Consider the following 288,358-nt stretch of genomic DNA (forward strand, 5'->3'; position numbering starts at 1 on the left):
GGTGGGGAAGTAGGGAGGTTCTGGCCTACAGTGTTGAAGGAATACCTTCTGTGACTGATGATTTTAACATCTTAGCCTTTTTGTTTTCCTTCTTTGTTGCTAGTTTTCTTCAGAAAAGGTAAATATCATTATTTCCCTTTTCCCTTTGATGTCTTGAATCTTTCAACATTTGCTGACTTGAAAGTACTATTTCAAATTCCTGTCCTACAGAGTTTTTGTCTTATTGTGTTCCAGGCTTTTGAGGCCAATTACAAACCTAATGCAAGGGTTTCTGGGTTCATACTTGAAATATGATAATTTTATGTGATTTATATAATGAAAAAGGAAAAAGATCCTGAGGTTCTGTTGTGCTTTTTATGTCTATTATAGTACTTGTTCATTCTGATTTGCATTACAGTTATTTATGCATGCATAGTAAGCTCTTTCTATAGCCCCACCCACCTCCCTTTGGCTTCCTACTCATCCTTCAGATTCCATGTCCTCATCACTTCTTCAAGGAAGCATTCCCTGATCTCCCTAACTAGGATGTTTCCTATCTTACATACTTTTGTGGTGCTGTGACCTCTTACAATAACTCCTCTGCTAATGAATCAGTGTCTGTCTGTTGGATGAGGAGGTCCCTGGCGGCTTGGACCTTGCCCTTGACTCTGCTCACCATTAGGTCCACTGCATCAGCACAATGCCTACCACAGAGGAGGCACTCACTCACTGTTTGCTAATGAATGAATAACTACACTTTTTGAGGTCAGGGAATTTTTGTTTCATGGTTGGCCTGCCCGTTTCTCCAACATTTGACAAATTGATGCAGGCTTCCAGTAGGCTCCTAGGAAACCAGGCCCCCATTTCCTCCTGGTCCATGCTGGCTCCAGCAACTGCTGGTAGCTACTGTGGCCCCAGGTTGCTCCCATGGCCCCAGGTGGTGTCTTTGGCATCAGGCTCCAGCTTACCCCAGTACTTGCAGATTCCTGTGAACCCAAGCTCCTGATGGGCTTTTGCAAACTCAGGCTGCCAGGCAGCCCCTGTGACACCAGGCTTCCACTGGATTCCTATACATCCTGGCTCCCAGCTTACCCTAGTGCCAGCCAGTTGCTGTGACTCAGGGTGGCTTCAGTGCCACCAGGCTCCTGGTATATTTCAGCACCAGCTAACTTCTGCAGTCTGGGCAGTTTCTGTGGCCCCAGGTTCCCAGTTGTCCCCTTTAAACACAGGATCCAGGTGGGTACCTGTGAACCCAGGCTCCCTGGCAGGCCTAGCACCAGGTCCACCCCATGGACACAATCAGGCTGGTCCCAGTGTATCCATGCACCAAGTCTGCCCACTTGCTGACCCAGGCCCAAGACCTGCCTGCCCAAGGACTTTAGCAGCAAGCCAGCCCACTGACACCACCAAGTGGCCCACCCAGGTTCTCTGGACCAGCTGACTGGTGAAGGGCTTTGCTTGCCAAGCTGGTCTGTAAAGACTGAATGAGTTTTTACCTCCTCAAATGTACAGATACAAGTGCAAAGCCACAAAGATTATGAATAATCAAGGAAACATGACACCACCAAAGGAAACTAATAAAACTCCAATGGCTGACTTTAATGAAATGGAGATCTGTGAATTTTCTGACAAATAATTCAGAAAAATTGTCCTAAAGAAGTTCCATGAACTACAAGAAAACAGACAACAAAATGAAATTAACAAAGCAATGCATGAATAAAATGAGAAGTTAAACAAATAGAAACCATTAAAAATATTTTAAGCAAACAGAAATCCTAGAGTTGAAAATTGTGACTGAACTGAAGAATTCAATAGAGAGATTCACTAGGAGATTCAATCAAGCAGAAGAAAGAATTAGTAAACTTGAAGACAGATCAGTTGAAATCATTTAGCAGATGAGCAAAAGGGAAAAAAGAATGAAAACGAGTGGAGAAAGCCTTTGTGGATTAAAGGACACTATTAAAAGAAACAGTCTATGTGCTAATTGGAATCCCAGAAAGTGAAGAGAGGGAGAAAGTGGCACAAAGCTTATTTAAAGAAATAATGGATGAGAACTTCTCAAATCTGGGGAGAGATTTGGACATCTAAGTTAATGAATCTAACAGGTTACCCCAAAATTTCAACCCCAAATGATCTTCTCCAAGACACATTATAATAGAACTGTCTAAATTCAGGCAAATAGAAAATGTTTAAAGTAGCAAGAGAAAAAAAAATTCTCACATATAAAAGAACCCATTTAAGGCTATCAGTGGATTTCTCTGCAGAAACCTTGCAGACCAGGAGAGAATGGGATAATATATTCAAAGTGCTGGGAGAAAAAAATAAAACTACCAGCCAAAAATAATTCACCTTGCAAACATGTCTTTCAGGAATGAGGGAGAGATAAAGACTTTCCCAAACAAACTAAAGCTGATGGAGGTTATTACTAGACCTGCCTTAACAAGAAGTGCCGGTTTGGCAAACTAAAATGAAAAGACACTATTTAGTAACATAAAAATATATGAAAATATAAAACATACTGATAAAGGTAAGTATAGAGTCAAATTTGGAATACTCTAATAATGTGATATGGTAGTATGTTAATCACCTAACTCTAGCATAAAAGTTTAAAGGACAAAAGTAGTAAAAAATAATTATAGCTACAATAATCTGTCAATGGTATACAGTATAAAAAGAGGTAAATTATGACATAAAAAACATAAAATATGGGGTGGGTTGTAAAAAGGCAGAGTTTTTGTATGTGATCAAAGTTAAGTTTTCATCAGCTTAAAATACACTGTTATATATGTAAGATTTTTTGTAAGCCTCATGATAACCACAAAACAAAAATGTACAGTAGATATACAAAAGATAAAGAGAAGGGAGTCAAAGCATACCAATATGGAAAAACATCAATTCACAAAGAAGGCAGAAAAAGAGGATGAAAGGAACAGAGGAATTAAGAAAGAGGCAGAAAATCATTAATAAGATGGCATTAGTAAGTCTTTACCTATTAATAAAAACAAACCCCATGCTGCCTTCCTGAGACTTCCAGAGACTGCTGACTTCCAGAGACTCACTTCAGCTTTACTGATACCCATAAGTTCCAAGTGAATGGATGGAGAAACAAAAGAGAGCAGGAGTCACTGTATATTAATAGAATGAAAGATAAAAATCATATGATCATCTCAATAGACACTGAAAAAGCATTTGACAAAAGTCAACATCTTTCATGATATAATCTCTGAACAAATTGGGTGTAGAAGGAACATACCTCAACATAAGAAGGGCCATATATGACAAACCCACAGCTAACATAATACTCAGTGGTGAAAGGTTGGAAGCTTTTCCCCCAAGATCAGGAACAAGGCAGGGTTATTACTCTTATCACTCCTATTCAACATAGTACTGGAAGTCCTAACCAGAGCAGTCAGGCAAGTGAAAAAAAATGCATCCAAATCAGAAAGGAAGGAGTAAAATTGTCTCTGATTATAACGATATGATCTTATATATAGAAAACCTGAAGTACTCCACCAAAAAACTGTTAGAATTAATAATTCAGTAAAGTCACAGGAAACAAAGTCAACATTAAAAAATCAGTTGCATTCTGCACACTAACAATGGACTATCTGAAAAAGAAATAAAGAAAAAAAATCCCAATCACATGCTTGATTAAATTTATTCCCAAGTATTTTATTATTTTTGGTAAAATAGCATCAAGTTTAACCAAGGATGTGATTGAAAGATCTGTACACTGAAAATTACAAGACACTGATGAAAGAAATTGAAGAAGACATATATAAACAGAAAGACACTCTGTGTTCATGGATCAGCAGAATTAATATTGTGAATATGTCCATACTACTGAAAGCCATCTATAGATTCAAAGAAATCCCTATCAGAATTCCAACGGCATTTTTCACAGAAATAGAAAAAAATCCTGAAGTTTTTATGGAAACAGAAAAGACCTTGGGTAGCCAAAGAAATCCAGAAAAGAACAAAGCTGGAAGCATCACACTTCCTAATTTCAAACATTACAAAGCTATAGTAATTGAAAGTGTATGGTACTGGCATAAAAACCAAATAATCTGATCTAAAAATAGGCAAAGGATTTGAACAGACATTCTTCCAAAGAAGACATACAGATGGCCAACAGATACATGAAAAGATGATCAACATCACAAATCATCAGGGAAATGCCAATCACAACCACAGTGAAATGTCACCTCGCACCTGTTGAACGGCCATTATCAAAAAGACAAGAGACAACAAGTGTTGGCAAGGATATGGAGAAAAGGGAACCCTTGTGCTCTGTTGGTGGAAATGTAAATTGGAGTAGCCACTTCAGAAAACAGCGTGGAGGTTCTTCAGAAAATTAAAAATAGAACTACCCTATGATCCAGCAATTCCACTCCTGAGTATATGTCCAAAGGAAGAGAAATTACTATCCTGAATATTTATCTGCACCCCCATATTCATCGCAGCATTATTCACAATAGTCAAGACATGGAAACAACCTAAGTGTCCATCATTGGATAAATGGATAAAATTTAGTATATATTTGGTACATATTTACATATTTACAATGGTATATAGCCAGAAAAATGAAGGAAATCCTGCCCTTTGGGACAATATGGACATACCTTGAGGGCATTATGCTAAGTGAAATAAGTCAGACAGAGAAAGACAAATACTGTATGTTCTAACTTATATGAGGAATCTAAAAATGCTGAATTCATAAAAACAGAGAGTAGCGTGCTGGTGGTTACTGAGGCCTTAGGGTTTGAGGAAATGGGGAGATATTGGTCAAAGGTTACAGACTTCCAGCTATAAGATGAGTAAGTTCCAAGTATCTAATGTACTGTATATAGTGATTATAATTAACAATATTGTGTGTGCGTGTGTGTGTGTGTGTATACCTGAAAGTTGTTAAGAGTAGATCTTAAATGTTATCACTATAATAAAATGGGGATTATGTGAGGGGATGGAGGTGCTAACTAACCTTGTAAATATTTTTTAATATATATGTGTATCAAATCATTATGCTGTACACCTTAACCTACATATGTCATATATCAATGATACCTCAATAAAGCTGGAAAAAAAAAGAATTGAGGTGAAACCTGTATCATTTTTTGAAAAAAATGTGACTATGGTTATTTATTTATTTCTTTCTAAACTTTAAGTTCTAGTTAGTTAACATATAGTGCAATTTGGTTTTGGAGTAAAATTCAGTTGTTTAGCACCTATAAACAATACTCAGGGCTCATCACAAAAAGTGCCCTCCTTAATACCCATTCCCCATCTAGCCCATCCCCCACCCTCCTTCCTCCATCAACCTTCAGTTTGTTCTCTGTTGTTAAGAGTCTCTTGTGTTTTGTTTCCCTCTCTCTTCTTCCCCCCCCCCGCCTTCTCATATGTTCATCTGTTTTGTTTCTTAAATACCATATAGGAGTAAAAATCATATGGTATTTGTCTTTCTCTGACTGACTTATTTCACTTAGCATAATACACTCTAGCTCCATCCACGTAATTGCAAATGGCATGATTTCATTCTTTTTGATGGCTGCATAATATTCCATTGTGTGTGTGTGTGTGTGTGTGTGTGTGTGTGTGTGTGTGTGTGTGTATATATATATATATTCACACACACATGTATATATATCACATCTTCTTTATCCATTCATCAGTCGATGGACATTTGTTTGGCTCCATAGTTTGGCTATTTCGATAATGCTGCTATAAACATCGGGGTGCATGTACCCCTTTGCATCTGTACTTTGTATCCTTTGGGTGAACACCTAGTAGTACCAATTGCTGGAACATAGGGTAGCTCTATTTTAACTTTTTGAGGACCCTCCATACTGTTCTCCAGAGTGGCTGCACCAGCTTGCTCTCCCACCAACAGTGTAGGAGGGTTCCCCTTTCTCCACAACCTCGCCAACACCTGTTGTTTCCTGACTTGTTCATTTTAGCCATTCTGACTGGTGTGAGGTGGAAACCTGTATTATTGACTTCAGTCATTTCATGTGTAATTTTCAGTAGAGATGCCAATGTTCAAATGGACATAGCTTGCCACTTGCTATAAATGCATTAAATATAGTCCATTTAAAGTGGGAAGAACATACTAAACAACATAACATATACAGAAATATGGTGAATTGGATGAGAGCATTGATTCTAAAGCCAAACTATTAGAATTCAAATCATGATTCTCGGGCTTACTAGCTGCATGGCCATATGCAAGTTATTTCACCGCTCTGTGCCTCAGTTTCCTCATTTGTAACATGGAGACCTACCTCAAATAATGTTATGATATGTAAATGAGTAAATTGATATAAATCATTTACAGCAATTCCTTGCCTAAGTGTTGCACTGTTACTGTTTTGTGACTGTTCCTAGGAAGAAGGACAGGCTGTATCAGGTTCACTAGGGCCCCAATAGCAAAAACGCTCAAGTTCCTCCATGGCTCCTTTTTGGAAAGTTGAAGTAGAGGACCTTTACAATATTCTCAGTTGATATGTTTGCTCGGTAAATTGATTCGATTTTTTCAGTTCCCATGTTTTCATATCATACAGCTGGTAATGGAATTACAGTTTTCCCACCAAATTTTGCTGCAAATGCTGGAAGACCAGCAAGTGCTAAGGACATTGTGATGACACTGATTATGTCAAATTATTGGAGAAGCTTCAGAAAAGGGAGTGGGAGGGCCCCAAGTTTGCCAAATTTGGCTCCCCAGGGGAAGTAAGTGGGTGTGTACATACATGTGGAGGGCATGGAGGGCATGGAGGCTATGGGGCTGGAGGCAATAGGTTTATGTGTGAATATTTTAAACTTGATACTTGGGGGTGATATATACACAGAAATGCACATGCATATCATAAGTGTCTAGACTGAATTTTCACAAGTAAACACATTCAAGTAACCAGCACCCAGATCAAGAATCAGAATGTAATCAGCAGCCTGGAAGGCCTTTCCAGTCACTAATCCCCCAGCTCTAATCAGTATCCTGCCTTCTAACACCACAGATTAGTTTTGCCTGTTTTTGTTGTCTATTTAAATAAAATCATACAGTATATACTACTTTGCATCTTGCCTTTATCCTCAATATTATGTATATGAGATTCCTCCATACCATTGTGTGAAGTTGTATATCATTCATTCAGATGTTGTATATTATTCCGTCGTGTGAAAATGTATTTCCTATTCTATTGTTGATGGGCATTTGGGTGGCTTCCAGTTTGGGGCCACTGAGTGCTGCTCTGAGCATCCTAAGGCATCTTTTAGTGTGCATAGGAGTGTATTTCTGTAGGGCATAGGCCTCAGTGTGGAATTGCTGGGTCACAAGGTATGTGGATATTAAGCTTTAGGTTTTATGCGATTTTTTTTTTTCAGCGCTAGAGGTGATTCTGATTCCTGGCCAAGGCTGAGAACCACTGATCTATAATATCTACCCAAAAGGAAGATTTAAAGCCATGCTATCAAAGCATGGATGAGCTCATTAAAGATGTAATATTAAGAAGATGAACTACAGGGATCATCCAACTGTCGCACAGATAATGCCAATGTCTGTTGCTTCGATAGTTAGCTTGCCTTTTCCGTAGGGGGTCAGGGTGGGTGGGTTAATGCTAGATCCTGGCTCTCTCATTTTCTTTTCTCCCTTGGATCGACCCTCATTTCTCTCAGGTTCAGCAAAGTGTAATGCTGACCGAGAACTGGGACTGAAGGAAAGCCTTGCCAAGTACTGTTAATTATTAATGAAATGAATTTGCATCAAACCAGAGGGGATTAAAGTGGCTTGAAATGAATAGCAAGTTCTTGATAAGGCTTTTCCTATTCTCAGGTGACTGGAATGATGCACTCGTGTTGGAGCATATTAATTTAATAGAAGCACTACTCCCCCCACAGTGCATCTTGGAGCTGGATGGAAGCCCAGCCCGGGGACAGCGGGTTCCAAAGCAATTTCTGCTTATGTGGCTAATGGTGAAACAAAGTGACGTGAGCACAACAGGGTGGGCTGAAGAAATGCTTCAAACATACCTCAAAGCAAAATATCCTTTCACTCCCCCACTGCAAGGGCTGGGGAGAGACAAGGGCCTTGCTACAGTGGCAAACAGATCTCAGTTCAGACCCCAGCTCAGCTTTACCAGCTGTATGACCTTGGGCAAGTTACCTAACCTCTCAGAGCCTTTGATTTCTTCATCTGTGAAATGGGATAACTATACGTACCTCAAGGAAATTGTGTGTAAAGTGCCTGGCTCACAATAGGTGCCTAGCAAATAGCAAGCAATTGCTTGTGGTGCTGTGAGAGACTGCTGGGAACATCCCTGTGTGGTAGGGAAGGACCATGGGGGAAAGGTAGCGCTCTAGAAGCTAGCTTTGGACAGATGCAGGCCCATACTGAAAATGGAAATGTTTCCTGCTGCTGCAGATTCAAAGAAGGTCTTTGAATTTGTGTAAAACATGAAGGGATTAGCTACCAGAATTTTCTGTTAGTTTATTACATGCTCAGGCACACAAATATGTCCAGGAAGTATAGAAAGCTAACTCAGCTTGAAGATCAGTAGGAATGTCAGGGTAGCTCAGCAGGGCATTCCGCACAGCCCCATTTTATAACCAAGTGTCCCTACTCAAAGAAAACTCATTTAGGTGTCCACGTTCTGCTCCATGTGTCTTCAGCCCTCCTTGACTGCAGCTGACTAGACCCTGGATGAGTGTGAAAGCTAGGGCTCTTTGATCTATCTCGCTCATCTTTTAAGATCTAGTTCAAGTGTTACTATTGACACAAACTGTTTCCTAACAGTTCTGGCCATTAGGATAGGACTGACCTAGATGGTGTTGTGATACTCTGGGTGGGAGCTAACAGGCAGAGGGATAGACTGGTCATCCTATCCAAGCCCTAGACACTAATTGGCATGGAAGAAGGACATGAACAACAGTACAACGTTTATTGAACACTTATGTTGTGTCAGGCATTAAGTGCAACACTTCTCTCACGTGATCTCTTCTGATAACCCATTAAGGAGTATAGAACTATTTTCTCCACTTTAGAGATAAAGAGAACGAAGGTTCATTTAGTTCAGTGGCTCTCCGAGCTGGAAGCAAGCGCCGATCTTGTTTTTTCTAATCCAATGCCCTTAAATCACCCCGACACAGCCTCCCTATTGGTGGAGAGCCATGCCCGTGTGGCATGGGAACTGGGAAGTGCTCTGTTATTCAGTAGAAGCCATATTCAGAGAGAGTGTGCTGCCATTTTTGTACGCATTTCTTGTATTGGATTTTTTAGACTGGATTATTTCAAGTTGTGAAAAAAATCACTTTTGTTCAATTGGTAGCAATTCTTTTTTTTTTCATGATTTAAAGGTCATTCTTTTACATTTAAACAACATATAATTCAATGACGGAAATTCCTGTAGCAGCATTATTAGAACCAGGACCATATAATAAACATTTGAAAAGCACTTGGTCTTTTTGTAAATGGCCAGGTCATTAATTGATTCGTTCAAATACCCCTTATGTGGTGGATGACTAATAGAATAATCCATGTCTTAGGGACAAGTTAAGGAGACCCTAGGAGGTTAATATGTACCCAGGTTCCCCACTGAAAGAGATAATGCAGGCTCAGAATCCAGCATCACTAACTAGTCATTCGGTCAGTTCCTTGGTACTGAAAGTAGGTAACGGCTAGAGTGGCTGCACACATTGCAAAACTGTTGCAATATTTGAGAACTATATGCTTTTTGGAGTTAGAGACAATTGAATACTGTCCTCAACACTCCCATTCTATAATTTTAATGCTGGTAGATTTCCATCACTTCTTTCATTCCTCAAATATTTATTTGGTAATTATTACGTGTAGACATTGGGTTCCATTTTGGAGACACAACTCTGGGCAAGACTGAGCTTACACTGAGAGGTGCAGACAAGTAAACTACAGTTTTGTGGGGCAGATGAAAGCGGCAATGAACACACACAACCAAGAGGTGGGATATAGCTGTGATGTGTGAAGCTTACGCCAGCCAAAGGAGCTGCTTTGCTGTCCCAGACTCTTCTACCAGTTACCAGAACCCAGAAGCCTGTAGACAGTGGTTTCTTGAACTTTGGCATATGTAAGAGTCATCTGGGAACCTACTAGAATACCAAGGTCTGGGCCCTGCCTCACTTGAACAAAACTGGGCCTCTGTATTCTTGATCAGCTCTCCAGGTGATTCTGACACAAGCCTAAGTTTGAGAACCACTGCTGTGGACCAACACCTCACCATTCCACTGGATATAATATGACGCATGTGGCAGTTATTTTCTGTGTTTTCTTTCTGGAATGTGGAATAGGACCTGCTACACGATACCTGATTTCAAGAGACTTTGGCTTGTTTGAAGCTGAATTACTCAAAGTGGGAAAATATAATTTTATACCTCTTTTCATGTTGGTTACCTTGCCCCTGACCTGTATCTTTGGTTTATTGCACTCATTTTCTTTGAAGTTGTTTTCTGAGCAGAAAACATTTTATTGAAAAGTGCCCTTATGAATTCAAGATGTGGGATTAAGTAGGAAATACCAGCACTAGAACAGAGACAAATACTTGATTGAAGACAACATCCTTTTGGGGGAAAATCCCCATTTCTTATTTCTTTGTCACTTTCCCATTGGCACTGAATTGAGACAGGGCTTAAATCAAAGCTTTCCATGCACGATTGTGTGACTTAGGGGACATTGCATAATCTTTCTGTGCCTCAGTTCCCTGACATGTACAGGGGTGATAGTGATAATAGTGTCTCCCTCACAGGGTCGTTGTGATGATTAACTAAGGTAACACTTGAATGCACTTAGAACCGGACACGTAGTAAGTGCTAAATAAATGTTCTTGCTATTAGTTTTTCCATCCTACCTTTTAAATGTCTCACTCCTCCTTGTGTGCCTGTTGTTTCATTTCTGGATTATGTTGAGGCTAAAGACCAGTGGGTTCTGTCAAGATTCATTCTAAAAGAATCGGGGCCTCATAAAGGACTAAAATGAAATGAAAGTAGCCTCATGGTTACTGCCAATGCTTCTTATAAACATACAGTGTTTAGAAACCGGGGTTCAAAGTTTAGGAGCAGAACCTGTTGTCAACCAATGTTAATGTGAAACTGTGCTTTGGAACTGTGGGCCAAAGAGCCACCTGTAATCAATTCCCCCGAAGTTCCCCAGAGGAGCCCAGCAATCTCTTAGATGTGCCTGTCTACCATGGCCCACATCCCCTGCTCTTCCCCTTCCCAGGACATGGCAGAAGGGCCAAGCTGAGGACCATGTGCAGACTGTGTGTAGGGTTGGGTTAGGGGACTGCTTCTTTCGCGGAACTTGAATTTCAATAAGATGTCTGTATTTCCATTTTATTTACTGCAGGCTAATAGGAAAATTCTCCATCCAAATGCTTGCCGCCTGACTCTTTCAGGGTCCCATTGTGGACCTGCAGACACAGCCCTGAGCACCTGTTCTGTGGCATGCCTCTATGCACCCCCCTGCTCCCTCCTTTCTCGATGCTACTGGGGGGGCAAGGTCTCTGTCCCCTCAGCTTCCCTTATCTGTCCCAGCTTCACTGTGAAGCCCTCCACTCCTGCTCTACCATCCACTGTAATTACAAGCTTAAGTTGTAAAGAGAGATGTACTCTTTAAAAAATGTATATTCATTGCTATCCACCCTCTCCAAGTAGGACTGATACATACACACACACACACACACACACTTTGCTTTTGTATACAGAAATAAAACCACAACTATAAAGATTTTATGTGTGGATAATTTGGGAAGTAGGAAGGATTGGTATGCTATATAATTTTTTAAAAATATATAACTAGTTTTATTTGTGTTTGGTCATTTCTATAGTGAGTGAATTTTGTATCAGGCTCGTGTATTTTCATCTTTGTTCTCACATACCAGTTCTTAAAAGAGCATTTCTTATGCTCTAATACTAAATTTATCTGGTGGTCACCCTTATACTGTATTACTTTAATATTAAATATTTTACGAGAAATTTCCTATTGCAAAAGAAAGACAATTGTGCATAGAATTTATGTACCAATTTAAACATTTTAAATTTTTTGTATCTTGAAATAATTGTAGACTCAGAAAATTGCAAAAATAGTAGCTAGCATCCTGTGTATGGTTCCTCCAGCTTTCCCCAATGGTGGCGTATTATGCAGCTGGAGTAGACTATCAAACCAAGAAACTGACATGGGCAGAACACTGTTAACTAGACTACAGTTCTTCATTTTTCATCATTTTTACATGCACTCATTTGTGTGTGTGTATGTGTATGTAGTTCTACTCAATTTTATTCAGCATAACCACCAGTATAATCAAGATGTAAAACTGTCCCATCACCACAGAGTAGCTCCCTATAGTTTTATCATGCTGAGAATTTTATGTAAATGAAAGCATACAGTGTGTAACCTTTTGAGAGTAATATTTTTTCATTTAACACAATGCCTTTAGATCTATCTGGGGTATTGTGTGTGTTGATAGTTTGTACTTTTTTGTTGCTGAGTAATATTCCATCATGTGAATGGACCAGAGTTTATTTAACGATTATTATTTTATTGTCTCCCATTTTTGAACTCACTTTTGGTGGTCTTTGAGCTGCTGACTTTCTGCTAGAGCTCTTATATCTAAGGAAGCTAATATATAATTCAGTGCTTCTAGCATGTCAGAGCTTATGTATGAGAATTTACATTCTAGTATATTCTCAGCTGTGGATAGTAATCTTGTGGTAGCATTTGGTCAGATTTTACATATCTTTGAGCTGTAGAATGGCCGGTATGTTCAGTTATGACCAGTTATTCTCAAATCTTTGCTTCCTATCATAGATTTGTCCCTTTGCATCTGCTCTTTTCTTATGTACTCATATACATCATATATATGTGGAATGATACCGATTTCTGAGCATTGAGTTTTTTGTTTAACATGGTAATAATAATGAAATATATTTTAAGAATTTTAATTTTAATTTTTACTAATGGAAATCATATTCATTATAGAAGTTTCTGATGATCAAAGTGAAGATTTTAAAATTACCTAAAATCCTGCCACACAGGAAAACCTGCTACTTAATATTTTATTGTAAATCCCTCCTGGGCCTTTAGAACATTTAAGCTTTCTATTCCTCAAACTGTCTATCCTCTAGACCTCACTTGGTGTTAGTTGCCTCTCTGGGAGCAGAGTCGGAGTGTGAGTACCTTTGTGCTTAGGGTCCAAGACATAATCAGAAGAAACCTGAGCCATGTGCTCTCTCTGTTTTTTTTAAAGATTTATTTATTTATTTGAGAGAGCGTGAGAGAGAGAGAGAGAGAGAGCGAGTATGTGAGAACAGGGGGAGGGGCAGAGGGAGAGGGAGAGAGAGAATCTCAAGCACGCTCTGCACTCAGCACAGAGTGTGACATGGGGCTCGATCTGGCAACTCTGAGATCATGACCCGAGCTGACACCAAGAGTCAGACGCTCAACTGACTGAGCCACCCAGGCGCCCCTCTCTTTGTTTTCATAGCCCAGACCTCGGTATCGAGCAGAATCCCATCTCCTTTCCTAATTGGTCGAGAAATTGCAGGAACCTTGACAAATCAGTTTATATCCTCCCCTCACCCCTACTCTTCCCTGAGAGTTGGGGCACCGCCAGCTCCAAGCTGACATCCTTTCCTGAGAACCAGTCCCTGGCCCCGCTTGGCCTTTCAAGGTAAGGATACCCGTCTCCCAAGCTGAAGTCACCCATAGTTTCCATCTCTCGATAGAAATCCCAAGGGGAAGGGATCCAGCAGCAGGAAGAAGAAAAAGGTTACCTATGTCATTCCTCTCTTAGAAGCCTCTAATGCCAGAGCACTGTTTTGGGGGGGGTCCTAAAGGTGACCTTCCTCAATGTCTGCCAGAGTTCTCCCCCTTGAGGTTAGAAGGAAAAGAAGAGGGCTGGGGCCCGACGGCCTCTCCTTTGTCTCAGTGGTGTGCTGGAACACGGGTCAGATGGCCTGAGGTGAGGGGAACTCGCCTCCCCGGCTCCGAGGCGTATAGCCTTTGGCCCCTTGCCGGCTTCTGGCAAGCTCCAAGAAGGAGGGCGTGCCTTCCTGTCCCAGTCACAGCCGTGTGCTCACATCCCTTGCTCAGGGAAGATGTTCAGCAGTTATTGTGGGGCTCACCAAGTCCTTCTTCCACTCCAGGAAGCAGATTGAAACGTTAAATGGACATTGTGACAGGGATAGCCTTAAATCGTCTCTAGTTTCTGAAAATAATGAAATTGCTTGCCAACTTGTCGCTACTATTGGTTACACATTGCTAGGGTGCACCCCCCAGGTGATCCCGGCGCACCAGTGTGTCTCAGTCCTGTCATGTCCTAGGCCTTGCCACCGCTTAGAGCGGCATCATTTCTGCATTCTCGAGCTCTGATGTCCTGGCCCGTCACGGGCACTGCGGCCACCTTTTCCTTACCGCTCCTGCCGGCCGTCCTTGCGGCCCTTTCTTCCATCCGTTCACCACAGGACTAAGACGGAGCGGTCGTTGTGAAGGGCACACCTATGTGTTCCTGGACCTCGTGGCCTGCCAGTATTAGCGGGTGGCACCCAGGGTCCCCAGGAGCTGCCTGCTAAGTTCTCGAGCCTCATGCCGTCTCCCCACAGCCGTTCTAAGCTGCCGGTATCTCCTTCCCAGAAGGTATTTCCGGCCTCCACATCTCTCCACGGGTCATTCCCTCTGCTAAGATGTTCTTTCAGCCTGCAGTTCTCCAGAGTCAAACTGAGCGTTAACCCTCTTTCAAGGAGAGGTCTTTGGTGCTTTCTGGAGGAACTGTGTGCTCCCACAGCTCCTTGGGTGAACCTCTAGTGCAGCTGTGTCAACTGTTAATTTCTTGTCTTCTCTACCCCCTTATCACTATCCTGCAAATATTTGGAAAGAGATTACGTTCTATTTGGTCTTGTATCCTTAGTGTTCGACAAGAGTAGATGTTCAACACATATTCGCTGAATCAATCAGTATAATTAAAAACCTCCACATGTTTTTTAATTTTGTCCTACCCTGGTATTCATGTTTAAAACAATTCTTTCTCAATATTCTTGTCAAATAGGTCACATTGGACCACTGGCGTTGGTTTTTCTCCCTCTGAGAAGATAGCTTCATAAGCATTGTGCCACATAGGACTTCTTTTAGGTGAGTCTCTTGAAATACCGTGTGAGAAAGTTTTTGAAAACATATTATGAGTTGACCCCTCTTGACGCTCATGATTTCTCTCCTTTATCAGAATAAAAATATGAGTATCACACACATGGTTGGATGATTCTTCAATACTGGCAAAATTCTACCTTTGAATATTGTCACCCAACTTTGTTGATCCCTGAGCATGTTTTATTATTATTTTTTTCACATTCTCTCTGCTGGACTTCCTTCCCCCTATCAACTGGCCCCAGTCTTGACTAGCTCTTTAAAAGCACCCTTGTTAAGGTTACTTATAGAGACTTTGCTTTGCCACACCTGGCCTTTTCTTTCCACTCTCACTTCCAGTGACCTCTACTGCCCCGTGCTTCCTGAACTTGCATGTGTATCAGAATCACCTCAGAGCTTGGTAAAACACCGTCTGCTGGGGTCCACCGAGTTTCTGGTTCAGCAGGTTTGGAGTGGGGCTGAGAATTTACATGGTGATGCTGATACTGCTGATAGGGGACTGCACTTTTCAAGTCTGCTTTACCAGCATGCCTAGCACTCTGCCAGTTTTCACAACTGCAGCCACTTAACTCACACTTACTGATTCTGTGCCACACAGCTAGGAAGGAACAGGAGGCCTTTAGTTGGTCCAGTACCGTGTAACTTTACAAGTGGTTCAGCATAGTTCGTGGATCTGGGCCTCTGCTCAGTGTTCCAGCTCTCACATTTTATCCTTTGCTGGGTTCCTTGCTGGACATTTTCTTTCCTGGGGGGACGAGGGTAGTTTGATTTCCCTTGCGGAGCTCATTCTGGAAGCTGAAGATCAGAAGGTTAAGTTTACTTCCCAGACCTGGGAATCTACCTGTTGGCCTAGTTCTATGTTTGTGTCTGTGATTACTCTGGAGTCGCTGGTTTGTCTGTACTGATTTCTTCCTGTTTGGTGTTAAGACTTCAGGGTTTAGCCTGTTTTGTGCCAGTGTGTCTGGCATCTCGGGATTGCTTAGTTTTAATGGGGCCTTTGTCTGTGTTAGGCGGGCTGGACTTCAGTAGGTATTCCAGGCTCCTTATTTTTGCATTTTAAAAGTTGAATATTTTATTCAATTGAACAATTTTTTTGCTATTTATATGACTGTTGCTTTATTTCCCCTTTTCTTGGTTTCTCTGTTGTTTTCAGACTCCTCAACCCCAGCCTCCATCTCCCTCATATCCTGAGACTCAATTCTGGCTGCTTTTTCTTAGACGAATGCTTACTTTTCTGATAAGATTATGCAACATGGCTGTAAGGTTCTAGTGCCATTTACATACATAACTTTGCTCAAAGTTAAGTACAGTTGACCCTTGAAAAACACAGGTTTGAACTGTATGTGTCCACTTGAGTATTTGTTCTGATACAGTACTGTAGATGTATTTTCTCTTCTTTATGATTTTAACATTTTCTTTTCCCTAGCTTGATTATAAGAATACAGTATATAAACATATGACATGCAAAATATGGGTTAATCGACTATTAGAGGTAGGGCTTTCAGACAACAGTATGCTAATAGTAATTTTTTGGAGAGTCAGAAGTTACATATAGGTTTTCAACTGTCTGTGGGGGGTGGGGTTGGTGCCCCTAACTCCTGTGTTGTTCAGAGATGAACTGTATAATTTCTCCTTTTACTTTTGGCACTTAAATATTTTTTTCTAGTACTGGTATTGTCTTATTTGAGAATAGTTAAGATAAAGTGTTACATTTCAGGTGCACAGCCTAGTGACTTGACAATTTATGCATTATGCAGTGTTCACCATGGAAAGCGAAGCTACCATCTGTCACCATACAAAGTTATAATATTATTGACTACATTCCCTATGTTGCATTCTTCATCATTTTCTCTATCTTGTAAGCCCGTTTCAATGACGCTTAGAAGCTTGCTACTCAAAGTGTAGTCTGACATCAGCACCATCAGCTGAGTTAGGGGAACTCATTAGAAACGCATAGCTTCAGACCCTACCTCAGATCTAGTGAATTAGCATTCACATTTTAACAGGAGCCCCAGGTGATATGTGTGCACATTGGAAAGAACTGGTCTGTGGTATAGCTCCTGTAGGATCAATTGCTATCACCTGAGCAAACATGACTCAATCTTAGCATTAACTTTTTCCAACTTAATCGCCGCTGATATAATTACCACGAAGTGTTTGTGGGTGGGTTTCCAACTGACAGTATGGACTATGACAAACAAACCATAATTGTGCAGGAACCCGGAAGTGCTTTGTGTATCTCTGAGATTTCTTACTTGGGATGTTTCTTTGGCCAGGCCCAGCCAATGTTACCAACATACCAAAGGAATATTTCTGTGTTTGTTTGCCATGGTCGTACATGGGCTTGGTTGAGAGGCAGTCTGAGGTTCCAGGGTGGATGAGCATCACCCCACACTCAACACTGTATTCTAAGTGTTTAGTCTAATAGCCCATAGCAGGTGACCATTCAAACATCTCTCACCAGCATTTAACTTGGGGAAAGTGTTGAAAGTGGATCAGACTGGGTGAACTAACTCGACCCCAGGGCTTTTTTGGTGAATGGGGCCAGCAGTAGTGGTCTGAACAGTGACAAGTAACCGGCCTTGTTGGCAGATGTCCATCTCTCTAGGAACAGGAGTCCAGACAGTGACTAAGTGTAGATGTCAGACCCAGTCATTGTGGGGAGAGGGTGATGAAGACCTGTGTGGAGTGTGAGAACCTCCGTCAAGACTGCCCAGGTTCAGAATAGAGCTATAGCCCCAAAGGCAGGAAACCTGGAACATCAAGCTGGAGACCCAGGTGGACAGGCCCTTAGCAGTGTGGTAGAAACAGCATGGGTTCTCGAGTCCAACTTGGGTCCGCATCACAGACCTCCTTCCTCCTAGCTGTGTGACCTTGAGTAACTCAACCTCAGATGGTCTTCCTAGTCAAATAAGACTGCATGTAAAGGGTCTAATACAGGGCTTCAAATAGTAGGCACTTAAGTAAATGGTGGTTGCTGATAGGCTTATTATAAGTAGAGGCAGTCATAGTCTTAGGTGACCACATGGACTTCAGAAATGTTCAGGTTCTCTGAATTCCCAAGGTTAGAGTCACCCAAGGACTAGGTGAGGGCCTTTCTAGTCTCCTGGAGTCCTGTGTGTTTCCCTGTGTGGATGCTGTAGAGATGTGTTTGGTTCGTACTTCTCATTCCGGAGGTTGTGCAAACGTATCACTTGGAGGGCTTGCTCAGCTCAACTCCTGGGCCCCATCCTCAGATTGCATGGATCTGGGGTAGGGCCTGAGAATTTGCATTTCCAGCAAGCTCCCAGGTGATACTGATGGTGACCTGGCCCCAGGTTGAGTAGCACAGTGGTGTGCTGTTTTCATTATTGTTTTCTATAGTCTGATTATCTTCCAGCTTCTAGTGACCTCTTCTGTTTGCCAGTCAAAATCGGTCATCTTCCTTTTTCCTCACCTGCTCTCCTCTTAAGGTAAGGGAAGAAGTGACCAAGGTGACCCTCGTGTTAGCCTAGGGGGGATTTACCCTTACTCTGAAAGCCTGTGGCTTGGATGCCGTTGTGGATAGGCAATCATGATCATGGAAAATAAAAAGGTTTATTTCATGGCAAAACTTGAGAGTTTCTCCTTTGGACCTCCTGGAGGCTGGACGAAAGCATCACTAGATGACTCAATAACCAGAGGTTTGCTGGGTTTGTTGCTCTTCTTTAAACCCTCTGTTGGAACCCGAAGTAGAAAATAAAAACAGAGGTGACGAATGTTGAAACTTGAGTCTTACAGACTCTTTTCTTTGGGGAGTCTTCTTCATCTTGCTGTACAGCCTGTTTGGCCCCAGTGAAGCCTCACTGATGGGGTGCAGGCAAATGATTTCCCTGGGTGTAACCTATGAACCCTCAGGTCAGCCACCCTAGAGAGGCCTAATACTTGATTTGGGGAAGACTCCTCACTGTCTCTTGGTCCTCTGGCAAATAGATTCCCAGAGTGCTAAAAACAACAAAAACAAAACAATAAAACAAAAAAGCACCCCTGGGTCCTGTACCCTGCACAGCTTTGAATATCTGTGTGACCTTGGGCTGGTTTCTTCACCATCTGGCCTTTTCTTTTACCTGGACACCTTCTGGGTCTAGTCCTGAGCCTGGAAATTAAACTTGGACCAACCAGACAGATGGGAGATGGGTTGCATGGTGACGTACTTACTGGCTGTATTGTAAGGTCTGGTTTAGCCTCATTGCCATTGTCCTGGTGGGGGGCTGTTGAGGGCTAAGGGTCTCCTTGTATTGGAAAGCCAAAAAGCCTGAGGCCCTGTCTGCCTAGGATAGGGGGTGGCTAATTCAAAAATGTACAGCGGTAAGCAAGTTATATAAATGGGGGAAGTGAGCTGGGAGTGGTGGTAGGGAAAAGAGGATTGTAGTGAATGGAGACATGTGCTGTGTCTTAAGAGGACAGCAGCTAAGGAGACACAGCTGATTGTTGCCATATAAGAATGTTGCCTAAAGTTGCCAGATCCTCCCAACTTGGCAGGAAAAGCCAGAGCTTTAGGGGATTCCTCCCACCTCCCCAGTGTGAGAGAAAAAGTACTTCGGAAAATTGTCAAAGGTCTTAAATAGCTCTTGAGGTTGAACTTGGCCTGCAAAGACCCTATTTTGACGGCAGCTATGGCATATTGAGCAGGGAAGTAAAAATTGAGTTTATCGGCTATTGATAATCATTTGTAAATGTACATCTGTCTTACATCAGAGGTTTTTGATCTGATTCCCCAGCTTGGGTTTACTTAGGTCTTAAGCAACAGACAAGGATTTAACATATTTTAATACTCGTTAAAATAGAACTCAGGATTCTGTTCCAAGCTTGTACAGAAATGGATCTAGAGAACTATATTCTATATTGGAATCTGTCTCCTGGCTTCCTCCAACAATTAGATTAAAATGAAAGAATTTAGCCCAAGGATACTAATGGCATATGGTATTAATACAAATCTACAACACTTCTAATTTGAGCATAGGAAAATGAAGAGTGAGCACCACTGGTTGAGCGACAGTGAGTATATCTAGGGAACTGCTGTGATTCTAAATTTCCAGTGCTATTTTTGTCCAGAGATAATGTTGAATCATTTTTGCAAAACACTTAACAGCCAAAGAAAAAGGTAAGGACAAGGTGAAAGACCGACTTGAACTTGATGAAAGACCTACCAAAGAGCAGATGTTGCCCTGCCTATTCCTATTCTATTGCTTGTGCTGTTCTGGGTCGCTATATCCTGAAGAGGGAAGATGAATAAGCGGGTGCACACCAATGGGAAAATACTTAATACGGAATTGTCGAGCATGTAGCAGAGTCCTGTTAGAGCCAAATAACTCTTCATAAATAATTAAGTCAAGATTTTAAGACTTACTTGCTTATCCAAAAGGACTCTAACTACAAATGTCAGCATAAATGGGTGATAGTATAATTTCTCTTTTTTAAATCAAGGGCCAACTAATGTTTTGACAACTCTTAATGTCTGGAGTTTTTAAACTATCAGAAGCCATTCTTAAGGTCTGGATTGTAGTTTGTGTTTTGTGGGTGTGATACATCCAACCTAAAAAAGTTGAGAAAATTTTCTAAGAAATAAAATCCCCATTAAACACACATGCATGCATGTGCGCGTGCACACACACACACACACACACACACACACACGAAATAATCCAGACTAGGAGAGGCCAGGCAGTCTAAGTTACGAAGTGCTTCAAGCTTTTCTCAGCCAGGCAGAACTAGCACCTGGCTGGGGTTACCTGGGTCTAAAGACTTTAACAGTCTTGATGCCACGTAACCTTGGTGTTAGGCAATCCTGTAGATACCCTGATCTTGAAAGACTTTGGGTGGCCTGGAGTCTGCCTTGTTACAGAATGCTGTGTAACTACATGTGATAGCTACTTCCCTCCCAAAGGCATCCTGAATCAACCAGAAGGCTTTTTCTCAGCATTGACCATTGTCCTTAGACTTCTGGGCTACTGTGTCCCTGCCTTTTCATATTGGGGTTCCCCTTATTCCCAAAGTACAGATAGCCTCGAAGTAGCTTAGCCTTTTTTTCTAAGAAGGTTTGCTTTTGCCTGGGCCTGGGCCTGGGCCTCCTAGAATTGTCAGGTCCCATGATTCTAGTGTTAAAATCCTTCTGGTTCTATAGACTCCTTAAGTCTTTTCTAACTAAAATCACATGTTTTTTTGTTTATTTGTTTGTTTGTTATTAAAGAAGGTTGTGTATCCTATCGTTCAAACAAATCTACAGCTCTCTCCTTATAGCTGGCTGGTCAGATAGATTGAATTAGTTGGAGACTAAAATATGCCTGCTGTTTGGCTGCTCAAAAAATTAAAAAAACTTTTTTTTTGTTTTTTTAATGGCCACACTGCACATTTTGACTACTAGGATTCATTAATGCCTGTCTCTGTCAACGCTCTTAGGCTTTTATTCCTCTGAACTACATGTTGCTCCTGTTGACCTATAACTCATCCTCCAGTGGACAGATGCCAATATGCGTGGGCCATTGGGTGATAGGTTCTTGGAACTCCGATACCGGAGCATATAGCATGACTGCTTAGCACTGCTCTTGATTTGATCTCTGACTGTCTTGCTGGCTATACTCCCATTCTTTTGATCAGATGTCTACTTGGAAATCCAAAGAGTGAGCCCACTAAGTGTTACATAAAAGTTATATTTGACTTCCACAGAAGTCAGTAGGCCGCTAGAAGATAGAGTGCAGACGTTGGCTTCATATTTGTGAACTCCATGGTCCCTCCTCTTAGCTATTGTGAAGACCAAGACCATTCTGGGGAGGGATAAAGATTAAGTCAGAGGTCTCCGGTGCTCCTAAAAGGATAGCAAATTTTTTCACCTTAAAATTGCAAGAAGGCTTTGGCAGGGAGTTGTGGAGCTTATAAAAGCAGGCCTTTTAAATATTCTCTGTACAAAAGGGAGTATAAGTTATTATAACCTTATCTTGAAAGAAATCTGGCAATTGTCTTATCTATTAATTGGCTTTCTAGGTATTTGTCATAAGGGAAATGAGGTTAAGGTGAATAAAGGTATGTGTACAAGACTAGATTTTATTAGTGCAGTGGATAGTAGGAAATGGGCAACAAATAAAATGGTTACTATATAGTGTTACCCTCTGGAGTATTACATACTCATTAAGATTCAAATATTTTGAAAATATTTGGGGGGAAATAAAGTATCATCTGAGACATATAAAACTGCATGTAGCATTCCTTTTTCTTCTCACAGGTTGTCATTAGGTAATAGAATTGCATGTTTCCTGTGGATTCTTTTTTAAAATTTTTCTATACTTCTTACTATTGCTTTTAGAATCAAAGTGGTGAAGGAGTTACTTGAATGATCTGATTTCTTAACTGATCCTGTTGCTGTCAGGGCAGATGAATGAGTATAGCTTTGCATTGTTGCTATTCCAGGCCCTGGGAAAGTCGGTTCAGTAACTGTGCCTAAAATCTAGCATAGGAGAAAGGGGAACACTCTTACAGTATTGGTGGGAATGCAAGCTGGTGCAGCCACTCTGGAAAACCATATAGAGGTTCCTCAAAAAGTTGAAAATAGAGCTACTCTATGACCCAGCAATTGCACTACTAGGTATTTACCCCAAAGATAAAACCGAAGGGGCACCTGCACCCCAATGTTTATAGCAGCCATGTCCACAATAGCCAAACTATGGAAATAGCCCAGATGTCCATCGACAGATGAATGGATAAAGATGTTGTGGGGTGTGTGTGTGTATACAGTGGGATATTACCCAGCCATCAAAAAAAGGAAATCTTCACATTCGCAATGATGTGGATGGAACTAGAGGGTATTACGCTAAGTGAAATAGGTCAATCAGAGAAAGACAATTGTCATATGATGTCACTCATATGTGGAATTTAAGAAACAAAACAGAGGATCATAGGGGAAGGGAGGGAAAAATGAAACCAGACAAAATCAGAGAGGGAGACAAACCATAAGAGACTGAATCATATGAAACAAACTGAGGGCTGCTGAAGGGGAGGTAGGTGGGGGGATAGGGTAACATAATGGGGGGGATGGACGTTGAGGGCATGTGATATAATGAGCCCTGGGTATTATATATAAGGCTGATGAATCACTGACCTCTAACTCTGAAACTAATAATACACTATATGTTAATTAATTGAACTTAAATAAAAAAATAAAATATAAAAATAAGTATATAATCTGAAAAAAAAAAAAACTAGCATACGTGGGCTTGACTTAAACTGGTGTCCCCAAAAAAGGAAGTCCTCACAAAACATTGAGGGTACAAATAGGTGGTGGCATCTAAGAGTCCACGGTGAGATGGGGGAGATAGCTAGCCCCAGAACTGTACTCAGTATCTGACGACTGCTTCCCTCATTTCTCTCTGCTGTCATCCTGTGCTTACCCATGTTCTTGATTTCCGATCTGTTCAAAGCACTTTTTTTTTCTATACCAGACTGGATTCTGTCTTGACAGGAATTATATCCTGTGCCACAGGGGCGCCTGGGTGGCTCAGTCGGTTAAGTGGCTGCCTTTGGCTCAGGTCATGATCCCGAGGTCCTGGGATCGAGCCCTGCATCGGGCTCCCTGCTCAGCAGAGAGCTTGCTTCTCCCTCCCCCTCTGCCTGCTGCTCTGCCTACTTGTGCTCTCTATCTCTCTGTCAAATAAATAAATAAAATCTTAAAAAAAATCAGTTTATATCCTGTGCCACAGCCAGAACTGACACCTTCGTGAATGGCCGGTGTATGCTAGGTTTGTTGTCGGGCGCCAAGACTTCATCCATTAGGAGATGAAGTTAGCAAGGCCTGAGTGATTTAACATCCCACCATGGCCAGCTGTGGTTCAGGATGGGGCTCCACGCTCAGAGGATAATGGAATATCTAAACAGGCAGTTAAGGCAGAAGCACCATTAAATGATAAGCCAATTCTTAGAGATAACTTGCTAATGTATCTAAATAGGCTATGTAATCTCACTATTTTATAATGTGGTTTAAATATTCTCCTATTAACAAGGAGATACTAGATTTTGTAAGGTTGCTAGATAAAATACAAAACAACTGGTTGTATTGACCTTTCAGATAGACGAACAAATAGCTTGTCACTAAGAATGTACCAAGTATGCTTTAGTTTCAGGATGCCTTGGATGTTGCATGGGATATATCTATATCCTGGCCGGTTGTTCATTGCCCAGCAGAAAAAGAAATTTAACATGGAATCTTAGATTTCCATTTGTTAAATCTAGCCTAAGTTTTGGGTAACTTAATTTGCTTTGAAAGTGGCAAATGTCCAAGTCGAAGGTCGTTCTGATAGTTCAAAACTTGTTCTGATAACCTAGTATGCTGTTCCTTTTTTATGTCATTGGCATGGATTTGCCACTGTGGGAGAGGCTAAGGCTTGGCATGTGAGTAAGTATACAAAGCTCAGAGCAGATAGTGGGCTTCTACCAGCAAGATTCCCCTGCATCTAATAAATGCCTAACTGACTCATTCTGTGGGCTTTGGTAGGGGTGTCGGCTGCTCTGGTTGACAGCTTGAACATCCTCATTTAGGTTCTTATACCCTTGTTCTATCATCTATCTTCCCTAACTTTTTTTTTAAACTATTGAGAAATGACTTATATACCATAAAATGCACCCATTTTATGTGCGTCTTTCCATGACTTTTAGGAGAATCACTGAGTTGTATGATGATGACCGTATCTTCGGATGCTGGAAAAATGCCTTATAAATGACCCCATTCATAGTTCGTTATTAAAAACTGAGGTGAATGAAGTCCTGTAATGGTCTTATGGTCCTTTAAAAGCCACTTTTGTTAAAACCCATTGGATTGGTGGCTGAGGGGGTCAGAGGTGGCAGAGGGAGCTGAAGCATCAGATACGATGTTCTGTAGCTATATATAGCACTTAGCAAGTTGGAGTTCTAGAGACGAACACCCAAAACATGGGCCAGAAGTTATCACACTGCAGTAAAAATGCATTGGAGAAACAGAGGAAGCAACTGGGAATGATGCCAACTGATGAATGGATAAAATGTGATATATTCAGCAATAAAAAGGAACAAATTACTGATACATGGATGAGCCTCAGGAACATCCTAAGTGAATGAAGCCAGGCACAAGGGACCACATAGGATTCTAAATCTAAAGGGGCAGAAAAGAGATGAGTGGTTGCCTAGGGTTGGGGGCACAGGGAAGTGAAGGGAATATATGTAAATGGCAAGAGGGATTTTATTGAGGGGATGAAGATGTTCTAAAACTGGATTGTGGCGATTGTTGCTGATATCCCAAGGAAGTTTTCCCATTAGGGTGGAATCTCTCTTAAATCATGGACCACAAAGTTGGCTGTTTAAATGCAAATTAGATGTGATTATAATAACCTGCATCTAGCAGTTTTGTGGCACTGAACTCTTGTGGCAAACTTTAAGGGGTCATTAAGTGAATCTTTCAAGTCTTGTTTGCTCTTGTGATTTTTTTTTCCCCATCAAAATAATTAAAAAAGCTGGACTGGGAGAGGCAGCAAACGCCCAGGTCTGAGTGTCCTCAATAGGAGTCTTGGTTCAGTGTGGGCTGTTGATGTGGCTGCACAGGTCTCTACCTCGCTTAGTCTCAGTAGAACAATAAAGGCTTTTCATGAAGAATAAATTTCATGTATATAAAAGCACACTCTAAAACTTATTCAAAAGCGTTATCTTAATCCTACTGCAGTTAGGACCTTCTGACTTACTAAATTTGAATAAAAATAGGAACTGTTTTAATGACTAGAACTCTAATGTTTTAAAGAAAGATAATCCCTTTCAAACTTTTTTGTTATGCTCAGGACAACTTGGTTTAAAGGCTTTGGCTATATTCAAGTGATTGTGACTGTGTTGAGTATTGCTGCTCTCAAAGGAAGTAGGAGACCAGCATGTCACACATGCAGTAAAGCACTTGAAATGATTGGGTTTTCGAGGTGAGTGTTCACAGGACATGATTTCATTGACGTTTGCAAAGTCTTAATCCTCATGTTGAAGGCAGTTGCCTTAAAGATGAGAGTATATGTGGCAGTTTGGAGGGATACTGGCCTCAGAGCAAGGGATGAAGACTGAGAAAAGATTTTCTAGACGTAACTTCAGTTCATATAATGACTGACTTCTATATAGAAGTGTTAATAGATAATCGTGTATAGTTGATAGAGTTAGAAAGATCTAAATTTTTGATAAAACGATATTAGTTGTAACCTAGTGTTCACGGCCCACACCAAGGGCTGTTTTTTTGTTTGTGCTAGTTGATAAAATGATGCATTCTCACCATGAAAATGCTCAAAGTGATTTTTAAACATGACTTTTTTCAACTCTAAAACTAACTTCCTATATGGGCCACAGCCTGGAATTGGGCCAAATCTAAGCCTGAAACGGAATCTCCCAGAAGAGGCTGTTGTGGGAACTGCATCTTGTAAGACTCCCATAACTGGTATGGACATAATCATGGAGGACACACAGTGTAGCTAGGGAAGTGGGGGGCGGGGGAAGAAATTCTAACATCTATCTCACAGGTTTTTTTCCACAGGCAGAAAGTGGTATGTGGAGCAAACTGAAGGAAGGGTATGATTCTTGAACATTGCAGGTTTCAAGCAGGACTTCAAACAAACAAACAAACATCTAGACCGCATTGGAATAAAACTTGAGACCATCTCAGGTTGAAAAAAAGATAGAAGCTACCAGAGGTGGGGAAAAAGAAATAATCTACAAAGGAATAATAACATAAACCAGTAAATGTTAAAATTCCAGTGATATTTAGAGAAAGTATGGTTAAGTTTTTTTTGTCTTGTGGTCAAGGAAGAAATAGGTAAGTGCTTAACTCAGTATTTAAAAGAAAAACTCAAATATGCTAAAGCTTTAAGGGTAATCCCTAGAAGTAAATAAATGGACTATGGCTCTTAATCGGTAAGGGGGAGCAAAACATGAAGGAAAAAGATCACTTGAACTGAAGTCAGGAAACTAGAAATGAAAGGAAAAGTATGGTAAATAGAAAATAGAGAGTGGCAGAATGAAGGTGAAATTCAGTCATCATAAAAACACAAGTGGACTAAGATGCTCAGTTAAGAGTTTGCCTGGAGTATAAAATCTAATTATATGCAACTTGTGAGAGAAGATGTAAAAACCAGTAAGCTTGAAAAATAAAGGGGTTAAGATAAGCCAGGAGAAGGCAAAGAAAGCTGCCTTGTCAGCTGGGTGGCTCAGGCAATTAAGCGTCTGCCTTCAGCTCGGGTCATGATCCCGGAGTCGCGGGATCGAGTCCCGCATCAGGCTCCTTGCTCAGTGGGAAGTCTGCTTCTCCCTCTGCCCTTCACCCTACTTATGCTCTTAAAAAAACTGCCTAGTGACATGTCAGACAAAGTAGAATTTCAGGAACATGAACATGAAAGGCACAAAAGGGGGGGGCATCTCAAAATGATAGGACTGATTGATGACATGCAGCAGTTATAAACTTAAGTAAACCTTACAACATAGCCTAAAGATAAATAAAAACTGACAAATTACAAGAAGAAATAAGCAAAGTATAATTCTCGTGGGAGAGTTGAACACAGTGTAGCTATCTAAGAAAATGAATCTGGTGGAGAGGTGTGTTTTTTAAAAAACAAAAGTCTCAATAACAGAATCATAAACATAATATATATTCTTTAAAGTGTACATAGGATATTCTCAAACAAGAGGTTTGTACAAGGCCAAAATGTTAGCCTTAAATTCTGAAAACCAGTCACAGGCCATTTCCAGGTCAAAATTAAAAACAGTGAAGAAATAGCTTATCCTCGTATGAACACTGTTCTCATTTCTAAAAACTCAAATGTTCTCTAAAGTGAAATGCTATTTCAAATGAAATGGTTAAAAAGCTCTATATTGCATAACTTGTGGAATGCCACAGAAGGTCTAAGAGGGAAGTTGCTGGTCTGCCTTAAAAATAAAATGAAACGTGTTTAAGATAGAACTCAAGAAACTGGTAAAACAAAAACAGTAAAGAAGAGTAAAGCTGGGCGCCTGGGTGTCTCAGTTAGTTAAGCGACTGCCTTCGGCTCAAGTCATGATCCTGGGGTCCTGGGATCGAGTCCCACATCGAGCTTCCCTTGCTCTGTGGGGAGCATGCTTCTCCCTCTCCCTCTGCCTGACACTCTCCCTGCTCTCTCTCTGTCAAATAAATAAATAAAAATCTTAAAAAAAAAAAGAGTAAAGCCGAAGAGGAAGTAAAGATAATAAAAGAAAAATCGGTTTAGTTGATCTGCACAACCAACAGCTACATCTTTAAAAAAGAGTGATAGAGGCAAATCTTGGGCGAGGCACTCAGAAAATAAGGGGGGAAACCAGTATTTGGAATGAAAAAAGGTGGCATATGCACATGAATACAGAGAGTGAAAGCGGTCATTGAATTTAATCTTACATAATAGGGATTTCCTATAAGCATGTGCATAAAGACGTCCTAATGTGTAAATATATATACACGTAGATGCACACATGCACAACAATCTTGACCCAAGAAGTAGCAAATATGAATAAAAAGTTCAATAATACATAAAAACTGTGATTTAAAATAGACCTCTCTCTCAAAATAACTTGAAGATTAACCGGTTTTAGGAGTAAACTTTGATGGAAATTTAAAGGACTCAGCAACCTTTGTTTTTTTTAAGACTTGCCATTGCGCATATTTAAAGGAAAACGCATAGAACATATTCTTTGGCTAGAACTACAACCAAATAAAGTCAAATAAAAACTGTGGGCCAGTCTCACCTTGTGAACATTGATAGGAAAACCCAAATAAAAATCGGATAAACAGCAAAGCTGTAAAATTAAGTGGGAATTTATACCAGGAATTCAAGAATGTTCAGACACTAGAAAAGCCATCAGTGGAATTTGCCACTTCAGCAAAGTAAAATAAAACCGGTGTATCCATCTACCCCAATCAATGGCTGAAAAAAGAGGAAAGATTTAAAAACCCATTGGTGATAAAATCTCATGGTAAATAGGAACTAAGAATGCATGAACATCCTACTTCATGTTGACGATTAAGTATGCCCATTCAGCTTGGGTCTGGGACATGATGAGGATGTTGGTTTCTCCTACCTAATATTTCAGTGGAGATCTTCAAAATTGAATATAATAGCGAAAACTCCTAAGTGCTTAAAGTCTGAATTTGATTATTTGTGGACTTTCTATAGAAAATCCAAGAAGATAAACCTATATTACGAGTTCAGCCAGGTTTTTTTGAGATAAGGTCAGTATTAAAAAAAAAAAAAAATGACCGTATACCAGCAGCAATCAAAGAGATAAGAGAAAATATCCTTTTCACTATAGGAATAAAAATAGAAACCTGGTAAAACTACAAACCTACTAAGATATATATGGAAGATCTTTAAGGAAAAATTAAATCTTAAGATACAAAAATAAAATGTATTACCAGCTATACTACTCAGTTGGAGCACTCAGTATTAAAGATGTTGATTATCCTCAAATTCATTTAGGAATGTATTATAATACAGAAATCCTTCAGATTTTTAATGGAACTCACCAAACAGATTCTGAAATACTTCCAGAATAGTAAATGGACAGAAAATATGTGTAAAAGGAACTTGGCAAAGCTTAGGATGCATCATGCAGCTGTAATACTTAGCATAGCGTGCTGTTGGTGAAGGAGGAGACCAATCGATCAGGATCCAAATAGACAACGTAGAAAGAAACAGAAGACAGTTCTGTGAAGGAGGTGGCACGAAAAATTAATGAGGAATTGATGGATTGTTCAATAAATGCTGCTGGGAAAGGACTTTGATATTGAAAAAGATTGCCTCCTTAGACTTTGTGAGTTCACGACCTTCTTGGGAGCTTTGTCTTTGTGACCTGAAACCAGCTCCCTTCCAGGCAGGGAGAGAGCAACAAAAGGGAAAGACCCCTCCGTGGTGGTAGGTGGCAGTTTTGATCATAGCATGAGGAAGGTCCACACGAGGCTTGTCTTGGGGTGGCAGCAAGATGTGTGGATCCCCACACACGCCTTCCAAATCTTAAAAGTTCATAAAGATGCCCTTAACTGAACTCAGTCACAGAGACCATGTCAGTGTTTTCACCGTAACCTCACCGTCTCAAGGCTCTGTTCTTGGAGCAGCCTCTGGGAGTGGGAAAGGCAAGCAGAAGCCATGTTTCAAGGACAGGGGAGGGCTGAGGAGTCTGAGTTTCCGGGTCCAGTGCCAGGGTCAAAAAGTGGTTAAGGTCTTTTTTTGATCATGTTTCCCAATAGACTGTACACAAAAAAATAATTCCAGAGAAATTGGATGTTTAAGTTGAAAGAGATACCTTGAAAATATTCACAAGAAATTGTGGAGTAACATCTCTTTGACCACGCAAGTAGAAGATATTTTAAAATAAAAATGACTAGGCATAGAAGGAAAAGACAACGTTTGAGTAGGTCTGGGTGGAGACTTTTCTAAGTCAAAGGACACTATTAAACACACAACTGAGAGGAAGGCAACATATGGGGAGGGTATTTTTAGCATATATAACAAAAGATTTGTATCTGAAATGCAGAAAGAACACCTGTACCTCAATAAAAGGAGAAACCTGTAAGAGAAACACAGGCAAGACTGTACACAGTGAATTCAGAGTAGAAATTGAAATATTTAATACAACCTGTGAAAAGTTCATTTTCTTTTTTTTAAGATTTATTTAGTTATTTTTATTTATTTTAAATTTTTTTATTTTTTATTATGTTAGTCACCATACAGTACATCATTAGTTTTTGATGTATTGTTGGTATTAAAGAGGGCACGTATTGCATGGAGAACTGGGTGTTACATGAAACAATGAATCATGGAAAAGTTCATTTTCACTTTCAACCACCAAAGTGTCATTTCTTTTTTTTTTTTTTTATTAGAGAGAGAGAACACAAGCAGGGGGAGGGGCAGAGGAAGAGGGAGCAGATCCCCACTGAGCAGGGAACCTGATGTGGGGCTCGATCCCAGGACCCTGAGATCATGACCTGAGCTGAAGGCAGACGCCTAACTGACTGAGCCACCCAGACACCCCCACCAAAGTGTCATTTCTTCATCTGGATGACCAAACTTCAGTCTGGAAAGACAAGACGGAGAATATGAGAATATGTCCACTGCTAGTGCGTGCGAATTGGTAGAGCCCCTTTGAAAAGGCTTTCACCACCGTTGAGTTGCAAGTACCAAATACCTACTTTGGCACATGCCCCGCACACTCAATCTGGTGTCCAGGGAGAGTACGAGGATGTTCATCTCAGTCTTATTTATGTGGAGAAAGTATAAGAAACCCTGTAAATATCTGTTAAGAGTAAATCCATAAAATGTGATCTCTTCACAAAATGGAATAACACACTGCGGTTGTAGAATACAGAAGTGGATCTCTCCAGACAATCAGTGTGGTCAGGTGCTCGAAACACATGCTGGCTAATGAACAACTGGTAATGGTTGCTCCGTGAAAGGGGAGATGAATACTGTGATTAAGGCCAGAAGTCCAAGGGGATTTGGGTTTTATTTATATGTGTGTGGGTGTTTTAAAAGATATATATGTATATAAATTGGACATAGTGGAAGTACACGTGCATAGGGAAAAATACAAAACTCAAACTAAATTGAATTTATGAACTGCTTTTCCTTGAATTGTGCCATTTGAACTCTACACTGTCTTGAGAGATAGGCACTGATTATTTCTATGTTCCACATGAGAAGAAGGAAGCTCAGGGTGCCTTATGACATGCATAGGAGGCAGTGTGGTTCAGAGAAGACTCCAGGCTTTTTTCCTTCCATCATAGATGCTATCCCCTGAGGTTGGGTCATTCATTTGTGCTAGCTGTGGATTTGGGTTTCATCTCCACTCTCAAGCAGCTTCCATCACAGTGGGGTACCTGGGTAGGCCTGTGCTTACAGAATGGAACCAAGTTGAGTTCCCAATAGATGAAACTTCTGGTACCCTTTTTATCCTCCAACCAGTTTCTGCAAACAAAATCGTTGATTGATTAAAACAAAACAAAAGATGCTTGGTTACTCTGTACACCTTATTTTGCCATACTTCAAAATGTCATGAGAAATGTGGTAATAACTAACATTGGGGAGAGTTGGCACAACATAATAGTGCTAGTATTTTTAAGAAGCAATTACAGTTGCTTCAAGAAGAAAGCAGGGAAAGGAGCGAAGCTGGAGCTTATATTTCTAGAAGGCAAAATCACCTTAGGAAAAGAGAAGGTGGCAGGTTGGTTACTATGATCAACTCTTATCTTAGGTATTTCTTACATTTGAGTCTGATCACCCTCAGTAGAGAGTGTAAGTTTTTCTCAGAAAAAGAAAGACTTCTAGAAAGACTCTGCACTTATTTAAGTCCTTGTCATTGCAGGCAAATGCATATGCGAAAGAACTTTTTAAAATGTTACAATGCATTTAAAATAAGAATAATTTTGATCTGTAGGAAGTTTTCTGTAATAGTATTTTGTTTGAACAAAGACATTTGAACTGAAAGAAGAAGGACAGAGTTAAGTGAATTTTGGGTTTCTAATATTTCAGTGGAATATATCTACATATAATCTCACTTCTTTGTGAATAAGGGATATGTTTTCACTCTGGGGTTTCCACAGTATGAGCATATCAAAATTTTTAGACTCAAGAAAATATTTTAGAATAAAACAAATATTGGTATATTAACTTCTTACTACAGGTATTTTAATGAAAGATGTTTCATCTATAACATTTGGTGGAGACAAGTGGCCAGAAAATAAGTTTGAAATGAGAGAATAATGCACCAGTTATGAGTTCAGTTAAATATAATTTTGATTTCAATCTAAATGGCCACTTATGATACATGGAAAAATGATATGTAATCTGTGGTATGAGCCAAGACTTGTCAATGAATAATACATGGCACCTTATAAATTTAAAAGAAGTATATTTAATAAGAATATAAAATTTATTTTAGAGTAGAGATAAGTACTGTATTAGTATCCTACACAAAATGATTAAAAAAAGCCATCTCCTGAATAAAGTAATGAAAAGTGAGAGAAAAATTGTAAGCTATAACTTGGAATGATCATTTTTCCCCCAAAATACCGGAAACATTCCAGTTTTTCATTTATTTGTCTTAATTATTCACAAATGAGATATTTTGAGGTAAATCAGACATAGAGATTATCTGAGAGGAGAAGTTAATTTTTGCTGAGTAATTCATTTGTTAGTATCATTTTTTTCTTTTTTGAGTAGCAACTAGACTGGGATTGGAGGGCAAAAGTGAGCAAGATGGAGTCCTTTAGTCCCATAGGAGCTCAACCCTAGCAGGGGGGATTTTCTGTAGGTACAAATGGTTATAATTCAATGTGATAAACATAAATAGCATGGCTCCCCCACTTAAAAAGTAAAACTGGTGAGAGCCAACTCTGAAGCATCCATTTTACTTAAAGCCCCAAAACCTTAGTTTTGCATTCCAGATCCTTCTCTTTTATATCTACATCTTTAGAGTTTCTCTCCCAATACCCCACTCTTTCTCCCGTGGTCTCTCCCTCTCTTTTGCCTCCCCCTCAACACACAAACTATTCTTTAGCCACAGTAATTCCCTCATCATTCTCTGAACTTAAATTTCTCTTTCATATATGTATGACTTTGCACATGCCTGTTCTCTCCACCCAACTCCCATCTTCGTTCCCAACGAATGCCTACAGTTCTCTTAAGACTCAACTCAAACACCACCTCCTCTGAAGCCTTTCCTGACTTCTCATCTTGGTTACAGCAGTCATCTCCATGAATTACCATTTTGTTTGTTTGTCTGCTGTCTCCACCAGGTAGTGAATCCAGGAGGGCAAAAATCCTATTTTCTATAGCACAGTGTTTCGCATGTAGTAAGAGTTTAATAAATGCTTGCCAAGTGAATAAATGAGTGCAATAATGGAGTATACAGAGTGGTTAGAATGATTTCTGTCAGGCCTTTTACCCGACAGCATGCAGCAGGTGCCTGCACTACCTAAAAGTTCGCTCTCAGTTGGGTATCAAGATAATGGATTTGGCATCACTCTGTGCTAATAGTTGTCAAAAACTGAAGGGCCTGAGATTTTTCCCTATTTGCAAGTAACAACTGAGCCAGCCACAGTTTCATAGATGCTGAAAGAACTAGCCAGTTCCTCAGCCAGAGACCAGGGACTTCATTACTCATGATACAATTGTCAGCATCAGCTTCATGTTTGTACCAGTTCCTTGAAGTCCTGTGGAGGTGACACATAGGTGGGCCTGGATGAATGTTGCACACATGGTGCATTTATATAGCCCAGGGTAGGAGCTCTGAACACAGGAAACACAGTCTTTTAAAGGGGACTGTTGGCAAACTTGCCCATCCTTTGCCCCAGAGGGATCTAGTACCTTTATAATCCTGGAGAGCAAACACACCTACCTTCTGCTTTGGGGGGAAACACTTTCTCTATCTGCCAAGACTGTTGGCTGTCTAGGTCCAGGGCTAGGGTAAGTAAGGCAAGTGAGGAACCTAAATGTGTTACATTTAAGGAGGTGCTCTCTCTGGTGCTGGCCCTGCACTTGCACAGCCTTTGGGGTGGGTATCTCTCTCAATTTGGAACCCTAGGTGCCATGTTTGCCTCCTTCTAGTCCTGGCTCTGTGATACACAAACAGCCTTGGGGAGATACTCTGGAACAAAAGCTGTCAGTGCTTTTGCTCAGAAGACCTGCCAGAATGTGAGACATATATGGAGAATTGTTTCCAAGCTATAAGTAATTCCCTAGTTATAAATATATGATATTAAGTGTCTCTCACCTCTGTAACCTGTTAACAGGGCCTCTGATACCAATACCTTGGAAGTGCTAGTAAAAATCCAAATATCCATCAATAGGTGAATGGATAAGAAAAATATGCTATGTCCATATACTACTACTCAGCAATTTAAAGGGATGGTCTATTGATATATTTTAAAAAACATGATGAATGGATATCAAAATGATTGTGCTGATGGAAAGAATCCAAGAGAAGATCTACCCTTATCCATCTATACTGTGTGATTCCCTTTATGTCAAATAAGAAATGCAGTCTAACATATTGTGACAGCAGGTCAGTGGATACAAAAAGACAAGGAAACTTTTAAAGGTGTTGGAAATGTTGATTGTCTTGATGATTTCATGAGTATATACACAGAATTTATCAAGTCATACACTTGAAACATGGGTGGGTTATTGTGTGTCAAGCATACCTAAATAAATCCATTTTTTAAAAAGGATCTTTTAGGTTCATAAATATTGATGCTTGACTTACCACTGGGTTCAGAGGAGAAGTATGATGCCTTACAAGTAGTCTGAACTTTCTCAACTTGCATCTAGAGTGAAATTCATCTGAACTGAAAGGTAATACATAAAAGAGACAGGAGCACACGGGACCCATAAAGGGGCTGTCAGTGATGCATAGCTGGTGTGAGTCAGCACAGTCAGATTGCTTTTCTCCTAATACGTACCCGAGATCACTGTCTGAAAACAAAGGCCCTGTGGGGGATGGGTGTAGATCACTTAAACAATATGGAGCAATTAGGAGAGAGGAAGTCTGAGTTGCAGTTTAGGATCATAGAAAAATGTGTGTGTTCTAGGAAGTAGTAGAGGAGGAGATAGAGGTGGAGATGTATTAAGATCATGAAAGTAAGTTGTTCTATGACATAGGTACCTGATAATTATTTGGTGGATGAATGGACAAATGGATGAATATTGCCTTTGGCTAAGGAGTTGCCTTTCTCTTGGCATGTTTACATAAGTAGATTGGTTGGATTTTCTATGCAAAGTACATTGTAACTTTCAGAGGACTAATTAAAAATTACTTACATACCAGCCAGCCTGTTGGTATAATCATAATCAACATGTATTGTGCTGTGTTCTAAGACCTATACCATTTGGGACCATGGAGATTCATCCATAAGAAATGGTCACTCTTTGGTTGTCACTGTTGTTACATAAATTAACAGATTTATTATAGGCTAGCAATGTTTCAAATGGTGTAGCTTCTACCGGTCTTTCAATTCCTTCGGTCTTTTGATGGCCAACTTTACTGCGATGGAAGAAATGGTGTTGTAGATCCAGGCAGGAACCACAATGCCAGATCCCCACAGCTCATCTTTTCATCTTGGTTTTGGCCCAGAAGGAACAACTGTACTTAGTGTGCTGGCTTATTTCAATCTTTTTCACCTTTTTCCTGAGGGAGGCACCGTAACAGGTCCCATATTTGCCAATGATTCCAACTTTCTTGGTGTGTTTAGCCATGTCCCTGCAGCCCAGAGAGCATGGTCACTCTTTAAATGTTAAGAAGCGGTCATCTAAGTAAGCAACATTGAGAACACAAAAACTAAGCTGGGTTTTTGGAAGATCAACTCTCAACTGGGTTTCAGAAAATGGAAGAGTTCACTTTGGGTTGAACTTCATGGAGGAAGTTGGATATGAGTTCTGCGTTGGAGGATAGATTGTAATTGGATTGGCAAATGAGCAGGAGAGGGCAATTCAAGAACAAAGACATGTGAGGAGAGCAGTCTGACATGAGTTGAGGGAACATTTTTGTAAATGATGGATGGGCACAAAGATATGGAAAACCAGGCAGAAGAGTTTAGATGTTACAAATAGATGATTGGGAGCCTGTATAAGTTGCATTTATTTGCAAGTAACACAGAAGTGACTTTAACAAAAAAGATTTTCTTTACTTACAGGAGATGCCTAATGATGCAGTCAGGGAACCAGTCCTGAACATCCTGGACTTCTGTTCTAACGGTTGCTGTGTCATAGTCCTAAGATGGCTGCTACAGCTGTAGACATCACTTCTGCATTCATGTTGGGGCAAAAGGGGAAAATGATTTACCTGCCAGCTCTCCTTTCCTACTTCTCTTTTTCTAAAGGGATCAAAATCTTTTCTAAAAGCCTTTGTCAGGCTTGTGGTCTTGTTTCATTAAACAGAACTGGGCCACATTTCATATGCCTACCCCTAGAGGCAAAGGAAGCTGAGAAATGACGTATTGGGCTTTCAGCCTCTACAATAGAGATGTCAGGGTAGAAGGAGATTATTAATGGCTAATGGGTTAGTAAATAAATATGTGCTACAGAGCCATTGTGGTTCTTGCGCAAGGAAATGGCATGTTGAAAGCTGATATCCCACCCAAGATTGTTCTCAGAAAATTCTTAGAGAAAAAGAGAGCTGGGATGATCTAGATTATTATTCAGAAAGTATTTACCCTTTTCACTTTGCCACTGTGGGCATAAATTTCTCTGTCTCACTGATACTGGGTTTGGCCATGTGATTGTCTTTGACCAATGGAATGTGGAAATGATAGTGTACTAGTTCTGAGCCTATGCCTTAGGAAGCCTCTCTTGTTTCTGCTTATATTTATCTTATGTTTATTTTGCCACTGCTGTAAAAACAACATGCCTTCCTAGGCACCCACTGGTCAGTGTACAGTGAGGGGTACATAGAGTCATCCTGGTCAACCCACAGACCTGTAGTGTGAAGTAGGGCTGCTCTAGCTCACCTGTAGACCTATGAGAATAAAGATAGATGGTCGTGTTCTTTTCTACTGAGATTTTGTGGTTTTTTGTTACACAGGAATAGTGATGGATATAATTAATAGTCCTTACATTGAGGTGATCTGCTGAAGGCAATCTGTTACTTAAAATTCAAAATAATATTGACATAAAGCATTTGTACTGTGTTCACACATACTGACAGTTGATATAGTTTTCTCTGGAAGAAAAGTAGATTAAGTATCACCATTTACCCTTTTATGGAATATTAGTGAGCCATCAGAAAGAAATCTTAACATTTGCAAAGACGTGGATGGAGCTAGAATGTATTATGCTAAGTGAAATAAGTCAGAGAAAGATAAATACCATATCATTTCACTCATATGTGGAACTTAAGAAAACAGATGGACATAGAGTAAGGGGAAAAAAACGGAAACAAGTCATAACAGACAGACTCTTATCTATAGAGAACAAACTGAGGGTTGATGGAGGGAGTTGGTTGGGGAATGGGCTAGATGAGTGATAGGAATTAAGGAGGGCACTGGTTGTGATGAGTGCTGGTTGTGATGAGCGCTGGTTGTGATATGTAAGTGATGAATCACAGAATTCTCCTGAAACCAATATTACACTATATGTTAACTAGAATTTAAATAAAAACTTGAAACAAAAAAAGTATAATTATGTCCATTTTACAGACTAGAAAACAGAATTGGAGAGATAAAATGATCTCCTTAAGCTCAGTTGGCTAGTGTTTGTGAGACCACTGTTTTTTGGCTCAAAGCACATCATTTTTTTTTTTTTTTAAACAAATCAATTACTTTAGTCCCATGGCTGCGAAGGTGTCTGTTGTAGTTCATAATAATATTTCAGGTCCTAGCTTGGGACCACTGTGCCTGGAACATCACAGACATTTTGTAGGTTGAATGATTAACTTTGGGAATGAATGAATGGAATAAGCACTCAAGAAATATATCTGTATTAGAGGGTAAAATCTTTTCTAATCTTACCAAGTGTGTAAAATGAGTGGACCCTTTTATTGTTCTACCATTCCCGCTTATACTCTGTCAGTCAAAATCCATTCCATTTTGTGAGGGTGAAACTCAGCAAGCTGGTTTTCATCCATGCCTTTATCACATCTTTGGGGGAAGCAAAGAGATTATATTTGTCAGGATATTAGTGGGGAGACACAGGGTGTCTTACTTGCATAGAGAGAATGCCATACGTGCTTGGTGTACTATCATTTGTGGTTTATATTGTTAGCATCACTACAGCATCCAGGTAGACCAGAACAGTGAGATGCTTGGGCTCTGGAGATTACCTCAATCATGTACATCAGTCTGTTAAGATAATAGGTGATAGCGAGATGAGAAAGGGAAGGAAGACAGGCAAAGTTGGTGCAGACAAAAGGAGGGGGAGAACCAAAGTAAAAATCCCTGTCTCTGGGGCAAGATCTCAATAGAACTAGGGCTGACACCATTTAAAACATCATTTTTAGTGAATTCTACCACTTTAAGTCAGTTAAAATCATGACAGTAAATTCAAATTAAAATAAATATTAATAAACAATAAATTCTTTTATCGTCAGTGTTACTATTTAAATTCCAATTAAACTAGACCAGCAACATTTGTTGTGTCAGTACCTTCCCAGTGTGCTGAAAGCCCCACCAGGTAAGGATAAGGAGGTCAAAACAAATTTGGTTGGGATGGATCCCTGGGGGGAACATTGTAATGAGGTATAGGGGAAAGTGGTTTGGGGAGTCTCTGAATACAAAGTCAAAGGGGCTTCTGTAGCATCCCATTGTTCCTGGATAAGGCTGCGTTCTTTGGCATGGTTCTCAAGATATTTTTTTCTAATATCACTTTTGGGTAGTTCTCTCACACTACACAATGGCACTGTAAGAACAAACTGGGAAATATTTTTTTTGGAAACAGATTTATTTAGTGACTACAGTTAAAATGCAACTTTGACATAATAAAATTTCCTGTATTGTAGATGGAATGAATTTTCCCAACTCTTTACTTCCTTCTTCTGAGAGATTCATAAATTTGTGTACTTGCTTTGTGGTACCCCCAACTAGAGGATACAGTTTATTCCCCCTCCATTGATGGATGGTTTGGCCATGTGTCTTGGTTTGGACAATGGAATATCACTTAATGGATGAGTAAAAGATTTAAGTGTGCTCAGATGGTTTGGCTTGGTCTCTTGAAATTCTGCCATCGACCATGAGAAGAACATATCCCAAGTAGCTCCTGGCCCCAGAATGTTGAAGACATCTGTTACACACGTGAACTTGATATAAAGCCTGGAGTTTAGCCTGGCTTTGCCAAGCCTACTCAAGAAATGCAACCTACCCACAAACCCATGGGCAAGAAGAATTTTGTGCTTGAGGGCTGCTGAAATTGAGAATTGTTCATCGTGTATTAGGTAATTCTAAACCTTAGGAATTGTGCCTAATAATACAGATGGCAGGTCCAAACTTGCCTAAATGTAATAATAAAATTCTTTTTTTAAAGATTTTATTTATTTATTTGACAGAGAGAGAGACAGCGAGAGAGGGAACACAAGCAGGGGGATTGGCAGAGGGAGAAGCAGGCTTCCTGCAGAACAGGGAGCCTGATGTGGGGCTCCGTCCCAGGACCCTGGGATCATGACCTGAGCTGAAGGCAGATGCTTAACGACTGAGCCACCCAGGTGCCCCATAATAATAAAATTCTTATGTAGGCCTTTTTATACTAAGAATTCTCAGTGGACATGTGAATATCTCCTATATCTCTAGTACTTTATTAAATCTAACTTCAAGCAGTGTGGAAGCAGAATGTGTTTAGGAAAAAGTATTAAACGTATTCTGAGATACTATATTTTCCTACTTGATTATTAACCCCCAAATATTTCATTTTTATTAGTTACTGAGGCAGTGACTCATCAGTGATTCATCAGTTGCGTAAAACACTCAGTGCTCATTCCATCAAGTGCCCATCACCCAATTAGCCCTTCCCCCACCCGCCTCCCCTCCAGAAACTGTTTCTTATAGTTAAGAGTCTCTTAAGGTTTGTCTCCCTGTTTTCATCTTACTTTTTCTTCTTCCCTTCCCCTGTGATCCTCTGTCTTGTTTCTCAAATTCTTCATATCAGTGAGATCATATGATACTTTCTCTGACTGACTTATTTTGCTTAGCATAATACCCTCTAGTTGCATCCATGTCAGTGCCAATGGCAAGCTTTCATTCTTTTTGATGGCTGAGTAATATTCCATTGTTTAGATATACCACATCTTCTTTATCCATTCATCTGTCAGTGGACATCTGGGCTCTTTCTATAGGTGGGCTGTTGTGGACATTGCTGCTATAAACATTGGGGTGCAGGTGCCCCTTCAAATCACTATGTTTGTATCCTTTGGATAAATACTGAGTAGTGCAATTGCTAGGTGGTAGGGTAGCTCTGTTTTCAGCTTTTTGAGGAACCTCCATACTGTTTCCCAGAGTGGCTGCACCAGTTTGCATTCCCACCAGCAGTGTAAGAAGGTTCCCTTTTATCTGCATCCTCTTCAACATCTATTATTTCCTGAGTTGTAATTTTAGCCATTCTGACAGGTGTGAGGTCATATCTCATTATGGTATTGATTTGTATTTCCCTGATGCCAAGTGATGTCAACAAAATGAAAAGGAAACAGTCACCAAATACTTGAGACTGATTTTTTTTATATGTGGACTCTAACCAAAGATTAACCTTTTAAAAATCAGCTTGAATACTAATTCGATGCCAAATGCGTTTGGGCATGAGCTGACTTCAGCTTAGGAGTTACTCGATTTTAGGGTTTTTTTTTCCCCCCAGCTATTTTTGAAATTGTTTGTCTTGGGCTCAAACAAGAGGGAGAAGCAGTGTGTTTTCCCAAGGAAAAACTTGAGATCAGAAGGCTTGGCATTGAGTGCTGTCTTGATCATGGTTTATGTGCTTCAACAAGTTGTTTATCTGCTTTGAACTTGGTGTCCCCATCTATCAAATAAGGGCATTAATAAATTCCACTTGGTAGAATACTTGTGAGGATCAAATGCAATAATGTGTGTGAAGGCATGCCGTAAAGTGCTTGAAAATTATAAAAGTATGGCTCACTTTCTAAGAGAGAAAAATACTTAACTGGTGCCTTGTCTGAAAGGGCTATATGTTTCTGGAGTTGTTTCTTTGACTTAGACAAAAACTGTTCTTTTTGTTTTGTCTTTCATTTTGGGTTTGGTACTTGATCCTTCCCTGCCCTGATACTTGATTGCCAGGAGATGAGTTTGCTCCGGTCTTTTTTCTGTCCACAGTGGGAATTGTTATCTCCTGCTTCAGTAAAGAGGAGTGAGATTACTTATTCAGTCTGTCTTTGGTTAGCATTATAATTTCCAGATTCAGTTGGCTTATAGCTAGTTCAACAGCATCAACAGAATATAGTATTTTAATAAACAAAAAATGGTTTAACCACAGGTAATGTGTTACAAAAATGATTTTCAAAGTTGATTAGCCCTACAGTTCAGTCTTGGCTCCTTTACATCCAACCTTCTCCTAAACCTTTCTTAGCTTGTTGCCTCAAGTGTAAAATAGTGATAATTACAGCTTCTTGGGGTTATTTGCAGGATTAAATGAGATCTATGAGTCGACTACTCTTCATTTTGAACTTTGAGCAGAGAAATCCCATAAATGCTATAAATTATGGTCTGTAAATTATTGCCTTTTAATTTTTCCATGACTTAAATTTGCTTATGGTCCGCAGTATGTTTTGGGTATATTTTTGAAAATGTCACAATTGGCTTCTTTACAGTAATCAGCTTTGAATTTATTCTCTATGAAGTGCAGCAGAAAAGTCACAAGGTAATGACAAACTACATTTATGTGGTCCTCTAAATGCAATCAACCCATAAATGCAAGGAACTAATTTAACAAAATGCACCATATTTGAGTCTAAATCCCCTCTCTTAGGCAGTGGAAAGTTTCCTTGACCTTTCTTCTCAAGGACAAAGAATAAAAATTATTCACTTGGGAAAAACAATATTTTGGGTTAAAAGTTTACATGATTAGATCTCTCAGTTGAACATAACATCCCTGAAGTCATACTTGAAATGGAAAGAACATACATCATTTTTTTTTATGAATACAAACTTTTCCCCCCTAATTAAGGTTTTTTTAGAAAGGAAAACCTAAATCTGAAGTATATTTCATTGTTCATGGAGTTATGAAAATGTTGATAAACCTATTATAGATCTCAGATTTCATATGAATCGCAGGAAATAAAACACCCACCCTTCTTTTAAACAAATAAGACACTATGGCTAGTACAGTTTCTGGAATCTAACAGGTACCCAACTGATACTCAGGCCCATGTAGTGGCAGCAGTTATTCATGCTAAGGCTTGTATTGATTCGTATACATCCATAGTTCTCAGAAAGATTGAGATTATAGAGTTTATTGATGGAAGTCCAAGGACAATATGGGTGAATTGGATGGACTACTGAGACCAGATCCACTTACTATATCATTTTGAAGTCAACTTTCCATTGTCAGCCTAATTTTGTTGGGTACTCTTTAATAAGGACCCTGACTTCTCTGCCTTGAAGGCTCCCCAACTCCAGTTGTCAGATGGGTTTGGTTGCTCCTTTCTCACTGCCCCCACCCCCCGGAGTACTTCTATACTCTGTCACAACCCAGTTCTCTACGTACATACTAATTACACCTCCCCATCTCATTAGTCTAGGATCTCCTCTAGGAAGGCCACTACCTTTGTTCATCAGTATTTCCACAGCACTTAACATATAGCAGGCACAGAGTAGTCATTCAGTATTTGAAATAAGTTTGTTGAGTGGATAAATGGAAGAAGGAACAGGTCTCTAGAGGTTGTAAGCTTAATTGCTTTTCACTGCATTCCTCTGATTGCCTTAACATCCTTTGAACTAACTTGCTGGCACCGGGAAACCATTAAAAACTGGGAAAGAAGGAAAAGGTTCAAGAAACCAGGGTCAGCAGTCTTCCCCACCCCTCACAACATGAAAAAAGGCCTTCTCAACCCATCTGTTATCTTCTTCTTCTACCACCCACCCAAGGAAGGTGTAAGAGTAGAATTCTAGCTGCTGAGGAGAGAGATTGGTAATTACTGCTATAGAATGGGGTCCACAGAGGAGTTGGACAAGGATCGGAATAGAAAACTGGAAATTCTTCAGATTTTCTCAGTGTTTTTTTTTTCTCTTTGGGAGTTACTGTCAATCAAAGAATGCATTCCAAGGTCATAATAAAATAATTCAGGGATTGTTCACGCCACTGTTCCCTGATTACTGCAGTCAATCAAAAATCCATTTTAAGTTATCTTAACATGTTACTTGGTTTACTCAGCTGCATACCTATCAGGGTCTTTGATTAAACAGATAGTGTGGGATTCAGAGTATTGTCTCATTCACTTTGGAAACAGATTGCCCCTTTGCAAATGACCCACTATGCCCCCCGCCACCCTGCCCAGAAGCACTTCTTACTTGAAAGAAAATGTAACCCAGCTTTCCATTAGAATGGAAAGAAACCTTTCCATTCTAATTGCTTGTATTGTCCATTTTCTAGTTATGTTTTTCTTGGTACAGTACAGTTGCCAGAAGGTGAATGCAGTGCTCATCCACATACATTTTCAAGGTTTTTGTTGTTGTTGTTGTTTCAATGAAAATTCATTTAATATTTTTATGGTAAGCTAGGGAGTGTGGTGTTGATTGCAGCTGTTACCCTCTGTTCTTGCAGTTGGCAGCACAGATTCACTAGGGATCACCTACCCTCTTTACCCTCAAGCCCACAGTTGGAGAGAACTGCTTTTACTCTTACGGCTTTTCAGCTGCAGTTAAGATGGCACCTGAGAATTTGCAAACTCTTCAGTCCATTAGTTGGTGCAGCGTTTGTGACTACAAATAAAGGTTGCTTGTCTCCTTTTAATTACTTAACTTCAATTTATCTTACACCAGGATTGTCTGGATTCTTGCCAACTTTTGTGTAGTTCTAGAATGCCGGTGACCTTACCTTGTGCAATGTCCTGGGTTTTATTTGAGTGGCTAACAACCATCACGTTCAAAAGTTTGCATTTACTGTATTTATTTTTCATCATTCTACATTCCATTTTTTGCTAGGGGCTCTTGACACGTATTTATGAAATAATGTGTAAGAATGATGATAAAATGAAAGTCCTTGATTAACCGGGTGTGTACCTGTGTCACTTAATTGTCACCACAGTAATGCTGTACAACAAACACCCTCGGTGACATCCAACAGTATACATTTATTTATCTGATCCAGGCAGGGCTCACTCTCGTGGCTTATGTTCTTATGCCCAGTTGACCGGGCAGCTTTCTTGATACTGGTTGGTCTTGCCCAGATCTCTCTCAAGATGTTAGCTGTCAGCTGAGCTAGGATGGCCTTGGCCGGGAAGACAGGAGCACATCAGCTCTGCTCCATTTGTCTTTCACTCTCTAGCAGACTAGCCCACGAATGTGCTCCCAGCAGTGGCAAAGGACAGAAGCAAGCCAGCCTACTCGCACAAGCACTTGTCAAAGCCTCTGCTTGCATCATATTTGCTAATATCCTGTAGGTCAGAGCAAGTCACAGTGCGGAGGAGTCAGTGGGCACTGCAAATAACACGGCACAGGGCATGGAAATAGGAGTCAATTTCTGCATGCTGCTACAGAATATTCCATTCTCAGCCTGTGTGTAGCCTCCTTCTACCCTGTGTGGGTCATGCATGCTTTCCTCACCTTGTCTCCCCCTCACAGAATCAATAGCTTGCCCCTCTTTTGATCATGGGCTCATTTTCCATGTTTCCCTCACCCAGTTTCCTTCTCTGCGCTCTCCTTTCCCTAGCTTCCTTTAAGTCTTGGCCCCCTTTTCTTGTTTTTCTTCTCCCTACCCCATCTCCTTCTTTCCTAAAGAGAAAGTAAAAACCTAAAATTTTCATGCACATGGGTAATTGTTGGAAAGGAATACTTTTCTTTTGGTCCCTGGAGCTCTCATTACTGATTAACTCCTTAAAAAAGGAAATGCTGAAACCTCTGTTTCTCCAGAAACTTAACAGTGTGGGTGGTTCTGGTGTGGGCAGGAAGAGAGAGTCAGACTTAAGTTGTCCTGAAAAGAAAAAAATAAAGTCTCCATGAACCAAACACAGAAGCAAAACCTAAATAGATTCCCCAACATTTTTTTTTTGAAGTTTTCTCCCAAATTTACCAACTGGAAATTTGAACTGGGCTTTTCTTTTTAATTAAGGGTTTAGAATAGATGTAGATGCAGGTGGTATTTTGGTTGGTAGTATGTGGTGATAATCATTGTTGCTATAGCTACCCGAAAATTGTTCAACAGAATATCACTTGATGTTGCAACTTCAAATAAAGGCTGTAAAAGTTCTATGCTTCCCATATAGCTTTAATTTAAAGGCAGAAAGAGTCTGCTATATTCAGGATGGAATCTGTTTCTTAATCTGTCCCTGAAAATACGGCTCAGTGTTGCAAAATCGGTCAATTCAGGGAGTAAGTACATTTTCTTGATAGGTTTAAATGGAGGTCAGCTAGCTGCTTCCACAGACTAGGCCTTCATTATACTAATTGGATAACAACTTAGCAAAGTGAGATATTAAGGTGACTTATTATGGTAAACACTTACTGATGTTTCCCACTTCTAACTGGTTTCAGGGAAAACAGCCCCACCTTAATATAAAGCTCATACAACGTGCCAATCCTTGATTCAGAAAAAAATAACCAAAAAAATGATGTAAAAGTTTCACATACAACACCCTGTGCTTCAAGAAAGCTCAAGGGCATTTTCTCGAATCCTGCTTCCATTAATCTGCCTTGGGACAGCCTAGACTGGCTTCCATGTGGTTAATTCAATGTGAAATGGTAACTCCACTGTTCAAAACATACTCCATTTAAGAGAGTGGGGACGTGGATATGATTGCCTAGTTCTCTGACCCAAAAAGCCTACTTTTCTGCAAATGAGACTTAGATTTCTTTTCTATCTACCTGCCTGTTGCAACGGACCATTTCCTTATCACTTAGACTCTTGGAGCCTAAATTTCCTCATCTTTAACACCCACCTCCCAGTGTTGTGAGGGTTGATGGTCAGTGTAGATGAAAGCAATAAGTTCTCAAGTGTCATGCAAGTATACGATTTCAGAAAGAGAAATGTTCTGTAAGCATTGGGAAAATTCAGATTTCCTCCAAAGAACTTTGGTCAATGGTAGGAATCCTGGGTGAGGGCAGCATTATTGAACAATAGTTAGATAGTGAGATTTGATTTGTTTTCCATTTTCACAGCCTGGATTTCAAGGCCTTCACTGGTTTTCCAGTAAGATCTAATTTTCACACATTCTAAGCCAGCTCCAAACTCTAGGGTCAGGAAAAATGGAAGAAGTTGCTTGACAAAGATTCTGAGGCTGTACCACCTGAAGGGCTGTATCTTCATTAAGTGTTTTTTGGGGGATATAATTGATATACAATGTTGCATTAATTTCAGGTATACAACATAATGACGTGATATTTGTATATATTGCAAAATTGCCAACACAAAGTCCAGTTAATCTCCATTATCATACACAATTACAATTTTTCTTGTGAGGAGAACTTTCAAGATGTATTCTTAGCAATTTTCAAATATACCTGTAGAATATTATTAACTATAATCACCATGCTATGCATTAATCCCCAGGACTTAATTATTTTATAACTGGAATTTTGTACATTTTGACCTCCTTCACCTGTTTCACCCACCCCCACATCTGGCAATCACCCATCTGTTCTCTGTATCTGAGTTTGTGTTGTTGTTGTTGTTGTTGTTTGATTCCACCTATAAGTGAGGTTGTATGGTATTTCTTTGTCTTTGACTTATTTCACTAAGCATAATGACGCCAAGCTTCATCTATGTTGTTGCAAGTGGCAGGATGTCATTCGTTTTTATGGCTGAATAATATTCCATTGTGTGTGTGTATCTATATGTATCTCTATATCACATTGTGTGTGTGTGTGTGTGTGTGTGTGTGTGTAAAATCACATCTTCTTTATCCATTTATCCAGAACCCTTAGGTTGTTTCCCTGTATGTCTTGGCTATTGTGAATATTGCTGCAATAAACATGGTACATAAATCTTTTCAAGTTAGTGTTTTCCTTTGCTTTGGATAAAAATCCAAAAGCGAAATTGCTGGTAGTTCTACTTTTAATATTTGAAGACCTCCTTACTGTTGGCCATACTGGCTGTACCAACATACATTCCCACCAATTGTGCACAAGGGCTCCTTTTTCTCCACATCCTAGCCAACATTTGTTATTCCTTGTCTTTTTGAGGGTAGCTATTCTAACCGATGTGAGGTGATACCTCATTGTGGTTTTGATTTGCATTTCTCTGATGAGTGATGTTGAGCACCTTCTCATGAATCTGCTGGCTGTGTGTTGTGTTTTGAAAAATTTCTTGTCTGTTTCTGCCCATATTTTTAATCAGATTAATTTTTGCTATTCAATTGTACAAGTTGTTTATACATTTTGGATATTAAACTCTTATCAGATATAGGACTTGAAAGTATTTTCTCCCATTCAGCAGGTTACCTTTTCATTTTGATAATGTACACAGCATTTTAGTTTGATAATAGTCCTATTTGGTATTTTGCTTTTGTCGCTTATACTTTTGGTGTCAAATAAAAAAAGTAATCACCAAGACCTGTGTGAAGGAGATCATCACCTATGTTTTTTTCAAGGAATTTTATGGTTTCAGACCTTATATTCAGGTTTTAATTCCTTTTGAGTTCATTTTTGTGAATGATGTAAGATAGTTGTCCAGTTAAATTTGTTTGCATGTGGCTTTCCAGTTTTCTCAACAGCTTTTATTGAAGAAACTGTCCTTTCCCCATTGTCTATTCTTGGCTCCTTTGTCGTAAGTAAATTAAATCCACTGTGTATGTGTGGGTTTATTTCTGGGCTCTCTATTCTGTTCTCTTGATCTATATGCCTGTCTTTATGTTAATACCGTACTGTTTTGATTACTACAGTTTTGTAAAACAGTTGGAGAGTAGAGCGTGTGATGCCTCCAACTTTGTTTTTCTTTTTCAAGATTGCTTTGGCTATTAAATGTCTTTTGTGGTTTTGTACAAATTTTGGGATTATTTGTTATAATTGTGTGCAAAATGCCATTGGAATTTTTGTAGAGATAGCCTTGAATTTATAGATGACTTCGGGTAGTATGAACGTCTTAACAGTACTCTTGCAGTTAAGGAGCATGGAATATCTTCATTTGTGTCCTCTTAAATTTCTTTCATCAATGTAGAGATCTTTCACATGTTTGGTTAAATTTATTCCTGGAAACCACGTTCTTTTTGATGTAGTTATAAATGGGATTGTTAATATCTTTCCAGTAGTTCATTGTTAGTGTGTAGAAATGGAACAGATTTTTGCATATTGATTTTGCATCCTGTAACTCTCCTAATTTTTTTTCTTTTTTTTTGGTGGAGTCTTGATGTTTTTTTCCATGTAACATCATGTTAGCTGCAAATAATGATAGTTACATCTTTTCTGAATGGATTTTTTTAGGGGTTTTTAAATGAGGGACTAGACAGTGCTTCCACTACCTTGGTAGTTTCTCACACTAACTTCCAAAAGAGGCTACATGGCATATATTTACTTACCTTGAAATTAGAGTGAAATTAAAGTAATTTTTATTTGAGGGGTTCTTAGAATTTTTGACATCACTTGAGATCCCATGGCATCACAAAAACAGGAATTGAGGTCATTTGCCTGGAGACTTAAACAAGACTCACTGGTTAGCAGCCAGCAGGGTTCAGAATGATTGGCTTTGTCTGCTAATGGATCACTGGGATGTTCGTGCTGCCACTTCCTAGTCCCTCTTTAAGTGAAACAAACAGAGCTGGTCCAACTGATGCACACAGATGGTTATAATACTCCCTGGAGAAAAGGATTTCAGTGCCTAGGTGTCTGGTAGAAGAATCTCTTCATTTAACATGGCTTTATTTACAATTACATTATTATTAGTAGTAGTACTGTGTTAAATCAAAAAATAACTTCTTGTGCAATTATGAATCAGATTCATGGAAAGATTACAAAAATGGATGCATCTCTATTTTTTTTTATGTCACAGTGATCTAGCATAGCTTGAGAGATTCAAAAATGCATCTGTAACATATATATATTATGTGTATATGTGTGTATGTATACACACACATACTTTTTATAATATTCGAGGTAGATAATATAGAGCTGCAGTGTTGAATATGGTAGCCACTAGCAACATGTAGCTACTTAAAATCATTTAAAAATTAAAAGAAAATTTTTACTTTCTCTGGGGCGCCTGTGTAGCTCAGTTGGTTGGGCGTTAGACTCTTGATTTCAGTTCAGGTCATGATCTCAGGGTCATGGGATTGAGCCCCGCATCGGGCTCCTTGCTCAATCTGCTTGTCCCTACCCCTCTGCCTCTTCCCCTGCAGTGTGTGTGCATGTGCTCTCTCTCTCTCTCCCTCCCTCTCTCTAAAATCTTTACTTTTTTTTTTTTTTTTTTTTTTTTGCTCAGTCACACTAACAATATTTCAAGTATTCAGGAGCCATACATGGCCAATAGCTACTGGGTTGAATAGTGCAGAATCACAACATTTCTGCCATTGTGGAAAGTTCTATTAGATAATGCTTATAAAGAGAAAGATGGGAATATTTTCCCCCATTAAACAAGATATGAGTTATCCTAGGAAAAATGTCAAGAGCCATTAGTATTTTCTGTCCTTAGAGAAATATAAAATACTCCTTCAAAATTAATGAGTCATAAAACTTTATTGAATATCTACAACAAATTGTAAAATCTGAAAATAGTTTCCTATTATGATAGTGTGAAGAGGGAGAGAATTTGGGGACTGTATGAGGGCTGGAAGCAAATTGTCATCTAGAAACCCACGCACATGCACACGCTGGGACAGAAGGGGAAGGAAAAGGATCCATAAACATGGAGGCTCTGAAACAGAAAGGGGTAAGGAAAAGTCAAGGGCAGGGGGAGGGGAAAGAGAAATAGGAGTCAGAAGAAAAGACCACTATTTCAACCACTCTACGGTGGGTGATCCCTGGAGGGCACAGGTCACAGGGCAGAGCTCCATGTTGCTGAGAGTTTTCACCTTTTTATCTCTTTCCCTACTACTTGTTCATGATCCCTCTTCCCAGCATTTAAAATACTCTCAAGTGGGCTCCTTGGGGCAGATGTTTCAGCCTGGACTAGAGAGTCCTACTTGAGCGGTGGTTCTCATCTTGTGGTGCCCAGGGCACAGGCAACACTGAGAACTTATTAGAGATGAAAATTTCCCTGCCCCATCCACCTACTCATTGAATCACAAACTCTGAGTGTGGGCCCCAACCCTGTTTATTTTGTTAATTCAAGTATGATTAACATTCAGTATCATATTAGTTTCAGGTGTACACTGTGATTTAATTCTATACCTTTCTCAGTGTTCATCAAAATACATGTACTCTTAATTCCCTTTATTTTACCCATCACTCCACCCACCTCCTGTCTGCCAACTACTAGTTTGTTATGTGTAGTTAAGAGTCTTTTTTTATTTGTCTTTTTTTGTTGTTTGTTCATTTGTTTCTTAAGTTCCACATGTGAGTGAACTCATATGGTATTTGTCTCTGACTGACTTCACTCCACATTATATCCTTTAGATCCATACATGTTGTTGTAAATGGCAGGATCTCATTCTTTGTTAGGGCTGAGTAATATTCTATTTTATATATATATATATATGTATATATATATATCACATCTTTATCCATTCATCTTTGGATGGATATTTGGGTTACTTGCAAACTTTGGCTATTGTAACTAATGCAGCAGTAAACATAGGAGTGAATATATCTATTTGAATTACTGTTTTCATTTTCTTTGGGTAAATACCATGTAGTAGAATTATTGAATCATGGTAATTCTGTTTTAATTTTTTGAGGAACTCCATACTGCTCTTCATAGTAGCTGTGCCAGTTAGCATTCCCACTGACAGTGCATGAGGGTTCTTTTTTCTTCACATCCTCACTAACACTTGTTTCTTGTGTTTTTGATTTTAGCCATTCTGACAGGTGAGGGGTGATAGTTCATTGTGGTTTTATTTGCATTTCCCTGATGATGAGTGATCTGTTTTCTTGGAGGAGTTTTATGGTTTCATGTCTCACAGTGAGGTCTTTAACCCATTTTGAGTTTATTTTTGTGGATTGTGTAAGAAAGTAGTCCAGTTTCCTTGTTTTGCATGTAGCTGTCCAGTTTTCCCAGCACTGTTTGTTGAAGAGACTGACTTTTCCTTGTTGTGTATTCTTGCCCCCTTTGACATAGATTAATTGAACATACAAGCGTGGGTTATTTCTCAGCTCTGATTTCTATTCTGTTAATCTATGTGTCTGTTCTTGTGCCAGTACTATACCGTTTTGATGACTAGAGCTTTTGTAGTATATCTTGAAATCTGAGATTGTGGTACCTACAGCTTTGTTCTTTTTTTTTTTTTTTAAAGATTTTATTTATTTGACATAGAGAGAGACAAAGTGAGCACAAGCAGGGGGGGTGGCAGGCAGAGGCAGAGGGGGAAGCAGGTTCCCCACAGAGAAGGGGGAGCCCGATGTGGGACTCGATCCCAGGACTCTGGGATCATGACCTGAGCCGAAGGCAGTCGCTTAACCAACTGAGCCACCCAGGCGCCCCACCTACAGCTTTGTTCTTAAGATTGCTTTGGCTATTTGGGTTGTTGTGGTTGCATACAAATTTTAGGATTATTCTTGTTCTGTGAAAAATGCTGCTGGAATTTTGATAGGGATGGCATTAAATGTGTAGATTGCTTTGGGTAGTATGGACATTTTAACAATATTGTTGGATTCCATGAGCATGGAATATCTTTCCATTTATTTGTGTCAGCCTCACTTTCATCAGTGTTATATAGTTTTCAGAGTACAGATCTTTTACCTCCTTGCTTAAGTTTATCCCTAGGTATTTTATTCTCTTTGGTGCAATTGTGAGTGGAATTGTTTTCTTGATTTCTTTTTCTGCTGCTTCATTATAGTGTATAGAGATGCAATGGATTTCTGTATGTTGATTTTGTATCCTGCAACCTTACTGAATTTGTTTATCAGTTCTAGTAGTCATTTAGTGGAGTCTTCAGAGTTTTCTATATAGAATATCATGTAATCTGCAAATAGTGACAGTTATATTTTTTACTAATTTGGTTGCATTTTATTTCTTGTCAGATTGCTATAGCTAGGATTACCAGTACTATGTTGAATAAAAGTGGTGAAAGTGGACATCTTTGTCTTGTTCTGACCTTAAAGGAAAAGCTTTTAGTTTTTCACCATTGAGGATGATGTTAGCTATAGGTTTTTCATAGATGGCCTTTCTTATGTTGAAGTATGTTTCCTTTAAACCTCCTTTGTTGAGTTTCTATCATGAATGGGTGTTGTACATGGTCAAATACTTTTTCTGCATCTATTGAGATGATCATGTGGTTTTTATCCTTTCTCTTATTGATGTGATGTATCATGTTGACTCATTTGTGAATATTGAACCACCCTTGTAACCCAAGAATAAATCCAACCTGATCATCGTGAATAATTTTTTTTAAAGATTTTATTTATTTATTTGAGAGAGAGAGACTGAGACTGTGAGAGCACAAGTAGGCAGAGCAGTAGGCAGAGGTAGAGGGAGAAGAAGGGCTCGATCCCAGCATCCCAGGATCATGACCTGAGTCAAAGGCAGATGCTGAACCAACTGAACCACCCAGGCTCCCCTATTGTGAATGATTTTTTAAATGTATTATTGGATTCTGTTTGCTCATATTTTGTGGAGCATTTTTGTGTCTAATTTCATCAGATATTGGCCTGTAGTTCTTTTTATGTAGTGTATTTATCTGGTTTTGGTATCAAGGTAATGATGCTCTCATGAATGAATTTGGAAGCTTTTCTTCCTCTTGGATCTTTTATAATAGCTTCAGAAGAACAGGTATTAACTCTACTTTAAATGTTTGGTAGAATTTGCCTATGAAGCCATCTGGTCCTGGACTTTGGTTTGTTGGGAGTTTTTGATTACTGATTGAATTTCGTTTCTTGCAATTTGTCTGTTCAGATTTTTTTTTCTTCCTGATGCAGTCTTGAGGTTATAGGTTTCTAGGAATGTATCCATTTCTTCTAGATTTTCCAGTTTGTTGGCATATAATTTTTCATAATCTCTTATCCTTTGTATTTCTGTGATGTTGGTTGTTACATCTTCATTTCTGATTTGAGTTCTCTCTCTTTTTTTTTTTGATCAGTCTGGCTAAAGGTTTATCAATTCTCTTGATCTTTTAAAAGAATTAGCTCCTGGTTTCATTTGCTCTACTTTTTTTTTTTTTTTTTGGTCTCTATTTCCTTCCTTCTACTGGCTTTGAGCTTTGCTTGTTCTTTTTCTAGCTCCTCTTAGCTGTAAGGTTAGGTTGTTTGAGATTTTCCTTCTTAAGACAGGCCTGTATTACTATAATCTTGCCTCTGACAACAGCTTTTGCTTCATCCCAGAGATTTTGGACTATTTTGTTTCCATTTTCATTTGTCTCTATGCATTTTATTTTTGTTCTTTGACTTCTTGGTTGACCTCTTCATTGTTAAGTAGTATGTTATTTAGCCTCCATGTTTTTGTGCTCTTTCCTGATTTTTTTGTGTGATTGATTTCTGGTTTCATAGTGTTGTGGTTGGAAAAGATGCATGATATGATTTCAGCCTTCTCAAATTTATTGAGCCTTATTTTATGACCTAATGTGTGATTTCTTCTGGGGAATGTTCCATGTGCACTTAAAGAATGTGTACTCCTCTGTTTCTATATTGGAATGTTCTCAATATATTTGTTAGGTCCATCTGGTCCAATGTGTCGTTCCAAGCCTCTGTTTCCTTGTTGATTTTCTGTCTGGATGATCTATCCATTGATATAACTGGGGTGTTAAATTCTCCTACTATTACTATATTATATCAATTTATTCCTTTTATCTGTTAATAGTTTATATACTTAGGGGCTCCCATCTTCGGTGCACAGATATTCTAGCCCTCAGTTTTAAGAAGCCCTCCAGGGGATTCTCATTCACGTTCATGATCTAGTGTGTGAACCAGTGTTGCAGAGTTATGATTGAGAATGCAAGGGGCTATGAACATCTTCCATTTTTCCTAGAGAGAGGATTCCTAGCTTTCATCAAGATCTCAAATCTGTGATCCTGCCACCCACTAGAAGCTAAAAACATTCTCTTATATTCTATACTGTGATGAGCAGAACCCTGTGCCAAAGTAAAATATATTGTTTTGTACTCTGCTTTAGCTGCATTGAATAGCCCATTACCTGAGAGGTCAGATTAAATCAAGCTGAGAACCAGCTCAAGTTGGGGTCTGACCTATTTTCCTCCTCTTTTGGGAATTTGACCTGATTGTCATTCTCCAAAAAGTGATTTGAGAACCCGGTGATTAAGAGATTTTAGAGTCAAGATATGTAGGCCCCTGACTTAGAGACTAGGGCAGCCTTCAAAGAAGGAGAGATCTTCTTTTGCCTCCAGACCCTACCTCAAAGACACACAGAGGCATTTGAAGGATGTAAGTGAGAAACCCAGCCTTTTCCACCTGGCATACTGTTTTGTTTGCCTTGGGTTGAACATGGGGATTTTCTAGGTGTAATTAGTTAACATCTATTAAGCAAGGCCATTTATTAAGTACTGCACCCGGTGGGACCTTAATACACTGTAATTGATGATGACAGCAGAGGCAGCATCTTTTCCAGTTGGTGTAGTCTCAGGATAGCCTGGTGTTCTATTGTCTCCATGGTGGTCTGAAGCTCATGGGAGTTTTTGTGCTTGAGGATATAATGCCTAATAGTGATTTCCCCGAGTTTTCAATTTGGAGAGCGATTGGGTACACTCCGGTGGTTCAAGCGTCTGTTGTAATTGTGACTTATCCAGTTCAACATTAATCTCAGGCCTGTGGGACTCCAAATCTTCAAAGGAGTATTTAATCAGTATATATGGCATTAGAACTGGCTAAATATAAGGACTGTGTTCTGCATGTGACCAAATATAGGGAGATTTTACCAAGCAGAAGAAATTATATGATAATCTTTTTTTTTTGCAATTCATCTAAACTGTAATAGGTAACATGCATCTACAATCATTCTCATAGGTAATATTTACTCGTTATTCAGTGTGACAAGTATTGTGCTCAGTACTGTACATTCTCATATTAAATTGTCATACCAACCCCCTCAATTAGGTACATTGTTACTCTCAGTTTATTGATGATGACATGGAGTTTAGAGAAATTGGGTAACTCAACCACTGTCTCACAGTGTATTTGTTAGTATCTGCCAAAAGCTGTAACAAACAACCCAGTATGTCTGTTGCTTGTTCATATCCAGTCCCATGCAAGTTAGTGGGGATAGAAGGAATGAAGCAAATGGAGTTCTTTTTCATGAGCTATCCTGGGTTCCTTTGCTCTTGGGTCTCCATCCTCCTGTGGGTCAGAGAAGATTTTGATGGACCAGGCTTGGAATGGCACACATCACTTCTATTCCAGAACTCAGTCATAGGCCACACTGAATTACGCTGTAGGCTGAGGAATATAGTCCACATGTGGGACTCAGGAAGAACAGGAAAGCAAGGATGCTGTTGAGTCCTAGCAGCTTGTAAGCAGCAGAGCTGAGGCCCAAACTCAGTTGTCCAACTTGAAAGCCCTCTTCATCATGGAGGCAAAACTGACATTTTGCTTTGCCTCCTTTATAAATAAGCATATGCATCATATTTTGCAGATGGGGGAAAACAACTTTGTACCCTGCAATAAACCAAAAATAAAAAAGATTACCTGTCCAGTTTTGATCCCCTAAATGAGTGATGTCTTAGAACATTTCTTATAAGAGTGGACTCATCTAATTGAAAAAAAGAAAAAGTTATCTCTGACTTTAGCAAAGTTGATGTCTGAAGAAATGGCATAAGCTATGTTGATTTGATAATCACATGGAAAAAATGCTCTTTTTCTACATGAACAGACTAATGACAATCTTTTTGTTCTATTAAACAGATATACACACTCACACCCACCCCCCAATCACTCACACACATCCTCATACCATACCTTCTGAAACGAGACTACCTTGTATTTTTTTTTAAAGATTTTATTTATTTATTTGACAGAGAGAGACACAGCGAGAGAGGGAACACAAGCAGGGGGAGTGGGAGAGGGAGAAGCAGGCTTCCCACTGAGCAGGGAGCCCGATGCGGGGCTCCGTCCCAGGACCCCAGGATCATGACCCGAGCTGAAGAGAGACACTTAACGACAGAGCCACCCAGGTGCCCCACTCCCTTGTATTTTATTGCAAGTGCACTTCTATTTTCTAAATGCTTTTATTTTTCAGGCTGTTTTTCACATCACGTCAGTTCTCACTTGTTAATTTATTTCTTGATAAATTGGCATGTATCTTATTTCATGCAATAATTCTATTTCTAAAAAGTTGAACATAAAACAAATTATTTCCAAGTTGAAATAGTTTGTCATACAGTGGAGGAGCTTGCTCTTTAAAGAAAACCTTTCCTTCATATTTTCCTATGATATTCTGAGTAAACAGCACCGATATTTTAATCAAGTGAAGAATCATATATAATTTGGGCATCATTATTAATAGCAGGGATATCAAATTCAAATGCTTTCATGGATCATGCATTTAACAGCTACATGAAGTGACTACATAGAAGAAAATAGGGAGTGGTAGGAACTAAGGGTAATTGGAAAATTGAAGCCCCACCTAAAGGTGTGCAAAGTCAGCATTATTAAATCGCTGCTCCCATGAGGAGAAAATGTGCATATGGGCTGAACTGATCTGGTACACTTAAATTGAATGTAGCATGATGTAATTTTCATCCATTTTGTAAGACCAAAATACATATTTCATAAGATGTAATAACCTAAATTATCAACACAATGATCAAATTAATGTTGAAAATACTTATAGTGGTGGATTTGCTACCCTTTTATAATCAGTACCTAGTTTATGGTGATGATCTGTATTTCCTTCTTGAAGAAGTATTCCCTTTTCCCAACACTTAACTTTGAGAGAAATATTTAAAGCATTTGAAGCATAGGGCCCAGGACAAGGCATCATTTTAATCCTTGCTTTTTCTTGGGAATAAATCCATTCTTTTAATACTTACCTGCATGTTGGGTGGAGTAGTCAGTCTCCTATGATGAGAGTTAAATGATAAGTAATTGTCAATATCAAAGACTTTTTTTTTGACTTAAAAAAACCAGCAGTTTCAGGAGGTTCATAAAATGAAGATTCCAATATTGACACAAAACTTTGAAAATATATGTTCTTTTCTCTGCCTAGGAGTTATTGGCTTAAGATTCATTTGCCTAAATTTAAGAAAGATAAACTAGCTTTTCAGCAAACAGATACACAAGATGGGAAGAAAAGATGTAATGTTATTTTCATTTTTACTCTGCAGTTTTGTCATTTACAGAGCCGACATGATCATAGTTGAGAACCAGGTCTCTGAGGCCTGGGTACACAGGATGAAGTAATTGATTTGACAACTGTGGTTGACTCTGTATCAATGATAAAGTCTGATCTCACTTTGCCTTTAAACAGGAAAGTTTACAATACACCTTTATCATTTTGCCACAAAGTTATGAAAACTTGCCTCCTAGTGGCAGAACATTCTTTGAGACTTAGGGGGCAGAAACTACTCTCCATTACATATGTCCACCACCACATTAACGCATTTCTCATTAATCAAGGGAGAGGTGAAGATACTGGTGTCACACAGCCAGTCATAGCGGTGGACCGTATACAGTGTAGAGAATGGAAAAGTAAACAAAAGAAAAGTTGAAGGGCTGATACACTCTGGTATGTGCTTAGAAATTCAGTGGATAGGAAAAATACTAGCTATTACTAATTGGAATAAGGAGCTTTAACAGTGCCCATCTTAATACATGTGTGATTTTGAGTTTTGGAGAACTCATAAACACCACTTGGAAAACTCCTGGCTGGCATCACTGAGCTTTGTAGAAAAGACTTAAATTTGAGTGGGTAGTAGAACAACAGCTCACATCTCTAGAAAAAATTAGCGCATAATGAACATATAGCATGATTTGAGAGGTCTAAGTAGCTATCAGTAAGGCCTACTTGACCTTTTGGTAAAATGAATAGGGAAATAAAACCCGTGAACTCTAGAGTTCTGAATTTAATGACTCCTGGAAGCTCAGGTTGTGAACAAGGGCTTTGAGTATGGTGCTGTTCATAGGTCTTTATGGGAAGAATTACTGAAGATATACCACTTTCTGCTGGATATTTTCATTCTTGGTTAAGCAACGCAGAACTGTCCTCACACAAAATTGACCAGGTCCAAATGGCTTCCAGGACCAAAAAGAAGTGGTATACACAGGGAATTTCTAAGTCCATCACCTCAGAGGTTTGTGCCTTCTAGAAAAGTGCCAGAAAATACGTAAATGGGAGAGCATTGGAGTCTTCTGTGTATTACTCCCTCCATCCCTTCACCCTTCAACCCCAAATGACATTGGCTCAGGAATAGCAGGAGCAAGTGTAGGTTACTGATGAGGGAGCCAGTTATCTTCAGAGCACATGTTGTTGGTAGGCAGTGGCCACTTAGTACTTTGATGCCCTCAGACAGATGGAAAGAAAAGGAAACCAGCTCACTGGACAGAGATGAGTGTCACAATCCTCTCCCACAAAGAGGCCAGTGAAGAGGAAATTATACCATTGCCTGCAGATACCTGGGCTGTCAGAATGAGTTTGGTAGGAGGACCGGAACCTTGAAAACCCAGAAACAAATTACTGGGAGAAACTCCTTTTGGGGCAGGAACTATGCAAAAACAATGAATAGCTAACCACCATGCTGAACTTAGAGTACAGCAAACAACTACACTCCAAGCTAAGGCCCTCACTTTGACGTACATAAAGGCTCGTGTATTCTTCCTTACCTGCCAGGTCATGAACAATTAGGATAGAGAGGATGTGTTGTGGTAGGGCACTGAATTCAGAGCCACATAGTCCTAATACTGAAAAATGAACAGGTGTGTGCCTAGAATGCTAGTAGTCATGCTAGTAGTCATGACCCAATCTAAAACATCAGTATGACGATATGTTGAATTGAGAGGAACGCGATTGACAGGTAAATCATACAGAGCCTATGTGGTTAGCTAGAGTCTAACCACAGTATATCTCTTGTCCAGATGAGAAGCTCTAGCTCATACACAACTATGGAAGCTGTGAATCCCAATGTCAACTATGCTCCTATTCTCTCGGCATTTCTTTTATCCAACAATAATCTCTGTACTTTTCTCTGCACTGCTCTTTGACCCAGGGAGGCTGACCTCTGGTCTTCCTTGTTTTCTGCCATCTGCCAACAGAGACTCCTATAGGACTTTGAAGGCTGGGAGAAGAAAGTGGTCTGACGAAGCTCGCTTGCTTATGTGAAATCTGTGAAGAGTGCACTTGCGTGTCTAGGCCTTATGTATAGGAAAACAGCTCATTTGTTAAGAGAGGTGCAGGCAGTATTGCTCCAAATGCTTTTTTCCTAATGGCATCCGTGGCATACTGTGATATTACCACAGTAACACTCTTAAGCAGAATGCATTTGGAAACCCTGTGGCTTTTCATATCTACAATGGCATACATATACTATACCTTAGGGTTTTAATATTTGCTTGGGTATAGTTAACAAGTATCAAGGCTGGTGGTGCATGGCTTACAGCTGAGATAATTCTAACATTCATTCATTAATTCAGCAAGAATTTATGGAGGTCCTTCTACAGGCAGGACACTGCACTAAGTGCTGTCAGGGGAAAGACATGGATAAGATGAATCCGGCCTCCACAAAAATGACAGTTCATTAAGATAGAGATGGGGTACTGGCATGAGCAGAGGACACAGTCCACAAACCCTACAATATATACAGCACTAGTGTATGTCATAGGATTGGAATAGAAGTATAAAATGCAGAAAGAAAGTTTAAAGGATGGTGGGAGTGAAAAGGAGGGGCACATAACCAAATAGGAGCGAGCAGGAAGAAAAGATGATTAATAAGTTATAGTTGACGTGGGTCTTGAAAGGGAGGTAGGAGTCTAAAAAGTATAGACTGGTGTAGAGGAGAGAATGTTCAACACATTTGAAGATGTGGAAAGGGGCAGTTAGGAAGGGCAAAGGGAAGCACTGTGTCTGCTGTGATGGAAAGTTAAGATATTTAATGAGGTCTTGAAATTTAACCTCAAGTACAAAAATGGTACAAACATCCAATTATCTCCACCATGTAAACCTATCTTGACAGACTAGGAAAGAGCCCAAATGTTAACAGTAGTTATTTTTTTATGTAGAGGGATTTTGAATGTGTATTTTATATTTTTCTTACTTTCTAATCTGATTAGAACTTCAGTTTGATATGACTATTAAGCAGAATAATGAGAAGAGACAGGCATTTAGGGAAGAGTTTAAATTCAATCTTGACAAATTGTGTCTGACTTGTACATTTTTTTTCCTGTTAAAATGGGAGATGTATCATTGTTGACATTGTTTTGTAAAGAGGAGTTATCTAAGATGGCATTGCACTAAGCCTACACTGAGTCACCTATTAAAGTACTCATAGGAGCTTCTAAACTATAGGCTCCTAATGAGTTTGCCATGGTATTTTGTGCCCCTTTTGTGAAACTCCCTCATCTTCTTAGCCCACCTTTACTTCAGCCATTGCTTGGTAACCAGCTTTCAGCACATGTGACGCTACCCCAACTGTTCTTGGCTGCCTGGGTCTTGCTGCTTGGCATTTGACTGCATTGCACTTAAATTTGTACCATACAGAAGTAAAATGGAGTTAATCCCTGGGCTAGCCCTTGAGAAATAAGGGATGGGAACAAGTGAATGAATGCCCCTCTCTTCCCTTTCCCCGGGCAGACAATTCTGAAAAATGTTCTGCTCTGCTTCTTACTGGATCCCAGTGGGTTTAAGCTCAGTCACCCATCTCAGAGATCAGCTGGATAACTAATCCTTGTATTGGCTCTTTTTCCTTCCCTATTTTATTCTTTTTTTTTTTAAGATTTTATTTATTCATTTGAGAGAGAATGAGAGAGAGCACGAGAGGGAAGAGGGTCAGAGGGAGAAGCAGACTCCCTGCCGAGCAGGGAGCCCGATGTGGGACTCGATCCCGGGACTCCAGGATCATGACCTGAGCCGAAGGCAGTCGCTCAACCAACTGAGCCACCCAGGCGCCCACCTATTTTATTCTTCTTAGTCTCTTTCCTGCTGCTTGGGATCATGTCCCCATGTCCCTATGCAAACTAACTTGTCTCTAAGTCTCCTTTCTGGAGGCACTGGGGAGGGACACCCAGTCAAAGACAAATAGCGTGCGACTGAATTTACTTTGTAACTATGACATTTTGTTTGTGAAATGTACCCTTCCACTAATACAAGATCTTTTGTTAGGGGTATTAGAAATGACACCAGAAGCCAAGGCTAGTGCAGGTGGTCTATATGATTAGTAGCTGAAGGGATATTTTGTTTTAGAGATTGGTGAGTCCCGAACTTGTCTGCACCCTGGGATCATCTGAGGAGCTTCCACAAGTTACTGATACTATCCCCCAGAGATTGTGAATTAAGAGTCTTGGGGTGTGACCCAAATGGTGCAATTTTGAAACTTTACTAGGGGCTTCTAGGAGAGGACAAATTTAGGAACCAATGGTCTAGATTAGATTTAGCAGACTATAGCTTATGGGCCAAATCTGGCCCATTGCCTGCCTGGTTGTGTACGGCCCATTAGTTAAGAATGGGTTTTACAATTCTAAATGGTTAGAGAAGAGTTGAAAGAAGAATATTATTTCACAACAGCTCTCTGTAATCAATGGCCCTACAAGACTGTAGCTCCTATGCCAAGGGACAGTGTGTTGACTGAATTGTATGGTAACTGTATTTGATAGTGTATGAGCATGTCATGGTCAGGCATTGACTGTTGAAAAGATTAGTAAAACAACAACAACAACAACAACAACAAACCCATACATATTTGCTTCACATCTACACTTTGTTTTGGCAAAAACATAATTGAATGTAAGAACAATAGCTTTTTCAAAGTTAAAGGAGAGCAAGGAATTTTCCAGTGTTTCTTTCTAGGTAGTCCTGTGTGTATACATGTAGTTTCTAGGTAGTCCTGTGTGTATACATGTAGTTTAGTTTTAGCAGGATTGGAAAGCATAGTTCTCTAAGACAAGTGCTTTAACATGTTTTTTTTCTAGCATCTCCCAGTGGTGGTAGAGGTGGGAGGGGAGTAGATGGGTAGCCTTTAGGAAGTTAAGTAAGGGTGGTTTATATTGATTGTTTTTTCTGATTTGTGAAAACGAATAAATTACAGGAACAAGTACACAACGTGTTTGGCCTTGAACTACATAGGGAATGAAGTCACCAGAGCTGGATGACTGAGGATAACAACAGTGTTGTGAGTAATGAAATAAACTGAAGTCTACTCAGTTAGTAGTGAATCACATAATTATTTAAAAGCCGCTGGCTACCAGTGCCCACTAGTAGATTGGTTCAGACCTTCTTTATTCCATGGCACCCTTCTATCTATTTATATCCCAGCTTACAAGAAATCTGATGAACTAAAGATACAATCTCATTACAACCAATGATAATTACGTGTTTTGAATCCATACCTTTAGGGCCAGTTGGATATAATAAGTGCTTGTGCTCATGTTGAGATGGAAACACTGAAGTGCAAATAGATTTAAGGATTTTGTCACAGAAGCATTGTCACAGGAAGGAGTGAAAATAGAAGTCTTCCCTTTGTACAATTAAGTACACAGCTCTCCTCTCAGATGTTTCAATATTTTAATTGCAAAGTTCTTGGAGGCCTTAGAGATAAAGCATATTGAATCCAAATTGAGTGATCAATTTTTGTGCAATAAAACAAGCACATGACATTTGTCGATAAATAAGTGACTGGCAATCATTGATACACTAAAACTGTAGATTCAAATATAGTGTTTAAAAGCTTTATTAAATGTGATCTCTGAGTTTCATGTACAAATTATTCCCTCAGGGAAGCCATGCTATCTGACTTTGATAACATAGCCTGCTTGAGAAAGCTGCCTTAACTTCAGAGGTTTTAGCTAAATACAATCTTGTGTTAAATGTTACATTTCCTTTTCTTTTCTGAAAAGAATATTTCAAAGTGGTGTGTAAAAAAACAAAGCAAAACAACAAAAAACAAAACAATACTCCATTCCGCTCAAGAATGTGAAACGGTCACCCCAGTTGACCCATAACATTCTGAATGACGAGGAGTGGGTCCTATGAAGAAATAGCCTCTCTTTGTTAAACAGAATCCAGAAATCGAGATCGCAAAGGCTTAACTCTGGAAAGCGGATCTCCTCGGTATGGGTGTAGTGCGGATGAAGGGATGACTAACTCAGTGGCATAATTTGGTCATCTGAATTTTACCTTCCTCTGCGGTTGTTTGGTTTGGCTTCCTGTTCACCCTATCCTACTGCTGCTACATGTGCGTGGTGGTTTTCTCTTCAGTGCCTTGGCCCAAATAATGATTGGCTGGAATGTGCAAATACATTTTATACTAGAGAACAACAGGGACATACCACAGATAAAAGGAATATGAAGAGTTTGATTTACAGAGGCTCTGATCCTGTCAAAGACCACCTTCTCTCATAGGCTTTCTGACCCTATTCAATCCTACATAGGGCCCAAGGACCTAGCCCCCTGTCCTTTAATCTCTTGGCTGTTTGTCTTTCCACTACTGCACCATATTCCTTCCATTATTGAGGATGGTTGCCAGTTATTGATGATGGATGCTGTGGTGTTTAACACAGATCCTTCCTTCACGATTGAGGCCCTCGTGCCCAGCTGATAGGAGCGTTGGTTGTAGATGATTGTCATCTTCCTCCTAAAGCATTATTCTTGGCTAAAGGGGGCTGCCTCATCCAAAGTTAGGTCCTTTCTGTAAGGGTAGCCTTCATTCAATGACTTAAAGGTTGATGTAGAGGTAGAATGATGTGGCCCCCTCACCTTGATTTTACCTAATTCTGAAGGTCCATTTCTGCTCCAGTATGCCCACATGGGATTGGCTGAGGCCTCTATTGCAACTGCATCACAGCTCAACTTCACCCTCTGCCCAGTCTGGCTTCCTTGACACTCTTACTGGTAGTATTTCCGAGAGCACTTCCCAGCGAAAGCATCACACAAATCTTGGTCTCAAAGTCTGTTTCCACAGGACCCTAACCCGGGACATATAAAAATGTCCTTTTTTCCCAAATACTACAGTACTCACCCTTCTGGTGGGAACCAGTTCATAATTTCCTTATATTATAGATTGGGAAACTGGAATGGTGAGAGACTGCCAAGGTCACAGAATGAGTAAACAGCACAACCAGATGTATCTCAAACCAAGTCCCATGTTCTTATTCAACATGACATATTGCCTCTGTACTTTTATCAGAGATTTGTTTTATTTTTCAGACATGTAGAAAATAATAGACACACACATACCCAGCAGCCAGATTTGATTCCATCTTTGCCATCTTTGTTTCAAATCTTTTTTAAGGAAATCAAACACTACAGATACAGCTGAATCCTTTTCTCTCATCTCTTTACCCTCCATCTTTTCCTGATTTTTTAAAAAAGGAATCTGAGTCAAATAACAAAAAAAGTTGTATAAATTTAAATGATATACTCACTGATGAAGATATTGCTGAGCTGGCTAGAAGCAAAAATATATAAGTATATTTTAAATTTGAATAAATGCATTTCCCTTAATAGATTTTGTATATTCAGCATAACACAATGTTTTGCCAAATGCTTCTGTACCCTAAAGTTTCATAAATACATTTATTTTGAGGGAAATTAATCCCCACCTGTTTCTAATTAATATATACTTTGCTGTCCATCAGAATGTTGTGTTGCATAGGCAATTGGTATCTGAAAAAGGTTTTTCAGGTTTTTTCCTTAAGTTGAAGAGGTAGAATTTGTTAGCAAGAAATAAAATTGAACACTAAACACTTGATTTGAATTGTGAACGTAAATATTAGAGTGCCAACTCATTCTCAGGTTGAGAAGACATGTTCTTTTACTCCTTACTCATTCATGTCTCTGTCTCGTCTTTTCATTTTTTTTCTTCCTCACCATTATACTACTAAGGGTTTGAATATGGGGTACAGCTCACAGCTATTAGTGGCTTTAGGCTGACATAGCTTGATGTTGCCTTTGACTGCAATAATACGATGGCCAGAGATACCAAAAATTTCACTATGAAAGCTCATTTATACTAAGAAAGGCAGGTGGAGTTTGGTAACAAGCACAAATTGAATTCACCTTTGTGCTTTATGTCCCACATGACCAGGTCAGGAATTGAGAAAGGGTCAAGGGACTGTCTGCTGGAGTGACATCTACAGGAATGATGTCCTGGAATAATGCCTCCTTGTCAACCACCCCTAAAGTAATGATACTGTCCACCGTATCCAGGAGTTGGACAGTGGAGCCAAAGATGGCAATAGGATATTGATAATGGAGAGTGACAGGGAAGGGACTTGTAAAAGAATTGGAAGAAATGCTTTAAGAAGTATAGTTTTAAGTCATTGCTTCCTGATGTATATCCCCAGCAAGAGTAACACTACTCAGACCAGTAAAAGATCAAATGTTAGGATGTGTGATTTCACGGTAGCTGGAACATGTGACTCAGGGGACAATGTTTGATAGAGATGTTGGTGGGATTAGGGTTTGGTGGTGATGATGGTGCTGAAAATGAATAGCCCCATATTCAGTTACTCAGTGAACAAATACTTTAGCTACCTACTGTGGGCTAGGCTTTTAGGAACCCTTGAGCCCATAGAGCTTAAAGGGATACAACAAGTTTAATAGTGTGAGGTGACTGCAGGCTGCTGTGGGAATGCATGGGAGGGACGCTTAATCTAGCTTTTGGTTTTGGAAATTTTCCCAGGGGAGGTACCTTATAGGCAGAATCTCAAAGGATGAGCAGAAGTGCTCTAAGGGAAGAAGATGGAATAGGAGTGGGGAGGGGTTTTTCAAGCGGATAATGAAGCATGGGTAAAGGCCTGCAGGTGAGAGAGAACATGGCCATTGGGAAGAATTTTCAAGTACCGTGGTCTACTATTGTACTCAGATGAAACTTATTTTTAAAAGGAGACTATAAATACAGAGAAGGAAGAAGCCAAATGCCAGGAGTCTGGAACAAAAAATTAATTTAGAATTATCAGTAATTTATAAAAAGCACAAACAAAATCCTTTGTTACAGTTAGGTGCACATAATTAAAACTCCACATATCAGTTAGAGACATACCCTCACCAAGTGTCTCCTGTTGACTATTCCTGGTAGAAGATTTCCTGCTTTGTATTACCTAACATCACAGAACCTGTGTGTCTCTCAAACCAGTAGATTTTTTTTTCTTTTACTGGTGTTGCCTCTGGTAAAATTTTTATCTTCCAAACTCAATACATTATTAACAAAAGGATGTGCAGGAAAAAGTCTTGAGTTGCATTCCAGATTCATCAGGCATGGTGGTGTGCTCAATCCTGCCTGGACATTAGAATCATTTCTAATCAATCTATGGGTGACCCCACATAGATTCAGAGTCCATTGGTCGGGGGTGCATTCTGGACATTGGGATTCTTAAGAGCTCTCCAGGTGATTCTAATGTGCAGCCAAAGTTGGGTACCGAAAAATTGGTGGAATGTCTGAATCATGTGTAAAAGTTTGGAAAAATATACCAAAATGTCAAGAAATGAGATCTGCTTTGTGTTGCCTGTGCCAAGAGGGGTATCAGTGCAAAGAAGCTCTATGTTAACAACACTATGAATGGGTGATCGTGAAACAGAAATCTGAACATTGTGCATCTTCACTGTGTGTGTGTGTGTGTGTGTGTGTGTGTGTGTGTGTGTGTGTATGCATTTTACTGTTTTACGTATGCTTTAAGAAATTGGTTTGGGGGGTTTAGATTGAAATGTGACATGACAATTTTTTTTTCCATTTAAAATAACGAGAACCCCCTAGAATGGATAATGGGAAACTCAGGAATGAATTGCTCATGTTAAAAGGTAGATGCCTGTATTTTTAACGTCAGAAATGTTGCATTTAATTTCTCAGCCTGTTCTATACTCTCCATGAGATAGTTGAGGTATGTAGGCTACTCTTCAACTCCAGGGTAGTCAAGGGACTTGAGAAGCATGCACCTGCCCAATGGAGAGAGAGGTCGCATGCTACTCTTGACCTGTACATGGCAAGTGCTGGGAGCAGCAGGCCTGATCCACTTGTACAATGAAGAATGTGACCTAGAGCAGCTCTGATTTTCCAAGTGTGGAGGATATCTACAGGCCATCTGGGGCAGGGTAGTGGAATGAGGATCACTCTGTCTGTCTCCCATTTGTCTGTGACATGATCCTGTGAGAGGTGAGATAGGGCAAGGAGGAAACCAATAAAAGCTACATCATTGAGCAAGGTGCTACTATGGGTAACTTGAATTCACTTTCTCTGGGATGTCTCGGAACTGTGTGGACCATCCTTGAAAATTGTCCTGAGGGGTAAGGAGGCTGGTGTATTTGTCTACCATCTCCCATCCCTCACTGGTGGAGGCTGGCTCCTGAGGCATTAATCATCCAGCGTCTCAGGCTTCCCCATGCATGGACCAGTGGTGCTGCTGAGGGTGGCTGCTGCTGTCCAGCAGAGAGATGGAGGAAGCCACAGCTTGTATGGGAACCTCTGAGGGGCCTGCAGGTAGGCTGAGGAGAAGCGAGTGCATGCTGCCAGCATCTGGTCTACTTCACTCCCTATCACTTCAGTGACAAACTTTTGCTTCACTGCGTGTATTTTTATTGAGGCAAGTGTTGCAGGGCTTTTCACCAAATTGGAAAAATCACTATTCCCCCAGGAATTTCGAATTTGGCAAATTCTGGCGGGAAGTTGGTAAACTATGTCAGAGACTCCGTTTGTTTTCTCAGGCCACGATTAGTTGGAAAAACTACTTATTTTTGAAAGAAACGAATCAGCTTGATTTTAGTTGGTTGGAAAAGAGTTAACAATAATCATGATTAATTTGCAGCTGTTCAACATGTAATGTAAGGCCCAGACTTTTTTTCTAGTCCAGATTTTAAGTCAATAAATATAATTACAGAGACTAATAGTTCAGATTTTGATTTCTCTATTATACTAAATGATAATGACGTGACAGATTATGGTAAAATTGTCAAATCAATGAATTATAAAACTGTACATGGAAATGATTAACTGAGATGCCCTTCTAGGTTCTGTTTGATGATCACGAAGCATGAGGATCAACAGAAATTTGGTTCAGAGAGTTGGCAAGGGGCTTCTGCATAGAGAAAAAATTGGGAAGAAATTTCCTAAGTGTTTTTCCCTTTCCTTCCGTCTTACACCCACTTTTTTTCCTTGCCTCATTAATAATGTTAACAAATGTTTTGCAATTGACAGTAAATAATGAACTTCAGTCAGGTCCCACCATGGCTGAAGAGAGGAGAAAGGCTAAGGAAAAATATGGGATGAACTCATAATAACTGGATTTCTCAGCTTTTCTATCTATTGCCTTCTAACTTACTTCATAGCATTTTGTTGGGAGTTGCCATTTGGAATATGGAAAAGAATAGCAAGGATGGACAAGGCCTAAAATGAACGGCTCCGCTAAGCAGAACAACAACAACAAAACCCTAGCACAAGTGTCCTATTGCTTTTACATGAATGGTCACCCCCACCTGGTTCAAAATGAGAACATACATGTTAAAGGAACCTATAAATGCACAGTATATGCATTACATGTTCAAAATGCCAAATAGCCTCCTCTAACCTGCAATTTTTATCCAACCAAAAAGGCCAAAAATAATAAGATAAAAGAGACAAATTACAAGACTGATTTTTGCTGTTGTTTTTGTTGTTATAAGGAGAAGATTTTATTACTATTGGCCAGTTCTTTTCATAAATGTTTAAAGAATCTGATTCAGAAAGAGATTGAATCAAGTACTTAAGACAGAGATGCCCTAGTCTCTCATGGTTCGACTGTGGACTCTGAGAAACAACCTGAGGGTTCTAGAGGGGAGGGGGGTGGGGGGATGGGTTAGCCTGGTGATGGGTATTGAAGAGGGCACGTATTGCATGGAGCCCTGGGTGTTATACGCAAACAATGAATCATGGAACACTACATCAAAAACTAATGATGTAATGCATGGTGATTAATATAACATAATAAAAAAAGAGATTCCCTAAATACAACAAATTATGGTTGTTTGGAAAATTTTTTTTTTTTTTTTTGCCAGTAGTTTGTATGAAGAGTTAACCAGATGGTTGCCTAGTTTTCAATTTTGGTAAAGAAAATCGAGATAATTAGATCAACAAAGTCATTACTCCATGATCAAGGCTATCTTTAAGGAGACTCCTGCTACAATATAGTATTGTAGCTACAGCTATATGGTCAGTGTATTTATTAATATTTAAGAAATGAAGCAAGTTTTAAAGCATCGTTACCACAATTTACTTTGAAATTTGGATCTTCTCTTTATTAGTAAGTGAAGGCAATTATTAATGTGATCCTATTGGCCTTTCCTTGTGGCTAGTCTTAGTGTCCATGTATTTATCTAGAGATGGAATCATCATGGTCCCAGGGCACCAATACAAAAATAATTGGAGGGGAAATAATTCTTTAGCTTCCCTTGGTTAAGATCCCTCTCACGGATCCTTTATGTAAGTACTTTCTGTTGGGCCAATTTAAGTAAAGTCGGTCTTTTTAAAGCAATGCTGAACGATCATAGGGGTAAAAGAGTAATGTGATAGAAACCAAATACTAAAAACATCTGTGTGTCTGTTACTTGTGTAGTAGTGAACATGTTTTGTTTTGAGTTGTTATTGTTTTATTTTTAATTTTAAATTTTTTTTTGAGAAAGAGAAAGCATGGGTGGGGAGAGGGGGCAGAGGGAGGGGGAGAGAGACAGAGAATCTCAAGCAGGCTCCATTCTTAGCACAGAGCCTGATGCAGGGCTTGATCTCAGGACCCTGAGATCATGACCTGAGCCCGAAATCAAGAGTCAGATGCATAACTGAGCCACCCAGGAACCCTAAGTTGTTATTGTTTTAAATGGCCAGCTGGGGTGTTAAGAGCTTTTGCAGAGCTGGGTTTCCAGGTGAGGTTATGTGGGGGCTGGGGGTGAGGAGACAGTGTGAATGTTTGGAGACTGAGAGCCACCAGCAGAGTCTGTAGAGGACTGGGCTTGAATGGGGTTCAGGCAGGTCCACCCGAGTTCTCTGCCATGTGGCCACTGCAAGCTCCCAGACTGAGCCCCTTGACACTAGACTTCAACAGATTTTCTCTCCATTGCCATTGTGTGTGTTTTCATTTCTCAGTGGGCTGGTCAGGATTGATAAAGCCTCTGATCTTCCCATGACTGTGTTAGTGGGGAGCAGATCACTGGATACAACCATGACCTTTTCAGAGTCACAGGACCCTTCCTTTGCCTGTTCCCTAGATGGAAAATGGCTATGGGATGAATGAGGAAGAGGCTGGAAACTAAGCCCTCTGGCTTTGATGGTTGCTAACAGAGAGGTTTGCTTGGTAGAGTAAAGGAGACCCAGTTAAGTTTGAATTACACGTAAACACCATTATGGTTTCAAATATTGCATGGGACATACCTATGCTATAAAGGACATTTATCTGAAATTTGGGTTTATCCAGGTGCCCTGTATTTTTTTTTAAAGATTTTATTTACTTAGAGAGAGAGAGAGTACAAGCAGGGGGAGCGGCAGGCAGAGGGAGAGGGAGAAGCAGGCTCCCCGCTGAGGGTGGGGCTCAATTCCAGGACCCTGGGATCATGACCTGAGCCGAAGGCAGATGCTTAACAGTCTGAGCCACCCAGGTGCCCCAAGGTGTCCTGTATTTTTTAACTTGGCAGTCCTACCCTGAGGAGATCTCTGTAGTAGTCTGTGGTCAACAAAGATTTGCTGTGGTCTTGCAGTAGCCAACAGCTGGCTGAGGACCAGAGAGATGGCCCTGCTAAAGCAGAAGGAGCAGTGACAACCATAGATACCACCACAGTGGATGAAGACTGAGAAAAGGAAAGGAATGTGGAATTCTTGCACATAGGTGTCATGGAGCAGATTCTCACTGACTCAGTTTCTCACTAGATTAAATAGGAACAATTAACATTATGTACTTGATAGGCCTGTCTCAAGAACTAAATGAGATAATGTAGTTGAAACCATGAACACATGCCTAGTTCTTAATACTTATTAAGGGCTCAAATATGTCTGTCATCATCATGATCTTGATGATGATGATCATCATCAGAATGAAGGAAGGCTAAAGATCAATTTCAGAATATCCTCTGAGTTATCCCTAGAACGGTTACTTTAAAATACAGTTGCTGGATTGAGCAGTTTCTTTCCATAGCTTAGGTTTGCTCTGAATCTTGATTCTTGGCCTTTCTAATCTTTGCCCGTTGCCTTGATAGATCAGAAATTTGCATACTTGGCTGCAAGGAGTAATGCAGCTTTGGCTCCAGTGTTAGACAAATGGAAGCCCCTCTAGCGTTTCCTTTCAAAATATGGTGATATCTGCCAAGAATCCAAAAGGAAAAAACATTTCTGTGCAAGTTTTTTTCTAAATACTATTATCCTTAAATAAAAGCATGCCTACTGCCTGTGGGAGAGCTCTGGTGAATACGGTTGAGGATTGAATTATTGTTAAAATTAACAACCACAGGGAATTTGCTTTATGATGGTGTCTCAAAGATGAATTTGTAATACAGTTTATTTTTTTTAAAGATTTTATTTATTTATTTGACAGAGCAAGAGAGCACAAGCAAGGAGAGCAGCAGAGGGAGAGGGAGAAGCAGGCTCTCCACTGAGCAGGGAGCCCGGTGCGGGGCTCAATCCCAGGACCCTGGGATCATGACCTGAGCTGAAGGCAGATGCTCAACCATCTGAGCCACCAGGCGTCCCTGTAATACAGTTTAAAATAAAATATTGAGAGTTAAAATCACAGAATTTTTTGTAAGATAATGAAAATGAACCATCTGAATATAGTTTTGGGAAAAACTTAATTTCTTTGCTTTTTTTTTTTTTCTCTGTAAAGAGGGAGAAGGAGGGTGCTGTGGGAGGGGCAGAGAGAATCTTAAGCAGGCTCCATGCCCAGTTGGGAGCCTGATGCAGGGCTCGATCTCACGACCCAGAGATCATGACCTGAGCCAAAATCAAGACTCAGATGCCTAACCGAGCCCCCAGGTGCCCCAAAACTTGTTACTTTCTAACCAAACTTCCTCAGTCTCTGCATTACTGAAAATCTTACCTTTGCTAACAAACAGGAAGTAAGTGAAGTTCTAAAAACTGTTTCTTTTTGAAGTAGTTTTAGATTTACAGAAGAATTGTAAACTTAGAATGGTACAGTGAGTTCCCATGTACCATTCACCCGGCTTGGGAGGTTGTTTTACCCTTTAGTTATTCCTCTTCCTACAATTTCCCTGGGTGCTGATCACAATAACTTAGGTACACTCATGTCCAAGAGACTTTCTTTAGAAGGAAACTCTCGAGAATGCCAAAAAGCATGTTTCCTACAAAGCACTAGGAACATTTTCCTCTTTTCTTTCCTGTAAAGAACTGGAAGAAAAAATAACAGTGTTTACTGTTAGACCTGACCAAAATCCAAGTGGTGCCCTTTGCCGATAAAGAACAAGGTAAAACCTTTAGTGCAATGACAATTGAGACATTGAAAATAGGAATTTTCTTTTTAAGATGCTGAAATATATTTAATGAGGAGTGACTTTTAAAAAACACAAAGCGGATTGGTAATTATCAGCTAACAGTTTTGCCAAACCAGTGATAAAATTGATCGAGCTGCCTTTTAATGTTACCGCATGGTGCAGGTAAGTGCAACAGTCTGGGTCATAATCACCAAGCAGCATTTCCCTAGATCCATCCCCTCCTCACGCAAATGGCATCTAGCTCTCAGATTCAGCTCAAATAATTCTGAGAGGTTCAGGACACTTTAGGTGTGTACTGAATGCAAACCCATGGACTTTTCTGTCCCACCTGCCATTTTCTTCTTCCTCTTTTATATATGGTGACCACTGGAAATGTCAAAAGCTATTGCTGACAAGCCTCACCAAAGACTCTCCAGCTCTGCTGTCCACAAAGAGGTCACACCCTCCTGGTTCCTGTTGGTGTCTGCCTCAAGGGTGGCCATAAGAGTTGTCAAGGTGCTGTCATTTGCATCCAGGGCATTAGTCCCTGTTGCTGCTGTGATTAATGGCATCAAAACAGCTGACATCCTGCCCTGCCGATCTTTTAGTATTTCCCTCTTTCTGTAAAACAATCTTCACTCTAACATGGAATGTGAGGATAGGGGTGCAGGGCCAGGGAGGATAATTTGGATTGACAAACAATACTCAAGTCTCTCTTCTTAGTGTTTCTGGAACTCCTTAGCTCCTCTTAAGACATGCTCCTGCTTGTATTTCCCCCAAAGTGCTCCCTGTGTGTCCAGACTCGAATAAAACTAGGTCAGAGTTTCAAAGAAGCAATTCTATTGTCTAATTATCTCGTATAGTTTGTCTAAATATATATTTTTCTCTATAGAGTGTCTCAAACTCAAACGACTATAGGGTTCACTTACCTAACTTAAGTTAATGAAATGGATCAGGTAGAGACTGTGGCAAATTGAAGAGAATATGTCACATCTAAAGGGGCCAGTAGTTGCTCTTCAGCTCCAGTTAATGGCTGTCAAGCATGGTTGCTGGGGAAATGTTGCCAGTTTTCCTGATTTTTCACATGAAGCTAGTCATCTGGACATTTATATTAAATCTTCTGATATTTGCCACAAACTAATCTACCATTTTTTTTTAAAGATTTTATTTATTTATTTGAGAGAGAGAGAATGAGAGACAGAGAGCATGAGAGGGAAGAGGGTCAGAGGGAGAAGCAGACCCCCCGCTGAGCAGGGAGCCCGATGCGGGACTCGATCCCGGGACTCCAGGATCATGACCTGAGCCGAAGGCAGTCGCTTAACCAACTGAGCCACCCAGGCGCCCCTAATCTACCATTTTTAATGAACACTGTGCAAGTCAAAGCTTATTTGCTGTGCTGGGCCCACAAGCCTCTTATTTGCCTGCGTTAGTGCCTAAATATTTTGTGTCAGCAAGAATGGAGAAACAAGAGGAAGATAACATCTTCAGACAAATGCTAAGGGCATCAGCATCATTCATTCCCTAAGCTCACCGATGCAAAGGGCATTACAGTGACAAAACAAACTTAACATCTTTATTAGGAAATAGAAATAACAATTTTAAGGAAACTTAAGTGTCAGACACTTGAAATACAGAACTGTTCTTAGAGCAATCCAGTTATACTTAAATTTTACTCCCAGTTGATGGAGAAGGAAATTAAAGCTCAGAAAATTTAAATAATTTGCCCAAGTGCAAACCACACACATCTAGGAAGTCACAGAGCTGGAATTTGAGCCAGAGACAATCCACTTCATACCGTGTCACACTGCCCATGACACTAGGTGCATAATAAGTGCAAGTAAGGAAAGAACCTCTCTTTTCAGTAATGGTAAATTACCAGAATTTAGTACTAACTCGCATGGAGATGTATGTATGTCAGAAGAGAACTGTCCAACCACGAACACCATGAGGATGTTCTACCTTGGAGAGTTTTTCTTTCCTGTAGAGGACTTTTCCTTCTTGGGATCTGCCACCTCCCTTCTTCTCCTTCTTTTCCTCTTCCATCTGGCTTTTAGTTTTTTATACTAAGGATCCAATTCTTGTAATCATTTGATTACTTTGTAAGGAATCCTTGTTCCACTTATACCAACATGTCACTCTTATGTTCTTCCTGGAAGTATGTATGTGTGTATGTATGTATGTATGTATGTATGTATTTATTTATAAAGGTTTTATTTAACAGAGAGAGACACAGCGAGAGAGGGAACACAAGCAGGGGGAATGGGAGAGAGAGAAGCAGGCTTCCCGCTGAGCAGGGAGCCCGATGCGGGGCTCGATCCCAGGACCCTGGGATCATGACCTGAGCTGAAGGCAGACGCTTAATGACTGAGCCACCCAGCTGCCCCTTTCCTGGAAGAATTTAAACGTGACTTTGATATTTGGTCACCCTAGAATCTAATGGGCTCAACGGGCTGTTGAGACACTTGAATTTACTGCTCATTTCATTTTACCATTCAGAATGTACAAAGACTGCAGAGAACAAAGAATGGATTTTTATTTCTTTTCAAATTAGGAAGAATCAATATAGACACTTTTCATTCAAAAGTTACAGTTTCAACTCTTGAAAAAAGTTAAAATTGCTCTCAAGTTACTGACAGCAAAATCTAGGTATTGGGGATTTTGAAGGCACGTTTCTTAGTGCTGCTTTCAAGTGCAAGTGACCTTTTACTTCTCCTGATGAAGGGGAAAGTATGAATTACGGACTCACCAAAAGGACAAGGAAATGGGCAGGTTGATTTCCCAGCTGCGGTTCGGCTCTGACACACATTTCCTCTTTCCAAATCTTGCCTGCATGCCTTTCTCTTGTGAATTTACAAATGTTGGATTTTGCAAATCGTGTTTTCTTAGGTAGTTCCTAAATTATTTCTTGTACAATTTTATGTGGGCTTATTGTTGAACAAGTCATAAAATTCTTAGAACATTCTGTAAAGGTGATCTGGGACAGTATACAGATAAAAATGTTAAAAACTCTAAGGAAGGGATAAAGATGATGGAAAGTACAGGAGGCCAGCATTTCACAGAATTGTAGATTGAGTTCATGCTTGGGCATACTAGAACACCCTGAAATTGCCACAGTACATATTCACATTGCAATTGTCCATGTTACTCAAAGTGGGGTCCTGTGGACCAGCAGCATTGGCATGTCACCCAGGAGCTTGTTAGAAATGCATTCTTAAGCCCCACCCTAGAGGTACTGAATCAGAACCCACATTTGACAAGATCCCCACATGACTCATGTACACATTAAAATTTGAAAAGCTCTGTTGTTTCTGACTCACCCAGATATCCTTTTCATTCTTGGATTTTCAGTACTGACCACAGAACCTAGTGGATAGTCAGAACTTCATGAATATTTATTGACTGATGAATTCGTTTTCAGTGCTTGGAGATCTCCTTTAAAGCCCTCCTTTAGAAATGTGAGGAAGCCCAGGAGATGCAGCTAACTGAATGTAGAGCTTTCATCTACACAAGGAGTCCTCAACTTCCACTATGCACTGAAAACATCTGGGAAGATTTAAAAAAAAATACTGACATCTGGCTACTACCAACCCATAGAAATTTTTTTGTACTTAGTGTAGGGTGCAATCTGGGCATTCAAAATTTAAAATTTCCCCAGGGGATTCTAATGTGCACCCAAGGAGGAGAACTCTTATGCTAGAAATAGTCTTCCAATTTTTTGAATAATTGAATTTTTAGGTCTCAGGATAAGGAAAATATTAAAACCAAGCTTGAGTCTCTGTCATTAGTACCTAATAAGCCAGGACATGGTGGTACTGGGACTGAGCTTGTGTGTGCAGACAATTTTGCAATATTGGTATTTTTAGTAAGCAGATAGGTTCTGTATTTTTTCCTAATGTACTCATAGAGGGTAACAGTAGAAAGACAGGTTTGATCGAGAGAATGAAAGTGGACTCTGATGAGTCTTGGGAGAAACTACATCTTTAAAACCTTTTTAGTTGATAACTATTAAAAGTATGGTGTTTCATCCTCCTGTTTTTGTTATTTTGTTCTGTTGGGAGAGAGATCGTTAAACAACTTATTTTAAAGCTCTTACTCCTAAAAAGAACAGTTGTAAACTGTATCCTTTCTTTACAGAAGGGGACTTAACTGTATCTGCTGGGTGTATTTCATGTATTATTCCTTGCTACCTTTTGGCGTTCCTTTGGGCAACCAAAAGTCCTCTAGTGTAGGTTAGGAAACAATTCTGTTGATGAATTTCTTTCCTCTTCCTTCCGTGGCCCATCCATCTTGATGAGTACAACCTTTCACTCAGATGCAGGCTTTCAGTGGGGAGGATTACATCATTTCAGATGAGGTCAGTTTTCGCAGGTCGCTACTTTGGTTTAACTCACATGAGCACATTAGAGATCTGCTTGATCAAATTGAAGTACATTTCCATATTGTCCTCTTATTCTTAATTCCTTGGGGGATTGTAAGCAAGCTTGGGATCTGTACTTAGTGGCTACAGATCCTACAAGGGGCTTCATGATTCCCTCAGTATGTCAAACTTCATGAGAGTTGGAGACAACATTGAGGAGACTACTGACAAGTGAAAATGTGATGACAGTGAGAGATTGGGGTCTGCAAGCTGATGGCGTCATTGTATACATGTGGCATTTGCCTAGAGGCTGATCCTATAGTGATGTCCTATCCTGACATGCTACCATGTGGATGAAGATTTCTTCTGCTCTTAATTGAATACTGTGGTAGGATAAGAGAAAATGGCTATAACAGAGAGAATAAAATACAGTGCCAGGACATTCCTGTTCCACCTCATCATACAGGGACCTTTCATGATGTTGCTCCTCAGTTTCCCAAAACATGGTCCTCACAGGGTGCCTGGATGGCTCAGTTGGTTAACCGCCCAACTCTTGGTTTCTGTTGAGGTCAAGATCTCATGGGTTGTGAGATTGAACCCCAGGTCAGAGCCCATGCTCAACACAGAGTCTGCTTGAGATTCTGTCTCTATTCCTTGCCACACTTGAATGTTCTCTCTCTCTCTCAAATAGTTTTAAAAAATAGTTTTTAAGTATGGTCCTCACATACATGGTTGAAGCTCAGTTCTGGAATATCTATGTTGCTGCCTGTAGGAAGGAGGAAAGAAAAAAAATGTTGAGAATTTGTGACATAACCATACTTACTACAGGGGAGACTGGGAAATGTGGACTTCTTTGTGGCAGTCGTGTGTGTGTGTGTGTGTGTGTGTGTGTGTGTGAGAGAGAGAGAGATTAGCAATATAGAACATGACCCCACGTTAGGCCCCTTGAAAGGCAAGAGAGCCACGGGTATTCATACACCCAGTCCCGACAAATCGCTGTTTGAGGACTATTCCTGGTGGGGTGGTAATGCTTTGGTACTTAGGACTTACCTCTTGTATGTGCAGAGTGGACTTGGAGGCCAGAAAAAGCCTTCAGGCAAAGAAATGTAGATGTCTGCAGGTAGAAGTCTGCTTTTGGGAACTAATATGGATGGGATCCTGACAACTTCTGATGTAAAATTATTCATAAATTGTTGGCATACCATTGATTTTATAACTTTATCAACTTCCAGCCATTCATGCACCAAACCTTAAACACCAAAGAAACATAAATATTCTGCTCTTAAACAACTTAGAGCCATGAAAATTTGTGGTTTTAAAATAAAGGTGACCAATTTTATAACCGTAATTATAATTTATAAAATCTGGATCTGGTTTCACATGCTTTATGTAACTTAGGAAGAGTGCAAAATAATTGGGGGTGAGTGGTTGAGTGCTGACAGATGTAATTGTGTTATTTAGAAGGAATTTTCAAAGGATTGAGCAGTAAAAACTAGTATTTATTTTAAACATTTGTTATTTTGTAAACTTTATTAAAGAAACTAATTGCTGACTCATTTAGCTTCAACTCAATGTAGTTTGGTAAAGCCAAAATGTTATTTTTTAATATTTATTTATTTTAGAAAGTGTGTGAGTGTGCACCCATGTGGTGAGGGGTTGGAGAGGGTCAGAGGGAGAGGGAGAGAGAATCTCCAATAGACTCCCCACTGAGCAAGAAGCCCCAAGGCAGAGTTTGATCCCACAACCCTAAGATCATGACTTGAGCTGATCAAGAGTCAGATGCTTAACTGACTGAGCCACCCAGGCTACCTGTAAAACGGTTTTAAGCTTAGAGATCTATTTTAAAATTTTTTGGTATGACCAGTTAATCCTTAAATTCTAAGAATCGTAGATAGTAGCAGTATTTGCTCAATACCATGAATTGTGTGGCCTAGTTTAAAAACTAGAATTTGCCTTGATAAATTCACCCAAGCAATGCTGTTACTAATTGCTGCTGTGTGAATGTAGTCATAAACAGTCATTGCATGGAGTCCGGAAAAAAAGATCAAAATGTAAGGTGTTTCTGTTGGAGCTCATATTCTGAAAAAAGAGAAACATAAATCCATTATTAAATTCTGAGGTAGGATTGGAGGAAATGAACACCCTACCATGATTCCTTATCCATAAATAGCTAAAAGAAGTTAGAAAGTTTATGCACTTGCCCCACTTCAGTTCAAATGAAGAGTTCCGCCAACAGTCTAGTTGGGGGAAAAAAGCTGTTTGAAAGTGAATTTAATTCTAGTTTCAAATAGATTGACATGCAAACCTAGCTTATTCATAGATTCCTGAAATGTGCTCAACAGAACCTTTAAATAGAGCTCTTATAATGTGAAGGAATTTCACCAGAGTGACACAAAGCATCTTTTAGACTGAGGCGACCTTAATACCCCACAAGTTATGGTGTGATTCTATTGAATTTTGGAAGACCTTTAGAGAAGGAGGTGCTGGAATCTGACTTGGGACTGTCACCTAGTCTCCAAGCAGAGATGCTGCTGCTAATACTTTCCAGCTCAAAAGTTCCACTTCACTGTTTTCCCCTTTTCCAGTCAGCCATTCAGAGAAGAAACAGTCATGGTAGAAGATTTGGACATGGGTCATTTCCAGTTTATAAAGAGTCGATATCCTAGACCTTAGGCATCTGTGAAGTTGAAATGCCAGGATTCTGAGTTTTCTCTTAGTCAATCTAATTTCTGGGCAAAGACTCTGGTCCCTTAAGAACTTTGGTGGGTCCCAAATAACTATTTATGAACAGAGACAACCAAGATTAGCCTATTGCTTTTTAAAAACTGTGGTAAAATACACATAACTTAAAAATTAACATCTTAATTATTTTAAAGTATACAATTCAGTGGCATTTAGTATTTTAACAAGGTTGTACAACCATCCTCTCTATGTGGTACTCATGCATTTTTATTATCCCAAAAGGTGACCCTGTATCTATTAACCAGTCACTCCCCAACCCCCTCCCCCTAGCCCTTAGCAAACACTATAGTGCTTTCTCTCTCTAAGGATTTGCATATTCTAGACACTTCATACAAATGGAACTATGCAATATGTGACCTTTTGTGTCTGCCTGTGCCACTTGAACATAATGTTTTTGAGGTTCATCCATTTTATAGCATGCATCAATACTTCATCCCTTTTTATGGCTGAATAATACCCCACTGTATGTATATATCACATTTTGTTGATCCATTCATCCACTGATGGATGTTCAGGTTGTTGGCACCTTTTATTTATTGTGAATAGTGCTGCTATGAACATTCATGTACAAGTATTTATCTAAGTACCTGTTTACAAGTTTTTGGGTATATAGCTAGGAGTGCAATTGTTGGGTTGTATGGTACTCTGTGTTTCCATTTTTTAGGAATCACGTCTATTGCTTTTAACTCAGAGCAATGATGCAACATCTTTATTAAGGATGCCTTGTCTGGCAGTACGTTACAGTGTCTATAATTACTGTTTGTTCGTGGTGGTGGAAATATCAAGTAAAGGAAGCCTGAGTCCCACCATGCAAATATTTTGTTTAATATTCACTCTAGTTTTTACATGTGACAACATCACAGTAAGAAAGATGAAAAGGCCTTTATTTTTGAGAATTGTTCCATTGTGTACCAGGGACTAGATTTGACTGTTAACGACATAGGCTTGAAAGAACAGGTTTTTATCCTTAGATGCAAACCTTCCCAACCCCAGAATTAATGGTACTTTGAGCGTGATGATTCTCTTGTGGGAGCTGTACTGGGCGCTAAAGAATGTTTAGCCTTGTCCTTGACCGTTACTCGCTAGATGCTAGTAATACCACCCCCCTCAAGTGTGGCTTGTCAAAACATTCCTAAATGTTAACATACAGTTAAATGTCCCCTGGAGGGGGGGCAGTGTAAGTGAAGTTCAAGGCTGCTTTGGAGGCTCTATAATGTCACTGATGCCCAGTTACCTTCTGTTTTCTTACTTTGTCATCCTTAATGTACCGCTCTCATTAAAGTCACCTCATAGAGGAAACATGGCTGCTACAGCTCTGGCTCTATGTTCCAGGCAAGAAAAGGGAACTGAGTCAGGCCCCTGTAAAGAAATTTTACAGTAGTCCTGCTAAAAGATTTCTGTCTACATCTTAGTGGCCACCTTTATCTGCGGTGAAAGCTTAGGCAAACATTTTCTTGCTAGGCCTATTTCCTCACCCCACAAAATAGTTGTTCTCTTACCAAGGAAAAGGGGAAGAATGTATATTGCATTGTCAACTCACAATGTCGATCACAAAATGGCAGATTGATTTCTGATTGTTGACACCTTGGGAGAAGATTGTGTCCTGGTGAGGAGTGGTGGCCTCTCCTGATTTTCACAGTGTCACTCTGGAAAGAGGTTTATCCTAGCATAGGAAAGGAGGTACGTTATTGTTCTGGTATATAAAGGGCTTTAAATTGGCTTAGAGTCTGTGACATGAAGAGGGAAGGTGCAATTTCAGTGCTGTAAATCCAGTTCTGTTGGACATAGAGAGTGAGACCCAGGTTGGCCAATTTTCTGCCTCCATTTGTCAGTGAGGGCAAAGTTCCCATCATTAATATCCCCAAACCTGAGGCTAGAGGGGGAATTGGTAGCAATCGGCAACATTTGTAGCTGTATGAAGCAGAGTGGTATTGTCAAAAAGATCATTAGAACCCAGTATAGCCTAATGGCCACAGGGTAGGAAGGCCAGAAGTAAAGGGAAGGCTCTTTCTGGGTACAGTGTTCCACAGTACACAGACTGCAGCGACACTTGAGGCAAAGTCACAGAAGTAGGTCTGTGGCAAGTAGGTATTATCCTACTTGGAATATAAAAAGAGAAATAAAACATTGTCACTGGTCGGTCAGGCTGGTGTTATGGATTGAATTGTGTCTGCCCAAAAGAATTTTGAAGTTGCAAACTGTAGTATCTGTGAATGTGAGGTTATTAAAAAATAAGGTCTTTGTGGATTTAATCAAGCAAAGATGAGGTCATACTTGGTTAGAGTGAGCCCTAATCCATCCAATAGGATTTGGCTCCTAAAAAGAGCAAACAAAGACCCTGAGACACAGGAGAGAATGCCATGTGAATGAAGCAAGTGGCAGAGATTGGAATGGTTAATCTCTAAAGCAAGGAATGCTGAGGATTATGGGCAACCATCGGAAGTTAAGACAGAGGCATGAAATAGACTAACCCTCAGAGCCTCCAAAGGGAACCCACAGTGCCACGGCCTTGTTTTCAGACTTCCAGATGCCCAAACTGTGAGAATAAATTTATTGTTTTAAGCCACCCCGTTTGTGGTGCTTTGTTACGGCAGCCCTAGGAAAGTAATATAACTGGGACGTATGTCTGACACACAGAAAATAACTTGCATTTACTTGCAATCTGTCTATTCACATTTGTCTTTGATACACTGTGTAATGTGAATCATTGTGATGGCTAGTACAGATATCAGCTCATTGGTTTGTCCCTAAAATACCCTAAACTACTTCAGTTGTGGGGGCTCCTAGCTAATGCTTTTTAAATAACAGTTGTTTAGTAAGCTCCTACCTCTGGGATTTTCCATGAGATGGTGTACACGAGAGCACTTTATCAATGATAAAATACCATACAATTAGTCACAATTGTGTTGTCAGTATTGTTCTATAATTGTGCACCTGAAAAATAAGTGGTCAGAGGAATGTCAACAAATGTAATTAGATTTTTAGCCTGTGTGATTCCAGGGACAAAGCAAATAATGGTGAGAAATGAACATCTAAACATACCTCTCAAGAAACAGCCCTTAAAATTGCATCTTGTTATAAAATTCACCTGTTAAATAAAACGCTCACAAAAGCATCTGGAACATGAAAATACCAAATAGAGCACGCTGCAGCTTTGCTTTTCTGTGATGTTGAAAGAGTCAAAGCCTGGCATTCTGTGTGCTTGACAGAACATTTCAGAGCCACCTTAGGCTACCAGCAATGCATGACCTGCCCTTTTCTATAATGGAGATGCCCCAAGAAGATGGTGCTTCTACCTCTCTCAGAAATAGTCTCATAAGCAAAAGCATGTTAAAGGCAAAACCCTCATAATCTAAGCCTTGGGAGAATGTTCCTATTAACTGTGTTACAAAAAAAAAAAAAAAAGAAATGAAGGATAAGCTCTAAGTTCCCAAACTTAGGCTCAGACATATTTATGCCCTGAGCTATAAAGGCTCTAGTGGCAACAGCTCTAATGATATGGTCTAATGAGTTGGAAAAATGATGGCTTGGTGGTTGTATTGCTGAACCCTATGGCTGACAGCCCAGGCAGAGCCCTAGCCAGTGGAGTATTCCAGAAAGATCTATAAAACGGGCAGAACAGAGTCATGATGGAAGAGCTTCTTTAATGACAAAAAAAAAAAAAAATTGATGTTTTATTTTCCATGGTTCAGCTACTTCCTAGGGGTTGCCTAAATTTATCTTAACCTTTCTGGAGTCCTGTTAAAAAGGGGGGAGCCCTGCAAATTAATTAGAAAATTCTCCTAAGAGGGTAGAGCACACATGTCAGAGACTATGCAAAGGGCTTTACATACATGATTTCAATTAACACTTAAATACATCTATCACCTCACATAGTTACCGTTTTATTATTATTTTTTTGTGTGTGGTGAGAACACTTAAGCTCTAGTTTCTTAGCAAAATCGGAATACATGATACAGTATAATAAACTAAGGTTACCATGCTATGCATTAGATCCCCAGAACTTACTCATCTTCTAGCTAGAAGTTTGTACCGTTTAACTAATATCTCCCCATTTCCCCCACCCTCTGTTTCTCTTCTACTGATGAGAAAATAAAGGCATAAATATTGTGAGTAAAATATCCTCTCCTTGATTACTTTTAGAGAGTTCACCACCTCACTTAGCAACATGTATAGTCAGGTGTGATAAAATTTCGGGAGTTTTCCTTACGTTGTTTAGATGTAAGATACCCTACAACCAATGGTTTTCTATTCTCCCTTTCATATAATCAGTCTTCAAGTGTTGAGAGATTTTACTCATGTCTATCCTAAATATTCTCTTTTCCATATTAAATGTCATTTGATGCTTCAACTATTCCTCATATAAAAAGACTTTACCATCTCACCATCCTCAGCCTACTGAGCTCTGAATGACTGCTAACTGATCAGATCCCCCCTTAAAATGTAATTCTTCTAATAGTGTGTAAGTTTCCATATTGGAACGATTCTCTCCCTTGTTCTGAATGCTAGGTGTTTGTCAAAGTAGGGTAATTTTGAATGTTAGCTCTTATGGAAGTTAAGTCACTCTTTTGAGTGATACGGAGTTTAAATAACAGTCAACTGAGATCTTTGTGTGTTTTGTATATGGGTTTCTATGTTAGGTCTACTGAAATTGCGATTTATTTTCCCTTAAGTTTTATTCTACAGTGTTGGTTTCAGCCCTGGTATGCTGCTTAATTGACACCTTTATATTTCTGTTGTCAAAAATAGAGTATTCTCAGCTATATGTAATCTTCAGTGTTGTCTTTAACTTAATAATAGATACTGATGAGAATTAGATAGAATGGGACTAAGAGAGTGATGTGGTCCAGATCTAGGAATGTCCCTGCAGTGTGACAAGTCATTAATCTAGAATCTTCCTACAAAACAGAGGTTCAGTTCCATCTAATAGATTATTATATAGTATACAATTTTCCATTTACTCAAAAGAATTTAATTCCAATCCAGAAAATATTTATAGAATAGAACAGGGGTTGGCAAACAACTGCCAATTTGAGTTAGCTTCCTGTTTTTGAAAATAAAGTGGGGTTGGAATACAGCCATGCTCATTTGTTTGCATACTGTCTGTGGCTGCTTCTCTGGGTTATAAGGACAGAGCTGAGGAGTATGGCCCATAAAGCCTAATATACTTATTATTCGGCCCATTACAGAAAAAGTTTGACTTCAGAAATAGAAGGACTTCATGCCTGCAGTTCCCTTTCTTTCTGCATAATCAGTTTTCCCAGTATTATCAATCACATGGTCTAGTGTCTTCCATCTTCAAAAAAACCAAAAACCAAGCCATCTCGATTGCTCCCCATATTTTTTACTTCTCCTTTACCAAAAAAACCCCCAAAACCTAGAAAACAAAACAAAACTTGAGTTGTCTCTACTTTGTTTTTCCTTTCCCATGTTGTTCTCGCTTGAACACATTCCAATGTGGCGTTCAGCCCTAACTACTCTTCTGCAGTGACTTAGTTCAAGTTCCCCGAGGGATGTTCGCATGGCCAGTGCTGGAATTAAACATTCCCATTTCTCATCTTACTTGACCTGTCATTTATGTTCAGATGCAGTGGAGTTTCTCTTTCTTAAATCACTTTCTCTCCTTGGCCTGCAGGACATGGCTCGCTCTCACTTGCCTTTGTGTTCTTTTCATCTAGTTTTAAACATTGGAGTGCCGTAGGGCTCCATCGTTAGATCTCTTCTTTTCTCCATCTTCACGCACTCCCTGGGTGCTCTGACTGCATTTCACAGTTGTAAAGACTGACTCTTTATGTGATGACTCCCACATTATATCTTTAGACTGCATCTAGACTGAACTCCATTATCAACCTGACATCCGCACCTGGATAAGTAATAAGCATCTCAGACTTAACAGGTAATAAAACAAATTCCTGATATCCCTTACCCATTCCAGCTCCTCTTATAATCCTCCTTGTTGTAAATGTCATCCACACGTGTTCATTGTTCATATCAAGCTTATAAGATTGATTGCTCTGGCTCTCAAACTCTCTATCAATCCATCAGCAAGTCTAGCCAGTTCTAACTTTCCAAATAAACCCCCAGATTAGGCTATTTCTCATCTTCTCTACTGCTGTTGCCCTGATTGAAACTCCATGATCTGACATTTGAATTATTTTGGAAGTCTCCCAACTAGATTATTTGCTTCTACGCTTGGCCTATCCTGTACCCCATAATCTTTCCTAAACATGGCAGTCAAATTGATAATATCAGAATGGAAGTCAGGTCTTAATTGTTCTTTGCTCAGAACCCTCTAATAGCTTTCTCTTTGATTCAGAATAAGTTCTCAAATCCTGTTGTGGCCTGCAAGTCCATACTTGATGTAACCCCCTTTCCCTTCTGTTGCCATCTCTCAGTGCTCTGCTTTTTGCTCTATATCCATGCTTCCCTCCTTGCCAGTTTACACAGACACCAAGCATGTTCCAGCAGTTGCCTGGCTGTTCTCTCTGCCTGAAACTTTTTATTCCCAGATAGTCATGTGGATTCTGTCCTCATCTTACTCAGATTTCTGCGGCAGGAAGGCTTCCCATAGCACCTCTCTGTAACTCTCTATTCTCAGAGCCTGTTTTATTTCCATAGCAGGTATTTCTACCTGACATATCTTTGGCTATAAATAAGCCAAAATATTCTAAGGAATATAAATATCAAATAGTTTGAAATAAAAAGCCTTAAGTGAAGAATGTCCTCACATAAAGATAAAATGTGCAGTTTACCAGGAATATGTAACAAGTCTAAATATGTGCAATTAACAACATGGCTTCGATATAGCAAAAGTGGGTAGAAATGCAATGAAAATTTCACAAATGGACAATACAAGTCTGAGTTATTGGTAAATCAGACAAAAATTGTTTACAATGAAGAATTTTTAACATCACTCTAGTGGGTCTTGCTCTAATGGCCACATATATATAAAATCCTGCACTGAACGGTTGTAGAATATAACCCTGCAGAATACAACTAAAATATGATCACCCAGTAAGACATAAAGCAAGCTGGACCACAATGCCGTTAAGTTGAGGATTATTAGAAAGATGGTAATTTTGAAAAACCTTCCTTATATTTAAAAAACTTAAATACTCTTCTAGGTTATGATTGCATTAAAAAAGAATTAGATATAAAATTTATAAATACCTCAAAATGATAAATAATAAAGGTTGAATACATCCGAATATATGGAATGTAGCTGAACAGATACTAAGAAGGAAATTTATAACCTTAAATCCTTATATTAGAAAAAGAAGACAGGCTGAGAATCAATGAGCTAAGCATCTAAAGATAATAGAAGATTTTGAAAAGAATAACCTTACAGGAAGTAGAATGAAGGACTTAACACATGGATAATTGCATAATATAATGAAAGAGAAAACATGTTAGGAATGAACGAAAACACAAAGTTCTTTGAACAGACTAATAGATATAAAACTTCAACAAAAATTGACAAAAGAGAAAAATCTGTCAGTCAGTCATATTGGAAATGAAAAAAAAAACATAATTCTAATACTGATAGTTTAAGTCTCCTTGAACTACTTTATGCCAGTAAACATGTTCATTTTATGTATTTTGCCAAATACAAAAAAAAATTTACCAAAACTGAGGGAGAAGTAAAAACCGGAATAGACTTGTCAGTATTAAAAGAACTTCAACAGTAGATAGAAGTAGATATGCATAGGGTGGTTTTGCAAGTGTAAATACTTCCTTAAAAGACAGGTCTCATGGCTCTTCCTGAATTCCATTCACATAGAGGTGAGAACAACTAAAAGTGGGATTTCTTGGAATGTAGAAAATGTCCAGTTTTGAATTGAAGATGGAGTTGGGAATCTAGGCTTTTTTTCTTTTCATAGTGGCCTCGATTATTCCATGCAGTTTTTGTAACATTTCCTTACATTGTATGATCCTCAAATTTTTTAGAAAGTGAAATGAAAATATATAAAGTTTAATTTTTGTATTGTTTATTAATATGCCTTCCAAAAGAACTCTCCATGGTGGTGTGTGTGTGTGTGTGTGTGTGTGTGTGTGTGTGTGTGTGTACGTCCGTGTGCTTCTGTGTGAAGCAAACACTTTTAAAATGCTAATTGAGTTGGTATCCATTACCTAGTTTTATTTTATTTTATTAAAGAATTTATTTGAGAGAGAGTGCATGCGAGAGCATGAGTTGGGGGGGGTGGTGCAGAGGGAGATGGAGAGGGACATGCAGATTCCCTGCTGAGCAGAGAGACTGACACTGAGCTGGATCCCAGGACCCTGATATCATGACAAAAGCTGAAGGCAGATGCTTAACCGACTGAGCCACTCAGGTGCCCTCCATTACCTAATTTTATTTTTTTTAAGTTATGTTATGATAATCACCATACATTACATCATTAGTTTTTGATGTAGTGTTCCATGATTCATTGTTTGCATATAACACCCAGTGCTCCATGCAGAACGTGCCCTCTTTAATACCCATCACGAGGCTAACCCATCCCCCCACACCCTCCCCTCTAAAACCCTCAGTTTCTTTCTCAGAGTCCATAGTCTCTCATGGTTTGTCTCCCCCTCCGATTTCCCCCCCTTCTTTTTTCCCTTCCTGATATCTTCTCTTCTTCTTCTTCTTCTTTTTTAAAACATATGTATCATTTGTTTCAGAGGTACAGGTCTGTGATTCAACAGTCTTACACAGTTCACAGCACTCACCATAGCACATACCCTCCCCAATGTCTATCACCCAACCACCCCATCCGTCCCACCCCCATCACTCCAGCAACCCTCAGATTGTTTCCTGAGATTAAGAATTCCTCATATCAGTGAGATCATACGATACATGTCTTTCTCTGATTGACTTATTTCGCTCAGCATAATACCCTCCAGTTCCATGCACGTCGTTGCAAATGGCAAGATTTCATTCCTTTGGATGGCTGCATAATATTCCATTGTATATATATATACCACATCTTTATCCATTCATCTGTCAATGGACATCTTGGCTCTTTCCATAGTTTGGCTGTTGTGGACATTACTGTTATAAACATCGAGGTGCACGAACCCCTTCAGATACATTTGTATCTTTGGGGTGAATACCCAGTAGTGCACTTGCTGGATCGTATGGTAGCTCTATGTTCAACTTTTTGAGGAACCTCCATACTGTTTTCCAGAGTGACTGCACCAGCTTGTATTCCCACCAACAGTGTAGGAGGGTTCCCCTTTCTCTGCATCCTCGCCATCATCTGTCGTTTCTTGACTTGTTAATTTTAGCCATTCTGACTGGTGTGAGGTGGTACCTCATTGAGGTTTTGATTGGGATTTCCCTGATGCCGAGCGATGTTGAGCACTTTTTCATGTGTCTGTTGGCCATTTGGATGTCTTCTTTGGAAAAATGTCTGTTCATGTCTTCTGCCCATTTCTTGATTGGATCATTTTTTCTTTGGGTGTTGAGTTTGATAAGTTCTTTATATAGATTTTGGATACTAGCCTTTTATCTGATATGTCATTTGCAAATATCTTCTCCCATTCTGTCGGTTGTTTTTTGGTTTTGTTGACTGTTTCCTTTGCTGTGCAAAAGCTTTTTATCTTGATGAAGTCCCAATAGTTCATTTTTGCCCTTGCTTCCCTTGCCTTTCGCAGTGTTTCTAGGAAGAAGTTGCTGCAGCTGAGGTCGAAGAGGTGCTGCCTGTGTTCTCCTTTAGGATTTTGATGGACTCCTCTCACATTTAGGTCTTTCGACCATTTTGAGTCTATTTTTGTATGTGGTGTAAGGAAATGGTCCAGTTTCATTCTTCTGCATGTCTGTCCAATTCTCCTAACACCATTTGTTGAAGAGACTGTCTTTTTTCCATTGCATACTCTTTCCTGCTTTGTCGAAGATGAGTTGACCATAGAGTTGAGGGTCCATTTCTGGGCTCTCTATTCTGTTCCATTGATCTATGTGTCTGTTTTTATGCCAGTACCATACTGCCTTGATAATTATGGCTTTGTAATAAAGCTTAAAGTCCAGAATTGTGATGCCGCCAGCTTTGCTTTTCTTTTTCAACGTTCCTCTGGCTATTCGGGGTCTTTTCTGGTTCCATACAAATTTTAGGATTATTTGTTCCATTTCTTTGAAAAAAGTGGATGGTATTTTGATAGGGATTGCATTACATGTGTAGATTGCTCTAGGTAGCATTGACATCTTCACAATATTTGTTCTTCCAATCCATGAGCATGGAACATTTTTCCATTTCTTTGTGTCTTCCTCAATTTCTTTCATGAGTATTTTATAGTTTTCTGAGTACAGATCCTTTGCCTCTTTGGTTAGGTTTATTCCTAGGTATTTTATGGTTTTGGGTGCAATTGTAAATGGGATCGACTCCTTGATTTGTCTCTCTTCTGTCTTGTTGTTGGTGTATAGAAATGCCACTGATTTCTCTGCATTGATTTTATAGCCTGCCACTTTACTGAATTCCTGTATGAGTTCTAGCAGTTTTGGGGTGGAGTCTTTTGGGTTTTCCACATAAAGTATCGTATCATCTGCAAAGAGTGAGAGTTTGACTTCTTCTTTGACGATTTGGATGCCTTTGATTTCTTTTTGTTGTCTGATTGCTGAGACTATGACTTCTAATACTATGTTGAATAGCAGTGGTGAGAGTGGACATCCCTGCCATGTTCCTGACCTTAGGGTGAAAGCTCTCAGTTTTTCCCCATTGAGAATGATATTTGCTATAGGTTTTTCATAGATAGCTTTTATGATATTGAGGTATGTACCCTCTATCCCTATACTCTAAAGAGTTTTGATCAAGAAAGGATGCCGTACTTTCTCAGATGCTTTTTCTGCATCTATTGAGAGGATCATAGGGTTCTTGTTCTTTCTCTTATTAACGTATCGTGTCACACTGATTGATTTGCAGATGTTGAACCAACCTTGCAGCCCAGGGATAAATCCCATTTGGTCGTGGTGAATAATCCTTTTAATGTACTGTTGGATCCTCTTGGCTAGTATTTTGGTTTGAATTTTTGCATCCATGTTCATCAAGGTTATTGGTCTGTAATTCTCCTTTTTGATGGGGTCTTTGTCTGGTTTTGGGATCGAGGTAATGGTGGCCTCATAAAATGAGTTTGGAAGTTTTCCTTCCATTTCTATTTTTGGAACAGTTTCAGAAGAGTAGATATTAATTCTTCTTTAAATGTTTGGTAGAATTCCCCTGGGAAGCCATCTGGCCATGGGCTCTAGCTTGTTGGGAGATTTTTGATGACTGCTTCAATTTCCTTAGTGGTTATGGGTCTGTTCAGGTTTTCTATTTCTTCCTGGTTCAGTTTTGGTAGTTTGTACATCTCTAGGAATATATCCATTTCTTCCCGATAATCTAATTTGCTGGCATATAGTTGCTCATAACATGTTCTTATAACTGTTTGTATCTTTGGTGTTGGTTGTGATCTCTCCTCTTTCATTCATGATTTTATTTATTTGGTCCTTTCTCTTTTCTTTTTGATAAGTCTGGCCAGGGGCTTATCAATCTTATTAATTCTTTCAAAGAACCAGCTCCTCATTTCATTGATCTGTTCTACTGTTCTTTTGGTTTCTAGTTCATTGATTTCTGCTCTGATCTTTATTATTTCTCTTCTTCCGCTGGGTTTTGGCTTTATTTGCTGTTCTTTCTCCAGCTCCTTAGGTGTAGGGTTAGGTTGTGTATTTGAGACCTTTCTTGTTTCTTGAGAAAGGCTTGTATTGCTAAATAATTTCCTCTTAGGACCGCCTTTGCTGCATCCCAAAGATTTTGAGCAGTTGTGTTTTCATTTTCATTGGTTTCCATGAATTTTTTAAATTCTTCTTTAATTTCCTGGTTGACCCATTCATTGTTTAGTAGGATGCTCTTTAGCCTCCATGTATTTGAGTTCTTTCTGGCTTTCCTTTTGGGATTGAGTTCTAGTTTCAAAGCATTGTCGTCCAAAAACATGCAGGGAATGATTCCAGTCTTTTGGTACCAGTTGAGACCTGATTTGTGACCTAGGATGTGATCAATTCTGGAGAATGTTCCATGGGCACTCGAGAAGAATGTGTATTCTGTTGCTTTGGGATGGAATGTTCTGAATATGTCTGTGAAGTCCATTTGGTCCAGTGTGTCATTTAAAGCCTTTATTTCCTTGTTGATCTTTTGCTTAGATGATCTGTCCATTTCAGTGAGGGGGGTGTTAAAGTCCCCCACTATTATTGTATTGTTGTCGATGTATTTCTTTGCTTTTGTTATTAATTGGCTTATATAATTGGCTGCTCCCATGTTAGGGGCATAGATATTTACAATTGTTAGATCTTCTTGTTGGATAGACCCTTTAAGTAGGATATAGTGTCCTTCCTCATCTCTTATTATAGTCTTTGGTTTAAAATCTAATTTGTCTGATATAAGGATTGCCACCCCAGCTTTCCTTTTGTGTCCATTAGCATGGTAAATGGTTTTTCACCCCCTCACTTTCATTCTGGGGGTGTCTTTGGGTCTAAAATGCGTCTCTTGCAGACAGCATATCAATGGGTCTTGTTGTTTTATCCAATCTGATAGCCTGTGTCTTTTGATTGGGGCATTCAGCCCATTTACATTCAGGGTAACTATTGAAAGATATGAATTTAGTGCCATTCTATTGCCTGTAAGGTGAGTGTTACTGTATATTGTCTATGTTCCTTTCTGGTCTATGTTACTTTTAGGCTCTCTCTTTGCTTAGAGGACCCCTTTCAGTATTTTTTGTAGGGTTAGTTTTGTGTTTGCAAATTCCTTTAGTTTTTGTTTGTCCTGGAAGCTTTTTATTTCTCCTATATTCAGTGACAGCCCAGCTGGATATAGTATCCTTGGCTGCATATTTTTCTCATTTAGTGCTCTGAATATATCATAGCAGTCCTTTCTGGCCTACCGGGTCTCTGTAGATAGGTCTGTTGCCACTCTAATGTTTCTACCATTGTAGGTTACAGATCTATTCTCCCGAGCTGCTTTCAGGATTTTCTCTTTGTCTCTGAGACTTGTAAGTTTTACTATTAGATGTTGGGCTGTTGACCTATTTTTATTGATTTTGAGGGGGTTCTCTTTGCCTCCTGGATTTTGATGCCTGTTTCCTTCCCCAAATTAGGGAAGTTCTCTGCTATAATTTGCTCCAATATACCTTCTGTGCCTCTCTCTTTCTTCTTTTTCTGGGATCCCAATTATTCTAATATTGTTTCATTTTATGGTATCACTTATCTCTCGAATTCTGCCCTCGTGATCCAGTAGTTGTTTATCTCTCTTTTTCTCAGCTTCTTTATTTTCCTTCATTTGGTCTTCTATATCACTAATTCTCTCTTCTGACTCATTTATCCTAGCAGTTAGAGCCTCCATTTTTGATTGCACCTCATTAATAGCCTTTTTTGATTTCGACCTGGTTAGATTTTAGTTCTTTTATTTCTCCAGAAACGGATTCTCTAGTATCTTCCTTGCTTTTTTCAAGCCCAGCTAGTATCTTTAAAATCATCATTCTGAGCTCTATTTCTGACATCTTACTAATGTCCATATTGATTAGGTCCCTGGCAGTCGGTATTGCCTCTTGTTCTTTTTTTTGAGGTGATTTTTTCCATCTTGTCATTTTGTCCGGAGGAGAATAGATGAATGAGAAAACAAAATGTTAAGGGAGTAACAATGACCCCACAAAAATATACACTAAACAAATCAGAAGAGACCCAAAACCGGGAGAAAAGAAAGGGAAAGAAAGAAAGAAGAAAAAAAAAGAATAAGAAAAAGATAAAAAACAAACAAAAAACAGAATATGATCAAATATGATCAGGCTGGTGAATAGATCAGTGCCACACACTAGATTTTGGGTGTATTTCGGTCTGTTAGAAGAAAGTGCCTCCCAAAATTTTAAAGAAAGAAAAACATATATATGCAAAAATAAGGGTAAATACGATGATGGGATGGAATATGACGGTAAAGATGAAACTTATAAAAGATTTTATAAAAGGAATTGATAAGATAAGTGGGTTGAAAAAAGAAAGAAGAGGATTTAAAAAAATAAAAGGAGAGAATGTGATCATGCAGGAGACTAGAACAAAGCCATACACTAGAGATTTAGGGTATATTTTGGTCTTTTAGAAGAAACTGTATTCCAAAATTTTAAAGAGAGAACAACTTATATATACCAAAAGTAAGGTTAACTACCATGAAGGGATAGAATATGACTCTAAAAATGAAAAATAATAAAGATTTTTTAAAAAATGGATTGATAAGATGTTTGAAAAAGAGAAAAAAAATTCAGAAAAAAAAGTTAAAAAAAATTAACTTTGAAAGACTAGAGAATCATGGGGGAAAAAAGCCATGAATTCTATCTGCAGTATTCCCCTAGAGCTGGAGTTCTGCCGTTCTCATTGATTGGTAAACTTGGTCTTGGCTGGCAGTTCTTGCTGATCTTCTGGGGGAGGAGCCTGTTGCCGTGGTTCCCAAATGTCTTTGCCTGAGCCGAAATTGCACCACCCTTGCCAGTCCGCGCTAAGTAATCTACTCGGGTTTGCTCTCCGGAGCTTTTGTTCCTTGCAAGCTTTCCGTACAGCTTTGGAGGATGAGAGTGAAAATGGTGGCCTCCCAATCTCCACCCGGAGGAGCCGAGAACTCGGGGGCCCCACTCCTCAGTGCGCCCCCAGAGAAAAGCAGTTAATCACTCCCGTGTCCCCGGTCTCCGGCCGCACTCCGTGCTCACCCGGCCTGTGACCGAGCGTCTCTATCTCTGGCACCCGACCCCGTGTGGAGTCTCCAAACCCAGCAGATCCCTGCAGTGCGCTCCCGCGCTGCTCCTCCCGGGGGAGGAAGGGGAGTCTCCCCGGATCTGCCACTTGTTGGGTCCCTGCTGGAGGAGCAGTGGCCCGACTGGGCCGCGCATCACAGTTTAAGGCAACCCTGAGCTGAGAGCCCGTGCCTCGGCTCCGTCTCCGCAGCCGGCTTCCCCGCTCTGATACCTGGGAGCTCTGCCGCACTCAGGCACCCCCGGTCTTTCTGTGACCCCGAGGGTCCTGAGACCGCACTGTCCCGCGAGGGTTCCACCCCCCGCTTAGCCACTGGAGTGACGTCCCTCAGCGGAGCCGACTTCTAAAAGTTCTGACTTTGTGCTCCACGGCTCTATCACTTGCCAGTAGCGGCTGATGGAGGCCCCCTCCCCCGCCGTCTGTCTTCCCATATATTGTCTCGGATTCACTTCTTCGCATGTCCTACCTTCCAGAAAGTTGTTGTTTTTCTATTCAGAGTTGTTGCTATTCTTTTCTTCGATCTCCTGTTGAGTTTGTAGGTGTTCAGAATGGTTTGATCCCTATCCAGCTGAATTCCCGGGACCAGATGAAATTTAGGTCTCCTACTCCTCTGCCGTCTTGATCCTCCCCCCATTACCTAATTTTATATCCTGTTTTCTCTCTTGGAAAAAATAATCGAGATATACTACCAAATTGCAGAATTTTAACAAAAGAGCAGAATACCTGACTATTAGAATTTCTTTTGTTTGATCAAAGTAATTTCTCAACATAAAAGGACCAAAATAGTTTGACTGGAAGGTGATGTGTGGTTTTTATGTGGACAGTTTATAGAAAAATTGAACATAAAAGAATTAGTGTTACATTCTAGTAGTCCATGAAACCTGGAAAAAAAATAGTGGAATTGTAATATAGAAAATCTAGGAGAAAAATTCCATTTCTTTGTACATTCAAAATTTTCACGTCAATATTCACAGTTACTGGATGTTGTTGAGGAGAAAGTACTAAGACCCTTGCCTTCTCCTCCTGAGTTTCTATTGGTGAGAACAGACATATGGGCATCTACTAATGTGTGTTGCCAAATGCAGTTTGAACCTGAAGTTTCCTGGTCACTCCTACTTGCCTGTGAAGAGATCTGGATCTGTAGAGCAGTTTCACAGACCATTGGGAAGGATCTGTAGGCCTGTTTCACACACCATAACCAGCAGGACAGTGAATGACAGTGGTGGCCCCCTCTCTTACCCACGAATACTGAAGTGTTTTTCATAAAGAATTAGAGAACAGGGGGTACCTGGGTGGCTCAGTCGGTTAAGTATCTGACTAATGATTTCAGCTCAGGTCATGATCTCAGGGTCCTGAGCTGGAGCCCCAAGTAGAGCTCTGTGCTCAGTGGGGAGTCTGTTTGAGATACTCTCCCTCCCTCTCCCTTTGCCCCTCCCCCCCTCATAGTTACCTGGACACACACTCTCTCTAAAATAAATAAATCCTAAAAAAAAAAGTTAAGGAGCAGAAGAGTCAAGACCGCTTGTTTCACTTGAGAGGAAGTAGCTGAGAGCAAGAGCACAGACCAGCCACCTTTAATCTTCTTACTCCTATTGCCAGAAATGTGCAACAAATATGAGCCTTTTGCCAATGAAGCTAGCTATGCCTGTTCTCTTGGGAAGAAATGAATAAAGGCTAAAAAGAGGGGTGGAAGTTGGCTCTGTTGAGGCTTACAAATATGAGAAATTCTTGCCAGAAGCTCTTTTCTGAACAGGAATATGGGATTTCTCCCATGCCACTCTTTCTCTTGTGCATTAATTAGCTTTTGCTGTGATACCACCACAAAACTTAGGAGCGTAAAAAAATTACCATTTTTTAGAGAAGGGGGAGAGAGGGAGGGAAGGGAGAGAGGGAGGGGAAAGAAGAGAGTGAGAGAGAGAGAGAGAGAGAGAGAGAGAGAGCGAGCCAGAGACAGAAGGGGGGAAGGGAGAAAGAGAATCTTAAGCCCCATTATGGGGCTCCATCTCACAACCCTGAGACCATGACCTGAGGAGAAATCATGAGTCGAACACTGAGCCACCCAGGAACACCAGTAACCATCTTTTTAGTTCATGATTTTGTGGGTCAGCCATTTGGGCTGATTTCAACTGAGTTTGCTCTTGTATTGGGGGTTAGCCTGTGGGTCAGCTGGGAGCTCCCGGCTGGTCTGGGATGACCTCAGCTGGTACAGCCTGTCTCTGCTCCATGAGTTCTCTCATCCATCATCAGGATAGCCTGGCCTTGCTCAGATGGTGGCTGCTTTCGAGAGAGCAAAGCCCAGCCTCAGAACTGACAGTGTCACTTCTGCCACATTCTGTTAGCTAAACCCAGTCAGAGCGGCATTCTGTATTCAAAGGATAGGGAAATAGACAACACATTTGGATTGTAGGAGCTTCCAAACCACATTGCAAAGGGTGTGCACAAGGGGCAGAGAGTTGGTGCCCTTTCTATAGGCGTTCTACCACACCCAAACAGCTCCACTCATACTCAATGGAGTATGCTACTATCCTAAACTATGTCTATATTATTTTTAATTAAGGCAAGTAAATATTTATTGAGTGGTCATTATATATTTAGGACTATATTAGGAGCTACAAATAATCCTAAAAGGCACGTATAAAATGGATTTTGCCCTTGTAGATGACGTTTTTAACCTCAGTGTAAAATGGAAGCATTTTATTTCTCATAGTTGACAGTAAACAAATATTACAATAGGAGTCAGTCTTCTGGAGGTCGCAAAAGTGTTATCAGTTCAGGCAGCTTTTCTGTCCCTCACCCTGGACCACATCCTGTCAGATAAAGCACAATGGATTTTAAATAAACCTTATCCTATGGTATGAGGAAAACATACCACTTAAAAAACCTGTAGAAGATTGAGTAGCCTTTGGAGATTGCCAGATGTGCCACAGAGAGAGCGAGTAAGAGCATGGCCTGGGGCAAGTAAGGAATGCTGTAATGGCAAAAAGAAAAAAACGTGCCTTGGTGGTGAAATACCATTTTCCCAGTATATGTGGCATTTGTTGGCTATAAACAATAGAAGAAACAAAATTCATTCGTTCTCATTGTGTTGGAATACCTTGGGATGGAAGAAAAAACAGTAGCTCAGTGATTTCAAGCATTTTGAATTCAGTCTGTCTTTGAAATAGGGCAACGCTTTTATTGTGTAATTGAGACTGCTTTATCTTACCACTTGTTTTTAATGACAGCAGTAAAATATTGTGTGAGATCATAAATCTTTCTTGAGAACATTATAGACGATATATCAAGCTTTCATAAAGGGCATAACCTTGTTCCTTCAGGGTCAAGTAAGCACAATTTAATAGAAAAATTAGAAAAGGAACCCACTACCATGGTGTTTATGAAACATAAGAAAATGTAACATTTTAAAAAGCGAATATGAAGCCGAATACATCAATATGGCAGAAGGTCTGATGTTCTGTAAACAACACTGGATGTAGACTTGGGAAACCTCAGTTCTGTAAACAACACGGGCTGTAGATTGGGAAACCTCATGACTAACTTAGAGTGTGGGCTTTGGGTAAACCATAGCACCTCTCTAGGTACCATTTGAATCCATCTGTGTTAGTGGAGGCTGTAGCTCCAGCCTTATCACCTCACTGGAGAGTGTGAATTTATCCCCTTACTGGAGAGTGTGAAGCTCAAACAAGCGATCGTGGAAGGACTTGTACCATGCACCATGCATTTGTATGGCCTGATGATGGGTGGATTTTTCCAGGCAAATTTTTCTTCCAAATATAAACTTAAAATGGAGCTAAAGCTTCAGTTTGATTAAAAGGAAGTCAGGCTAAACTTTTAAGGAATATGAACTTTAAAAATTATAGAATAATTTATTTTTAACTTTTGTAGTGAAGTTGATAAAGAATGACCAGTGCATTGCAAAACTGTGCTTCTTTAAAGCATCATTTTTTGAGGGGGAGAAATATATAACTTCTTATTTTATTCTGCCCCGTGGATTGTTAAGCCATCCCCTTCTTGGAACTCAAATTTGGGATGATTTCTAAGTGGGTCATGATTTTTTTTCTCTTCCAGCAATATGCCTTCTTGAAGAGGAAAGGAAAAAAGAGCTTCCTTTATTCTTCATATTCAGTATCCTACCCCAAACTTCTTAGAAGACATTTCCACATAGCCACTAGCTCAAAAAAACATGAATCCATTACCTTCTCCCCGAAAATGAACTCTTATCCAAATTATCTTTTTTAAGATTTTATTTGGCGGGGGGGCAGGGTAGGTCACACAAGCAAGGGAGGGGCAGAGAAAGAAAGAAGCAAGCTACCGGTTGAGCAAGGAGCCTGATGAGGGACTCGATCCCAGGACCCTGGGATCATGACCTGAGCGAAGGCAGACACTTAACTGACTGAGCCACCCAGGCGTCCCCCAAATTAACTATTTTTTAAAATGCTGCCAATATTCTAGGACTCCAGGCACAAAACCTTTTGCTCGCTTTGGATTCCTCCTTTCCCTCAAGTCTCCCCAAGTCTTGCTGTGCCATCTCTCTTCCTTGTCTCACTCACATTAGGTCCTGTTGATTTTTTGGAAATACCATCAGATCTATTTCTCCACATCTCAAAAGCCAGCTTGCAGGGTTTGCACTACCCAGCACACAAGAGTGCCTTCGGTGTTAGCCCATGTCACACCCTGCTAATTGATCGTGAAGGTTATTTATAAATGATACTGAGTTATAACTTGAGAATCTTTCTCAACCTCTGGAGAGGTAGCCCTCTCTAGCAATTAGCGTTTACATGAGAAATAATACCTATTTGTCATACTGGTTCTGCATGACAAAGTTCAAAACCCTTGGGCTCACATGGAGGATTCTCTGTAATTAAGTTCTATCTTACATTTCAGAATTAACTCGACTGCTTCTTAATAAAATATTCTCCAAGGAGACTCTATTTAATGTTTACTTTCCTGATCCTATACTTTACTCACACACTTCCTCCACATGTCATCAAACTTAACCAGCCCCATCCCATCCTTTTTATAAAACACTTGTGGGGATTTCTTCCTAATCTGATTCCTATGGTCCTTAATCTCAAGAGTGTTGTACTGCTTTGATCTCTTAACTTTTCTTATGCAAATCTTATTTTCCTAGGTAGTATGTAAGTAGTCATTGTAGGCCAACTGTCTTAACAACTCCAAAACTTCTGAAGCTAAACTCAGTTAAAGGTGGATTTCTTGTTCAAGTCATAGTCTAGCAAAGAAAGAGGAGGTACTTATCAAATAAATAAATGTTTTGTGCATTTAGTGATTTGAAAAGTATATTTTGTTTATACAGTTGGTTAGTGCTAAAGAATTGTTTGGGTTTACAGGATTTGCATTAAAATGCAAAAGACATATGCTTACTATAAATTTTAAAAATTAAGTATAAAGAGGTGGAAAAAGAAGATTGTACTCCATCCCAAATCCTGATCCTTAGATGTAGTTATGAACAGTTTGATCTGTATGTCTTTAGAATTTTTTCAATATTTATACAGATGTGTATATAATGTTATATCTAGAGACTTATTTTTAATAGGGTCATACCATACATCAATTTTCTCTTACTGTAACTGTTCAATCTATACATTGTTGGCATTATTACAGATGGAGCAAATTTGTTTAAAAAGCTACACAGTCTATCATAAAAGTGTGTTTTAATTGATTCACAATATATTTTATTGATAGAATTTGGAACAAATTTTAAATTAATGGCATTTGGAAAATATACTACCCATTTGGAAATGGGCTCATGCCACAGCCACTGTACACTCCAGATCAACTGAAGATTTAAACATTACTTAAAAAGTAAAGTTACTAGAAAATAACTCAAGGGAATATTTCCAGTAATTTTGGGGAGGGAAAGGATTTTATAAGAGTTACCTAAAATACCACAGTTAAAAGAAAAAGAATGAACAGATCAACAGATTTAATTTCCTAAAAGTTAAAAATGTTATGACTTGGAGAATCACTATAAGTTAAATGAAAGGCTACATAATCGTGAAGAGTGGATTTAGAGTTTTGGATGGTATTCGGTTTATGGAACATCTAGAGGAAACACATGTAAGTGCTCTCTGGTATTCTCCATATATACAGTGCTTTTGAATGCTTGCAACAACCCATGTGGGTAGCTTATATACACTGGGCTGGCCTATTATCTCATGACCAACTGCAGACATAAGCTGGTTGCTCATGTATTATGAGTTTTGGGGTTCCCATAGACCATTATACCACATCCCAAACTCTGCTCATTTTCAAGCTTAATGGTTGAAAACGCAGTTATATTAGTGCAGAAGATAGTTTTCATTAAATTGTTCCCCGTTGTTAATACCTGGGTATGGCTTGGTTGCTGAGAGTAGCTGGTGAAGGTCAAGATTCTGACTGAATGGTACACAAGAGGAGTAAGTTCTGAAGGGAGACTAAGGCAAGTGAACAAGCAGAGGTTGATTTCAGGGAAAGTAGGCCTGAATAGGGCCTGAGGTTGAAAGACTTTGGGAAGCTTTACAGGACATGTTGAGTGGAAGTAAGCTAAAATGCTGAGGTAAGCACTAGGAAAGATCCCAAAACAAAACTGACTGGCTTCACAGTTATTCTGGAGGTGGATATTGCATTCCTTCATAAAAGGACAGTTGTATTTTTTAAAGAGATAGTGGAATAAAAATCAGATTCTCTTGAATATAAAATGTTTTAACAGAGCAAAACCTGAGAAATTGAAAAGGTGATTGTGGAAGGGTACTTCATTTCCTCAGCTGTGTGGTGGAATATCAATTCTAGGTATTGGAAAGCACCGTTCATCTGAAATGCCTGCATGCTTACAAGCCCAGTAGCAAATTAGTGCCTTTCAGGCATTTGGTCATATATGTGATAGAGAATAGTTTCAATGTTTGTTTCAAAGATTTATCCCAAGCATGATTAATGTCTTGGAATTATCTGTAACTAATTATGCTACTTAGCAGTTTGAATGTCCCATTGGTGTGAAATCACCGCACTACTGTAATAGCATGGCACATATCAGAATGCCCTGATTTATTATCTGTCAGTGCTAAGTTTGGATTCACACCATCTGGGATGATTAGTGATTATTTACTGTCCCAGGAGGAAGCTGGTGAGAATGTCCTTTGTGTGGAAATAGATTACATTGGAGATTCATAGGACTGGCTCCATGGCTACCCCTATGGATACGAGTATATTTTCCTCCCAGCTTGACAGAACTTTATTTATAAAGGTGTAAGCAAACATTCTTTCTTTTGCCTTGGGGAGGAATCTTTTTTAGCCTCAGAGCGGTTTACATGTTTGCCTTTCCACTTGGACTTGACAGAGCAGTGATTTATAACTCTTCCCTTGCTTCTTTCTCCATAGTCTAATTTCAGCTAAGACTTGAGGCAGGTGGAAAGGACTTCCACTTTACAGTTTGTGGAAAATGGGCATATGGTATGAAATCCAATGTTCTGACAGGTTTGGGTACCACTGGATTGCTTTAAAAAATAAAGTTAGGAATTTGGGAATTCATCTATATTGTAAAGGTGGCAGGTGTCGAGCATTTGTCTTTAAAACATGTTCCCCCCCCCCCGTAGTTGTATTTTAAATGGAAATAAGGTTTGTTTCTACAATTCCTGGCATTTTTCACAAGATAATTCCTTCTAAACCTTATTTGCCAGAGAATATAATTTGATTTGTCTCACAGCTCTGAAAATATTTTCTTTAGTGTTTCTGCGTTAATGCTAATCAGTTATGTCAAGTTAGGGATTTTACTAGAAAGGCAAATGTTCTTTGTATACCAAATTATCTAGGTCTTTTTGACATCTCCCCAATCACTTCTTAAAGGGTAGGTGCCATCAGCTTTGCAAATTCCCATGATCTTATCTTAGGGTGTTTACAGTGTTCAGTTAAATACAACTAGCATTCTCTAGAACATGGTGGTTGTTCATTTGCTTGATGGGACGAGCAGTGTCTCAGGAGCCTTCTTGAGCCCTCTTTCTTTACTATTTCTTACATTAGTGGTTGACCCACATCTTACAGAATGGATGATTTCATATCTTTATAAAGCTCTCCCTTTGAAAGAGCTCTCATGTTTAAAATCTTATCAATTCAGCAGATCCTCTTCGGCACCTAAGTCCCAACCTCTCTTGTTTTAAATTAATTCATTTACCTTAGTACAAAATTCTCGTTAGTCATTTTGATGGTGGTAGTTACGAAAGAGAGGAACGACCAGCATTGCAACAGTTAATGTTCTTTGTCTCTGGAGGATAAACCTTTATATGGTAAAAAGTTAAATTTTAAATAACAGAGATTTTCTTCTTTGAATGTTAGGCTTAAACACTGAAATCATCTGTAATGGGGCCGCTGTCTGTGGACACTTACTTGGGGCTTTCAGCTGTGGAAATCAAATAAATTAAATCCCAAGGTTTGTGTTGTAATTTTATCAGTCACCCTTCCTTCCCTAGCTCACTCACATGGTTGAGTCAGTGCATCTCTGATCACGTCTGCAACATGATGCACTTTGTGAGTGAAAGCTGAATGCAAGCATGAGAAGGGTTACTGACTCTTTGTCCCTTTTACTGTTAAACGTTGCTTAAGACTAATATGGCCTTGTTGGTGCCCTAAAGATGGCATTGGTTCCTCGCCATGCGCATCTTCTACTTGTTGTTGAGTCCCTGCATTGTAAAGATAGGACTGTTTGGGGATGTCCTTATGAGTTTACACTTTTCTGTTAACCTCTGGGAGCACCAGTATCTGTCTCTTAATGTGACGGAAGAGAATGTCCCTACCTGCAACAGGCAACCAGACAAATACAGCCTGCCATGACAGGTTTAGAGAAGTCGTTATTGGGGGCCAGGTTGGCAGATGGGGTCACCAGAACCTTGACATAGACTCACATGGGCAACATTAGTTGAAGAGCTGACTCTAGGGGTAGAAACTGTAATAGCACAGGGAATTTCCTCTAAAGGCTCTAAATGAAGAGGCTTCAAATGTAGGCTCCCAACTATAGGTGCTGGGAGTGAATTGTAAAATTTTATTAGCAAGCATTTATATAAAGTTAAAATTTATTTATGAATTACAGATCTATAAAGAGACATTGCTTGTCTTTTCCCAAATGGTTAATTCTGACTGGAGAGTGTCATCTACTCAGAAATCCTGCCTTGTGATCAGTTTAAATACTTAATTAATTAAAGTCCATTAGATGTGGGCCAAGATAGAACCCTGTATATTTATTATACTATATAGTTTGGCTTCAAAATATTTAATCCAACCATTATAAATGTGCTTTTACTATAAAAATAAAGCTACACATGTATAAAAGTGAAAAGGCATAGGGCAGAGAGTGCAAAATGCAGTTGTGTGAAGGTTGCCCCATTCACTGTTTCTTTAGGAAGGAGTTAATGTAAAGCTGTGTGGACAAAAACAACTTAAAATAATTCTATTTTTTTCTGATAGGACATTAGCAATATTAGGTAAGTAAAAATATTAGGTATCAGGAACACGGTATTTAATTCTACATTCCTATTTGGAACAACTTTCAAGTTCATTTTGTTAAGACCTTGAAGGCCTAAGAGCCGAATTGGGCAAGTAGGCTGTCAGATTTGATTGGAGAGACACCTTTATAAGAATCATGCTAGAAAGCATTAATTATGATCTAGCCAATTCACATTATGGGTTCTAAGAATGAAAGCACTTGATACACTCAATAATTTCCTAAAATGGATTGTTTTTCTGAGATGGATGAATAATTATGTATTGAAATTATTGCAAAATGAAGGTGACATTTTTGTAGAACAGTTACCCAGTTTATAGATGATCTTAATGGTGAAAAAAGTGTATTCCAGAGGAAGGAAAGTGTCAGGAGAGGAGAGAAAAGAATATTTCAACCTAGATTTTGTCAGTTACACGGCAATGCCTTGGACACTCACATGTCTTTTCTTTGTCTAGCTTTTACTTATAACAAGTGACAGATGGTGTAGATGGCTGTGATTTTTTTAAAGATGCCTGCTCAGAGCACGGCGGCTGTGGGACCCACACAACACAACATTTTATCTTTGGCTCCCTCTCATTTGGGCTATGTGAGCAACAAGCCACAAAAATTTTAACTCCAGGTGTATACAGTGAAAAAATGTAGTTTCTCACACATGGAGAAAAGCACTGGTGCGGTGGGCTTTAGGGATGCTTCATCTAGTGGCTGTGGCTTTGTTTCCCTGTGATGCCCTTCCCTCAGCTTCCTTCTGAGTATTGGCTTCTTGTGACTGAACATCACGTTCATGTATGACAGTGTGCAAAGGTAAAGAGGGAAGAGTTCCTCTGAGAGCTCTCCCAGAAAAATGAAGAATGATTTGCCTGGAACCCCCCTGCCCCCACCCCTTCAAAAGGCCTCTCACTGGAAATCCTATTGGCCCGCAATGAGTCGTGTGCCCATTTTTGAACCAGTAACTTGCAAGGAGGAAGACTAGATTACTTGTAGTCCAGTTAGGACTATCTCAGGACTTGGGCTGGGGACAGCTCCCCTGGAGGCACATGGGCTATATATAGGGGGAAGAAGACAAATTAGGGTACCGTTTGGAAGGTAGAAGAGGGAATAGATGCTGAGTAGGAAAGCAACACTCTATATTATAAGCTTTAATGGCACCTTTTTGTTGTCCTCTTACTATGAAACACCCATATGTACCAACTCTTTTACTTTTACTTTTTTACCAACTCTCCCTACATTCTGGACCTAATTCACTCATCTCCCAAATTTCAAAGGTACTTCTTTGTCCCATCTTCATAGGACATCGCTTTTAGTTACCTGAAAAAATCTTGTAACTTGAAGACAAGATAGGATAAAAAATGAGAATATCTTCAAGAATTATTGGTATTTTTACGTAGGTGGTAGTTAGACACTTAAATCTTTGTTTGTCCCTAGGCTACAAGTCTTAGGCTGATCAGGAAAAGAAAGAAATTACATTCTGGCCTCCTGAATCTCCTCAAAGCTACACTGTATAGACAGATGAATACGTAGGGTCAAAGTTGCAGAATATTAACATTGTAAGACAGATTTCTAGATGTGTGCCCTAAGGACTGTTAAGACATGATAATTCCATCCTGTTTCCCCTAGTGATTAATAAGCTTGAGGGGTTTATGCTTCAGAAGTTGCATGTGTGTATAATCCATAGACCTATCTACATGTATCTATCTAAAACAATAGCAGCATATGCTATTCTAAATATGCGAGGTCCCTTCTTTGAATTAAGGAAACACACACAAAAAACAATAACCATGTTTTGAATGCTTTGAAGTCATGCTAACTCCCAAGTTTCCTAGATAATTTGCAAAGTTATAAAAATGGATTCGATAACATGTTGATTACATTAGATGAGTTACTTTCTTTGTCATGCTAACAGTAAATTGTAAAATTTCTGAGGCTGCTTCTAGAATAACAACCTTGCTGGAGGAAGTAACTTGATTGTAGAGGATAAAAGGAACTCACTGAAAATATTAAGAATAATGATCACCCCTTTCCTGAAATTAAGTTTTATCTTATTTTATCTTCACTTCAACACTGTAAATAAAACTTCCATTCTTCAGATGAGGAAATGGAAGTTTAGAGTCATTTGATTTTGTTTATCCTTGCCCGCACATCTTGTATGTGGTAGAGCTGAACCTTATTTTCCCCTTTGTACTTCACCACAGCTGGTATCCCAAATTGATGAGAATGCTGTACAGGATCAGCTTCATAAGTAGAATAAACGGTCCTGCAGTTGTATGATTGGAAGGCCCCCAAAATATTTCCTTTCCTTTGTTTTTAGCAGGTCTAGAAATTCCACCATTCATTCATGTCATTGTTTTTAAGAAGGCTCTCTCCTAGCGTTACCAGTGTACAGGCAAACTTATGGGACACAGTATCTTGCTACCACATTAGTGTGAATGAGTTTTATTCCCCTAGAGAAGGAGAAGTCTCACTGAGAGTATAGGAATTCTGGATAGGAAGGGAGCAGAGAAGAAAGTGAAAGCCAGGTCTTAAATACCAATTTTGCTAGATGCTAGCTTTCTTTGCTATTCACTTTAATGATGCTCGTGAGAGGCAAGCAAGAGTTATGGGTGGCCGGCAGTCCAATTCCTTGAATTTAAGTTTGGACTCTGCCACTTTGTAGGTGGGTGGCAGCTGGTAGGCTCAGTTCTTCCTCTCATGTGATATGTTCTCAAAGAGTTTATGAAATGGTCACATGGGATAAAATGAGTGAATGTGTTTCGAATGCTATAAAGTTTATGAAATTTAGTTATCAGTATAATTATAAAATAGAAGTTTTTGGGGTGCTAGTCTAGGATTTTAAATGCTTTCCAAAATTAAATATTAAGTGTGGAGAAGAACACAGTTCTACTGATTTACCACAACTACAGCTGTATGCATTCTATTATATTAAGTATACGTAGACTATAAAAAGTGGAATTTTGTGTTCATCTTCCGATCATTTTTTTTTTCCTTCTTTCCACAAGAACCTAGAATCCTCATTTTCAGTGCTGTCAGTCTTGCATTCATCAATTGAAAGTGTTTCCTACTAGTGAGCTTTTTGTTTTCCCTAGCCACTCTTGATAGTTAAAGCTAATAAAATCTAGATCTCTGATTATAAACTGTCACCAACACCTCAGCCATTTTGGTAATGGAGGTAGAAATCCTCCACTGCATCTATCCACATTTGCTCCTCTGAGACATGTTACATGTTACATATAAGCACCAAGATGACAGTTCACTCTATAATGTTATTAGTTTCTGAATTAGGCCAATTCATCGTTGTCCTCTAGTCTTAGCATTTTCCACAAACGCTGAGCTGACATTTATTTGGTCTTGGACTGTTGAGGATCACTCTCCTTTTTTAATTAACATAAAGTTTAGAAGGAAATAGAATGGCAAAATTGCTTCCCTGGGCAATAATAAAATACTGTCTATGATACATAAAGACACTGTCTCTGATGTCCCATCAGTTTGGCATGCTTTACTTATTTTTATACAGATAACGTTAACAGTATTATAAAACTTCAGAAAATAGAGGATAATCACCCATATTTTCCCCCTCCCTAACACTATAACTTAGATTTTCATATTTGTACATGCCTTTTCAGTATTTATCTGAATATATAAATAATTGAAAAAATATCATAATGTATGTTCGGTTTTTGTGGCTGTGACTTCACATGGTACAATAAGGCTTTTTCTGTCTTGGGTCTATACTTGACATTTTTATTGCTGACATAAGATGACCACCTTAAGTATAGATAGACCAGTTTTTAATTTATTTCTCCTTCTCTTATGTTAATAGTACTGTATTGAGGAGTGTGTACCTTGGAGCATTTTCCCAGTTCAGCAAGAATGACTTGGATTTAGATCATTTGAACAGTCCTGTCCAGGTTCATATGATCCAAGATAGGTAATTTCAAGATGGCTAACTCAATGCAGATTGCAATTTTGAAACAGAATGAAATTTATCCTCATTTCAATGGATTAATTCCATGGCATTGGACACAATAGCATCTGTTATAACTAATTAATCAGCCTTAAATTTTTTTTAAAGGTTTTATTCATTCCAGAGAGAAAGCATGCATGAGAGTGTGCGGAGGCAGGGAGGGAGGGGCAGAGGGAGAGAGAGAATCTCAAGCAGACTCCCCACTGAATGTGGAGCCCAGTATAGGGCTTGATGTCACAACCCTGAAATCACGATCTGAGCTGAAATCAAGAGGCAGACACTTAACTGACTGAGCCACCCAGGCTCCATTCTACATCTCACTTAGAAAGGGCCACATTTTGACCTTCAAAATTGTCACTCTCCCCTTCTACAAATTACCTATGTTTCCAATTTACTGTTACTGCCATTTCTTAGGTTGCTTACATAACTAAATTGGGAGGAAGAGCTCCTGTCTATAAGCAAGTTTCGTATGTTCAGCTCTGTAGTAGTTTCATTTCCAAACACCTTCAAAGAGACAATGTCAAAATCATTGAAAGATAAATGTTACTAAAATTTCTAAAAGCCAATGTGATGACATACAGAGTTTGGGTCCTTATTGTGCTTGAATAATACTGTCTTTGTTACATTTCAAATACCTCTTTATTTGACAGTTTAGGCTTGTTCAGGCAACCAAGAGATAAATAACCTTTCCTAATCTTTTAAATATCTTTCCTAATCTTTCAAAACAGATTTACATTCGCTTTTGTCCACGGTTGATATGCTGAAGTAGAATCCTCTAAAGTGGTGCAGATTCCAATAGTTGATGCCAGGAAGTAGAGCACATAGTGTGTCCATGGCCAATATAGTGAGTGACGAGTGTAGAGATAGGAGGTCCAAGGTGTGTTGTATTAGTCAACACTGATAAGGCTGGTGTAACTAAGAGACAGAGAAAGTGGTGGCCCATATGAGATTATAGCTGACAGGTCATCAAATGGTTACACAGGAAATCTTGGGCTATTGGTGTTAAATGGAAGTGTATGTAGTCTATGTCCATTGAGGGAATAACTCAGAATACTTAGAAGAGGGACAGATGTGTGTATGCTCGTGTGTGTGCACACACACACACACATACACATACTGAAAGAGATTGAGAAAGAGATGGATCAGTGCGTTCTTGCAAACAGGAAAAAAAAGGCCAGCTGCAGATAAGTAATGGCAGGCATTTTAGGTATTCTGTTGGAATCAACAAACCTGCTTAGCAATCAAAGTGGACTTTGAGCAATTAAAAAAAAAAAAGATTAAATGACCTGGTAAAATACTATGCTATACCTGGTCAGAACAGCATGAGCCAAAAACTTATGGAGAAAAAATAAGGCAAGGAGAAGAGATCTGGAATATACATGCCAACAAATGTAAATTTCTGAGCATGTTTATAGAGTGATTTTTACCATCTCACAATGGGGAAAAACTGAGTCTATAGCACATCCCTTTTGTGTGTCCTATTCTGATACGCTGCATACAGCATAGTATGGTTGGAAAATACCTTTCTTTTGTATGACTTTATATGCCACAGAACTTGTAGAACATTAGACTCAGAATGGTTTTTGAATGAGTGAATAAATGAAAACAGGATCTTCAGGAAAGACTGGGAGTTGTGCAGGCAGAACAAGAGGATTAAAGATACTTCAGGAAGAAGTACCAGTGTGAATAAGGTACAGAGGCATGAGCCAGCAAGGACTATTAAATGGACTGCCTGGAGGTTGATGTGGTTGTAGGAAAAAAGCATGTGACATGGAATGGATTCTGGAGATTTTGAGAGAGCATAGAAGGAAATGAAGCCAGGTGATGAGATCTTGAACCCCACATATAGAAGCTTGGTTTTAATCCTGTGGATCAGAGGGAAAGGTAACATCATAAACCTATGTTTCAGAAAGATTACCATGGTAATGCATGGAGGAAGTATTGTTGCCTGTTGTAATTTTTTTTTTTTAAGAACAACTTTGGTAATTGAATTGGACTGGTATGTGGTGGAAGGAATTCTGAGAGTTATCTCTTCTTTGCCCACACTGCCTTCATCAAGTAGACATTGATGGCAGCAGCGGTTACATCTGGGACTCCTTTGAGCAAAATGGCACCTAGGAGAAAATCTTTTTCCAGCCCAGATCATTCTTCTAAGCTTTAGATCCTTTTATCCGACTGTTTACTATGTATCTGCACTAGGTTGTTTAACAAGCATCTCAAGTGTAAGACTTTTGAAACTAAATTCACACCTCCTTTTCCCAAACTGCCTCCTCCCTTTAGATTCTCTCAGCAAATACCACCCACACCACACACCATGTTGCCTAATCTCCAAACCTGGGTGTCTTTGATGAATTCTTCCTATCACCTCCTCCCACTGCTCCAGGGCTAATAAATTTCAAATATTCCTAAATATCTCCTGATGATACATCATCTTTTACTATAGCCTTGTGGACAGCTTACTTAGTTGAATATTAGTGATTATTTAATATGTCTTCCCGAGTATCTGTTAGGCCCCATAAAGAAAAGAACCACTTTTGTTTTGTCAGCTCTACGATCTCCAGCATCTAATATTATGAATGGCATATGGAAAATGTTGTGAAAACATTTATCAACTAGTGATTGACCTGCCTTTTCCTAGATTCACGTGTATCTCTTGAGTCTAACAATTCAGGCAAAATAGCTAAGAAGCTCCAAAGCTATCCTGGGTCTTAGAGGCTCCAATTTAGGGATGCCTCAAGTTACTAACTTGTAGTGGTAGCAGGTCTTGGGATGCCCTTTGATTTCTTTATTCCTGGACAGACCCTGAACTGTCCCTGTCGGGATGGGATGTTCTGTACCTAGTTCCTCCAGCACGGCTGATAAGTAGGAGCTCCATAGGAGCATCATACATATTTAGTGGCTGACTGATGAACAGTTTGGCTGCTTACAGCACTGCATACAGGCCTTGTCTGTTCTTTGAACCTATCCAGGCTTCTGTGTTTTCCCAATCCATCAGTCTTGTTCTTTTTTAAGATTTTTATTTATTTATTTATTTAAAGAGAGTGTATGCAAGTGGGCAGAAGGGGCGGTAGAGGGAAAGAGAGCAGGGATGGGGAAGCGGAAGAGAGAGAATTCCAAGCCGACTCCCTGCTCAGCACAGAACCCACTCCGGGCTTGACCTCATGACCCTGAGATCATGACCTGAGCGGAAATCAAGAGTTGAATGCTCAACCAACTGAGCCACCCATGCACCCCCATCAGTCTTTTTTTCTCATCCAACTTGGATTCCATGGCACATCATTTCTATAACTCTGTTTCATTACTATATGGAACTCACTCACCCCCCTGTTGTCTGTTGCTCCTATATGGTTAAAAAAGTCCATCCTTGGATAAACTTGTTTTTTGTACTTGTTTCTCTATAAATTAATGGTAACTTTTCTTAAAAGGATCCTCCACATTGCTTGGAATGTTTCTCCAATCAGCTCACTCCCTTACTCTCCATAACAACCACCCGAGAAGATTGCTGCTTTTGACACACTTTTGCCTGCCACATGTCCCTTCTGCCCAACCCACACCTGGCCTTCTACTTGAGAGAAAACTTATGTTACCGGAGTGGAACCGAATTATCTTTTCAGTTCAAAATAGAGCCACTAGTATTTGCTCTTAGCCCCTTTTCCCTGTTGGATTCATGGAGAAGATGTTGTTCTTATTTAAGGCTAAGGCCTCCACTTGTTCTTAGGATCTTAGGAAGATCCCCGATTTTCATGAGCTTCATTTATTTTTCAGGAGCTCTCTTGTATTTACCCCTATGTTGCATTTTTGACTTTGTTCTTTCTATAAGTTGAACACATTTCATTGACTTAAATGAACTCAGCTCCATCTTATGTAATATCAGTAAACTCTTATATTTATGATATTTCTTAGTTATCATCTGAGCATCCTCTAAGTGGTTATTTGGTAAAACCAAGTATTTTCTCCCCATTGAAACAACCATACTTTGATCTTCAGGTTTTTATGTTAACTCCTCCTTTTAGTTACATTCCTATCTCTCTGGTTATTTTGTGTCTCATTTGCCAGCTCATCTTGACTTTCCAGTAAATGTTGAAGTTTTTCAAGATTCAGTCTTAGCCCTTCTGTTTTCATTCTGTATACTTAATGTATACTAGTTCTCAGCACTGGATGATTATTAAAATTATATAGAGGGCTTTTTTTAGTGTTACTGAGATATAACTGACATACAGCATTGTGTGAGTTTAAGGTCTACAATGTGATGATTTGATGCATGCACACATTGTGAAATGACCACAATAAACTTACTAACATCCATCATCTCACATTGTTACAAACTATTTTTTCCCTTATGATCTAATGCCTAAGATTTATTGGGAGCAACTTTAAAAATAAAAAGTATTGTTAGCTATAGTCTTCATATTGTACATTACACCCCCAAAACTTACTTATCTAGTAACTGGAAGTTTGTACCTCTTGACTCCCTTTACACACTCCGCCCCTACTTTTGACTCCCTTTACATACTCCACCCCTACCTTGCCCCTATCACCTCCAGCAACCACAAATCTGACCTCTGTTTCAACGATTTCAGTTTCCTTAGATTGCGCATATGAGATCATATAGTATTTGTCTTGGTCTGACTTATTTCACTTAAGGTCCATCCATGTTGTCACAACTGGCAGGATTTCCTTCTTTTTTATGGCTGAACTCTGTGTGTGTGTGTGTGTGTGTGAGAGAGAGAGAGAGAGAGAGAGAGAGACCATACATATGCCATATACACCACATGTTTTTATCCATTTGCCTGCTGATGGATACTTAGGTTGTTTATGTTTTGGCTTTGTAAATAATGCTGCAATGAACGTGGGGGTGAAAATAATTCTCCAGGGTAGTGATTTCATTTCCCTTGTATATATACCCCGTAATGGAATTGCTGGATCATGAAGTAGTGTTATTTTTAACTTTTTTGAGGATCCTCCATACTGTTTTCCATTTGGTTGTACCAATTTACATTCCCACCAACAGTGCACAAGTGTTCCCTGTTCTCCACATGCTCACCAGTAATTGTTTTCTCTTGTCTTTTTGATGATAGCTATTCTCACAGGTGTGAGGCGATATCTCACTGTGGTTGTGATTTTTATTTCCCTAATAATTAGTGATGTTGAGTACCACTTCATGTACCTGTTGGCCATTTGAATATTTTCTTTGGAAAAATGTCTCCTAAGCTTCTTTCCCACTTCTTAAATTTGGGGTTATTTGGGGGTTTTTGGCTGTTGAGTCGTTATAAGTTTACTATATAATTTGGATATTAACCCTTGCAGATGGGTGGTTTGCAAATGTTTTTCTCCTATTCCATAGGTTATCTTTTCACTTTGTTGTTGATTTCCTTCTGCAGCGCAGAAGCTTTTTAGTTAGGTGTGGTCCCACTTATTTTGATTTAGCTGCTTGTGGTTTAGGTGTCATATCCAAAAATTATTGCCAAGACCCATGTCAAGAGGCTAGTCCCCTCTATTTTCTTCTAGGATTTTTATGGTTTCAGGTTTTACATTTAAGTCTTTAATCCATTTGGAGGTAATATTTGTGAGTGGTGTAAGGTGGGAGTCTAGTTGTATTCCTTTACATGTGAAAATCCAACTTTCCCAGTACTGTTTATTGAGACTTATTTTTATCCATTGACTGTTCTCAGTTTCCTTGTTGAATATTACCTGATTGTATATGCATGGGTTTATTTCTCAGCTCTCAATTCTGTTCAATTGTTCTGTGTCAGTTTTTAGGCCAGTACCATACTGTTTTGATTTACAATAGCTTTGTAATATAGTTTGAAATCAGGAAGTGTGATACCTCCAACTTTGTCCTTGTTTTTTTTGTATTTCTTTATAATTTTTTAAAATTTTATTATGTTATGTTAATCACCATACATTGCATCAGTTTTTGATGTAGTGCTCCATGATTCATTGTTTGCGTATAACACCCAGTGCTCCATTCAATATGTGCCCTCTTTAATACCCATCACCGGGCTAACCCATCCCCCCACCCCCCTCCCCTTTAGAACCCTCAGTTTGTTTCTCAGAGTCCATAGTCTCTCATGGTTCGTCTCCCACTCCAATTACCCCCCTTCATTTTTCCCTTCCTGCTATCTTCTTCTTTTTTTTTTTTTAACATATAATGTATTATTTGTTTCAGAGGTACAGGTCTGTGATTCATCAGTCTTAGACAATTCACAGTGCTCACCATAGCACATACACTCCCCAATGTCCATCACCCAGCCACCCCATCCCTCCCACCCCCCATGTCCTTGTTTTTTAGGATGGCTTTGGCTGTTTATAGTCTTTTGAGGCTCTACTTGAGGATTGTTTTTCCTATTCCTTTAAAAAAATGTCATTGGGATCCTGATAGGGATTGCATTGAGTCTCTAGATGGCTTTGGGTAGTATGGATGTTTTGATGATATTCTCCTAATCTGTGGATATGGGATATCTTTACATTTATTTGTGTCATCTTCACTTTCTTTGATCAGTGTCTTTGAGTTTTTAGTGTCGATTTTTGACCTCCTTGGTTGAATTTATTCTTAAGTATTATTTCTGATTCTGTTGTAAATTGGGTTGTTTTCTGTATTTCTTTTTCAGATAATTCATTGTAATGTAGAGAAATTGATTTTTTTTTTTTAGGTAATCTCTACACCCAACATGGGGCTCAAATTCACAACCCCCAGATTGAGAGTCACATGCTCCACCTACTGAGCCAGCCAGGCGCCCTGAGAAATTTTTTATTTCTGTATGTTGATTTTGTATCCTGCAACTTTACTGAGTTTGCTGATTAGATTTAACAGTTTTTAAGTGGAGTCTTAAAGTTTTTCTATATATAAAATCAGGTCCTCTGCAAATAGAGACTGTTTTACTTCTTTCCAGTTCCTTTTGTTTCTTTTTCTTGCCTGATTATCATGGCTAGGATTTTTTGTACTCTTTTGAATAGGATTGGTAAAAGTGGACACCCTTGAATTTTTCCTGATCTTACAGGAAAAACTTTCAACCTTCCATCTTTGTGATGTTAGCTGTGGCTTATCGTGTATGACCTTTATTATGTTGAGGTACATTTCTTCTATACCTAATTTATTGAGAGTTTTTATCCTGAAAGGCTATGGACTTTAGTTAAATGCTTTTTCTGCATCTATTGAGATGACCATATGATGTCTTACAGAATTTGATTTGCTAGTATTGAAAATTTTGTGTTTATGTTCATCAGGGATATTGGCCTACAATTTTCTTCTAGTGTCATCACTTGGCTTTTTGGTATCAGGGAAAGGTAGGCCTCATAAAACAAGTTTGGGAGTGTTTCCTCCTCTCAGGTTTTTTGGAATACCTTGAGAAGGATTGGTGGTTTTTTGTTTGTTTGTATGTTTGTTTTTTAATGTTTGATAAAATTCACCAATTAAGCTGTCTGGTGCTAGGCTTTTCTTTGCTGAGAGGTTTTTGATTACTCAGTCTCCTTACTCTTTACGGGTGAGTTCATATTTTTTTTTATTTCTTCATGACTGAGTCTGGACATAGAGGCATACCTTGGAGATAATGTGGGTTTGCTTCTGGATACTTCAATAACGTGAAAATCACAATAAAGCAAGTCGAATGAATTTTTGGTTTCCCAGTGCATATAGAAGTTAGGTTTATACTACACTGTTGTCTCTTAAGTGTGCAACAGCATTATGTCGAAAAAAAATGACATGCATACCTTAATTTAAAGACTTTATTCCTGGAATGCCTGGGTGGTTCAGTCAGTTAAGCGTCTGCCTTCAGCTCAGGTCATGATCCCAGGGTCCTGGGATGGAGCCCCATGTCGGGCTCTGCACTCAGCAGGGAGTCTGCTTGTTCCTCTCCCCTCCACCCCCTGCTTGTGGTCTCTTTCTCTCTCTCTCAAATAAATAAAATCTTTAAAAAAATAAAGACTTTACTGCTAAAAATACTATCATTATCTTAGTTTGCAGTGAGTCATTATCACTGATCACAGATTGCTGGGAGAATTATTGAAATATGTCACAGAGACACAAAGTGAGCGAATGCTGTTGGAAAAATAGTGCCAATAGAGTTGTTTGATGCAGAATTGCCACAAACTTTTAATATATTAAAAACAAATTGTCTGCAAAGCACAATAGGACAAGATATGCCTGTACATTTCTTGTAGGTTTTCCAGTTTATTGGCATGTTGCTGTTCATAGTTGTCTCTTAGGATCAATGGTAATGTCTCCTCTTTACTTTTTTTATTTTATTATGTTATGTTAATCACCATGCATTACATCATTAGTTTTTGATGTAGTGTTCCATGATTCATTGTTGCATATAACACCCAGTGCTCCATGCAGTACGTGCCCTCCTTAGTACCCATCACCGGCTAACCCATCCCCCCCCCCCCCTCCCCTCTAGAACGCTCAGTTTGTTTCTTAGAGTCCATTGTCTCTCATGGTTCATATCCCCCTCCAATTTCCCCCCCGTTCATTTTTCCCTTCCTGCTATCTTCTTTTTTTTTTTTTTAACATATAATGTATTATTTGTTTCAGAGGTACAGGTCTGTGATTCAACAGTCTTACACAATTCACAGCGCTCACCATAGCACATACCCTCCCCAATGTCTATCACCCCGCCACCCCATCCCTCCCACCCCCCACCACTCCAGCAACCCTCAGTTTGTTCCTGAGATTAAGAATTCCACTGATATGAGGAATTCTTAATTTCCTCTTTAATTTATAATTTCACTGGTTTTGGTCCTCTCTTTTTTTCATGGTTTGCGTAGTTAAAGTTTTGTCAATTTTATTAATCTTTTTGAGGAACCAACTCTTAGTTTTGTTCATTTTTTCTGTTTTTCCGTCCTCTATCTCATTTTTTATGCTCTAATCTTTGCTCAGGTAGAGGTGTTCAAATGTAGTAGTCCCACCCCAGCCAATCTCTGGGCCCAGACAGCAGCTTCTGTAAAACCACCGCCTCAGGTGATTCCAATGTACGGCTGGGGTTAAGCGCTGATTTAGGCGATCCTGTCCCATCTATGGCTTTTTGGCAACTATCTGTAGGAAGATACCAGGCAAACATCTCTCCAGTTAAGACCACTTCTCTGTTCTTCCTCTTACGTGTTTAACTGTCTCCTTGATTTCCCTTCTAGAATGTCTCAAAGAAATCTAATAACCTATCTCATTCTCTTCATGTGTTTTCTGTTACAGGTAGAGTTAACAAACTTGTCATGCATGTCCTAGCCAAAAACAAAGGAATCGTTGTTATTTGTCTCCTTTTCTTTCTATATCTATTCCACCACTGTCTTGTCAGCTGCACCTCTTAAGTCCCCTGAATCCATTACATCTTCCTATCTTCATAACCTATATCCTAGTCTACAGCAAGCATCATCTGGCCTCAGTCAGACTACTGCAACAGCTCCTGGCTAGCATTCTCATTTCCAGTCTTACTCCTTCTAATTCTCTGCACTGTAGCAACTAAGCAGCTTCTTTAAAATGCACATATCGTTCCTCTGCTCAACTCAGTAGATATAAAACCTTTCCATAAATGTACGCTGCTATAGGTATAAAGCAAAATCACTGTAACATGGTCGTATCAGTTTAGGATTCTTTAGTTGCAAGCAATAGAACTTTACTTGGGATAACTTAAGCAAATGGAAATTTATTAAATGAATATTGGAGGTTCTCAGAATGGCTGGAAAGATGAGATAACTTGAAAACAGGAAGGAAGGAAAGCCATTCTGTGTTGGGGGTGAGGAGGGAGTGAGAGGCTAAGAAATTGAAATAGATATTTTTTCATATTCGGAGCAGTGTGCTCTGGGTATGGCTTCCTGATTAGTTCAGTGATGATTGTATTGTACAATCCAGGGCACTTTTGAAAATGAAAGGGAATGCTAATTATAATTATGCCAGGAACAGGGGCATAACCAGGATTGTCTGAGGCAAATGGGAATCTCCAGTTAACCTAACGAATGATTACAACCCTGGCTGACATCTTGACCCATCCTCATGAAGGACTGTGTGTCAGAACCATGTAGCTAAGCTGTTTCTGAATACCTTAACCGTAGAAACCATGAGATATTAAGTGTTGATTTTTAACTCACCAGGTTTTGAAGTAATTTTTTATGTAGCAGTAGAGACTGAGTTAATTTTTTGTCATGTAATAGATGAAAACATTTCTTCCCCACTAGGGTGATGGCAGTTTCTAAGTTAGGTAGAAACTGTGTTCCTTTTGCCATTTTATGACCAGAATTTTTGTGAATGAACTCATGAACGACTGAATCCCTGTAATTTTATTGTGTCTAACTGCACTATGCTGGAATTACTAACTGGTTCTCTTAGACTGACGGACAGCCTTTCTGAAAGTCATGAGCCTGTGGGCATTTGGAAAACAGAATTTGTTAATTATGAAAAGAAAAACCCCAGCTTTTCACCTGCCTAATTATCTAGTTAGATCCAGACTTTATTTTACAGAGCCATATTATTTTTCATGACTGAATAGCTGAATCAATCATATAAAAGCTGTCATTTTTAAACTTTGAAGGTTTTGGAAAGGAAAACACTGTCACGAACAGGAAGTATGCTATGAATAATGCAATTTGAAATAATCACAGGCAAAGAACTGGGCCTAGTTAAACTAGACAGTAACCTTCCACTTGAAAAGTTGTTTTCTATGAATGACTTTGCAGCTTTGGATCCTTGATCTTCATGCGAAATTAACTGTCATCAAAATTTCATGGTCTATAAACTGAGCCACTTCAGCTTTGTGTCCCCCATATGACACATTGAAGTGTGACCAGAGAAGAGAGAATAAACCATGGCAGAAATGAGAAAATGGTAGTGAGATAACTGGGATATAAATGACAAACCATGCGCGTATAGATAGAAATAAGGCATTTGCAAATTGGCATTCTATTGTGAAGACTTCTTCCCTACTGTGGGAGAAGTGGTGAGTGGAAGCAAGGGGAAAAATGCAAGACTTGATGAGGTTACTTATTCAAGACAGGTAAGCCTATTAATGAATAGAACCAGTGTATTGGTTAGATACTGACTATATTGCTTAGGAAAAGGTAGCAAAGTAATTTTATCATAACGAAGGAGGGAAAGCTCTGAATTAGACAAGACCACTGAATACATTAAGGAGATTTGTCTGGTTTATTTCCGTTTGTCCCTTATAGTTGAGCAAACCAAATTTCAAAATGCGGTGAACCCTTGGATGGCATGTTGTAATTCAGTGAAACATTATTAAAAGAATTGGTTTCCTATACCACCATATCTTATGGATTTGTCATCTTCTATGATGCTAACTTTGAGTATTCCCTAAAGTAAACCTGACCACCCGTACCTTGCAGGAAAATTCAGCATTCCGTCCCTTCTAGGACCTTTCCAGACTTTGACTTAGACTGCTAGTGTTAAATGGCATTTGTTTATGAACAGGCATTACGTACAAGCCACTGTCCTACTGGAAAAAAAAAAAAACAAAAACAAATTAGCTTGTTTCTCTGTTGAAAAATAAAAAGACATTGAGCACCACAGTAAACTCACAAATTCCAAAACTCATAGTCACTTTGTGTTCTTCATGCTGATCAGGCTGAGAGCTGCAAACTTAAACTACCATGTATTAAATGACAAAACTTATGGATCGTAAAACAAATTGCCACTTTAAAATCATTGCGTTTCAGAAAAAAAAACACATTTAAATGTCGTAGAGTCCACAAATGAAACTATAACAACCTAGAATGTTGCTATATTTTCTTTTAGTTAAAAAAGGCAACTATGAGTAGTTTCTTTTTTTCTAGGAAAAAAATTTAAACTTGAATTTTTTTAAAGACTTTATTTGAGAGAGAGAGAGAAGAAGCAAGTGAGCATGAGCGGTGGGGAGGGGTAGAGGGAGAGGGAGAAGCAGATTCCCCGCTGAGCAGGGAGCCCCACCTGACCCTGGGCTCTATCCCTGGACCCAAGAACCACAACGCCAAGTGGAAGGCAGATACTTAACCCACAGAGCCACCCAGGCGCCCCTCTAGGAAAAAATTTAAACAGTATTTCTCAAAGGGGCTGCCAACTATTTAATTTACTTGAGTATTCAGTATAATAAAAGTATAATAAATTCTTGTATAATAAATGTTAGTCATTCTTTCCACGAGTGCCCAACAATTTGATAGAAGTCGTAGAAATGTGTCTGCATGAATTTCACGCCTTGGCTTCTTACCTTATTAAATGTTGAAACTAATTAGTGGTGGTCTCAGAGACAAAAGTGATGTTTTCCTTAAATACCTCTGCATCCAGGCATGCTTTATTAGGGTTCCCTAAGACCATATTTTGCCTTATTATATCTTAACAGTGTTTGTACTTTGGGTGACTTAAACTCTGAGTTTAAACATCATGTATTTATTTTTTATCCAATTGCTTGAGCCAACTGCTTTGGTCTGTCTTGTAATTTTTTTTTTAATGGGGTGGTATTGAATTGTGATTAAGAGTACAGGTTCTGGAGTTGGACTGCCTACGTTTGAATCCTTGTTCTACCATTTACTGGCTCTGTGACTTTGAGCCAGTTACTCTCTTTCCCTCAGTTCGTCGTCAAATTGGCACCAGAGCGCTGCTGTAAGGGTTAAATGTGTTAATACATTAACATACTTAAGAGTATCTGGTATACAGTTCAGTGCTTACCAAAGTTAACACATATTTATTAGTTCATATTATTATCACTGAAATTCCCCCTTTCAATTACAACTACCAAGAAGGAGAAAAATACATGTTGCTGAATTTCACTTTGCCTACCTCTTCATGTGTCTTTTCTTGAGGAGAGACCCTGTTGTATGCATTACATTTTAAAATTCACATAAAAGCTAACGAATGAAGGTAAGATGATTATATTGGAAAAACAGATTTGTGGAAACCATGTTTTTTTTTATTTGGGAAGGTTTTTTTTTTATTGTTTTTTTCTCCTTGGTATTATACCAACTAAAATTATTTTGCTACTTTAGGGGAGTATTAAATATTAACATCGCCTAAAAGGAGACAACCCAAAGTGTGAGGTCACTCAAAACAAAGTTGTTTTCACTGGGGATAGAAGTGGATCTCCTGGATTGCTCTCTGCTTGTGTTCAGTTGGTGCTTTCATGAATGTCCAAATACCACCACTTCGAAGGCTTGGGTTGCAGTGGCCTTTTTCCTCTTTTTTTTTTTTAGAATTCTGTGAATAGGGCTAACTCAGCGCTATGGGCTTTTTTTCCCCCTCCCCCTTCCCCTTCAAAATCCTAGAAAGTAAAAACGAGTAAACAAATGTTACTGTCAGTGACCTTGAGAAAGTGGTTAAATGTAAATTGCTCAGTTTTTCTCCGGTTCCAAGTGGGAACGAATACAGGATGCAGGGCAGTTTTTCTGTTTCAGTCTCCCGAGGGTGTCTTTTGAGGGTGGGAAATTAAAGTAGCCTTTTGTTAAATCTGTAAAGGATCCTGGTGTGGAAACCTAGGGCCGTGATTGACTTTTTAATATTTCTTTCACCCCACAGGGCTAATATTCTCACAACATTTTAGTTCAGTGTCAGCTCTCTTTGTCTCTTGTGACAGTATCTCAACTTTTACAGCTGTGACTACATTATTAAATGAGAATGCCAAGCAAAGAGAGGCACACACCAGTCAACCAACATTGAACTCAGATATCAAAGTTATAGCAAGGAAATGAAATAAAGTCTTTGACTATTTCCTGACATTCTGCCATTGGACTTGTGGTTGTTTTATTATTGGATTAAATCAGATTCAATCCCTGAAACATCATAGAGATTAAAATATTTTCGTAAGTAGGAATAATTGATTAAAATACTTTGAGAAATGTAATGATTTTGGTGAAATAGTTATTTGCCTAATTGAAAATCTAAATGTAGATGTGGCAGTTAATTATTTTTCCCCCATACTCCCCTCATTACCCCATTGGCAGCCATTGTAATGCCTTTTTATTGTAAAGTGTGTATTGCTGATTTGCATATGTCTGTTTTACTTCAAAGGTTATGTCAAAAAGTCTAATTCACTTTTTTCCCCCCTAAGCACTGTATATTTAGGAACTTTCACATCGTTAAAATCTACCCTTTCAAAAACATTCTAGTCCTAAAGTGACATCTATGTGATATATTAATTGTAGACTTCCAAGAAACCACTTCTGCCTGAAAATATATTTGTCATTGATCCCCAATTATTGCCTATATTTCAAAATGTATATTAAAGATGAATAAATTGAGTTACGGGAACATCTATAACTTGGCCAAAGTGTCACTCTGCATTTCTAGAAGGTTTTGGGTTTTGGACTAGCATCCTACCTAATACAATTGGTTTTGCTAGGCCTTTGGAGGTTATTATTAAATGGCACATCAGGGGTAGGGTTGATTATACTCCTGTGTTCAAGACACACCATTGGTCAATGAAATGTCCCTTTCATGTTTACTTGGTCTTCTTTTCCTTCCTTCCTCACCCCCAGTCCCTACTTATAATCTTTTCCCTGGGGCATAGGCAACTTTGATCAGTTAAGGTCTACCCTTCATTTGTATGTGTGCTTGAAAATGTACATTGTTTGGCATGTGTGAATTTTTAATAAAAAATATTGGTAATGTGCTGTCAACCTCACTGTTTTCCCGCACCATAATTTTCTAAAACTCTATTCATGTTACTGTGTGTAACTCTAGTGCTTCAGACTGCTATATAGGAATCATTGCAAGTATTCCTCACGTTTTAATCATTCCCCTGGTGATGAAACACAGACGATCTTCAAGTCCTGGCTACCTCAAACCATGTTGTCATAAACATCCTTGTACATGTTCTCTTAGAGTTGGTAAGAAGATTTCTCAGGGATACACAGCCAGGGCTGAGAGTTCTGAGTCAAATGGTATAGGCATACTTAATTTGTCTAACACTGCCAGACTGTTTTCTAAAATATCTTTGCCTGTCTACATTACCACATGACCCGTCACAGTTGGAACTATCCAGCTGTGGAATGTTATTTTCCAAAGATGGCTGCAGTAGTATCACCCAGCCTACATGCTTCTCTAGAAACTTTTAACCCTAACCCTATCACCGTTAAGAATTCAAGTCTCATTCTCCTCCCCTTGAACGTGGGCAGGCTTTTGTGAGTGTTTTGGCCACAAGAACCAGGCAAAAGTAACACTAAATGACTTTGGAGGTCAGATTATAAAAAGTGATTCAGCTTCTACTTTGCTTGCTAACAGAGTTGCCTTGCAGCCCTGAGCTGCCATGTGTGAGATCTGACTTCTCTGAGACTACCATGCTGTGAGGAATCCCCAACTAGCCCATGTGATAGACCACAAGGAGGAGCCAGCGTGAGGAGGAAGACATGTGTGGTCATCTCCCAGTTTCTCTGGCTACAGACACCTTCTGACCTTGGGCCAGAGCCTCCTAGCCAACCCCTTCCTAAATTCCTGTCCCACAGAAACCATGAAAAATAATAAAGTGTTGCTGTTTTATGCAACTAAGTTTTGTGGTGATGTGTTACACGGCAATAGTAACCAGGAATGCCAGTTTTCTGGTTTTTGCTAATATGTAAATAAAGTGTATATTTCTCTAATTACTGGTGAACACAAGCATCTTTTAATATGCTTGACTTATTTGTTTCTTCTTGAATTAAGTGCCTTTAATTTCCTTTGCCCACTTTTCTGTTGTGTCCTTGATAGGAATTCCTTTTATATTCCAGATAGAAGGCCATGTCAGTTTTACACCTTACATATTACTTCTCGTGTTCTTTCATCTCTGTTAACTTTATCATTGAGCAGAATTCTTCATTTTGACAGAACACAAGTATTTTACCTTCTCTATTGTGCTTTTTGGATTTTGCTTTAATCTCTGCCCATCCCAAGGTTATGAGTTTATTTTCCTACATTATGTTTCATTTATAGTTTACTTTTCATATTTAGGTGTTTGATCCTCTTAGAGTCAAATTTTATAAGGTGTTATGTAGGAATTCAGTTTAATTTTCTTCAAAAAGAGTTTCCCAGCACTGTATACTAGCCAGTTTATCCTTTGTTCTTTGATTTGTGTATGGCACCATCTTTATTATATATTAGGGACATGGGTCTGCTATGATTCTGTCTTCTGCTTCACAGCTCTTTTTGTTTGTTTTTTCACCAAAACCATTTTGTCTTTTTTATTATGACTTTTAGTATGCCTTAATATCTGGTAGAGCAATTCCTCACTGTTTGGTCATTTTTTTTCTAAGTTGACTTAACTATTGATAGACCTTTAGATTTCTTTGCCCATTTAAGAAGAGGTTTATCACATTTATCAACATAAATTCAGTTGGAATTTTTATTGGAATTGATTTAAATATAGATGAATTTGGGGGGGAAATTGGCATCTGTATAATAATCATCCTTTCAAGAGCATGGACTTTTCATGATTTTTTTCATTGAGTGTTAAAGATTTCCTCTATAGCAGTCCTGGGCATTTTTGAACTAATTCTTAGAAAATTTATAGAATTTTGTTCTTGTTAATGTTATTTTATGTTTGATTATATTTGTAGCTAATACAGGAAAATTCTGTTGATGATATATTCAGTTACCTTGCTGAACTCTCTTAGTAGTTGAGTTTGTGATTTGTTTAGACTTTTTTTTAATGAGGTTGATCACATCATCAGCAAATGGCAGTTTTAATTATGCCCTTTATGAGAAGGTGGGCCAAATTTCACATTTTTAAACTTGATGTATTTAAAGTACATTTCAAGAAGAATGTTCAGTGTTATAGGGCTTAATGATATTCAGACAGGAGTTTTATTGAATCAAAACTATGACATGAAGAAGGAAATATTTCCCACCTATTTTTTAGGAACACAAGACAAAGGTCACTATTGGCAGGTTTCCTTCAGTGGTGGACCATGGAAATTTAAAATAGCCTTTGGAAATTTCACAAGATTTAATTTAATTTCAGCAGATGTTAACTGAACACTATAATGTAGGAATCAAAATACTAAAAGATAAAATTCCCTGCTCAAGGTTCTGTCTAGAGTAAAGGGAGGGGTTAAAGCAATAATAAAATGAACACTTACCTAACATTGTGAAAAATATGATAGGGTGTTACCTGATCAGGGAAGGGAGTGTGCTGAACTTTCTGGCTATGTGAGGAGGGTTTTGAAGGCATATTTATAAGATGTTCAGGTGTTAGTAATCTTCATTCTTTATCACATTTTCCTTTGGTTTGACCATGAAGGTGATAGGGAATCAGGTAATAAATCTTCCTAATTAGTTTTTTGTTAATTTTCAAGATGACATTTATTAAAATTCTAAACAGCCCTTTCATGACTACAAACATACTATTGATTAATAACCTCTCATTAGGGACAGAGAAAACTTGGCTAAAGTTCATGTGAAGTTTCAAAGATTCTGCCAAAGAGTTCAGATAGTGAAATGCTGCTGGTTCTTAACTTCCGGATTGGAGCAGACATGGAAGTAAGAAACCAAAAATAGCCAAGCAAATGGTTGTGATTAAGTCAAGTGTGAATGAAAGATTCGCTTAATTTGAGTTTATTTTGCATTATTATACCAAGTGTGCTGTGACGGGAAGTTGTTACTCTTCAGAATATGCACAAAAAGAAGGTGAGCTAGTTTGGCAGAATCAATAAGTTATATCTACCAATAGAGGTTGAAATCCTGCACAAATGGACAAGTGTTAGGAAGGGTACTCTCTACATGCAAATTGCAGACAAAATAAATAGCTAAGAAGAGCAGTTGTCTCCAAAGTCCACCCCAAAGGGTGCATGCCAGATGACCAACTGAGTCTACTCAAAGCCTATACCTTTTCAAAAAAGAAAAACTTTACTGATCATAAATGTAAGGATTAGCCTTGAAGGCCTTACCTGGTCTGATTGCTGAATGGTTGCATATTCCTCACTTACATGAGTTTCCTTTGGGAAAGTGTGGGCCTTCCATGACATGGAAGGCTTGGCACTGTGTAACTCATTCCTTCCTTTCCCCAGTATACTGTTAGGTGATATGGTTGTGTGCCTTAAATTTGAGTAAAGACAGGGTATTGCTTAAAACTACGTAAGTATGTCACATAAAGAAGAACTCTCATTAGCATACTTCATATCAACTGGGAAACATCTTTAGGAATCTTGTAAATGCTTTCAGTGAATTTTTATTCATTTATTTAGTTAGCCAACAAATGTTTAATTTATCTTCCAATATTTACCTTCCAGTTGGTTGGCAGTAACAACTTACTTGCACTGAGGAAGATAGAAATATGTAAAGCAAAAATTTAATGAAATCCTTTGCATAATTGGAAGATGAGATTTAAAAAAGGCATCATGTTTTAATAAGCACAACCAATAATACAGTTCTTCCATTTGGAGCTATATATCATTGTGAGGTGAATTTTCCACTATGACATTTGTTAAAACCAAATATCTGAAACAACTGACTTAAAATCGATCACCAAACGTTAAACCAAGATTTTAAAAATTACCGTTCACTAAAGTACAATGGTAGTGATAATTTTAATGAAATAGTGAATAAATAATAAAAGTATTAAAGAATGAAATATGAAATATTAAAATCTTTCACATTTATTGTAATTGCATAGATCTTCTAATGTACACATGTGCTTATATGCTATTACACACAAAACTTAGAAATAAACATATGTACATATATTTGGAATGCATGCTAATTTTTTTAACCAATTTTGTTAGACTGTAAGTTCCATGAGGAAAGGGATTTTTTCCCCTTTTTTGTTCATTGATCTATTTGAAGCGTCAGGACTAAGTGTTGACACATTCCTGCTCATAGGCCAAATCCAGCTTGCCTCCTGTTTTTGTAAAAAAAAAAAAAAAAAAAAAAGGTTTTACTGGAGCACACCTACACTTACTCGTTTGTGTGTTGTCTGTGGCTGCTTTCACATGATAACAGGTGACTTAAGTGCGACAGGACCATATAACTTACAAAGCTGGCTATTTACTATTTGGCCCTTTATAGAAAATGTCTGTTGACCCCTCATCTAGAAGCATGCCTAACAAATGGTAGGTGCTTGGTAAATATCTGTTCAACGATCGCAAAAGTTGGAGACTAGTTTAAGACCACAGATATGGTAGGTTCTTCAATTCAGGGTCAGCTTGCAAGATTTTTAAGCCCATAGGTTATGTTTGAAATTGGCATAATTGTGAAGAGGCAGTGTCCAAATTTAATGCTTCTGCCCTTCTGCTGGTTACATTGCAGAATAATAGTTCGGGATTCCTATTTTGGCTTTCTAAGGAGGTAGCCAAGAGCTTGCATTCTACTTCTCTGGAGTATTACTTGTTTATGAAGAAGTGGGATTGGAGGGAAAGCCATTCAGAATTCTCTAGAGGCAAATGTGATGGCTAAACTATTTACAAATAGATGAATGGATAAAAAGATGTGAGATATAGGTATAAAGTAGGATATTACGCAGCCATAAAAAGGATGAGATTTTGCCATTTGTGACAACACGGATGGACCTAGAGGGTATGATGCTAAATGAAATAAGCCAGACTAAGAGAGAAAAATCCCATGTGATTTCACTTGTGGAATCAAAAGAAACCAAATCAAAACAAATGAATAAACAAAGAAGTAGAATCAGATCTATAAATGCACACAATAAATTGATGGTTGCCAGAGGGAAGTTGGATGGGGCTGGGGTGGACAAAATGGGTGAAAGGGAGTGGGATATACAGGCTTCCAGTTACCAAATGAAAAAGTCATGGGAGTAAAATGTACGGCAAAGGGAATATAGCCAATGATACTGGAAGAGCGCGGTATGGTGGTAGATGGGAGCTACACTTGTGAGCATAGCCTAACTTACGGAGTTGTCGAAACACTATGTTGTACACCTGAAACTAATGTAGCATCGTGTCTCAACTACATTCAAATACAATTTTTTAAAAGACTAAAAAATTAATTTACAAAAGTAATAAATGCTGTAAAGTTTGGGCATTGACCACTTTAAATAGAAATCTGCTGTAATTGACCTTGTATTTTTATCCACTTATACTACCTTATACCATGATTTTCACCATTCTTTGGAAGCACTGTGTGGAATGTTAGAGGACCTAGGATCTTGATGGGGAGCCCCACTGACCATCATAAAACCTTGGATTTGAGAAAGCAGGAGTTGTCATTCAGTCCTGTCTTTGACTCCATGGAAACATTCGGACCACATTTATAGAAAATGCCTCTACAGGCCTGCTTTGAGTTTCTTTCATGATGGAGAACTCATTAATTCACAACAAAGCCCTTTCTACCATTGGCAGCTCTGATTGTTCGGATTTTCTCCCTTGGGTTGAGCCAAAATCATAATTATAACATAATTTCATTTTCTTTGTTTAAATTCCAAACTAGTTGCCTATGATGGATAGTATTTTTTTCTTAAGGTAGTTGTAGCTATTTCTGTTCTTTTTCTGAGGGACTTTTAAAAAGAAATGGCATTGTTACTATTATTCTAATTGTAGTGTAAAATACAAATTTTAATATACCAAATTATAGGATGTCCAACTCAATAGCCAGAAATTGGAGCCATTGTGATAAAAAGAAAAAATGTGTAATCCCTCCCTTTCTGTTTTTCAATAGAATTAAAGTTTTCTCATGTACCTTAGGTATCTGATCTTGCTATTTTGCAGAAAGATGATAGAGCTACAACATTGTGATATACAATGTGAGTAGGAAATATGTTTGAAGACTTATGTTATTTTTCTGCCCTACCTTTTAATGTCCTGGAAAGGAAGGTAAAAATCATTAACATATTTAACATCTGCTAAACTTGAACAGAGAGAACCCTAAGGATTGGGCAGTGAGTATTAGAATGATTGGACCACTACTGGCCAAAGTTCAAAGAGGCCTGGGACCTCTCCACAGGAGGGCAGTTAGATCAATCACCCCCTTTGTAAATTAGCTTTAAGAAACACCAGGATGGGCTATTTTTACTTTGTCACATGTATTACCTGTATTTTTAAACTTGTATTTTATGAGCATTGTACACAAAGCATAAAATATTGACACAATCAGGAAAAAAATGCTGTTTTCACTGAAGACAACAAGAAGTTAGAGAACCCTTATAACCTTACCAGCCCTGAAATAAAATGGACAAATATCTAAAGATGTACAGATAGGAAAGGATGCATCAATGTTACAAAATAAAAATAGACCCTTCTATTACTCAGCTCTTATAAAAACAGTACTGAATGAGTAGATGGGAAAATAATGAGTTACTGTTTTTTCAAAGCTACTTGTTAGGAGGAAGAAAGGTTTGTGGATGAAATAAGAATGGAGGGAACTAGAAACATTCAAACTAGAAACACAGAAACTTTTTTTTCTTTTAAATTGTGGAGAAGTGTTTTCTTACACTTGTAAGACTATCAGCTATAGCTAGTACCTTTGAGTTTTGCGTGTTTGATTCTGACATGTTTATGTTTCCCATTTTGAAATACTGTTTACTTAGGTGTAGAAAATGACCAATGAACTTCAGAAGTTGTCAGTCCTCCATGTGGTACCAAGCTTAAACCTAACTGGATAGATGGGCCCTATCTTACTAAAGATTGTTTGGGGAATGGATGGTTCCTTTGTTCTTTTTTTTCCTCTGACAGCTCTACATATCATTGGAAGTGCTTATGTATCCAGGCTTTTCTTTTTTTTTTAAATTTTTATTGTTATGTTAATCACCATACATTACATCATTAGTTTTTGATGTAGTGTTCCATGATTCATTGTTTGCATATAACACCCAGGGCTCCACGCAGAACGTGCCCTCTTTAATACCCATCACCAGGCTAACCCATCCCCCCACCCCCGTCCCCTCTAGAACCCTCAGTTTGTTTCTCAGAGTCCATAGTCTCTCATGGTTCATCTCCCCCTCCGATTTACTCCTCTTCATTCTTCCCCTCCTGCTATCTTCTTCTTCTTTTTTTTTTTTTAACATATATTGCATTATTTGTTTCAGAGGTACAGATCTGTGATTCAACAGTTTTGCACAATTCACAGTGCTCACCATGATTGATTTAAAAAAATGGAAATGGACTTAGCCTTCCTGAATGCTATGCATGTCACAGTAGCGTTTTCCAGTTGGGGCATGGGCGGGGGTGGGAGGGAAGTGACTTAAGATTAAAGTTCAGCAGGATCCCCACGTAATAATTGGCATGGAAGAACTGATGACTTCTAGAGAGTGCTGAACACCGGTCAGTAGATGCAAGGGGCTATACTGAATGCTTCTTTGATCAAAGCTAACACTGATAATTGAGGTGTTAGATTAAAGGAGATGGAGCATAGTGTTAATGAGGGAAACTCTTGTCTTCAGGTGAGCATCTAAGTTGAATATTGCTTTTCACAACAGTGTGGTTTCATGGCACTAAATCCAAGGGAGAAAAAAGATGACTTCAGGTGAATTCCAGACAGGGTATGGAATAGAATTGAATTTTACATGGTGAGACTGTCTCTTTATTGTTTTCTTTCAATTCATCTAATTACCTCAAGGAGAAAGTCTCAGTTTGATGCTAGCCAGTCTTTATGGCCTGTCTTGGACTTGTTAGCTTCCGTATTTAGCAAAGAGAAAGCAGGTCAAATGAGAAGGCTTCAGCCGGCCAAAGAATCCAGCTAGCATTTAATATCACTGTTTGGTTTCACTGTAACTATTTTTAAGTTTAGCTCTTTACATCACAAATGCTACTAGATTTCCATGTGTTTATTTTTATTAAAGTATAACATACATACATATAAATGACAAATGTGCATTTTTCCTCAGATGGAACACGCTTTTGTAACCCAGCAGCCAGATCTAGAAATGGAACATTACCTGGATTCTAGACATCCCCTTCTAGTCACCATTTCCATTCACCTCAAGGTTACTGCCATCCCAGCTTCTAACAGCATCCTTTATTTTGTCTATTTTAGAAGTTTATGTAAAATAGAGACCTATAGTAGGTGCTCTTCTGTCTTTGGCTTATTTTGTGCAATACTATGTATATAAAATTCATCCACATGGTTGCATGTGTGGCTTTTGGGTATCCCCATTGTTCACTTTCTGGCTTTACTCACTTTATTCTGAAATATCCCTGTCCCTCCTCTAGCTCCATGCAGGGAAAAACCAGCTTGAACCATTGAACTGACAGCTAAAAGCCAGGGCATTAATAGTACTTCAGGAAACCTTTTTTTTTTTTTAAAGATCGATTTATTTATTAGAGAGAGAGAGAGAATGAGCACAAGCAGGAGGGTCAGAGGGAGAAGGAGAGAGACTCTCAAGCCGACTCTGTGCTGAGCACGGAGCATGGCGCGGGGCTCCATTTCATGACCATGAGATGATGACCTGAGCTGAAACCAGGAGTTGGACGCTTAACCAATGACGCCACCCTTCAGGAAACCTTTATGCAGGGAGTTGAGGGTAAGGGGAAGGAGATTAAAGAGTAAGGACTCCATGCTTAAGATGGGCTGATAGTTAAATCAATGGGAAAAGTGAGAACTGTCTTGTGCTATCATCCCCAGTTGTATGAATGACTATATAGTACGGTTTTACTTCTGATGATGGACTGTGCCTCATTCCCATCCTTTGTTCCAATTATAATAGACCTAGGAAAAGGAAAATACGTATGTGTTGCATTTATTGATGAGGAAGGAAAGGTAAGTAAGGAGAATGGACAGAGGTGGAAAGGGATTCCTCTTGCCATGGATTACCTTTTGGGACCTTAGCCAAGAGCTCCTAGGGAACATTGCACTGATCTCTCTGGGATTCCAGAGATATTGCTCCCTTGTGAATTCCATGTAATATCCGTGCCTTTATCTTCCTTCATTCTCCTAGAGATAGGTTCCCAAGAGTTTATCACATTGTTAGTCTTGAAGGAAGGTGGTGTAACTTTCAGAACAGTTTCTGTGTTACTATAATTTTTTCCTCCATGTAATTCTGCTACATTGTTCTCTTTCCACCTTCTCTCAGGACCAACAAAAACCCAACCACATTTCTAAAAGAATTTGACCTCAAATTTGTCTCAACTGCATTTTAGTTAAATGGAAGTAAAACTGACCTATCCAGCTAGTTCCTTCCCTGTGCTCCAGCCTTATCCCCATTACTCAACAGGAAGAGGTATCTGATATCTGTTACTTAAATTGTGACAGGAATGAATTATCCTGAAAAGTCAACTCTTGGGGTCCCACGTTCATTTTTGAACTCTAAGTTGCCTTTAAGGTATTCGTATTTTAGCCTTTGTCTCCTCTTAAAATGGTTCCTGATCTTAGCATATGAAGGAACATTCAGAGGGATGTATGGACCTTCATTTTACCCTACTGAATGTTCACAATATATTGAGCACCTATCATGTAAGAGGACCTGTGCTGAATGATAGAAAAAAATATTATTCCTGATATTCGTATTAAGACTGTCTTTGAGGGTATACCTGGAAGGGTAAGAAAGATGGGTCAAGAGTTTTACTGTTTGGTTCAGTTCTTTGCCTATTGCTTCTTGCTTCAACCAGATAAAAGCTTGGGAAGTTCTCTTCCTCACCTATAGTGGCTGACCACCAATACCATAGGGTCTGCAGGTCCAGAAATTACAGGCTTTTCACAGCAGGAATTTCCTTCTTGTTGGGACTGATGTAATAGGGAGATTCTGATACTGAATAGGAAAGAGGGTTATAAGACACAAAGGTCCCCCCAAGTTTTGGATGTAGTGATACAGTACATGCCAGTTGTCCAAGGGGACAGGCAGCTAATTATGTGCTGGGTAGGGTTGTGTAGTAATTCATTACTTATATAACTCCTATCAACATTTGATCCTCCTAGGAAACCTAGGAGAAGCACATAAAATTATCTCCATTTTTTACAATTGAAGGAAGGTAAGTCTACCATATACTCATTAACTGTGGGTCTTAGGATTTTAACCACCATTAATATGCCTCTAATTCCCAGGTGCTGTTTCTTATTACTCAGCTGCCATGCCCCAGATAAGAAATTAAAACACTGTAAGTCTCATAACAGTCCTGTATGTTAAAATACTAGAGGAAGCCAGCAAAGTAGTAGTGTAAAAACTTGCCGTGGGTTTTTAAAAATTTATTTTCAAAGGATTATTTAACTTTTTATTGAATTTTTTAAGTAGGATTCATGCCCAATGTGGGGCTTGAACTCAATACCCTGAAATCAAGAGTCACGTGCTCTACTAACTGAGCCAGCCAAGCACTCCAAGTTTCTGTGTTCTTAGATTAAAAAAAAATAAGCTCTATCTTATGGGAGAATTCCTTGTACCTCAGAGGTCTTGGGAACTGTTCTGGAATCATCTGCATCTGAAAGAGATTTTAGTACTTTTGATTCTGCCTTATAAGACACTGAACAGTATCTGTGGCCCAATAGAGAGCAAGTTCTTAGATTGACAAAGGATTCATTTTGTATACCTCCAACGTTCTAGGAGGTTCAATGCTCAATTAATGATTCTGAAATTACCTGGATATGTAGAAGTACTGTTTTTATCACTGCTGTTACATAGTTAAGTGGACCAGACTTCACCTAGTGAAATCTCTTCTCTCAAACTCAACCTGTAACTAGATTTTTGCTGAAATCCATTGACATTTTCAAATGATAAATATTATTGATTGATATTTTGTCTCAAATGGAAAAGTGAGCCAGAAACCAAATTTAAGGCATATTTTATTAAGCAAATATATTTAAGCAAAATACCAGCTGGGTCTTAAATTAATCATGGGTGAAGTAGACAAATGCCAAAGGTTGAAAGATGGAGTTGAAGCAGAGATCTTACTTCAGTAAATCAATTTTATCAAAAGAAATCCAGTTAGGTTAGGTATATCCACTAAAACAGCTGCAACGGCATGTTTTATGAAGAAAATCACAATGACAGATTGAAGGGTTTGGTAGAGTTCGTGTTTCATACCTTTGGAGCTGGTGGTCTTACAGTTAACCTCTGATAACAACAATACTGGGTTCATAATGTAGCAGAACTTTAGGGAAGTAGAGATTGATTTTTAACATGTACTAATTACTTTAGCAGATCTTATTATAAATGTGCTGCAGTGGATTTAATGTGATGGGTAATATTTTTAGGACATAACAATTTTGAAATACCCTTTCCATTTTATTATAGTAGTGAGGATATATTGTGGATAAGATTCTGAGTTTTATCTTTATAGATTAATTTTTAGTTATTTGCTCTGAAGGTAAGTATATTGAGTGAAAATCACTAAAAAAAATACATCATTTCCATGTCTATACCCTTATGTTAGCAACATTAATTCCAAACTCTGCGTTGGACAGAAATCTAGATGACTCACTATTTGCTTTTTTAATTTTTTTTATCTGTAATTTGTTGAAAATGTGCCTAGTTTTTACGGCTCAGCTGAGAATATGCTGATGAAAAGCAAAACATTAAAGCCTATAATTAGCTATTTATATTTTTCTCCTCCTTAGCAGTAATGTCCTTTAAGTTTTCTCCTGGTTTGAAACTGGCAAAAGTACCCCCAAATAATGGGTAGGACTTGGAATGTGAAGTTAAGAACGGTGGAAGTAATTGAGGCACAATCATTCAGGATTGTTTTGTATTCATATTTAGTACGTATTACACAACAAGAATTGAGGCTAATGCGATGCCTTCTTGCCTCCTCTTTCAGACACATTGGGGCCCCTATATTTAAGAGACCAAATAGTAACTTGACTGAATCAGTAGGTAGTAGAGTATAGTGGACATGGCACCGGCAGTTCAAGTTCACATTCACTTCCTGCCATTGACTAGTTGAATGACTTAGACACTTTCTTAGTTTGGGTTGCTCCCAAAGCCAACCCTGACACAGAGTTTGAGTTTGTTTTAGTTCTCTGTTGCTGAGTAACAAACCACTACAAGACTCAGTGTCTTAAAACAATGACAATATTTATTTTGCTCACAAGCCTGTAATTTAGGCATGGCTCAATGGGAACATCTCCTCCTTGCTCGACTTGGCTTCTAGCTCGGGGCTACAATCACTTGAAGACTCAGTCCTATGTCTGGAATTGATACTGGAACTTAACTGGGGCTATTGACTGGGGCACCTAAATAGGGCCTTTGAATGTTGCTTCTTGGCTTCCTCACAGCACAGTGGCTGCCTCCCAAGAGTGAGCCTTTCCAAAGGCCAGGTAGAAGCTGTACTGCCTATCATGATCTGGCTTCAGCGGTTGTATTGTGTCTCCTCTGCCGTAATCACAGGCCCTCCCAGACTGGAAAGAAAGGGACATACATTCCACTTCTTGATGGAAGTGTCAATGTCACATTTTGAGAAAAGTGTGTAGCAGGGGATATACGGTTGTAGCTATCTTTGGAAAATACACTCTTCTACAGGGTACAAGTCGTTTATTTGGGAGATGGTCCCAGGAAGGCACTGCAAGGTATGGGGAAGTGAGATAGGAAGGGAGAATGGCCACTAAAGGGTATACGAGTGAGCGGACTACACTGCAGCTCAGTCTCCAGTCAGAACCTTATAAAGACGGTGGAACACACACTGGAATGGTCTCGCTTAAGGATAGGAAGGTGGTGTATTATCCACCAACTCCTGGTCCCTCATTGATAAGGGGTTGCTCTTGGGGGTATTAACTCCTTAGCTCTTCAAGTCCACCTTACAGAGTGTTGAGCATACTCCTGTAGCCAGAAAAATTCCTTGGATTGAGTGACACAAGTGCTTGCTGTAAGAAGTTGTCATGTGTGGGAAATATCCACAGAGCTCTAGGTGATTTCCATAGTAGGCCCAAAGGTGGTAGGTGAGGCATTAACAGCTCCACTTACTGAAACTCTCCCTAGTCCCCTGGGAAATAGCATTGCATCATGAGGGTTATATTGTGACATGTATCATAAAATTGATGATAAATTATTGCTTTTTCTACAGAAAATTTCCCATAATGAACATTATAGTTAACTATGGTGTTATCAGACCATATCAGACCAAATTAATACTATCAGAGGGCCTAGTTCTGGTATGTAGTGGGGTTTCTTTATAGTCATAAAATTGTCTAAATTTGTTAAAAACTGGTTTTCCCTGTTCTGTGAATAATAGGAATCTTTGGCAGTTATGAGGAATAAATCCCTAACTAGAATTGGGCTGAAGTTGGGCACATTAAAAAGACAGTAAGTATGAGATAGCACCACACTACTGGTTACTACTTGAGAATACCTGTGTAATTTTCTGTAAGTCATTTATCCTTTTGAAGCTTGTGTTTCCTTATCTGGCAAATGGATAAAATGATGCCTAATTCATAGGGCTATTGTGAGCAGTGTATCAGATGGAATGATATTGCCCCCATAGGACAACATGAAAATAGTAAATTCCAGATGGATAAATAACTAGATAATTTATCTGGTAAGTAACATTTATAGAATATGGTTTGTTGTGTTCATGTTCAGTGGTCACTGTGCTTGATTTTCATATTTCAGTGGGCCACAGTTGTCTTAAATGTATGTGACCTCTTAAAGCTAAAGGCATTATTTAAGAGACTTGACCATTAATAACAGATCTAAATGCTTAGTGGTTTAAGATTTTGATGGAATGTTTGATGGTTTTATTTTTTTTTTAAAGATTTTATTTATTTGACAGAGAGAGAGAGAGAGAGAGAGAGAGAGAGAGACCATGAGAGACGGAACACAAACAGGGGGAGTGGCAGAGGGAGAAGCAGGCTTCTCGCTGAGCAGGGAGCCCGATGTGGGGCTCGATCCCAGGACCCTGGGACCATGACCTGAGCCGAAGGCAGACGCTTAAGGACTGAGCCACCCAGGCGCCCCTGTCTGATGGTTTTAACAGTACATACAGGTCTGAAAGGTTGATCCTGCTTCTTTTGCTACCATAGTTACTGCTTTGCACACCTGTGTCTTGGTTTGTGTAGCAGTGAGAGGAGTGTTACAGACATGCACACATGTGTGATGTATGTACTATTGTGTATTAGAGGAAGAGAGGATAAGATCAGGCAGAGAAAGAAAAAAAAATCTTAGAGGTAGAATAGGGGTGAGATTTGTGCTGTTGGGACAAGCAAGGTCAAGACTGATGTCAAATTCTCTGTCCATAATTGAAGAAGTTCATGGGGGGTTAGGCATGAGAGAGGCAAATAGGTTTATTAACCCTCAGGCAATACCCACAACTCCTGTTCAGTGCGATATGGACACATTTTCATTTTGAGAGATTTAGCACAGTGTAGATGTGGCTAATATTAACATAGCTGTACCAATTTAAATGTGCTTTGGTGTAATTTAAACCACCCACACGGTTTTCTTTTGAACACAAAAACACGTGACCCTCTCAAAATTCTCACCCACGCTCATTGCTTGTGCTTTGGACTCTTGTAAACTTATTTTGCAATCTGTGAGGTAACCTCTCTGAACTCTTGGCCCTTTGAATTCCCTTAATATTTAAGTCAAGATCACACCATTTGTTAAACACAGTTTTTCACTTTCACTTATTTCAAAAAACCCCACAAAATTTAAATAGTTGAGAAAAGGCAGACTCCCTGTTGGCTTTATTTTCTCATTTTTCCAGGTAGCGTAGTATTTACACTATTCTAGGGATTTCCTTTGCTTGACCCAGGTACATAGTGGGGAATGGGAGGCATTGTCTCTTTTTTCACGATTTTGTAGGTCAGGAATTTAGGCAGAGCTCCACTGGATTATTCTTCTCAACGTGTTGTTGATAGAGGTCAGCCAGTGGCCTTCAGCTGGTAGCTAGTCTGGTCTGGAGGGTTCAAGACAACTTCTCATATGCCTGGCACTTTGGCAGGGATATCTGGAAATATGGGCTCAGCTGGATCACTTTTCCTTTCTATACTAAGTGCCTTTTCCAATGGTCTCTCCATCACTGTAGTTCAGCTTCTTCCATGGTGGCTCAGAGCACCACAAGACAGAAGTGGAAGCTGCCAGGCCTCTTAAAGGCTAGGCCAAGTAGTAGCACAGTGTTATGTCCACCTCTTTTGTTACTTGTGAAATACAGGCCTGCTCAGAATCAAAAGTTGGGGAAGTAGCTCCCAACTCTCAATGAGAGAAATGTAAAACACAATTTTCATCCATCTTTAATCCACTACAGTTGAGGATTGTAACAAGCCTCACTTATAGAATCTTTGTCCTTCTTAATTCTAAATGCATAGTGTGAGTCTCAAAAGGAAGATCCTGGAAAGATAGATAATTACAGAAGTGAACCATATCATGCTTTAGAAAATAGAATCTGAAGCCACTGTGTGAGGTCTTAAATCTTGGTTCTGCCACATGCTAGCTCTGGGACTTGGAGCAAGTTGCGTAATCTTCTCATGCCTGAATTTCTTCGTTTGGAATGGTAGTACTTACTTTACAGAGTTGAGAAAATTACATAAAGTAACACACGTCAAGAACTGAGGGATCGTACCTAGAACATGAGGGTAAGAAAGGGGTTCAGCAGCTAGTCTGCAATTCATTTCTCTTGTTACCAGGGGAACATTCACAGGAAAGCAAGGAGACAAATGACCTGGCTTAATCTCCTTATAAACTTGCTAATAAATGATCTGGCAAATAGACTAATGGTGTTTGCAAGGAGGAGTCGTGTCTATGGACTGCTTTTGGCAGGGTGTCTCTGGTTTAGGATTCCTTGTGGTAAACACATCTAGGTTCCGTGGATTTATGGGGCATGGCTCTCTGGAAAATGTCATGTGAGCGATGTAACAATCTGGCTGTAAATGGAGATATTTCATAACCCAAAATATTCCCTGCTGTTTGATGTGACTGCATACCCAACTTGGAGAACCCATCTTTGAATACAGGTCAGAGAGTGCATCTCTAATGTGGGAAGGAAGCGGCTGGGAAGCCTGTTTTCCATATCCTGAACTTCTCCCTGCTTATCCTATGCCTCTGGGTGCTTGTATCCTTGAAATTATTATAAAGCATATTACTGGATAATATCTCTGACTCATAGGAGTCTGAATTGGTAATCTGATTCTTTGTATTTAACTCAAGCTCTATAGATGTTAAGTAAAACAATTATTAAAATGACATACAATTTTAATTTTTGGTTTTTCCCCATGGAAAAATGAGGGAGGAGGAGCAGTATTAAATATTTTCTGCTTTTACTAATTTTATTTGAAAGAAGTTACCGGAGGCCCCACTGGAATGTATTTACCTGAGGGCAAAGTATGTTACTCTTTGGTGGGTATCCATGGTGTGGTGGACCATATATTTATTGTATGGCTGATGTGCTGTAGTTTGATCTTGAGCCTGGTTGGAATATTTCAAATGACTCAGAAAGACCAGTTGTGGTATTAAGAGATTCAGTGCTATAATTTTCTTCATCGTATTATTGTTGATTACTTCAGCCAAAATTATGAACTAAGGCCTTTAATTTAGAATATGCGTAAGTACAATTCCTGTGTTCACTACATTGTTGATAATTCCAAATGATTTTTAATCCAGAAACAATTTTTTTTTGTTTAGGAATTGGCATTAACATTTGCATATGGGTATGCCAGGGTTCCAAAACCCTCCACATGTCAAAGACCTACTGATTAAATGCAGCCCAAGAAGAAATACCCAGCTGCTCTGGATACGTACTTTATAGAGTACTTTTACAGTCATTTATAAAAACAGTCCTGTCTGGGAGTGAGGGAACCCACCTAGGTGCTCTGCCCCATTTCTCCCCCTTCTTGCTGATGATCTTGAATTACTGATGATAAGGGCCTCTGCAGAAGAAGTATGGGATGTCTTTACTTTGTCTCTGGGCTTATGTGATACTGAAGTAAGAGATAATGATATAAGAAGGAAGCCTAAATGCCTTTCTTCTGTTGGAAGGGCAGTACTGGGCAAGTGACCATGGTTTAGCCTGGGTAGAAGTAACACAGTGAAAATGCTGCCAAGTAGTACTGTGTTGGACGGTATGATTCCCCACAGTCACTGGGGTAAATAAAAGGGAAAGCTAATACTGTCACAGAGGCACACGTAACAAGAATATCTTACGAAAGATTTAGAGATTAGAGATTTACCTCGTTTGATCCACCAGTGACACCAAGAGATGTCTTGGACAAAAAAAAAAAAAAAAAAAAGTTGAGTTTTTGTTACTGAGAAAGCAAGGCTTAGAGAGATACATAAACCCCAGGTCTCATGGTAGTGAGTGGCAAAATTGAGGTTCTTTAGACCCTGAAACCATGTCAGTCCCTCACATAAAAGTCACCTCATAAATATGCTGAATGACTGAGTGAATTCAAATGAACCAACTTTGACTGAATGTATGTACAAGGCAGAGTGGTAGATGATTTGGGGGATAAAAAGATGATTGCCGTGCTCTGTCTTTAAAGATCTTATAAGCTTGAAGAGAAAGAAGGGGGCATTCATTTAGATAATCTCAACCAAAGGCAGATTGGTGAGGCATTATGCAAGTGACTTGATTTGTCCAATTTTTAAGTGATATAAATTAGAAACGTTATGTATGTAATGATATTCCTTTGGATATAGGGAGAAAAGGAATAATTTTACCCTATTTGCCCAGATGCCAGCTCATCATAATAACAATGATGCTCTTATGTCTGAAAATGAGTGGGACCATCGCTTAGTTCCCTGGTGTGTTTAAACTCATTCTAAGCCAATATGATGAGTAGCTTCCCATTGAAATCTGGCATAAATATTTAGAGAAGGAATTGGACTAGCTGCTATTAGATATTGTTATCACTGTATGAAGACTGGGTGCTTGAACTAAGTGTGGCTTTGAAATGTGAGTTTGTCCTTATTATGTAAATCAGGACTCTGAGTTCTCAGCTGTTTCTCCTGAGTACACACAAAGCTTGACTGCAAGCTCCAACGAGCTTTCACAGTCTTCTCCAGCTGTCTTGGCAACATGAATTCCCGTAGAAGCCAATAGAATGTGTTCCAGCTTTGCCCCGAATATTAAAAAAAAAAAAAAGAAAAACAAAATTGCACTTAGGGATGTTGATTAAGATAATGGGACAGGGAATTTGATGCGAAATAGTCTTGGATGTGAAGATGTTCTATCTTATTAGACCCAAGTTTAGTTTTATAAAGTAGAACCTTATTAATGAACTTTAATTCTTCATTATATAACAAAGCTTGGCTAGTATATTATCACTATAATAAGAAAATGGAAGCTTGGAGGTGGCAGTCTAGGGCAGGCATGCAGGTGGTCCCATGACATTTCCTGTCATGTGCCTTGCCACTTTAGTGTTTGGCTTCCATCTGCAGAAGATGACTGCCACAAGTTTGGTCTTCACAGCCACGTTTCAGACAGCTTAAAGAAGAAAAGGTACATGACACCACTTCAATCATTCCCTTCTAAAGAGATCTTAGGAGCCCCACCTAAAGACTTCTGTTGCATCTCATTGACTGCCGCTCTGTTTCCAAGGCTGAGAATTGAAGTCTTCTTCATTCCCTTTTTTCCCCCTCCCTCCATCTCTCCATACTGTTCTTTCTTCCTTCCTATGTTGCTGCCATTCATAATACAAGGTTATGAGGGAGAACAACAGTAAATAGGCAGTAGGCAATGACAGTCTTTGCTACGGGTAGACTTATGTTGAATAAACCATAGCTTCTTGTAAATATTAGCGGGTAAAAAAATAAAAGCTTACCAATGATAAGCGAAAATGATTTCTGTAAAGTCTTTGTTTTGATTCCATTGTGACCAAAGATGTATATGTGCTTGCCTGCATCTTGGGGTGGAGATGATTAGGAACCTTGTTTTTTTCTTTTTAAAATTTATCTTTTTTTTTCCCCCTACCAGTATGGTCACATGTTATTATTATTACACTTCAGGGATTTTTTTTTTTGCTGTCCTATGACCAATGTCTTCCAGAAAATGAATTCCTTAGTGTTACAGAGTTGTTAGTCACAAAATAGTTCACATTTATGGTCTAATTTTTCCTCCAACAACCCTGTTATTGTGAAGCTAGCTGGACAAAAATTACCCCAATTTTATATCTGAGGAAACTGAGTCTCAGCGTTTTGGTGGTCTGCTCAAGGGCATCAAGGTAACATGTAGCCGACTTGGGATTTGAAATGAATCGTTCCATTTTAAAAAAAATATATTTTCTTTCTTTATTTGAGAGAGAGAGAGAGCGAGAGAGGGAACATAAGCAGGGGGAGTGGGAGAGGGAGAAGCAGGCTCCCCGCCGGCAGGAAGCCCGATGCGGGACTCGATCCCAGGACCCCAGGATCATGACCTGAGCTGAAGGCAGACGCCCAATGACTGAGCCACCCAGGCACCCATGAATTGTTCCATTTTTTAAGACCACCTCTCTTTCCATGACCCCAATTTATCTTATATTTGACAGGGTTTCTAGGTGGCCTGTCTCAATTGCTTTCTTTGAGCCTCCTTAGTTGCACCTATTAATTACTAAGCTCCCTCTTCTTCCCAACAGTCCACACTGTTGTCTCCTAGACTACTTCATATCCTTCTGTGATCCAACTAAAGACTGTGGTCAGCTACCACTGAACATGGATTTTTGAGGTAGACTTGGAGAGTTGGTATTCCCTTAAGAACTCTGATCTCTCAACTATTTATATATTTTGAGAAGTTGATAGGGACGGGACCAAATAATGGTAAGTCGTGACTAAAAATTTTACTTGGGCAAAATTCTTGAAATTTGGGTGGACTGATGACCTATGTCAACTCCCCTTGGCATGTTCCATGAAGATGACCGTGTTTCAAAGGCTTTTACTAGGTTAGTGGAATATGTTTCTTGCTGAGAAGAATAGGAAACAACTGGTTTGATATCCTACCAGAGGGTAGAAATAAATCTTGCCAACACTGCTAGGAACTGTCTTCCAGCTTCTTGACTGTTGCTTGTGATTAGAATACTGGCTTTAAGTGATGCTTCAGAATCTGGAAGAATACATGGATTGAACATTATTTTGCATCTGTGCTCATGTTCTTCTCACTGTCACTCAGAAGTTGACTTTCACAAGGGGGGCAGGGACTTGAGAGATTAGAGAACACTACTTGTCATGGAAAAAACTAATAAAAAAAAATCTTCCTCAAACTCACTTGCTGTATGTTTATAGCATACTTTATATCCATTTCCTAGAAGTTGATGGAGCATACTCCTATGTTTTTCTGGAATATGAAATGTATGACAGGCATCTTCCTCTTCATCATACTGCACATTGGGTTGTTATATTCCTTCCTTCCTTCCTTGAAGTAGAATACCGCTATAAATATGGCTGTTTTAATGGAATAGTAATAGATCCAATGTCTCAAATCATACTAGAGTTAAGGCATACCGTTTGAGTCACATGGCTCTTTTCAACCTACTTTTCATGATATAATAGCTAGAGGTAGGAGAGAGAAGTACTGAGAGGTTTCAAATAGGGGACTGCCATTTGAACAGCAACAGGTTATGGTGGTAGTATTCAACACAATGAAAATAATGCCATTTAATGATTTTTCAGACACATGCATGCAAATAACATAGTGGTCAAGCATTCTGTTAGATGACATATTCACATCTGAGTCCAAATTACCTCTGTGAAGTTGAGCAGCTTTCAGGAATGCAGAAATGCATGATTCCAAATGCTTCCCACACTGTAGACTATGTGAGTGCTGTACCCTAGACTGGTGTTATGTAATGACTCTGTATACTCATGTTTTATAAGTCCTTTAAAATGCTCCATAACTTTGGGGATGGAAGATCCATTATGTTGTTGCAAAGGCAATTATTAGCTATGCTTTATCCTAAGACATGTTGCAACAAAAAATAGTGTCAAGAATTATAATATTACTTTTTTTCCTTCAGTTTGTTTTATTGAAGTAGAATTGACCTACAACATTAGTTTCAGGTGTACAACATAGTGATTTGACAATTATATACATTACTCACTGCTTGCCATGGTAAGTGTAGTCACCATCTGTCAGTGTACGAAGTTAATACAACATTATTGACTATATTCCCTGTGTTGTTTTCATCCTCATGACTTAATTATTTTATAACTGGCAGTTTGTACCACTTAAAGCCCTTCATCTTCACTTTCTATATACAAAATACTAGGAATAGAAAAAAGAGATCTATACTAACTTGAAGATTTTTTTCTCATGTTTTTGCTGAGAAGATTTTAAAATGCAAACCATTTAGGGTGCCTGGGTGGCTCAGTTGGTTGAGCGACTGCCTTCGGCTCAGGTCATGATCCCGGAGTCCTGGGATCGAGTCCTGCATCGGGCTCCCTGCTCGGTGGGGAGTCTGCTTCTCCCTCTGACCCTACCCCCTCTTGGGCTCTCTCTCTCACTCTCTCTCTCTCAAATAAATAATTAAAAAATCTTTAAAAAAGTAAAATGCAAACCATTTAAGTATTAGCTGTATAGTCAGATGAGAGGCCCTGAAAAGCAGGTAATACCACATTCAGCGCATTCGCAAGACTCTTTGAATTCGTGAGTGTTGAGAAAGTTACACATGGGGGCAAAAGGAGGTTTATAAAACACAGCCAGGAACCAAATGTTTTTTATGATTGCTCTTCAGTGTATTCTTAAATATTTTTCATCAGCAATAGTTCAATAATCTCATTCAAGATAAAAATATTCATTTTTATAACTCCTCTGTACCTAGCACAATACCTCCTAAGAATAAACACTAAAAATAAATTATTTTTATTTTTGTTTAAGCAATAAGTGAAAATATATAAATCCGCATACTGGAATTCTCTAGGCCATGTCACATTGCCAAAAATTCATCAAACTGTAGGGTATACTATTCCTCCCACTCATACTATTTTTTTTCTTGGCACCTTGCTATATTATTGATATAATTGGATGTTGTAGAATAGCTTGATAGTGTGAGTTCTTAAAAATATATAATTTCATTTTGAAATTTCATTTGTAATAACATTCTTTCAATTGTGCATCCATCACTTCACTGAAAAAATCACACAAAATCTGAATCAATAAAGATTTTATTCCATAATATTCATTATACTATTGATCTTAGAGAAGAGGGCCTTAGTTATTATTTTTAATCTCTTGATGACTCCATTGAATTATTTTTGTTAAGGCAGTAAAGACCTCTTTATTCTTTAGATTGTGTGCCCTAGAATCAGAAATTCCTTTTATTTGTTCATTCTATAAATACAAGCAAGAACAAAACATAAATTGAAGAAGACACCTCTGCAGTTTTGGAATCCAAGGTAGGAGGGAAAGTGGCCTGAAACAAACTTGCTGGTCATGGTCTAGTCTGTTATAGGAAGCTTGCAAGTTGTCCTGTATGTTTCCTTTCCTCTTCTCCCATGCTCTTTGTAATTGGTAGGGCTAGAGTGTGATAATTGCTCGTTGCTGTTGGCTGTACACTGTGGATCACTGCTGAGATCACTACCAATGGAGAAGGATGGTCTCCATCAAAGCAAGTCAGAGGAACTCCCATGAGAAAAGTCTAGGTGTCATTTCCTAGGACCAGATGGTCAGTATTGTCTTATTTACTTTTCCCCAGCAGGCTGCTCTATAGGTCACCTGGCAAATGAGCTTTCCCTTCTCAGATCCTGTCTGAGTGTACTCAAAACTGACACTCTGAAAATGGCATGACACACATAATTGCCTGTGTCAGTTGTCAATCGATTCTGTGGGTGACCAGTCAGTTTCTTTGATTAGGGTGCAGAGTAAATGTGACCAGGGTTAGTGGTTGATTTCTCCATTGTGGTTACATATTGGATCACCATCAGGCCTGAGTTGTCAGACCCAAGGCCAAGTGCCATTAGAAGATAAAATACCATATTGCTGTGTTTAAAAACAAAATTCAACCAAGTAAATTTGAAGATCTAATTGGCTTTATTAAGTGATGGATAAATGGGGGCAGTATCCTGTCTAGCAAGTAGAGAGTGCTCTGAGGAGTTGTACAAAATCAAAGGTAGGAAGGTGTGGCAAGGAGGTTATTAGCAAAAGAAAAGGGAGGATTGTTTCAGGCCTGGACATCTTTTTTGAGGGAAAGGAGCGGCACGGTTTTTATTATGAAGATTACCTGACTAGTGCTGATCAGATCATTTCATATTGATTATTAAAGGTCACATTCCTGGGATAGGTTGAAGCTGTACCTAAGTCTTGGTTTGCTGTTGTGGGGGCAAATGATTTCACTTTGTGGTAGAGAATCTGAAAGACAGCTAAAATCAAGCAGGGTACTGGTTTCTAATCAACGTGGTGAATTTTATGCCAGGAATAACCAAATTCAGTGGGATGGGGAGCTAGTAACACAGCCTCTTGGAGGTCTTGGAATATTAGTATGATTATCAAAACAGGGATGAAAGCAGATGTCCAGTTATCATACATGGAATAGTAATATGGGGACTGAGACAAGGTGAATCTCCAAGAACTCTGGACTTGATTCCAGTATCACAGCTGAACCTGTCTGCTATACTTTTTGTACCTAGGACCCGAGGGAGGGCTTGGCTTACAGATGGGAATCAGTGGCCGTTAGCTGAAGATGGAGGAGGGTTGCAACTGTTGGGAATCACACCTGGTATGTCCTGGCCAGTGGAGCTGCAAATAGATGTCCTTACCCATAGGGAGATGGATGTGCATGTGTGTACTTCAGAGATTCTCAAACATGAACAAGCAACAGGTCATCTGGAGGTCTTGTTAAAACACAGAATGCTGGGCCCCATCTTCATAGTTTCTGATTTAGTAGACCTAGTGTCAGAGAATTTGCATTTCTAACATGTTTCCAACAGGTGATGCTGATAACCATGTCCCAGGAATTGTACTTTAACAATCACTGGTGTAGATAAATGATATTTTATTATTATTGGAAGAACAAGATAATATTACTTTCCACTTCTGCTTCATGAAGGTAGACTAGGCCCTTGTGTTTTTCTTTGCCTCTTCACGAGAGGGCAATAAAGTGATGGTAAAGGAATAAGCCCCAGATACAGAAGAGAACCTCAGATTACTAGAAGAAAGAAATGTATGCTGTCCAAGAAAGAACAAAATGGGATACAGCAGGCTAGGAAATGAGAAGGAATCTGTGTCATTTTTCTCAGATGATCCTTGGAGAGCTCCAGGCTCAAAGCCAACAGCAACAATGGAAAGTGGAAGTTGGAAGGGTAATTTTAAAAGGGGGAGGAAAAAAATATTGAAAAAAAAAAGGGAGGAGGAGTGTGCAGGAGGTGATTACATGAAACATGACCTACAGAAAGATTGTGTCAATTGGCTCCCTGCAATCCAATATCTCATCCTCACAGTGCTTAGCAGGCAGAGGGCAGGTCACTCAGCATTTCACTCTCAGACAACAATGAAAAATAAACCACAAAGATGTGAAAGACTTCAAAGGAAAATGAACAAATTGGGAAGAAATAGGACTATTGTGATGGATGTTGCTATCATCATTACTGAATTTGGGGGCCTTCTCAAATGAAGTCTTCCAGTTAATAAGCTCTATGTAAAGGCATTATTGATCCATGGAGAAGTCTAACAGCATAAGATCTCCATATAGACCAGCAAATGCTTTTAGATATGAAAGTATAACCAAAGACCACCAGGCATGTGACAAAACAAACAGATATGAGACCAGTTGACCCTAGAAGAAACAGAGATAGTTATTGAAACAGAGTAACAGGAATTTCTAGTTGGTATCTTCAGAGTGATGAAAAGATGCTGACTAAAGAGCAGAAAAATACGGAAAAGAAAATTGAAGAACACCAAAGAGCTCTTGGGGATTAAATATGTGATTGCCTACATGTAATTTTAAATAGAAGTTTTAGAACATGAAGTCAAGGAGAGCTTTCAGAATAGAGAGAAAACACGTAAAAAATATGAGTGAATAGATAAGCAACACAAAGGATCCATCTGGGAGGCCTAACATCTGGCTCATAAGAGTTCTAGAAAGATAATGGAAAATAAAGGCTAAGACATAATCCAAGCATATTAGAGGTACATTTCTTAAAGCTGAAAAAAATGCTTATCATATTGAAGGAATCCAATGAATATGGAGTAAAGGAATAGAAAAAGACAAAGACCTGTTATAAAATTTAAGGACACAGCTGATAAAAGATCAAAAAGGCTTTGGCCAGGAGGGACAGGAGCTTACCTGCAAAAAAAAAAAAAAAATAGAGACTCAGATTTGCATCTGATTTCTTTTTAGCAATCTGGAAGATAAGAAACAATGGCAAGATGGGTAAAGGGAAAACCATTTTAAACTTAGAATGGTATACCCTGCCAAGATGACTAAAATTAATACTATCCAAAATTGGAAGAAGGGTAGAGTGAAACAAGTTCTATAAAGATCTGGGAAGATAACTACCAGGAAAAATTAAAATTATATTCACAAATAGTTTGCTTCTGGAGTGTGGGACTGATGTATGTGTGTGGCAGAGGGTAGGAGGGATTGTTGTTTTTCATAATAAATTCTTCAGATTCTTTTATTTATTTATTTATTTTCCAAGTACATGTATTTTCCAAAAACTAAAATGGAGTAAACAAAATCCAAAAGGTCTTGGCCACTGGAAGGGGACTGCAGCTTTAAGATAACATGCATGATGTACACAGGATTTTTATTATGAATTCTTCCATTAAGGAAACATTGGTTGAAATAGCTGCCTGTTTTAGAAAAATACCTTCAGAATTACAGTGCATAACTAGCTGTTTATATCAGCACCAACAATCCTTGCCCCAGTTCTTTAAAGCATATCTGCTTAGCAGTATAGGAATCCAGGAGTCAAAGAGGGATACTTTCTTTTCTTCCTATAATAAGTGGGCTCAAGCCTTAGACTTTTGAGAACTCATAAAAATGAGTTATAAATAAAAATATTCCAGTGTAGAGCACTAGTAGTTAAAAGGAAAGCATGAATGAAATTAGCTTTTTTATATGCCAAACTCAGGCAATGCCTGACCAAGAGATCAGATTGTACATTACCCTGAAATATGGAGTATATTGGTCAGTAACTAGTGTGCCTTCAGAAAAACTAAGCACTCTTAGATCTAATTACTTTATGTGACAGGGAGATGCGTTTGGCAAATGAGCGGCAAAACAGTGATAACAATTGACTACAGGAAAACTTACAGATATGGAGGGGAACACTGTGTATGCTATATGACTATGAACTGGTACCCATGTTCCTGAAGAATGTAATTCAGATAGGGGCGTATTAATGCACCACCATTCCCTAGAGGAATTGTTAAGGGGGATCTTTTCATTGTAAGTTTGGAGATAAGTTTTCTGATATCTTCATCTGTGATTTATGACAGAGTAGGGGACATTTCTTAAAAGGGCAATGAAAAATAAGCTGAGAAGGAGGGTGAAGATGAGCAGAAACCTTTGACAAGTCTATAGGTAACTGCATAGATTGGTCAGTTCTGTCCCAAACTAATTTTGACCAATTTGGCTCCATTTACATATTTACATATTTTATGTAATAAAAGTTATGGCCTGTTACATATTATGTTACTTACATATTAAATAATTACTTACATATTAAATGAATGACCGTAGTAATGGTTGAGTTGGCACATGTAGGCACAAATGTCAGAATTTAAAGTAAAATAGTTGGTGGAGAGGATGATCAGTGAAGAATTGAAATAGAACCAGAGTGACAGAGCAGGGAATGTCCCTCTAGATACAGGGAAATCCAGAGTTGGCATCTGAGTTTTAGCAAGTAACAAATGGACCACAATATTGGGAGGTAGTCTTCAGTTCAAGTATACTTACTTGAGTGCTATGCAATTCATTACTTATAAAGGATGGGAGAACACAGATGGGGTTCATATTTAAAAAAAAGTTAAGACCTATGAGGAGAGGATGAAGAAAGTGAAATTGTTGAGAATAAAGGAACAAATACCTGAGGAAGATTTCATAATGGCCTTTGGAAATACGATGGGATTTCTGTGGAGCATGGGCCTTATTTTATACTTAGGACAAAACAGTAGGAAATACTCAATTAAGATTTAGGAAGAAGCTCTCTTATTAGTGCTAACATAGAATGGAAGCATTTGAACTTTTGAGGTTTAAACAATGTGGCAGACATCATTCCTCAGAGTAACTCAATTAATGCAGCATTGCTTGGGAGTAAATTGGTAATTTTCAGTTTGTGATTGTATTAGCGTTCTCCAGAGAACAGAGAAAAATATATACATGGGGGAGGGGAGAGGGAAGGGAGGGATTGATTGATTGTAAGGAAGGAACTGAAGACATGGTTATGGAGGCTGACAAGTCCCAAGATGGGGTTTGGCAAACTGAAGACTGAGAAATGTTGATAATGTAGTTCAGTCTGAATGTTGGCCCACTGAAAACCCATAAAGAGATGTTTCAGTTTGAGTGTATCTGGGAGGAAGAATTTCCTGTCCCCTTCATGGTCCTTCTAGCTGCACTAGAATCAAAGAAATTGACATGAGACGGGTTAACAGAAGACAATCAACTTTAATAGTGCACACATGGGAAATCCACACAGACATGGAAATCCCAAAGACAGGGGAAATGAGTATCTATGTCAACTCTGAACTAGGGAGAAAGAGGGTAGGGCTCTGGGACTTCAAAGGGAAGGAATTCAATTTACAGAAAGATGAAAGAGAGTAAATGTTTGATAAAGAAATGTTTACTGGTCCATTTAGAAACAGTGGGGCACAAGGACTTTGATCAAACAGGTCTTTCTAGGTTCCTCCCTGTCTACTATACCTAGTTCATAGTGTAATGTAGTTTTTTCTATGGTGATAGCTTTCTTCCTGGAATAGGTCCTTTAAATTCTTTTTAGGCAGTTGAGGACAGAGGTAAAGAGTTTGTCTTGAATCTGTTGGGGTTTGATTGCTTGTAACTCAAACTAATATTCATGTCAAAGTGGCCCATCTTGGGGCGGCCTGCCTTTGGCCCTTACAAATTCAAAGGCAGGAGAGAAGCACTGTTCAGCTCTAGGTAGTCAAGCAGGAGTTCCCTCTAACTCAGTGTTTTTGTTCTATTCAGGTCTTCAATTGACTGGAAGAGAACCACCCACATTAGTGATATTTCCTGGTTACTTAGATGCAAAATTAAGACAGGGCAAGTATTGGGAATGGCAATTGATATTTCTATTAGGGAATATTGGAAATAATTGAATTAACATGCTCATAATCTCCATAAAAATATTTTATGAAATGTAAAGCTTCAGACAAATGTTAGTGGATATAATGATAGAAAACTAGGTCAAATTATCTTCTGGCCCAGCTAAAGATTTTGAAGTCCTCTACAGAAACAGATTAATACAAAGAGCAAGTCAATTAAAACATTAAAAATGAGCACAGAGTGAAAGAGAATGATATAAAGATCCTAACATTAAATGTGAACAAGAAAGTTCAATGGCTATATTAAAATACCATATCAAAACAAGACACAGAAAACTAATACGTGTTTACAGATAAAAAATAATTGGATCATGTAAGGTCTATTTTGTTAATGCAGAATATGAGATGAGTTGTTATCCTGGTATCAGAGAAAGTAAATTCCACAAGCAAATTATCACAAGAAAAGACAAATTAAGGAACCCAAACCCAAATGTTGAATTCATGTATAACAACTATGGTACCACAAATATCTAAAGAAACAAAAGAGAAAACTTGGCTCCTATATGGACAGAATTCTGATTGTCATCAGAGAGTTAGATCCTGCTCACATTTCACTTTCCTCTTTGACTTTATATTTTTTGGATACCGTCCTATCACTTGACATTATATCCGCCAATCCACCTCAGTGTGATATTACTCCTTCAGTCTAATCCTTGGTGTCAGGAACCCAGCCCACAGTAGTTTCTGGATTTAATATCAGCAGCTTCTACAAAATAATTGTTGTTCTGTTAACTGAATACCACTCTGTAATTGCAAAAAAAAAAAAATTTGCAGTTGTTTTGTTGACATTCTGAATGCTTCTAAGTAAATACAATTTTTTTATTAAAAAAATATCAGAACAGGACTAGGAAAATAAAGACTGAAACTAGAAATTACACGATCAATTCAAAAAGGAAAAGTTGGTCTTAGGATTGGAAACATGTATTTTATCTTTAAGTCTACTTTTTGGTGGAAAATAATCACACGTGGGCACAAAGATGTTGAGATAATCTACCACGTTTTAAGACAAGTAAAATTTAAAAAAATTGTAAAATAGGGCATGGCACCCACATAGAAATAGAGTACTCTGTAAAGAATTCCTGAATCAGGAAGGAAATGTAGTACAATAACAGCATTAAAAAAGTGAAAATGTAACATCAATATTAATGTTTCTGTCAAAATAGTAAATAAATTCCTTTCTCCCAATATGCTTATTAATAAAAAATATAGAAAAACTAAGACTAAAACAGAAAGATAAACGAGTACAAGGAAGAATTACACTGAAATAAAAGAGGAGAAAACTACAACATGATTGACAAGCAGGAATTTATGAAAATTGACAGTTTTTTAATCATTGGCTCAATTAATCAAAAACAGAAACTAATGAAGTGCCTGGGTGGCTCAGTCGGTCAAGCGTCTGCCTTCAGCTCAGGTAATAATCCCAGGGTTCTGGGATCAAGTCCCACATCGGCCTCCCTGCTTAGTGGGGAGCCTCCTTCTCCCTCTCCGCCACCTTGTGCTCTCTCTCACTATTTCTGTCTCTCTCTAATAAATAAAAATCTTAAAAAAAAAATAGAAACTAATAAAATCACAAAAAAATAGAAAAGTAGTGTACTAGTTTAATGCCACAGAAAATAATCGAAGAATTTCTCAAATACTGACCTTTAAGATAGCCACCAACTCCATAGTGTTTACATATAAGTTATACCAAATTATCAGGGACTAATTTCCATATTCTAGCAACTGTTTCAACGTATGACAATTAAGACAAAAATAATAATACCATTCTCTGAGATTTGAAGTAAAACAAAAGAGCAGAAAGTTGGGAGTGGGAGATGAATTCAGTTTTTAATTCACTGAGCTTGCTTGCCAAGCCTGATGGACTTTTTATTTGGTGAAGTCTAGTGGGATATTGGCTATTGACACATTCGTTTATACATGAATTTCGTTTTGAAAGCTTCTTTGTGTTAAGCGGTGAATACAAAATGGTCTGTATCCTCAAAATTATTATAGTATAATAAAGGAGACAAAGAATTGACAGATAAAAACAACGCAAGGCTAAAAATGCTGCTGGGTTATAACCGGTCTGCAACTCATAGTGAGTAGTGGGGGAACTTTGCAGAGTAGAATCAGGCAGGTGAGAATTCCTCTCTGGGTTCGCCTCTTGCTGGGTGTCAAGCCAAAAGACAAAACTAAGCAGAGGAATAGGAAAAGGAAAGGTTTTACTTGCAACAAGGGGAATACCAGGGATATTTCCCAAAGCAGTGTCTCCTTAAACAACAAACCTGGGGAAGTTTTCATCAAAGGGGGCATGCATATTCATGAAGGGGTTTGTGCAATGGGAGATTCAGCATGGGATTGGGGCAAAAGTCATCTTAAGGTGACAGAGTCCAGATCTTGATCTAAGTCATGAGGGCTGGCAAGGGTCTGCATCATCAATTCTCTGGCTTTAGTTGGTCCGATATTTGAGTGCCCAAAGGCGTTTCAATCCTGCAAAGATAACTCAACAAGGTGTAGAAGGTCATTCTACTTTTGAACCAGCACTAGGAGTTATACTACTGATTTATGGTCCTTGATATGGTTAAGCTTCCTCCTGGCCTGATGGTGGCTGTTTGTTCTTAGATTCTTTTTTTCCCTTGAAATCATCATCCTCTAATGTCTATTCTTTTGCATTTTCAACATATCCCAGGAAATTCTGCAAGAAATGTGCTTTGAACAAGTTGTGCCTGGCAGGCATTGATAGCAAGATGGGGGCCTATGAAGACTTTTTTTTCTTACATCAAGAAAGCTATGCCTTGCCTTTTTCTAGGGACCAGTAACTCTTTCTGCTTATAATTTGGCTTTAGAAATGGTTTTGACATCAGTTAATTGTGAGTCTAATGTATAGTGCATGAAGCAGCTGTGGAACATAAGTCTGATCTAAATATCGCAGTTAGCCAATCTCCTGAGGACAATGTGGGATGTTACAGCTACTCTCCTTCATCCTGACTTGAGCAAATCTGGCTGTTGGCAAAGGGGCCTGGGGGTTTCACCCTGGAGAGAAATAATTGTCACAGCTAACAAAATTGCCAAAATTCCCATTGTCTTAGCTTGGATTCTTCCAGAGCAGACCCTCAGACAAGGCTACATATGTAAGCAGTTCGCATGTGAGGCAAGCCTAAGAGTCATGGTGAGAGACCTAGGAAATGGAAGGCAGTGAATAAAATGGAAGCTTGTGATCATTTGGTCTCGGACTGTGGGGTGGGGTACGCTGAAAGAGCAGGCGGGGGGCGGGGGGGAAACATGCTTTGGAATTGTTGGTCCCCCTGAGGGCTGAGGAAAGCTGGAGTAGTTATGCTGGGACTCTCAGCTCTCATTGGTTGAGGTTGATAGGTGCTATTAATCATGCCACACTTCGGGGCTGCCCCGGGAGCACTCCCAGCAGGTTCCTCCAGCCAGAGAATGCCCGCAGAAGTAGTTCCTGTCGGAGAACTCCAGGGCAGGCCCTGGGGTTACAGGTTGGCCTTGAAAGCGTCTGTGAGGCCTTTAAAATATCTCCAGTTCTGGGTAAGGCTCTTGTTCCATTTAGGAAGCGATTCCAGGAACAGGAATCAGGCCAGAATCTCTGTTCCATGAACGGTGAAGATGGTAGTGGTGGTGGGATTGAGCTTCAAAGAAAGCTGCAGTTGGAGAAGTGCGTGGGCCACAGGCATTCATCTTAGGAACACCTCATCCCAGACTCGTGTCAGCAAGACCAGTTTCATTCTGCAGCTTTCAAGGGCCTGAGTCTCCTGACTCAGTGGACCATAATTGAATGAAGGATGGAAACATTGTTGGTTTGCTTTTGTTTTCAGTGCCAAGTCAGTGCCTGACATGTGCCCCGACACTTAGGTGTGTGTTGAACTGAAATTGGTTACTGTTGTCAGGGTTAGGAGCCAGATGGGGCTAGATCCACAGGAAGGGCTTGGGAAAGACCCAGGATGACATGTTTTACTCCTGACTACACATAGGGCTAACTTGTCAGTCAGATTCATAAAAGATAGAAATCTTACTCGGCACTGCACTTTGCCAGTGATTAGCAAAGGATATGTGAAAGGAGCCTCAGCAAACATCATATGGATATCTGAGATGCCCAAGTTCACCAATTGCGGCTTCCTAATCCCTTCTCCATGTCAGCATGTATTCGTGGTAGGACTAAGAAGGACTAACTATGAGTGGTAAAAGTTAGCCCAGGAAATCCACTTAGTATGGAGGTCTCTCATTTCCAGACCTCACTAGCCCTATTGCCAGAAGGCCTAGATAACACACTTCCTTTCTCCAATTAGCTCATTTATCCATAAACTGCAGAGTTATTTACAATAAACAATACAAACAGAGCAGGTATATTCTGGGAAAAGGACTCCTTAGATAAGTCCTGGAAGAGTTTAGTTTATGTTCTAGCTAGTAACGTGCATCAGTATACTTATACAGAGGTCTGGTTGAGATTGAAATGGATTCAGGTATCCCCAAAGGAGGAAGGAATCAAGTTATAGACCTGCTGTCAATCCTACTCTTCATTACCATCCAAAATTCTTCAATATAATGTTAGCACACAGAATATTGTTAGTACATTAGTATAGTCTTACATTTGGACGAAGAAGGTACCATCCCAGTGAGAAGCTTGATAAGAACAAGGACTTCACTTACTGGGTTCATCAGGGCATCTCTACCAGTGTTGACAACAGAACTGAACAAATATTTGTTGAATGAGTACATAAACGAAGCCAGGAATTCCTGTGGTGGATAGTCCTACTTTATGACGTACTAAAAGGTAAAAAAAAAAAAAAAAAAAAGTCCCATTTCAGTTGACTGTTGAACATGGGTTTGAACTGCACAGGTCTACTTACAGATTTTTTAAAATTAACACAGCATAGGACCACAAATGTATCTCCAAGATTTTCTTAACATTTTCTTTAGCTTGCATTATTGTAAGAATACAGTAATACACATAACATGATATATGTGTTAATCAACTATTATCAGTAAAACTTCTAGTCAATAGTATGTGATTAGTAGTAAAGTTTTTTTAGGGAGTCAAAACTTATATGCAGATTTGGGACGGGGGGGTCAATGTCCCAACCCCTCATTGTTCAAGTGTCACCTGTATTTCAGTAGATGCCAAGAACTCATTATTAATATTAATTTGAACTTAAAAAAATGCACAGTTCATATTTAAAACTAACAACATAGAAAACAAGGGACTTACTGCTTGAAGAGGAAATTGCGGGGTTGCCACTTGAAAGAACCCATGCGTTAGAGTATTAGAATGTTAGAAATGCTGGCTTTAGCTCCTTTTAAAGAAAAGAAAAATGAAAAGTACGTGTATAGGAGGGATAACAACTCACTTTTTAAAAGAAGGCTGTCGTCTGCTAAGACTGTCCTAGGGTATTAAACAAAGGAATTGTGAGGAGTAAACTGGTCGAAGAAAGTTGCAGGCCATACAATGAATTCACAAGTACGTAACACATATCATATATTAATGAAAGATGGCCTGAAATGCAGTGAATAAAGGATCCTTTTGCAATAACTTCAAAATGATCTGGTATTAATATAATTCAGGACACATGGAATTTATTATTGAATATAAGAAATTATGGGAGAATGAAGAAAGATGTACAAATAAGGTGATACATCTTTAACTACAGTAGAGTACTACATGGCTAATAATGTTAATACATAGTAATAACTACATGGCTAATAATACTATTAAACATTAAAAAAATTGTAATGATGGTGAGTGGTCCCCATCAGATTTAACAAACATATCCAAACTTCACAATGTGTTCTAAACAGATAAAACAACTGTCTGTTACTGAGTTAGAAAGAAAACCACTGAAGAACAGCATGGACTAGAGCTTCCTGAAAAATACTCAAATCACTATGTTTATCAGGATGGGGTAATGGAAAGATAATGAATCAGGACAAGAATCCTACTACTCTGTCATATGTTGATGGTATAACTTTGGGCATTTGAGGTAATCTTTCTGAATTATTTCAGTTTCTTCATTTGCAGAACAGGGTATTTTTGCCTTATCACAAAGAGCTATTGATAATATATGAGATTATGACATATGAAGAGAACACATCTCCATAGAAAATACTGGTTTGGGAACAACAAAATCTGGGGTACATTAACACAAAGAATGATGCACAAACATTGAAATGACAAACATAGATAATGTTGATCCATGGAAATGTGTTGATTAATCATACAAACAATATCAAAAATTACATAAACATCAGTTAAAACTAGTAAGAGTAATTTATATGTATATCTTAAGAAGTAACTTAGAAATTGTAGGAATAAAATGTAATGATCATAAGACGTTTTTTCTGTTAAGTCAATTGAGTTTATAAAAATGGATTTTTACCAGATAGCTCGAGGGAAACAAGGCTATTACTTTTAATATATCCATGAAGCAATTTAAATATATATTTTTTTAATTTGGAGAAAAGCAGTACTTAAATTTTCCTGTATTTCTCTAGAGGCCAACTATTCAATTTAGAAACTCTAATACAGAAACAAATCTGAAAACTTTAAAGGTGTTGCAAAATGCTGCGTTCTAGTGGTGAAACTTAAGTCTTTTTTCCTTTGCTTCAGATTAGAAAGAAATCTGAATATTGCTTTGATTAATCAGTTAAAGTGTGTGTTTCTCTCCCCCTCCCCACAACGTAGCCAGGGCCAAAAAAACCCGTATTTAAAATGTCTCAAATTTTTGGATCTGAGGCAAATGGCAGAATTTACTTTTTTTTTTTTTGGAACATTTTTGGTACCATGATAACTGCTTCAGAGCCTTAATGGATTCTCCACAGTCATCTTGGTGATCATTTCCATGTCTGAAGTACCATGTGTCAAAGATAATTTGGCTGGAGCAAGTCTGAAAAATTTTGATAACAAACATGCTGATTACTAAAATAATATGATTTATTTAGTAGCCTATTGTTGAATTGGTCCTGTTATCTGTAGATCATATAATATGAAATTTGTACCCACATTAGGTACATAGTTCTCAGAAGTTAGATTTTCAAAATAATAGTGTCATTAAAACAAGAGAGCCCTAATGGATGTAATTATGTTTTGCTTAACAATGCTCATCTGCTTCTAATGTGGGTGTGTGTATGTGTATCTGTATCTGTATATAGAGAGGCACCTCAGAGAACTTGGGAATACTCACTGTGGGTTAAAAGGCATGTAGGTCTCGCTCTCTAATGGAATTGGAGCTCTCTGACGTTCGCCGTGTACTAACAGTGTAGCCGTCTCAGTGGCAGGGTTAGAAGACGCTGAAGAATTTTTTGTTTTGTGTTTACTTGGTGCCTTGTACTACTCTGACTTGAGGGAGGGAAATGCCTATGGCTGGCTGCAAATATTTGTTATCCATCTATCTGTACCTTCCCATCAAGGAACATTTGTTGGGTCTTTTCTTTTTCTAGGCACTGAGCAAAATACTGGGGATAACTATAAGTATGAATGAGGAGATGGTCCCTGCCATTGAGTTGCTCACAGTTAAGTGGTGGGCAATGATGGATGATGTCAGCGTAGTACAACAGGAAGTGTTTGCGGAGGCAAGAGCCAAGGGTAGAGGATACACAGAGGAGGGAGCAAGGATGTACTGTCTCTAATTGGATGCCCTTGTACACACATGGGGTCAACCCCATTTTCTGTGGAGATGTGCTCTTCTCGTTCTTCCACTGATTTTATCTCATGGGCCTTCCTCGTCCCTTTGAAATACTGTCCTCACTTTGCTCTGTCTACCTAGACTCAGTTCGAAGCCCAGGTCGGATTACATCTCCTCCTGAAGCTTCCTGTGTGCCTGAGGCTCTTGCTGTTTTGTTGCCCCTGTCGGAGAGGGCCAGGGTTCTCTCCCATTCATGTTGGTATTTCCTACGCTGAATACTTAACTGACGAATACTAATATGCACTGATTATTGAAGTCATGTTGGGCCCAGATATCTATTTCTACCAGAAATGAGCTACTTTATTTCCATATTGCATCTGTTTGGTATTGTGTGGGGATCAAGAATTCAGTCAATATATTTTCTCATTTGAAAACAGAAATATTATTTGACACAGTCTGTCTTTAAGTCAGAATATCAACAATACGATCTGCTTTGTAAAATTTAGTTTTTGCCTAGGGTTCACTCCCAAGAATTCTGTAGCACTCATCTTTTTTCAGTAAATTGGCTGAACAGCTGGAGGCAATGGTTTACGTGTCACTTCTGATGAAGTATCTCCTAGTTCCTAATTGCTTAATGAATATTTTGTGGAATGAGTGAGTTTTATACCATGTGAAAGGAAGTAATGAAAATATCATAAGGAATATGTATTTGCTTTCCAGGGAATCTGTTACCTTAGCCGTCCATACTCGTTTCAGGAAGTTAGTACAGCATTTATTCTCTCCCGCAAGCATGGACCTGCTGCAGTGTCTGATGTGGAGGACAAATGACCCACACTGAGTCTCCTTCCTTGGTGCAGAATTCCCTTTACTCCTTGGATGCCAGCCCAAGAAAAGCTTTCTGTTGCTCTGGCATTGCCTAACAATGTGAGTCTCCAGCAGTTTCATTCTTGGGAAGACTGTGACTCTGACAACTCTGTAATGGGAGATGCCTCTCCTCTGCCTTTGATCCCCTGCAAATAATGATTACAAGTGTGATATATTAAGGTGATGCCAGCTGCTGGAAGAGAAAACTCCAACTCTCAGCCCCTTAACACAGTCAAAATGTATTTCTCATTCACAGTAGTCTTGCTCATTAGCAGGTAGTTGAACTGCGATGATTTGGATACCTGCAATCCTTCCATCTTGGGGTTCCATTGTCTTCTGTTCTTAGCTTCCAAGACCACATAGGGAAGGGGACAGGACATGGAGCATCATGTGTGGGATGCTTTTGATGGGCCAAGTTTGGAAGCGGCATGTGTCTTTTGTCACATTTTATTGGATAAAAATTATATGATGGCTGCACCTGCCTGCAAGGAGAGCTAGGAAAATATAGTCTAGTTGGATGTCTAGGAAGAAGAAATAAATGATCAGCTAATAGTTCCTTTTAGACATAGAGACACAGTTTTCTAATTCAAGCCCAGGATAAATCATAGACACTAGAGCTTTTACCAAGAAAACCTAAATTTAGATCTGGAGTTTCCAGTCAAGCAGATTGCTCTCTCATGATTGCATGACAAAGGTTAAAGTTTGTCACCTGTGGGAAAGTAGCACAAGAGGCAATCCGAATTATTTTGAAAGTCAAGCTTCCAGGAAACAGACCTTGGTTGAAAGATGGAACAGGATCTCCCTATCTCATAACAGTAGTCCTGAGAAGCAGTTCTCCCCAGCTTGGATCAAAAGGGTAGTTCTCAATTAATCAGTAGTCAGTCAGAGCCTCTTTTATTCAGTGGTTGCTTTTAGCTTACTGCCTCACTATCTTTGAATGATCTCATTGGCTTCTGAGACCCTTGTAAATCTTAATATGTTGTGGTAAGTTTTTTTAATTGACTATTATCAATTTATATTTTCTTAGTCTTCTAAACATGGCTGCTTAGTTCTGTGCATCACGTATATGGAAAAAAAAATCAACGCAGCATACGTTAGGCAAAAAAGAAACCACCAGTAGGTTTTTTTTAAAAGGCCCTAAAGTAAATACAAATGCATTTTAAAGTTGGAGGATGTTAAATGAGGGGGAAATTGCTTTATAGGCCATTGGCCAGGGCTTTCTGATTTGATTAATACCTCACATTATTATTGTAGAACAATCATTACATGGAGGCCTGATATAATGGAATTTCACTTTCTAGAAGAATGACCATGTAATTCCTGTGTTCGACACAAAGTTTTATGAAACCAGGATCATTGTGTAATGCCTGGTGTCAAAGCCTCTCTTTGCATTTTTGCTTTTAGTGTTTGGAATTTGTTTTGCCTTCTCAGTACTAAGATCGAAATGATTCTTTGACATAAAACAGTCAATATAGAAGGCACACAGGAGTTGAAGTATTTTTTAACAAAACACAACAAATTGAAATTTTAGATAAACTGCAAGTTCCTCACTTAGGTTCCTAAACTCTGATGAAAACATAACTAGGAAGAAATGGTATGTGAAAAGAATATGAATAAACGTATATATACATGTAAACACACCCACACGTATATATGCCTACATATATATATATATATATATGAAGAGAGAGAACACTTAAGACTAGGCATGGCTTCATTTCTTCTTCCAAAATGCCTGGAAAAAAGTGGCTATTTTTTCAGAACCTGGAGCCAAGAAAGAAGGGGATGCAGTGACCCTAACCATTTTCCTTACTGAGAATATGTACTTAGAGTAAGCAAGAAGTTTTAGAAAATCCCCTGCTCAAAAATATCCTAAGCCCTTTGGTTGGAAGACCTAGCGGACAGGCTACTTAATCACCTTCTCAGATTCAAGCAAATCTCTGATTTTAGACTTCCTAAATCACACGATCTGTAGGAATTTTGATATGTTGGGTCCATTCTTTTAGGTTGGCACATATCTCTATGGAAAGCCCCAGTTAGAAGGGAGTAAAACACAGTAAAAAGTGAGGATAAAAGGAGAAAGTCAAAGCACAGAATATCTGAAAATTATTTTACTACCTCTCCTGATAATTACCTTTCCTGTAGGTTGGGAAGACAAGGGGGAGCTGCCAAGCTGGATTTGTTTTTAACTAATGGCCAAGAGATGGTTGCTGATATGTAGAGAATGGGGAATTTGAGGGAACTGGTTTGAATATGGTATCTAGAAACTTATCAGCATGATTAGACAAGGAAAGGTGATTTCCAAAAAGCAAAGAAAAAACACATGTAACTCATAAACATGGAGAATATTGACAGAGGGGTTGGGAAGCACTGAAAAATGATTTTCCCCCAATTTCATGATTGTGAATAATTCCTTCAGGGAGGAAAAGGGGGACGTTTTCAGAAGCTAATGTGGATACCCTTAAATTTTGTCTGAGTACACTGTAAAAAATTGGGTTCATTAATACATTTTCATTCTGAAACAATCCCAAACTTTCAGAGATTTTGTGAGTTTAGTGCATAGAACCTTCTCTCTGGAACCCACTTGGGAGTACATTGCCAATGTCATGCTTCATACTTCCTAAACACTTAAATGTGTATTTCCTAAAAACTAGGACATTCTATGTATCTCCTATACAACCATCAAAATGATGACATTAACACTATTAGCACTGAGAGGTTACTACCATCTAATCCTAAGATCCCATTCAAGTTTCATCAATTGTCCCAGTGATATCTTTATATCCAAAAGATGCAGTTGAGAAATGGTAGCATGCATTTAATGGTCTCATGTCCCTCTTTAGTCTAATGAGCTCAGATTTAAAAGGACATTTTCTAAAAGGTAAAAGAAAGAATACAGAACCCAAGGACAAATTCCTAAGAGTGATTTACTCTCAAGAGGATTGCATCAGTGAAAATACAATCCAGATATGCAAGTACCAAAATGTTTTTTAAAAATACTTTATTTTTGGGCGCCTGGGTGGCTCAGTTGGTTGGGCGACTGCCTTCGGCTCAGGTCATGATCCTGGAGTCCCGGGATCGAGTCCCGCATCGGGCTCCCTGCTTGGCAGGGAGTCTGCTTCTCCCTCTGACCCTCCCCCCTCTCATGTGCTCTCTCTCTCTCATTCTCGCTCTCTCAAATAAATAAATAAAATCTTTAAAAAAAAATACTTTATTTTTAGAGCAGTTTTATATTTACAGAAAATTGAGAGGAAGACACAATGATTTCCAATAAATACCCTGTCCCCACACATGACTATCCTCTGCCATTATTGACTTCCTAATCAGCAAGGTTATACATATTTTTACCAAGGATGAACCTACATTGACACATCATAATTATCTTGAGTCCATAGTTTACCTAACAGCTCACTCTTGATGTTGAGTATTCAGTGGATTTTGGCAAACATAAAATGACATGTATCCATCATTCTAGTATACAGTGTTTTCACTGCCCTCAAAAACATTTGTGTTCTGCTTATTCATCTCTTTCCCCACCAACCCACTGACTTTTTTATAGCTTTGCCTTTTCTAGAATATAGTTGGAATCATGCAGTATATAGCCTTCTCAGATGGCTTCTTGCAATTACTAAATATGCATTTAAGATTCCTTCATGTCTTTTAATAACTTGATGGCTCATTTATTTTTGGCACTGAATAATATTCCATTGTCTGGATGTACCACATTTTATCCATTCACCTACTAAAAGACATCTTGGTTGCTTCAAAGTTTTGGCAATTATGAATAAAGCTGCTGTAAACATTTGGGTGCAGGTTTCTATGTGGACATAAACTTTCAGCTCTTTTGGATAAATACCAAAGAGCTCTATTGTTGGGTTGTATAAGAATATGTTTAGGTTTGTAAGAACTGTCTTCCAGATTGGCTGTACCATTTTGCTTTCCCATCAGCAATATAGGACAGTTCCTATTGTTCCACATCTTTGCCAGCACTTGGTGGTGGATGTTCCAGATTTTGGCCATTCTAATAGGTCTGTAGTGGTATCTCTTTGTTGTTTTATTTTGTGTTTCCCTTAGAGTCTTTTATAAGATGTGTCTTTGGCAAATGTTCTCCCAGTCTGTGGCTTGTCTTCTCCTTCTCTAAATATTGTTTTTCACAGAGCACAAGTTTTTAATATTAATGAAGTCTATGCTTATCATTTATTTTTTTCATTGGTTGTGCCTTTGGTGTTATATATAAAAACTTTTGGCCATACTCAATGTAATCCAGGTTTCTTTCTCTCTTATCTTTTAGGAATTTTAGAGTTTCACATTTTATATTTAAGTCTATGACACATTTTGAATTTTTGTGAAGATTGTAAGGTCTGGTCTAGATTGATATTTTTGCATGTGGATATCCAGTTGTTCCACCACCATTTGATGAAGAGACTATCTTTGCTCCATTGTATTGCCTCTTTTATCAAAGATCAGTTGATTATATTTATGTGGGTTTTTTGCAGACTCTTTATTCTGTTCCATTGATCTATTTGTCTCCAAAATACTTTTAGTTATCTTCTATCAACATGAAACAAAGAAGGACTTTGGGAAGATGATGTAATGATAATCCATGATATGAAGAAAAAAGAGCTACATATCATTGCAAATTAGGGTAACATAAACTCCATTGAGGGCAAACTGAAACCTCAGATACAAGAGGAGATAATTGAGGAGTGTTTCCTGTTTCCAAATGAATTCAACTTTGTCCAGATGAATTACCTCTGGGAAACTGTCAAAATCTGCATATGCATGTATACCATTACTGTTTGCATATTTTAAAGAATTATGGAAAATAGTAGAAAAGCCAAATAAAAGTCTAAATGCCTTTTTTTAGGGGGGCTGGATGTTTTAATTTTTTATTCAATTATAATTGACCTACAGTACTCTATTAGTTGGAGATGTAACATCATATTGATTTGGTATTTTTATATGTTGTGAAATGATTCCCATGATAAGGCAAGTTACCATCTGTAACTATGCAAAGTTATTAAAATACTGCTGACTATTCCCTATGCTGTACATTACATCCCCATGACTTACTTAGTTTGTAACTGGAAGCTCGAACTTAATCTCATTCACCTATTTTGCCTGCCCCCCAACCCTTCCCCTCTCTGGTAGCCAGTAGCTTGTTTCCTGTATCTTTGAGTCAGTTTCTGTTTTTTTTTTTTTATTTATTTGTGGTGTTTTTTGGATTCCACATATAAGTAAAACCATAAGGTATTTGTCTTTCTAATTGTTTTATTTAATGTAATATCTCTAGGTCCATTCATACTGTAAACAATGGCAAGATTTCATTTTTTGGGGGCTGAGTAATATTCTATTATATATATACATACACACCTCATATCTTCTTTATTCATTTATCTATTGATGGACAGTTGGGTTGCTTTCATATCTTGGCTATTGTAAATAATGCTGCAGTGAATAAAAGGGGTATATATATTTGTTCAAATGAGTGTGGGATTCTTTTGGGAGGGTGTAAATTGTAATTGCTGTATCATATGGTATTTCTGTTTTTAATTTTTGAGGAACCTCCATACTATTTTCAGTAATGACACCAATTTACAGTCCCACCATCAGTGCACAAGGGTTCCCTTTTCTCCATATCTTCACAGACACTTGGTATTTTTTCTCTTTTTGATAATAGCCAATCTGACAGGTGTGAGGTGATATCTCATTGTGGTTTTGATGTGTATTTCCCTCATGATTAGTTATGTTGAGCATCATCCCATGTGCCTATTGGCCATCTGTATGTTTTCTTGGGAAAAATTTCTATTCAAGTCTACTCTTAATCTTTGTTTTTGATAGTAAGTTGTATAAGTTCTTTATATATTTTGGATATTAGCCCCTTACTGAATGTATGATATGCAAGTATCTTCTCCCATTCAGTGGGTTGCCTTTTTGTTTTCTTGATGGTTTTCTTTGCTTTGCAAAATCTTGTTACTTTGATGTAATCTCATTTGTTTGTTGTAGCTTTTGTTGCACTTGACTGAGGGGGCTTGTCCAAAAAACTATTTCCAAGATCAGTGTGAAAGAGCTTACTGCCTATGTTTTCTCCCAGGAGTTTTATGGTTTCAGTTTTACATTTAAGTCTTTAATTCATTTTGAATTTATTTTTGTGTATACTGTAAGATAGTGATCCAGTTTCATTCTTTGGCATATAGCTGTCCAGTTTTGTCAGCACCATTTACTGAAGAGACTGTCTTACCATTGAGTATTGTTGCTTCCTTTGTCATACATTAATTGATCATATATGTGTGGATTTATTTCTGGGCTCTCTATTTCATTGACTGTGTGTCTGTTTTTGTGTCAGGATCATACTGTTGTGATTATTATAGCTTTGTAGTATAGTTTAAAATCAGGGACCATGATACCTTTAGCTTTGTTCTTCTCTGTCAAGATTGCTTTGGCTATTCAGGGTCTTTTGCAGTTCCATACAAATTTTAGTATTCTCTGCTCTGGTTTTGTGAAGAATGCCATTGGTATTTTGATGGGGACTGCATTGCATCTGCAGATGGCTTTGGATAGGATGAACATTTTAGCAATATTCTTGCAATCCATGAGTGTGGTTTATCTTTCCATTTATTTGCATTGTCTTCAATTTTTTTTTTTCATCAGTGTCTCAGAGTTTACGGAGCACAGGTCTTTTACCTCTGGTTAAATGTATTCCTGGTATTTTATTCTTTTGATGCAGTCATAAATGGGATTATTTTCTTCATTTTTCTTTCTGACAGCTTGTTATTGGTGTATAGAAACACAGCTGATTTCTGTGTACTTTGTATCCTGTGACTTTACTGAATTCATTTATTCCAATAGTTTCTTGGTGGTGTTTTTAGGGTTTTCTATAGATAGTAACACATCATCTGCAAATAGTGACTGTTTTACTTCTTCTGTTCCAATTTGAATTACTTTATTTATTTTACTTGACTAATTACTGTGCATAGGACTTCCAATACTATGTTAAATAAAAGTGGTGAGAGAGTGCATCCTTGTCTTATTCCTGATAATAGAAGAAGAAAAGCTTTCAGCTTTTTACCATTGAGTATGATGTTAGATGTGGGCTTGTTCTATATGGTCTTGATAGTGTTGAGGTATGTTCCTTTTATACCCACTTTGTTGAAGGTTTTCTTTTTTAATCATAAATAGATTTTGAATTTTGTCAAGTGTGTTTTCTGCGTCTACTGAAGTGATCATACGATCTTTATCCTTCATTTTGTTAATGTGGTATGTCATGTTGATTGATTTCTGGATGTTGACCATCCTTGCAATCCTGGAATAAATCCCAGTTGGTCATGATGTATGATCCTTTTAATGGATTTTTGAATTCAGTTTGCTAATATTTTGTTGAGGGCTTTTGCATCTATGTTCATCAGAGATAATGGCCTGTAGTTCTCTTTTTTTGTATTGTCTTTATCTGGTTTTGGTGTCAGGGTAATGCTGGCCTCGTAAAAGGAATTTGGAAGTGTTTCTTCTTTTCAATTTTTTTTTTTTTGGAATAATTTGAGAAGGATGGGTATTCTTTAAATGTTGATTAGAATTCACCTGTGAATTCACCTGGTACTGGGCTTCTGGTTTTCTGAGAGTTTTTTTAATTACTCATTCAGTTTCATTGCTTTATCTATTCAGATTATCCATTTCTTTGAGATTCAGTCTTGTAAGTTTGTGTGTTTCTAGGAATTTATCCGTTTCTTGCAGGTTTTGCAGTTTGTTGGCATCTGTTATTCCTGGTGGTATTCTATGATCCTTTGTATTTCTGTGATGTCAGTTGTAACTTCTTTTTCATTTACGATTTTATTTGGGCCCTCTCTCCTTTTTACTTGATGTGTCTTGTTAGAGGTTTATTGATTTTTATCTTTTCAGACAGAACCAGTTTTTAGTTTCATTGATCTTTTATATTTTTTGGTCTCTATTTTACTTATTTCCACTCTGATCTTTAGTATTTTATTCCTTCTACCATCTTCAGGCTACCCCCCCTTCTTTTTCTAGTTATTTTAGGTGTATAAAATTAGATTGTTTATTGGGGATTTTTCTTGTTCCTTGAGATAGGCCTGTTTTGCTCCGAACTTCCCCCTTCGAAATGTGTTACTGCATCCCAAATATTTTGGAAAGTTGTGTTTCCATTTTCATTTATCTCAAGGTATTTTTTGATTTCCTCTTTTATCGCTGAGCCATTCGTTGTTCAGTAGCATGTTGCTTAGTCTCCACCTGTTGGACTTTTTTTTAATTTTCATCTTATAATTTAAGTTTCATACTATGGTGGTCAGAAAAGTTGCTTGATATGATTTCAATCTTCCTTAATTTATTGAGACTTGTTTTGTGGCTTACCATGCCATCTGTTGTGGAAAGCGTTCCATGTGTACTTGAAAAGAATGTGTATTCTGCAGTGTGGGGGTGAAATGTTCTGCATGTATCTATTAAGTCCCTCTGGTCTAATGTGTCATTGAAAGCCAATGTTTCCTGATTTTCTGTATGGATGATCTATCCAGAATGTAAGTGGGTGAAAGCCTCAATTCTTGAATCAGCATTTACCTGAAGGAACTTTCTGGTGGAATGCTTCAGGGCTCTGTTCACATAACTCACCTGTTTAACATGCTTGTGAAGTGTTTGTTGGACAATATACTGATTAAACTCTTGTTGATTCTGGGATAAAAGATACAGTGGCTGACAAAACAAAGACCTAAAACTATTTTGACCAGATGGAATGATGGATCAAAATGAAAATAACATGTAAAAGGTATAGTCAACTGATTTTTTTTTTTTAACTGAAGTGCGAAGGTTACTGACATACAGGTGGTGAAAAATGGAATAATCTACATGGTAATGGATCAGATTTGGAGACATCATTGTGAACTCACTTTTAGATTAATATGGATACAGAGAGATGCATTTGAAATATCTATAGATATGTGTACATTCACAGGTTATTATACACACAAGATGATTGACTTTTTTTATTAGTTGAGCTGGCGTAGAAGCTTTAATACCCTGATAGAAATAAGCATATGCAGTGCCCAACTCTTGATTGTTTAAAATAACATTTTCCAGTAAAGGGAGCTCTGGCTTTTTGGGGAAGTGGCTGATTTAAGGCTGGGGCATGGAATATAAAAATGAGCCTGGAGTATCTTATAGTACCAGAAAGTGGAGGACTGCTAGAAAAATACCTCCCAAAAAACACAAACAAGTGAAAACAACAGCAGCAGCAACAGTGATGGAGGATATGTCAAAAGGACATAGGGGCCACCTGAAAGAGCTCCCAGTGGACAAAGCTGAAACGGTTTGAGCAATAAAATAAAAAACATAATGTTGGATTATAACCCAAAGTATAAAATAAATATCCATGAGTCCAAACTGATAGAAATAAGTGGTTGAGTGAGTAAATGAAGGAGGAGAGACAAATTTTGTGCATAAGAGTTCCAAATTTTTGTGAATATTTTGCCCTGTCAAGGAGATGGAGTTTAAATCTCCACCCCTTAAGTGTGGTTTGTACATTATGACTACTTGCCAAAGAAGACTGTATGGAAAGTGGGGAAAAGGTCAACTTTATAGGATGGAGGATCCTGACAAACACTACCTCAGCCAGCTAATCAAGATTAATATCCCTAGCGATAAGTCATATTGAGAACATGTACTCTTGATACCCTGGGATGAGAATAGCACTTTACCTCTGTGGTCCTCCTCCCAAAAACTCATTACTCAAGCTTAATCATGAGTAGAACATCAGATAAGTAAAACATCAGATTTTCAATTGAGGGAATCATACAAAAGACCTGAATAGTATTCTTGAAGACTATCAAAATGATTAAAAAAAAAAAAAACAGGGAAATTCGGTGAAACTGTTACAGTCTGGAGGAGCCTAAGGAGACATGACAACTAAATGTAAATTACTCTCCTGGATGGAATTATGGAACAGGAAAAAGGAGAGTAAGGAAAAACTAAAGAAATTTGAATGAAATATGAACCTTAATTAATACTTACCTATCAATATTGTTTCATTAGTTGTAACAAAAGTACCCTGCGAATTTTAAATTTTAATTTTAAAATAAATAAGTTTAATTAAAACTCTATTTGTGGGGCACCTGGGTGGCTCAGTTGGTTAAGCATCTGACTCTTGATTTTGGCTCAGGTCATGATCTCAGGGTCGTGAGACTGAGCCCCATTTGGGGCTCCACGCTGAGCTTGGAGCCTGCTTAAAATTCTCTCTCCCCCTCTGCCCCTCACCCCTCCACTCTTGTATGTGCATGCTATCTTTCTCTAAAAAAAATAAATAAAGCATTAAAACTCTAATTGAGATTAATGAAAAACCTGTGTACTTGGGTTAACACCCTATCAAAATGCTCATCCTTTCTCACTGGTCTCTTGTAAAAGTCTTCCTCTTCCCACTCTTGTCTCCTTTCCAAGGACTAGCTGGAGAAATTCTTTTTGTCTAAATGTAAATCAGAAATCACGTCATTCTGGGCAAAACCCTACGGTGGTTTTCCATAATAAATGGGATAAAATTGAAATTGGTAATAGTGGTATATAAAACCTTACAGGATCTGGTTGCTCATTTTGTACCACTCATCTCCTACCATTCTTCCCCTAAGCCTTTCTTTGCTGGCTACAGTGGCCTCTTTTTAAAATATTCCAGTTTTTCATCTTAATAGTTTTGTTGCCTATGAAGCTCTTTCTCAGATTTTTGCATGGCTTATTACTTTGTATATGTCACATGTTCACATACCATCTCCTAAGAGAGGTCTTCCCTGACACCTTGATTTATCCTACCTTCTTTCTCATTCCCACCCCCCTTTTATTTTTGAAGTAAATGCTGTGCCCAACATGGGGCTTGAACTCACAGTCCTGAGATTGAGAGTTATATGCTCTACTGACTGAGCCAGCCAGGCACCCCATTTCTCATCTCTTTTTAACTCTTTACCTTATCTGTATTTCTTGATAGTGCTTATTACTGATCATTATATTTATATACTTATTTGTTCATTGTCCCCTTTTCTCCATTAATAGTTTTCTTTTAAAATAGTATCAACCCTTCAAAAAACTTGTACATTCATAATGGCAGGTCTTTGGCTTGTCTGCTTTATTCTATACCCCCACTGTCTACAACAGTCTGGGTAATAAGTTAGTGAATGAATAGTTTAAAAATCTTATTTTAATTAAGTGCAAGTTCTATGTGAGATGGTGGTGAGGTTGTCAGGCATACTAACACACACTTAAATTCCATTAACACAAAAAGAGTTCCTTAAAAAAAGAAAGACCCATTTTGCCATTGTCTTATCAACCTATTTCTGGAGCTATTTGTTCAATCCTGATTATCACATTTTTAGATGGTGATGTACAAATTGAATTTGTCCAAATGAGTGCAATCAATTATAATGTGTTTAGAAACCATCAATTGAAGATTAAGAGAATTGGGCATAATTGTCCTGAAGACCTGGAGAGATATTGATATACTGTAGGTGTCTTGAAATGTTTTATTCATTGAAATTCTTCAGTAACTTGATAGCCTATTATGTGCCAGGTGCTGTGTTCAGTCCTGGAAATGAAATGAGTAAACACATGAGGAAGATTGCTTAGATACACACCTTTTGCCTCCTAAGAAGGTCACTGACTACAGCTGCTGGATGTTTTAGTTGAGAAGATTTTGAAGGAAACAAATTTTAAATAATAAATGCACTGTTAATAGAATATTTAAAAGCTCATATGAGGTTCCCTGACACACTAGAAATGCCTAAGCAGTGACTGCCTGGTTATCTTTTCTAGATCTTAGAGGAAAAATTCTTCATTAGGGAAAAGAAATACTGAACCAGTTGCCCCTATATTTCTAATCTAAATTCTATCATTCTAGGGGATTGTAAGTTTCATGCATGTGATAACATAAGCTATAAAGTAGAGTAATCTTGAGATCTTACTTAGAAAATGCCCCATTTTTCCTACTGCCAGAGTTGAATACTTAACCAATATTTTCTCTGTATGCCCTTCTGACAGCCTGAGGTGCATGCAGTATTTCAGCAGAGAAGAGATTTAGATGAACTATTGTTAAAATTCTTTATAAAGAAGTGGAGGAGGGTCAAGACTTGATTTACAATCTGGGCCCCTTGGCATAGAAATAATGAAAGATGGGAAAAAAGAAAGGCCTTAAAAATACTCTGTTCCTGCTCCAATTAGAGCTACAATTTCTCCTTCAAGTAGGAAAGATAACTGAAAAAGATAATGACTACCCAACTCCTGAATAAGTGTCCAGTCCCTTCAACCTCCACTCTCAAAAAAGATTTCCCTTAGTAGAAAATACGAAGTTATTTTTTAAAAACTATTTTACAGAATTACTTTTTTTAACTTCATTTTATTATGTTAGTCACCATACATTACATCATTAGTTTTAGATGTAGTGTTCCATGATTCATTGTTTGCATATAACACCCAGTGCTCCATGCAATATGTGCCCTCCTTAATACCCATCACCAGGCTAACCCATCCCCCCACGCCCCTCCCCTCTAAAACCCTCAGTTTGTTTCTCAGAGTCCATAGTCTCTCATGGTTCATCTCCCCCTCCGATTTCCCCCCCCTTCATATTTCTCTTCCTACTATATTCTTTATTTTTTTAACATATGATGTATTATTTGTTTCAAAGGTACAGGTCTGTGATTCATCAGTCTTACACAATTCGGAGCGCTCAACATAGTACATACCCTCCCCAATGTCCATCACCCAGCCACCCCATCCCTCCCACCCCCCACCACTCCAGCAACCCTCAGTTTGTTTCCTGAGATTAAGAGTCTCTTGTGATTTGTCTCCCTCTCTGGTTTCATCTTGTTTCATTTTTCCTCCCTTCCCCTATGATCCTCTGTCTTGTTTCTCAAATTCCTCATATCAGTGAGACCATATGATAATTGTCTTTTCTGACTGACTTATTTCGCTTAGCATAAAACCCTCTCGTTCCATCCAAGTCATTGCAAATAGCAAGATTACGTTTTCATGATGGCTGCATAATATTCCATTGTGTATATATATATATATATATATATATATACCACATCTTCTTTATCCTTTCATCTGTTGATGGACATCTTGGCTCTTTCCATAGTTTGCCTATTGTGGACATTACTTCTATAAACATTGGTGTGCACATACCCTTTCGGATCCCTACATTTGTATCTTTGGGGTAAATACCCAGTACTGCAATTACTGGGTTTAGGGTAGCTCTCTTTTCAACTGTTTGAGGAACCTCCATACTGTTTTCCAGAGTGGCTGCACCAGCTTGCATTCCCACCAGCAGTGTAGGAAGGTTCCCCTTTCTCCGCATCCTCACCATCATCTGTCGTTTCCTGACTTGTTAATTTTAGCCATTCTGACGGGTGTGAGGTGGTATCTCATTGAGGTTTTGATTTGTGTTTCCCTGATGCTGAGGGATGTTGAACACTTTTTCATGTGTCTGTTCGCCTTTTGGATGTCTTATTTGCAGAAATGTCTATTCATGTCTTCTGCCCATTTCTTGATTAGATTACTTGTCCTTTGGGTGTTGAGTTTGGTAAGTTCTTTATAGATTTTGGATACCAGCCCTTTATCTGATATGTCATTTGCAAATATCATCTCCCATTCTGTCGGCTGCCTTTTGGTTTTGTTGACTGTTTCCTTTGCTGTGCAAAAGCTTTTTATCTTGATAAAGTCCCAATAGTTCATTATTGCCCTAGCTTCCCTTGCCTTTGGTGATGTGTCTAGGAAGAAGTTGCTGTGGCTGAGGTCGAGTCGAAGAGGTTGCTGCCTGTGTTCTCCTCAAGGATTTTGATGGATTTCTGTCTCACATTTAAGTCTTTCATCAATTTTGAGTCTATTTTTCTGTGTGGTGCAAGAAAATGGTCCAGTTTCATTCTTCTGCTTGTGGCTGTCCAATTTTCCCAGCACCATTTGTTGAAGAGACTGTCTTTTTTCCATTGGACATTCTTTCCTGCATTGTCAAAGATGAGTTGACCATAGAGTTGAGGGTCCATTTCTGGGCTCTCGATTCTGTTCCATTGATCTATGTGTCTGTTTTTGTATCACTACCATACTGTCTTGATGATGACAGCTTTGTAATAGAGCTTAAAGTCCGGCATTGTGATGCCACCAGCTTTGGTTTTCTTTTTCAACATTCCTCTGGCTATTTGGATTCTTTTCTGGTTCCATACATATTTTAGGATTATTTGTTCTATTTCTTTGAAAAAAGTGGATGGTATTTTGATAGTGATTGCATTAAATGTGTAGATTGCTCTAGGGAGCATAGACATTTTCCCAATATTTGTTCTCCCAATCCATGAGCATGGAACGTTTTTCCATTTCTTTGTGTCTTCCTCAATTTCTTTCTTGAATATTCTATAGTTTTCTGAGCACAGATTCTTTGCCTCTTTGGTTAACTTTATTCCTAGTTATCTTATAGTTTTGGGTGCAATTGTAAATGGGATCGACTCCTTAATTTCTCTTTCTTCTGTCTTGGTGGTGGTGTATAGAAATGTCAAGGATTTCTGTGGATTGATTTTATATCCTGCCACTTTACTGAATTCCTGTATGAGTTCTAGCAGTTTTGGGGTGGTGTCTTTTGGGTTTTCCACATACAGTATCATATCATCTGCAAAGAGTGAGTTTGACTACTTCTTTGCTGATTCGGATGCTTTTTATTTGTTTTTGTTGTCTGATTGCTGAGGCTAGGACTTCTAATACTATGTTGAATAGCAATGGTGATGGTGGACATCCCTGCCGTGTTCCTGACCTTAGGGGAAAAGTTCTCAGTTTTTCCTCATTGAGAATGATATTTGCTGTGGGTTTTTCATAGATGGCTTTTATGATATTGAGGTATGTACCCTCTATCCCTATACTGTGAAGAGTTTTGATCAAGAAAGGATACTGTACTTTGTCAAATGCTTTTTTGCATCTATTGAGAGGAGCATAGGGTTCTTGTTCTTTCTTTTATTAATGTATTGTATCACACTGATTGATTTGCAGATGTTGAATCAACCTTGGGCCCAGAAATAAATCCCATGTAGGCGTGGTGAATAATCATTTTAATGCACTGTTGTATCCTATTGGCTAGTATTTTGGTGAGAATTTTTGCATCTGTGTTCATCAGGGATACTGGTCTGTAATTCTCCTTTTGGATGGGTCTTTGTCTGGTCTTTGTCTGGAAATAAAAGACATCTGAATCGGTCTTTGTCTGGTTTAGGCTTTATTTGCTATTCTTTCTCCAACTCCTTTAGGTGTAGGATTAGGTTGTGTATTTGAGACCTTTCTTGTTTCTTGAGAAAGGCTCATATTGCCATATACTTTCCATTGCTGCATCCCAAAGATTTTGAACAGTTGTGTTTTCATTTTCATTTGTTTTTATGGATTTTTTTAATCTTTCTTTAATTTCCTGGTTGACCCATTCGTTCTTTAGTAGGTACTCTTTAGCCTCCATGTATTTGGGTTCTTTCCGACTTTTGTCTTGTGTTTCAGTTCTAGTTTCAATGCATTGTGGGCCAAAAATAGGCAGGGAATGATCCCAATCTTTTGGTACTGGTAGAGACCTGATTTGTGACCTAGAATGTGATCTATTCTGGAGAACGTTCCATGGGCACTAGAGAAGAATGTATATTCTGTTGCTTTGGGATGGGATGTTCTGAATATATCTGTGAAGTCCATCTTGTCCAGTGTGTCATTTAAAGCCTTTATTTCCTTGTTGATCTTTTGCTTAGATGATCTGTCCATTTCAGTGAGGGGGGTGTTAAAGTCCGCTACTATTATTGTATTGTCGTCGATGTGTTTCTTTGATTTCTTTATTAATTGGCTTATATAATTGGCTGCTCCTATGTTAGGGGCATAGATATTTACAATTGTTAGATCTTCTTGTTGGATAGACCCTGTAAGTAGGATATAGTGTCCTTCCTCATCTCTTATTATAGTCTTTGTTTTAAAATCTAATTTGTCTGATATAAGGATTGCCACCCCAACTTTCTTTTGGTGTCCATTAGCATGGTAAATGGTTTTCCACCCCTCACTTTCAATCTGCAGGTGCCTTTGCGTCTAAAACTAGTCTCTTGCAGACAGCATATTGATGGGTCTTGTCTTTTTATCCAATCTGATACCCTGTATCTTTTGATTGGGGCATTTAGCCCATTTACATTCAGGGTAACTATTGAAAGATATGAATTTAGTGCCATTGTATTGCCTGTAAGGTGACTGTTACTGTATATTGTCTCTCTTCCTTTCTGGTCTGTGTTACTTTTAGGCTGTCTCTTTGCTTAGAGGACCCCTTTCAATATTTCTTGGAGGGCTGGTTTGGTGTTTGCAAATTCTTTTAGTTTTTGTTTGTCCTGGAAGCTTTTTATCCCTCCTTCTATTTTCAATGACAGCCTAGCTGGATATAGTATTCTTGGCTGCTTATTTTTCTCATTTAGTGCTCTGAATATATCATGCCAGTGCTTTCTGGCCTGCCAGGACTCTGTGGATAGGTTTGCTACCAATCTAATGTTTCCACCATTGTAGGTTACAGACCTCTTGTCCCAAGCTGCTTTCAGGATTTCTCTTTGTCTCTGAGACTTGTAAGTTTTACCATTAAATGTCGGGATGTTGACATATTTTTATTGATTTTGAGGGGGGTTTCTCTGTGCCTCCTGGATGTTGATGCCTGTTTCCTTCCCCAAATTATGGAAGCTCTCCACTGTAATTTGCTCCAATATATGTTCTGCCACTCTCTCTCTTTCTTCTTCTTCTGGGATCCCAATTATTCTAATATTGTTTTGTTCAAATTATCTCTCGAATTCTGCCCTCGTGATCCAGTAGTTGTTTATCTCTTTTTCTCAGCTTCTTTATTCTCCATCATTTGGTCTTCTATATCACTAATTTCTCTTCTACCTCATTTATCCTAGCAGTTAGAGCTTCCATTTTTGATTGCATCTCATTAATAGCCTTTTTGATTTCGACTTGGTTAGATTTTAGTTTTTATTTCTCCAGAAACGGATTCTCTGGTATCTTCCATGCTTTTTTCAAGCCCAGCTAGAATCTTTATAATTGTCATTCTGAACTCTAGTTCCAACATCTTACTAATGTCCATATTGATTAGGTACCTGGCAGTCGGTAATGCCTCTTGTTCTTTTTTTTGAGATGAGTGTTTCCATCTTGTCATTTTGTCCAGAGGAGAATAGATGAATGAGAGAAGAAAATGCTAAAAGGGTAAAAACGACCCCCCAAAATAGTAAACAAATCAGAAGAGACCCAAAACTGGGGGGAGAGGGGAAGAAAGGGGAAAAAGAAAGAATATGATCAGGCTGGTGAATAGATCAGAGCCACACAGTAGATTTTGGGTATATTTTGGTCTCTTTGATGAAACTGCCTCCCAAAATTTTAAAGAAAAACATATATTACAAAAATAAGGGTAAATGCAATGAAGTGATGGACTATGACTGTAAAGATGGAAATTATAAAAGATTTTATAAAAGGAATTCATAAGATTAGATGTTGGTTGAAAAAAGAAAGAAAAATAAAAAGGGGAGGAGAGAATATGATCAGGCAGGAGACTAGAACAAAGCCATACACTAGAGATTTAGGGTATATTTTGGTCTGTTTGAAGAAACTGTATCCCAAAGTTTAAAAGAGAGAACAACTTATATATATATAAAAAATAAGGTTAACTACAATGAAGGGATAGAATATGACTCTAAAAATGAAAAATAAAAAGATTTTAAGAAAAGGGATTGATGTTGGTTGAAAAGGGTAAAAGAAAAATTCAAAAAAATAGAAAAAAAAGAAAATTAAAAAAATCAACTTTGAAAGACTAAAGAATCAAGGGAAAAAAGCCATGAATTCTATGTGCTTTATTCCCCTAGTGCTGGAATTCTGCCTTTCTCATTGACTGGTAAACTTGGTCTTGGCTGGCTATTCTTGCTGATCTCCTGGGGGAGGGGCCTGTTGCCGTGGTTCTGAAATGTCTTTGCTGGAAGTAGAATTGCCCTGCCCTTGCCTCCTGGCTAAGTAATCTGCTTGGGTTTGCTCTCGGGAGCTTTTGTTCCCTACAAGCTTTCTGTACAGCTTGGGAGGACGAGAGTGAAAATGGTGGCCTCCCAGGCTCCAGCCCGGAGGAGCCGAGAACTCAGGGCCCCACTCCTCAGTGAGCCCCAGAGAAAAGCAGTCAATCACTCCTGTGTCCCCAGTCTCCGGCCGCACTCCATGCTCACCCAGCCTGTGACTGAGCGTTTCTATCTCTGGCACCCAACTCCATGTGGAGTCTCCAAACCCAGCAGATCCCTGCGGTGCGCTCTGGTGCCACTCCCCCCGGGGGAGGAAGGGGAGTCTTCCCGGATCTGCCGCTTGTTCAGTCCCTGCTGGAGGAGCAGTGGCCGGACTGTGCCGCAGATCCTGGTTTATGGCAACCCTGAGCTGAGAGCCTGCGCCTCGGCTCCGTCTCTGTGTCCAGCTTCCCCGCTCTGATACCTGGGAGCTCTGCCGCACTTAGGCACCCCCGGTCTTTCTGTGACCCGAGGGTCCTGAGACCACGCTGTTCCGCGAGGGTTCCACCCCCCGCTTAGCCACTGGAGCGACGTCCCTCAGCGGAGCCGAGTTCTAAAAGTTCCGATTTTGTGCTCCGCGGCTCTATCACTTGCCAGTAGTGGCTGATGGAGGCCCCCTCCCCCGCTATCTATCCTCCCAAATATCGCCTCAGATTCACTTCTCCGCACCTCCTACATTCCAGAAAGTGTTCCCTTTTCTGTTCAGAGAGTTGCAGCTATTCTTTTCTTCGATCTCCTTTTGAGTTTGTAGGGGTTCAGAATGGTTTGACACCTATCTAGCCGAATTCCTGGGACCAGACGAAATGTAGGTCTTCTCCTCTGCCATCTTGCTCCTCCTCTACAGAGTTACTTTTAAAACAATTTTTGGGTGGTCAGATTGGGAAATAGGGCACATGGCTGAACAATCTCTATAGTTAGGGGAATATGAGAGTGGGAAGAGTGCTTTTGGCGCTGTTTGTCACCATATCATTCAGGTTCTCAGTGGGGAACAAGTGACAAGTCCCAAAGAGTATCTGAAGAGTTTGGGCAGATGGTGGGTATGGGTGTGTTTGAAATGAAGTGACTGTTTATAGAGGGGGTGGGCAGGTTTCAGGTAAACAATAGGAGATGGTTAAGTACTCAGTGTTGATTACAGCAAGGAGCCCTTTGCCACCACTACACCTGAAGGGCAAAGGTGGGGAAGTTGTTAGAACCATGTTAAAAGTGTGACTTTGCCTGTCAGCCCCCCCCCCCCCCCCGCAGGGTCTGTGGTCATGGGTAGATGAATTTAGCCACTATTGCCCTGCAGCCAAGTAGGCAGAAAGTTGGGAAAAAATCATGCCAAACTCTCTCTTCTTTGCTGTCTTGCTAGTGCTTCCCACTGGCCAAACTTAGCAGGAAGCCAGAGGGCAAGGTGGCCTGGTGGATACACTGCACAAAGGTCAGCTTCCTGGGACACAAAGCAGTGGGAAGAAGGACAAAGAATAGACTTAGAGGGGCAAATGGAAAAGAATCAGCACTCCATTTATCACCCTGAGAATGACCCCCATGGAAACCATAAAGCAAATACTAGCACCTTTGGAGACAGATGAAGGTTCTAGGCATCATTCTGTGCCACCATTTCCTAGAGTGCTCCTCTTATTTGCATAGAGAGAAGGGTCTTGCCAGCCCTAGGTCCTTGTTTCAGCCTGTGAGAAGTGTAAAGAGAGACAAGGCAAATGGTTTGTATATAATGGAATGATCAGGATGTTTTACACATCATTTCTTTTCACTTTGTTGCCGTGAAATTGTTCACATTCATTTAGCACATATTTATTGAATACCTATTGCATGCCAGGATTTCTAGGCACTTGAGGTATCAGGGAACAAAACCAATATTCCTGTTGTTGTGGAGTGTGCATTTTAGTGGAGGGAGACAGACACTAAAGAATAATAAATTCATTAGTTAGAGACTATGTAAGGAGGTGATAAATGCTATGGAAAGAATTAACGCTTGACCAGAGTAAGGAGTAGTGGGATTGCTGGGGGAAGAAGGGTTACAATTTTAGATAAGGTTGTCAGGCCTTGTTGAGATGATGACTTTTGAGCAAAACCTTGATAGAGGTGACAGAGTGTTAGCCGTGCACTTACCTGGGAGATGGGCAATCTAGGCAGAATGAAGACCTATGACACAGGACATAAGGGCATGCCCTCAGCACACTCAAGGAACAGGAAGGAGGTACATGTGACTGGAGTGCAATGAGTGCAGAGAAGTTTGAGCAGAGGTAAGAGGGGCCCAGATCAAATGGGGTTTTGTAGGGCATGGCAAGCATTTTGTCTCTTAGTCTGAAATGGAAGTGATTATGAGTTTTGATCAAGGGAATGAATGATCTGACCTGTTTTTAAAAAATTTTTTTGGGCTACTGTATTGAGAATAGACTAGAGGAGTCAAGGGTAGAAGCAGAGAGTCATGTTAGAGGCTACCAAAGTACTCCAGGTGAGAGATGATGGTAGCTAGAACCATACCTCTTGGGGTCATGCCCCTTTCAAAAGTCCACACTGGCTTTGCATTCACTCAGAGTAAAAAGCAACATATGGAACAATATGGTATGGAACTATTATAATGTCTGGTTAGTGGAATCAAAGTCCAAGTAGAATTATAACGTTGGAAAATAGTAACAACATTTTGGAGGAGTGTGGTTGGAGTTGGAGCATTTAGAGTCTTTGTAGTGTGCAGAGGGAACATAAAGAGATTGTAGTAATTATTTCACAGTGTGTATGTATATAAAATCATCACATTGTATACCAGAAACATAAACAATTTTTGTCAATATCTCAGTAAAGCTGGAAAGCATTTTTAAAAAGATTAGACTTTTGAAGATTTCATGTTTGCTCTATTTTTCAGAAAGACCACCGAATGAATAGACAGAGACCCTGTTTTTTAAAAAGTAGAAGGAAAAAAATAATTGAAGAAAAAATCCCCACCATAATAAATTTTTCAGAAAAAGTGTAAAGGGGGTTGGGCAGGAATTAGGAAAGCAGGAAAAATAGTTAAGGGCAATATAAAATTGTGAAATCCAAATGTGTCTCTGTGTGTATCACATTTTATGTAAAATGGACTAACCTTGCCAGTTAAAACTCAGAGTAAGATCGAAATTAAAAAAGGATCCAGCTAGATTATGTTATGAGAATCCTATCTAACTGGAAAACCAAACCAAAACAAACAAAACCCTGAAACACCTAATCTTGAAAATAAAAGGAATCGAAAAACATAGACCATCCAACCATAAGGAAACCTATAGCTTTATGAATATGGGCCAAACTAGATTTTTAAGGTAAAAAATACTACTAAATAGGAATAAGTTCACGACCTAGTAATAGAAGGGTAAGCTCAACAGGAAAATAGAGCTTATTTTTACTTGTATGCTGCTAATAGCATAGCGTCAAATACACACAACGTGTCAGCAAATAACATTCTCTTAAGTTTATCAATTAAGCAAAAACAGTCTACTCCAAACTGAAGAATGTATGTGGCTTTCTCCAAAACCATATGTGCATTGTCCTCCTCTTAGACTATTAAAAATGTATCACCAAATATCATGAATTGATACCTCATAGACCACATTCTCCTATCAAAGTGCAATTAAGTGGCAAAACAAATTTTTATATTAAAAACACCTCAAATTGCTTGTGCATCAAAAAGAAATAATGGACATAAAATACTAAATATATCAAAATTTGTGTCATGCCCCTAAAACAGTGAAAGGGACACTTACAACCTTAAATGAGACAAAGTGAAATAAACTATTTAATCCTCTAACTTAAGATGTTACTGGAAGAACAGACTAAGCTCAAAGGATGAAGAAAATAAATATAAAAACAAAATTAAATAGAAAGATATAGTGGCCAAAAACCATTTACTGTCCCTTTGAAAAGAATAATAAAATTTACAAAACCTCTGGCAAGACTGATGAAGAGAAGAGGGTACAAATAAGCAATAAATCTGAGATCTAAAACTGCAAATGCTAGGAAGTTCGAAAACTTAGTTGAAATGGACACATTGCTAGAAAAACATTACCAAAGGTGGGTCAGGAAACACAATGATCCTATAACCACTTAAAAAAGTTGAATCATTAAATGTAAAAAGTCTCCCTGCAAAAAACAAAACAAAACAAAAAAAACCCCACAAGGACCAGATGATTTCCACACACTGCAGGAACTGATAAATCTAATCTTTCACAAATCCCCCCCCCCCCCATTCACCGACTCATTTAATGCAGTCACGTTAACCAGGCTCCCTGTACTAAATAAGGACTATGTAAGGGGAGAATTGCAGGGCAGCCTCATTCATGAGTATGGATGTGAAAACCATAAGCAAGTTATTAGCAAATGAAGCCAACAGTGCATAATACTCAATATGTCATGACTAAGTTGGGTTATTTTTGGAACACCAGGTTGTTTCAACATTAGAAACGTCTAATAATGTATTTCACTACATTAACACATAAGAGATAAAAAAATGTAATCATCTCGGTACATGCAGCAAGTAGATTTAATAAAATTCAGTTCATGATAAAAATCTCTGAGCAAAATAAGTATCATAGGGAATTTCCTAACCTGATAAAGGGTGCTACAACAGATCCAGGGCTTGCTTAGTTATGATGTGTAGTCCGGACAAGACTGTCCACTCACATTTGAGGTAGCAGGGGTCTTGGGCATTCCATCTCAGGCAGCGGAGGCAAAAGAAAATATAGAAGGATGGCAACTGGACAAGCACAATCACCATTCTCAGATGATTCGATTTCTACATAAAGCATAAAAGAACCTACAGACATACCTAGGAAATAAACAAGGCCATTTAGCAGGGTGACAAGTGCATGTAAATATACTGCAGCAATCAGAAAATAAAATATTATGAAAAAAAAGATAGCAAGTTTGAGGTTTTCAAACTTCGTGAAGAAGAACAGATGGCTCCCCCCTCCAAGTTCAGTCCTCTAGAATCCACAGAAAAGGGAGCAAGCATGGATTAGAGTAACTAACATAAAATCCGCGGGCAACCCCTGGTGAGACTGAAGGCTGTTGGTTAGGTGGCAGTAAGCTGGGGCCAGGGTCAGCAGGTGCCGTAGTGGAATGACAGTTTGGAGAGAAAGCTTTGAGGTAGACTTGATTGTCTCTCTCCTCCCTTGCCTAGAGAAGACTGCTGCTTATCCCATTTCCTCCTGAGACACGAATCAGCAGTGATGGGTCAGGCTTGGCCTTTGTACAGAAATATTATGGTAGCTTCATAGCACTGCTAGGGGATGAAGACCTAGTGAAAATAATTATAACTCCCCAGCATCTTTTGGGGAACTTCACTTCTCCTCTGCCAACCCAGAGGACTACAGCATTGCTCCTTCAAAGGGTTGGTAGGAGAATCCTTGAGCCTGGTGGAGAGGCAGCCCTGGAGGTAGGCAGAGGGAGTATGAGGGGTGGGAGGCAGTCAATTAACTCACCTCGTCCTTGGAATCACTTTTATTGGATATGTGTTGGACCTTTTAATTATAATTTGCCTGTCTTTTAATCTCTAATATTGTCCATTCTATCTCTATATTGCCTTGTGCCTTATTTTTTCCATTTTCTCAATTTTTAATGTTAATTTAAAAATTCTTCAGTTTTAATTTTTCTGTTCTGTATTCCTGCTAACTCTCACCTGTGGTGATTGTTTGCTATTGTGTTTTATAATTTTGGATTGTAAACTGATGATTAGTGGACTTGGTCTCCCCATGTCCCCCATGACAGTCCTGTGATGGGTCATGGAAGCATTCTTCCAAAATAGTTTTAATAGTTTTGCCTTTGGTTTTGCTGGGAGTCCTGGGATATCACCATCCTAGGACCAATGTTTACTGTGGATTTCTCACTTTGAGGATTTCTAGTTTGTGTGGGCTGTGAAGACTTGAACTTAAACCTTCAGGAGATTTGCAGAGCAGGAGGAACGTCCTCCTTAATCTGTACTAGTGGGCAGACTTTTTCTTGCAGATCCTTTCACTGAAGGTGTAGTTCTTCCAAGAGTCTGGATTTCTGAGTCTCCTTTCCATCTTGCTCTTCATAAAGACTCTTCATAAGGTTGTACTTCCTTTTTTTTTTTTACAAGGCCATTACAAGGGCATTACATTATAATCTCCTTAATTACTAGAGCTAACAACTCCCACTATTTCCATTTGCTTCCATTTTAGATACACAGTAAATATTTATCAGATGATGAGTGAATTATAGTTGATACAGGGCAGCAGGGGAGGCAAATGAAGATATTTTGGGAAGAATACGTCTCTTGGGTCTCTCAACCAAATGTTAAATGTTAGTTTCTCACTCACTAAACATAGGATTATCTCTGCAATGCATTTCTTTTTTTGGGAGGGAGGTGTCTTGAGACACTATCTTCAGTTATATACCCAGAGTTTGAATACCCCACAGGCATACTAAATAGAATACTCACTTTGAGTTCACTAAGCAGGAAGATGGTTTGTTTTCTTGATAAATTCAGATAGCCTAAAGCTCTTCTCGAAGAGATAAAATTTTTTGAGTGTTGAGAAAGTTACATATTTGAATTATTCCAAGGTGTAATTCCAATACGATCAACAACAATGAAAAATTTAAATTCAGGTGGGGTGTGTGTATATCCAGGTAATGCAGCCCAGCTTTGACATACTACTCTATATAAATACCTTAGAATTTTGAATGCCCAACTGATAAAACATACAGTTTTATAAAATTTAGTATCAAATAATACAGGTGAAATTTTTAATTGGTGTCATTTTATTTTTCAGATATAATCTCATTTAATAGTATCATTGTGACTAAAAACTCATAGTATTTTATTCTTATTAAATATTGTATATGTTACTTAAATGTTATTTCTCTAGTCCAACATTGCATATTATTTTAGAATTAAACTCTCTGTACTGCATTTTAATGGTCAAAAATGTGTAAATAATCTCAATCTAAGCAGTTCTTTTCAGCTATGTTTTTTTTAATATTTTTCATGAGTCCCTGTCTTTATACTATGATTCTGTTTATAAACACAATTTTAAGAAACCTAAAACTAGAACATGGAGCATAAATTGTGATGTTGCAGTTACACCAAGATTAGGACTACACATGAAAAAAGCATTTATATCCAATTAAAATGGCATTTATTTGTAAAATTATGTGTTTTATTAAATCATTAAAATTTTTAAATTTGATTTAATTGCAAATAACACTCACAGGCATATCACAGTCTTCATGATTTATAAGGTATTTATGTCTCTAGGAAAGCAACCATGCTAAAATAATGTAACTCCAGCCTGTGGTGAGTCATAGGTGAAATGATGCCTGGATTGCTGCCAATATATAGATTTTTTTATCAAATTTATATCCTCCTTTCTGTTGATCTCTCAAATGAGTATGTATTAAGTCAGTAAGCAGGCTTTGTATGGCTACAGTTGTGATTCTGAATCCTATCAGTAAAACTGTCCAGAATTGGTTGGAATTAACCAAACAGGGCTAGGGTAAGAACATGACTACCTAACCACCGTGGACATAGATACCTGGGTTTCATTAGTGTGCTGTGGAAGGGATAAGGCTCTAGAAACCAGAAAGATATTTAAGATGGCCTCTGGGGGGGTGGGTGCACATGGGGAAGTGGGGTTGGGTGTGGGAGCAGGGTGTATGCCCATTGGGAATCACTTATGTAGTAGGTCAGTGGTATGATGACTTCAAGACTGTGTGTATTTGCAATGTCTAAATCAGAATGGCTTGTTGATAAAGTTATTTTAGCACTTGGAATTTTTTTTTTTAAGATTTTATCTATTTATTTGACAGAGAGATAGAGAGCCCAAGTAGACAGAGCGGCAGGCAGAGGGAGAGGGGGAAGCAGGCTCTCCACTGAGCAGGGAGCCCGATGTGGGGCTTGATCCCAGGACCCTGGGATCATGACCTGAGCCGAAGGCAGACGCTTAATGACTGAGCCACCCAGGCGCCCCAGCACTTGCAATTTCTTCATGGGCTTTGCTCATATATCTCTAAGATAAGTGATATAAGACTCTAAATTAGGCTGCCAGTCCTGATGGCAGCTGCTGACTTTCATCCTAAATAGGAAATAATTTTTGGGGGGAGTGATTTGCTTAGAATTTTTAGTAAACCGGCATGGGCTTTACTCTGTTTTCCAGATGAGACCACCACCTTTTGTGCTACCACTAAAAAAAAAAAAAAATTCTTAAAAAAATGGCTGTCTTAATAATGTCTCAGGTTTGTTCCTCTGTGAATTGATGGTTTTATGTTGGATATTACTTGGTTGGTTGTTGGAAAAGAGAGCAATATGAGCATTCCCTGCTCTTCGCTGATAATGTGAACGTAAAAGCGAGCACAAGTGAGCCATCACCCTCACAGTAAGCGTATTTATACCCTGTTAAAGAACTATTACAGACCATAAACTAGGAACCAAATAACAACTTGTTGCTAAGGATCCTGGGTCCATTTCTTTCCTTCTCCTGAATCAAACCGTTGGTGCTCATGAGTGAAGGGGATAATGTTTTTGAAGTAGTTAAGTCCTGCATTTCAGGAAAGGGGTCCAAAATTACCTAGCTTCTTCAACCACTGGTGCCTATAGACAGGATTTATTTAACCCATTTAATGTCACTGACCTATGATAATCAGAAAGTTTCATGCCTGTCAGTATTTTTAACTTCTATAGATGATCTCACATCTCATATTCATTCTCTAAGGAGGCAAATTAGAAATTCTTAAGAATTAACTAGACACATTAGAAGTGAAGGTAAGAAAAAGTTCAGAAAACTTAATCATATAGAATAAGAACTGAAAGTCATGTAATTCTTGTTTGCAATAAGCTGCATTTATAATAATGTAGTTTTTGTAAAATTCCAAAGTAGACCTTTTCCCTCATTAAAATACACTATACTTTTTTTTTTAATTTTTTTATTGTTATGTTAATCACCATATATTACATCATTAGTTTTTGATGCAGTGTTCCATGATTCATTGTTTGTTCATAACACCCAGTGCACCATGCAAAACGTGCCCTCCTCAATACCCATCACCAGGCTAACCCATCCCCCCACCCCCCTACCCTCTAGAACCCTCAGTTTGTTTTTCAGAGTCCATCATCTCTCATGGTTCGTCTCCCCCTCTGACATACTCCCCTTTTCTTCCTCTCCTGTTATCTTCTTCTTTTCCTTTTTTCTTAAAATATGTTGCGTTATTTGTTTCAGAAATACACTATACTTTAAAAGAGACTTCAGACAAATTCGGTATATTTTTAAAAATCTACATGCTGACTCATTTTCTTTTCAAACTTCAAACCTTTTAACTTAGAAAACATGCTGCTTAAAGGAAATTTCATATTTGCTCTAGCTGTTTCAAAGCAGCTTTGTGTAGGTAGGAGTCAGAAATTTGAACTGCAGTAAACATAGGGCATTTAGCGGGTAATTGGCTTTTCACCCTTAACCGTGGCAGTCTCTTCCATATATGGTATTATATTTTGTTAACCTAATTTAAAGTAGGGGTGTTCTGAGTTATCATTTACATGGATTAAAGTTCCCATTTAATGTACAAATAACTACAGGCACATTGACTTACATAATAGCTATTAGTCACAGGCTTTATGGTGGTCTTTCAGCCAGAAAATAGAGCGGCAGCTCTTAAAAGAAAACACACATATGGGTATTCCTTGAGGAATCACTGGGCTGGTATTAAGACTCCCCTTCACTCAGTGGGGTGGTGGGGGGCAGCTCGAGAGGCCCAGCTCACGGAGCCTTGCTGGTTAGTTGCCTTTATCCCAGGAACCAGCAGCAGCCTACCCTTCTCCCAGTCAGCTCCTTCAGATTGCAAGCAATTGATAGTTTGTTTTCAGAGAGGAAAATGTTTTAACAGAAAAATTTGCAATCAAAACTGTTCCTCACATTGAACAAAAACAGCATTTTAAGAGTGCGCAGTCATTCAAATTGAGGACTACATCCTGTAACCTTTTTCAGCTGGACTAAATTAAATATGTAACATCCCCAGGAACAATTTCTGAGAACAGCATTCGACTTTACCTTGACTACTGAATCATTAAAACACATGTGGAAACATTCCATATTACTTTGATCTGACCCTTTGGCAGTAAGTGGCCACCTCCTTGGAACTTATATTGAAGTCTATTTCTCAAAAATAATTTACTCCCACCTGGTCTGCCTTGAGGCATTTTCTCATGTGTTCAAAAACATTGACACATGTCCCTGGATTAATATAAGATCTGTAGTTTCTTCTTGAGTCTGTGGCTGCCAATTTCTTATTCTTTTATCCGCATGATATTTAAGTGGTAGTGACTTAAAAACTTGAGTTCTGTGGATTTACAGAGAGGAATATAGGCTGTTTGCCCTTTAATTAGTGAACTTTTAAATATCCCTCCTTTGTCTGTTTCCTAAATGAGCAGAGTATAAAAATGGCACTGTTTTCATCAGTGCTGGCTTAAAACTAATTGCTGATATTCTTTTCTTCCTGGAGATCTTCCTTATTGCTTAGAGACTAGTCTAAATTCCATAATTAACAAGTATTTCTAAACACACACTCCTTAGAATGAACAAAACATTCACGTAAAAACTAGATCAATTATTAGATCAGTGTAACACCATGAATGAAGTACTTCTGGATTTCAGCAGAGCTTTTGGTAAAGCCTTTGATGATATCCAATATGGCCCCTCACCAAGGACCGCAAAATGCTTGGGACTTCTTGGTGTCAATGAACATCTCTTGTGCCCCATCTACATTATTGAGGGTTTCATCCTCTAAGACTCTCTTGTCTCCTCCACGATTTGTCCTTGTTCTTCTTTTCACTAGACTCTTACTGTCCCCAATTATTAGAAATAAAAAATAAAAACATGTATTACAAATAAAGAGTGGTGTTGAATTGTTGGATGGCTCAGGAGAAGATAGACTGAAACACATAGAGGGAAAGAATGGAAGATGAAGATAAAAGTGTAAGAGATAGAATTGGAGTCAGAAGAGGTACATTTTTGTATTTTTAAAAATATGTAATTAAAAATATGTAATATGAAACAAAATTAGTTCTTTTAACATACCGTTTATATTTTTTAATATTTTAAGATTTAATTTGATATAATAAGTGAGATGAGAGATTTTTTTTAAATCGTGACTCCGTTTTCCTAACATCACTTATTATATATTCTTCCCACAAAATATGAAATGCCACCTTTATCATATATAAAATATTATATGTTTTGTTCTGAGCCTTCTGTTTCCTTGATCCTTGTGTATAATCCAGCAATGGCTGGATTTTTAATGGGGATTTATGTTATAATAATTAACAGGATAAGTGCATCCTTATTTTTCCCTATCAAGAAATTCTTGATGGTTTGTGTGCATTTATTCTCTGAACTGATTGAAAGAGAACACACGAGAGCAGGGTAGAGGGAGGGTCAGAGAGAAGGATGGGAGAGAGAGAGAGAGAGAATCTTAAGCAGGCTGCACACTCAGCATGGGACCCACTGGGGGGCTCGATCTCATGACCCTGAGATCATGACCTGAGCTGAAATCAAAAGTTAGACACTTAACCGACTGAGCCTCCCTGGTGCTCCTGAACTGATCTTTAAAGTTGTATAGTCAATGTAAGCATTGTCTGTTGAACTTTTTATTGTAGTTGACCTTACAAGTTCATTTGGGGAAAAGTGCAATTTTGAAACTATAGAGAAACATGGTGTAACTTGCTGTTTATTCAGTATGCATTTGTATTCCTAAGTAAAGTGTTACCATTCCTTTCTTACCTGTTTTACATGTTTTTGTTATGTCTCTTCCTACGTATTGTATATATTTAATTCCTAGGTAGAATTTAATATTATCACCATATTTTTTAACTGGTTATTTCTGGTATATGGGAGAGATTATTTTTAATAACTTGTAACTTTCCACCTTACTGAATCTCTTAGTATACTAGTTTTAATTGTTTTTAGATGATTCTTTTGGAATATCTAGAAAGATAATATCATTTGCAACTAATTACTGTTTTGTCTGTTTGCAGTATTAAATCTCTTGGTGCTTTTACTTATCATATGCCATTTTCTAGAACTTATGAGACAATGTTGAATAAAAATGGGAATTCTTAGCCCTGAATTTTTCATAAATTCTGTCATTCATTTATTCAAAATACGTACTGAGTGCCTACTATATTCTAGTCTATAAGGTTAATGCAATGCCAGTAAAAATTCCAACAATATTTTTCATATTGACCAAATGACTTTAGAGGTCATTTCAAAGAATAAATGCACAGACCGTGAGGGAAATTCACTGATTAAAACACAAAAAATCTTTACATTTACACCTGCATTACCTTAAGAGGAACTTACATTCTAGTAGAGGGAGATGGTCAATAGAAAAGAAAACAATAAATACAGTTTTATATATTAATAAGTGATAAGGTTATGAAGAAAACAGAATTGAGTAATGCAACAGAGTGTGTGGGCTGAAGGTGCTATTTTATACCTGGAAAAGACCTTTCAGAGGAGGTGACATTTGAGATAAAATTTATAAGAGGAAGAGGCAATCATATGAGTATCTGGCAAAAGAGCATTGCTGGAATGAGACAGAACAAGTATGTCATGTTGAAGGGACAGGAAGGTTAGTGTACCCAGAGTGTGGTTGGTGGGTGTGAAAAAGGCAGACTTTGGGGTCAAAGCGTTAGAGTAGAGGTGCTTAGTGCTCTTTTAACTACAAAGGGAAGTCACTAGAAAATTTCAAGCACAGGAAAGGTACAATTTAGTCTTTAAGAATGCTCTGGCTGCTGGATGGAATGGACAATAGAGGATTGAGAGTGGAAACAGGGAGACTAATGTGAAGGGTTTGTAATTATCTAAATCAGAAGAGTTGGTCATTTGAGCTGGGTTGTAAGCAGTGCTTATAGGAAACGTGGTCAGACTCAGTGTGCATTTTGGCATTAATGTCAGCAGGACTTGCTGATAGATGGCTAGTTACAATTACTAGGTTGCAAGTTAGGATGCCTGTATGGAAGGTGCATAGATCCTTGGTGTAAGTAACTGGTTGGATGGTGGCACCAATGAGTGAGCAGGGGGAGACTTGACGAGAAGCAGAGATTAAGGGCAAAGGCCAATAGTTGTGTTTTACAAATGTTAAATAGCAAAATGAGAAGGTTGAATCATCATGAGAAGGTTATGAATCATCAGCATTCAGAAGATCTTGAATGCCAGCGGCAACTAAGAGTATCAGGCACTGTTACTAGGCACTAGGGATACAGTGCTGGGCAAAACCAACTTGGCTTCTCTTGTCATAGTGCTTATGGTCTAGTTTAGTCTAATTTTGTTTCCAGTGATGCTGCTGCTAATTTTTTACCATTTAACATAATGATGGGGGGGGGTGGCTGTTGGTTTTGAGAGATAAGTTTTTAATGTTAAGCAAGTACTCTCCAATTCCTAATGTACAAGATTTTATTTTAAAATCAGGAATGCCTGTTGATTTTTATCAGATGCCCTGTCAGCTTTTATCAGGCTGGCCATAAATTAAGATAAATCCAAAAGTTAAACCGATTTTGCATTTCTGAAGTAAACCAATTGTGGTCATGGTGAATTACTTTAAAATCCTCTGATGGGTTGACTTTGCTATTAGTTGATGGAAGGTTTTGCTTCCATGCCTCCATCCTCCCATTCTCTCATAGGATATCTGGATCCCAACTCTTCTCCCATGAATATTATTTAACTTAAAATTTTTAACTTTCCTTGGTCAGTTTTACCAGTTTGAAATTGTACTTGAAAAATCACCCATTTCATGAAGGTTTTTAAATTGATTAGAATAAATGTAGTATTCATATAATATTGAAAACCTCCATTCTTGTGGTTAAATCATGTGGCTGACTTCACATGTTGCATATTTGCAGTTTCTCTTTTCTCTGTCAGATTTCCCAGAAGCTGGCAATTTTATTGGTTCTTTAAAAGCATTAGCTCTTGGTTTTCTTTATCAGTTCTCATCCTTGTGATTTTATTTTGCTTTCTAATTAAAAAAAAATTCCTTCTTTGGTCTATATTTCCATGATTTTTCTGAATTGTTGAATTGACTTATTCATTTTTTTCACATTTTTTAATATGTTTTTATTAACATATGTATTATTTGTTTCAGGGGTACAGGTCTGTGATCCATCAGTCTTATGCAATTCACAGTGCTCACTGTAGCACATACTCTCCCCAATGTCCATGACCCGGCAACCCCATCCCTCCCAACCTCCACCACTCCAACAACCCTCAGTTTGTTTCCTGAGATTAAGAGTCTCTTATGGTTTGTCTCCCTCTCTGGTTTCATCTTGTTTCATTTTTCTCTCCCTTCCCCTATGATCCCCTGTCTTGTTTCTTAAAATTCCTCATACCAGTGAGACCATATGATAATTGTCTTTCTCTGATTGACTTACCTTGCTTACCATGATACCCTCTAATTCTATCCATGTCGTTGCAAATGGCAAGTTTTCGTTGTTTTGATGACTGCATAATACTCCATTGCATGTATATATCACAACTTCTTTATCCATTCATCTGTTGATGGACATCTTGGAATTTTCCATAGGTTGGCTATGTTGGACATTACTGCTATAAACATCGGGGTGCACGTACCCCATCGGATCACTACATTTGTATCTTTGGGGTAAACGCCCAGTAGTGCAATTACTGGGTTGTAGGGTACCTCTGTTTTCAATTTTTTGAGGAACCTCCATACTGTTTTCCAGAGTGGCTGTACCAGCTTGCATTCCCATCAGCAGTGTAAGAGGGTTCCCCTTTCTCTGCATCCTCACGAACATCTGTCGTTTCCTGACTTGTTAATTTTAGCCATTCTGACTGGTGTGAGGTGGTATCTCATTGAGGTTTTGATTTGTATTTCCCTGATGCTAAGTGATGTTGAGCACTTTCTCATGTGTCTGTTGGCCATTTGGATGTCTTCTTTGGAAAAATATCTGTTCATGTCTTCTGCCCATTTCTTCATTGGATTATTTGTTGTTTGGGTGTTGAGTTTGATAAGTTCTTTATAGATTTTGGATACTAGCCCTTTTATCTGATATGTCATTTGCAAATATCTTCTCCCATTCTGTCGGTTGTCTTTTGGTTTTGTTGACTCTTTTCTTTGCTGTGCAAAAGCTTTTTATCTTGATGAAGTCCCAGTAGTTCATTTTTGTCTTTGTTCCCTTGCCTTTGGAGATGTGTCTAGCAAGAAGTTGCTGTGGCCGAAGTCATAGAGGTTGCTGACTCTGTTCTCCTCAAGGATTTTGATGGATTCCTGTCTCATATTAGGTCTTACGTCCATTTTGAGTTTATTTTTGTGTATGGTGTAAGGAAATGGTCCAGTTTCATTCTTCAGCATATGGCAGTCCAATTTTCCCAACACCATTTGTCAAAGAGAGTCTTTTTTCCATTGGCTATTCTTTCCTGTTTTGTCGAAGATTAATTCACCATAGAGTTGAGGGTCCATTTCTGGGTTTTCTGTTCTGTTCCATGGATCTCTGTGTGTCTGTTTTTGTGCCAGGACCATACTGTCTTGATGATGACAGCTTTGTAATAAAGCTGGAAGTCCGGCATTGTGATCCCACCAGCTTTGGTTTTCTTTTTCAACATTCCTCTGGCTATTCAGGGTCTTTTCTGATTCCATACATATTTTAGGATTACTTGTTCCATTTCTTTGAAAAAAGTGGATGGTATTTTGATAGAGATTGCATTAAATGTGTAGATTGCTCTAGGGAGCATAGACATTTTCCCAATATTTGTTCTCCCAATCCATGAGCATGGAACATTTTTCCATTTCCTTTGTCTTCCTCAATTTCTTTCATGAGTAGTCTATAGTTTCTGAGTACAGATTCTTTGCTTCTTGGTTAGATTTATTCCTGGGTATCTTATGGTTTTGGGTACAATTGTAAATGGTATCAACTCCTTAATTTCTCTTTCTTCTGTCTTGTTGGTGTCTAGAAATGCAACTGATTTCTGTGCATTGATTTTATATCCTGCTACTTTACTGAAATCCTCTATGAGTTCTAGCAGTTTTGGGGTGGAGTCTTCTGAGTTTTCCACATAAAGTATCATATCTGCAAAGAATGAGAGTTTGACTTCTTCTTTGCCAATTCAGATGCTTTTTATTTGTTTTTGTTGTCTGATTGCTGAGGCTAGGACTTCTAGTACAAGGTTGAATAGTAGTGGTGATAGTGGACATCCCTGCTGTGTTCCTGACCTCAGAGGGAAAGCTCTCAGTTTTCCCCCATTGAGAATGTTATTTGCTGTGGGTTTTTCATAGATGGCTTTTTTGATATTGAGGTATGTACCCTCTATCCCTACACTGTGAAGAGTTTTAATCAAGAAAGGATGCTGTACTTTGTTAAATGCTTTTTCTGCATCTATTGAGAGGAGCATAGGGTTCTTGTTCTTTGTTTTATTAATGTATTGTATCACACTGATTGATTTGCAGATGTTGAACCAACCTTGCAGCCCAGGAATAAATCCCACTTGGTCGTGGTGAATAATCCTTTTAATGTACTGTTGGATCCTCTTGGCTAGTATTTTGGTGAGAAATTTTTGCATCCATGTTCATCAGGGATATTGGTTTGAAAATCTCCTTTTTGATGGGGTTTTTGTCTGGTTTGGGATCAAGGTAATGCTGGCCTCATAAAATGAGTTTGGAAGTTTTCCTTCCATTTCTATTTTTTGGAACAGTTTCAGAAGAGTAGGTATTAATTCTTCTTTAAATGTTTGGTAGAATACCCGGGGGAAGCCATCTGGCCCTGGGCTCTTGTTTGTTGGGAGGTTTTTGATAACTGCTTCAATTTCCTTAGTGGTTATGGGTCTATTCAGGTTTTCTATTTCTTCCTGGTTCAGTTTTGGTAGTTTATATGTCTCTATGAATGCATCCATTTTCTTCCAGATTGTCTAATTTGCTGGCATATAGTGGCTCATAATATGTTCTTATAATTGTATTTCTTTGGTGTTGGTTGTGATCTCTCCTCTTGCATTCATGATTTTATTTATTGAGGTCGTTTCTCTTTTCTTTTTGATAATGCTGGCCAGGGGTTTATCAATCTTGTTAATTCTTTCAAAGAACCAGCTCCTAGTTTCTTTGATCTGTTCTACTATTCTTTTGGTTTCTATTTCTTGATTTCTGCTCTGATCTTTATTATTTTTCTTCTCCTGCCAGGTTAGGCTTTATTTGCTGTTCTTTCTCCAGCTCCTTTAGGTGTAGTGTTAGGTTGTGTATTTGAGACCTTTCTTGAGAAAGGCTTGTATTGCTGTATACTTTCCTCTTAAGACTGCCTTTGCTGCATCCCGAAGATTTTGAACAGTTGTGTTTTCATTTTTATTTGTTTCCGTGAATTTTTTTAATTCTTCTTTAATTTCCTGGTTGACCCATTCATTCTTTAGTAGGATGCTCTTTAGCCTCCATGTATTTGAGTTCTTTCCAACTTTCCTCTTTTTTTTAAAGATTATTTATTTATTTATTTGAGAGAGAGAATGAGATAGAGAGAGAGCATGAGAGGGGAGAGGGTCAGAGGGAGAAGCAGACTCCCCGCTGAGCAGGGAGCCCGATGCGGGACTTGATCCCGGGACTCCAGGATCATGACCTGTGCCAAAGGCAGTCACTTAACCACCTGAGCCACCCAGGTGCCCCTCCAACTTTCCTCTTGTGATTGAGTTCTAGATTCAAAGCATTGTGGTCCAAAAATAGGGAATGATCCCAATCTTTTGGTAACAGTTGAGACCTGATTTGTGACATATTATGTGATCTATTCTGGAGAATGTTCCATGGGCACTCGAGAAGAATGTGTATTCTGTTGCTTTGGGGTGGAATGTTCTGAATATATCTGTGAAGTCCATCTGGTCCAGTGTGTCATTTAAATTTATTTCCTTGTTGATCTTTTGCTTAGATGATCTGTCCATTTCAGTGAGGGGGGTGTTAAAGTTCCCCACTATTATTGGATTGTTGTCGGTGTGTTTCTTTGATTTTGTTAATTAATTGGCTTATATAATTGGCTGCTCCCATGTTAGGGGCATAGATATTTACAATTGTTAGATCTTCTTGTTGGATACACCCTTTAAGTAGGATATAGTGTCCTTCCTCATCTGTTATTATACTCTTTGGTTTAAAATCTAATTTGTCAGAAATAAGGATTGCCACCCCAGCTTTCTTTTGATGTCTTTTAGCATGGTAAAATGTTTTCTGCCTCCTCACTTTGAATCTGGAGGTGTCTTTGCGTCTAAAATGAGTCTCCTGCAGACAGCATATTGATGGGTATTGTCTTTTTATCCATTCTGATACCCTGTGTCTTTTGATTGGAGCATTTAGCCCATTTACATTGAGGGTAACTATTGAAAGATATGAATTTAGTGCCCTTGTATTGCCTGTAAGGTGACTGTTACTGTATATTGTCTCTCTTCCTTTCTGGTCTGTGTTACTTTTAGGCTGTCTCTTTGCTTAGAGGACCCCTTTCAATACTTCTTGGAGGGTTGGTTTGGTGTTTGCAAATTCTTTTAGTTTCTGTTTGACCTGGGAGCTTTTTACCTCTCTTTCTATTTTCAATGACAGCCTAGCTGGATATAGTATCCTTGGCTGCATATTTTTCTCATTTAGTGCTCTGAATATATCATAGCAGTCCTTTCTGGCCTGCCAGGACTCTGTGGATAGGTCTGCTGCCAATCTAATGTTCCTACCATTGTAGGTTACAGACCTCTTGTCCTGAGCTGCTTTCAGGATTTTCTCTTTGTCCGTGAGACTTGTAAGTTTTACTATGAGATGTCGGGGTGTTGACCTATTTTTATTGATTTTGAGGGAGGTTCTCTGTGCCTCCTGGATTTTGATGCCTGTTTCCTTCCCAAAATTATGGAAATTCTCTGCTATAATTTGCTCCAAAATACCTTCTGACCCTCTCTCTCTTCTTCTTCTTCTGGGATCCCAATTATTCTAATATTGTTTCATCTTATGGTATCACTTATCTCTCAAATTTTGCCATTGTGATCCAGTAGTTGTTGATCACTCTTTTTCTCAGCTTCTTTATTCTCCATCATTTGGTCTTCTGTATCACAAATTCTCTCTTCTGCCTCATTTATCCTAGTGGTTAGAGCCTCCATTTTTGATTGTACCTCCTTAATAGCCTTTTTGATATCTACTTGGTTAGATTTCAGTTCTTTTAATTTCTCCAGAAAGGGATTCTCTAGTATCTTCCATGCTTTTTTCAATTCCAGCTAGTGTCTTTATAATTGTCATTCTGAACTCTAGTTTGACATGTTACTAATGTCTGTGTTGATTATCTCCCTGGCAGTTGGTATTGCCTCTTGTTCTTTTTTTTTTTTTTTTTGAGGTTAGTTTTTCCTTTTTGTCATTTTGTCCAGAGGAGAACAGATGAATGAGAGAACAAAATGTTAAAAGTTTAAAAAAAAAAACAAACAAAAATATACACTAAACAAATCAGAAGAGACCCAAAACTGGGGGTGGGGGGAAGGAAGGGAAAAAAAAGAATACGAACATGCTGGTGAATAGATCAGAGACACACACTAGATTTTGGGTGTATTTTGGTGTGTTAGAAGAAACTGTCTCCCAAAAGTTTCAAGAAAGAAAAACATATATGTACAAAAATAAGGATAAATATGATGAAGGGATGGACTATTATTGTAAAGGTGAAAATTAAAAAATTTTTAAAAAGGAATTGATAAGTTCATTGAAAAAAGAAAGACGAGAAATTAAAAAAAAAAAGAGAATGTGATCAGGCAGGAGACTAGAGCAAAGCCATACGCCAGAGATTGAGGGTATATTTTGGTCTGTTAGAAGAAAGTGTATCCCCCCAATTTTTTTTTAAAGATTTTATTTATTTATTTGAGAGAGAGAATGAGAGAAAGCACGAGAGGGAAGAGGGTCAGAGGGAGAAGCAGACTCCCTGCTGAGCAGGGAGCCCGATGTGGGACTCGATCCCGGGACTCCAGGATCATGACCTGAGCCGAAGGCAGTCGCTTAACCAACTGAGCCACCCAGGCGCCCTGTATCCCAAAATTTTAAAGAGAGAAAAACCTATGTATATATACAAAAAATAAGTTTAACTACAATGAAGGGATAAAATATGACTCTATAAACGAAAATTAAAAAAGATTTTTTTTAAAGATTTTATTTATTTGAGAGAGAGAGAATGAGAGACAGCACGAGAGGGAAGAGGGTCAGAGGGAGAATGAGACTCCCTGCTGAGCAGGGAGCCTGATGTGGGACTCGATCCCAGGACTCCAGGATCATGACCTGAGCCGAAGGCAGTTGCTTAACCAACTGAGCCACCCAGGCGCCCAAAAACATTTTTTTAAAAAGGAATTGATAAGATGTTGGTTGAAAAAGGGAAAAAGAAAAATTCAAAAAAATTAGAAAAAGAGAAAAATAAAGAAAATTTAAAATATTAACTTTGAAAGACTAAAGAATCATGGGGGGAAAACACCATGAATTCTATGTGCTCTATTCCTCTAATGCTGGAGTTCTGCCATTCTCATTGATAGGTAAACTTGGTCTTGGCTGGTTGTTCTTGCTGATCTGGGGGAGGGTCCTTTTGCCGTGGTTCCCAGATGTCTTTGCTGGAGGCACAATTGCCCTGCCAGAGGCGGGCTAAGTAATCTCGGGTTTGCTCTCAGGAGCTTTTGTTCCCTGCAAGCTTTCCGTACAGCTTTGGAAGACAAGAGTGAAAATGGCGGCCTCCCAATCTCTGCCCTGGAGGAGCTGAGAACTCAGGGTCCTACTCCTCAATGCTCCCCCAGAGAAAAGCAGTCAATCACTCCCATCTCCCTGGTCTCCGGCCACACTCCGTGCTTACCCGGCCTGTGACCGAGCGTTTCTATGTCTGGCACCTGACCCTGTGTGGAGTCTCCAAACCCAGCAGATTTCTGCTGTGGGCTCCCACGCCACTCCTCCCGGGGGAGGAAGGGGAGTCTCCCCGGATCTGCCGCTTGTTCAGTCCCTGCTGGAGGAGCAGTGGCCCTACTGTGCTGCAGATCACACTTTATGGCAACCCCGTAATGACAGCCCTTGCCTCGGCTCCGTCTCTGCAGCCGGCTTCCCCGCTCCGATACCTGGGAGCTCTGCCGCACTCAGGCACCCCTGGTCTTTCTGTGACACCGAGGGTCCTGACACCACACTGTCCTGCGAGGGTTCCACCCCCTGCTTAGCCACTGGAGCGACGTCCCTCAGCGGAGCCGACTTCTAAAAGTTCTGATTTTGTGCTCCGCTGCTGTATCACTTGCCGGTAGTGGCTGACGGAGGCCTCCCTCCGTGGTCTATCTTCCTGAATATTGCCTCGAATTCACTTCTCTGCACGTACTACCTTCCAGAAAGTGGTCGCTTTTCTGTTCAGAGAGTTGCAGTTATTCTTTTCTTTGATCTCCTGTTGAGTTTGTAGGTGTTCAGAATGGTTTGACACCTATCTAGCTGAATTTCCCGACCAGATGAAATTTAGGTCTCCTACTCCTCCACCATCTTGCTCGGGTCTATTTTCACATTTTTATATAGAAGTAAAAGACTTAAGAATTGAAATATTTATCTGAGTGAGCTTTGCCTACATTCCTTATATTTTACATATATACTTTTCCGTGTCATTAAATTGAAAACAGTTTACAGATGAAGTTTGCATTCTATTTCAGTTGCAGTTACTCTAAAGAGAATGTTTACTTTGTCAGAATGTTTACTTTGGTTAGAATTCCTTGTTACTAATGCCCAATTTTTTTTTAAAGATGTTATTTATTTGTGTGTGAGAGAGAGAGAGAGTGTGAGTGAGAGCACAAGCAGAGGGAGTGGCAGGCAGAGGGAGAAGCCGGCTCCCCGCTGAGGAAGGAGCCTCATGAGGGACTCGATCCCAGGACCCTGGGATCATGACCTAAGCCAAAGGCTGATGCTTAACCAACTGAGCCACCCAGGTGTTCCACTAATGCCCACTTCTATAAAAAGCCATATAAGTAAATTAATTAAGGTTCTGTATGTTCTTCTTTTGGTAAATATTCCATAGATTTTTGAAAAAGAGAAAAGATGTTTATTCCTTGTTTGTAGGGTATAAAATTTTTGACAGTAATACTTAAAGTGAATCTCATTGTTTATAGTATTTATGGTCATGGTTCTTATTTTTTTTTCTTATTTGATTTGCCAATTTATTAGACAGGCATATTGAATCCTTGCATCATGATGGTACTTTATTTTTAACATTTCCTCTTATTTCTAACATTTTCACTTTATATATCTTGAAATACTCATTTCTTCTTTTCTATTGGTTGACTACCAATGGAAAATTGTGTTTATTTCTGGTTGTCACTTTTAAGAAAAACAATCCTAAAATGGATCATAGTTAAAAATGTGTAATCAGAGTGGTCATGGAATTCAAGGCATGTTGCTTAGTGACTAGTAAAAGGAAATGGATGCATTTCATTCGGATGTCAAATGGGCATGACTGTTTTCCATATGGTGTATTGCAGTAAGGTTAAGGTTGATCTGAATGACTTCAAATAGCAGAATTACAAAATGTTTGGAGAGATAATAAGGAAGCTGATTTTTGTCTCAGTATAAGGACCCTATTCTGGTAGTTAAAAATGGAAGTATAAGCTGCTGGAGATAGTAAAATTCCTGTCACTAAACTGAACCAGCAGATGCTAATGCCTACTTGCCAGGTTATTAGGGAAGAACTCAAATGTTGGCTCAAAAGTTAAGATTAGAAGGTTGTTATTACTCTGTGTTTTTGAGGATTCTTGTTATTCATCATTATGTGTCTCTCATTTACACCTTGTCATATGTAAATGATTAGATATTTTAAAACGCTCAACATAGTGTTGCTGGTCAAATCTCTTTTGTGTCCTGTCTGTGACCTCCTGGGTCAGCGAACAAGGACAGAGCACATATAGAGCTCCTCCATCCACCTGGTGTGATTGGCAGAATCTGAAAAAGGCAGTCACTCTGATTATAGAATCAAAGAATGACAGAAATAAATGGGATTTTAAAGACCATTTAAATTCACCTCTCAGTCACACAGATCAAAGGGCTCAAAGCCATATTTCTTATAAAAGTCATACTCTGTTTATTTTTAAATCTGCCATTTTTTCATAAAATATTGTTCTTAGTGTCTAATATATATTTTAATCCTTTAAAAGCATTTTTCGCTTAACTCAAAGATGTTATGGCTTACTTGTTTTTTTCATACCGTATTTCCTTCTTATTTTTCTCCTATGAAATTGTTTATGATAAATCATGTCTAAATTTTCTCGACATGTTCGTAATTTTTTTCAATGGGAATTAATATTTTTGGGCAATTGAAACATATGTACAGTGGTTTTCTGCTTGCATCTGCTAGTCAGTCCAGAGGTATTACCAGATCGGGACTAATTTTTATGTTAATATCTCTGTTTAGAAAATCCAGCATCAGTAGGGAGAGCACATTGAGAATCTAAATCCATGGTATTCCTGGGCGGCTCAGTCGTTAAGTGTTTCCCTTGCCTCGGGTCATGATTCCAGGGTCCTGGGATCGAGCCCGGCATTGGGTTCCATGCTCGGCAGGAAGCCTGCTTCTCCCTATCCCATGCCCCGTGCTTGTGTTCCCTCTCTTGCTGTGTCTCTCTGTCAAATAAATAAATAAAATCTTAAAAAAAAAAAGAATCTAAATCTGTGGTGTGACACCATCTTGAATCTCAGTTTTTTCATGAGGACTTTTTTATTTTTCTTAGATTTAGAGTCAAAATGCTGAGGCAGGGGTTTTTTTCTTTAAATTTTTTTATTGTTATGTTAATCACCATACATTACATCATTAGTTTTGGATGTAGTGTTCCATGATTCATTGTTTGTGTATAACACCCTGTGCTCCATGCAGAACGTGCCCTCTTTAATACCCATCACCAGGCTAACCCATCCCTCACCCCTCCCCTCTAGAACCCTCAGTTTGTTTTTCAGAGTCCATAGTCTCTTATGGTTCGTCTCCCCCTCCAATTTACTGCCCTTCATTCTTCCCCTCCTGCTATCTTCTTCTTTTTTTTCTTAACATATATTGCAATATTTGTTTCAGAAGTACAGATCTGTGATTCAACAGTCTTCAACAATTCACAGCACTCACCATAGCAGATACCGTCCCCAATGTCTATCACCCAGGCTCCCCATTCCTCCCACGCACCCCCCACTCCAGCAACCCTCAGTTTGTTTCCTGAGATTAAGAATTCCTCATATCAGTGAGGTCATATGATACATTTGTTGCTGATCGACTTATTTCACTGAGCATAACGCCCTCCAGTTCCATCCACGTCGTTGCAAATGGCAAGATCTCATTCCTTTTGATGGCTGCATAATATTCCATTGTATATTTATCCCACATCTTCTTTATCCATTCGTCTGTTGATGGACATCTGGGCTCTTTCCATAGTTTGGCTACTAGGGACATTGCTGCTATAAACATTGGGGTGCAGGTGCCCCTTCGGGTCCCTACATTTGTATCTTTGGGGTAAATACCCAGTAGTGCAATTGCTGGGTTGTACGCTAGCTCTATTTTCAACTTTTTGAGGAACCTCCATACTGTTTTCCAGAGTGGTTGCACCAGCTTGCATTGCCACCAACGGTGTAGGAGGGTTCCCCTTTCTCCGCATCCCCGCCAACATCTGTCATTTCCTGACTTGTTAATTTTACCGATTCTGACTGGTGTGAGGTGGTATCTCATTGAGGTTTTGATTTGGATTTCCCTGATGCCGAGGGATGTTGAGCAGTTTTTCATGAGTCTGTTGGCCATTTGGATGTCTTCTTTGGAAAAATGTCTGTTCATGTCTTCTGCCCATTTCTTGATTGGATTATTTGTTGTTTGGGTGTTGTTTGATAAGTTCCTCATAGATTTTGGATACTAGCCCTTTTATCTGATATGTCATTTGCAAATATCTTTTACCATTCTGTCGGTTATCTTTTGATTTTGTTGACTGTTTCTTTTGCTGTGCAAAAGCTTTTTATCTTGATGAAATCCCAATAGTTCATTTTTGCCCTTGATTCCCTTGCATTTGGCAATGTTTCTAGGAAGAAGTTGCTGCGGCTGAGGTCGAAGAGGTTGCTGCCTGTGTTCTCCTCTAGGATTATGATGGACTCCTGTCTCACATTTAGGTCTTTCAACCATTGGAGTCTATTTTTGTGTGTGGTGTAAGGAAAGGTCCGGTTTCATTCTTCTGCATGTGGCTGTCCAATTTTTCCAATACCATTTGTTGAAGAGACTGTCTTTTTTTCCATTGCACACTCTTTCCTGCTTTGTCAAAGATAAGTTGACCATAGAGTTGAGGGTCCATTTCTGGGCTCTCGATTCTGTTCCATTGATCGATGTGTCTGTTTTTGTGCCAGTACCATACTGTCTTGATGATGACAGCTTTGTAATAGAGCTGGAAGTCCGGAATTGTGATGCCATCAGCTTTGCTTTTCTTTTTCAACATTCCTCTGGCTATTCGGGGTCTTTTCTGTTTCCATACAAATTTTAGGATTATTTGTTCCATTTCTTTGAAAAAAGTGGATGGTATTTGATGGGGATTGCGTTGAATGTGTAGATTGCTCTGGGTAACATTGACATCTTCACAATATTTGTTCTTCCAATCCATGAGCATGGAAAGTTTTTCCATTTCTTTGTGTCTTCCTCAATTTCTTTCATGAGTATTTTATAGTTTTCTGAGTACAGATCCTTGCCTCTTTGGTTTGATTTATTCCTAGGTATCTTACGGTTTTGGGTGCAATTGTAAATGGGATCAACTCCTTAATTTGTCTCTCTTCTGTCTTGTTGTTGGTGTATAGGAATGCCACTGATTTCTGTGCATTGATTTTATAGCCTGCCACTTTACTGAATTCCTGTATGAGTTCTAGCAGTTTTGGGGTGGTGTCTTTTGGGTTTTCCACATACAGTAGCATATCATCTGCAAACAGTGAGAGTTTGACTTCTTTTTTGTTGATTTGGATGCCTTTGATTTCTTTTTATTGTCTGATTGCTGTGGCTAGGCCTTCTAATACTATGTTGAATAGCAGTGGTGAGAGTGGACATCCCTGCCGCGTTCCTGACCTTAGGGGAAAAGCTCTCAGCTTTTCCCCATTGAGAATGATATTCGCTGTAGGTTTTTCGTAGATGGCTTTTATGATATTGAGGTAGGTACCCTCTATCCCTATACTCTGAAGAGTTTTGATCAAGAAAGGATGCTGTACTTTGTCAAATGCTTTTTCTGCATCTATTGAGAGGATCATATGATTCCTGTTCTTTCTTTTGTTAATGTATTGTATCACGTTGATTGATTTGTGGATGTTGAACCAGCCTTGCAGCCCAGGGATAAATCCCACTTGGTCGTGGTGAATAATCCTTTTAATGTACTGTTGGATCCTCTTGGCTAGTATTTTGGTGATAATTTTTGCATCCATGTTCATCAAGGATATTGGTCTGTAATTCTCCTTTTTGATGGGGTCTTTGTCTGGTTTTGGGATCAAGGTAATGGTGGCCTCATAAAATGAGTTTGGAAGTTTTCCTTCCATTTCTATTTTTTGGAACAGTTTCAGAAGAATAGGTATTAATTCTTTTTTAAATGTTTGGTAGAATTCCCAGGGGAAGCCATCTGGCCCTGGGCTTTTGTTTCTTGGGAGATTTTTGATGACTGCTTCAATTTCCTTAGTGGTTATAGGTCTGTTCAGGTTTTCTATTTCTTCCTGGTTTGGTTTTGGTAGTTGATACATCTCTAGGAATGCATCCATTTCTTCCAGGTTATCTATTTGCTGGCGTATAGTTGCTCATAATCTGTTATTATAATTGTTTGTATTTCTTTTGTGTTGGTTGTGATCTCTCCTCTTTCATTCATGATTTTGTTGATTTGGGTCATTTTTCTTTTTGATAAGTCTGGCCAGGGGTTTATCAATCTTGCTAATTCTTTCAAAGAACCAGCTCCTAGTTTCGTTGATCCGTTCTACTGTTCTTTTGGTTTCTAGTTCATTGATTTCTGCTCTGATCTTTACTATTTCTCTTCTCCTGCTGGGTTTAGGCTTTATTTGCTGTTCTTTCTCCAGCTCCTTTAGGTGTAGGGTTAGGTTGTGTATTTGAGACCTTTCTTATTTCTTGAGAAAGGCTTGTATTGCTTTATAATTTCCTCTTAGGACTGCCTTTGCTGCATCCCAAAGATTTTGGACAGTTGTGTTTTCATTTTCATTGGTTTCCATGATTTTTTTTTAATTCTTCTTTAATTTCCTGGTTGACCCATTCATTCTTTAGTAGGATGCTCTTTAGCCTCCATGTATTTCAGTTCTTTCCGACTTTCCTCTTGTGATTGAGTTCTAGTTTCAAAGCATTGTGATCTGAAAATATGCAGGGAATGATCCCAGTCTTTTGGTACCAGTTGAGACCTGATTTGTGACCTAGGATGTCATCTATTCTGGAGAATGTTCCATGGGCACTTAAGAAGAATGTGTATTCCGTTGCTTTGGGATGGAATATTCTGAATATGTCTGTGAAGTCCATTTGGTCCAGTGTGTCATTTAACGTCTTTATTTCCTTGTTGATCTTTTGCTTAGATGATCTGTCCATTTCAGTCAGGGGGGTGTTAAAGTCCCCCACTATTATTGTATTGTTTCCAATGTGTTTCTTTGCTTTTGTTATTAATTGGCTTTTATAATTGGCTGCTCCCATGTTAGGGGCATAGATATTTACAATTGTTAGATCTTCTTGTTGGATACACCCTTTAAGTAGGATATAGTGTCCTTCCTCATCTCTTAGTACAGTCTTTGGATTAAAATCTAATTTGTCTGATATAAGGATTACCACCCCAGCTTTCTTTTGGTGTCCGTTAGCAATGGTAAATGGTTTTCCACCCCCTCACTTTCAATCTGGGGGTGTCTTTGTGTCTAAAATGAGTCTCTTGCAGACAGCATATCGATGGGTCTTGTTTTTTAATCCAGTCTCATAGCCTGTGTCTTTTGATTGGGGCATTTAGCCCATTTACATTTAGGGTAACTATTGAAAGATATGAATTTAGTGCCAATGTATTGCCTGTAAGGTGACTTTTATTTTATTTTGTCTCTGTTCCTTTCCGATCTATGCTGCTTTTAGGCCCTCTCTTTGCCTAGAGGACCCCTTTCAATATTTCTTGTGGGGCTGGTATGGTGTTTGGAAATTCCTTTAGTTTTTTTTGTCCTGGAAGCTTTTTATCTTTCCTTCTATTTTCAGTGACAGCCTAGCTGGATATAGTATTGTTGGCTGCACATTTTTCTCGTTTAGTGCTCTGAATATATCATGCTAGTCCTTTCTGGCCTGCCAGGTCTCTGTGGATAGGTCTGTTGCCAATCTAATGTTCCTACCATTGTAGGTTACAGACCTCTTGTCCCGAGCTGCTTTCAGGATTTTCTCTTTGTCTCTGAGACTCGTAAGTTTTACTATTAGATGTCAGGGTGTTGACCTATTTTTATTGATTTTGAGAGGGGTTCTCTGTGCCTCCTGGATGTTGATGCCTGTTTCCTTCCCCACATTAGGGAAGTTCTCTGTTATAACTTGCTTCAATATACCTTCTGCCCCTCTCTCTCTTTCTTCTTCTTCTGGGATCCCAATTATTCTAATGTTGTTTTGTCTTATGGTATTGCTTATCTCTAGAATTCTTCCCTCGTGATCTAGTAGTTGTTTATCTCTCTTTTTCTCAGCTTCTTTATTTTCCATCATTTGGTCTTCTATATCGCTGATTCTTCTGTGAGGCAGTTTTTCTTGCCTTTTTCCTGAGATGGTGGATTGAGTCCTTCCTTGGATATGCACCACTTTTTTTGAGGGTTCTGGGTTTATTAAAAAAAATGTGTCAACACCAAATTCCTGTTTTGTACCCATCTAAGCCTTAACTTATTTTCATATTCATGGTCTAAAACTGAAATTCCATATCAAGAATATTTGAAAAAAATCTTAAAATCTATAATAAAATCTAACCAATCCAATGTAAAAAAAAATAGACAAATACATTGGACCATTGAACAACACAGGGGTTAGGGGCACTGACCCCCCTCCCCACTGCAGTAAAAGATCCATGTATAAGTTTTTGATTCCCTGAAAACTTAACCACTAGTAGCCTACTGTTGACTGGAAGCCTTTCCGACTAACACATATTTTTGTATGCTATATGTATTATATCGTACAATCTTAAAGTAAGAGAAGAGAAAATATTAAGAAAATCATAAGGAGAAGCAAATAGATTTACAGTAATGTGCAAAAAGTCTGCATATAGGTGGAACCATGCTGTTAATAATCTGTGTTGTTCATGAGTCACGTGTATTTGAACAGACACTTGCCCAAAGGAGATGTAGAAGTGGCTCAAAAATTTGGGCAAAAATATGCTCAAATCAGTATTCATCAGGGAGTTGCAATTTAAGGCCACACCTACTAAAATAGGTAATAATCAAGAGGCTAACAATACCTAGCATTAATAAGTACGTGGAAGAACTGGAGGTCTCACCTATTGCTGGTAAATTGTGAAAAGGTATATAGCACCTTTAGGAAATAATACAGCAGTTCTTAAAATAGTAAATATACACTTAACCATACGACCCAGCTATTCTTTTCCTTGGTATTTTCACAAGATAGAAGAAAGCATATTTCCACAAAGACTTTATGAGGCTTCAAATATATTTACACACAATAGCTAAAAACTCACAACAACCCAGAGGTCTATCACCTGGTAAATGGATAACCAAGTATTACATATTTATTGAATGGGATAGTATAAGAAAAAGTTAAGTACTGATGGGTTCTTGATTAATGAATCTAAAACATTCTAGGTCCTATGAAAAATTATGTTGGGATTTTAATAGGGATTGCATTAAATGTGTAGAATACTTTGGGTAGTGTAGCATTTGAACAATATTTGTTCTTCCAATCCATGATCATGAAATGTCTCTCCATTTCTTTGTGTAGTCTTCAATTTCTTTCACCAGTATTTTATATTTTTAGAGTACAGGTCTTTCACCCCTTTGGTTAGGTTTATTCCTAGGTATCTTGGTATTTTGCATTCAATTGTAAATAGGATTGTTGGCTTAATTTCTCTTTCTGCTGCTCTATTGTTGGTGTATAGAAATGCAACATGGGGCTCCTAAGTGGCTCAAGTCATTTAAGCATCCAGCTCTTGATTTCAGCTCAGGTCATGATCTCAGGGTTATGAGATTGAGCCCTGCATTGGGTTCTGCGCTGGGCCTGGAACCTACTTAAGATTCTCTCTCTCCCTCTCTAGAAAAAAAAATATAAAGAAATGCAACAGACTTCTGTACATTGATTTTTGTATCCTGCAACTTCCCTGAATTTATCAGTTTCTAGTAGTTTTTTGGTGGAGTCTTTCAGGTTTTCTATATACAGTATTATGTCATCTGCAAATAGTGAAAAGTTTTACTTCTTCCTTGCTGATTTGGATACCTTTTATTTATTTTTGTTGTCTGATTGCTGTGGCTGGGACTTTTATTACGATGTTGAATAAAAGTGGTGAGTGGACATCCTTGCCTTGTTCCTGACCTTAGGGGAAAAGCTCTTGGTTGTTCCCCATTAAAGATGATGTTAGCTGTGGGTTTTTGACATATGGCCTTTGTTATGTTGAGGTATGTTCCCTCTAAACATATTTTGTTGAGGGTTTTTATCCTGAATGGATTTTGTACATTGTTAAACGCTTTTTCCACATCTTGAAATGATTATATGTTCTTATCCTTTCTCTTATTGATGTGACGTATCACATTGATTGATTTGCAAATACTGAGCCAGTCTTGTACCCCAGGAATAAATCTCACTTGTTCATGGTGAATGATTTTTTTAATGTGTTGTCAGATTTGGTTTGCAAGTATTTTGTTGAGAATTTTTGCATCTCTTTTCATCCAGGATATTGGCCTTTTGTTCTTTTTTTTAGTGGTGTCTATCTAGTTTTGGTATCAGGGTAATGTTGGCCTCTTAGAATGAATTTGGAAGTGCCCTTTTGGTGGTAAAGCAAACGGGTGCAGCCACTGTGGAAAACCACATAGAGGTTTCTCAAAAAGTTAAAAATAGAACTACCTTAGGATCCAGCAATCACACTACTGGGTATTTACCCAAAGAATATAAGAACACTAATTCGAAGGGATACATGCACTCCTGTGTTTATAGCAGCATTATTTACAATAGCTAAGATATGGAAGCAGCTCTAGTGTCCATCAATTGAAGAATGGATAAAGAAGATGTGTGTATATATACAGTGGAATATTATTCAGCCATAAGTAGAATGAAATCTTGCCATTTGCAGTGACATGGATGGACCTAGAGAGTATAATGCTAAGCAAAATAAGTCAAAGAAAGACAAGTAACGTGTGATTTCACTTATATGTGGAATTTAAGAAGCAAAACAAACAAGCCAAGGGAAAAAAATAGAGACAAAGCAAGGAACAGACTCTTAATTAAAGAGAACAATCTGATAGTTACCAGAGGGGAGGTGGATGGGGGATTGGGGGAAACAGGTGATGGGGATAAAGGAATGCCCTTGTCATGATGAGCACTGGGTGATGTATGGAAGTGTTGAATCACTGTATGGTACACCTGAAACTAATAGGACATTGTATGTTAACTGGAATTAAAATAAAAACTTGAAAAAAATAAAACACATGCCAAGTGAAAGAAGCCAAACACAAAAGAGTACATACTGTATGACTCCATTTATATAATCTAGAAAAGTCAAAGTTAAGTTTTAGGAAATAAAGCCATTTTGTTGGTGGTTGTCTCAGCTGGAAAAGGGGAGGGGAATTGATCAGGGAAGAATACACAGGTACTTTGGGGGGAGTTGGAAATGTTCTATACCTTGAGAGTGATGGTGGCTACAGGGTATGTACGTTTCCCAAAATGTATTGACGTGTGCCTCAAAATATATACATTTTTATTATATGGAAATTACATCTTAGTAAATTATATTAAAATAAAAAAGACAGTATCTACTTTATTTCCCAATATCAACAAGTTCCTGGGGTGGCTGCCATTTTAGCTAGTGTAGTACTTTGCAGAATCCTTCTACAATTCTGGCATATAAAATTTTCTTATTTTTTTTTCTCATGCACTGGCTATGTCATTTTAGTTTTTTCAATTTCATTGTCATATAATTGACATAACAATGCAGAAGTTTAAGGTGTGCAGTGTGCTGACTTGGTAAATTTAATATTGCAAAATGATTACCACTGCAGCATTAGCTAACACATCCATCATGTCACATAATTCCTTTTTTTTTTTTTGTGGTAGTAACATTGAAGAACTACTCTAAGAAATTTTATATGATAGTGTTAATTATAATCACCTTGCTATATACATTAGATCATCAGAAGTTATTCATCTTATAACTGGAAGTTTGTACACTTTTTTTTAAAAGATTTTATTCATTTATTTGTCATGGAGAGAGAGAGCACAAGCAGGGGGAGCGGCAGGCAGAGGGAAAAGCAGGCTCCCCGCTGAGCAAGGAGCCTGATGCAAGATTTGATCGCAGGACTTTGGGACCATGACCTGAGCCGAAGGCATATGCTCAACTGACTGAGCCACCCAGGCATCCCTGGAAGTTTGTACGCTTTGTTCAGCATCTCCCATTGCCCACAGCCCCCAACCCCCAACCCCTGCTAGGCAGTGTTCTACTCTCTGTTTCTCTGAGTTCAGGTTTTTTAGATTCCACAAAAGTGATATATTTGTCTTTCCTGTCTGACATTTTTCACTTAGCTTAATGCCCTCAGGGTCCATCCAGGGTTGCAGATAGCAAGATAGCAAGATTTCCTTCTTTTTCATAGCTGAATAACATCCCACTGTAAACATATACCACATTTTCTTTTTTTTCCATTTTATCTGTTGATAGAAACTTAGATTATTTCCATGTCTTGGCTATTGTGAATAACGCTATGAAGAATGTGGAAGTGGAGATAAACCTTTGAAATCCTTTTTTCATTTTCAGTGGATATATACCCAGGAGTGAGATTGCTGGATCATGTGGTAGTCCTATTTAATTCTAGGAGGAATCTCCATGCTGTTTTTCATACAAGGTGTACCAGTTTTCATTCCCACCAGAGGTGCTTTTTTCCATATGCTTGCCAACACATGTTACCTGTTTTTGGTTATAGCCATTCTAACATGTGTAGGGTGATTTCTCATTGTGGTTTAGATTTGCATTTCCCTGATGATTAGTGATGTTGAGTATCTTTTCATGTACCATGTTAATCAGTTATATCTTATTTGAAAAAGATTTCTTTTCAGTTTTTCTCATTTTTAAATTGGAATATTTTGGTATTGTGAGTTCCTTAACTGTTTTGATATTAATCCTATATTAGTTATGATTTGCAAATATTTTCTCCCATTCCATAGGTTGCCTTTTCATTTTGTTGATTGTTTCTTTTGATTTACAGAAGCTTTTTAATTTGATGTTCAACTCGTTGACTTTTGATTTTATTGCTTGTGCTTTTGGTGACATACAAAAAAAAAATCACTGCCAAGATTGATAGGAAGGAGCTTCCCCCCATGTTTTCTTTTAGGAGTTTTATGGTCCCAAGTCATATGTGTAGGTCTTGATTCCATTTCACATTAATTTTTGTAAGTGATAGAAGATAGGGGTCCAATCTCATTCTTCTGTATGTGGTTACCCAGTTTTCCGACAACCAATTATTGAAGAGACTATCATTTCCCCATTGTTAGTTACTCTTTGCTCCCTTGACTAGATGAAGGTTTATTTCTGGGCTCTCCATTCTGTTCCATTGGCCTGTGTGTCCCTTTTCATGCCAATACCATACTGTTCTGATCACTGTATCTTTGTAGTATAGTTTGAAATCAGGAGTTGTGATGGCTCCAGCTTTTTTCTCAGCATTGTGCTGGCTATTTGGGGTCTTTTGTGGTGCCATACAAATTTCAGGATTATTTTTTTCTGTTTTTGTAAAAAAATACCATTGGAATTTTGATGGGCATTGCACTGAACTACACATGGCTTTGGGTAGTATCAACACTCTAACAATATTATTTCAATCCATGGACCCAGGATATCTTTCTGTTTGTGTCTTCTTCAATTTCTTTTATCAGAGCCTTGTAGTTTTCCTTCTACAGATCTTTTACCTTCTTGGTTAAATTTATTCCTAATTTTTATGGTATTTTGAATGGGATTTTTTCTTTATTTCTTTTTAAGGTGTTTTGTTAATTTCTAGAAATGTTTCATTTTTGATGAGCATTTCTAGGTGTTAGTGCTGGAGCAATTTCACATTATCCACATAGCTAGTTCCAGAAATTGCAGAGTCCTGTGCTTTTTGTCTTTGTTAGTTTTGCTAAACGGTGAGTTTATCATGGGAATTAACTTTTATCCCAGCAAAATATCCTAGCTGATGGATATTTTATGTTGGAAGAACACAAAGAGGACACTAATACTTACTTTGTGCTTATTGTTGTTGGACACTGTTCTGGATGCTTTCACATCTGATGGCTAATTCAATTCTCATAGCAACATTTAGACTAAGTATTATTATCTACATTTGCATGTGAGGAAACTGACTTAAATAGACTGACTTGCATTGATTCCTCCTGGCAACAAATGCAATGTGGAATGCAAACGAAGCCTTCTAATTCCAAGCCCAGTTGGTTTTGTTTGAGGTTACAAATGTATCGTATCCTTCATAAAATTAAAGTATGAACATATTTATTATTGCAAAATACTCTTAAAGACATTGTTGATAATGTTAAAAAAATCATTGTTCATAATATTGTTTGATTCCCTTTATATTATGGCCCTGGTAAAAAAGTCATTCAAAATGAATAGCAGTAATATGTTTATCCCTTTATAGTACCTAGAATAAAATGATGGTCACCTAACTTGCCCTTATATTTGGAAAAGATTCTCATGGCTCCTGCCTAGGATGAGGTTTCCCTAGCTGAGGTTTTGTGTGGTAGGCAACAGGACAGATTTATGACCTCGGTGAGAACATAAGGAGAAAGGCAATTGTTGTCTGTGTCCCAGGAAAAGGGTATTTGGAAATCCAGGAAAAGTCTTAAACATAACACTTTGGGTATTCAACAGCAGAGTACAATGCTTAAAGTAGGTTATAGGATAGAGCCTGGAAATAACCCATGAGTCATCATACTTGGAGCGAGGGGGCCTTTTATGGAACACCGCTATTAAATCCAGGGATGAAAGGGAAATTTTACAAGTACCAAACTTTTAAAGGTAAAGATTGTGTAACCTTCATGTCCTTCATGCCTTGATTGACAAAAAGTTAAGCACTAAATTTAGTGCTTGTATTAAAGTAACTATATTAGGTCAGTATATTTGCAAGAAGGTAAGTGGGTGGCAGAGCATGGAGAATTTCATGGTAACCGACTAAGGCATTAGGATTTTGTCCTGAAGTTGATGGTCAATCACTGTATTAATTGAAGGAATGGTATGGTAATTTGTGCTTTGACAATTACTCTATGCCATTTTGAGGGATAAATTGGAACAGGAAGACCCAGAAAGCAAAAAGACCAATGAAAAAGGTATTGCAATAATATTTTGAAAAGGAAGGCTCAGTTGGTTAAGCGACTGCCTTCGGCTCGGGTCATGATCCCTGAGTCCCGGGATCGAGTCCTGCATCGGGCTCCCTGCTCGGCAGGGAGTCTGCTTCTCCCTCTGACCGTACCCCTTCTTGTGCTCTCTCTCTCTCTCTCTCAAATAAATAAATAAAATGTTTAAAAAAATATTTTGAAAAGAATACAGAGTTGACCTTTGGTATTGGCAGAGGTCATAAAAATAGTCAATGGAGGATAAAAGAGAGATAAGACTCAGGATTTTAGACTGTGTAGACTGTTTAGTAGATCTAGGCACTATTTAAAAAAGGATTAAGGAATGTAGGCAATAGAGTATGGATGCCCACCAAATATAACCTAGGAATGCATTTAAAAAGGCTTCATTTTGGTGATCCAAGCCCTCTTTCAAGAGGAGAGGAAAGCATTTGTCAAATTTTAACACATGTCTGTAATTACTGGGGATCTTGATACTGTGGATTCTAACTCATTTGGTCTGCATTTCTAACATTTTCTCAAGAGATGCTGATGCTCTTGGTCCTCAGAACTCACTCTGGAAGATTCTAGTCATCTACTGAGTTCTGATGCTTAACCTTTGTTTTCATCTTCTCTGGTTTTCTATTTGTTTCATACCAGAATTTGGCTATTTTCTTCTCTGGGTCCCTTTGATCAATAGCTGATTTTAAATGTCATTTGATGGCTTCACAGTGTAACTCAACTTTTCACTGTTGTCTTTTGGCATAAGTTACAGATTTGGGAATTGTTGCACGTGTTGTAGCAGATTCTATAAGTGTCCTGTCCATGTGTCCTGGGCCTTGACATTGCACAGTAGACTTCCAATTGTATTTTTATGGCTAGGGACTTTTTTAGTGTCTAGAGCCAATTCTATCCATCCACGTTCCTAGTAAGGTACAGTGGTCAGACCAGGAGCCCTTGACCAATGAATGATGAGAATTGGCCTGTGACTGCCTAAGCTCCCTCACCTCTAAAGTTGGGTATCTCTGAGGCATGCCTTCTTCATAGTTTCCAGAGTTCCCCAGTGGGCTTTGGATCTAGTTACCCCATATCCCAGTAGTGATATGCTTGTAAATTCACTCTTTATTGGCTATTTTCCTTTCCTTGTCTCACTTTTTTCCTCCTCTACTGATGTTTCCCAGGATCACCTCCCAAATATATTGCTTCTTTGAAAAATCCAAAGGCACAGGTGGTAGTAAAGGTGAGTACATAAATGCAGTCACCAGGAGAGAGTGTGTGGAGTGGAAGAGACAGTGTCTCAGGGTGGAGGCATGGGAACTATGGTATACAGCTGTATGTCAAATAAAATAATCTCAGAAAAGTAGCAGCCAGAGAGGTAAAATGAAACTTAGAGTAGTCCTACCTTGCAACTCAATTCTTTCTTTCTTCTAAGCTACAGACATATACCCAGCTACTGTTTGGCTAACTCAGCTTGAACATAAAGGTTTCTATGAAGAAACTTGAGGGTCATTCTTAACTTCTCCCTCTCTATTGCTGCTCATATCCAACAAACCACTAAAAACTCTGGCTTCTACATCCTAAATAGCTATTCAATGTGTCATCCTCTTGTCTTTATTCTTTACTGCCGCCACTCTAAGTTGAAGCCACCATCAAATGCTTCCAAACTTTCCCCTTTGCTCCTATTTTAACCCCTTTAATTATTTCTGCACAAGTTGGCCACACTGATAATATGTCACTCTGCTGAAGGCTCTTCAGGGCTTTCCATTCCTCTCTCTCTGAATGAATTCCAAACTCCCCCAGCGTGGCAGAGGTGCTCATACCTCCAACTTCTCTTCCTGCTTTGCTCCTGATACTCTATGCTGTAGCCATTCTGAGCTACTGAAGTTACTCCAACTCTCTATTTTTTCTTGCTCCTAGGCTCATGTACATACTACTTTCTTTCCCCAAATACCTTCCCTGGATAACTTGACTAATTCTTCCAGACTCCATTTAAATGACACCTCCTATAGGAGTCTTTGCTAACCCCCAAAGTCTGGGACTAGAGCCCCCCATTATTGGAATTTTCTCTTACTGTTTTGTGACATTACTTTGCATTATGATTATCTGGTAGCTATTTTTTTGTCACTAGATTCCAAACTCCCTTGAGCTTAAAGACTTTTTTATTTTTAAGATTTTATTTGAGAGAGGGAGAGAGATGGCAAGAGATACAGGGTATGATGAGGGGAGAGAGGGAGAAGTGGGCTCCCTGCTAAGCATGGAGCCTGACACGGGGCTCGATCCCAGGACCCTGGGATCATGACCTGAGCCAAAGGCAGACACTTAATCAACTGAGCCACCCAGGCACCCCGCTTAAAGACTTTTAAAAAAAAAATTATTGTATTCCCACTGCCAGTCATAAAGTACGTGCACAGTAATTTTTTTTGAATGAATAAAATAAATAACTTAGTAATTCAAATGCTAGAGAGAGGATTCAAGCAAGATAAGACTGAAAATGACAAGACGGTTTCTGCACCTAGGAGGTTATCAATGTCTTCAGCCAGAGCAGCTGTATTTCCATAGGTGGTATAGTATCTGTTAGGCTTTTGTGGTAAGTTTTGAACTATAGAATTAAGATAACAGAAAACATGGAATTTTTAAAAAATATATTTTATAATCTTTTTATTTTAGAGTTTTACATTTACATGAAAATTGCAAAGATAATGCAGAAAAATCCCCAGATGAAAACATGGACTTTTGGAAAAACCATTAGGGATGGAGGAGTTGCTTAAGAAATATTCCATGTATGAATTTTGGCCCAATGAACATTCATTTTGAAGTGGCCAATAACATTATGCTTTTTTTCCACATTAAAAAATAGATTTCCTATAGTGATAGTTTATTTAGCAAATCTGTTTCTCTTATTTAGCAGATGATCAAAAACTAGGAATAACTTAAGCCAGGCAATTCTCCTCCCTTGGGCACAGAGTGTGGCAACTCTTAGGCAGTGTCACAGCATCACTAAAGAACAGCAAGTTTTTGCTTGAGGGGCCATTTGTTGATGTGAGTTATAAAAAATGTCATGTGTGGGGAGGGAGCAGCTGTAGCCCACTTCTTTCAGAAACAGGGCCCACAGGCTTGGGAAATTTACGCATCCTGTCTGCAGAGGTTTTTCTAGCTTTCTGATAGAAAAGATTGAAAAGAGGCCTCCCAAGTATGAATTATTATTAGTGTGAAGCATCAAAATTGTGCTCTTTTTCAAGTATGCCTGAGGTATACGTCTTAGAGATTTTATAGACACTGCTACATCTTATTCAAACTCTTTGGAGCACGTGAGTGATTAAAATGTTAAGAATATAATGAAAAGTTTGTACATTATATAAAGGAAGGAAACAACATCTTTTGAACAGTTGGCAATCTATATGCCTAATTTATTTTTTTAAAGACAGGGAACTAAAATGAAATAAAAACTATGATGTTCATTGAACAGTTGTCTCTGTCATTTAGATAATCTTGCCAATGAGTTTTGTAAAGAATAACTCATGCTCTAAAGTCAGATTTTGAGTAGAAATTTGTTTCTTAGGGATATGATTACATCAGAGTGAGATAATTATAGATAGACTCAAAGTAATAATACTTTTTATAATACATAATATCTTTTTAAAGCCAATTATAAAGACAAAACTTACTATAGTTGATATACAATGTTACATTTGTTTCAGGAGTACAACACAGTGATTTGACAATTCTAAACATTATTCAGTGCTCACAGCAGTAAGGGTAGTCACCATACAACATTATTACAATATTATGAACTATATTCTCCATGCTGTATTTCTAATCTCTGTAACTTATTTTATAACTGGAAGTTTGCACTATTAGTCCTCTTTACCTATTTCACCCAACCCTGCATCCCTCTCCTCTCTGGCAACCACCAATTCTCTGTATTTATAAGTCTGTTTCTATTTATTTGTATGTTTGCTCATTTGTTTGTTTTTTAGATTCCACACTTAAGTGAAATCATAAGGTATCTGTCTTGTTGTGTGTGAATTCTTTCACTTAGCATAATGGACCCTTTAGGTCCATCATTGGTGTCTCAAATAGCAAGTTTTCATTCTTTTTTGTGACTGAGTAATATTCCATTGTATGTATACTATATATTTTTTACCCATTCATCTAGTGATGGACACTTGGGTTGCTTCCATATCTTGGCTCTTGTAAATAATACTGCAGTGAACATCAGAGTGCATATATCTTTTTGAATTAATGCTTTTGTTTTCTTTGGATAAATACCCAATAATGGAATTACTGGATTGTACAGTATTTTATTTTTAATTTTTTAAGGAACCTCTATACTGCTTTCTGGAGTGGCTATACCAATTTATATTCCCACCAACAGAGCACAAGTGTTAGCTTTTCTCCACATTCTTGCCAACACTTAACATTTTTTGTCTTTTGGACACTAGTCATTTTGGCAGGTGTGAGATGATATCTCATTGTGGTTTTGATTTACCTTTTCCTGATTAGTAATGTTGAACATCTTTTCATGTGTTTGTTCATTATCTGTGTTTCTTCTTTGGAAAAACGTCTATTCAGGTCCTCTGCCCATTTTTAAGCTGGATTATTTGGGGGATATTTGGTATTGTCTGCTCTGATCTTTATTATTTTCTTTATTCTGCTAATTTGAGGCTTTTTTCTTCTTTTTCTGCTTCATTTAGGTTTAAGTTTTGATTGTTTATTTGAGATTTTTCTTGTTTTTTGAGGTAGGCCTTTATAGCTATGAACATTCCTCCTAGAGCAGCTTTCTTTGCATTTTCAAAATGATTGTGGAGTGTTGTGTTTCCATTTTCATTTGTCTCTATGTGTGTTTTGATTTCTTCTTTGATTTCTTTGTTGACCCATTGGTTTTTTTTAAAGAATGTTATTTAGCTTCCATGTGTTTGTGTTTTGTTTCCAGTTCTTTAAAAAGTGGATGTCTAGTGTCATACTGTTGTGGTCAGAAAAGATGCTTGATATGATTTCAGTCTTCTTAAGTTTATTGACTTGTTTTTTTTTATTAGTTTCAGATGTAATTTAGTGATTCATCATTTGCATATAACACCCAGTACTCATTATGTCAAGTGCCCTTCTTAATGCCCATCACCCAGTTACCCTATCCCCCTACACACTGCCCCTCCAGCAACCCTCAATTTGTTTCCTCTAGTTAAGTCTTAGGGTTTGTCTCCCTCTCTGTTTTCATGTTATTTTTCCTTTCCTTCTCCTATGTTCATCACTTTTGTTTTTTAAGTTCCACATATGAGTGAAATCATGATAATTGTCTTTCTCTGACTGACTTCACTTAGCATAATACCCTCTAGTTCCATCCACATCCTTGCAAATGGCAAGATTTATGCTAAGTGAAATAAGTCAAACAAGAGAAAGTCAATTATCATATGGTTTCACTTCCTTGTGGAACATAAGGAACAGCATGGAGGACATTAGGAAAAGGAAGGGAAAAATGAAGGGGGGGAATCAGAGAGGGAGATGAACCAGGAGGTACTATGGACTCCGGGAATCAAACTGAGGGTTTTAAAGGGGGGCAGGGGATGGGTGAGCATGGTGATAGGTATTAAGGAGGGCACGTACTGCATGGAGCACTGGGTGTTAGATGTAAACAATGAATCATGGAACACTACATCAAAAACTAATGATGGTACTGTATGGTGACTAACATATCATAATAAAAAATTATAATTAAAAGGGTAAGCTTATATTCTTTTTGATGGCTGAGTAATATTCCATTGTGTATATATACCACATCATCTTTATTCATCTGTCGATGGACATCTGGGCTCTTTCCATAGTTTGGCTGTTGTGGACATTGCTGCTATACACATTGGGGTGCATATGCCCCTTTGAATCACTATGTTTGTATCCTTTGAATAAATACCTAATAGTGCAATTGCTGGGTCATAGGGTAGCTCTATTTTTAACTTTTTGAGGAACTTCCCTATTGTCTTCAAGAGTGGCTGCACTGGTTTGCAGTACACCAACAGGGTAAGAGGTTTCCCTTTTCTCTGCACCCTTGCCAATACATGTTGTTTCCTGACTTGTTAATTTTAGCCATTCTGAATGGTGTGAGGTGGTATCTCATTGTGGTTTTGATTTGTATTTCCCTGATGCCCAGTGATGTTGAGCATTTTTTCATGTGTCTGTTGGCCATTTGGATGTCTTCTTTGGAGAAATGTCTGCTGATGTCTTCTGCCCATTTCTTGACTGGATTATTTGTTTTTTGTCTTTTTGGGGGGGGTGAGTTTGAGAAGTTCTTTATGGATTTTGGATACTAGCCCTTTATCTGATAAATCATTTGCAAATATCTTCTCCCATTCTCTAGCTTCCTTTTAGTTTTGTTGACTGTTTCCTTTGCAAATCTTTTTATGTTGACGAGGTCTCAATAGTTCGTTTTTGCTTTTGTTTCCATTGCCTTTGCAGACCAATCTAGCAAGAATTTGATGTGGCTGAGGTCACAGAGGTTGCTGTGTTCTTCTCTAGGATTCTGATGGATTCCTGTCTCACACTGAGGTCCTTCATCCATTTTGAATTTATCTTTGTGTATGATGAAAGAAAGTAGTCCAGTTTCATTCTTATACATGTGGCTGTACAATTTTCCCAGCACCATTTGTTGAAGAGACTTTTTTCCACGGGATATTCTTTCCTGCTTTGTCAAAGATTAGTTGACCATAGAGTTGAGGGTCCATTTCGGGGTTCTCTGTTCTGTTCCATTGATCTATGTGTCTGTTTTTATGCCAATACCATACTGTCTTGATGATTACAGCTTTGTAATAGAGCTTTAAGTCTGGCCTTGTGATGCCACCATCTTTGGTTTTCTTTTTCAACATTCCTCTGGCTCTTCGGGGTCTTTTGTGGTTCCATACAAATTTTAGGATTGTTTGTTCCAGGTCTGTGAAAAATGTTGATGGTATTTTGATAGGGATTGCATTGAATGTGTAGATTACTCTAGGTAGCATAGACATTTTAACAATATTTGTTCTTCCAATCCATGAGCATGGAATGTTTTTCCATTTCTTTGTGTCTTTAATTTCTTTCATACAGGAATTCAGCAAAGTCGCAGGATATAAAAATCAATGCACAGAAGTCAGTTGCATTTCTATACACTAACAATGAGGCAGAAGAAAGAGAAATCTAAGAATTGATCCCATTTACAATTGCACCAAAACCGAAACATACCTAGGAATAAACCTAGCCTGAGGTAAAGGATCTGTACTCTGAAAACTATAGAACACTTATGAAAGAAATTGAGGAGACTTGTTTTGTGGCCTCACATGTGATCTATCCTGGAGAATGTTCTATGTGCACTTGAATGTGTACCTTCTATTTTTGGATAGAATGTTCTGTATATATCTGATAAGTCCATCTGGTCTAATGTATCACTGAAAGTCACTATTTACTTACTGGTTTTCTGTGTAGATGATCTAGTCATTGATGTGAATGGGGTGTTAAAGTTTCCAACTATTACTATATTATTGTCAGTTTCCCCTTTTATGTCTGTCAGTGTTTGCTTTATGTATTTTAGTGCTCCTATGATGGGTACATAGATATTTACAATTGTTATATCTTCTTGTTGTGTTGGTCCTTTTTAAATTATGTAATGTCCTTCTTTGCATCTTGCTATAGCCTTTGTTTGAAAGTTAGTTTTGTCTGACGTAAGTATTGTTACCTTGGCTTTTTTTTTTTTTTTGCTTCCATTTGCATGGAATGTCTTTTTCCATTTCTTCGCTTCCAGTTATGAAGACTTCGGAATACAGATCAGATTACAGATCATCAGGAACTTAAATATATACCATATATAATGCATATATATGTATTATAATGCCATGATGTTTAGAGTCTCTGTCTCCATGGAGTTTATGGTATCTCTTTACAAGTGAGAAAGGTTTGTTCTTTCTCAAGATCACTTTGTTTTGGGGGGTATTTTGTGATTCCATACAAATTTTAAGATTGTTTTTTCTAGTCCTGTGAAAAATGCCATTGGAATTTTGATAGGAATTGTATTGAATCACTTTGGGTAGAATGAACATTTGAACAATATTTTTTCAATTCATGAACCCAGGATGTATTTTGTGTCTTTCTTGTTTTCTTATATCACTGTTTTATAGTTTTTTTTTAAAGATTTTATTTATTTATTTGAGAGAGAGAGAGCATGAGAGGGGAGAGGGTCACAGGGAGAAGCAGACTCCCCACTGAGCAGGGAGCCCGATGTGGGACTCGATCCTGGGACTCCAGGATCATGACCTGATCTGAAGGCAGTCGCTTAACCAACTGAGCCACCCAGGCGCCCTTATGGTTTTTAGCGTACAGATCTTTTTCCTACTTGGTTAAATTTATTCCTAAGTATTTTATTATTTTTGATGCTATTGTAAATGGGATTTTTTTCTTAGTGTCTTTTTTGGATAGTTAATTGTAAGTGTATAGAAATACAATGGATTGTTGTTTGTTAATGTTGTATCTTACAACATTACTAAGTTTATTAGTTCTAACAGAATTTAGCTAGAATCTTTGGAGTTTTCTCTGTAATCATGTCATCTCGAAATAGTTTTACTACGGCCTTTCTGATTTGGATGCCTATTATTATTGCCTGATTGCCATGACTAGGACTTCCAGTAATATGTGGAATTAAAAGTGTCAAGAGTGGGCCCCTGTCTTGTTTTTGATCTTAGGGGAAAAGCTTTTAGTTTTTTAGCATTGAGTGTGAGGTTAGTTGTGGATTTTTCTTCTCTGACCTTCATTATGTTTAATTGCCTTATTTCTTTACCTAAGTTGAGAGTTTTTATCATGAAAGGATGTTGAATTTTGTCATATACTTTTTCTGCATCTTTTGATATGTCGTATGATTTTTATCCTTCATTTTGTTGATGGGGTATATTACATTGATTGATTTGCATGTGTTGAACCATCCTCAGATATCAGAGATAAATCTCACTTGATTGTGGTGGATGATCATTTACTGTACTGTTAAATTCAGATTGCTAGTATTTTGTTGAGGATTTTTACGTATATGTTCATCAGGGATATTGGCTTATAATTTTCTTTCCTTTTAGTGTCCTCATCTGGCTCTGGTGACATTGTAATGCTGGCCTCATAAAATAAGTTTGGAAGGTTTCTCTTCTCTTCAATTTTTGAAAGAATTTAAGGTTTTTTTTCCATTTTTTTATTATGTTCAGTTAGCATATAGTATATCATTAGTTTTTGATGTAGTGTTCAGTGATTCATTAGCTGCATATAACACCCAGTGCTCATCACCACATGTGCCCTCCTTAATACCCATCACCCAGTTACCCCATCCTCTAAACCCCCTCCCTTCTGTAACCCTCAGTTTTGTTCCCAGAGTTCAGAGTCTCTCACGGTTGTCTCCCTCTCTGATTTCTTCCCATTCAGTTTTCCCTCCCTTCCCCTGTGGTCCTCCGAGCTGTTCCTTATGTTCCACATATGAGTGAAACCATATAATTGTCTTTCTCTGCTTGCCTTATTTCACTTAGCGTAATCCCCTCCAGTTCCATCCATGTTGATGCAAATGATGGGTATTCATCCTTTCTGATGGCTGAGTAATATTCCATTGTATATATGAACCCCATCTTCTTTATCCATTCATCTGTTGAAGGACATCTTGGCTTAAGGATTGTTATTAATTCATCTTTAAATATTTGGCAGAATTCACCAGTCAAGTCATATGGGCCTGGACTTTTCTTTGTTGGGAGATTTTTGACTACTGATTCCATCTCGTTTTTTGTTTGTTTGTTTGTTTGTTTGTTTTTAAGAAAACCAGATTGGCTTGGACTAGAAAGCTTGGAAATAATTCATTGAAATTGAAAATAAATGAAGGACAAGTTCAACTGATGTTAAATTTCCAACACAAAAAAGTACCTTTGACTCTCATCATTAGGTACAAGTTAAATACGAAACATTTTAGGATAGCGTCTAAAAGGATAGACTGCTCAAAGATACTTCGGCTCACATTCTACATCTCTAACTTCTGAGTGGGGCAGATTTCCGCACTTTGCCCTGTTTGTTACATTATAAAATAGGTATTGTAGTAATTATGCTTATTTTGCAAACTTGTTTTCAAGATTAAATGCATCAAAAAGCCTGATATTACTATTTTTTATTGGAAAAATACTAATTTATAACGGTGCTTTACCACTTTGGTTCTCCTATTCACTTTGCATATTCTAAGTAGTCATGGGACAAGGTTCTTTTCAAATTACTGAGCAAATGAATTATAGGTGAATCTTTATATTTCTCAGCATATTTCTCATTTTACAACCACTCATTAAAAACAATATGCAGCGATTATCCACCTCTTTTTTCCTAGTTAGGAGAATGTTCAAATGGGCAAGGTAAGTTTTTCCTATCAAATTTTAGGAGGCATTATACAAAGTGGAGGAGAAAAATTATATTGCTGATGTGCTATAGTGTTGGCATGTTGAAGCAACAGAATTTAATTTAGCATTCTGAAGTACACTCTTCATATTGTCATGGAAAAATGTCATTATTAGAATGTGATCGTTAAAGTCTTGATAAAGTACATTAGTCTTAGAAAATAAGATTTATATTTTTCATGTTTTATATACCAAAGAGTTTCAGGTATTTCAAAGTTCCACTACTCCAATATGGGTAATAGCTGCTTTTTATTTCTACTTACTTGTTTATTTTTGAACACTTAATTACATTTACTTTCTTTTTCTTTTTTTAATTCCAGTAAACAACAGTGTTAGTTTCAAGTGTATAATAGTGATTCAACAATTCTATACATTACTCAGGGCTCATCATGATAAATATTAATCCCCTTCACCTATTTCACCCACCACCCCATCCACCTCCCCTGTGGTAACCATCAGTATGTTCTCTATAGTTAAGAGTCAGTTTTTTGGTTTCTCTTTACTCTTTTTTTTTTTTTAAATTCCACATATGAGTAAAATAATATGTATCTTTCTTGCTCTGACTTATTTCACTTAGTGATAATACCTTCCTTCTAGATCCATTCATGTTTTTGAAAATGGCGAGATTGCATTCTTTTTCGTGGCTGAGTAATATTCTGTCACACACACATACACCCCACTTCTTTATCCATTCATCTATTGATGGGCCCTTGGGTTGCTTTCATAACTTGGCTATTGCTAATGCTGCTATAAACATAGGGGTACATGTATCTCTTTGAATTAGTGCTTCTGTATTTTTTGGATAAATAACCATAATGCAGTTACTGGATCACAAGGAAGTTCTATTTTTAAGTTTTTGAGTAATGTCCATATGGTTTTCCAGAGTGGCTGCACCAGTTTGCATTACCACCAACAGTGCAAGAGGGTTCCTTTTTCTCCACATCCTCACCAACATTTGTTACTTCTTGTGTTGATTTTAGCCATATTGCCAGGTGTGAGGTATTTCATTGTGGTTTTGATTTGCATTTTCCTGATGATGAGTGATGTTGAGCATCTTTTCATCTGTCTGTTGGTCAACTGTTTGTCTTTGGAAAAATGTCTCTTCATGTCCTCTGCCCTTTTTTAATTGGATTATTTGGTTTTTCTGGTGTTGGATTTTATAATTATTTATGTATTCTGGATACTAACCCTTTATCAGATATGTCATTTGCAAATATCTGCTCCCATTCCATAGGCTGTTTTTTAATTTTGTTGATTATTTCCTTTGCTGTACAGAAGCTTTTTATTTTGATACAGTCCCAATAGTTTATTTTTGCTTTTGTTTCCCTTACCTCAGGAGAAATATCTAGAAGGAAGTTGCCACAGCCAGTGTCAGCGAAATTATTGCCTGTGCTCTCTTCTAGGATTTTATGGCTTCAGGTCTCACATTTAGGTCTTTAGCCATTTTGAGTTAATTTTTTTGGATGATATGAAAAAGTGGTCCAGTTTCATTCTTTTGCACGTAGCTGTCCAGTTTTCCCAACACCATTTGTTTGAAGAGTCTTTTTCCTATTGCATATTCTTGCCTCTTTTATGGAAGATTTTTTTTTTAAGGATTTATTTATTTACTTAGTTGACACAGAGAGAGAGAGAGAGACAGCTAGAGAGGGAACACAAGCAGGGGAGCAGGAGAGGGAGAAGCAGGCTTCCCGCTGAGCAGGGAGCCCGATGTGGGGCTCGATCCCAGGACCCATGACCTGAGCCGAAGGCAGACACTTAACGACTGAGCCACCCAGGCGCCCCATCTTCTGTGGAAGATTAATTGACCATATATATGTGGGTTTATTTCTGGGCTGTATCCTGTTGCACTGATCTATGTGTCTATTTTTGTGCTAGTAACATACTGTTTTGATTGCTACAGCTTTGTTGTATATCTTGAAATTTGGGATTGTGACACCTCTAGTTTTGTTCTTTCTAAAGATTCTTTTGGCTATTCAGGGTCTTTTGTGGTTCTACACAAATTTTAATATTGTTTGTTCTAGTTCTTTGAAAAATGCTGTTGGAATTTTCATAGGGATTACAGTAAATCTGTACATTGCTTTGGTAGTATTGACATTTTAACAATATTTGTTCTTCCAATCCATGAACGTGAAGTATCTTTCTAATTGTGTTGTTCTCAATTTCTTAAATCATTGTTCTATAGTTGTTGAGTACAGGTCTTTCATCTATTTGGTTAAGTTTATTCTTAGGTGTTTTATTCTTTTTGGTGGAATTGTAAATGGGATTGTTTTCTTAATTTCTCTTTCTGCTGCTTCGTTGTTGATGTATACTCATGCAACAGATTTCTGTAAATTGATTTTGTGTCCTGCAACTTTACTGAATTCGTTTATCAGTTCTGGTAGTTTTTTTGTGGAATCTTTTGGGTTTTCTGTAGTATCATGTCATGTGAAAATAATGAAAGTTTTACTTCTTCCTTGCTCATTTGGTTGCCGTTTGTTTCTTTTTGTTGTCTGATTGCTGTGGCTAGGACTTCTAGTACTATGTTGAGTAGAGGTGGTGAGAGTGGACATCCTTGTCTTGTTCCTAACCCTAGGGGAAAAGCTCTCACTGTTTCCCCACTGAGTATGATGTTTGCAGTGGGTTTTTCATATGTGGCCTTTATTATGTTGAGGTGTGTTCCCTCTAAACCTACTTTGTTGACATTTTTTTTATCATGAATACATGTAGTTTATCAAATGCTTTTCTGCATATCAAATGGATCATATGGTGTTTATCATTTCTCTTGTTGAGGTGATGTATCATGTTGATTGATTTGCAAATATTGCACCAGTCTTGCATCCCAGGAATAAATCCCACCTGATCGTGGTGAATGATTTTTTAAATATGTTGTTGGAATCGGTTAGCTAATATTTTGTTGAGGATTTTTGCATCTGTGTTCATCAGGGATATTGGGTTGTAGTTCTCTTTTTTTATGGTGTCTCTATTTGGTTTTGATATCAGGGTAATGCTAGCCTCATAGAACAAATGTGGAAGTTTTCTTTACTCTTCTAATTTTTGGAATAGTTTGAGAAGGATAGGTATTAACTCTTCTTTAAATATTTGGTAGAATTCACCTGTGACACCATCTGGTCCTGGACTTTTGTTTGTTGGGTGTTTTTTGATTACTGATTCAATTTCACTGTTGGTAATCAGTCTATTGAAATTTTCTATTTCTTACTGTTTCAGTTTTGGAAGGTTATATGTTTCTAGTATATTATCTATTTCTTCTAGGTTGTTCTATTTGTTGGCATGTAATTTTTGATAATACTCTCATATTTCTTCATATTTCTGTGGTGTTAGTTGTTATTTCTGCTCTTTCATTTCTGATTTTGTTTGCTCTCTCTATATCTTTTTTTTTTTTTGATAGGTCTGGCTAAAGGTTTATCAATTTTGTTGATTTATTTCCAAAAGAACCTGTTCCTGATTTCATTGATCTTTCCTATTGTTTTTTAGTTTCTATTTTGTTTATTTATTCTCTAATCCATATTATTTCCTTCTTTCTACTTGTTTTGGGTTTTGTTTGTTCTTTTTCTAAAAGTCCTTCAAGTGTAAGATTAGGTTGTATATTTGAGATTTTTTTTTTTTTTTTTTTTTTGCTTCTTGAGGTAGGTCTGTATTGCTATAAACTTCCCTCTTAGAATCACTTTTGCTGTGTCCCAAAGATTATGGGCCATTATATTTTCATTAGTCTCCATGTATTTTTTTTATTTCCTCTCTTTCTTAGCTGATCCATTCATTGGTTACTAGCATGTTATTTAACCCTCATGTATTTGAGCTCTTTCCAATTTTTTTCTTGCAGTTGATTTCCAGTTTCATAGTGTTGTGGTTGGAAACGATGTATAACTTCGATCTTTTTGAATTTGTTGAGATTTGTTCTGTAGGCTAATATGTTATCTTTTCTGGAGAATGTTCCATGTGCACTTGAAAAGAATGTGTGTTCTGTTTTAGGATGAAATGTTCTGAATATATCTGTTAGATACAGCTGGTCCAATATGTCATCCAAAGCCACTGTTTCATTTTTGATTTTCTGTTTGAAGGACATCTCCATTGTTTTAAGTGTGGTGTTAAAGTCCCCTACTATTATTATATAGTGTCCTTCTTTGTATCTTACTACAGTTTTTGTTTTAAAGTCTGTTTTGTCTCATATAAATATTGCTACCACAGCTTTCTTTTCGCTTCCATTTTCATGATAGTTGTTTCTTCATCCCCTCATCTTCAATCTTCAGGTGTCTTTTTTAGGTCTGAAATGAATCTCTTGTAGGCAGCGTATGGATGGTCATGCTTTTTTATCCATTCTTTTACTGTATGTCCTTTAATTGGAGCATTTAGTCCATTTACATTCAAAGTAATTATTGGTTGGTGTGTACTTATTGCCTTTTTGATACTTATTTTTTGGTTGTTTTTGTAGTTCTCTGTTTCCTTTCTTGCTCTCTTCTCTCATACTTTGTTGGTTTTAGTAATGTACTTGGATTTCTTTCTCTTTATTTTGTGAATATTTATTGCCAGTTTTTGATTTCAGATTACCTTTCACTTTCTATATAACATCTTCTGCATATAGCAGTCTATGTTAACTTGATGGAAACTTTAGTTTAAATGCATTTTTTAACTTTTCTCCCCCTGTGTTTTATGTTTATGATGTCATACCTTATGTCCTTTTATTTTGTGGATCCATTGGCTGATTTTTATACTTAATTTTATTGCTTTTGTGCTTCCTACTTTTTGTTTTTTTTACTTCTGCCAAGAGTCTTTCCTTTCCACACAGAGTCCCCTTTAATATTTCTGGTAGGGCTGGTTTAGTGGTGTTGAATTCCTTTAAATCTTGTTCATCTGGGAAACTCCTCTCTCTCCTTCTCTTCTTAATGATAGCCTTGCTGGATAAGGTATTCTTGGTTACGGGTTTTTTGTTTTTTGTTTTTTTTCTTTTTTCACTCTGATTTTATCATGACACTCATATATTTTTGACCTGCAGTGTTTTTGTTGGAAACTTAGCCAATGGTCTTATGGGGTTTCCCATTTATATAACTATTTTCTTTTCTTTGGCTGCTGTTAAAATTCTTGATCACTACTTTTTGCCATTTTAATTACTATGTTTCTTGGTGTGGGCCTCCTTGGGTTGGTTTTGTTGGGGACTCTTTGTGCCTCCTGGATCTGGATTTCTGTTTCCTTCCTCAGATTCAGGAAGTTTTCAGCTATTATTTCTTCAAATACATTTTCTGCTGCTTCTCTTTATCTTTTCCTTCTGGGATCCCCATAATATGAATGTTGTGAAGCTTGATGGTGTTGCTGTGTTCCCTAAGTCTCTTCATTTTTTATTGTTTGATTTTTCTTTCCTCTTTTAGCTTGATTGCTTTCCATTACTCTGTCCTCCAGGTCACCAATTCTTTCTTCTGCTTATTGAAGTCTACTATTCATTCCATCTAGTGTATTTTAAATTTCAGTTATTGAGTTACTTATCTCTGATTGGTTCTTATGTTTTCGGTCTTTATATTGAGGGTCTCACTGAGGTCTTTCACTCCTCAAGTCCAGTGATTATCTTTATGACCATTCCTTTAAATTATCTATGAAGCGTATTATTTATCTCCATTTTGTTTAGCTTTCTTGCTGTGATTTTGTCCTATACTTATATTTGGAACATACTCCTCTGTCTCCCCATTTTGTTTAACTCTCTGTGTGTGTTTCTGTGTTTTAGGAAAATGACCTAGACTTCCTGCTCTTGATAGTAGTGGCCTTAAGAAGAAGTGGTCCTGTAGTGCCCTGCAGTGAAGTGTCTCCTATTCACCAGAGCCTGGTGCTTCCGAGGTGTCTCCTTTGTGTGTTGTGTGTTTCCTACTGTTGTAACTGAGCCACTTTTTCCTTCAGTCCAGTTGTCTGCAATGGCTCTCTTTACCTGTGACAGGCAGAGTTTGGTCCCCGTGTTGTTACTGGGCCAGTGTGGGGCTGCCTTTAGCTTGAGTTGAGTCAGACCAGGTATTTGCCAGAAATGCAGTAGCACCAAACTGTAGAGTGCTTCTGTGTTGTCCCCTGAGAAACTTTCATTGGTTCTTGAGGCCTGCAATGAGAACAGATATCTGCCCCAAGACCGCTGCTGGTGCCACAACTGGACTGGGTTGTGTGGTTTTCTTCCCCTCTCCTTGGGGCAGGAGTCTCTTTGGAGTGGTGCTGACCCCTGTCACGGCTGCTTGCCCAGTGCCAGGCTTGTCACACTGCTTTGGATGGGCTCTGGCCAAGGGGATGTTGGAGGGGGTGTATTTGCAAGGGAATGTGGAGGGTGGGACATTCACTGTTAGCAAGTGAGGTGAAGAAGCTTCCTGCTACTGGTTCCTACAGGCGTCTATGTATTTAGGCTGAGAGATGGGTGTGGGAAATGGTGCCTGCCAGCTCTTTTGTTCATGGAGAAGTCCCCCCAAACATCCCTGAACCTCCAGCACATACTCTAAGATTAATAAATAAGCCTCCCTTCCACCCAGGCGTTTTTCAAGCTGCTGTTTCTGTGCTGTATCTCAGCAGGGCTGTTTGTTGTGCTGTCTCTTTAAGGGCTGTGATTCTGCTCTCCAGGCTCTCTCAAAGCCCAGTCAGCTGATATTTAAAGTTCTAGTTGTTAAGCTCCACTTTGATTTTCAAAGCCAGATGTTATGGGAATTCATCTTCCCTATGTGGGTCCCCTGTATCTGGGGTGCCTGGCATGTGGTCTCATCCTTTCCCCTCTTTGCACCTGCACCATCCCTCCCTCCCACAGTCTCATGGGTCCATTTAGCTCCCCACCACATCACTGGCCTTCCTACCCTCTTCGATGTACCTCTTCTCTACATTTAGTTATGGGGAGTCTATTCTGCCAGTCTTCATGGCATTTTCTGGGCTATCTACACTGATGTGGGTGTTACCTGATTATATCAGTGGGATGAGGTGAGCTTAGGGTCCTCCTACTCTGCCATCTTTCCTGGAAGTCTTTGGAGTAATACCTATTTTTATAAGTAGTTTCAATCTTGATAATATAACCTTGGTACAGAGATTAATCAATATGATAATTGCAGAAATTCTCAAAGATGCATCTAGGTTCTTCACTCATGTTTTATTAAACAAAGTAACAGGCAGAATCATTTTCTGTAACATGTAATCATGTTTATGAAACTATAACAAACATTGCAGGTAAACAAATTTAAAAATAATCATGAAAAGAAAGATAAAAATTGCATGCTGCAATTTGTGAGGTATCATACCTCAAAATGACAGAAACACATTTTTGGGAGCATTTAACCTTTAAATTTTGAAAATTACGTTTATAATTCAAATTCATTTAAAAATTTTCACTAAAGTCTTTAATGCAGAAAGAAATCTATTTCCACATATTCTCTACAAATTACAGAAAAAGACAATCATCTTTCAGCTGTTACCTTTGGGCATTTATCTGCATTTCTCTAAATAACATATTTTTATTTCTGCTTGTTAATTTCCCAGATTTGAATATTATTGGTTGACATCCCAGAAAGGAAAATGAAGATTTAGTTTCCGTTTCTCTCCATCCATACACATTTAGACTTGCTGTCTGTCTGTTCTCCTATTACAGTTGTATCATAGTGTAAGTTGATGCAGCTTTCCTTGTTTACATTGAACTATGTAAACACTATCTGTAACTGAACTGCATAATATATTGTGAGTCTTTTTTTTCCATTTCTTGCAACGTATTTTCCCCTGAAGCTAATAATTACCTTGTATTTTAATTAGTTCATTTTTTGTGCACTTGTTAGTAGTTCAGCTCCTTTCCCAAATTATCTAAATCTTGCCTTAGTTCATTCAAACATATCAGCTATTTAGTTCAGTCCCAAATTGAACTAGTTACTTTCCATGACTGGTACATGTCTGTCATTCCAGGATACCTGTGTTTCTGAGATCCAGGTTTTCTGCATTGTATTTCCTCCTCTTTTCTGGTATACACCCTTCATTTTGGTACAACACATGCTTTGGTAGCTAAATAAGAAAGGGAAGCCAGGAGATAACATTTGGAGATGTTGCACACCTGAAAAAAGGTTTTATTTGATAGTTTGGCTGAGTATAGAATTAAAGGTTGGATATAATGTTCCCAAAAAGTTTGGAGGTGTTGCTCCATTGCCTTCTAGCTTTTTGTGTTGTTAAAAAGTCAGAAACTGTCTGATATCTTTTTTCTAAAGATTTATTTATTTGAGAGAGAGAGAGAGAGAGAGAGAGTAGGGGGGAGGGGTGGAGGGAGAGGAAGAGAAAGAATATCAAGCAGACTCCTGCTGAGTGTGGAGCTTCATGAAGGGCTCAGTCTCACGACCCTGAGATGAAGACCTGAGCAGAAATCAAGAGTCGAATGCTTAACTGACTGAGCCACCCAGGTGCCCCAACAGTCCAGTTTCTGATCCTTTGTATGTAACCTGCTTTCCCTTCCCCACCCTCCCAAAGTTTGTAGTATATTCATTTTGTCCCAGTGTTGTTAAATTCCATGGCAGTGCTTCTTTGGTGAGGGCCTGCTTTAATGTATTATTTTGGGTAGTTAGTGAGTCCTTTCAATCTGGAAATGCATCTGGAAAATTCTGTATTTTTTTTTGCTGGCTTTCTCTCCATGTTTTCTCATCTCTCTTTCTGGAACTCTATTACTATTAGTCATGTTGAAGGTTGGAACTTAAGGCTTGATCCTTTCCTTTTTCTTTCATTTTTCATTTCTGTCTTTTGCTTTACATTTTGGAAATTTTTCATTTTATCTTCTAAATTTTTAATCTAGCCTTTCATTTTATGTTTATTCTCTAGAGAGGAACCATCCAGTCTCTTTCTTGGAGCATCAAAGCTTGGCTGCTGAAATTCTGGAGCTGATGGCTGAGAGATTAGTGGTCTCAACATTCAGTAAGTGAATTTTCCTTTAATTCCCTGATTTGCTGTATGCTCCCTTACTTTCCACTATGCCTAGTATTCCTTTAGGGTCCTGTAAGTTCCATCTCCAACTTCTCTACCCTGCTATTTTAGGAGTCTGACCTCTTTGGAAGTTACCAACTGGAATTGGGTTTGGCCAGTGGGAGGGAAGTGACTCTACACCTGTATTACAGGGAACAGGATGGCCCTTCTGTACAAATGCTTTTCTTGCTGGTGGTTGATCTCTTCCCCCTGCCCTTCCAGTCCTGCTTTTGGTAACCACTTCCTTCTCTTGGTAGCCCAGGTACTTCCCCATACCATGGATATTAGTTTTCCTTTGTCAAATTAAAATAGATATTTGGGTCATGTGTAAAGTGAAAGTACAGATATAGTCTGCATTAAAATAATGAGACATATGTATATGGAACTTGCAAAATATATGTTAGTAGGTATTTGGGGATAATTTAATTCTTGACATAGAATTCCTCACAGAAATAGTAACTTACTTGAAATGGAATTAAAATAAGATTTCTGTAATTGAAATTTAGTTTATGCACAACTTTATACAGTATGTCAACTGATTAAGGCAGACATGAAACTGAGAACAAAGAGGATTAGTGACAGTGGGAAGTTTTTCAAATTGAGTGTGAGGGCTGACAGATTTTGAATACTCCCATGGAAGAATTTATACTGTCTAATGAGTGTAGTTTTACCATTTTGGTTTAAAAATTATACTCTTGAATCCTTAGCCAAATTAAGTGATTTTGTTTCCATGGATTGATGAGGATGTAGTTTTATAACTGTAGGGCATGGCTAAAATCTAATATGGCAAGCACTGGAAAAACACAGCCTCTTACTTTTAAGGCTCTTCAATTTGTCATTACTGATTAAGGGCTATCTGGATTGGCTCTTCTGGTCAAATTATCCCAAGAGCTATCTCATTACTAGGAGATTTTCCCATGAGATCACCATCTGTTTTATTCCTATGCATTATGGGCATTTCAGCTTCGCTTCTGGGTAAGACTCAGGCTCTACAGTGCATCACTACAAGACTGTACCTTTAGTAAGGTATCTCAGAAGCCACATGTGAATTGAATCATAGAGAAGGAATTTTAAAGGGAAATTTTAGCTTAAACTTATCTGCCAAAGACATTATCATTTCTTAATCATTGCATGAGCCACATTTCATATAGTGATTAAATTCATGCTAACTAAAAGGTTCAGTCTGTTTCAAGGCTGTTTATTAAAGCAATTATTCTCTTAAGTAAAAGGTGTTAATAGGGAAAATCTTCATACTTACTGGCATAGGGGAAATACAGTGGACAGTTTACCTTGGAAATTTCAATGATGGTGAATTTTTAAATTCATAGTGTCCACTAGAACCTTGTTACTCAAGATTTGGTCAGCAGATCAGTAGCTTGGACATCACCTGGGAAATTGTTAGAATTGCAGACTCTCAGGATTTGTCCCAGACCTTCTAAATCAGAATCTGCATTTGAACAAGACCCTTAGGGCATTGGTGTACATGTTAAAATTTGAGAAGTATGAGAATAAAGTATAATTTGGTGGTCATTGGAAACCTAAAGATGCACTCACATCTGGCTCAGGAGGATCTTACTTTCCACTGGTAACAGTGCTTTCAAAAATAGCAACCTGCAGCACAGAATTTTTTTTTTTTTTGTATTTTATCCTGGGGTTACATGGCTTATTTTTAACTAAAATATTAAGATGAACTAAGAAGGTATTATATGATAACATGGTAGGTGATGTTATAATTTTGAAAATATGTAAGTAAAATACTGGTAGGAACAACTTTCTAAATGGGAAAAACTTCTCCCTGTCTGATCTTCCCTTACATCAACACATCCATGTTGTATTTGTAATACTGAATTTCTTCTCTGAATAAAGCTCAGGCTGTCCCCTTCTCCAGAAGGCACACAACATTACATTTAGGGGCTGAGAGAATGGAACTGCTTACTGCTTCTTCCACATATCTCTAATGTGAAGTGTTTGGAAGAATTAATCTAATTTACATTGCACTTACAAACAACAAATAACACCTTTTAAATATGCTATAGAAAGATTAATTGGAGGGCACCTGGGTGGCTCAGTTGGTTAAGTGACTGCCTTCAGCTCAGGTCATGATCCTGGAGTCCCTGGATTGAGTCCCACATTGGGCTCCCTACTTGGCAGGGAGTCTGCTTCATCCTCTGACCCTCCCCCCTCTCATGTGCTCTCTCTCATTCTCTGTTTCTCAAATAAATAAATAAAATCTTTAAAAAAAAGAAAGATTAATTGGAAATTTTTGGAAAGAGTAGTTTTTCATTACTTTGTTTCTCCTTTATTTGAAATCTCTGAACACCTAAAGTATGCTAGAGTAATGTAGCTCTATAAGGGGCAAAGTCCTCTATAGCCTGGCTGTTATATACTTCCTTTGCTTCAGTAAACATGTATTCATTATTTACTGTGTACCACAAATGAGAATAGAGACTAAATCTCCATTCTAAAGTTGCTTGCAATCTCATAGGGAAGAAGGTCAAAGACACCAGTACAATGCCATATTATAAATGCTTTCATAGTATTGGCAACACATGATGGAAAATAGAGAAAGAAGGGGCTAATTCATTCCTGGGAATTGGAGACTGATTAATAAAAGAGGTGACTGCTGTTGGCATCTTGTTAGTGTATGATTTATGATACAAATATGCACAAATGTTGGCTTGTGCTCTCAGAGAAGGTAGTTGAATGAATCTTTAAGTAGAGCCAAGCCTAATATTGGCAGGTTCGATTAGACTGAACATTGTCCAAAATGTAAGTTGATGGACAAGATTAGAATGAAATGATGTCTGCTAACATAGTAAAACAAAAGTAAATGGTCTCGTGAATGAGTCTGAATGATTAGCATTAAAATATTCCCCTCCACGCCCTGAGCAGTTGTAATATTTGCTGCAATGGAGATAGCGGGGCATTAGTAGGATAATCATAAAGATAACACCTAACATCTGCAGTTTATAAAGTACCTTCGTATTCATTATCTCATTTAACTTTCACAGTAACCACATGAGGTAGGTGTTATTTGCATTTCTTAGTTGAAAAACATTTGTCAAAGTAAGTAGCAGATCCTGGATAGGAAACCAGATATTTAAGACTCCAAGGTTAATATTCTTTCTTCTAGAACTAGAGCTCTCAAATTTCAATAGAAGTCTCTATTAATTCCAGATGTTATAAAGAAACTTCTCCCCTGGCCCGGGGCAGCTTCATTGGTGAACATTTCTGAAAGGCTGGTATTGAAAGTTGGGCTTTTCCTCTAAAACAGAAGCTCTTATTTCCCCTGCCAAATCCAGTACTCCTTCTTTACCCATTATCTTAGGGTAACCAGCACACTATGGTGATTGAAAGTGGGAGATAAAGGCATAATGGAATTGAAAATTACTCTCAGGTTTTTAACTTGAGCCTGGATGGATGGTGGAGCTTTTAAGGGAGATCAAGAGTAAGCATAGACTTGGGTTTCAGGAGCAGACCGACTCATAGTACTGTGAAATTTGGGAATTTGGACCAATTTAGGTCCTGTTTGTCATCACTAAGTGGTTAGGCATAGCACCAGGTGTCTTGAGTAAGTGGCCCTCCTGGAGCTGAGAGTCCTGGGTTATGGTTGTGTATTGTCCATTTCAGTTGGAGGGGGACCTGACCACTGCCTGGAACACAAGCACAGTTGGAGGAGTTGGCACCAGTCAGAGAGGATGCCACCTTTCAGCCAACAGTCTGATCAATGCAAGGGGATTGAGAGACAAATCAGAAAACCAGGGCTTAGAGCTAAGTCAAGTGGCCTGGGCTAAGATGGCAAGGTCAGGGGAAAAAGAGTCATGTCAATGACATACAGGAATCCTATTTTTTTAGGCAGAACCCAGTACAAAGTATGTGTTGAAAATAGAAAGTTCCTCCCAGATATGTCCAGCTTATGATAAAAATCACTTGCTTTTAATTTTTGATGTTAGGTAAGAGATTTCGAAATACTCCAGCATTATTTAGGGCTAGCTCAGGAATCATCAGGTTTAAGTCCATAGGTTTGGGCAAAGCTGAGGAAAGTGTAATTTGTTTTGTTCAATAGGAATGGATTATCACACATATTAAAACATAATTTATATCATGTATTAGTTTACTAGAAATACAGTCCAGTGGCAAAAATGGAATCCATCAGATTTAATATAAAATTCTTTGATGGTATTTGTGGTCCCTCAAAGACGTCCAGGTCCCAATCTCTAGAACTCATGAATATGTTACCTTATATGGCAGAAGGGACTTTGAGGATAGGATTAAGGCTAAGGGTTTGGGGAGGAGCAGCTTATCCTGGATTATCCAGGTGGTCTCAGTCTGATCTCATGATCCATAGAACCTCCTGGCAGCAGGAGAAAGACTCAATGAGCCATTGCTAATTCTGAGATACAGGGATCTGCTTTTAAGGAACTGAATTCTGCCAAGACCCATGATGACCTAAGAAGCAGATCCTTCAGAAAGGAACATAGCCCAGTCAATGCCCTCATTTTAGTCTGATGAGACTGACTTGCTGTGTCTTTTGGGCAAAGGGTATGACCTCTTCATGCGTTTTTTTTTTTCTCTTCTATAAAATTGAGATGGTAGTACTTTTCTCATAGGGTGGCTGTGAGAATTAAATGTTAATTAGAATTAAATGATGGCTTCCAGTGGTCAATATAGAAGAAGAATTCAGTAAATGGTGATTATGATTTTTTTGGTTGTATTCTACAACTGCTCCTTCTGCTGCTATCACCTTTGCTACCATAATCAAATTGAGGAAAACAGGTGTTTTGGAAAAGTATACATACTACAGTTAAGTTAAAACTCAGACCCACCTTACTACTTTGAATTTATTATGGTCTAGTACCTACTGTTTAGCAGTTAACTTTGTAGCTGGTTCTGTCTGTGTCTCGTATCTCATCCTGATGAACTTAGTCTGAGCTAAGTTTTAATTTCCCATTAGTCTTTAAGACAAGTTATAAATGTTACATCATTTTGCACAAGTTTTTAATCAGCTTGACTGCTGAGTCTTGGAGTCTGTCTGTGTGGCTTAGTGAATAGACTCGTCATGTATAGGTGTGATGTGGTGTTTTCCAAGATGGCCTCGACGGCAGCTCCCATCTCATACACTCTCTTGCACTGTGATCTGCCATGCCCCCACCAAAAGGTAGAGTCTATTTTCCCTCACTTTGAGTTCTGTCTGTCCCCATGACCAGTTAGGAATGGAATACCGCTTAAGTGATAACTGTGTATCATCCAAGAATGAACCTTAGGAGATCTGCAGCTTCCTCATTTGCCTTTTTGGAATGGACCTTTTAGAACCCACATATCCCATGTTGTGAAAAAGCTCAAGTAGTTACATGGTGAGTCCTATCCAGAGGAGAACTAAATCCTTCAGCTAAAACCCTTGGTTGAGCAACCATTTGGCAGCCAGCCATGTGAGTGTAGCCGTTTTGAACTTTCCAGATATCCCTGTGTCTCAGGCAACGTCACGTGAACTAGAAGAAATGCCTGGTCTGTTTACAGAACTATGGAAGATAATAAATGGTTTTCGTAAGCCACTAAATGTTGGGAGGCTTGCTATACACCAGTAGATAAATGAAATACTAAGTTCACGTGACAAATAATTTTCTTCAGAATCTCTAAGTGCCCATGGCAATCTGTGGCTATAGAATTGCATAATTTTGCTAGTGAGGACTAGCAATGCAGGTATTAAGCACCATTTGGAATCATCTTTGCAACTTTCAAGATCCCTTTGAAGAAGTCGAGGCTGAAGAGGGGTGAGGAATAATGAATAGATTTCCAATACTTACCATTTAGTGTGAATTAAAGTAAAATTTCCTTCTACTGATGTCAAAGATTCTGTAATTTAGTGCAATGTATTACTTTTTCAGCTTCGTATCCTCGCAACTTACCTTTTGTTTTCTTACCACCATTCCTTCACTCCTGTGGTTTCCTCTGCTTAAAAGGCCTCTCTGATGTTGAATTTCTTGATGAATACCTAGTTACTGTATGAAGGCCAGCTCAAATGCCACCTCCCTCAGAAATACATCACTGATTCTCTCAGTCAAAAATTCTGTGTATGCCAGAATATGGCATAGTATCCAAATTAGTTAGTAGGCAAAATAAAATATGGTGCCTAACTTGTATACATGAACTATAGGGATATAGATTGGTCAAATGTCTACTGAAAATACCAAATGTATCAGTGGAGTTACACATGCATGTTTAAAATTACATTATGTAAGATACCAATTATTATTTTAAAATTGCTTTGTTCTGGTCTCACAGTTTTTGAACATTTTTATTCAGCCTCTACACCTTCAACATCATTGTCTGCATGATCACGAAAGTCACTACTTCTGTTCTTCTTACATGGTTTTCCAGAAGATACCCTTTTCTCTTCCACTGATATTGTTCAGAATATTCCACTTCCTGTGATACTGCTAGTAGAAACTTTAATCCACACTGCAAAAAAACCCATTCATTCCTGCGTGAGAGGAGCAGTTTTACTTCTTTATTTTCTATTCTTTCCTTTAGGCATATATTAGTGATTTCCACAAATTAATCATGTATCGTCATTTGCAAATGTAAGGTCACATGCCCCAGGAATAATTACTGAATCAAGGTCAAATGTATTCACCTCTTTTAAAAACTCATTATTTTAGCTGAAATTGATTGGCATTTAAAACCCGTGTTTTCAACCCTGGCTTCGCCCTGGAATTACCAGAAAAATATTAAGAACTATGAGTAGTACACCCTGGTGGTCCCTTCTGCAATATTATAATCTAATTTATCTGGGATGGAGCTTCAGAATTCTAGTTTTTGAAATGTCTCCCGATGATTCTAATGTGCAACCAGAGTTGAGAACCACTGATCTAAAAGTAGCCTGGCTAGAGTAGTGGTTCTCAAAATAAGGTCCACAGACCGGCAGCAACAACATCAACTGTGTATTTGTTAGAAATTCAAATGCATGCACTCTACCCTAGACCTAAACAGAAACTAGGGGGGAGGCTCAGCAATCTGGGCTTTGACAAGCCCTCCAGGTGATTTTGATGTACACTAAAGCTGGAAACCCAGTGATTTAGGCTAATGTTGGAGTAGTAATTTGTTCTCCAAACTAAATTAATTGATAAGACAATATGTAGCATGACAAATTTATAAGGAATCTAATATAAGGGAGAAGTAATTGGGGGGAAAATGACTTGCCCAATATGCAGACATGTGTAGTAACTTCTTATTTAGTGCTTTAACTCCTACAGTGCTTTAACTGTATATCTTTTGAGCACTGGGCAATGGGTAGACCAAAGAATTCTCGTACGAGAGATGACTAGCTCTGTGTATTTTGAAAGGACAAGCAGGTGTTCTCTACCCAGAGGTACCCATGAACTTGGGAGCTACAGGATAGGTGCATATACAAAACAGGTATTTTGGCCCTAAAATCCTATATGTCTCATTTAAAAAAAATACATTTTAGGATGATGTCATTCACCAAGATATCTTAGGGCCCAAGTAGAGGCAGGTAAGACGCTGAAAGCACAAAACTCCTCTATAGTGGTAATTTGAGGATTCATCCACTCATGGCTTATTCAGTTGTACAGATATAAGAATGTAGTGTTTTAGTGTTAATCTCAAGGCCTTAATTTAGGAATTACAAACCTTTGGTTTCCACTCTGGAGAAGGAATCAGTAATAACTTTAAAATACCCTTGAGTTTCCTTCTGCTCATTTATCTCCCAGATCTTATACTTCATGTTTACTCTCAGTGATATCCTTTTTCTTCTAATAATTGACTTCTGAGATTCATAAATTCTTTTGAAAGCATGGAGAAAAATGAAAATTTGTCTCTTTGAGAACAGGGGCAAATAATTTTTTAAGAGAGAGAAATGAAAAGATGCAGTTATTGTTTTTAAAGCCAGCAGCAGATTGTGCTGGCAATAAAGGTAAGTTTGTGCAGTGCTTTATGGAATTGAAAGTTTTGTCTTACTTTCCCTGCATACTTAGAGAGCCTATTCATCTGTCCTTTCGAAACCACCAGTGTTTTTATAAACATGAAAACACAACCAAAAAAACCTCAAACCTTTAATTGCTATTGAAATATGCTGTAAGAAAAAGACAAGGCTGATGATGTGTACACTGAACATTCATTGCTTTGTAACACTATTAGAAAACACCTTGAGATGGCACCAATTTTGATCACGTCTCTCCTTAGGGAGTACATGCAGGATTAATCCCATGAGTTTGCCTGAGATGTGAAGCAAATTTCTTAAAAAGGATAAGGGGGACATAGACAGGTGTCTGCTGGGGCACCTGGGTGGCTCAGTGAGTTAAGTGTCTGCCTTTGGCTCAGGTCATGATCCCAGAATCCTGGGATCGAGCCCCGAGCCCCACATTGGGCTCTCTGCTCAGTGGGGAGCCTGCTTCTCCCTCTCCTCCTGCCCCTCCCCCTGCTTGTGTGCATGTGCGCTCTCTCTCTCTTACAGAATCTTGTTTTTAAAAAGAAGAAAGTTGTCTGCTATGTACCACACAATAGACCTGTTTGCACAATACCACCAATACAACCCCAGTCTGCTTCTAGTTGCCTTCCTGTGCCCAAAGATGGGAGTATTAAAGATCACATTACCCAGATCCCTTTGAAACTGGCATTTCTCATGTGATCCAGCATTCTCTCAAGGAGTATGTGCACACTGGACGTTAGGAAGTCCGAAGCAAACACCATATGGCATGGCCCGGCAGTTCTTTTGATATGCATGGTGGAGAAATAACTTGGTTCCTAGGAGGCATGTGTGGAGAGGTTGGTATCATTGGTGTCAAGTAGAGGGCAGTGACAAAAACAGCATCTAGGTGTTTTCCTGGGACACTTCTATGATATGATTGAAATTTCTCTTGGCTGCATGGCTGTTGGCTATGTACCATCCAAACTAATTTGTTTGAGTCCTTTCCAAACTACTTGAAACATCTGGCCTCTACAGGTTCGAAGGAAAATTTAGCACCCAGGACAACTTGGAGTTTTTTTTTTTTTTTTTTTTTTTTTTTTAAGAAGGGAAGGTATATTATAAACAAGGTAAACACTTTGAAAAGAATAAAGTGCATTTTCCATCTGATTCTCTACATCACCTTAAACTCCCAAGCTCCTTCCCCCTTCGGCAGTTCTTTACATTTCCATTGCCAGTGCTTGTGTCTTGTATCGAAATGAGCTGTGGAGTCTCATAGGCTGAGGTGACATCTGTGTTCCATCTCTTACTAGTTAAGTGACTTTTGATGAGTCACTATTCCTCTCTAAGCCCACATTGTAAAATGACATCTTCCTTATTCATATCTGTGTACCATCACGTTGGTTCTTTTAAATGACTTATTTGAAATAGATAGGAATCTTAATTTGTTACTCTACATCAAAACAAAGCTAATGGAACCGACTCACACACGTCTATGCATGCACATACCTGCATCTAACTATGTCAGTTTCCTTGGTTCTCCTTTGAGGCTGCCATATATCATGTTTGTAATCTGTAAGTCACAGGCACTTGAAAGTAGACCTGACTCTACTCCCTTTAAAATCTCTATCCCTGGTTTTAGGGGAGTCCAGGGTCACCTAGAGCATTTATGTTTGATAGGTAGGCTATTAAAAGGAGGCTTATGAAGGAACGGTGACAAGACTGGTGGAGAACCAAGGAATCTGATAGAGCCAGGGTGTGTGTGTGTGTGTGTGTGTGTGTGTGTGTGTGTGTATGCACACATGTTTGAGTCTGGTTTTATTTGGTGGCATATCAGGGCAACTCAAATTAAGATTTCCATTTGTTTTAACTGATAGGTTATATGTGAATTGTATATGAATATGAATGGTAAAGGTAGGATGTTTTACAATATCAAAGTAAGAAAGACTTTTAAAAACATAATTTTTTAAATTTCTTAATTTTATTACTGAAGTATAGTCGACATACAATGTTTAATTAGTTTCAGGTATACAACATAGTGATTCAACAATTCTGTACATTACTTGGTGCTCACCAAGATAAGTATAGCTACCATCTGTCACCATACAATGTTATTACATATTATTGAATATATTCCCTATGCTGTACATTTTATCCCTGTGACTTATATATTTTATAGCTGGAAGTTTGTACTTCTTAACCTCCTTCACCTATTTCATCCATCCCCTCATTCCCTTCCCCTCTAGGAACTACTAGTTAGTTCTCTGTATTTGTGAGTTTGTTTCTATTTTTTTGTCTGTTTTTTAGATTCCATATATAAGCTAAATCATATGGTATTTGTTTTCCTCTGACTTTTTTCACTAATATTCCATTTTGTATATGTATATACCATATTTTCTTTATCCATTCATCTATTGATAGATATGTGGGTTGCTCCCATATCTTGGCTATTGCAAATAGTGCTGCAGTGAACATAGGGGTGCATATATCTTTTCAAATTAGTATTTTTGTTTTATTTGGGTAAATACCCAGACGTGGAATAGCTAGATCATTCGGTAGTTCTATTTTTAATTTTCTGGGGACCCTCCATACTATTTTCCCAGGGGCTATATCAGTTTACATTCCTACCAGCAGTCCATGGGGGCTACCTTTTCTCTACATCCTCACCAACACTTGTTATTTCTTATAAAAAGATCATTATTTATTCCAAAAGTGTTTTCAGATAGGAAAAGAAAGATTTTATTTTTATTTATTTGAGAGTGAACGTGAGTAGCAACTGGGAACTGCAGAGGGAGAGAGAGAATCTTAAACAGGCTCCATGCTCAGCACAGAGTTGACTCAGGGCTCAATCTCACGACACTGAGATCATGACTTGAGCCAAAATCAAGAGGCAGATGCTTAACTGACTGAGTCACCCAGGTGCCCTAGGAAAGAAAGATTTTATCTCACTGCCAGTGATTTTAAAGCAGAGTTGAAAGATAACTGAAAAGGGACAGGGATCTACAGTGTACTGCTGGAGGAGCAACCATCTACTAAAACTATGATGATTGCAAAGGGAGATCTCTCATCAGTCTAGGTGTTTAAAAAGCATTCCCAAAGCAATATTTCATTATATATATCAACATTATCTCTCTCTCTCTCTCTCTCTCTCCTCATCTCTCTCCATATATATATCACATCTTCTTTATCCATATTACTCAGCCATGAAAAGAAGGAAATCTTGTCATTTGCAACACCATGGATGGACCTAGAGGGTATAATGCTAAGTGAAATAAGTCAGAGAGAGACAGATACCATATGATTCCACTCATGTGTGCAATTCAAGAAAGAAGACAAATGAAAAAAAAACAAAAATATAGACTCCTAAATATAGAGAAAAAATAGATGGTTGCCGGGGGTGGGGTGGGTGAAATAGATAAAGGGGATTAAGAGTGCACTTATTGTGACGAGCATGGAGCAATGTATAGAATTGTTGAATCATTATATTGTACACCTGAAACTAATATAAGACTGTTAACTATACCTCAATAAAAATTGTTTAAAGCATTCCTGAAAGAAAGATGGATTATAGAAGAAGCAAGAATTAGAATTACTTAATTCTTAGGTATTTTTATTTTGAGGAGAATGGTACTAAAAGCATAGCAAATAGAATGAAAATGATGAAGGAAGTAACCCAACAGCTACATAAAGAATAAGGCATACCTAGCTGCTTTAAATCAATCTGTCTTCAGAGCTAGGTAGATACAGGATCCATCTTAAAAGGATACAGGAAAATGTGTTTGTACATGATAAAAACATATAAATATTCTGGAGAATTTTGGGAAAAAAATGTCTGCAGTTAGAGAATACGTATGTTACTAGTAAACAGTAACTTTTGTCTGTTGAAATTATAAAACCAGTTGTAAATACATTGTGGTTGCGCATTTAGTGAAGAAAACCATTAGTAGAAAATAGCATAGGTTCACTAATAATAAGTCATGTCAGACTAATTTTGTTTCACATTTTTAAAATTCTAGATGGAAAGATAAGAGAAAACTTCATAGACAATGTATTTTGATTTAATTAAAATATTTTATAAAACTATTTTATGGAATCCATGTAGAGAAAACAATGGAGAAATGTATGCTGGATGATACTCAGTTAAATGGATTTATGATTTGTCAAACAATTTGAACTTCTTATCCCACCCCATGTATAGTCCTTACATCAAAACAAATAAGATGTATAATATCTTTGCCCTTGGTCTTGTCCTACTCAACATTTTAATGATATGTATAATGACATAGAAGGCCTACTTATCAAATTTGCAGATGACATAAAGCTTGGAGCAATAGCTAATACGCTGAGTAACTGAATCTTAATTCAAAGCAATCTTGACAGGCTGGAACTCTGGCCAAAGCTAACAAGATGAAATTTAATGGTTATAAATGTTAAGTCCTATATTTAGGTTCAAAAAATATCAACAGTACAAATGCTGGATGACAGAAAATTTGGTTTAGAAGGTGTTTTTATGGGGGGGAGCTTATTTTTTCTGCCTATAAACACAATTTGAGCCTCCTTTTTCTACTGATAGAGAAGTCCATACATTGAAAAAATATTTGTTATATCCCCACTGTGTGCCAACTGCATTCATTATCTTATTCAATTCTTATAGTATCTCGCCAAAACAGTTATATTTATCATCTTTACGTTATGGGTAAGAGAACTAAATTTGTCCATCTGTATGCTGCTATTAAATGTTAGAACTGCAGTTTAAATTTAGCTTTCTCTTTGCAGGTTCAGCATTTCAGTATAGCTTTGCTATTCAATGTATGGCCCATCGATCAGTACCTTGTTAGAAATGTAGAATCTCAAGGCTTCTACCCCAGACTTACTGAATCAGAATTTGCATTTTTAACTAGATCCTGAGGGGAAAGGTCTGCATGGTAAAACTTAAGGAGCACTGCGTTGTATCACCCTTGCCTCAGGTTACCATTACAGAGACAGGATATTACTCAGCGTTTTGGGAGGTTGGCTTCTTGACCATGGCTGGAGCACGCCTCACGGGGTAGTAGTATTTTTCTATCCTGTCAGTAATGATGCCCGCACAGGTTAGATAACACCTGAAAATTCTTACTCATTTCTGGATGCCAGATTTTAAGATGGAGTATTAATAAACTGGCAGGTCCAAAAGACAATTAAGTGATGGGAGATATTAAAAACAGTTCCTCAGAAGAAGAATTAAAGAAATCATGAGTGTATTTGAGAAGAGTCTCAAGACAGGATAGTTTTTGTTTTTTTCCAAGTATTTTGCAGTGTCCTTAGGAAAAAGGACTTAAAATGTCATTGGTTTGTCTTTTCCATTCTTTTTTTATCATCAAATATTTATTGCACACCTATTGTGTACATGTTATTGAACCATACATATCATTAAATAAAAGTAGAAAAAGACCAAAGGCAGATCTAGTTTACCTTTGTTTTTTTGGTGGGCAAAGACTACACATAGGATTGGATAAGGAGCTTGGCATTATGATAACTATTGTGAGCAAGAAAGACAAGGTGGCTGTTCTAAAGGAGGTAACAACCCACTGGTTATTTAGTAAACAGTTCACTATTTGTGTAGGTGACATGCACTTAAATAAACACATGCCAATATTTCAGAAAATGGTTGGTGTTCTCCAAGTAATAAAGACTTGGAGGAAGCTAGTTTAGTTTGAGGGATCAAGTGGTCAAGGAAGGCCTCTCTGAGATGACATTTGAGCTAAATCCTGAATGACAAAATGGAGGCTGCCATGTGAAGAGCTAGTAGAAGAGCGTTACAGATGGAAGGAAGTTTAATGCAAAAGTTGAATAAGAGTAAATGCAAATGAGGAAGGAGCAAGCCTGGCATGGTTTAGGTTAGTCCCAAATTGGGCATTCTGAGGTTGAGAGGGCCAGATGTCCAAAGGTAGATTTTGATTAATGGGGTTTGGAGGACCTTTCTACCAATGTCAACATCCAGTGATGAAATAAATAGTGAGCTCCCTGTCACATTCTGTCACATAGCCAGTGGCAGCTAGATGATTCATCAGAGAAGATTCAGAGCAGAATCACAAGGAAGAGATTGGAGGTGGTGTTTTCCAAGTCTTATCCACTCTAAAAGTTAAGACCCTGGTTAACTATCATTTTAAAGGTTTCTAAGAAAATATGTTTGCTCCTTATTGTTATAGTTCTACCTGTAAAAAAAAAAACAAAACGTTGCTATTCAAAAAAGCCTGTATTACTACTTTTCTCCTTCTGCCTACTCCCACCCCTGCCGTGTTCGTTTCCCCTCTCTTATTCCTTCCCCCTTTTCATAATTGGATGCATAAATCAATCCCAGGGGAAATTATGACTATAATTAAAACATTATATTAGCTTAATTACGAATAAATAGCTCCTCCGCGGTTATCTCAAGATTGAATGTATGCAGTGATGGCTAGAGTACCTTATTTCTCCTCTGTGTCACTCTCAGCAATGGCGGCAGACTGAAACAGTAACTGATCAGTTACCATGGTTTCCGGTGGAGGCAATGTAGCATGTAAGTATTGCATACAGCTATCATTACTAAATTCTGTATGGCATTTTGATGTAATTCAATAAATAATTTGAGTCATAACTCTAGAAGAAGGGTACAACTGCTTGCAGGGTTACATAAAATATTTTTTTCCATACAGCTTGCCTATCAGGGGCAGTGATGAATAACATTTGGTAGTTGGTTCTAATTGTTTTTGTCTTATCTCAAGAAAAGTTGGTAAAAGGAGGTTTCAGGTGTCTTGATAGGTAAGGTAGTGTTGATTTGGGTGCTAAATGAAGCAAGAGACTTCATTTGGTTTTTAGCATGGTGTTTAGTGAGTCTTATTTCTTTGGGTTTGTACATCTTTAACAATGAAATAAAAATGCATGCTTTGTGAAACATGTAATAGAGGAGAAAGACTTTTAAACCAATCTACCATCTCCTCCCTCCCTACAGATTCCAGAGCAAGTTTCCCCAATTTGTCACTGAGTGCTGACTAATTAAGGAGTTGTCACTTTCCTGGCCTCCTCTCAGTGCTATGCACACTACAGGATATAAATGTGGGTGTGAGGGTAATTCTTCATTATGTATTCAAGGGAACTGCCAAGTGTTTGCATTTGTATTGTTATGATTTGAAGATAAATCATTTCAATTTATTTTAATAAAAGGCAAGCAGACATGTATCTGCTTTAAGCTTCTTCATGCCATTGATAACCCCCACTCAACTGATTTTCCCAATCACTTGCTTTCTGTATTACTGTGTGAGAAAGCCAAAGTCTTTTTTTTTTAAAAGATTTTATTTATTTATTTGACACAGAGAGAGGGAACACAAGCAGGGGGAATGGGAGAGGGAGAAGCAGGCTTCCCGCTGAGCAGAGAGCCCGACATGGGGCTTGATCCCAGGACCCTGGGATCATGACCTGAGCTGAAGGTAGATGCTTAATGACTGAGCCACCCAGGCGCCCCAAGAAAGCCAGTCTTAACTAAGTCACAAATTGGCACCAACACATGGAAACAGAGAAAGACTGATGCAAATTTGTTTTTAATCTTTTTATGAACTGTGTATTCTTCTGTAAGGTTTTTAATTCATCAGGAATAATCTGGAATACTTGTAGGAATCCTCTCATTGACTTCTCTATCTTATATGTTCTTTTCCTGGTCTTTCTCAACCACATGCATGATGTCATATGCTCTTTGTTATTCAAGATGTGAGTGGATATAGAGAAGTAAAAGAATACTGATATTATACACAATTACTTCTCTCACAAAGTGTATGGTCTACCTGAGGGAAATGAGAAGCACACACAACATAGCATAACAGCAAGAAAACAGACATTAAAATGTATCTGAACTGTGTTTAATACCTTCTCTCATTTTACCTGCAGTGCTAATTCACCTCTCTGGGTCTCTGTTCTCTAATATGTCAAATGGGGATACTCAAAGCTGGCTAACAGTGTGCATACAAGGATTCAATCTGATAAAATATGTAAAGTTTATACTGTGCTTGGTACGTGGTGGATATTCAATAGAAATAGAACCACAAATAATGATGAAGGTCAACTATTTCACAGAGATACTGTGCATCATGTAGTTGGGTAGGAAAAGGGATTGGAGTGTTTTTGGGAAGACATCACAAAGTAGGGTTTAAACTTAGACCTCAAGGGGTGGACATGTCTCAAGGTATGAAGCAAGGTGAAATCTTTCAGGTGAAGACAGTAGCATACAGAAACGTGTGGATATCTTCACAATTGATTTTTTTCTATCAATATGACCTTCTTTAAAAAATTATTTTAGCATCGAACTGTGTTTTATTTTTTAAACTATATTTGTACTTACAGATCTGCAAGGTTATGTTGAGATGTTGAGATTTTGTTTATTAGGTTGTTGTCTTATTATTTTAAGAATCAGTGAACACATTCTCTATTTCCCACAAAGTATTAGGTGAAAATATCTTAAGGCACTACTCTCAGGACTGCCAAGAAAGCAATACACAAAGGGCCAAATATAAGCAAAATATGGAAAGTGGAAGTCTTCTGCAACAGTTTTGCTTTGGCCTGCTGTGTTCTTATGTTCCTCCTTCCCCCATTCCATACGTTCATTCCTTTTATCCAATAGCTTCATGTTGTGTCTTGCCTGTGCTCTCCAATCCCAGTACAGCAGTGGGATAAATGAGTATCATTAAGCCTAAACGATGACTGGCCACAAACGTGGTACCACTCAGGGAGTATGGACATTTTCAGAGTCAGACAAGAAAGAAAAAACAAAGCCTTCATGGTAGGCCCTGTTTTAAGTGCTAACTCAGTATTACTTAAAGTATAGAGCACCAGTGAAAACTCCAACTTCAAATAAGGCAGATAAGCTAGCCATCTGTATTTAAAGTGGGGCAATGATTAGGTCAAATAAGAATGGGTATCTAATTCACTATGCTTTTAAGGAGATGAGAGGGCAGTTGATTGGACTCTTCCCTTGGGAATGGACCTTCATGGATTTCATGTTGGTTGAGAGGCAGCTCTGTCTTCAGAGTCATGGAAATGTCTCTTTGCCTGTCCCTCTCCCCATTGTATCTGCTGAGGGATGCTCTGAATAGGAGTGTGTTACAAGTGAATGCTGCTGGTAGGGCAGACCAGTGTTGAAGGAATTTAGTTTGGAGATCTGCAGTAGACACTGTGATATACATCCTGTATCTCCTTTCACTGAAAGATTTGTTCTCTCAGTTGCTAGGAGGACTACCAGCAGAGAGCCTCCAGTTTTCAGCCCCTTCAAGGATTGTCATCGGATGGCATCTTGTCTAATATCTTGGCCCTTCCTGAGGTGGCTTACATTCTTTGACTGATAGATGTGGAAGTAAAAAGGCATAGCCCTCTTGCTCTACCTCAGGACCACTTTGTTGGGGCCATTCTAGCTGCAGAGCTCAATATGAGTTTGGATGAAGCTGCCATTGGGCATGGGTTGTAGCTGAAACCTCTCTGCATACTTCTGCTTCCTTCCCTCCTTTCCACAGGTGTTGGTAACAAGGGCACTCCTTAATGAATGCCCTGTGTGCTAAACTTTATCCTAGAGGGTGATTACCAGGGCACCCAACTTGCAGTAAGATCTTTTCTTTTAGGTAAAGTCAGTTTCCCACTCTGTGTAATGTGGGACACTTTGAGGAAACAGAGGAGTTTGTTGTATTGAGATGTTTGTTCTCTCAGCGTTCAGCATGACTGGGTCTGGCCTAGAGCAAATGGAAGTTGAAATGGTCATTCATACTTGCTAGATGCCTTGACCACTTAACCAAGGTGCTTTGCAAGCAGTTTGATTTTTCTGTATGAGCCATGCCCTTTAAAGGTTTGTGAAGGCACTGTGTTTTCAGAAATCCTCCAAAGTCCCCCTGTTATTTCTAGGAGGTATAGTTAATTTTTACTATTAGACATTATCATCTCAAGGTTGACACATTTTTCAGTTTAACAGTTGGGACCTGAAAAGAAGATCCTAAAATTCTGATCATAAAATATGGTAGTTAAGTTTGTTTGAAGAATAAAAGAAGATGGGAGTTTATACTGAACAGGGAAAAGTGTCTAGTTAAGGAGACTTTACAGATACTTTACAAGTAAATCAAAATAGCTGAAGTTTATTCTTTTAGACTGTGCTCTGCTCTTGCTTTCTCTTTTTCTCTACCACCCACTCAGATTTGTTGATCTCGAAGAGCTGCACGTAGCATTTTTTAATAAGACATTATATTAATTTCACAGCTACACTTTAAATAGTGGTATAGCTACAGTTGCCGTTGAACAGTGTATGAGATAACCTTGGAGTAGTAACCTATTTATTCTTACAGTGGTTCAGGTTTAATTGTATGTGGGCTTTGCCTTAACTTATAAAAAGTATTTGTATAATCCTCATTAATAACTGTGATTCTAGAAGTTAAGAGTTATAATAGTTCACATTTTGATAACACCATTCATACTAGTACCTGAAGTACTTTGTGAAAAAGGAATTCTAAAGGGCAGAGCTGCTATTATTTGGGTTTTAAATATTTGTAGTCTTTGGATAGAAGGAATCATTCTGTAGTCACTTGGGCATAGAGAAGAGTTTCCCTTTGTTTACTTTAGCTTCCAACAACGTTACCTCCTTTAGAACATAAAAGAATGGCTTGGCAGTGTTGGCAGGAGATGGGTAATCTTGTATATGTTTAAACTATTCTTGAAGTTATTACAATATTATATTTAAAATTATCTTTGGTTGAGAGGCAGCTCTCAACGCCATTGGTGTGTGGGAGCTGGTTCCCACCACCTTGAGAGAGCTGACTGTGGCACATCTATTCTTAGCACTGTGTCCAGTCACATCATGATGGTATCTTGAAATTAGCTATGGTGGGACTATTTATACTACTCTGTAAGTTAGAAATCAGCACCCCGTCCTAACAGAGGCAGTTATTAAACATTTACCAGTATATCACTGTTACCTACTCATACCCTTCACATTTCTCCTGAGAAGACATACAGATGGCCGATACATGAAAAGATGCTACCTGACTCATCATCAGGGAAATACAAATCAAAACTACAATGAGATATTACCTCACAGCTGTCAGAATGGCTAAAATGAACAATACAGGAAACAATAAATGTTGGCGAGGTTGAGGAGAAAGGGGAACTCTCTTGTACTGTTGGTGGGAATACAAACTGGTGCGGCCACTCTGGAAAACAATATGGAGGTTCCTCAGAAAGTTCCAAATAGAACAACCCCACTATCCAACAATTGTACTCCTAGGTATTTACCCAAAGGTTACAAAAATACTGATTTGAAGGGACACATGCACCCTGATGTTTATGGCAACATTATCAACAATAGTCAAATTATGGAAAGAGCCCAAATGTGCATTGACTAATGAATGGATAAAGAAGAAGTGGTGTATCTACACAGTGGAATATTAGCCATCAAAAAGAATGAGATCTTGCCATTTGCAATGATATGGATAGAGCTAGAAAGAATGAAATCTTGCCATTTGCGGTAACGTGGATGGAGCTAGAGAGTATAATGTTAAGCAAAATCAGTCAGAGAAAGACCGATACCATATGATTTCACGCATATGTGGAATTTAAGAAGCAAATCAGATGAACATGGGGGGAGTGGAAAGAGAGGTAAACCATAAAAGAAACTCTTAACTATAGAGAACAAACTGAGGGTTGATGGAGGGGAGGTGGGTGGGGGATGGGTGGAATAGGTGATGGGCATTAAGGAGGACACTTTTTATGATGAACACTGGGTATTGTATATAAGTGATAAATCACTAAATTCTACATATGAAACTAATATTACACTGTATGTTAAGTAACTGGAATTTAAATAAAAACTTGAATGGGTAATAACATCATTTCTAAAGTTCAGGAGAGTCTGGACTCTGGAACCTTGATGAAGGCTGGATGAACTCACAAGTTTAGGTAACTTTGGAAAGGCAACTCCCTGTATCTTATCCTATGCATCAGGCTAAACATTTTCCAACATGAATGTCACTTGGTAAGTGTTTTCTATGTCCAAGTTTATACTCATTCTAAAAAATAAACCAGAAGTGCTTTCCTCGGGGGTTGAGGTAACTTGCCTTCTGGGTTTGAAGGTATTAAATGAGTTAATTAATATGTGATGAATCTCACTAGACTCTTGATATAAATAATTTACTTAGCTTTAAGCATGTTCCTTCAAGGTGGAGCTAGAGGGTGATGAAGGAATATCCAGCATTTGCAGAATTGAGATGGACCATCATCTGTCTATTCAGAAAGGTGGCCCAAAATTTGGAAATCTTGCCTATGAAGCCATCTTCTTTGCCTCTCTCAGGGTGTGTGAAGACTGGCATTGTCACAAGACAAATCTGAAGCCATTAAACTTTGTAGGTGATAAAGCCATAGTTTAAATATAACATATGAATCTTTCCATGTATTTATGCTTGGACTTTCATACCTAGGAGGTTTATAGTAAGTGTACACTCTCATATTGCTCCTCACTGACCTCTTAATAGTTATTTACTTTAAAATATGTCATGTACCTCTAAATAGTCCCTAAGTGTTACACAGAAATTATAAATTAGACAGTGCATTTGGTTGTAATACATAAGTATTCTACACAAAAAAAGATGAAAGCTTGGAGTAAGAGAAACTAAATGAACCAATGAGGGCACCTGGGTGGCTCAGTTGGTTAAGCGACTGCCTTCGGCTCAGGTCATGATCCTGGAGTCCTGGGATCGAGTCCCACATCGGGCTCCCTGCTCAGCAGGGAGTCGGCTTCTCCCTCTGACCCTCTTCCCTCTCGTGCTCTCTATCTCTCATTCTCTCTCTCTCAAATAAATAAATAAAATCTTAAAAAAAATAAATGAACTAATGATACACATAGAAGATTGTGAAACGAGGGCTAAAGGGAGCAAAATCGCAGAAAAGTCCTCTTTGGAAGCCTAATTAGCTAAACAGAAAAAGTAGTTTGTCAAAGGCTAAAAATAAGCAGAAATCAGACAATTAAAAATCAGAGAAGTTTATGCTATCAACATGAAAGTGACAGAAAAACAATTCTGTGTTCTAGTCCAGCAGAAAATACACTTAGCAAAGGAAGAGTCAGTAAAATCCTGGTAAGTCTTTTTTAATACCACTCACTTCGGGGTAAAACATAATAAAGGGATGAAAAAAACACTGGAAAAAAATCCAGAAAAAACCTTTGTGACCATATGCACTAAATTCAGGGGCAAGAAGATTGCACAAGTCTTATTTTCCAAGGAAAACAAAGTTCGGAAAACAGTCGGAATGAACTGGGCCTTGGTATAGCATTACAGAAGGGGAGGAGCTCAAATTTCCTGACAAGTGTTTCATACCATTCAAACCAAGTGGTGATTCCTTCTACAATTCCAAAAACCAGGGCAAGGATTGAAAGCACTCAAACTGAAGCTTAGAGGAGCAGGAAAAAATCTTAAATAAGGTGTGAATGCTGTCAAGGGGAATTTACTCAAACACGTATCTGAACTAAAAGTTAAGTGTGAAATACATTAAGTATGAGAGAGATGAAAGGAAGTGAAATAGCTATTACAATATAGTGTAACAGGGGCGCCTGGGTGGCTCAGTCGTTTAGTGTCTGCCTTTGGCTAAGGTCATGATCCCAGGGTCCTGGGATCGAGCCCCGCATCGGGCTCCCCGCTCTGCGGGAAGCGTGCTTCTCCCTCTCCCACTCCCCCTGCTTGTGTTCCCTCTCTCGCTGTGTCTCTCTCTCTGTCAAATAAATAAAATCTTAAAAAAAAACAAACAATATAGTGCAACAAAAACAGAAAACAAAAATCAGTAAATGAAAGGAAAGGAATGAACATAGTAAAAACCAAGCCAAAAGAACTGTCTTGAAAAAAATTAAAACTAAGATATAGAAGAAAGTATTGTAAAATTGTTTATGCTGAGGAATAATTTACAAAGAATATTAAGTAAAAGTAGAAAAACAGGGTAAGAAGATAAAAGAATAAGATGTAAAAGAAGATTGTATAGTAAGCAAATTGAGAACTAAGATAACATGTTATGAGCTTACAAATGAGAAAGCTTAAAATGAGATTTTATTTATTTTTTAAAGGTTTTATTCATTTATTTGACAGAGAGAGACACAGTGAGAGAGGGAACACAAGCAGGGGGAGTGGCAGAGGGAGAAGCAGGCTTCCCGCTGAACAGTAAGCCTGATGCGGGGCTTGATCCCAGGACCACGACCTGAGCCGAAGGCAGATGCTTAACAACTGAGCCACCCAGGCACCCCTAAAGTGAGATTTTAGTATAAAAGCTGGAAAACAAAAATTTTCAGACATACGATAGAGGAAAAGAGACTAAAACTTCAAGGAGCATACCTCAGAGCAGGAAAAATTACTTGTTGTCAGCGACACTGAGACATATTCTGGTTAACTTATTATACTTAACAATAGGATCTCATTCTTAAAGAATCACAATTATTCACATATTCAGAAAGAATTGATTCGCAATATAAAAAAAATTAGGGCCTTCTCAGAATCCTTCATAGTAACATTTAATGCCCTGGGACAGCAGTGAGATTGCTACAAGTTCCACTGGAGAAGAAAGTGGAACCCAAGAATATTACACAGAGCCAAGTAGTTATTAAAACAAAAAGCCACAGCAGACACTCCTAGACTAGAAAGAATTCCAGGAAGTCTTAAAAGTCAAAATAAAAACTCTCATCAATAATATCAAAGAACTAGATTAAAAATTTGAGGAGTTGTGGCTACAGATGGAATGCTTATGGGCATTGGTGATAAAGAAGTTTAAGTGGGATAACCACTTTACTTTCCATTGTGTCTGGTCACATCAAACTCAAAGCAGGTGCATTAAAAAAGTAATTACTTGAATCTTTAAATACTTTCTAAAAATTTGTTCTTTAATATTCTTAAATATAGTACCGCTCCCATTTTGGGCTAGATGAATCTTTGTTGTAGGGGCCGTCATGTACATTGTAGGATGTTTAGCAGCATCCTTGGCCTCTACCCACTAGATGCCAGCAGCACCCAGTTGTAACATCCAGAAATGTCATCAGATACTGCCAAGTGTCCCCTAGGCTACAATATTTCTCCTCTTTGAGAGCCACTGCCTTAGATAAGTCTTTCAGAAGCAAGTATTTTTGTGACTAAGGAACAATTGTAATTACACTCAGCATTTCCTTGAGTTTCACCTTTGTTCTGTTATATTTTACTGGAATTAAATTTAGTATTTCAAAAACGTTAGCTTGTATGTTATATGAATCCGTTGTTAAAGTCATTTTGGCTATTTATCCGTCTATACCTACCAGTTGATCTATCATCTACCTGTTTATCTCTCTTTGTTTTTTTTTTTTTAAGATTTTATTTATTTATTTGACAGAGAGAGAGGGAACACAAGCAGGGGGAGTGGGGGAGGGAAAAGCAGGCTTCCCGCGGAGCAGGGAGCCCGATGCAGGGCTCGATCCCAGGACCCTCATGACCCGAGCCGAAGGCAGATGCTTAACGACTGAGCCACCCAGGCGCCCCTGTTTATCTTTCTTTGTATCTGTATATGTGCACAGGGAGATGCTTGTAAAATAACACATGTCTGGTTGATGACATTTTTAGGTTAATTGTTTTTATACTATTGCTTAATTTTTTTAAGTGATGGAAGATATGTTTCAGTAAAAAAAATAAAAGCTGTTACTCTAAAAACAATATCCTTTATTTTGCTTGATTCATTTACTTAATGACAAAGTCTGAAAAATACACATAGACTTTAATATGTTTTACTTCATGGAATGCAACTGAATGGAACAGTAGAAAAATGTGTTAAAAGTTGATAATACTGCAAACTTAAAAACCACAAAATGCTTTCTGTCAGCTTAACAAATAAAAATATACCTATTCACTGGAATTATAGTCATATATTGAGAACAAGACTGTAGATAAATACTTTTTGTGGATAAATATTTATTACATGGAAAGTTGTTAATGCTATATTAAATAAAAAAGTAGATCTTAAATGTCCCTACTATATTATGACTAGTTTATATAAATAAAGTATTATATAGGCATAGAAAAAGATGAATTATGCACATAAAGGTTTTTATCTCCAGGTGATAGGTGGCTTTTATTTCTTTCTCTATAATATTTCTATTTTCTATATTGGGAACTTTATTATAGTAATTTTATAAATTTATTTTTCATAAATTTATAATTTGTCTTTATATATTTATAAATATATATTTTTATAAATTATTTTTCATAATAAATATTATAAAAGACACTTTTAATTTTGAAATGAAGATAGTATCATAGGTATTCTTGACTCTTAGTATTGGGTGGGAGGGATGGGGTGACTGGGTGATGGACATTGGGGAGGGTATGTGCTATGGTGAGCACTGTGAATTGTGTAAGACTGATGAATTCCAGACCTGTACCTCTGAAACAAATAATACATTATATGTTAAAAAAAATAGTAGGAAGGGAAAAATTAAGGGGGGGAAATCATAGGGGGAGACGAACCATGAGAAACTATGGATTCTGAGAAACAAACTGAGGGTTCTAGAGGGGAAGGGGTTGGGGGATGGGTTAGCCTGGTGATGGGTATTAAAGAGGGCACGTATTGAATGGAGCACTAGGTGTTATACACAAACAATGAATCATGGAACACTACATCAAAAACTAATGATGTAATGTATGGTGATTAACATAACAAAATAAAAAAAAAGAAGAGGAAAATCAACAAACAGGATAAATTCTGCAACAGGCACACTGTGTTAGCATCTGAACTAGGATCTCTATTGGGACGGAAACACTAAGGCAAATTCTGTTGCCCTCCCCCCCATGCAAGCTGGTCATGACAAACTGTACGGTAAATATCACGGAGAAATACAGAGAGCAGAGGTGCCACAATATCACCATTTATCACACTGAGTCTGAAGTGCAATTCATGACATAATGCCAGTAAATTTTTCACAAGTACTGGCTGAAAGGGTGTTGGGTATATTAAGAGAGATCAAATAAATTGACAGTCATATGGAACTTTTTAAATAAAATGGACTTCTGAAATGTAGATATTTTTCATTCTCTAACAGGACCTTATATTGTCTTTTTAAAATAAATCAGGTTATCTTCTTGTAAAAAAAAAAAAAAGGTATTAAATAGATATACTAAATTTCCCCCTAACTTTCTTTGCTCAAAATTGCAAGATGAAAATGGACATTAGGTAAGAGAGGATTTTATACTAAAGAATGTTGGTGATTTCAGTTTTGGGCCCAAAAATTGTATGACAGTGGAGTAAACAGAACAGACCCTGAGAATAACTCCTCAGGAGGAAAAGTACCATCAGAGTTCCGAGGAAGAGAAGATCAGCAAAAGCTTTTCAATACCTAGATTACCATTGTAGAAGGGGGACAAAGACAGGATTAACCAGAACAGGAATGATGGACTTGGATGTGAGTCACCTGGGTGTTGGGCAACCATATGCAACCATTTTTGTTTCTCACCTTGTGGGTGTGCGAATGCATGTACAAAACTACTGGTGTGCAGAATCCTACAAAGAGTGCAGTAAAACATTTAGCATCAGCAGCCATAGAACCAAGCTTCACTCTGTGAACATCAGAGATGCATCATAGGATTTCTGGAGCATGTTTTAAAACATTTATCATAAAACACTTATTTTACAAATGAATCTCATTTTTCCTTATTCCTGTAACAAATACACATATAAGTACAACCATATATATGCAATCATATGTGTATGATTACTTGTGTAATAATGAATGCTTTGGCATTTATAAACCACCACTTTTCAGTTTAATAGCTTTTATAACTTTGATTATTACAAAGCATATGTCCTTAAATCAGGATTTATGAACCTTATATAACTAAATAAAATTGAAGACATGGAAACTGAGAAACCCGAGTTCTATACTTTAAGTTGACACTATTATTTATGAAGTAATGAATTTCCTAATCAAAAATATTTGCTTAGTTTCAATTTCAAAATAAAGTAAATGACAAAAGTAAATAGCAGATTTTATACTAGAACCCAAATATTCTGGTTTGTGGTCAAGCATGTTAACAACCAAATATACAGCCTCTTTCACAAATTCAAAGTACCATGACATTTTTTATTCTCTATCTTAATTCAGTATTGATCACCTTTGCTCTAATAATAAAAACTTTTTAAAAAGATTTTTTTAGTTTTTTAAGTTTTTATTGCTTCAGTAAGTAGAGATGAATACACTTTAAAAATTGGAAAGACAGAAGGCATTGGCAAAGAAATAGAAAATATGAACAAGAATTGAAAGAAAATTTTGGAATTGAAATATAAAATAATTGGAAGGGTTTAATAGCAGAATGAAGCTGAAATAAGACAGAATCCATGAATTTGTAGGTAGATGAATAAAAATTACCCCCCCCCAAAAAGATAAAAGGAACAGAGCCAGGGGACCTGTGAGATAATAACAAAAATGTCTTTGTGTTATTTGAACCCAGAAAAAGAAGAGTGACTTGCAGAAAAATATTTGAGGAAATAATGACCAGAAACTTCATAGATTTGTAAAAGACATGAACCTACTACAGATTCAAGAAGTTCAGCAAACTCAAAACAAAGGCAAAGAAATCCAAACCCAGACACATCATAATCAAATTGCTGAAAACTAAAGTAAAAAAGGAATCATGAAAACAACCAGAGAAAAACATCACATAGTTTAATGGGGAACAGTGATTCAACTGAGAGCTGATTTCTCATCAGAGACAGTGGATGAAAGAAGGAATTAAAACATTTTTCAATGATAAAAGAACTGCTTAATCCAGAATTCTTTATCTAGCAAAAATAATTCTTTAGCAATAAAGGTGAAATAAAGACAATTTCAGATAAAGGAAAACTAAGAGAATTTGCTGCCAGCCGACCTGCTGTGAAAGAATTTCTAAGGGAAAATGATCAGAAAGGAGGGAGATGATACCAGAAGGAATAATAAAATAATAATAAAAAGAAACCTAAATGGTAAATATCTAGCTTAATATAATAGATTAATGTTTTTCTGTTAAGCTATTTAAAATGTTAGGTCAGAAGAAAAAATTATAATGTTGTCTGATGGGTTTTTAATGACAGTGTTATACATAAGACAATTACAACCTAAAGGGAATGGGTAAAGGGACGTATATGGTGGAAAGATTTTTTTTTATACCACTTGAAGTGATAAAACATTGATTCTATGTATACAATAACAAGTTCAGTATGTATACTTCATAGAGCAAGCATTCCAAAAAAGAAACACAAGATAAATTAAAAAAAAGATAGAAGAAAAATTTAAATGGAATACTAAAAATGTTCAAATAACCTAAAAGAAGGCAGAAAAGAGAGAACAGAGTAATGAAAAAGAGAGGGAAAAGCGAAAAACAAACTGTATTTGTATTTGGGGACCTTTATACTCTTCTCTCAGTAACATAGAACTGATAAACAGAAAATCAGAAAAAAATATAGAAGAATGTGCAGTATCATCAATAAACTGGATATTAACATTTATAGAATATTCTACCTACCAACAGCTAAATACACATTCTCCTCAAATGCACATGAAACATTCACCAAGATAGACTGTACCATGGTGCATATAAAACAAAACTTAACAAATTTAAAAGAATTGAAACCATAAAAAGTATGTTAGTATGTTCTATGGCAATTAAAGAATTTAATTAGAAATAAATAACAGGAAAATCTTTGATCATTTGGAATTAAAACCATGCATTTCTAAGTAATCTGCACGTTGAAAGGAAGTCTCTAGAGAAGTTAGAAAATACTTGGATTGATAATACAACCTATCTTATTTGTGCAGTGCAGCTGAAGCAGTGCTTTGGTGGAAATTTACAGCATTTACATACTTATAAAAGAGGAAAGATCTGAAATCAGTGACCTAAGGACTTCAATCTTATGAAACTGGACGAAGAAGAGCAAAATAAACCCAAAGCACTGAGAAGGAAGGAAATAATAAAGCTAAGAGGAAGAATCAATAAAATTAAAAACAAGAGAGAAAATCAAATAAGTGATACTGTAAAAAAAAATCAATAAAATTGTTAAACTGCACTAAGGCTTACTAAGAGTAAAAGACACATATTACCAATACCAGAAATGGAAAAGAAGTTCTAATTATAGACTCCACATACATTAAAGGGTAATATACACATGATCAAGTGGGATTCATTCTGGGTATGCAAGGATAGTTCAACATCAGCAAATCAATAAGTGTGATACACTATATTAGCATAGAATAAAAATCCTACATTCATCCCTAGAGATGCAGAAAAAGCGTTTAACAAAGTTTAACATCATTTCATAATAAAAAACTCTAAAAATGGATATAGAGGTAACATATTTCATCATAATATAGGTCATATGACAAGCCATAGTTAACATCATACTTAACAGTGAAAAGCTGAAAGCTTTTCCTCTAAGATGAGGAACAATACTATGACACCCACTGTTACTACTTACGTTTGCTAGAAGTCCTAGCCAGGGAAATTAGGCAAGAAAATGAATTAAAGCCATCCAATTTAGAAAAGAAGTTGTTAAATTGTCTATTTGGAGATAAATGGTATTATTTATAAAACCCCCTAAAGATTCTACCAAAAGGCTGTTAGAACTAATAAACTAATTCAGTAAAGTTTCAGGATACATGATACAAAGTCGATATAAAAAAATCAGTTGCATTTTTATACACCAACAATGAATTACCAAAAGGAGAAACTACCAGTCCCATTAACAATAGCATCAAAAAGAATAAAATAGGTATAAATTTAACCAGGGATGTGATCAAAAGAGCTGTACACTGAAAACTAGAAGACAATGATGAAGGAGACTGAAGAAGAAATAAATAAATAGAAAGATATTCCATGGGCATAGATTAGAAGAATTAACATTGTTAAAATTTCTGTATTACCCAAAGGAATCAGAGATTCAAATGCAATTCCTATTAACATCCCAATGACTTTTTTCCACAGGGATAGAAAAAATAATCTTCAGCTCTGAATGGAACCACAAAAGACTTTGAATAGCCAAAGCAGTCTTGACAAAGAAGAACAAAGCTGGAGATACCACCCATTCTGATTTCAAACTAAATTACAAAGCTATAGTAATCAAAAACAAATGTTATTGGCCTAAAAACAGACATAGATTAGTGGAACAGAATTGGAAGCCGAGAAATAAACCCATGCTTATATAGTCAATTAATTTAGAACAAAAGAGCCAAGAATATACAGTGGGAGAAAAGTTAGGGTGTTCAATAAATGGTGTTGGGAAAACTGGGTACCCACATGCAAAAGAATCAAACTGGACCCCTATTTTACATCATACACAAAAATCAACTCAGAATGGATTAAAGAATAAAAGACCTAAAACTATAAAGTTCTTAGTAGAAAACAGTGGGTAAGCTCCTAGACATTGCTCTTAGTAAGGATTTTTTTAAAATTTGGCACCCAGAGTATAAGCAATCAAAGCAAAAATAAGGTATTGGGACTATATCACACTAAAGATCCTTTGTACAGCAGAGCAAATCAACAACAAAATGAAAAGGCTACCTATGGAATATTTGTAAATCATATATTTGATGAAGTGTCAATATCCAAAATATCAATTGAACTACAACTCAATAGTGAAAAAGTAACCCAATTTAAAAAACTGGCAAAAGACCTGAAAGATCTTTTTAAAAAAAAAATTTTTTTTTTTTATTTGTCAGAGAGAGAGAGAGAGCACACCAGAGAGTACGAGAGTGCATGAAGGGGAGAAGGCAGGTAGAGGGAGAAGGAAGATCCCCACCGAGCAGGGAGCATGATGTGGAGCCTGATGTGGGACTTGATCCCAGGACCCTAGGATCATGATCTGAGCTGAAGGCAGACACTTAACGGACTGAGCCACCCAGGCATCATGACCTGAAGAGATATTTTTCTAAAGAAGACATACAAATGGACAACAGGTTCAAGAAAATGTGTTCAACATCACCAATCTCCATCTGAAATGCAAATCAAAACCACCGTGAGACGTTGCCTTCACTTGTTAGTATGACTATTATCAAAAAGACAAGACAACAGATGCTGGTAAGGATGTGGAGAAAAAAGGAACGCTTGAGTACTTTTGGTGGTAATGTAAATTGGTGCATTCACTATGGAAAACAGTGTGGAGGTTCCTGAAGAAGTTAAAGACCATCTTATGATCCAGCAATCCCACTTCTGGGTATATATCTAAAGAAAATTAGATCATTATGCTAAGTGAAATAAGTCAGACAGAAAAAGACAAATACTACATAATAGCCTTTAGATACAGAATCTTAAAAAAAAAAGTTGAAATTCACTGAAACAGTAAAACGTCGTTGCTAGGGGCTGGGGAAAACAGGGTGAGGTCGGTAAAAGGGTACAAACTTCCAGTTATGAGTAAGTTCTGAGTATCTAATGAATAACATGGTGACTATAGTTGGCAACACTGTTTTGTATAATCGAAATTTTCTAAGAGAATGGAACTTAAATGTTCCCACCAAAGAAAAAACCCCAATCCCCCCCAAAAATCAAATACGTGAAGTGATAGATGTGTTAACTCGATTATGAGAATCCTTTCAAATGTATATTATATATATCAAACTATTATGTTGTGTACTTTATATATCTTAGAATTTTATTTGTCAATGACACCTCAGTAAAGCTGACAAACAAAAGAACTATGAACAGTTCTCCAGACATTTCAATAATTTAAATGAAATAGAGAATTCTCAAACTCACGAACTATCAACATTTGCTGAAGAAAAAATAGATTACTTAAACAATCCTATAACTATTAAAGAGATTGAAGTTATAGTTAAGTTCTTCAAAAAAGGAAGTACACATACCAAGATGGTTCCACTGGCAAACTCTACCAAACATTTAAGGAAGGAATAACACTAATTCTACATAATGTTCTCCAGAAAATCAAAGAGGAGAGAACATTTCCAAACCCATTTTGTGAGACCAGCAATACCCTGATATCAAAACCATACAAAGAAAACACAAAAAAATAAAACTGCAGACCATTATCCATCATGACCAAAGACCTAAAACTCCACAACAAAATGTTAGCAAAAAAATCCACCAACATATAAAAAAAGAATAATACAGGACAATCAAGTGGGGATGCATTTCAAGTGTGCACAGCTGCTTTAATATTTGAAAATCAATGAATTCCACCATATTAACAATCTAAATTTAAAATAAACATGATTATATCAATTGACAAAATTCAACATCCATCATGAGAAAACTCCCCAGCAAATTAGAAATAGAGAGGAATGTCCTGGTAAAGGGCAGCTGCAAAACATCCAGAGATAACATTACTTACTGATGAAAGGCTGAGCACTTTCCCCCTAAGATCAGAAATAAGGCAAAGATGTCCATCTCCTCTGCTGTTCAGCACTGCACTGGAAGTTCTGGGTAGTTCCCAAATAACATGATTGTTCATAGAGAATATCCCAGTATCTACAAAAACTTCCTGGAACTAGTAAATGGGTTTGAGGTCACAGGATACTAGGTAAAAACACAAAAATCAATTGTAGTTCTTTGTACTACCAGTGAACAATGGGAAACTGAAATAGAAAAAAAACTTAATAGTTGCAGAAGATGAAATGCATAAGCATAAATCTAATGAAACATGTAAAGGAAATGTATGCTGAAAACTACAAAATGCTGAGTAGGGAAATCAAAGACCTAAATAACTGGAGAGAGACACTGTGTTCATAGATTAGAAGATTCAAAAAACAACAATTGCAATTTTCCCCATATTGATCTATATATTTACCACAACCCCAGTCAAAATTCCACCAGGAATTTTTTGTATATGTATTGGTTATCTGTTGTTGTATACCAAATTATCCCAAAATGTAATTTAGAACAGTGTACATTTATTATCTCACAATTTGTATGAGTCAAGAATCTGGATGCAGGTTATGTAGCTTCTCTGTACTTGGTCTGTCAGAGGCTGTAATCGAGGTGTAGGCCGGGCTTGTCATCTGAAGTCTTGACTAGGGAATGATCCACTTCCAAGTTCATGTGGTGATTAGCAGGATTCTGTTCTTTATGGGCTTCCAGACAAAGGGCCTCTTCTCCTTTGTAGTTTTTGCTTGAAGGCTATCCTCTGTTCTTTACCAGGTGGGCATCTCCAACAAGGCAACTTGTTTCCTCAAAACTGGAAAAAGAGAGTGAGTCACTTACCTAAGGCAGGTAAATGATTTCAGGGAAGGGTGATAAAAGCTACTGAAAGATAGGGTGGCCAGGTAAGGCTTATCTGAGTCAATGGTTTTAGAGTAAAGGCCTGAGGAAGGAGAAGAAATGACCCAAGTGTCTCCTTGCAGGAAGAGGTTTTCAGGCAGAGGGAATGGCAAGTGCCAAGGTCTGAAGTGGAAGTATGTCTGGAGGTTTAGGGCAGAGCAGGAAGGCTGGTATGACAGGAGCAGACTAAGCAATAGGGAGGGAGGAGATGTGTAGGGAGATGCAGGTAGGGAGGGCAAATTTGCTGGATGAATGGGGTCAACAAATCACTAGAAAAACTTTGATCATCTTCTATGGTGTATGTTAATGCTTTTAATTTTTCACGGAGTAAATTATTTTTGTGTCTACCTTGATTTGTGTGCAGTTTTACTCTTAGTTGAGCTTGGTTCATATTGCAAATGGCATCATTATTCCTTAGTTGGTCATTATCATTTTTAGGAACTGAAGTTAGTTAAATTGTTAGTTTTTCACTGTGGAAAAATCTTATTTTGCATCCCTGTTTCCATCTGCCATTCTAGTTTCTGAACTCTTTGCCAATTCCTCAATTCGATCTTCCATTGTACAGTCCTGGACAGCACTTGAAATTTGATTAGAAATCTGACCTGAGACTGTACATAATGACCAAGGTATTCTATTGGAAGTTAGAGGAACACAAAATTAAAGCCAGTGTATTTTCAGTTAAGACAAAAGCCTAGGGTTGCCGGGGTGGCTCAGTCGGTCAAGCGTCTGTCTTCAGCTTGGGTCATGATCTCAGGGTCCTGGGATCGAGCCCCACATGGGGGGAGTGGTCCTTGCTCAGCGGGGAGCCTGCTTCTCCTCTGCCTGCCGCTCTCCCTGCTTGTGCTCTCTCTCTCTGTGTCAAATAAATAAATAAAATCTTAAAAAACAAAAAACAAAAAAAAAAATAAACAAAAGCCTGAATGTTTCTAAGAAAGGGGATGTTTGACTAGTTTGGGGGACAATTAATTCTTAAATTTTTATTATTGAAGTATGGTTGAAGGACAGTTAATTTTAAATTGATACTCATCTCTTGAAATTGCTACCTGGGGTGAAAACAGCATACTGGTTTCTCTCATTTGAACTTTTCAGGGACAGAATGTTAGTTTTTTTTTCCTCTGCTCTCCTTGTAGACTTAGTGCTGAATATTTATGATTTTTTAATACATGGAAATCCCTAAACATAACTGAAGAAAAATCAGAATGTTAAGAGATGATCCAAATTGCAAATCTTTTTCAGATGTTTCCCAAAAAAGTTTAGTATATGAATAATGATGTGCAATATAGAAACCATTTATTTCACTAAGCACTAAAACAACATGTGTCAAGAAGATAAAGTTATACTTTCCCATCTTCCGTAGCTGGAACAAAGTCTGAATGAACTTATGGGCATGTCTTTCATTGCCAAGGAAGAAGAGGGACCTTATTCTTTGCAGCCAGGGGTACTAGATGACAAAAATTAAGTAACACCACACTGGAGGGGAGGGGAAATCCTTACAGATCTATTTAGTGCATTCATCTTCCTCTCTTCAGACGGTCCCATGCTGAGTCTATGCCAGACAGATAAGAGCGTATCTTATTTTTAAATGCCTATTTCTTTTCCCAGGAAGAATTTCTCCATGGGTGGAGTATTGCCCCTGTATCAGTAAATAAGCATACCCTGGTGGCTGCTTGACAGGGAAAGTTTTCTCCTTGAGAGTTCTTTCAGATAGAGATAATCAGTGTGTCAGGTGGATTTTCACTAAATGACAAAAGAAAAGACAGCGTTGTACATATGATTTCCTGCTAATATCGTTTATGTACATATACGTACAACACTGATTTTGTACATAGAGAGATGGATTGATTGATTTCAAGATACTGACTCATGGAACTGTAGAGGCTTGGCAAATCTAAAATCTGATGGGATAGGCCAGTAGGCTGGAAACCCAGGAAAGGGTTGCAGTTGAGTCCAAAGGAATTGGGCTGGCAGAATTCCTTCTTTTTTTTAAGATTTTATTTATTTATTTATTTGACAGAGAGAGATAGTGAGAGAGGGAACACAAGCAGGGGGAGTGGGAGAGGGAGAAGCAGGCTTCTTGCTGAGCAGGGAGCCTGATGCAGGGCTTGATCCCAGGACCCTGAGATCATGACCTGAGCCGAAGGCAGATGCTTAACAACTGAGCCACCCAGGCGCCCCTGGCAGAATTCCTTCTTGCTTGAGGGTGATTGGGTCTTTGTTCTCTTAAGCCCCTCACTTAGTGGATGAGGCCCACTCACCTTTTTATTTTTTCAGAGTCCATCAATTTAAATGTCAGTCTGATCAAAAAACCACAGAAATAAGCAGAACAATGACCAAATGTTTGGGCACTGTGGCCCAGCCAGGTTGACAAACACACAAAATTAACCATCAAAAGTTTATAATAATTTTCCTTAAATTGTTCATTAATATTATTTATGTTCTCATAAAAGCTGTTAGATTTACTCCTTTTGTTAGTTTACTTAATAAGTCAATTCTCAAGAGATTAAAAATATTTTTAAATAAGTACATATTGGTTAAACATTGAAAACATATGATATAAAAGTGAGCAAAAAGAACTTTTCCAAAAGTCCAGATGAGAATGCAGTATAGAGATATTTATGATTTATGAAGTGCATTTTATGTTGAAATGTTACAGATTCTAATCCTATATGATGACATGAAACTATTTCTAGCTCTTTCCAGGGCCACTGCCAGCACTAAATGTGACGATGGACACTCAAGGGAGCCCTCTCACTTGGAAATCTATTAGAATTTAGCAATTACTTCTGAGGAGTACTTTTTTTTGTAGGACCCAGGACTGAAGTGGACCCATGCGTGATACCTGATAACATTTTTTTCAGAGAAGCCTTAAGAAAAACCAGCCTGAAGATGTTCCATAGTTAGATTCTCATCTCCTCATGACATTTCATCATAAAAGTATCCTAGAATCAGGCCCAGGCATGGTTAGTGACCCTCAAGAGGGTAAAATTCGCCAGTAATAGCTGCATATAAATAGTCAATTATATAGAAGGGATGGTTCAAATGGCTTCTTCCCAGGAGGAATAAACTTGGAGATGAGAAAAGAACAATGCCTAGATATGCTTTGTGTAAGAAATTGAGAAGTGGCCCTCAAAGCAATATCAAGCTGGCCTCCAGAGAGGTTACTGCTTGCTATAAATTGCCTAAAATTTAAAATGTTAATGTCTGTGTTAATTTTTGGGTTTCCTCCTTCATGCAATGAATAGCTAATAGTTGCATTAATAAAGAAGGAAAGAATATTATACATTGTGGGCAAACTTGTACTCATTTTCCCTCTTATGCCAGGTTTGTATTTACTAGTTCATTTGTATGTGTAGATACTATTAAGATGAAGTTTATGGGGGTTGTATTTTTTTTTTCTTACGGGTCCTATGCATTTAAGAAACTCATATGAATGTTATTTATGTAGAAATGGAAATAATGCAACTAGTCCTGTAGAGCAGTAGTTCTCAAAATTCAAAGTCATTTGCAGGGTTTGTTCCAATAGAGGTAGCTGGGCCTTATGAACAACATTTCTGATCCCCAGTAGGTTTGGGGTGGAGTCTGAACTTTGGAATCTTAAAAAGTTTCCAGGTGATTCTGGTGCTGCTAGTTCTGGGAGTATAGTTTGAGAACCAGAGCAGAGGGTTTTACACATTGAGCATTGCAAGGTTTTGACCTTGGAGGAATTCCACCAACGATGAATAGTAATTCCCCTTTTTTGAAAAAGATCTTATTGGTAGGGGAAGTAGCTTTTTAGGTTATTAATGCAAGGTGGTAAATTATTAGTATGCATACCATACTTAAATATGTTTTCAAATTTTCAGCTTGAAAGTTTAGACTTGACCCTTTCATGACACCAAATAATGATGCTCTTAAAAAAAAGTTGCACTACTTTCTACCCAAGCCATTTGACACTTATTTATCCACAAGTAGTAACTGTTCTAAATATACTCCAACTATTTAGACATATATTTTGCATATATCTTGTATATATAAGAAGAAATATACAAAAATATATACATATATATTTTAATAACAAGTGAAGCTGTGGTTGCCTTCCCTATAGATCCTTGTTAATAAAGTATCCACATCACCTGGGAAAGGAACTGTCCTGGGCTCTGCTCCAGATCTCCTAAATTCAAATCTGCATTTTAACAAGATTTCTAGGTTCTTCATTTCCACATCAAAGTTTGGGGAGTTCTGCTCTAGGAATAATTTCTTAACAAATAAAACTGGTTCTTTCAATGCAAAAGCATTGAAGCACATAATATTTTGAAGCACATAATATTGAAGCAACTGTGGGTTGGCAGGCAGGCTGAAGGAACCAGACCTAATAAGGTGTTACAGCTGGGAGGCAGGGAAGCTCTGAGCTGTTGACCACTCTGACTTTGGTTCTGCTGAGTTTTTCTATTTGTGTAAAAGAATCCCATTAATTAAATAGCCTTGGATTCTAAACAACAGGGAGAAAAATCAATTAGAACACCTTGGAGAGTGAGACAGTATTGGGAAAATTTATTATCAGATTCCCAGCATATCTTGAGAGGGAAAGTTAGATATGACCTCTCCATGTCACCAAGTAATAATGCTGAAAAAATAATCATGGGGAAACTACAGCTTTTACCCAAGCCCCTTGACACTTTTTAGTCCAGAGATAGTAGCTGTCCTAAATAGGCCTTGATTTCTTTGAGCCAAAGAAGCCGAAGAAAAATGCACAAACTGGCCAGGGCAAATGAGAGGTAAACAAGTTCGGCAGCGTTTTTCCATCATTTGTTTTTGCCACTCTTTCTTATGTTCTGCTGGGTTCTGGGTTAAATGTGGATTGTACAATAATAGTTAATAGAAATCACACCATTTGCTGCATTGGAGATTTCATTTCAGAGTAGCTTATTTTCAAGTCCTGAGAGATCATGAGGAATAGCTTCGTAAAGCTTCTGTGCAACAAAGACATCCTCTTACTGTCTCCTGACTTCTCCTGCACTCCAATAGCCCTTTCTTCAGCCTGTAGTTAGGTGGATCCTTTTAAAACATAAGTTATAACATGTCATTCCTCTGCTCACAACCCTCCACAGGCTTTCCCTCCCACTTAGAACAAGATTCAGAATCTTTATTGTGACCTCCAAGGTCATTACCCAGTCACTGGTCACTTCTTTTATCACTCTTGCTCTATTTCTTTCCCTCACACTGCCCTTGTTCTGCTTGACTGACTGACTGTGTGCTAGAGCCTCAGGGTCTTTGCACATACTTCCTTCAATTTGGCTCTCTTCCTCAGTTCTTCTAGGTTTCTGCTCCAGTTGCTTACGTGATGGGATCTCTGTGGCCACAAAGTGCAAGGTGTGCCCTCTATTTTTGTAATCCCCTTAAACTTCATTTTATTCATCCTGACACAGTAGTAAATAATGCTTGTTTTGCTTGTTTCTCTCTCTCCCCAGTAGAAAAGCTGTGGTTTGTTTTGCATCTCATTTTAATTCTATGACTGGCACATAGAAAGGGTTCAGTAAATATTTATTGAGTGAGTTTCGTAACTCAGTCAACTCATCGTTCCGTTTAAGTATTCAAATGATCTCTTTTTTGACACATCGTAGTTCAATGAAGAATATTTGCATCGTAGTGGGCTCTTGTTTCCCCTTCTGTTTGAAGGTAGGGCCACAGGAAGACAACTACTCTTTCTTGAGTATTACCCTGTACATTTATTACCTCATTATTTTTATTCACAGCAATCTTGTGAAGAAGGCATTATTGTCCTCAATTTATAAATGAGAATAAATGGAGTGGAGACTTCAAGAGTTTAATTGTTTATCCAAACACATAGAGCACACACACAAAATGTTATTCTATAGAGTAAGTGACACCATAGAGAAAATGAAACATAAGGCATAGATGGCAAGAAGATGCTAGCAACCCTTATAATGGACAAAGGATTAATATGCAGAATCAACAGAGAACACAAACCAACTAGCAAATGATGGGGGCCCCATAGAAAATGGAGTAAGGGCTATGAACACGCAATTTATAAGAGTTCTAAATGGCCAATAAAAGATGATGTTTCACCTGACAAGTAATCAGGAAACTGCAAATTAAAACAAAATACATTTCACACTCATTCGACCAACAAAAGTTAGAAAGTCTAACAAAATCAATTGTGGGGAAACAGGAATGCACATATTAAACTACTGGTGGGTGTATAAATTGGTTTAACCACCTTGAAGACTTACTAGGTAATACCTAGTAATGGTGAAACTGCACATACTTGATGAACCAGTGATTGCTCCTCTAGGTTTGTATCCAGGGTGGTAATCAGAATATTTAATAACTGTTATCATGGGTAGCAATCAATCAGAATGAACATACTGCAAATGACTGGCATGGCCCTATTGCTATATTTCTTTTGAATATCAGTCCTGTATATACCTTAAACTCCTACACACATGCACAGAGACATGTGGAAGAATATTCATTGCAGCATTTTTCATGATACAAAAAAAACCCCTGAAAATAACTTTTCACATAATCATAGAATGGCATGCTCTTCAGCAATTTAAATGAATGAACCATATCTACATAAATTGGCTTTGTTGAATTTCACTACATAATGAGAAAATTCAAAAGAATTCATATGGCATGATACCACTTCTGTAGAATAAAGCACTTGAAATAATACTATATAATTTTTTATGGGCACATGTACAAGTAGTAAACATATAAAATACACATGGGAATGATATGCTCCAACTGTAAGACCGTACCCCTGGAGTGCAAGGAAGGGAGATAGGTTAAGGTAGGAGAAGTTTAGCCTTCTGTATAATCTTTCATTTGGTAAGAAAATTAGTATGGCAAAATATTAACATTTGTTAAATTTAGTCGTAGATGTCTTTTTTTTTTTTTAATTTGCACATATGTTTCATTACTTTTAAAAAAGGAATGTAACGTGGTGGAACTTGTTGTATTCAACCCACATCTGTTTGCTCTTGAAGCCACCGAGTTTTTCATTACCTAAGTTCCAGAAGAGAGACCCTAGCCCTACCTCACAGATGGAGCTTTCTCTTACCAATACTGTCAGCAGCATGGTTAGACTCCAATGTCATGATGGTTATTTGTTTAGTGATCATAACCCCGGAGGCCTGTGATCTTTCTTCGGCCACATGATGTGATGCTCGAGGAGTACAATGGTCAAATGGTGGGATTGCTGGCAGAATAATGAATGTTTTCTATGCACACTTCCGATATTAAGTAGGGCACAGGTTCTAGATTGGGCTGTGTGTACTTGTCCGAGATTCATATTTGAGAAGTTTTGTCATCACTGTAAACACAGGGCTTTGTCTGTACATGTACATTTTCTCACTGTGCTAGTGCTAGGTAAGGCAGTAGGATGGGGGACTTCCACCATTTTGTGAGGTCCAGCTAGTTGCCCTTTCCCTGCCTCTTAGATTTTTCACAGAAGCACAAGCATCTTATTTTGGTCTGGGATTTCTCCACCAACTCGTGGCTGTGGGCTCAGGACACACCATCGTTTGCCATGAAAACCTACACATGAAGGTTTCTGAATAAACAACATGCCCAGACGTCAGTCAGAGAGATCATTTGCACTGGCAGTTAAAGCATGTAAAACCAGTGGCCTGGGCCATTTCTTCTTTGCTTTACACAAAATCATAGTGGAGCCAGGGGCCTCTGGGCTTTGGAGTTCGGATTGAGAGGATGTATATAAACCCTTCAGGGTGGGAGAAATGAGATGTTGGTCAAAGGGTACAACTTCACAGTTAAAAGATAAATTTTGAGGATCTAGTGTACAGCATGGTAATTACAGTTAATAATGCATTATATATTTGAAAGTTATTAAGAAAGTGAATACAAAAAGAGATGGTAATTATTTGATATGATGGAAGTGTGAACTATCTTATGGTGCTGATCATTTTGCAACATATAAGTGTATCAGGTCATCATGTTGTCCACCTTAAAATTACACAATGTTGTATGCCAGTTAAACCTCAATAAAAGTAGGAAAAAAACCCTTTCATCCTAGTCTTGCCATATTATCTGGTATGACTGAATATCTCAAAAACAGAAAGGAGCTGTTTACATGATAGCAAAATACTCGGCAAGAAAAATTCCATGAAACCATTCCTCTGAACCCACCAATTCTGCCTTTGAAACATGTTCCCTCAATAATTTAGTCCACATTTAACCACATAGTTTATTTTCTTTCTTTTCAAGGTTCTTTGACCTCGAGGGATACTATGTACAATCTTAAGATTTATTTTTTCTGGCACATCCAATGTTGTACTCTAAGATATTTCCAGAAGCAGCCAATGTGATTAATATTTATTCAGTTTCCTATGTGGATTACTTAAATTTCAGCATAGCAAACTGATACATTGAGATAACACATCAATAATAAATGAATGAGAATGATAATGAATTAGATCTGTGATTAAAAAAAAAATCTATGTTGTATTTGAGAGTTACCCTAAATCAATTCCTTTGTGGTTTAGGATGATATAAAAAGTGGATAGTGCCAAGAAATACTTTGTCTTACCTAAATCACAAGTGTAACACCGAACAGCTATTTTTAGTGCTAACATGTTAATATCTAAGTATGATAATATGATAATGAAACTAAGTTTCATGTAAAAGTGTTCTGGGGGCAGAAAAATTCAACTGATAGGAATTGTCTTATTTTAGACATGAACATTTATTAATTGAACAGTTTCAGATTTTGCAAAGAATAGGCTTGGGAAGTTATGATATAAATATTAGTGTGAGTACTGTCCTTGGAAAATGGTTATTAAAATTCATTAGAAGTAGGTACTGCTATCAGATGATCTTATCAAAGTTTGCAGAAATGGGTTCGGTAAAATAAGTGATAAATAACAGTGGATATACCGATGAGTTGATTAGGTACTATGAAAATGCTCATATTTTAAAGAAATGCCTAAAAAGAACTTAGGTGGTCTCTGCGTGACAACTAGAGCTGCTAGCTGGATCTGTAAAATGCTAGATACATAGAAGCTTTCTTTATAAGAAAAACAATTTAATGCTGTCGTCGTTAAGGTCCCTTTTCTCTGAAGTTTGCCTCCTCTCTAATACAGGGATGGAGTCCTAGCCACTACATTTTTGTTAGAGGACCCTATTACCACCAGTCCTCCCACCCACAACTTTTGACTGGGCCATGAGTGAACATCTGATCTAAATTGGACCAATCAGATCTTCTTCTACGGAGAGATAAACCTGGAGCCTAGCTCAATCTAGAATGCTGTTATAAACAGATGTCATGTAAATGAATCTTTGTCCCTCATCTATGGGAACAGTAAATTCAGTTTACTCTGCATATTATGTATCATGTTCAGAGTTCTAAATGACAGAGTGAGGTCTTGAGGATGTGGTGGTCTCGTGCCAGGCTGTGTGTTCTCAGCAAAACTGCCCCCCCCACACGTTAACTATGTACTATAGAAGTTAGGGGGCACGTAAGGAGGGGACTCTTTCCCAGAAGCCAAAAACATCCTTTTACACTCTCATCCATGAGAGAGTCAGGTTGAAATGGATTGTTACATGGCACTTCATGGGAAGGCACTGTGATGAACAAGGGTGTGTGTCATATAGGAAAGGCCTACACCCAGAATGAAAACAGAAATACATATGACAAGGCCACATTTATTGATTCCAGAGAAAATTAAAACACTCATGTAAAACAGCATATGGGTCCTCACTGAACACAGTCCTAAAAAGCAATTAGTTCAGGCTTCAAAGGGAATTTGCTGAATATGAGAAATGGGTTCCAATTGAAATTTTAATTAGGACCCCAAAACACATCAGTACACTTATTGCTGAAAGTTCACCACAAATTGCAAGCTTTGGATGATTGGTTGGACTTTATTTAAGCTGAGTAAGCATCATTGCAGGCGTTTTGCCCTGTTAGAAGGTCTTGTAGAAAACAGAAGTTTGCAGTCAGAGAAGGGACCAAAAGGGTGACATTTACATGTGGTGGTAAGCTGTAACAGGCTTTTATTATTGTTTGTGTGCTAGGCGAGGAGGTGTCAAAGACTATGGTAGTTTTATGGAGTTGAATGACATTAAATTTGGGAAGCGAAATGGATGAGTCAGCGTAAAGAGAGAGGACCAGTTCTTCCATCTTTCCACTATATTATAGATTTTTTTCCAATCAATACACCAAGAAATCCTGAATTACCATTTTTTTTTATTAAGGGAAGGGCACTTGGGTTATAGGAAGGGAGGGGAGAGGGAGAGAAATATTTTACTGACTTTCTCAATATTCTTTTAGAAAATACTTGCTCTTGGCTTTTTTTTAAATTGGATTTTCAAGCTCAGGTGGAAAAACAAAGATGGCCCATCAGTTCCCCTCTCTTTTTTCCCCTACTGTGTGAAAAAAAAAATTTTAATTTCTTGTTTCCAAGAGAAGATTCCTATTGCTTTTGACTATGTATCTCCATTAGGTAGAATTATTCACCCTGAGCCCCTCTATGTTGTTGATTGCAAGGAATTCTCTGGTCGGCTACATTTCAAATCTGTCAGAGCCAGTGATGTACTCCGGGTGCAGCCAAGTGTGAATACTGTTAAAGCTATTGGTTCAGATGACCTTGATATTGGGTCTTCCCATGACTGCTGCTCAAGTTTTCTACTCTGCTGGTTTCTCACTTCTTTCTCTAATTGCTCCTGACTGTTCAAAACCTGAGCTTGTTTGATGTGCTTCCAATTTTTTATAACATTATATCAGTTTCCTGTAGAATCCCGTGTTTGTAATGTCCCCATTAAATAAACATCCAGAAGAGGGGTTTAAGTTGCTCATTATACTCAACTCTCATCCTAGTAAAGTATCCCTCATTGGAGCCTCTTTGAAATAATGGAAAATTCACTGCCTCAACACAAGGTACTATATGACCATTTTCCCTCTTTATCAGTTAGGATGATTTGGACTGCTAGTAATATAATTAATAATGACTTAAATAATAGAGACATTTATTTCATATAATGTGAAGTTCAGAGGTAGGGGATTCCTGGCTGTATTTGTTGGGTCCAGTGTTTATTGGCTGATAGTACCTATGAAAGGTACAGAGGAGAAAAGAATCAGGGGTCATCAGAGACATCCTTGTTCCCACAGCTCTTATCTGATACCTGTGAAGGAAGGGGAGGGGAAGAAGAATTCGGGAGCAAGAGCATAAGACTATACTGAGGCTCTGAGAAGCCCAGAAGCAGCCTAACAGGGAGCTCTACTAAAATAGAGTCCATAGAGCAGTCCCATGTTGTGCAGAAATGACTGAGTCTGGGTGTCGCACTGTGCTCAGTGCCTGGCTAGCCCTTCCTGAGGAGCTTGACCTCAGCTCAGTTGCTGCCATGGATTGTTTGAGGCTGGGGGCTGTCAGCAACCTGCGCTCCTTGCCACTGACCAGTAAACTCTTTCTTGAACAGAGATCTGAGGGCCATCCCTCCATGGATGCCACACGGGCTCTAATTCCGCAGCACAGTGATGACATCCAGGATCTAGGTGCTCTCCACATCTATGTTCTGTCGTGCCTAACATAATGGTGATCTTCAGATTTACTTTGTCATTGTCTAAAATGACTGTTAAAACCTCATGTCTTCACACAATTAGGTACAAAAGCAGAAAGGAGAGCTTATCCTTGCATGCCTCGGTTCTTAAGGAAGGAAGATCTTTCTTTAAAATGGCCAAGCCCATTTTCCTGTCAGTCCCATAGGGCAGGTTTGAGTCTCATGCCTATGCTGTAGCTGCAAGGGAGAATAGGCTGTTTTGTTTTGTTTTGTTTTTTTCTGGCTTTTTGAACCGAATCATGGGGAGTGGGTTATGACAGCAAATAGGAGGGAGGTGGTGGGGGTGACTGTTCAGTGGGTAACCCACCAGTGTCTGCCACCCTCAATATTGCTAAGGTGGCACTTCATAATTTTATTCCCAGAAATTCAGACAATAGAGGTTACAAATTGATGACTGAATTTATGACTTGTTACACTGGCAGGTTATTTTGCTTATTTTGAATTCCCATCCCTCCCCCCAGCCATGAATAGGAAGGCTTTATTGCAGTCTTTCCTATATACATCTTAAATATATATTTTTACGTACGTGTGGAACATAGTAGGAGCACATTCCTTTTACCTCTTATTATTGCTGTGGTCCACAGTTTACTAAATGTCTAACAGATTTCCCACCATATTGTTGAGACTGATCTTTTAAAAGGACTTCTGGAAATTTGATTGCATTAATTGATATTTGTAGTTCTGTCATTTTAAACTTTGAATTTACTATCCACGTTTCTCCAGTGCTACAAAGCTACAGACACACTTTCCTACTCTTCTCCCCAGGCCTAGAGAACTTGATGAATAATAAATGACTAAAGAAATTCATCAAGAGTCACTGTGTTGAAAATATTCAAAATACAAGCATCTCTTTTAGCTCCTCCATTAAAATGCAAATATCATTGAGGGCAAACCTCTTTCTTTTCCACCACTGCACCTTAAGTGCTGAAAACAATGCCTGTGGAACATAGTAGAAGCACAATAAATATCTGAATAAATTCCCGTGCCTAGGAGAGAAGAGTAGAAAAAACGTTGCCACGTGTGAAAATACCAACTGTGAAAATACCTGAAAATACGTATCTTTTTGGTACGAAGTGAGGTACCCATATGCTTCCCCTACTGTCTTTCTCATCTCTCCTGTGTTTCTGTACACTCTACACTACTGCTTTACAGAATTTATAATTTTAAGCACAGAGCTAGTCAGCTCGACTATTCACCTACTGTGGGGAAGTTGTATGACCTCTCAGAGCATCTGTAAAATGAGATGCAAATGCCCCTTTCTGTGGGTGCCTCCTCTTCCTCCTGCTCATTTATTTTGTGGCATCAGAAAGCTATTTCTTCACATGGACAGAATTCATAATCTTTATCTTTCTCTTTTTGTGTTTTCACACAATTTTTGCTTCTTCCTAAAATGAAAACAATTCAGGGGCACCTGGGTGGCTCAGTCGGTTAAGCGGCTGCCTTCGGCTCAGGTCATGATCCCAGGGTCCTGGGATCGACCCCCGCGTCAGGCTCCCTGCTCGACGGGAAGCCTGTTGCCCCCCTGCTTGTACGTGTGTGCACTCTCCTCTCTCTCTCTGACAAATAAATAAAAATTTAAAAAAAATTTAAAAAAATAAAATGAAAACAATTCCAAATTTTGCAAGTAAAACCATAAGAACTCCCAAATTTTATTTCTGCACAGAAGTAGATTACTCTGAGATTCTGCAGTATGCTTGATTAAAAAAGAACCTCAAATGCTTGAGTCTTAGACTTAGTCTTGATGACATATATACTGTGTTTGGTATTCATACAGAAAGTAGTTTTTATTACATGAGTAAGAGAGCTACATAATTGCTTTCCCCAACCTAACTTTGCAGAGACGACAATTATTAATCTTCTCGTGTATCATGACAAATCTGTCTCTAAGCACTGACAAACAAGCATGAGTGTATTTGCATATGGCTATATTTTTAAGGAAAACTGGAATCCTGCTGGTAAGTACTGCAGTGTCATTTTTTTTAAACAAATGTTATCTGATCACTTTTTACTTCATTTTGATGTGTAAGAGTTAGAAAACCCTGACTGTGAAATCCGTGTAATTATTGAAACAAAACAAAGAAACAGAACTAGAGTTCCCATTGGTCACATGGAAAAGGACAGCAGGTCTCTGTTCCAAATAAGTTGGGAGCCATCCCCAGTTCTTTTTTTTTTTTTTTTAATTAGCTTTACTGAGGTATTATTTACATACAAAGAATTACACAGATTTCATGTGTGCAGTCTGATGACCCTGGGCATGTGTAAGCACTCATGATACCATCACCACAATCAAGGAAATAAACATATCCAGCACTTGCTAAAGTTGCCCTGTGTTCCTTTGTTTTTGTTTTGTTTTGTGGTGAGAACACTTAACATTATTCTTATTATTAAACAGAAGATGAGGTATAGTCCAATAGATGTTACCAGACAAAAAAAGAAACAGAAATAGAAAAGCTTACTTTGTCTCAATGAAAATAAAATAATGTACTTACTTTCACTTTTTCCTTTACGAATTTGTTCAGATATTTACTGTGCTTCTACTGTGTTCCATAGGCATTGTTTTCAGCGCTCAAGATGTAGTGGTGGGAAAGAGAGGTTTCCCATCAATGATATTTGCATTTTAATGGGGAAACAGAAGAGATGCTTGTATTTTGAATACTTTCAACTACAATGCTTCTTGATTAATTTCTTTAGTCATTTAATTATTCATTAAGTTACTTTTGAAGCAGTTATTTAAAAAATTACAATATCATTTTTATTATAATAAAAGTATAGAAATTTTAGAAAAATATTAAAGCCACCTGTAATTTCATAATATAGCAAATTATGACTGACATTAATGTGTATCTATCCTATCGGCTTTTTTCTATCTAGATACTATGCGCCAATGTGAATTTCTAAAAATAGATGCATTCATAAACTTCCCCTTTTACTCTTAAATATTCTTCAAGAACATCACTTCTCCTAGAGCAAATCAGGAATAGGTATGCTGCAGTTTATTTAACTAGTATCCTGTCATTGGACTTTCAGGGTTGTTTTCTAAAATTTAGTTCTTCTAAGCAACCCTGTGATAAATAGCTTTGTATATACATCTTGATATGGGTACATGATTATGTCTTTAAGGTAATGTCTGGATCTGGTTATTACTGGGTCAGACTGTATTAAACATGAACTGATTTTATACATAATGCCAACTACCCCTCCAAGGAATATAATTTTACCAAATTATAATTTATCAATGTTTATTTCCCTGTATCCTTATTAGTATTAGGTATTTCCAGCCTTATTTTTAAAATCCCAGCCCAATTTTCTAGAGAATAAAATTAGGTCATTGGTTTAACTTTCTTTAATTTGATTAGAAAGAAGTTAAGCAGTTTTTCATGTTTACTGCTTATTTATTTGGTGAATTGCCTTTTACATTTCTGCCCATATATCTATTTTGGGCTTCACCCTTTATTTTTTCTTGGTAAAAATCTCTGTATATTAAATATCAATAGCTGTGACTGTTTTATATATTTTAAATTGTTTCCTTTGCCATGTAGGGTATTTTTGACATTTCATTTTTACATTTTTTAAACCTATTAATATTTACCTTTAAGTTTCTGTGGTTGCTTTTATGTTTAATTTTTTTCTACTTTAATATCAAAAATTATTTTCCTATGAGTGAGCTTCAAGTTCTTCTATTTTTTTTAATAAAAAGCAAGAAGCTAGTAGGGATTTTTTTTTTTTTCAGAGTAGGATTTTGATTGTTGATCAGTTGTCCTGGTATGTATGTGTGTTATGTATTTTTGAATTTTTTAAAAATTTGTTTTGGAATAGACTTTACTTAAAGATTCCACCTTTATTGTATACTATACTAGCTTCTTATGCAGATTTAGTTCTGGACGGTTCTCTCATGATTTGTCAATCATACAGGTTAAAACTATTATAACTGTTAGTTTTTTATAGTGTATTTAAATATTTGTGTAATTTCTCTTAATTTGAATTTTTCAAAATTGTCTCAGGAGGGAAGCAAACTAGTACAAATGTCAACATTATTGGTAGGTAACAAGAACTATAGAAGTTTTGAAATGGAGGAGAGCAGGTAGAATCTTGGGGAAGATGTAGCACTTGGACTGGACACAGAATGATGAGTCTCATTTGACCTGGCAAAGAGGGAGGAGAAAGGGTTTGCCGAATGGGGGAACCAGTACCTAATGGTGTGAGTAACAGCACCCAGGATTGTTGTGAATAAGCATTTTATAATGGCTGATGGGAGAAGCAGGGCAGAAGGGATGTGATATTTGTTGAGTACCTACTGAATGTGAACCACCATACTAAGGATTGTATGGGAATAACTGAGGTTAGCTGAAGCCTCATACTGTCTCCTGTGTCAGTGCATGCTCAGTGATCGGCCTTCACTCTGTTCTAGTTTGGATGCAGAAATCAGTATTTCCTTGAGTTTCTAAAACAAAACAAAACAAAACAAAAAAACCCAATTCACTCAGAACTTTTGTCAATCAGTGTAAACCACAGTTTCTTGACATCGATACCATAGACATTTTGGGCTGAAAAATCCATTGTTTTGGTGCTGCCCTGTGCATTATAGGATGTTTATCCCTGACTTGTATCCACTAGATGCCAATAACAGTCTTGCCGCCTAGGAGGAACAACCAAAAATGTCTCCAGACATTGCCAAATGTCCCTTGGGGGCAAGTCAACTCTGAGAATCACTGATACAGGTGATACCAAACACCAGAATGTTGGTGGGGGGGTTTATGTTGAAGAGTGCACAAGAAAAAAAATATCCTTTGTTTTCCTTGCTGAACTCCTTTCTTGGTTTTTCTGCAGTTGAGTTTGAGAAGTGGTGTTTTGCTTAATGTTTTGCAAGGTTTCTCAACTATGGCACTACTGACATTTGGGCTACATGATTTTTTGTTTTGGGAGGCCATCCTGTGCATGGTGGGATGTTTAGCAGCATCACTGGGCTCAACCCAGGAGATGCAAATACCCCTCCCCTGAGCTGTGATAACCAAATCTGTCTCTAGACATTGTCAAACTGGCCCTGATGGAGAACCACTGATGCAGGTTATACTGACAATAGGAAAGTTGTGGGGGTTTTATTCTGCACAACCTGTAAGATCTCATTTATAAATCCTCCTTTCTTGGGGCACCTGGCTCAGTTGGTTAAGCGTCTGTCTTCCACTCAGGTCTTGATCTCAGGGTCCTAGGATCGAGCCCCATGTTGGGCTCCCTGCTCTGTGGGCAATCTCCTTCTCCCTCTCCCTCTGCCCCTACCCGCACCCCCCCCCCCGCCCCGTGCTTGCTCCCTCTCTCAAAAAAGTAAATAAAATCTTTTTAAAAAACAAACAAACAAAAAAAACCCTTTCTCCTCTGAAGTCCTTTCTTTGTTACTATGCAACTGGTTTTTGTTGTTTTGTTTATGTTCTTTCAGGAATTGTCCCTCTCAGCACTAATAAAGTTTTGTGCCAAAAAAAATTCTAACAAAGTGTTGCCCCTAAGAGGAATTCTGGCAAATAACATAAACTCCACCTTGCTAAACATTCATCATTTCTTCTCCAAGTGAATGGGAGTGGGCCCTTTGAGTTTCTGTCACAGGTTCTGCTATAGACTGCTTTTGCTTTAGGTAAATCTGCACATACCTCTGCTTCACTAAATCTGAACATATGGGCAACCTGAAGATAAGCATATTGTCTTGCACATATTAAGTGTATTAAAATGAAAAGAATGTAAATACTGGAATCAGGCATATCTGGGTTAAAGTATGACTTAACTCCTCTTTAACCAGATTTAGTAACCTTAGGCAAGTTAGTTCCTCTGACCTTGTTTCATTCTCTGAAAAATAGGGGTATGATTTCCTTCTGAGTGGGTTTTTTATAAAGATTATAGATTATAAGATAAAGCACCTTTTTATATATTAGCCACTCAAAAATGCTAACCATTGTTGTGAATTTTATCAAGAGATATTGAGGCCTATATTAAGAGCCTGTAAGCCAGACTTTAACCTCAAACACCTATTCCTAGACGGTATTTACTTCTTTATTTCACTTAATTTGACCGACTCGTTGTGGTCACTGCTGCGGATGCTGGGAAAAAAGATGGCTGCATTAATTTTTTCAATTTGCCCGAGATTGTAAGGCTTGACCAATTCTTATATTCTCATAAACATTAAATTTTAAAGTTTAGCGTTATTGGGAGGACTTCTTGCAGTGTGAGAAGATTCAGATTGCCTCTAAATAAAACATGCAAGATAGAATTAGAAATTAGGAGTTCAACTAAAATTGGTTCCTCTGGCAAAAGTGTCATTTGGTCAAGTTTTTAATGTTTTTCCCAGTATGTAAGATATATTTTACCTTCCCATTAATTTTTCTCATTATATGTATATGAAGTTTTGGCCTTTTCCAGACAAATTGAAAAATAAAATATGACAAAAGAAAAATAAAGACAACCTGTGAGTCACATTTCAAAAATCAATAAAAATGCAGAGAGCACTATTCTGGTCATTAAAAATGGTTTCATTGTTCAATTTGTTACATGAGGATGTGATTTTCTTCCTAGATTAGAAAATAAAGTATTAAAAAAAACCAAAAATTAAAAAAAAGAAGAAGTGTTAGTAAAGCCTGGGTTATACAGTTTTGGTTGTAATATAGAATTTAGTGGTGAAGGGGACTCCAAAATTATTTTAACCATCCCAGTTTCCTAGTGAAGAAAGTGAGCACGCCTACAGAAGGTATGTGACCTCCCCAGTAGTTTTAACTAGTGATAAGTGATAGGGTTTGTATGAGGATCTGATTCCCAGTGATACACCATGCTCAATTAATCACCTCTATCTGAAAAAACAGAATTGTGGAATCTTCTAGAAGGTTGAACATTTATTTTCTAATGAATTTTTTTTGAATTAGAGAATGACAGTGGAGATATTTTTAGGGATTGTTGTGGCACTAACTGCTAGGGGAAAATAGAATATTTTGACTAGGATAAGCTTGATGAAAATTATGTTTCAATTCAGTGTGACTTTTTAAAGCAAGGAAAGCACTATTGTTGTCCATGACCAGTCATTTAGAGGAGACATAGATCGACATGGCAGGCTATAAAAGAAACTGGACTTTAATCAATGCATAAGGGGTGCCTGGGTGGCTCAGTCTGTTGTGTCCAACCCTTGATTTTGGCTCCAGTCATGATCTCAGGGTTGTGAGATTGAGCCTTACGTAGGGCTCCGACACTGGGTGTGGAATCTGCTGGGGATTCTCTCCCTTTCCTCTTCCTCTCCCCCTCCCCCTTTCCCTTTGTCCCCACCCGGCCCCCCGCCCTCCTCCCCCACACTCATGCATTCTCTCTCTAAAAAAAAAATAAATAAAATAACATTTAATTTTCCAAATAGTCTCTCACTCTTTCATTTTCCAAACACTTTTGCCTTTATTAAGGAACATACACAATATTGAAAGCTTAGTATTTAAGAATTGGTTAAACGTCCTTAAACTGATGTTTCCAATACTTCTTTATGGATCTTGAAGACTACATATCTTTAACATATCTTCAATCTTCCAGTAGCCTTGTACAACTTTTCAACGTGGCTATCAATAAAACTTCCTGGGTTTTCCTTGAGATTTTTATTTTTTTCCTGTGTTCTTTCTTTGTTTATGGAATTTGTGACGTTCAGCCATTGTTATAAGATCATCAGGGACACTCTGATTTGCTCGTTTCAGAATTTTAATCAGTTCACTGGCGGTCTTCCAATCATTTTGAGTCATGAGGGTAACTGATACACCAGTCTTCCCTGCTCTTCCAGTACGCCCCACTCTGTGTACATATTCTTCAATATTGCGTGGAAAGTCGTAATTATATACGTGTGTGACATCACTAACATCAAGACCTCTGGATACTAAATCAGTAGCAATCAGTATTTTCACTTTTCCACTTCTGAAGTCCTCCAATGCTTGCTCACGATCATGTTGCTCTCTGTTGCCATGCACTGATTGCACTGGTAAGCCCTGGATGCTCAGATCACTCGATAAGTCATCAGCAACGAGTTTTCTGCTGACAAACACGATGACTTTGTCTTGGGGTGACAGGCTCTGTAGGAATTCTTGGATAAGAGATCGTTTTTCTTCTTCTGTGGTAATGATTACATTTTGCTTCACTGTATTCACAGCAACTAGATCCAGAGTACCAACATAAACAATCATAGGCTCTTTCAGATATGACTGAGCAAGTCGACGAATGGTATCTGGCCAAGTTGCACTTGTCATAACAGTCTGGCGGTCTGGGCGCACATCTAATAAAATCTTCATTATCTGGTGTTCAAACCCCAGATCTAGCATTTTATCTGCTTCATCTAAGACTAAGTAGGTTATGCTTCGTAAGTTAACGAAATTATTCATTTGCAGATCATTCAGTCGTCCAGGAGTTGCAATAATGATATCTATGCCTTTGGTAATGTCTCGTATTTGTCGTCCTCTACTTCCACCACCATATATACAAATACTTTTAAGACCTTTATATGAGTACTTAGAACATTCAGCTTCCACCTGAAGAGCTAATTCTCTAGTGGGTGTAAGGACTAGCATGCCAGGTCCATTCCTTTCCTCTCTTGGTATTGGTTGATTATCGAGATGAATAAACCCAGGCATTAAATAGGACAAAGTTTTGCCTGTTCCGGTTTGGGCAACTCCTATGAGATCTATTCCTTGTAGAATAATTGGCCATGCCTGTGACTGAATGGGCGTTGGCTTTTGAAAACCTGCTCTTTTAATGCTTTTCATAAGGTCAGGATAAGGATGGAAAGCATCCTCAAACTGACAAGTAGGACTGGGGATGGGGCGCTTTTTGCCACCTTTCAAGTCATCACACGTTATGTCAAAGTTTTCCTTTCTCCATGTCTGTACTTGAACTCGAGACAATGAACTTGTTGCTTCAGATTCTACATAAAAGTTTTTCTTAATTGGTGGTAAATCTGCCCATTTTCTTTTCTCCCAACCCACAACTTCCGCCTTAATCTGATCCCAGTCAATCAGTGGCTGAACTTGTCTACCGCCAGTGTTACCTGGGCGAAACTCTGTTCCAGCGGAAGCCTGAGGTGCGGCACTATCGACACGGTACTCTGAATGGTGGCCTCGTTCTTGTTTTTTGACAAGAGCATCTATAGCTGCTTTGGCCTTTGCTTTCATGTCCCTGGTGCCAAAAATTTTCACTAAGGCTTCAGAATCACCTTTTATGATCTGTATTTTGGTGTTTGTCGTGGCCTGGATGTCTCTTATCTTCCATCCACCACGACCAATCACCACACCAACCATGTTGTTCTTCAGTTTAAAGCAGAGAGGTGGTTCTCTGGGGCCTGAGACTCTAAGCGCCATGTAGCCGGAGGGGCCGCTCCAGCCTCTGCTGCTTCCACCCCCTCCGCCGCCACCGCCATCCCTGCTGCTGCTGCTGCCGCCGCCGCCGCCGCCGCCGCCGCCGCCGCCGCCGCCGCCCCTGCCATCCCAGCTGGCCCTGAAATCTCTTGAATTAGGCTCTGCCCTTTTCTGCTCTGGGGCCCAGGCCATTCCTGAGGAGGGTAAGACTGGTGTTGGCCTTTTGCCTACCTAGAGTGGCAGGAAGATGTAGTCTAAGGCCTCTTTCTCTTCATGAGCTTGACCAACAGACTATGGCGCCGGTGGGTAGCTGAGCAGCTGTTAGGAAGAGAATTATTATGTGATGTAGCGGCAGGGGCTTCAGTGGGCTGACCAATCACAGGACTCGGTATTAGCGTGAGGTATACAGGCACTTGTGACGCAAAATTTAAAGTGACGCTATAATGTGACCTGTCGCTGGCAATGGTAACCTTGGTCACGTGGTTAAGTAGTTTTACCCAGGTTTTCCGCACTGTAAAATTATTTCTCCCTTTCCATTATAGTAATAATAAATAATTATGGTTACTCTATTTTTTTGGAAACAATTCATTAAGTCTAGCTGACCCTCAGAGGCTCACCTCCTGTTTAAATTCGGTTCTTTCTAACGTTTTGTAGAAACTAATGTTCTTTGTGATACAATTTGGAAAACACTGCTCTGGATAAATATTGATCATCGAATGAATTTTTTTTCATTTGGTTGTTCAACGAGGCTTATTCTGACAAAACACATCACAAGTCCCCCACACTTTTTTTTTATGAATTATACTAGGAGTTTTAAAGCTTTCCCAATATCTTGCAGTTCATTAACTATTAAAAAGGGGAATTTGCTTAGTTAAATGTGGCTTTAACTTAAGAGTATACAGTGTTTCCCTGTGTATGTTTTCATCTTTACATTGAATAATAGTATGTATTACAGAACCACACAATTCTAGAGGTGTTCGACATGTCAGGGTCGTTTTGTTTTTCTTCTTCATTAAAGAGAGAATGAAGTTGAGGCCCTGATATCCTTAAGGACTTGACTAGGAGTTCTCAGCAAATCCTTGAAAGTATAAATTGAGAACCATTTCTTAGCTCATAGACTAGGGCTCTCAGTGCTCTACTGTAAAGTGACGTGTTTTTGCTCCTATTGTTCCATGTGGGCGATACAGGAGAGTAGAAGGAGCCATGATAATGAAGTGAAATCAAATCGTAAAGTGGGGAGAAGGGTAGCTGTGTTCAAAAGCAATGCACTTTGTGGCGGTCCTTATTGTAGTGAATTATTGGGATTGAAGACTTGTGCAGGTATTATAGGTACTAAGAAAGATTGTGCCTTCAGGGTCACTCCCTACCATTGGAGAAACTGATTGTCACCTAAATTAAGGGCCGCCAGTATGATAGTCTTTGTTTCAAAAATCTCTGGAACAGGCTTATCTCCTTTCTGAAATGTTCCCATTAGATATTTACCCTGTGGGTTTTGGTTTGGTACCTTAATAATCTGCTCTAAAAAACAAAAACAAAAACAAAAAACCCCACACAACATAAAAGTATAAAGTTGTCAATGCAGTAGATGCATTCTAGTGGAGCAGCTGGCTAAGAGGTTCTTCTAGAACAGGGGGAGGCCAAAAAGGAAGGGTTGGAGTTCCTGATAAAGTATCTCTGAAGAAAGGTAATGAAAGAGAGGAGTGTGCTTAAGGCATTTTTTACCATTTTGCTTAGGGTGGTCCCTAATATTTGATAGGCAACAATAAAAGAGTGAAATATTATAGGCAGTGAATTGAGGTAATTTTAAACCACTGTAATTTCCACAAAATTTTCCTGTAGATAAGTTAATGTTGATATCCTAAAGCATTCTTGTAGGTGGGACTTCCTTAGAAACAATTTTGATAGTATTTTAATTTAATTTTCTTTGATAATCTAAAGCAACCTAGACTTGGGGAATTCCAGTTAGCATTAATAATTATAATAACTATAGTGGATTTACATTTGTACAGCACTTTATAAATACCTGTAGAAATGGTCTATTTGGATGCTAAGCATCTGGCCATTCTATTCTGCAGGTGCAATATATTATGGCAAAGGTTTCCATCATCACTGTACACATTGGTATATTTGTTTTGTGCACAAAACTATGTAATGTAGAGTTAAAGAAGTTGCAGTCGTATGGGGTAGTGGTCAAGGACACAAGAGGCTAAATAACTGGGTTCTGCTCTCAGTTCTGTTGCTTATTAGCTGTGGGTCCTTGAGCTATTTCTAAGCTTCTTATGCCTTGGCTCTGCTAACTGTGGAATGACACAGTGATACTTAAATACACGGAGACACACACAGTTACAT

The 288,358-nt window shown here is 38.3% G+C and overlaps 1 protein-coding gene and 1 long non-coding RNA gene across 2 annotated transcripts; one reads left to right on the forward strand and one right to left on the reverse strand.

The window, feature by feature from the left end:
• The first annotated feature begins 13,531 nt into the window (after nt 1–13,531).
• Nucleotides 13,532–229,747, forward strand: LOC141374321 (uncharacterized). The gene is made up of 3 exons (XR_012381098.1): nt 13,532–13,664; nt 15,039–15,121; nt 229,678–229,747. It is a non-coding gene; the product is annotated as an uncharacterized lncRNA (long non-coding RNA).
• Nucleotides 229,748–284,064: 54,317 nt separating this feature from the next.
• On the reverse strand, nt 284,065–286,324 carry DDX53 (DEAD-box helicase 53). The gene has a single exon (XM_025857696.2). It carries the CDS (start codon nt 286,199–286,201, stop codon nt 284,270–284,272), a length of 1,932 nt encoding a protein of 643 aa, XP_025713481.2. The 5' UTR covers nt 286,202–286,324; the 3' UTR covers nt 284,065–284,269.
• Between the last annotated feature and the right edge of the window lie 2,034 nt (nt 286,325–288,358).

The sequence above is a fragment of the Callorhinus ursinus genome, unplaced genomic scaffold, assembly GCF_003265705.2.
Source record: "Callorhinus ursinus isolate GAN/ISIS: 27379988/994484 unplaced genomic scaffold, GSC_fseal_2.0 scaffold16, whole genome shotgun sequence".
NCBI lineage: Eukaryota > Metazoa > Chordata > Mammalia > Carnivora > Otariidae > Callorhinus > Callorhinus ursinus.

Coding starts and splice junctions, on each gene's coding strand:
- DDX53 (XM_025857696.2), bottom strand. CDS start 286,201: ATGGCCTGGGCCCCAGAGCAGAAAAGGGCAGAGCCTAATTCAAGAGAT.